At 42.5% G+C, this 288,358-nt stretch overlaps 2 protein-coding genes, 1 long non-coding RNA gene and 1 gene segment (V, D, J or C); 3 read left to right on the top strand and 1 right to left on the bottom strand.

Moving 5' to 3' along the window:
- Positions 1–40,976: 40,976 nt before the first annotated feature.
- Positions 40,977–80,316, top strand: LOC124100415 (zinc finger protein 420-like). 2 transcript variants are annotated; one of them, XR_006854285.2, is made up of 4 exons: positions 40,977–41,100; positions 67,696–67,822; positions 70,376–72,575; positions 79,425–80,316. XR_006854285.2 is itself a non-coding variant. In XM_046455929.2 (3 exons), exons 1-3 carry the CDS (start codon positions 41,098–41,100, stop codon positions 72,484–72,486), a joined length of 2,241 nt encoding a protein of 746 aa, XP_046311885.1. In that variant the 5' UTR covers positions 40,977–41,097; the 3' UTR covers positions 72,487–72,615. The 2 variants fall into 2 exon arrangements, 1 of the variants encoding a protein (XP_046311885.1); XM_046455929.2 differs by lacking the exon at positions 79,425–80,316 and having other exon boundaries at positions 70,376–72,615.
- A 70,477-nt stretch (positions 80,317–150,793) lies between these two features.
- Rpia (ribose 5-phosphate isomerase A) lies at positions 150,794–227,651 on the top strand. Of its 5 annotated transcripts, none has more exons than XR_009227935.1 (12): positions 150,794–151,075; positions 156,137–156,197; positions 157,691–157,746; positions 168,514–168,573; positions 170,721–170,785; positions 171,798–171,866; positions 172,552–172,693; positions 174,371–174,470; positions 177,027–177,236; positions 178,174–178,298; positions 217,245–220,302; positions 221,625–227,651. XR_009227935.1 is itself a non-coding variant. In XM_046455917.1 (9 exons), exons 1-9 carry the CDS (start codon positions 150,809–150,811, stop codon positions 177,122–177,124), a joined length of 918 nt encoding a protein of 305 aa, XP_046311873.1. In that variant the 5' UTR covers positions 150,794–150,808; the 3' UTR covers positions 177,125–177,933. The 5 variants fall into 5 exon arrangements, 1 of the variants encoding a protein (XP_046311873.1); XR_009227937.1 differs by having other exon boundaries at positions 221,226–227,651; XR_009227936.1 differs by having other exon boundaries at positions 217,245–220,317.
- Positions 210,825–281,546, bottom strand: LOC124100406 (immunoglobulin kappa variable 2D-29-like). The segment is given in 4 exon segments: positions 210,825–211,310; positions 214,064–214,101; positions 280,723–281,032; positions 281,423–281,546. Coding segments are annotated over 4 exon segments (720 nt in total).
- LOC124100408 (uncharacterized) lies at positions 277,658–286,348 on the top strand. 2 transcript variants are annotated; one of them, XR_009227938.1, is made up of 4 exons: positions 277,658–279,099; positions 280,066–281,509; positions 281,903–285,075; positions 285,562–286,348. It is a non-coding gene; the product is annotated as an uncharacterized LOC124100408 (long non-coding RNA). The 2 variants fall into 2 exon arrangements; XR_006854282.2 differs by having other exon boundaries at positions 281,903–285,746; positions 285,991–286,348.
- The last annotated feature ends 2,010 nt before the right edge of the window (positions 286,349–288,358 follow it).

Raw genomic sequence — 288,358 nt, 5'->3', positions numbered from 1 at the left:
ATCGTCCAGCTAAAATTTGGGGGCCAACAGAGGTGAGGCAAAGAACCTCACCCCCCCTCCCCGCTGGTACAAAGACCTCTCCACAGGTGTGGCTGTATACTGGACCGGTAGTCAGTGACGGGTAAGATCCAATTGCAATGGTACCAACCTAAGGACTATATGTACTATTGGACAACCTAAGGCAGGCACGGTCCCTAAGCCACATGCTTGTTGTTTAAACAGAGAGGGGGAGATGTTGAGAGCCACAGCCCAAGGGGCCCCAGCAAACTTCCAGCTGCCAGCAAACTTCCAGCTGCCGGCTGATGATTGGCTCACAGCCGCCCCAGCAACATCTAGCTGATTGGCTCCTCTGCGGTGATGCTCATTGGGCTGTTTCCCTGCCCTTTCAGACCACGGAGCTGCTCATTGGGGGACTTTTTTGGCTCCGCCCACTTGACCCAGCCAATCGGCCTCAAGAGCAGGAGGATTGTGGGAGGTGGAGAGAAGCTTGTGTGGGAGAGTCAGGCTTGTGGAAAGCCGGTGGTGGCAGTTGAGGCTCTGAGGGTTTTTCCTGAGAGGCTGTTTTGTTTGGCGTGTGTGGTTCTAAAAATAAAGTTCGTTTCTTTTGACAAGTGGCTCCTGATTGTGCCCAGCCAGACTGCGGCACCACCTCCCACACAGGGCATTTGCAGGATTCCACCTAGGGGGATCCTGAAGAGCAAACCTGTTTCGACTCCGCCCAGCAGGGGGAGCCAACGGTGACGCCCGCGGAGCATGAAGCACAGGCTCGTGGAGCCGTAGCCATGGAGACTCGAGGGCAGAGCGTCCGCAGAGCAGGAGCGTTGACTGGCAGCGGGCGCAGGGCTAGAGGAGGCCACTGGAGGAAGCCAGCGAGTCCGGGTTTGGGAGCTAACGTGCGGTGAGGCGACCGTGCGGGCCGAGCGGGGACGCGGGGACGCGCGGAGGACCGCAGGGAGGACCATAGGGCTCGGAGGCCCAAGGAGCAGCGGGCGCGATTGGCTCCGCCACCGGCTTCCTCCCCTCTGTCCTCCTCCTCCCCTGAGGCTCAGCCTCCAACAGGGTCCTTGCAGTCCACCTGCGGTTAGGAAGAGGGCTTCCGAAGCTGGGTTAGATTGGATTTGTAGGGTCCTGTGCAGGACCGGGTGGCCTCAGCAGCTACTCCCAGGACCGGACATCTAAGGCAGGCGGAGGCCAGAGCAGCCTCCCTGCAGAGTGGCAGGTGGTGGACTGAAGAAACCTGACCCGGGGGAGGGAGCTGCTCCAAATGAAGCCAGATTTAAAGCTAGGTAGTTAGTGTAGTTAGTTAAATTGGGTCTAATATCCAGTAAAATCGAAAAAAGGAAGGCCATGTTGAGAATGGAGCCCGGGAAAGCAGAGCAGCACTTGGGAGATTGAAATGTTAATGTCTCCAAGTCCCTAAACCCATTCTAAAGAAATGTTAATGAAGCAGTTCCCAGCCATCAGGGAGATGCTAATCGGAAGTGGCCCCAGGCCATGCCTGACCAGACTACTCCTCCAGCCCATCTGCCCCTCACCTTTTGGGTCTCCCCACCTTCATTCTATCACTGCAAGATAACAGAACAAAGGACAGGAAGGCTGACAGAAATGCGGGAAAGCTAAAAGAAGACTTTGGCTATAAAAGAGGGAAGACCTCCCCCTTTCCACGGATTCCACCTCTTGGGTCCTTCTTCCTCCAGGAAGAAGTCTTTTCTGCTGTCCTTAATAAAGCTTCTACTTTCCACTCTAAACTTGCCTCAGCTGCTTCTCTAGTGTTATACTTCAGCATTTGGGGAAGCAAGGACTTCTCACCTGTAAATGGCAAAGGGCGGTAACACAAAGACAGGACCTGCGGGGCTTTCCCTTTTAATAGCAGCCACACACCTATTTCATGTTTCTCTCTCTTAAAAATAAAATATCCTGGGGCTGGGATTGTGGCTCAGCGGTAGAGCGCTTGCCTAGCACAGGGGGACCTGGGTTTGGGCGGGACCCTGTTTGATCTCAGCACCACATAAAAAATAAAATAAAGGCATTGTGTTGTGTCCATCTACACCTAAAAAGTAAATATTAAAAAATAAAATAAAATAACCTGATATAGGCGCCCTTTCATGTTTTCTTCCTGCTCCGGGTTAACTCTGCTGAGGGATTCTGCAAATTATCGAGCCTAAGGTAAAGCAGTCTTAACTAATGAAGGTTTCTATAGTGGTGCAGAGGAAAGAACGTGACCTAAGGTGGAAATCAAGGGCTCTCCCACGGACTCCATTCCTACACTGTGAACTGAGGGTTGGACCAGGTCATTGTTGTGACCCAGACAGTGTTTCCTATGCAGGGATTCCAGATGCTGGTGGTGCATTGCTGAGTTGTATTGTTTGTAGCTAAGTTTCAGGCACCTGAGTTTCTTTGTTTCAGCTTCATGGCAACCCTGAGATAGTATAACTGCTCTTCTTGTTTTACAGATAAGAAAACTGAGACCCCGGGAATTAAGTAAGTTTCAAAAGTGGTGAAGTCCAACTTTGCAGTTAAAGCCTAAATGTTTTTTAGATGCATCCTGTTGTTGTAATTATGCTTAAATTTTCATATGACTAGAGGCATTTTTTTTTCAGCTTGGAATAGAGTGAATTTTGAGGCTCTAAGGAATATATATGATACATGGGCACAATATCTTTATTTTGTTTTGTAAGGGTAAAAGAAATTGAAGTTAAAGCATTAAAGTTAAAGGGTAAAAGACCGGGTGTTGTAAAGTTTCTAAGCTGCAAGGTCTGAGTTAAAATGTAAAGGATTAGGTATTGTTAGGTTTCTATGCTACCTGCAAAACCTGAAATTTCTGTAGCTGTTAAGACAATGCTTGGAACTGCCCAGTAAATATTTCCCCTGACTATTTGGTTGTTTAATAAGGGCTCTGTGTGGTCGCACGTAGGCATTGCAGGGCCTGGACCAATCAGTTTAAATGTAACCCCCTCCTTAGGAATGACCTATCACTCCAGCCTGACCTGTTCCCGCCAATGAATGAACTAATCATGTTTAGAAGTTGTTGTTCAATTTTCCCGCGCCTCATGATGATTTGTTCTGATGTATACAAAGCCCTCTGCCCTCCCCAAAAAGTGTACTTAAGCAATGCTCAGCCCCTGCTCGGGGCTCTGGCTGCTTTCCCTTCTTGAGTGGGCATGGAGCCCCAGCATGCTGGTTCAATAAATCCCCTTCTGCCAATTGCATGAGTGGTCACTTGGTGGTCTCTTTCTCCGACGTTTCGCGGGACCCTTACAGTTTATGTGGTGCTGAGGATAGAACTCTCACATGTGGGAGGCAAGCACTCTGCCATTGAGCCCCAACCTCAGCCCAAGGCTCTAAGGAATTTTAAAGATCATTACTTAGACTCTTAATTGTACTGTTAAAGAAATAAAAACCTAGAAAGTCAGTCTGTAACAACAGCACACATAACAGGTTATGTGCTGCCGTTTCACCTAATAACTAAAAATTATTGAGTAGAAGATGCGTTTGCTCATTTGAAAATATGGAGCAAAATTTAGTATTTTGTTGGCTTGAAGATTTGTTCATATAAGTTATTTTTAATTTTGGGGGTAGTGGTGCCTTTTTTTATTAGTGCATTACATTGATACATAATACTGGGGTCCATTTTGACCTAATTATACAGTGTGTTAAGCAATGCAAGCTTGGGATATAATCTGCTCCAATTCAGTCCCAAAACTAATGCTTTTCCTTCTGTCCACTTTCTACCCCCTTTCCCTTTCCTCTATTGTACTTCATTTATTTCTGTTTACTTATAGTTGTTCATATTAGTGCTGCATAGGTAGCACTAATTTAAAGGTGAACTTAACTGTGTTATTTTCACATATATACACAGGGTAGCTTGGTCATTTTCAGTCCACCATTCTTCCCATTTCTCATCCCATTTCCCTTGCCCTGAGTCCTCTCCCTCTACTCACCTGATTTCTCCTCTATTCTCAGAGGATCCTCCTCACTTTCCCCTCTTATTTTGGTCTAGTGACCACATATTAGAGAAAACATTGAACTCTTGACTTTCAGAGTCTGGCTTATATCACTTAGCATGATGTTCTCCAGTTTTTTCCCTTTGTCTGCAAATGCCATGATTTCATTCTTCTTTAAAAAATATTTTTTTTAGTTGTTGATGGACTTTTACTTCATTTATTTATATGTGGTGTTGAGAATCAAACCCAGGGCCTCACACTTGCTAGCAAGACAAATGCTCTACACTGAGCTACAGCACCAGCCCCCAAATTTTGTTCCTTTTTTAAAAATTAGCTTTTGTTAATGTATTTATTTTAAAATTTTTTTTATAGATCTTTATTTCTCTACTCTTTGATAAGCAATGTACAGTATTTTAGCATTATTCTTTCAGTGGACATTCTTATTTTATAATACCTTGGTCCTTAGGTATAAATTAGTCTTTTTTAAAAATTGATTTTATTTTTTTAAATACACGACAGCGGAACACATTACAATTCTTTTTATACAAATAGAGCACAATTGTTCATATCTTTGTATACAGAGTATGTTCACACCAATTCATATCTTTACACATGTACTTTGGTTTTTTTTTTGCATTACAATTCTTATTACACATATATACCACATTTTCTCATATCTCTGTTTGTATATAAAGTATGTTGACACCAATTCGTGTCTTCCTACATTTACTTTGGATAATGATGTCTGTCACATTCTACTACCCTTGCTAATCCCCTGTCCCCTTCTTTTCCCTCCCACCCCTCTGCCCTATCTAGAATTCATCTATTTCTCCCATGCCGCCCCTCCCTACCCCACTATGAGTCAGCCTCCTTATATCAGAGAAAACATTCGGCATTTGTTTTTTTGGGATTGGCTAACTGCACTTAGCATTATCTTCTCCAGTGCCATCCATTTACCTGCAAATGCCATGATTTTATTCTCTTTTATTGCTGAGCAAAATTCCATTATGTATATATATCACATTGTTTTTAATCCACTCATCTACTGAAGGGCATTTAAGTTGGTTCCACAGTTTAGCTATTGTGAATTGTGCTGCTATAAACACTGATGTGGCTGTATCCCTGTAGCATGCTGTTTTTAAGTCCTTTGGGTACAGACCCAGAAGAGGGATAGCTGTGTCAAATGGTAGTTTCATTCCAAGTTTTCCAAGGAATCTTCATACTGCTTTCCATATTGGCTGCACCAATTTGCAGTCCCACCAGCAGTGTATGAGTGTGCCTTTTTCCCCACATCCTTACCAACACTTATTGTTGTTTGTCTTCATAATAGCTGGAGTGAGATGGTATCTTAGAATAGGTTTGATTTGCATTTCTCTAATTGCTAGAGATTATGAACATTTTTTCATATATTTGTTGATTGATTGAATATCCTTTTCTGGGAAGTGTCTGTTCAGGTCCTTAGCCCATTTATTGATTGGGTTATTTGTTTTTGGTGTTTATCTTTTTGAGATCTTTATATACCCTGGAGACTAGTGCTCTATGTGATGTGTAAGGGGTAAAGATTTGCTCCCAAAATGTAGGCTCTCTATTCACCTCACAGATTGTTTCTTTTGCTGAGAAGAAACTTTTTAGTTTGATTCCATCCCATTTATTGATTCTGGTTTTAATTCTTGCACCACAGGAGTCTTATTAAGGAAGTTGGCCTAATCCCACATGATAGAGATTAGGGCCTACTTTTTCTTCTATTAGTCATAGAGTCTCTGGTTGTATTCCTAAGTCCTTGATCCATTTTGAGTTGAGTTTTGTGCATGGTGAGAGAGAGGAGTTTGGTTTTATTTAGTTGCATATGGCCATCATTTCCATTCCTAATGGGAAAACTCCATTGTGTTTATATACCACATTTTCTGTATTCATTCATCTCTTCCCAGATTCTGGACTGATCCCATAACTTGGCTGTGTGAACTGCTCTGCTCTAACAACATTGCTGTATCCGTACAGTATGCTTATTTCAGTTCTTTTGGGCAAATACTAAGGAGTGGGGCAGCTGGGGCACATGGTGGCTCCATTCCTAGGCTTTTGAGGAGACTTCATGGTGCTTTCCAGAGTGGTTGTACTTAATTAATTCATTAATATTAATACACTAATACCTTTAAGATGTTATAGTTTATTGAAGTATAAATAAACCAGAAGTCTAAATAACTAGCCCTTCAATGGCTGTACCTTTTTTTCTCATCCACATATAGACAACTCTTGCAAATCAGGCGGACCTAGGGCAGGGCTGTCATGAGACTGTGTTTTCACCTCTCAGGCAGCTCAGCTTTCTGGTGTAGAAGTCAACTATTTGATTTATAATCCTTTTGGGCTTCATAGAGACACTTGCTATTAGTCTAATATTAGGGACCCATACATGGCAAAACCATGACATTGCCAGTAGCACATCTAACTGTGTTTGGTCCCTGAATTCTTAATATAGCCTGCCTTTAATCTAACATCCAAAATGAGGTTCATGAATAAATGGAATTCCAGATAGGTGACTTTTTTTTTTTTTTTAAACAAAACAGAGTCTTTTTAGTGGATGCCTCATATCCATATGATGTGGGGTGCTTTAGTATAGCAGTAGTATTCTAAAGGCACAGTTTTTTTGTTGGGTTTGGCTATAAGCAGGTCATCCACATATTGTAAAAGGATTTCTTTATTCAGCTGAACCCACACAGCTAACACTTTTGTTAGACACTTATTCAACAAAATAGAAGAGATATTAAATCCCTAAGATAAAACAGTCTGGCAATACTAGATGGTTTACATTTGTATTGAAGTCTTGTCACTCAAAAGCAAACCATAATTAGGAATTCCTTTTCAGTGGGATGCAAAAGAATTCATCTTTTAATTGTATCACTTTAACCAACCATAGTTACCTGACATTTTAATTAGCAGGATATACAAATTATGTCCTGTGTCTGAATATCCTAAACAATGTTAGTTATGGCTCTTAGGCTCATAGCTATTGTTATACAAATTAGTATGAACCTGTGGGAGTTTTGTTTTGTTTTGTTTTTTAACAAACAGGGTTGGAGTATTGCAGGGTATTTTTTGCAAAGCAAATTCATCCACGTTTTAAGAACTTGTCCACAAGGGGCTGGATTGCTACCAATACTTCTCTTAAGGGAGTACTGTTTTTTTCCTGGGCAGGCGACCTCCTCCTTAAACAACATCGTGTTGTGATGACATTGATAGTCCTCCTCATTGTCCCTTTGATCCATACAGCCTTATTCACTTTTTAGTTGACCTCCAGCAGAGCAAGCTGTTTTTCCCCCTGTATGGCCAGTGGAGACTAGATCAGGACATGTTCTGGTGGCATTTGCAAGTGGAGTCATGGCTTTTGAGTGAGAAGGTCATCTGAGTACTTAATTCACACAGAAGATCAATCTCATCCAGGAGCAGCATTGGACAACCTGACATGTACAAATCTCTGCCTTAGTCTTCATTTCCCTGGTTGCATTCTAGGGGTTGGAGCACAGGATGTGGATGAGCCTGACTAGTCACTGTTTTGATTATCACAATGTTGTCAACTTCAGGTCACTCCCACTGTCAGTTGTACCCAGAGACTCCTGCTGGGCCTCTTCTCACTCTAGGCATATGTTTAATGGAGGGACGCCCTTCCATGCTTTTCTTTATGCTTCCTGGGTGACCTGTTTGTGGCAGCTACCAACACAACTTGAACTGGCTTTAGTTTCTGTTCTTCACAGTCATTACCTTCAAGACAACATCAACTAGTGGTGAAGGGTTAATGAAAGTTTGCCCCCACTGACCATTGAAGATTTCCCTCCATGGCCAGGGTATTCTCTCCAATGAAGATCACAAGGACCAGATAGATTTTTTTTTTTTTTTGTACCAGGGATTGAACCCATGTTCCCTTAATGACCGAGCCACATTCCCAGTCCATTTAATGTTTTATTTTGACACAGGGTTTCCATAAATTGTTTAGAGCCATGTTAAGTTACTCACAGCCTTGCTAAGTTTCTGAGGCTGACCTCAAACATGCAATCTTCTTTCCTTAGCCTCCCATGTTTCTCTCATTACAAGTGTTCACAACCACACCTAGTCATACAGAGGTTTTTAGTGGCCTCCTTCTGCAGAACCCAGCATGGCCATGAAAGAGGTGCCTGCATACATGAGGACTCTAGGAGGCCATTGTACCTGCTGAGCTCTGTGGGCATAAGGCAGGACTCCGTTCAGAACCATGTGTTTTTAGGCAAAATGTCAGATATTCAGGGCAAACAAGCTAGGGGGGCTTGTACTGTAGGCCCTTCCTCTCCTCAGCTACCATTGCCTGGATGACAGGACCTGGGAGGTTGGACCTAGCTCTGAGGCCAGACATGTGGCTCCTATTTATCTCCACATGGGCATGAGCCCTGCTGCGGGTGGTGCAGCTGCAGTGCAGCCTGGGGAGCCCAGGGCCTTTGGCCTTTTTAGTTAGAAGTTAGCTGTTGCTTTTGTCTGGAGCTTGTGAGGTTGCAGTTTTCTTTCTACTCTGGACATTTGCTTTTATCCACAGCTGTTTTTCCTTTCTGCAGTTGTTTATCCTTACTCTTTTTGACAAGTGTACATGAGAAAGTTGGTATAACTTTTTTTAAAAAAGTATTTTTATTAGTTATAGGTGGAAACAATACCTTTATTTATTTATTAATGTGTTGCTGAGAATTGAACCCAGTACCTCACACTTGCTAGGCAAGCGCTCTACTACTGAGCCAGAACCCGAGCCCAGTATAAAATCCTGAACCATCTCTCACTCAGTATCCCTGGCTTCCTGAACAGAAGTGGGACTTCTGATTCCCTGTGTTTCTTTCTGTGACCATCCACCATAGAACTGGAAGCAGCTAAGAGAGCCCTGAGCAGAGTTGAGGTGGTCTAGCTGCCATGCTGTAGAATCTTCAAAACTGTTAGCAAAATAAACCACTTCTCATATAAAGTTGGCTTGTCTTAAGTATTTTATAGAAATGAAAATTATTCTACCAGAGTAACTATGCTATTGTGAACAAAAGTAGGAATATTTAACTTGTTTCCCTCCTTAATCCATCTAAGATTTGAAAAATATAAGTGTTACTTCAGGGATATGCATTTATTCACATAAATCCAAAAGAATGTGTTTGTTCTCAAAGCAGGATACAATTTTGAAATCTTAGTTGTGTTACCAAGGTGTTCAATGATATGTAATATTTAAATTGTTTCTAGGCTCTTTAAAGAAAATTAAACTGGTGCCTGTATGACTATCTAGCCAGAAGAGGCCTTTAAAAAACAATATGAGATTATTATGTGATCAATCACTATTCTTCCAGAAAATTACACAAGTAATAAAATTTTATAAAAGCTAAATGGGGACAACATAGAATAAGAATCCTATGCATACACTCTATGGAGGTGACTGGCTAATCTTGGATGTAGGATATCCAGACCCCAATCTTGAAACATGTGGTTCAGAGAAGTCAACAATGACAATCACAAGTTATCTACATTCTGTGAATGTGGTGGTATTTTATTTTCAATTCTGTGCAGACTCCCTCTTAAAAATATTGAGTTCATTTTATTTATTCTTTCATTACTGATACATATTTGCATTGCTTCTGGTTTGCACATAATGTTGCTGTAAACAAAATTTCACCTGGTGAACACAGGTAGGCATTTCCATTTGGTATATTCCTAAGAGTTGAATCATTGAGCAACAACCACATTCTATTTCCATCTCTAAGATATGCCATCAAAGATTTTTTGAAAGGGGTTGTGACCATTCATGTGCATATCAGAGTGTAAGATTCCCCTTGCTTGACATCATTACAACTCTCATCAGTGGTTTTAAGCCATTGCATATTTGTATCATGTTGGAGTCTTTTTGTTAAATGTCAAAAAAAATTCATAGTTTGGAGTTAAGTCAGCCATGGGGCAGTGATATGATGTATGTGTTTCATATGCCCAGGGACAAGCAAATGTACAGGAATATCTGAAAAGTTTCCAGAATTCTAGGGAAGGTGGTAGGATTTGATATTCTACTCAAATAAAACTAAGATGAGTCCATTTACCCTTGTGCAAAAAGGCCAAGAGCAGATAGAACATAAGTTTCTTCCCATATAAATTGGGGTGCTTTAACTGGATGACTTCATGCTCAGAAATTGCTGAGAGCCATTGCCAAGTAGGAATGACGCATGGCAATTTCTTTGTCAGCCTACTCCATGTTGCTTAGAGGAAGGACTCTCCATTGTGGAAATGGGCTTGCCTTGGACCCAGGTCATTTGCAGTGACATTGCATGAATGTTTGAGTAAGGTGACCCTGCTCAAGGACCAGGGTGGATCCGGGTTTAGGGCGAATCAGGGTTTAGGGCGGATCAGGGTTTAGGGCAATCCGGGTTTAGGGCAGTTCCAGGTTTAAGGTGATTCCTGCTGGGAATAGGGTGTATCCTGCTGCCTCAGGCGCCCGCCCGCTCCTTGAGTTCCCGTTGAGTTCTTGCGGGATTCAGAGAGTATTTCGGGATGCAGAGCCGAGTGGAGGTAGATTTTCCCAGAACGTGCGTGTAGAGTGCTGGTGGATTTCCCCCAGAACGTGTGTCTAGAGTGCCGGTGAGAGGTCAGGAATAAAGACTTGCTGTTTGAATCTACAAGGCTGTGAGTGGCTTGTGATTTTGTGCCCAGCCAGACTGCGGCGTTTGGTGGTCTGTACGTGGAACGTCTAAAACTTGGAGGTAAGTGAAATTGCTCGCCCCTGAGGGAAGGCGAGAGAATGGGTGACCATTTCAAAAAACAATGTGTTCTTGTTTTGATTTATTTTGTTTTTGTTTCAAGTTGCCTGTCCCTAGAACTTTCTCAGGCAAACTGGGGGAAATGGTTGAATAAATTGTTAGAGGAAGGAGGCACTCCAGTAAGACCAAGAACAATTACGGCATATGTTGATACAATACAAAAATGTAGCCCATGGCTTTTTACAGATGAGTTATTAAGTATATCAATGGGACTATCATGGTATCCTGTAGAAGGATTTTTCTTCAACAAGAAAGAGATGGCTAATTCTGTTTACTACATTTGTCTAAGATCTTGGTTTTTACAGACATCTGATTAATTTACAAAGCTAAAGTGTTAAAATATCAACCACTAAATATAAAATCAAGTACTCTTTACTTATTAAGTTCCATAAGGTAATATATTTAAACATTATGTGTGTTTTCATAAATTGGTAAATGGAAAAAAGGTTTAATATTGCTTTGTGTCTGTGTATTTGCTAAAACAAGGTTACTAAGAGTTAAGATTCTATCAGGTGTAATTTATATACAAAGAGTATAAAAAGTTTCAGTTGGGTTTCAATTATAGTATTATAGTACCATAAAAAAAACATGAAAGTATTTCATCTTATTACAGTGGAGTAATTTGTCTAAATCAGAAATTTTATAAGAGTTGTTTCAGAATGTGAATTTATAAAAAGGGCTAACGGCTACAAAAGAGATATAAAAAGATTCAAGATGTGGAAATATATTTTAATATAAAGGTTAAAAAAGAGAAATGTTTCTAGATGAGATAATCTCTGTGTGGTAAAGTAAAAAGTTGTAAAATGCCATTTAAAAAGATTTTGAGGAAACTAGACTTACTTTAAAAGCTTGAGAAAGGAAGAAAGAAGAAAAAGGTATTTGTACATGGCAGATTGAGACAAAGCTTCTTAATGGAGTAAAAAAAAAATCCTTTGGTTGACCATGTAAACTAACATTAAAGCGATTTAAACAAAATCTAAGCCTCGTTTAAAAGAGTGAAGCTGTAGGTGGTGAAAAAGTACATTTAAAAGTACAGTATAGATGATAATTGGAAATCTTTAAAAGGTTAAATTGAAGGTGGTCAAGATACCTTCATGGCGAAAAAAAAAATTAATGTTTCTAGATGAGATAATCTTTGTATGGTAAAGTAAAAAGTTGTAAAATGTCTAAGTAAGTTGCAAAAGGCTTTAAAAGGTTAAATTGAAGGTGGTTAAGATGCCTTCATGACAGAGAAAAGATTGTGTCATTCAAAGCCTAGTTAATCTTAAAAGCATTACTTAAAAAAAACATGAAAATGGGAAGATAATAGAATAAAAGATATTTAGATAAAGAAGATTAAAAATTTAAAGTGAAAAACTTTAAAGACAGAAGTACAAGAAGGTGAAAAAAAGATAAAAAAGATGTAGAAAGATAGAGAAGATGTAGAAAGACAAAAATTTTAAACCCACAAAATAGAAAATAAAAGAAAACTAGGAAAAAAAAACAACTAAGGGTGAATGTACAAACCTTAAAAACAACAACAACAACAACAAAAACTAAAAGATAAAAATAAGATAGAAAATGGTTAAAAATGTCAAGTGAAGGTATTTCAGATAGAAAATAAAAAAGGCTAAGACAACTATTAGATATAAATATTCAAGATAGAAAAAGGTAGAAGAGAGAAGTTTAAAGTCAAATATTGGATAAAATAGAAGAACAAGGTGATTATTAGTAATTTTTTCAAAAAGCCCATCAACTTTAATTTCTGGTGGAGCAGATATTAGAAGTCTCAGATGAAGGTGTTAAAATTTACATACAAGAGCCAATTTAGAAAATGTTAAACTAGAAGGAAATTGGTTTAAAACCACATCAAAAAATTAAAAGGACTAAAGTACTTCTAAAAACTAAGGCAAAATGCTTTTGGAAGACTTGAATTTAAGAGGATCTTTAAATTTCCAAAGGATACATATAGGATATTTTGGAACATCATCCCTGAAGAAAAATCAGTTAATGTTTTACTTAACAGGAATCCCATACAATCCACAGGGACAAAGCATAGTTAAAAGAGCTCATCAAAATATTAAAACATACTTATTAAAGCAAAAAGAGGGAATTGGAAAGGGGTATATATCCCCCAAAGATAAACTTAAAATAACCCTTTTTACTCTAAACTTTTAAAATTTGGATTCATCAGGACTTAGTGCTGCGGAAAGGCATATGTATCCAAAAAATGTACATAAGCCTAAGGTACTTTGGAAGGATATTCTAACAGGACAATGGAAAGGTCCTGACCCAGTGATTGTCTGGAGTTGGGGTTCTGTTTGTGTGTTTCCACAGGGAGAACAGCAGCCGATTTGGATTCCAGAGAGACTAACCAAAGCAATTTCTACAGCCAGACTGCGGCAAGAAATGTTGGCCTTATTTCTCCATTGAGAACACACTGCCCTCTGATTTTATGGAAAAAACAAAAATTGAGTTCCCTAGAAGTCCTTCAGAATAATGTGAGTCTCTAGAAAGAGAGCTATTGCTGGACTCCTTTCATGCTTCAGGAATGTTAAAAATAAATTGATGCTATCTTAAGCTACCTAGCCTGCAGTCTCCCTTCAATTTGATTGCACACTATTGTTAAGAATTGAGTCAGTAACTGCCTAGTGTTGTTATCCATTGTGTCATCTATGCCACACACCAATCTAATTCTAAATATTATGGGATAATACTGCAAGGTTCATTGTTCAAGGCTGATCTTATATTGGATTTCAACAAGCATCTTGCTGACGTTGAATGCAAAGTTATTCCCAGAGGAGAAGTGGCGTCCCCAAAATCACAGCTGGAGCTGAGGCCTGCTAGGTTATTCCTTGGTTAATCACCCATTGCTATTCTTACCTCTCCAACTTTTGGAATTTTCTGTTTGACACCAAAATGTGAAATGCATGGGTTCTATCTCACACTTTATAATCTCCCCAGGAAGTAGGTGCCAATGTGATCCCTATTGTGTGAGTTGGGAAAGGCTGAAAAGCATAATGACTTCTCTAGGGTGACATAATGGTAAGAAAATAGAAATTCTGAAGCCAAATGTGTCTCCCTAAATCAATGTTCTTGGCTGCATTGTTGACTGATGACTTCCAAAGGGGTTGAAAGGCCCTCTGTGTTTGCATACTTTTCTATAGATAAGGAGATAAAAAGTCAGTACCCCAAAGGGCACTGGGCAGAGGTCTAACTATACTAAGAGGCCCAATTAATTAAACTTTGAAGAAGAGGCCTCATTTTTTTTTGCACTAGAACTCAACAGAACTTAGAAATATGGTAAACAACAACACATTCTAGAGACAGTCCCTTATTCAAATCACCTAAAGAGAGATGCTCAAGAGACCAAAAGATATTTTCTTTTTTAAAAATTTTTAATTGCTGTTGGACATAATACTTCTTTTTTGTTTTATTTTATTTTTCTGTGGTGCTGAGGATCAAACCCAGTGCTTCACACATGCCAGGCAAGTACCATGCCACTGAACTGCAGTCCCAGTCCCCAAGATGTTTTCTTGATGTGTCCAAAACTTCCAAGGGTGTAGCCACAAAAATGACCAGAGTGGGAATATTTTTTGGTATTGATGCAGCCCAACAGCAGACCCTGTGGCCGTTGATCAGGAGGCACCCACTTGGAAGAGGAGGTGGCCCAGAGAAGACCAATCCAGATCAGCCCTCATCTGTGACCACATTGGAGAAGTCCTTTACCCTCCCCTTTCCGTGTGTGTGTGTGTGTGTGTGTGTGTGTGTGTGTGTAGAGTAGAACAGCAGAGGAGCTGAAATAGCAGAGGATGTTACCAATGTTGGAACTCTGTGGTCTCTCATATTAATACCACTGATCGTTGTGGGCCAGCATGAATATTTAAACATTGGATAGTAATATTTATCCGGGGATCTTATTCTGTAATCTGGTGTCACTCCTGGATGGGGCATCTATGGGGCCAGTCAAGGTGGTCAGGTTTATATGTTGTACTGAATGTCAGCCAATCTCTTTATAGAGTTCCATGCAGATCATTGAGGAGGTATTTGGTAACTCTGTCTCCATGTTACCATTCAACCAACAATAATACATCTGGTCTGAGGTTAGATGGCCCTTGTGGTAATGGGTGTGTTTTTTACTGTTGCTAGTTTTTTTGTGTTAGCTTCTGGTTCCAGGAATCCGACATAGCAATCAATTCTACTTAACTTCATAATATTGCAGTAAGAAATACCACTTCTTGTAGCAGTTCAGCCTTTCAAAGCTGGTGGAATGTGATGTAATTCAATTGCACCCTGATTCGGCCATGCTGTGGGGACAGTGTGTGTGTGTCCTAGTGGGCTGTGTCCTTTTCACAGTGCTGTCATAAGACAATGGCATCAATGGTGATAACAAAAAACTAGTTTCCTGCTGAAGAGTGACCCTCAGTAAAGGCAATACTGAGTGAAAGAATAGGCACCTGTAACATTGTAATAGCTACAGGTAGGTGATGGTCACATTGGAGTTGCAGAAGTGACTTGCCACCAGAAATCTGATTGTTACTGCTTCTCTGAAGCCAGGATTTCCTGAATGTCATCTCTTTTGTCTGTCAATATGTGTTTGTAGCATTTTTACTTTGTGCTGATCTCATGCCCATGTGGCAAATAAAATCACACAGTTTCATTCATTTCCAATTTCCCAGATGATCAGCTTGAATCATCTTTGAGTTGATTCTCAGCCATTTAGTTTTGTTCTTCCCTGAGTCAGTTTCTTATAAAGTGTATTGCATTCTTCACTTTCATATTACTACGGGTTGGCCCAGGATGAGGTCTGGACTTGCAAATGTGTATTACTGTCTCCATTTTATGGGTAAGAAATGTCAGTGTCAGTGGTAATTTGAGGAGCACCATGAGTAGAACTCCTTGCCTAGCTTGTGGCAGAAACCAGCAAAGACATGTTAAGGTTCAGGACCACTTCTGTCACTGTCTCTCTGAAACAGACATACAACTAAAGATTTCATTGGTGGATGAAGAGAAGTTGAGGGTTTGGGGCCACATATTAGGAACACTGAAAGTATAAGTTTTCAGAAAGATTATGAATCACACATCTACTATCACCTTACTGTTTTATTTCTTTGTAGAAGACCAGTATTTCTGTGTAACATAATCTACTAAATATTGTTTAGTGAGAGGTAAAAAGAGAATTAGCATATTATTGTTTTATTTATCATCAATTTTAAAGTAAAATAGGTACATGATTTTTCATGCTTTAGATTACTTTTCAGTTGGATAAAATCAGAACAAGGAGCATAGTTTTCTAATTCACTTTATTCTTTGTTTCTTTCTTTTGTTGTATAAATTTAGGTTGTGTAACAGTATATTTAGTAATACATGCAAAGAAAAATTACTTCCATAGGTAAGCAATTTAAAATATGATCAAAAAGTATGTTAGATACTCACAATGGTGTATTATTTTTCAGCCATATACAAAAATGAGATCTTGTAGTTTTTGTCAAAATAGATGGAACTGGAGGATGTGATACTAAGTGACAAAAGACAGTACAGAAAGAAAAGTATGTGTTTGTAGCATTTTTACTTTGGGCTGATCTCATGCCCATGTGGCAAATAAAATCACACAGTTTCATTCATTTCCAGTTTCTATTACATATGGCTGTCTATTACATACGGCAGCTAAAATAAAATTAATGTGAAAGTAGAGAAATGACTGGGTGGGACAGGGTTCTGGGGTATCAAGAGTGGAAGAAGGAGCTGGGTGTGGTGGTGCATATCTGTAATCCCAGCAGCTTGGGAAGCTTAGGCAGGAAGATCTTGAGCTCAAAGCCAGCCTCAGCAATAGTGAGGCACTAAGCAATTCAGTGAGACCCTGTCTCTAAATAAAATACAAAAAAAAAAAAAAAAAAAAGGCTGGGAATGTGGCTCAGTGGTTGAGTGTTCCTGAGTAGCCCCCCTCCAAAACAACAACAACAAGAAGAAAAACGTGGAAGAAGGGTGGTGGGACATTATCAGCACATGTCATGTGCATGTATTATGAAAATATCACAGTGAGGGTTGGGGCTGTAGTTCAGGGGTAGAACAGTTGCCTAGCATGTGTAAGGCACTGGGTTTGATCCTTAACACCAGATGAAAATAAACAAACAAAAACCATTCCGTCCATCTACATGAAAATAAACAAAAACCATTCTGTCCATCTACAATTATGAAAAATAAATAAATAAAACCACACCAAATCTCAATAATATGTACAGTGGATATATGTTAATAAAATCTATCATTTCACATAACGACTTCATTCTGCAGTAAGAATATCTAAAATTCTACTTTTTTTTAGAATTTATACTATTCAAAGCATTATTATTAACAATGGTCTTCTGGTATCCACAGTTCTCTATGGATTTAACATTTTTCTTCCAGATTCCACACATAGAGTATGCAATATATTTCATGTCTGGATCATATCACTTACCATGAGGTCCTCCAGCATCATTCATGTTATTTTATTTATTTATTTTTATTGGTTGTTCGAAACATTACAAAGCTCATGTATATCATCTTTCATACATTTGACTTAATTGGGTTATGAACTCCCATTTTTACCCCAAATATAAATTGCAGAATCACATTGGTTACACACTCACGTTTTTATATAATGGCATATTAGTGACTGTTGTATTCTGCTACCTTTCCTATCGCCTACTATCCCCCCACCCCTCCCCTCCCATCTTCCCTCTCTACCTCATCTGCTATTGTTCAATTCTCTCCCTTGTTTCCCCCCCCCCTTTCCCCTCACAACCTCTTATATGTAATTTTGTGTAACATTGAGGGTCTCCTACCATTTCCATATGCTTTCCCTTCTCTCTCTCTTTCTCTCCCCCCACTCGTCTTTGTTTAATGTTAATCTTTTCCTCATGCTCATCCTCCCTGTTCTGTTCTTAGTTGCTCTCTTTATATCAAAGAAGACATTTGGCATTTGTTTTTTAAGGATTGGCTAGCTTCGCTTAGCATAATCTGTTCTAATGCCATCCATTTCCCTGCAAATTCTATGATTTTGTCATTTTTTATTGCTGCGTAATACTCCATTGTGTATAGATGCCACATTTTTTTTTATTCATTCATCTATTGAAGGGCATCTAGGTTGGTTCCACAGTCTAGCTATTGTGAATTGTGCCGCTATGATCATTGATGTGGCAGTATCCCTGTAGTACACTCTTTTAAGATCCTCAGGGAATAGTCCGAGAAGGGCGATAGCTGGGACAAATGGTGGATCCATTCCCAGCTTTCCCAGGAATCTCCATACTGCTTTCCAAATTGGCCTCACCAATTTGCAGTCCCACCAGCAGTGTACAAGTGTACCCTTTTCCCCACATCCTCGCCAGCACTTGTTGTTGTTTGACTTCATAATGGCTGCCAATCTTACTGGAGTGAGATGGTATCTTAGGGTGGTTTTGATTTGCATTTCTCTGACTGCTAGAGATGGTGAGCATTTTTTCATGTACTTATTGATTGATTGTATGTCCTCCTCTGTGAAGTGTCTGTTCAGGTCCTTGGCCCATTTGTTGATTGGGTTATTTGTTATCTTATTGTTTAATTTTTTGAGTTCTTTGTATATTCTGGATATTAGAGCTCTATCTGAAGTGTGAGGGGTAAAAATTTGTTCCCAGGATGTAGGCTCTCTATTTACCTCTCTTATTGTTTCTCTTGCTGAGAAAAAACTTTTTAGTTTAAGTAAGTCCCATTTGTTTATTCTTGTTATTAACTCTTGGGCTATGGGCGTCCTATGAAGGAATTTGGAGCCCGACCCCACAGTATGTAGATCGTAGCCAACTTTTTCTTCTATCAGACGCAGTGTCTCTGATTTGATATCTAGCTCCTTGATCCATTTTGAGTTAACTTTTGTGCATGGCGAGAGAAAGGGATTCAGTTTCATTTTGTTGCAAATGGATTTCCAATTTTCCCAGCACCATTTGTTGAAGATGCTATCCTTCCTCCATTGCATGCTTTTAGTCCCTTTATCAAATATAAGGTAGTTGTAGTTTTGTGGATTGGTTTCTGTGTCCTCTATTCTGTACCATTGGTCCACCCGCCTGTTTTGGTACCAGTACCACGCTGTTTTTGTTACTATTGCTTTGTAGTACAGTTTGAACTCTGGTATCGCTATACCTCCAGATTCACACTTCCTGCTTAGAATTGCTTTTGCTATTCTGGGTCTTTTGTTTTTCCATATAAATTTCGTGATTGCTTTATCTATTTCTACAAGAAATGCCGTTGGAATTTTGATTGGCATCGCTTTAAACCTGTAGAGAACTCTGGGTAATATTGCCATTTTGATGATGTTAGTTCTGCCTATCCATGAACAGGGTACATTTTTCCATCTTCTAAGATCTTCTTCTATCTCTCTCTTTAGGGTTCTGTAGTTTTCATTGTATAAATCTTTCACCTCTTTTGTTAGGTTGATTCCCAAGTATCTTATTTTCTTTGAGGATATTGTGAATGGAGTGGTTTTCCTCGTTTCCATTTCAGAAGTTTTGTTGCTGATATACAGGAATGCCTTTGATTTATGCGTGTTGATTTTATATCCTGCCACTTTGCTGAATTCATTTATTAACTCTAGCAGTTTCTTTGTAGACCCTTTTGGGTCTGTTAAATATATTATCATGTCATCCGCAAATAGCGATAATTAAAGTTCTTCTTTTCCTATTTTTATGCCTTTAATTTCTTTTGTCTGTCTAATTGCTCTGGCTAGTATTTCAAGAACTAAATTGAATAGAAGTGGTGATAGAGGGCATCCCTGTCTTGTTCCAGATTTTAGAGGGAATGCCTTCAGTTTTTCTCCATTTAGGATGATGCTAGCCTGAGGTTTAGCATATATAGCTTTTACCATGTTGAGGTAAGTTCCTGTTATCCCTAGTTTTTCTAGTGTTTTGAACATAAAGGGATGCTGTACTTTGTCAAATGCTTTTTCTGCATCTATCGAGATGATCATATGTTTCTTGTCTTTAAGTCTATTGATGTGGTGGATTACATTTATTGATTTCCATATATTGAACCAGCCTTGCATCCCAGGGATGAATCCTACTTGATCATGATGCACAATTTTTTGGATATGCTTTTGTATTCGATTTGCCAGGATTTTATTGAAAATTTTTGCATCCAAGTTCATTAGAGATATTGGTCTGTAGTTTTCTTTCTTTGAAGTGTCTTTGTCTGGTTTGGGGATCAGGGTGATGTTGGCCTCATAGAATGAATTTGGAAGAACTCCTTCTTTTTCTATTTCTTGAAATAGCTTGAAAAGTATTGGTATTAATTCTTCTTTGAAGGTTTTGTAGAACTCTGCTGTATACCCATCCGGTCCAGGGCTTTTTTTGGTTGGTAGTTTTTTGATGGCTTCTTCTATTTCTTCCTTTGTTATTGGTCTGTTTAAATTGTGTGTGTCTTCCTGACTCAATCTGGGCAGATTGTAGAACTTAAGAAATTTATCGATATCTTCACTATCTTCTATTTTATTGGAATATAGGGTTTCAAAATACTGTCTAATTATCTTCTGTATTTCTGTAGTGTCTGTTGTGATATTGCGTTTTTCATCCCGTATGTTAGTAATTTGAGTTCTCTCTCTTCTTCTCTTTTTTAGCATGGCTAAGGGCCTGTCGATCTTATTTATTTTTTCAAAGAACTAACTTTTAGTTTTTTCAATGTTTTTTTTTGGTTTCAATTTCATTGATTTCTGCTCTATTTTTAATTATTTCTTGTCTTCTACTACATTTGCTGTTGTTTTGCTCTTCCTTTTCTAGGGTTTTGAGGTGTAGTGTGAGTTCATTTATTTGTTGGTTTTTCCTTGTTTTGAGGAAAGAACTCCAAGAAATGAATTTCCCTCTTAAAACTGCTTTCATTGTGTCCCATAGATTCCGGAATGTTGTGTCTGTATTGTCATTTGTCTCTAAGAATGTTTTTTATCTCCTCCTTTATGTCTTCTGTAACCCATTGATCATTCAGTAACATATTGTTCATTTTCCATGTGATGTAGGATTTTTCCTTCCTTCTTTTATCATTGATTTCCAGTTTCATTCCATTATGATCAGATATGGTGCATGGTATTATCTCCATGCCTTTATATTTACTAAGAGTTGCCCTATGGCATAATATATGGTCTATCTTTGAGTAGGATCCATGTGCTGCTGAGAAGAACGTGTATCCACTTGATGATGGTTGACATATTCTATATATGTTGGTTAAGTCTAGGTTATTGATTGTGCTATTGAGTTCTATAGTTTCTTTATTCAGCTTTTGTCTAGAGGATCTGTCTAATGGCGAGAGCGGTGTGTTGAAGTCACCCATAATTATTGTGTTGTAGTCTATTTGACTCTTGAACTTGAGGAGAGTTTGTTTTACGAACATTGCAGCACCATTGTTTGGTGCATACAAATTGATAATTGTTATGTCTTGTTGGTGGATGGTTCCTTTTAACAGTATATAGTGTCCTTCTTTATCCCTTTTGATTAACTTAGGTTTGAAGTTGATTTTATTCGATATGAGTATGGCCACTCCTGCTTGCTTCCGAGGGCCATGTGAGTGGTATGATTTTTCCCAACCTTTTACCTTCAGCCTGTGTATGTCTTTTCCTATCATATGAGTCTCCTGAAGGCAGCATATTGTTGGATTTGTTTTTTTGATCCAGGTTACTAGCCTATGTCTCTTGATTGGTGAGTTTAGGCCATTAACATTTAAGGTTACAGTTGAAATATGATTTGTACTTCCAGTCATGTTTATTTATTTATTTAAGTTTGGCTAGTTTTTACTTTGTGGTTATTTTCCTCCCCCTTTACTGACATACCTCTTGCTGTTGGTTTTGGGTACTATTTTTCAATTCCTCTTCTTATAGTATTTTGCTCAAAATGCTTTGCAGTGCTGGTTTTCTGGCTGCGAATTCTTTTAGCTTTTGTTTATCATGGAAGATTTTAATTTCATTGTCAAATCTGAAGCTTAATTTTGCTGGATATAGTATTCTTGGTTGGAATCCATTATTTTTCAGCATTTGAAATACATTGTTCCAGGATCTTCTCTCTTTCAATGTCTGTGATGAAAAATCAGTCATTAACCTAATTGGTTTACCCCTGAATGTAATCTGCCTCCTTTCTCTCGTAGCTTTTAATATTCTCTCCTTGTTCTGTATGTTGGCTATTTTCATAATTATATGTCTTGGAGTTGGTCTATTATGGTTTTGAATGTTTGGGGTCCTGTAGGCTTCCAGGATTTGGCAATCCATTCCATCTTTCATCTCTGGGAAGTTTTCTAGAATTATTTCATTTAATAGGTTGTCCATTCCTTTGGTTTGATTCTCTATGCCTTCTTCTATCCCGATGACTCTCAAATTTGGTTTTTTTTATGACATCCCATATCTCTTGAATAGATTGCTCGTGGGATTTAAGCATCTTTTCTGTGTTGATTATATTCTTTTCAAGTTGATAAACTTTGTCTTCATTATCTGATGTTCTGACTTCTACTTGATCTAGTCTATTTGTAATATTCTCGTTTGAGTTTTTAATTTGGTTTATAGTTTCCTGCATTTCTAGGATTACTGTTTGATTTTTTTTAAAGATCTCTATCTTCTGGTAAAGCGCATTCTTTGCCATTTGAATTTGTTTGTTTAATTCATTTTCAAAATATACTTTTATTGCTTGGACTTGCTGTCTCATGTCTTCTCTAATATTCCTTTCCATCTGAGTTAGGTATGCCTTGAGTTTTTTCCCTATCCATGTTTCTGATGCTTCTAGGTCCTCCTGTAGATTTAAGTTGTCCTGCATTGTTTGTACTCCTTTTTTCCCTTGTTTTTTCATGATGTTCACGTTACTTTCCAGCTCTATTTGATTGCTGTGTTTCTGCTCTCTTCTATAGATTTGTTTTGGTTTTGTATATCTCTGTTATCTCTCCTTTGTGTTGGTAGACTATGCCTGCTAAAGTGGATTCTGCTGGGAAGGAATTCCGAAGGCCGATCTCCAGTGACGTCACCTCTCTGCTATGGCTGGCCCCAGGCTCCTTGCCGGGGTGTCTGAATGGGGGGGTGGGACTGGACTGTCTCTGGTTGGTTTCAGCTCCCGGTCGCTGGCGGGCGGGTGGTCTCCAGCCGCCCAGTTGTAATGGGCAGCGGGCCGGCGGTCGCGGGCAATTTCTAGCCGCCCAGTCACGTGGTCAGCGGGCTGGCTGTCGCCGGCGGGCAGGCGATCTCTAGCCGCCCGGTCATGCGGGCAGCCGGTGGGCTGTCGTCGGCGGGCGTGCAGTCTCCAGCCGCCTGGTCGTGAGGGCCTGGCCTCTAGTCCCCTGGTTTCTCCTGTTAGTCCTGGTTTCTCCTGCTAGACCAGATTTCCCCTGAGTGATGCCTCTCGGCAGTTCAAACTGTACTCTGGGCATGCCGTTTGTTGGGTGTGGAGGGTGGCTATTGGGAACCCCAGCACTCTATTGTTTTGATTTTTTCCGCTTGCCCCTCCCCCAGCACTGGCAAGACAGGTTTCGTTTTCACCGCTGATGGGAGGGGGAGTTGAAGGTCAGGTGTCTCTAGTTTTCCCTGCGTCTTTATGCAGGCTCGCTCTGATAATCCCTCCCCTGGAAAGCCTAGGAGAGATTTTATACGAATTCCCCGCTGTATGGGAGATGAACTGAGTAACATGCACCTGTTTTATTATTGCAATCTGTCGGAGAGTGGCGGTGGTTACTTCAGCTCTCCAAGATGGTGGCCGCTGGTTTCCTTGGTGGAGTTTCCGTTGTGGGGGGTAGAACTGTACCGCTTCCTTCCCCGTCTGAAATCCCGAACTCAGCCCAGGGCTCAGTGCGGGCTCAGCCAGCAGGATTCCACAGAATCTGCAGCAACGTTTCTCTCTGCTTGCTGGCTGCTTCTCGGCGGTGCCCCGCCATCTGTAGCCGCTGGGCAGGCACACACCTGTTTTCTTGTTGCAATCTGTCAGAGAGTCCATTCATGTTATTTTAAATGGCAATATATTCTTTTCTTTTGTTAATGGAATTTGAACCTATGGTTGCTTGACACTGAGATGTATCCCTAGTCAATTTTATTTTTTACTTTTAAGGTAGTATCTTGCTAAATTGCTGAAGCTGACCTTGAACTTTTGCCACCACTTTCCCCTATAACATCCCTTCCTGATGAAAGCTGGGTGATAAGCCAGTTGCGGTGGCACAGGCCTGTTCCCTAAGTACTTAAGAGGCTGAGGCAGGACAATCACAAGTTTGAATGCAGTCTCAGCATAATTGTGAGATCCTCTGCATCTTAAAAAAGACCCTGTCTCAAAATAATCTGAAATAATGAAAAAATTATTTATGTATGCATTCTGTACATTTTACTGGAAAACCAAGAATAATAATTTGACACTCAAATGCTAAACATCTTTGTACCTCTTCTCCACTTATCCTACCTCGGCATAGTTAACATATTAGAATTTGTTTTTGTTATGTCTCCCCTTAGGAAACTTGACAGGGTGATAAGTCCTCAGTAACAGTAATATCTTTCCCTCATCTTGCATTTAAGACCTTCAGTTACCCTCAGGTGCTTTTTCTCTTATGTTAGCCTCTGTGGTCTCCTCTCCTCCTACAGAGCAGCTTGAATTTAGGGGATGGAGGCTCTTGCAGGAGCAGCTGGATATTCTGGAGGATACAGGACTATCTCCACTAAGACCTTGCCTATGTTAAATTTCCTAGTTCTCATCTTTTCCCCTGCACTTCTGGACCCAAACACCTGGCACCAGTCAAGAAGGAAGACACTGGCAATTTTCTTACAACTATTGGGAGGGAGAACTTCATCCCTTACTCAAAGCAAAAAGGCAAGTCTCAAAGATGAAGCATATTCCCAGTCCTAATCACAGCACTGTCCTCCAAGAGTAAGGCAACTTTCTAGTCTCCGAGTTGCCAATTTCCCAACATAGCCATCCAAACTCAGTGGCCAAGCAAAAATGGAAGAGAAAGCCAGAGCATACGTGTCACAGCTGTCACCTGCACCGTACACAACACTGTGGCTAGAAACTCACCTTGAACCTGACTGCAGCTTCTTCAAGGATATTTGGAATGGGCACTCTGGCATTTTCAAAATGGACTTCCCAATTTGAAAGACATGGAATTTATATCCTTATCTCTCAAATCTGCCCCAGACCTAGAGACATTTATTCATTCAATCATCCACTCACCATCTTGCAGGACACTACAGAGAGGAAAATCTTTAGGGAGCTCATACTTTGCACAGTGAGACAAACTATAGACAAGATAATATAATATTGTGGTCAGTGCTTGGATTCAAATACATTTCAGAGTGATAGACATGGAGATTGGAGGGAGTAGCCAACAATATTTTTATTAAAGAATATGTCTAAGTTAACATTTCATAGAAGTTTATAAGAGGAGAACAAATTAAAGAGAGAACAATCAAGCTAGATAGAAAAGCACTTCCTCAGGGCAGATGGCGTTAATGGTCCCAGTTCTTAACTACAACACAGCCACTCCAGTGCATGGGAATGGCAGCACCACCACCCCTCACCTTGGGCAGGGCAAGCTCCCGTTCTCTGCTTCTAAAGGTGGGTTTGGCCAATGGAATATAGCCAACAGAAATTAGTTAAAAACATTTTCTGTACAAAAAATTAAATATGAATGTTTAAGGTCAGTGAGAACCCAGGACTTTCTTGTGCTTATATGGTCTGTCCTGCCCTGTTAGATGCCTGTATGTGCAATAAGAATGTGCCCCCAGGTTGGGAAGGAAGACTCTTAAGTTAACCTGAGGCTGAGGTTGGAATCCTAACAACACTGCTGTGAGTGGTGTTCCCAGGTGTCTGTCAGGCAGGGGTGCTGTGTCAAGAGATGACAAGCTGTCTTGCCTCAAAACACACCTGGTGTGCTCAGGAACAAAGGTAAGGTCAGTGTGAGTGAGATGTCACCAGAGAGGACAGGCATAGTGGGTGCAGCTGGAAGTTGGTGAGGGACAGTGGCTTTGGAACCATATTTTGTGTAGCAGTGTGGTTTTGGTGCATTTTTTCATAAATATGGAAAATCCTGGCAATTTACACTGAAGAAAGAGGCTTGGCACAGAGATCGTCATGGTTCAAGGGTATCCAAGCCAGGTAAAGGCAAGCTGGCTCTGCAGATTGTTCCTTCTACTACTGCAGCTGCACCCAGAGAGCCCAGTGGGGAAATACATTAAAATCACCATTTCTCTGGCCCTTGGGCTGGATTTAAAGCTCATAGTTCATAAAGGGTAGGACCAGGCCCTTCTGGCAGAGGGTAGTGGGTATGGGTAAGACTGCCTTCCTCTCTGCTGTTCACCTTGGCCCTTGAACCTCTCACGTGGTCCCTGTAAATACCAGTGGATGCTACCCACCCAGACTTCAGTGCAGAACAAGCCCTTGCAGAGGTGGTCACTGGCCACCATTCTCTTGCTCAAATGCCACACTTTATTTTTTTTTTTTGTGTACCAGAGATTGAACCTAGGGGTGCTTTACCACCCACCCCCCACCTTTTTTTAATTTTAAAGACAGGGTCTCACTGCATTCATTAAGGCCTGGCTAGGTTGAAGATGCTGGCTTTGAACACGCAATTCTCCTGCTTCCAGAGTCACTGGGACTACACCTGTGCACCACCACACCCAGCTCATGCTGCACTATTCATTAGCCCAGGGCCTCTGGTTTTTCTCCCATTAATGGTGGCATTCTGGAATAAGCAGTAGTGGTTCTGGCTACCACACTTCCACCTATCCTGAGCATCACCACACTGTGTGCTGACACAAGGAAGATACATGCACAGATAGCAGGGATACGCTCTCAAGTAGGGCCCATTTCCAGGGCTCACTTCTAGCTCAGGGAAAAAGTGGCAACACATATGGGTTTTAAAGGATGTGTTAAAGGAACAGGCAGGAGGAGACTTAAGAGACGTCTCCCCTGCTAGTGAGGGCCAAGTAGACTGTGCCTGCAATGTGGCTGTGGAGGGAACTGCAAGATAGGCCAGGAAGAGCACTGGGTGGCTCTCCACCACACCCTGAAACATTGGGTTCAAATTATTCTCATAAAGAGGCCTCTGTCTTCCTCCAGAAGTTCCATATGGAACGACCATATGGAATCCACAGTCAATTGACCTTGAGACCGATAGCCCAGCATGCTGCCAGGGTCAAGGTGTTAGACCCATCCAAGCTGATGCTCTGCTACAGTGACTTGTACTTGGTGTTGGAAAGGACCAGGCAACCTAGGAGAGGCAGATCACGATTGGTTCCAATCCAACCCAACTCCTCACATCAAGGTAAATGGTTTGACCATTTGCTTTTGTTTCTCTAATTGTAAAATAAAGTTGGATCACCATTTAAAAGACACAAAAGGCAGAAAGTTACAAAGAAAACAAAAATTGTCTTTTATCAAAGTATTTCTCTGTACATTCTTTCACTTTTTCTAGACATACAAACTCATAAAGATATGTCTTTAATACTAAAAACATATTCACACTAAGTGATTTAATGTAAATACACCATACCAGATGTAGATCTTTGTAGGGTCCAGTGTGCACTGTCTTGTGGACTCCAGAACAAGACTTCTCCACCTCAGCACTGTGAAACTTGGGATAGGCCATTCCTGCCATGGGGGGTGTACTGTACACTGCAAGATGGTTAGCAGCTCTGAGGCCTCTATCCACTTAAGGCTGAGAGCAAATTTCCCCCAGCTGTTTTGACACCCCAAAATTTCTCCAGATATTCTGAAATGTTTCCACAAGGGGCAAAATCACCCCTATTGGAAATTACAGCTCTAGAGGTAAAAGGGGAAAAAAAAGTCCACTGATCTTAGGTGTCTTGCATCTAACATCAGCTTCCAGAGGTGGCTGGAGGGACTTACGTCCATTTTATAGATGATAAATTGAGGCTAAGGTCATGATGCCAATAAATGGAGCAGGTCCTGAATTCAGCCTCCCTGCAGGGACACAATTCACAAGCACACCAAGGGAAGGGGTCCCTGTAGGTGTGCAGTCCCCTGGGCTCCACATTCAGCACCTGTCTCACTCTTCTCTACAATCTAATCACTCTTGCTTTTACTCCTTTCATACGCTGAGGGAGCCAGTTTATTGCAAAAACAAAACAAAACAAAACAAAAAACGAAAAACAAAACCAAAAAACAAAACAAAACAAAACAAAAAACCACACACACACACACACAACCCAAAATAAAATGCTTCCCTCTCCCAGAAAGTCTTGCTGAAGTCACGGGAGACAACAATCACATGGGGACATAAGATAAGCATTGGGGGTCCATTGGTATTTGGGGACTGAGAAGGCAGGAGAAGCCATGTGTGGCAGGCTGTGGCAAGCAGGCAAGGAATGGAGGGAGGAAGTCCAGGCTCTGTCAGCAGAAAGACTTCTACTGTTCAGCAGAGTGGTTTCCAATCATGCTTTAGAATCCTCCCAGATTATAACAAAACATCTTGGGAATGAACATAACATTGCTATTGCCTTCATTTCCAAAGAAAGCAGTCTTTTTTAATACTCTGTACATAACCAATATCATCTCATGGAAGAGCCTTTTCAAATTGGAGTAGTGATAGACCCAGCCTGATTCACTCTTTAAATTGGGAGCCATCTCACCACAAAGATATAAAAGCTAATTTCGGCTTTACTGTAAATTACTGCAAATTCTGAACTAGCTTGGAATGCCTGCCCATACCTTGAACTCACCCATGCCTGGCTGTCCCTGACCAGATAGCAGCCCTCTCTGAAACTTTGGTGATGCCTCATAAATCTTGGCTTTCCCTGGCCAGATAACAACCCTCTCTGAGGCCCTAATGACCTTCATAAATTCTGATGTTGGGGCCAGCAAAAATGTAAACTAGCATTAGTGTTATGCTCGTCAGAGTTTTGTTATCTGTATCACCCTTTGTGTAACTTTCTGGGCTGTAAAGCTGGGCTGCAGGAAAGCTGCTGCTGCTGTCTTGTTCCCGAGGTTTTGGGTGGGAGAAGCAACCTGGCTGGTCGAAATAATAAGCTTGCTTTAATTTGATTTTAATTGGAGTCAGTGGTCTTTTCTTTGCGTCTTGGTCTAACAGTAGAACTCCAGTTTTTCAAAATGCGGTAGGGAATGGACAGATGTGCAATGACATACCAACACACCCAACCACACAGGAGGCATATAAGGAACACAACTGCAAAAACATCACAAGTTCACAGACTGTGCTGGGAAAACTGCATCGGGGCCTGGAGTCACCTAGTCGTCAGAAGCTGTGCTGCTTTCCACAGTCCACAGAGCCTGGGGAATACCTTAGCTGTTCCACCCCATTCTTTCATTCATTCCACACTCACAATCACTATGGCATGAGTGAATAATCACTTGTCTTAGGTTTGTAATTGTACTCTTATATACACAAATGTAAGTAAGTACAATTTTGAATGGGTAAAAAGTCACACTTCATAAACTGTTAATTGTGGTGAGCCGCTTCTGCCGTTTCTGCAGATTATGGTCGCCATTACAAGATGGCGCTGGCTCCGCTGTGGTCTGTGACAAACAATTTCTTATCTGGGAAAGTTGGCACATGATTTTTCATCACCCTGTGAGAAAGCTCCACGTGGCAGCTTTGCATTGGGGCTTGGGATGCTTTATTAAGGCTGGGCGGGGCATCAGAGAGAGAGAAGAAGAAATATCAAGGGCCTGAATAAACTGCTGAAAGAAGATTCCTGAGTTGCGTCTTCCTTGCGGGCAAGGGGTCGCGACAAGTGGTGCCGAGACCCGGGAACCAGAACTTTCAGCAGTCAGGGGTGGTGCACCGGTTAGTCCCAGGTAAGTGGGATCCGCGATCAAAGCGGGGTTAGTCCCTAGTAAGTGGGATCCGCGACCAAAGCGGGACAGCTCCTCTGTAATGAAAGAGAGAGCCTTACATTTTATTGCAGCTGCACTGTGTACTTTCGTTTCTACTTTCGCTTTCTTTTTTTTGTGCTTCCTTTGTTGTTGTGTCATGGGTGCCGCATCTTCAAGTCCGCTTCTCCTGGCCCTAGATGGCCTGTTACGTTCCAAGGGACTGGAAGTGAAACATAGTACTTTACAGAGATTTTTACAGAAGATAGATATCGCTGCACCGTGGTTTGCATTTTCGGGCAGCCTTACTGTGCCTAGTTGGGATAAATTAGGCAAAGATCTTGACTTTGCTTCTGAGCAGGGCATATTAGAGGGTGGGGTGATACCCCTTTGGAAAATGGTCCGTGGTTGCCTTACAGATGGTAAATGCCAGGAAGCCGTGAGAGAGGGTCAAGCTATTCTTGAGCAGCTGCATGAGGAAAAATCTGAAGGATCATGTAGTGAAGTGGCAGAGAGTATTAAAAGTAACAGTAGTGAGAAGGCAAAAGAGCCTGAAGATAAAAATAGGAGAAGGCTCTACCCAGACTTGACCGAATTAAAAACGCCTGAGAACACAAGCGACTCAGAGAGTTCTGAGGACCTTGATATATTGTTACAACAACTACATAAGATAAAAATGAAAAGAAGAAAAAGGAGACACAGGGCACGCAGGCCTACTGTAAGAAGGGGAAGGGAGTTAACATCGGTCAACAAAACTCTGAGGAGGAGGAGGTAGAATATCTAGAAGAAGATATGGTGCCGATTGCCCCACCTCCGTATGTGGGGGGGAGCCAAGGTTCCGGGAGATCTTTTCATGCACAAGTTTGGAGGACAGTTAATACAGATATGGGAATTGCATACCCTGTATTTCAGGACAATAACAGGGGAAGCTATCATGAGCCTTTAGACTTTAAGATAATTAAAACCTTGGCAGAATCTGTCCGCACTTATGGCATAGATGCCGCTTTCACTCTCACTCAGGTGGAGGGACTTACTAGATTTTGCATGACTCCCTCAGATTGGGCTAGTCTAGTCCGCGCTTGTGTTTCCCCAGGGAAATATTAGGAGTCCAAAGTTGGCTGTTTAATGTTTCTGGCAGTACCCAAGACTCGGAGCGAGGTAGGAGGCTTAAAATTTCTGCAAACAATTCACAATTGTTTAATGCTACATTACCCTCCGCAGCAGTCTGTCTCCAATCTCCGTTCCTGTTTCTTTTGGCTAATGTTACATTACAGGGGATGCTTAATTGTTCTAATATTACCTGTTACTTGTCTGAGTGTTGGAATGGCTCCTGGACTACGGCAATGGTTATGAAAATTCCAACTTTTGTCCCGATCCCGGTTACTGCAGATCCAGAGTCATTTCCTATTGTTGAACTGATTAGAGCCCGTAGAGATTTTGGAATTACGGCAGCCATAGTGACAGCTGTGGTGGTATCTGCTGCTGCAGCAGTTATAGCTGGAGTAGCCATAGCCAGCCAAATTCAAACTGCTGCCACTATTAATCAGGTTATTCAACAAACATCCACCATACTTGAGTCTCAAAGTAAAATTAATCAACACATTTTATCTGGGATTCTGGCTGCTAATCAAAGGATAGATCTGCTTCAAGCTCAAGTTGAGGAATTGTCTGACCTAGTACATTTGTTTTTGTTGTATTGATCAACGTGCACATTTACGTATAACCTCTGTCAGATTTTATGATTCCAGAAATGCCTCCCACATCATCGGGGAGTATCCATCCGGAACCTGGTCCATGGAAGCAGAAAACTTGATCCAGTCTCAACTAACTCAGATTGCTGTTCTGAATAGCACCCGTGTCGAACCAGTGACTTTGGGTCAATTCACCAGTTGGCTATCCTCTGCCTTTTCCTTTTTTAAGGAATGGGTGGGAGTAGGCATTTTTGGTGCAATGTGTTGCTTCGGTGTTGTACTTTGTTTGTGGCTTCTCTGTCGCCTTAAAACTCGCCATGCACAAGAAAAGGCTATGATCATACAAGCTCTTGCAGCTTTAGAAAATGGCAACTCGCCTCAAGTCTGGCTTGCGCATCTTAAGCAGTAAACCTTTGTCATGGTCGTTACACCCCAAGTTATTATAACATTGCACTGGGATCGACATGACTTTCCTTGTTATTCTCTTAGTGTTGGAAAGCCCTTGCACTCTGCTGGTCTTACTGCCATTGCACGCAGATGGGTTTCCACACTAGTACTTTTCTATCGCCTTGAAGTCCGTGCCTTTCTTTCAGGGTGCTGTCAACTTGTTTGTCATTATAAACAGCCACAGTTCAGCCTCAGCTATCCCCCTTCGTCCACCATCGTCACGATACAGGATGCGAGGCAAGGCACTGCACTTGAGTGATCCTTGAAGAGGACCTCAAGGAGAGCATGTCCTATTGCATGCGGGTTAGACGCGTTCACGCCCCGCCCCACGAAAAAAGGCGTCGGCTGATATGGCCTCAGATCTGGGGAAGGGCCCTCCTTGGGACTGAGCCATACTATGCAGCCACTTCTGCACAGTGGGATAGGACCTCTACTCTCGCCTGTATTGTTTTAATAAAACAGAAAAGGGGGAACTGTGGTGAGCCGCTTCTGCCGTTTCTGCAGATTATGGTCGCCATTACAAGATGGCGCTGGCTCCGCTGTGGTCTGTGACAAACAATTTCTTATCTGGGAAAGTTGGCACATGATTTTTCATCACCCTGTGAGAAAGCTCCACGTGGCAGCTTTGCATTGGGGCTTGGGATGCTTTATTAAGGCTGGGAGGGGCATCAGAGAGAGAGAGAAGAAGAAATATCAAGGGCCTGAATAAACTGCTGAAAGAAGATTCCTGAGTTGCGTCTTCCTTGCGGGCAAGGGGTCGCGACAGTTAATATTATAATTGACACCTATGAGTTTTTGGTATGCATTTATACTAAACAGAATTCTGGATTGTAAGAGGCCTACTCCATGCTGTGAACACAACCTCTCTGCTCTGTCCTTGTGACTCATCATAAATCTGACATGATTTGTTTCCCTTTATTTTCTCTTCTGTAACCTTGGGGAAAGCAAGGTCAGCCTTCTTCCCATCCTAGGCAGTTATCTGTCCTTGAGCTCACACACACCACAGGAATCAGGAAAGTCAGACTTCAGGAGCAGCCCAAAAAGGCCTAGGAAATGGCCAGCTCCCAGATCTATGAGTGAATTTTGACCCCTGATAATGCACACCTGCAATATAGCTTTTGAATCACCTCTTTAAAAGTCCTGTTTCCTCCAGTGAACAGAATCAGAGTCTCTGGGACAGGATTCCTGTGTTTCTCCTTTGCCTGCAGGGTAATAAAACTTTTCCTTTCTTTCAAAATCATGTCCTGATTATTGGATTGGCATTGTGGTCAAGGACTGACCGTCTGCAGGGCTGCACTGTGTGCAATGACTGTCTTGCTGTGTCAAGAGGAAACTGGTTCTATATGAGACAATGAAGACCACTGGAAAGAGCCACCACAGGGTAATCATAAAATTATTGTTTCTTATTTTTAAAACAATTCTAACAATAGTACAACAATAGTGTAAATATGGGCATGATTAGGAAGTTCTGGAAATGAGAGGTAGAAGTGGCTGCACAGGACTGGGGTGTGGCTCAGTAGCAGAGTGCTTGCCTAGAATGTGTGAGGCATTGGTTTCAATTCTCAGCACCACATATCAATAAAGAAAATAAAGGTACATTGACAACTGAAAAAAAAAAAAGAAATGGCTGCCCAACATTGTAAGTGTACCTAATGTCATAGAATTATGCACTTGAGAGTTATAATGGCAAATTTTATGTTATATTGTGTGATACTAGAAATACACAGTACTGGAGCAAATGTGGAGCAGCAGGAACTGTCTACACTTGGGCAGGAATGTAAAGGGGTTCCACTTTGGCAAACAGCTTGGCAGGTTCTTTAAGTGCACCCCCACATCATGGTCCACACATTCCATTCCTGGGCAACAGGAAGAGAAATGCAAGTACAGTTCTACACAAAGATCATGGGAGAATGTTGGCAGCTACTGTGCTGATGAGAGCTGAATTCTGCATGTACATCCAATAGGACCAAGTGAATGGGTAGACAACTTTAATAAATGCAAAGAAATACTCAGCACTAAAAAGAAAAGAACTGAGACACACAAAATATACAATTCCAAAAATTCTAGAAGATGGACAAGAACATATAGAATGGTTATGTAATGTATTCAAACTTTATTTACAGGGAGAAAAGCAGCAGTTTCTTGCAAACAAGAAGGTACTAAAGGGGTAGAAGAAAACTACTGTTGGGAATGGATACATTTATTATCCTGGTTGCACTGAAGGTGCCCTTAGGGCACAACAGAAAGGTGTGAAATTTATTATTTATCAATTATGCCTCAATAAACTATGTGGGAAAAACTGTGACAAATTATATCATACAAGATTTTTAGGCATTAGCACCTCTGGTGTGCTGCAAGTTAAAGAAACCTGTTTTCTAAAAATTCCTTGGGCGTCTGGTATCTTCTGTCCTATTAAAGCACTCCAGCACCTCTGGGACACTAGAAGGCAATTCTACAATGGAAGTTTATAGCTTTGAAAATCAAAAAGATCCCAAATAAACTATGGAACAATATATCTCAAGGTCTTTGTAAAAGAAGAACAAACCAATTCCAAAACCAGTAGAAGGAAATAATTAAAATCAAGACCAAAGTCTATAAAATAGATAATAAAACAATACAAAGCATCAATGGAATTAAGAGTCGGTTCTTCTCAGGAGGGTGAGCAGGAGGATCACAAGTTCAAAGCCAACCTCAGCAACTTAGAGAGGCCATAACCAACTTAGTAAGATCCTGTCTCAAAATAAAACATAAAATATGCTGGGGACGTGGCTCAGCAGTGTAGTGCACCTTGGCTCAATTCCTGGTACCAACACTATACACACACACACACACACACACACACCCCACATATGTACACACACACACACACACACACACACACACACATATATATATATATATATATATACACACACACACATATATATTTATTTATTTATCCTTTCAAGGAATTATGTATATGGTTATGTTACCACCCCCCCCCATTTAACCACCCACTGAGTATAAATCTCAAATACTCTTCAGACCTGGCATTCAGAGATGTTAGGTAGTAGCCCCTCTTCTCTGCTGCAGGTCAAAAAACCCTGCTTCCTAGAAACCCCTTGGGTGTGTGGTATCTTCTGTGCTTCATCATTAAAGCATTCCAGCACCTCTGGGACAGTAGAAGGTAGATATATGGTTCTTTGAAAAGATAAAAAAAATAGGTAAATTCTCTGCCAAACAAATCAAAACAAAGAAAGAAAAAAATAATAAAATTAGAGATGAAAAATAAAAAGCTACCACAGACATGATAAAAATCCAGAGGATCATTAGGGACTATTTTGGAAACATAGTCTAATAAATTGGAACACTTAGTAGAAATGGATATATTCTAGCTAATATAACCTGCTGAAATTGAATCAAGGGTTTATAGGAAATCTTAACAAAATAATAAGGAGCAATGGGTAGAAAGCAGTGATAAAAAGTGTTCCAACAAGAAAAGCCAAGGACCAGAGAGCTTGTTAACTGAATTCCAGCAAACCTTCAAAGAAGAAATCATGCCAACACTCCTCAAATTATTCCAGTATTTTAGTCAGCTTGTTTGCTGTGAATAAAAGACCTGATCAGCATAAATGTAGAGGAGGAAAGGTTTCCTCAGGAGCTCACAGTTTTAGAGGTCTAAGCCTATGGACAGCTGACTCCATTCCTTGGGGCTCAAGGTGAAGCAGGACATCATGGCAGAGGAATGTGGCAGAGGGAAGCAGCTTACATGGTGGTCAGAAAGGAGAGAGAGAGAGACAGAGAGAGAGAGAGATGTCTCCACTTGCAAGATGCAAATATATAAGCCAAAGGCACGCCCCAATTCCCACCTCCTCCAGCCACACCCTTCCACTTTAGTTGCCACTCAGTTAATATCTATCAAGGTATCAATTCGCTGATTGGTTTAAGGCTCTCATAACCCAAAAATTTCTTCTCTGAGCCATCTTGCTTTATATCACACATGAACTTTTGGGGGACACCACACCTTAATCATAACACCCAGGAAATAGAAAGGGGTGGAATACATCAAATTAATTCAGGAAACTGGTATCATCCTGGTTCTAAAACCAGATAAGGACACATCAAGGAAAGAAAAGGACAGACCAACATACATAATGAAATTAGATGAAAAATTATTAATAAAATATTGAAAAGTCAGATTCAACTGGATTTGGAGCTGGTTTGTTTTTGTTTCATAAGGGCCATGACATGCATCATTAGGTTCTTTATGTGGGATGTAGGTACTCAACACTATAAACTTTCCTCTTAGAAAAGCCTTCATATTGTCCTGTAGGCTCTGGTTTGTTTTATCACGACTTTTGTTTGATTCTTAAAAAATTTTTAAATTTCTTCCCTATTTTCTTCTATCATCTACTTATCATCAGAAATGTTTTGCTCAATCCTATTCAATATTAAGAAGATTGTACCTCATGACCAAAATGGAAGCAATCCAGGAATGCAAAGATGGTTTAGCACATGCAAGTCAATGAATGTAATTCATCACATAAAAAGAAATAAGGACAAAGGGCCCACAGTCATCTCAATAGATGCAGAAAAAGCATTTGACCAAGTCCAGCATTCACTCATGTTTAAAAAACTAGAGAAAATAGGAGTAGAGGATCTTACCTCAATATCATGAAGGCTATAGATGAAAAACCCAAGGCTGTCAATATGCTGAACAGAAAAAACAGGAAGCATTTTTAAAAAAATCTTGAACAAGTCAAAGACATCCATTCTCACTATTCCTATTTAATATAGCATTAGAAATTCTAGCCAGAGCAGTTAGACAAGAGGAGGAAATAGAGGGGATAAAATAAAAATGGAAGAAGTCAAATTATCACTGTTCATGATATGATTGCATACTTAGAAGGTTCAAAAGGCTCCAGCATGGGCTGGGGATATAGCTTAGTTGGTTAGAATGCTTGCCTCCCACGTAGAAGGCCCTGGGTTCAATCCCTAGCACCACTACCAAAAAAAAAAAAGGCTCCAGCAGAACACTGCTGAGCTAACAAGTTCAGCAATGTTTCAGGTTATGAAATAAATATAAAAAATCATTGGCTTTCCAGAAGGGGCACAGAGTCTCAAGGATCCATTCTTTGGGGATACCTGTGGACTCTCTCATGTTACTTAATGCCTCATGGTTATGGATTTATTTTTTCTGTTAAAATATCCTTGTCTTTTTAAAAAATCTTTCTTTATCTGTAATCCCTACATACTTCCAGATTCTGTCAGTATTTATTTTATTCAAATTTGTATATCTATATGTGTGTGTTATCCATTGTTTTTATTCTTTTATATTTCCACCATAGCTCATATTTGAGATAATTCCCTACAAATGAATTTAGATTGATTCCTTTCTCTTAAGTCTGAGAGTGTGTTCCATCCATGCATAGGGGCCTCCTTCCTGCATTTCCCTCCTGGTTGGAGACTAGTTCAAATTCTCTGAGCTGAAGCAAGCTGCATTGGCCTTCATGCTCCTTTGTAGATATGTTTGCAAGTGATATTTTTACATGGGACATGTAATGAATCTTTGATCTATGGCTTAAAAACACTGTCTTACTCTACGACATCTTATACTTTCTTATTTGGTGATTCAAGTTGTCCATTTTTAGCATTGCAGTGATACAAATGAACCTTATTTTTCTGTTACCATATCATGCTTTCTATCACCATGCCTGTAGGTACATTGTACCTGTTTTCAAATTTCTCTTGCCCTGAGAAAATAAAATATATTGTTGTTTTTTCCCAGTGCAGAGTCATATGCCTGTAATCCCAGTGGCTCAGGATGTTGAGACAGGAGGATCTCAAGTTCAAAGTCATCCCAGCAAAAATTGAAGCACTAAACAACTCAGTGAGACCCTGTCTCTAAATAAAATACAAAAAAAAATAGGAATGGGGATGTGGCTTAGGGTTCGAGTGCCCCTGAGTTTAATCCCTGGTACCCACCCCCCCCAAATTTTATATATATATATATATATATATATATATATATATATATATATATATAATCTTGTTTTAGTTTTTTAAATTCACCTCTTACTCATTTCTTAAAAATTTTCTGTTACTTCCCAGAAGCTCCAGAGGCATTAACTTGAGGTTATTAGTCCCACTGGAGAAGAGCACTAGGTGTTGATCTAGTGCTGAGGTTCTGAGTAAGTGTCACAATCCAACACTTAAGATACTAAGAAAAGGATGAGTGATATGGTTTAGTGGAGGCATTTTGACTTTGGAAACAGGCAAGGTGGATTCTAAATCCCAGCCCAATTGTTTAATGGTTATAAGGCAGTTTTATGAACATCATTTAAAAGAAAATGTAGAATGACATTGAGGGTCAAAATATAGGCAATTCTTCAGCCTTAATGTTTCCACAACCTTGAAGATTTTTTTAAAACTCATTCTCCTGTGAAAACACAGACTCTCTTTCCCAACCCTTGAATCTGGGCTTTCCTTATTATTATTATGGTCCATATAAAGATGTGATCATCAAAATCATGTATTACTTGGATATCTAGAATCAAAATTCCTTGAATGCTTTTGCTTTTGGTTTCATAACCCTGTCATGTCTATGAGAAGAATCCAACATTGGTGTTCTGGAGGATGAGATATCTTGAGGAGGATGATCAAGATGCTCCAGTTGACAGCCAGCACATCTTCTGAAGTTCAGCAAACTTATCAACAATCAGCTAACCATATGCAGCATTCAGACCCCAGCTGAGTCCATCCTAAATGGATGAACAGCCCAATGGAGGATTATCATGAGGTAATACATTTTAGAGTATTTTTATCCAGTGATCAATAACTAATACATTCACAATAGACAGGCTGCCAAGATTCAATCGCATGTGGCTTAGCAGTTATGTAGCAGACAAGAGGTGCCCTTTGTTGATTTTCTTCTTTCCTAATTTAAAAGTTGGATTTCTTGATAGATAGTATTGAAGTTTACAGAAATATAGCAGATATATATGCATGTGATTGGTGCTAAAACTCTCACGGTTCCCGTACCACAGGAGGAAACAGCCTGGCCATTAGGTCCAATTTGCAAAATAAGATTTCCTTTAATCTTCTTGAAATAAAGCCTAACTGTTGAGAAAGATATCCATTTTCCTTTGTTTGCTGTGTGATATCTGAAAGGGAAATGGCTTTGTGCCCAGCATCATGTGAGAAATAGTGGGAGAAAGGGTGGTTTACTTTGGACACTGACCACTAACTCCTAGTCAGAGCTTCTTGCTCTTTCGGAAGGTAGTGTCTTGCCTGGGATTTGGCCTCAAGCAGGAATATTGGTAAAAAAGTGTATTCTTTTCCTTCAGCATGAAAAGGAGGATGTCAGCGCCTTCTTCTCCCTGAAGTCAAGGGAACTATAAATCTGCAAGCTGGAGTGTGTCTGCTGTGAGTTGAGATGTGTTTGGGACTTAAAATACAGTGAATTTTGAAGATATACCTACAAATATGTATACGCTTCATTAATAATTTTATATTGGTCACATATTAGGACCAATAAGATGATATTCTGCATATGTTGCTTAGGCCCTCACTTGGTTGCTGAGGCTGGCTTTGAACCTGTAATACTCCTGCCTGAGCCTCCCAAGACACTGGGATTACAGGCATGAACCACCACAAACATGTCTTTTCAATTTTTAATTTGAATGTAAGAAAATCTTCAAAAACACTGAATCACAATCTGTTTGTGTTGGACATTGCTGCCTTAGGGTATTGTTTCCCAGTTCATGTTATAGTTAAAGCTTCGTCCCGGGGTTTCATAAACTGACTTCCAGACCACTCAAGTATAATCGAATCAAGACTTTATTGAAGCACACTAGTGGCGACTGATCAGAACATAAAGATGTTCCCCTGATCAGCCCCGAACAATTGCAAGGGTGCCCCTTATAAGCCTGAAAACCGCAAAAGGGGTGTACGGGGGGTCTAGCCAATGCAAGCAAGCCGGTTACAGAAGTGAGACAGTGCAGTCAAGCGGAGGGAAGCCTAACCAATCACAGTTAGCCCAGTCACCCCAGTTACAGAAACAGAGCCCCGTTACCCTAGTTACAGAAACAATACCCCATTAGGTAGTTCCGTGTTCTCACAGATTTCTATAGTAAGAGGAAAAGAACATTTTGCCCTAGTCATGAACTTTCTACTTGGCATGATTATTTTACAGGATGAAGTCATAAAACAAAATGGAGTCACACTTGCTCCTACTATCACATTCAAAGCTCAAGCTACCTCCTGATAAGACTAGAAAGCAGTTGATATAATGTTATTTACATTCATAAATAATACATATATGTAAATAATACATTGATAGTGTTCCCACTGTTGACCGGTGACGAGTCCTTGCTTCCCCAGTGTTGAAGAATAACACCAGAGAAGAACGCTGAGGCAAGGTCAGAGTAGAAATTAGAAGTTTATTAAAGGACAGCATTAAAGAAGGGGACCCAAGAGGTGGAATCCGTGGAAGTGCGGTTGTCTCTCCACTTTATAGTATTCAGTGATGGAATGGCGGTGGGAAGGCCTGAAGGGTTGGGACACAGGTGGGCCAAAGCAGTAATCCTGGCACTTCCCAGTCAGCGTCTTTAAGTTTGCTGTTCATTAACATTTCTTTGGGATGGGCTATCTTCAAATCTGTTGGAGGCTATTTCCTCGCTTCATTAACATTCTGAGAGTTGCTCAACTTTTCCTGGAATTCATTCTCAACATGGCCTCCATTTTAGATTTCACTCGATATTAGACCCGAGTTACCTAAACTACACTGACTACCTAATTTTAAATCTGGCTTCAATAGGATCAAGGTTGATATCATAAAAGGTTAAATGCAAATTCTTCCTGAATAGTTCCAAATCCTGCTATTCAACAGAAGCCATGCCTTAGAATAGCTGCAGGTTGAAAGTCTGGGTTCAATGTCCATAACCCCAAAAGAAAAAGAAAATAGGCATGTGGGGCATGACTGAAATTCCCATGATTCCAAGTTAGGGGCCACCCTGGAAACTTAGAAAGTCCTTGTCTCAAAATTTAAAAAAAGGAAAAAAAAAAAAAGATAAAAGAATTGGGGACGTTACCCAGTGACAGACTGTCCTTGGGATAAACCCTGTACTGGAGTGAAAAGACAAAATAAAATCAAAAGTCGCCAAGGACTTGCCATTCTGTTCTCATTCATCCTTGGTTGGATGCAATCTACAGTCAGAGAGTTGGCTCAAAGCTCCGTTCCAGGGGGCGGGCCCTGAAGTCCTGTCCATTCAGAGGCATGATCATGAGATCTGTCCAATCCAGCCCAGAGCCCGTGAGGAGGGGGCTGGCTTCTGCCGTCTGGGACCTCTGGTTTCCGGAGCCCACTGCTATCCCGACAGGTCTTTACGCACGATCCACGTCCTTCTGTCCGCGTGGCTTTACCAGGAAGCGCAGGGGACCCACCAGAGAGCGCTGCGCTCCCGACCGCCAGGAAATGGTGAGTGAGCGGGCGCGTCTGGAGCCCGGGCCAATGCGTGGGACTGGCGCGGCGCGAACCTGAAACGGTGGGTGGGACACCCTGTCCTCTCCAGTCTGCAGCCCCTAGTCCTCCTCGGGGCAGCGCCGCTCTCAGCCGCCCTGGCCGTCCTAGCCGAGCAAATGTCCGCCGCGGCGGGAACCCAGCCCCCTCTCGGGTCACTGCATGGTCGCCTCGGCCCTGACTGAAGCCCTGTCTGGGCACCAGCCAGCCAGCAGCCCGGCCTCGCCCCAGCTGTGCAGTGAGACCAGGGACCATCCTCAGGAAGGGTCCACGTCTGTGCGTGGTGTTCCTGCGTGAGGATGGCTGGGATCTGCGGGGACCCCAGCTCCCCCTCCTCCTGGACCTCCCGAATGTGCGTGCGGGAAGCAGCACGTCCAACCCAGAGGAGCCTGTCCTTCAGCCTGGCTGTTCATAAATGCCTAAGTTATAGATAAATTCCTAGGTTTCCAGCTCCCTGTCCTTATTGCAATGACGAATTCTCCTCTCCAGGCTGTGAACTATTTGTCTCCCATGCTACATTTCAAATGGACACATCATTTTTTCCCCCCTAATTTTATCCTCCAAGTGCTGAATGACACTTTTTAAAAATTTTGTTTTCTGTTTTGAGCATTTTTCATGAGAGGAAAGCAGAGAATTGCTTGACCATTTGGGGAAAGAAATGTGTGTGCTTTACGCTTTGTGTTTCCTCTGTACAAAAACTTACCACAATTTTTTGAGTTGAGATTCCTCTCTGCAGAGGTCAGTGTGTGATATGTCCTCACCCCACTCTCCCATCTTTTCCTGGCCTTGGGTTTCAGAACTGCCTGACACAAGGTGTCAGAACTCCATGTCTAAATCCTCTTGGAGTGTCTAGTGTACACCATTCCCTGGGTCTTGTGCTCCCAGAGAGGAGTTGGAGGTGCGAGGGTGGAGCCTCTCAGGGGAGTAGCTGAATGTTCTGTTTCCCATTTTTTTTTTCTTTTTAAATCTAAAAGCATTTCAGTGTTTCTTTTATTAGTTATTGTGAATGTTGTAGGGACAGAGGAGGCAAGGCACCGAAGATAGCCAGAAACACTTTTGTTTGGTTGCAGCCAGGTTCAGAGGGCACAGCGTTTGATATAACAATGAGTCCCCTGAACCCTGGGTTCAGGTAGAATTTTATACCCATCATGTAAGTGGAGGGGCTCAGAAGTTCACAGTCTGCAGAAGTTCACATAAAAGCAGCTTTCTCTTTCACTGTTCTGGGCAAGTTAACCCTTCAAGGACAACACCTGAGAAGGGGAGAGCTTCTTCTCTTTCTTTTCTCTCCCTGCCAGCTGTTACATGGAGCCCAATTGGTAACTTCTCTTATCTTAGAAATGTAGATATATCTGTGAAGCCCCAGCTCAGGCCAGAGGCCTTGTTTACACATTTATACAAACTACTATACTGGATACATGTTTTAAAAAAACTAATAAGGGGTGTCTAGCACCTGGAGTGCTGATTTCTTCCCAGTCAGTGGCCGAGTAAGACTGGGCAATAGGAGAATAGGAAGTTTATCTACATTGAACTCTTTTGTAGAGACTCTTTTGCTGACAGTCCTAAAATTAGCCATGGTGAAGATTTCTAGAGAAGCCCAGTTAAGAATTTTCTGTGGAGAAAGGGGTTCCACTACAATTCCCCCCTTTAATGATGCTCCCCATAATTTAATCCTTTAAATTTAAGAGCATCATTACCATTATCTTGGCTTAAAGCCTTATATAATGCCAAAACCTTAGTTGTTGTCATCCTTTCAACAGCAACTTCTGCAGTGGACCCAATAGTTTTAATGCACAGTGGAGCCAAACGTGGGAGCAATAAACAGGTTAATAGCTGAATACCCACTATACCAGTTAAGGCTTTAAATCTACCAAGAGTTGAAAACCATCTCCCAAAAGCATGTTTGGGACCCAAACTTTAATACCCTTATAGGTATGAACTTGCATGTGTTCTAGTTTTCTTGTATTGTTGCCTTTATCCTTAATTGCTTATCTGTTGTCATCCACATGGATGCGACAATCTGAGCTGTTGAACTCTCCACATATTTCTCTTTCCTCAGCCAGTAGGTAATCTAATGCCAAGTGGTTTTGATAGTTTGCTACTCGCATCTGGGTCTGTTGTGTGGCTAGGAGGTCAAAGGCTGTGGCAGTCTGATTAATAATGACTTCTAGCACAGCTTGTAAGTGAATAATTCTGTTTAGCATGTAAATAAGAGTTCTATTGCCTCAACTGCCATTTTGTGCCCAGGTAGGGGGATGAGAAGTGGCAGTAGTGCTCTGGGGTGGCCAGTTACCTTCATCCCAAGATTGGTGACCTCCTAAATCAAGTTCCTTCCCAGTGAACCTCTTTTTTCTTTCCAGTTATTCATCTATAGCATTTCTCTGGTAAGACAGGTCCTAAATATATGTTTTACCACCTCTTGGTTATAGTAGATTGGCTTGACACATGGTTTACATGATTTCCACTGTTAGAATAGGAGTAGGGCAGAATCCCTTAAGGTTATCAAAGAAAACCAAGCTAAATGATAGAGTAACATTTTGGATAGCATAGGTTAGACAGTATAAATTAACAAAGCCAAACTAATAACACCAGACAAACCGTAGAAAACTTATATAAGCAAGATAAAAAAGTATAAGTGAAATTTTGTTACCCAGAGTCCAGTCAGTAGGAGTTACTGTTATCAAACCAGTAGCAAAAACCAAACAGAGAACTATGTATATGTCTAGAAGCAAGGAGTGGCAATGCATTACAGTATAAGAACTATCTTAGAGGTTGAAAGAGTTCATTAGTCCTGGTGGGAAGTTTATCTTTCACCATGCATTCATCAGCCAGTCCCTCCTGTGTGGCTGAAACAGGGCTGTAATCTCCTCAAGCGTCAGCCATGCATAGACCAGTCAGCTTCCAGAGTGACTGGAGCAGGGCTGTTGTCCTTCTGATCCTCAAGCTTCTCCAATCTTACTAGCAGTCTTTCTCTAACACATTGGTTGAGAACCTGTAAAGTTTTCACTAAGGCCTGAAGCTGTAGTCTCACGGTTAATTCTCCTATCTTTCTTAAGTCTCCCAATAGTCCCCTAATAAGAGGTGGGCCTCATGTTCATTATCTTATAAGGAGAGAATCCAGTCCTCTTAGTGGGAGTGGATCTAATCCTCAACAGTGTAATAGGGAGAAGTTCATCACAATGTAAGTGAGTCTCCTGACACAGCTTACCCAATTGAGCCTTAAAGTCCTGTTCATCCTTTGAACTTTACCAGAAGTCTGTGGCGTACAGGCAGTATGTAACTTCCATCTGATGTTTAAACTTTTGGTCAGTAATTGTATCACTTCTGCCCAAAAGCTGTCCCATTGTCTGAGCCAATAGTTATTGGGACACCAAATCTGGGAATAATTTCCCAGAGAAGCATCCTAGTATCTCCCTAGCCTTTTCAGTGCTGGTGGGAAAGGCTTCCACCTAGTCAGAGTAGTCACACACAAAACCCAAAAGTTATTTATAGCCCCGTGAGTGTGATAGTTCAGTGAAGTCTACTTCTAAGTCTTCAAAAGGTGCTCCTCCTATAGTTTGGATTCCTGGTGGGAGCTTGCCCCCTGACATGGATTGTTGTAAGCACATTATTTACAGATCATCTGGGGTGATGTTTGTGAGCCAGGGGACATAGAAATGTTGACTCAGAACTGTCTCAAATGCTGTATGTCCAACGGGTTCTCCTGTGGAACTGTCTGATAAAGGCTGGGGCTAGAATCTCTGGGATGGCTATGCTGGCCATCAGAAAATCTCCACCATCCACCTGGGAGAAAATTTTCTTTTTCAGCCTTAAACCACTTACTTTCATGCTGGGAATATGTTGGCTCCCATTCTGTTAGATGATCAGTCAGGCAGAGTGGAGCATTTAAACCTGGGACTGGATTTTCTTCTTGTTTCTTGCAGACAGCTAACCTGGCTTCTCTGTCAGCCCTCTGGTTGCCCTGAGCAACCACAGTGTTTCCCTTTTGATGACCTTGGCAATATATAATCATAACCTTCTTGAGAGCCCACAGTGCATCCAAAAGTTGAAGAATTTCTTGCCCATATATTATACTTTTTAAAAAATCCCTGAGTTCATTAGCCCCTTTTCCTTACATAAGTCCCTATGAACATGAAGGGCAGCAAATGCATATTTTGAATCTATGTATCTATCCACACAGACTCCTGCTGTCAACTGAGGTGCTTGAGTTAAAGCAATAAGTTTTGCTTTTTGTGCTGAAGTTCCCTGAGGCAGAGGTTATGCCTCAACAGTGGAGTCCAGAGTGACCATTGCATATCAAGCAAAATATACCTCATCTTTTATAAAACTGCTTCCATCTGTGAAGTACTCCACATCAGGGTTCCTGAGGGCTGGTCTGCCAGGTCTGGTTTATTGGAAAACATTATTCCATGACTTTAATATAATTGTGATCAGGTTGTCCAGGTTTGAGGGGCAGCAAAGTTGCTGGGTTTAGAGTCTGGATGACTTTAACATGGACACATGGGTTTTTACATAACATATCCTGGTATTGACCGTTCTCTCATTAGTAAATCAGTATTGTCCTTTGTACTCTAACAATGTCAAAAGTAAATGAGGAACCCTGAAATCCAAATTTTGTCCCATATTCAGTTTATCAGCTTCCAACACCAGAAGATCTGTGGCTGCAAGGGCCCATAAACAAGGTGGCCAGCCTTGGGCTACAGAGTCCAGCTGTTTGGATAGATGTCCATGTCCCCAGCACCTGAGTCAAGACTCCCATAGCCACTCCAGACTGTTCATGGACGTAAAGAAAGTAAAGCTTTGTGAGGTCAGGGAGCCCTTGTCCAGATGCACTGGGAGTGCTTGTTTAATGTTCTCAAAGGCCTTTTGCATAGTTGTCCCCCATATTAGAGGATCCTATTCTACCCCCTTTGTGGCTTTGTAGAGGGGTTTTGCAATAATTAAAAGTTGGGGATCCATATATGGCTGAATGCAGCAGCCCCAAGAATTCTCTGGTCTAATGGCAGGTTGAAGGGACTGAAATTGAGCAGATTTCCTGTTTCTTTAGGGGCCCAGTTGTTTTTGTCTGTTCTGTTGCTCAGTCAGATGGTAACCAAGGTATTTGACTTTTTCTTGATAGATGTGAGCTTTTAAGTCAGAGTTCAGTGCTGTCCCAAAGATGGTGTACTCAAACCCCTGAGAGGAACTGTCATTTAGGGAAGGGAGGTGTACACAGAGCCTCTGGTGCTTTAAGATGCAGGATTTTTTTGTTATCTCCCTGTGCAGGATGTTGGCTGCTGGGATTCTCCCACTCTTAAATCTAATGCAAATCGTAGCAGAGATTGATGACCTGGGATATCATTTGTATAAAAGGCACCAATGTAAATATATCCATGGGTCGTTTGCCGAGGTTAGAGGGCAGGTTCCGTGCAGGTCCTGGTGTGGCAGCCACATGGTGCCAACCTAGGTGTTGCTCTTTGACTGCGGGGCTTTCTCCTCCTGCCAAGTCCATCAAGGTAGGGACCCAGCCCCCTGTCGGGTCACTGCGTGGTCGCCTTGGCCCTGTCTGTCCAGTAGCCTGCCAGCAGCCCAGCCTCACCCCAGCTGTGCGGTGAGACTAGGGACCATCCTCAGGAAGGGTCCACCTCTGTGCGTGGTGTTCCTGCGGGAGGATGGCTGGTGTCTCCTCTTGGGCCTCCCGAATGTGTGGGAAGCAGTACATCCACCCCAGAGGAGCCTGTCCTGCAGCCTGGCTCTTTATAAATGCCTACGTTTATAGATTTATCCAGGTTGTGAACTATTTGTTTCTCATACTTCATAGACAGAGTATTTTTCTAATATTTTTTTCCAAGTACTGAATGGTACTTTTTAAAGATCTGGTTTTTCGTTTGAGCATTTTTCATGAGAGGAAAGCAGAGAATTTTTTGACCATTGGGGGGAAAAATTGTGTGTGCCTTTCCCTTTGTATTTCCTTGGCACAAAAACTTATCATGATTTTTGAGTTGTGATTCCCCTCTGTAGACATCAGTGTTTGAGATGTACTCACCCGACCCTCCCATCTTTTCCTGGCCCTCGGTTTCAGAACTGCCTGACACAGGTTGTCACAACTCCATGTCTAAATCCTCTTGGAGTGTCTAGTGAACGCCATTCCCTGGGTCTTGTGCTCCCAGAGAGTAGTTGGAGGTGCGAGGGTGAAGCCTCTCAGGGGAGTAGCTGAATGTTCTGCCAGATCCCCGCCCTCCACCTAAAAGGCATTTCAGTTGTTTCTTTTATTAGGTACTGTGAATAGCACTATAGTGAAAATGAGAGCACAGTCATTTCTTTGACATACTGATTCCAATCCCTTTAGATATGTACCTAGAATTATTTGGTAAGTTTTGACAGTGGCCACTTTAATTGCACTGTTCAGGCTGCGGGAAGTCTACTATTTGTGCAATAAGTCCCTGATGAAAGTTAGAACCCAGCCTGTCAAGTTGCCACTGGAAGAGTGTGCTGTGACTTTGTGTGTATATGTGTGCTTTTTATCTTCTTTTCTTCACTCCTGGTAGGGATTGTGCCCAAGGGAGTACTTGCCCACCAGTGTAAAACCACTTGTTTGTGATCTGTGGAGATTTGCACATGCTCAGTTACATTTGTAGAACTCAGGTGGTTGGGATGGAGACCCAGGAAGAAAAGGTGTTGAAGTTGATTCTGGCTAGATAGGAGCTCATTCATCTGCAGCAGCAGTTGGCAGAGTGAACTGGCAGACCCAGAGCCCTTCTATGGATAAACTGACACCTTTGAGATTTAACCCATTGTATTCCCTGGTCCCAGGTGATGAAGCCCATGGAAGTACTTGCATGTCCATAAAAAATCACTTTTTCCTGTGGTCTTGATACTTGTGAGTTTGTAGTCCCCTCCTCTCTCAGCCCTAGACAAATTAGGATGCAAACCACAGAAAACTTTAGAGGTAGGATATGTAGAGTCCCAATCTTCCTCTCCTAGGTCTCTCAATTTACTTATGACATGACTTTGTCTAAGGACTTGAAACATGAGTAGATATTTATTCAGTGTATCCATAGATGGAGGGAGGGAGAGTCAGGAGCCTCCTATTCTGCTGAATTTCCAACATTATCCTCCAGTAATACCTGCCTTTTATTGTGGTGCTGGAGTTTGAACCCAGACCTTGCACATTCTGCATGCACACTCTACCAGTGAACTATGCTGCCAGTTCCTGCACCTACCTTTAGATTGGGCTGACCATGCATTGAAATCTAATGTAATTCTTCATGTTTGGATTCATATTGCCTTTCTGTTGCTCTTGGCAATAGAAAATTTACATACACATGAATTTAGCTATGTATTTTGTTTGTGTTATGAATTCTTATTAATGCAATATTAGTTTTATACATTAGTGTCAGGTAATGATAGCTACTTCTCTTTTTTTCTAATTTAGGAGGAGTTTTTTATTCTAATTATTTACATGACAGCAGAATGCATTTCAACTCATTGTACACAAATGGGTACAACGTCTCATTTCTCTGGTTGTACATAATGCACAGATACACCATTCCTGCATCATGGGTAATAATGTACATAGGGTAATAACCTCACTCTAATTCTACAATCCTTCCCACTCCACCTCCATCCCCTCCTCTCACTCCCCTCTGCCCACTCCCAAGTTCTTCTGTCTTTCCATAGTACGCCACCCCCATTATGGATCAGCATCTGCATATCAGAGAAAACATTTGGCCTTTGGTTTTTTAGGTTTGGCTTATTTCACTTAGCATGATATTCTCTAGCTCCATCCATTTACCTGCAAATGCCATAATTTTGTTCTTCTTTAAGACTGAGTAATATACCATTGTGTATGTATATAGCACAGTTTCTTTATCCATTCATCTATTGAGGGGCATCTAGATTGGTTCTGTAGTTTAGCTATTGTGATTTGAGCTGCTATAAACATTAACATGATCATGTCACTCTGGTATCCTCATTTTAAGTCCTTTTGTTATAAACCAAGGGTAGGATAGCTGGATCAAGGAGTGGTTCCATTCCAACTTTTCTAAGGAATCTCCATACTGCTTTCCATAGTGTTGCACTAATTTGCATTCCCACCAGCAATGTAGGAGTGTACCTTTCCCCCCACATCCCCACCAACACTTACTGTTGCTTGTATTCTTGATGATTGCCATTCTGACTAGAGTTAGGTGATATCATAGAGCAGTTTTGATTTGCATTTCTCTAATTTCTAGAGATGTTGAACATTTTTCCATATAATTGTTGATTGGTTGTATTTCTTCTGGAAACTGTCTATTCAGTTCCTTAGCCCATTTACTGATTGGGTTATTTGGCTTTCTGGTGTTAAGTTTTTTTGAGTACCTACATTCTGGAGATTAATGCTCTGTCTGAAGTTCATGTGGTAAAGATTTTCTCCAATGTGTAGGCTCTCTCTTTGTGTTATTGATTGTTTCCTTTGCTGAGAAGAAGCTTTTTAGTTTGAATCCATCCCATTTATTGATTCTTCTTGTGTGTGTGTGGTGCTGCGGATTGAATCTTGTGCGTGGGAGGCAAGCACTCTGCCAACTGAGCTATATCCTCAGCCCTCATTTATTGATTCTTGATTTTATGCCTTGCACTTTAGGAGCCTTGTTAATGAAGTCAGGTCCTAAGCCAGCATGATGAAGATTTGGACCTACTTTTTATTCTCTTATATCAAGCATCTCTGGTCTAATTCCTAGGTCCTTGATCTACTTTGAGTTGAGTTTTACACAGATTGAGAGATAAGGGTTTAATTTCATTTTGCTATATATGGATTTCCAGTTTCCCCAGCACCATTTATTGGAGAGGCTATCTTTTCTAAAGGAATGCTTTTGGCACCTTTGTCTAGTATGAGATAACTGTATTTGTGTGGGTTTGTCTCTGCATCATCTATTCTGTACTGTTGGTACATGTTTATTTTGGTACCAGTACTATGACATTTTTGTTACTATAGCTCTGAAGTATAGTTTAAGGTCTGGTATTGTGATGCTTCCTGCTTCACTCTTCTTGCTAAGGATTGCTTTGGCTATTCTGGGTCTCTTTATTTCTCCAAATGTATTTATTTTATTTTATATTTTTAATTCTAGATAAACAATATCTTTATTTCATTTATTTATTTGATGTTGAAGTTCAAACCCAGTACCTTACATGTGCTAGGCAAGAGCTCTACCACTGAGCTACAAACTCCAGCCCTCCAAATGAATTTCATTACTTTTTCTAGTTCTATAAAGAATGTCCTTGGGATTTTAATAGAAATTGCATTAGATCTGTTTAACATTTTATGGTCATTTTTTAAAATATTATTTTAGATGTTAATGGACCTTTATTTTATTCATTTATTTATATGTGGTGCTGAGAATTAAACCCAGTGCCTCACACAGGCTAGGCAAGCACTCAACCATTGAGCCACAACCCCAGCCCAACTTTATGGTCATAGTGACAACATTAATTCTGCCTATCCAGGAACATGGAAGATCTTTCCATCTTCTAAGATCTTCTTCAGTTTCTTTCTTCAGGGTTCTGTAGCTTTTATGGTAGAGGTCTTTCACCTCTTTTGTTAGATTGATTCCCAAGTATTTTATCTTTTTTGAGGTTATGTGAATGGGATAGTTGTCCTAATTTCTCCTTCAGTCTACTTTGCTGAATTCATTTCTGAGTTCTAGAAGTTTTCTGGAGTGTTTTGGGGCTTCTAAATATAGAATTATGTCTTTGGCCAATAGGGATAGTTTGAGCTCTTCTTTTCATAGTCATAACTTTTTACTTTCTTTCTTTTGTCTAATTGCTTCTGGCTAGGATTTCAAGAATTATGTTCAATGGAAGTGGTAAAAGAAGGCATCCCTGTCTTGTTCCAGTTTTTAGAGATAATCCTTTCTCTCTCTCTCTCTCTCTCTCTCTCTCTCTCTCTCTCTCTCACACACACACACACACACACACACACAGAACTAGAACATGAAGATTATAAAATGTGAAAAATAAAATTAGTTCTCACTGCATTCTTTACATTTGTGAATATATATTATTATCGATATTATTATTGTATTGGTAAGTGGATGTCACCTTACATTCCAGGTGAACTTCAATGTCCCTTTTACAAGGTCAGCTATTCTTCAAGGTAAGAAGCTGTGTTTAAAAAGGGTTGTAGCCAGGAATCTGTCAGTCTTGTGTTCTGCAGCCACTGTTCTTCACCTGCCACTCAGGGCTAGAGGACCCCAAGTCTGAAGCTTTGACCACTCAGGGTGGATGGGATGACAGTTACCAATCAGAGGCACAGACAGGTAACAGGAGGTGGACTTCACATGTGGAAGGTTTTGTCTCTGGCTCCAGCCAAGCTCTGAGTCCATCTTCATGTTCTCTAATATGTGGTGGCTTTGTCACTCTGACCTTCAGGTGCTGGAGGATTTGTAGAGAGATTGCCAGAAATACCAGAAGCCAGGAAATGGTTAAGTCTATAGGGGATTAGGGTTGGTTGGAAGCAGCCACTCCTGGCTCTGGGGACCTGGGCTTTTCTGAGGTCAAGGATTAAATCTGAATTCCATTTCAGTGCTAGGACAGCTTAGTATTTTGTCCTTTGACTCCTCATGGTGAGGCTGGACTGGCAGCCAGGGCTCTGGTGGTTTTGTCCTGTGCCCTATTGGTTACCATTGAGTAATCTGAGTCCTCTCAGTGCAGCTCCTTCCCCTTACCTCACACTGACCCAGAGTGGGTGACGAAGGCAGGCAGGGTCATCGGGGGAATCCTGACCCATGTAAGGGGTTTATCTTTGTAGTAGCTGTGGTCTGTAGCATTCCTTGTCGCTCTTTCCTGCCCCGAGGCCACCCATTCTGTACCAGGCTTTCCAAGTCTATGGCGAGCATGTTCTTTTCAAATACTGCATTCCTCCATCCTATTCACTACTCACTATATGTTCATCCATCCACACTGCAAATAACAAAGTATTGAAATTCATCTTCTCACCCAGTTTTGTAAAATGTCATTGCAATTTACAAATGAACATCCATATGACAGGAAGTAGAGAATAATCACCGAACTCTCAGATGTTAAACATCTTTGTACCTCTTTTCCATATAGCCACCCTAGGCATACTTAACCATATTTGAATGTGTTTTTGTTGTGTCTTGCATCAGTAAAATTGACAGGTGATAGGTGCATAGTCACTGCAATATCTTTTCCTATCCTGCATTTAAGCACTGCATGTGGCTGACACAGCTACCCATAGGTGCTTTGTCTCTTAGAATTCCTACAGATTACCAGCCTCTCTGTTCTCTTGTGCTACAGAAAAGCTTGAGTTTGGGAGATGGAGGCTTTTGTGGGAGCAGCTGGATACCCTGGAAATTCAGGAATATTCTGGCATAGGTTTTGTCTATGAAAATCATGGATTTAGTCATTGGGACCGTCTTCCCCCAACTCTAGGTTCAATTCTTTGCAGACACATTTTTGTTCAGCCATTTAGCTCCTGGTAGTGAAAGGAAAGGCAAAGACAATTCTTGTTCTTTGAATCCTCAGAGTTGTAAAAGGAGATTAAAATATTTAAAAGAATTAGGAAGATTATCTCAGTAAATTTTTACTGGTGTTTTCTGGGCAGAACTCAACTTTAATGCAGATATGAGGGTACAAAACAGTGCCTCATGGTGAGGATGATTATTGAGTCCTTAAAGGAGGAAGATTTTGTAGAATATTGTTTCACTTTTGTGTGTGTGTGTGTGTGTGTGTGTAGTGCTGGGGACTGAACCCAGGGCCTTGTGCATGCAAGGCAAGCACGCAACCAACTGAGCCATAACCCCAGCCAATATCCTGTCTTGACCTTAGCGTCAGACATATTTGTGTTCAACTCAGCAGTATGATCAACCTGATTTTTTTAGTTTGTAAAATCATATTCACTAATTTTAAGCTTGTTTTTTTCATAGGAAAAAAATGATATGAAAAAAACAAGTCTAAAATTAGTGAATATGCTTTTGAAACACAGAAAAATATTTCCTAAGAGGCAAGACAGGTGGATTTCAGCCCCAAACATACAAAAAGTTGTAAACTAAGGCAAACTTTTGAACCTGTAAATGATGTTTTTGAGGTTCCTGTTATTTCTAAGGCACCTCTGCTGCTGTTGTCACATTTTGTTTCCATCAAGCATGGAAAGAGTATTTTCACCTGAGAGAGCTACAGAGCACTGGGAAACTGGGGATCCAAAGGTAGATGTGTTTCTAAGAGAATTTAATGACCTTTCTGAGGGTATAATTTTTAGTGAGGCTGTTTGTATATGATCATATGTACAAAATTTAGATTTGGGTAACAAGTAAGTTTATTATATTTTTAAATATATTTTTAAAGTTGTAGTTGGACACAATACATTTATTTTTATTTGTTTACTTTTATGTGCTGCTGAGGATTGAACCCAGTGCCTTGCACATGCCAGATGAGTGCTCTACCACTGAGCCACACCCCTAGCCCCACAGATAAGTGTATTTTAAAGATGCATTGATAAACTAGGAAAGGAAGCATCCCTAAGTTAAGAGAAGCACTTGCTTTCTGTCCTTGTTTTTATTGCCAATCCATCATGAGGACAAGGATTTGAGAAAAGGAAAAATAAGTTTCTTGCTGTGTTAGTGAAAGAGAAAGAGGACTCCTGACCCAGAGGCTGGAATTCTAACTGCCGTGGGGAATAATGGGTCCTTAGTGATAAGGCTACCCTCTAGCTGTGCCCTATCAGGAGTTATAATTTACTTGTTATCCTTGAAAGATGGCCATTTCTTAAATTTTCTGTTGCCAGCCTTGAAGTCTTGATTTTTTTTTTTTAATTCCCGTGGTGCAAGAGGTAAAGGAGAGATAATTGGCCAAGGACAGGAAGAAGGTTACTCTTGCTCCTCCTATGGTTAGGAATGGAGAGAGGGAGAAAAGGAAGGAAGAAAACAGTAATTTAAAGAATAAGTCACAGTGGCAGAGCAGCAAGGGTTACGTTCATTTTCCCCACAGTCACTTTTTATGGAAAATTAGGTGTCTACATCTCTAAGGTTCTTCCTGTGCAGACAGAGGGGTGAGGAGGGGTTTCTAGAATTAAAAATTATTGCCTTATGTAAATTATCTTTTGAATTTTTACTAGAAGGGAAGGAGAGGCAATTTTCGCCTTGGTGGTGACCTGGAAGAAGCACTCTGGTACAGCAGTTTTTTTGACTGATTGTTGTACATACTATTTTAACTTGGTTTCTGTTGTGGGTGGGGTTACTATTTCCATATTTTCTGTCTTCTCACCATGATACAAAAAGGGTTCTCTAATGCACATTTCCTTGGTATTGGCACCAAAATAGACTTGTAGACCAGTGGTACAGACCAGAGGACATATAAACAAACCCATATAACTACAGTTATTTTATATTAGACAAAGGCGCCAAAAACATACATTGGAGAAAAGATAGCCTTTCAACAAATGATGCTGGGAAAACTGGAAATCCAAATGCAACAAAATGAAATTAAGCCCCTATCTCTCATCATGCACAAAACTCAAAGTGCATCAAGGACCTATGAATTAAACCAGAGACACATGCCTAATAGAAGAAAAAGAGGGCCAAATCTCCATCATGTTGGATTTGGCCCTAACTTTCTTATTAAGACTCTGGAGCATAAGAATTAAAATCAAGAATCAATAAATTGGGTGGATTCAAACTAAAAAGCTGCTTCTCAGGAAAAATAAACAATCAGTGAGGTGATAGAGAGCCTAGAGAATGGGAGAAAATTTTTACCACAGGTACATCAGATAGAGCACTAATCTCTAGGATATATAAAGAACTCAAAAATCTTAACACACACCACACACAACAAAAACAAACAAGACAAAACAAAATAAAAAAAAAACAAATAACTCAATCAATAAATGGGCTGAGGAACTGAATAGATACTTCTCAGAAGATGATATACAATAATAAATAAATATATGAAAAAATATTCATCATCTCTAGCAGTTAGAGAAATGCAAATCAAAAGTCCTCTAAAATTTTATCTCCAGTCAGAATGGCAGCTTTTATGAAGACAAACAACAATAAGTGTTGGTGAGGATGTGGGGGAAAAGGCACACTAATACATTGCTGGTGGGACTGCAAATTGTTGCAACTAATCTGGAAAGCAGTATGGAGATTCTTTGGAAAACTAGGAATGGAACCACCATTTGACCCAGCTATCCCTCTCCTCGGTCTATACCCAAAGGGTTTAAAAACAACATACTACAGGGACCCAGCCACATCAATGTTTATAGTAGTAGCACAATTCACAATAGCTAAACTGTGGAAGCAAGCAAGATGCCCTTCAGTAGATGAATGAATAAAGAAAATGTGATATATATATATATATATATATATATATACACACACACACACATACACACACATACACACACATATACACACACATATGTACATACACACAATGGAATATTAGTCAGCATTAAAAGAGAATAAAATCATGGCATTTGCAGGTAAGTGGATGTAGATGGAGAATATAATGCTAAGTACAGTTAGTCAATCCCTAAAAAACAAATGTCAAGTATTTCTCACAATGGGGTTTAGGGGGTGGCGAGCATTGGAGGATTAGACGAACACTAGATAGAGCAAATAGGTGGGAGGGGCAATGGGGATAGGAAAGATGGTGGAATGAGATGGACATCATTACCCTAAGTACATGTATGAAGACACGAATGGTGTAACTCTACTTTATGTATGACCAGAAATATGAAAAATTGTTCTCTATATGTCAATTGTAATGCATTCTGTAGTCATATATAACAATTTAATCCTGCTAATATCAGTATCCTTTGGAGGAGAGCATTTTGACAGATACCTATTCCCACTGCAGGTGGGTCTCATCATAATTTAGATTCCATCTTTTTTTTTTAATTATTTGTTCTAATTGTTTATTCATGACAGTATGATGCACTTTGACGCATACAAAAATGAAGTATAACCTCTCATTCTTCTGATTGTAAATATGTAGAGTCACACCAGTCATGTGATCATATAGGCACCTAGGGTAATAATGTCTAATTAATTCTACTTACTTCCTACTCCGTAGACACCTATTCCCACTGCAGGCTGGCTTCTTGGCCTGTCCTTTTTAAGATGTGATTTCTGTTTTCCCTGTACATTGGGGTCTCCAGAAAGCATGTAACTTCCATTGAATATGCAATGTTTTGCTCACTTGTTGGGCCACTTCTGCAGTGAAAGATAGTTATTGTCACTTTGCATTGAGGAGGGAAGCCCATGTCTTAGGATGAGCTCCTTCCAGAGGATTTGTGTTTTTCTGGAGTCTTTTCTGTTCTGGTAGAATAAGTGTGACTCACACAGAGATGATGTCTACCAATGCTAGCAAATATCTGCAGGTTCCTTTGACGCAGGACGTTGGGTAAACTCTACTTGTCAATCATAGTAATATATTTTTACATATTGAGACATTATGGTCAAATACCTCAGTCTTTGGATTGTTTGAGTACAAAAGACACTGTTCTATTTTTCTTGCTGAATAGTCCAATGGAGGCATGACCCTCACCACTGGGGCTTGGAGAAATTTGCCAAGGCACCCTTCCCACAGTGAACACTCTCATGGAAGTGTTTTATCAAGAGCAGGCCAATGCTTCAGGCAGAAGGATGAGCCCAAGGAGTCTCACTACACTTGGCAGTGTTATCCCCAAAGTCAAAACTTTCTTTGCCCCTATTCTTCTGCTCATCTATGAAAAGGTTTGCATTGGTCTGATTGAAGCTGAGTTTCAGGGCCCTGATAAAGAGCCTGTTCTTTCTTGCCCTTTTAGTTGCTCTATCAGCAGCCTGATTTCTCCTGGCCACCTAGATGTCAATATTCTGGTGACCATTATAGTGCATGATTGCCACCTGCTTTTGTGTGGCCACAGCCTATATCAATGCCAGTCATTTCAAGGCCTTTATAAATGTCATTCTTAGCAGCAAGCACTCCTCTTTCTTTCCAGATAGCTCCAGGTGCCTACACTCTCAGGAGAGCATATTTTGAGTCAGCGTAAATGCTTACTTTCTTACCTTTGGTTGTTGAGAGCTCTTTTCAGAGAAATTTGTTTTGCATTCCGGGCTGATGTTTTAGCAGCAAAGCCTCAACTTTAAATATGTATTGTTCCTTGATGACAGAGTGTCCAGCTATCCACTGACCATTGTCCATGAACTTGCTTCTATCCTTGAAGATGCCCTATCTAGTTCAATCATAGGCTACTGAAGCAAATGCCACTTGCTGAAGAGTCTTCTTAGCTCTCTGAGCAGTCATGCTGTATTGGCCCATTACTATCTTCTGCTAACATGGTTGCTTGATTTAAGGTGGCATGGTTTCTCTTGAGGTTGACATTTCTAATACTAATAGGATGACCTGCAATCTCCCTATCCTCTCAGCAGTCAGCTTAAACCCATCATTATATTTCAGCAGTACCAGGACTCCATGAGGAAGTCACAGAATAAGGGTTGACGTGGAGTGAGTTTCTCAACCTCATTTAGTAAATCATAAGTGGTATTCACACCTGAAGGCAGGAGGACCCTTCTTTTTTTGTGTGGTCAAAATGTTGTGACAAATAAGCTTCTAGCCACAATTTATGTCCAGTAACTGTATGAGAATTCCCAGTGCTGTGCCTTGTTTCTCAATCATATATAGTCTTAATGTCTTTGTGAGTCAGGCAGGCTTGGGTAGGGGCTGTCATGATGCTCTATTTTCACCTCTCAAAGGCAGCTTGGCTTTCTGGTGTACAAGTTATATTTTTGGCTTCTGTTCTTTTTAGAGTTTCATAAAGACATTTAGTTATTAGTCTAAAAATAGGGGCCCAACTATAGCAGAACCATAACATTTTCAGGAAAACACATAACTGTCTCTGGTCTGTGACACCTGAATAAAGCCTGTTCTCAATATGGCATGGAAATTCAGGTTATTGGCTAATGTGGAATTCCAGATAAGGACTTTTTCTCATGTCCTCTTGTGTCTCTTCATCCAGCTTGTGTAATGGAGATGTAAGGCAAGACAGAGGTCAAGTCCTCTTCTTTTACTTCTCTGAACCTCAGAGTTTTCTGTTTTTTTTTTTTTTTTTTTCCCAACATAGACCTGGTTGCTTTGACCCACAGTGGGATGATTTCCAGCTCTCTGGGACTGGGCTGAGAAACAGTGCTGGGCAAACTTTTGTTTTCTGATGTCTTCGTATCCTTGCACACTAAAGACAGTGTATTTTTTACACCATTAACGTAGTTTCAGGGCCAGTCAGACTCCTCATGCAACTTCATGATTACCTGCACATGGAGAATTTCTTCCATTTACCTACCTCTGAGAGATTAATCCCAGTAGCAAGATTATATAATAATTCAGAAAGTCAATAAGTGACTTTTTTTTTTTACAGTAAAACATCAGTTTTTTTCCTAGGCAGATTATAACAATTTGTGGCACTCTCAGCCAGAATTATTCCCAAGAATCTACAAGTGAGATCAATGTAGCCTTGCCCATGTCTTAAAGGGTCAGCAGCATTCAATCAAAAACACAGAGACAACCAGAGGGGATTCCCCCAAACCTTGGCCAACAGAAGGGAGCCTTTAAAACAGACCAGATGGGGAAATATATCCTATGTTCCCTACTGCCATATAGCCACAACTCTGACAACAATGGTGCCATACATGTCCTCAGAAAGAGGGACCAGACGTTCCCCTGTAGAGGGCCAGATGTGTGGAATCAAAAATTTTGGTGTGCATACTGTAGGAGGTTACCAGATGTTCACATTGTCACGTCACTGTATTCAATTTCCTTTTCCCAGAGTAGACTCATGATGGAGAAACCTACACCATTTAGTGAGAGAAGGCAGGAGGTCCCAGAAGCCAAGGAGCCTTGGCAGCCACTAGGAAGGTCCCTCAACCCCTCCCTTTACTTACAAGTAGAGCTCCTCCAGAACAACCTGAGGCAACTCACCTGTCTCCTAATTCTCCAGGCTCAGCTGTCAGTGAGCTCATCAGTGTGGAAGTGGGGTTGCTCAGAGTGCAAGAACTGCCAAGAGGGCTGGAGCAGGGCACTCTCGGTTTTCTTCATCATACCAAATTTGATACTGAAAGCATGGTGTTTGTTCTCAATCCCGATTCAATAATGAGAACAAGGTTTTGATATAGGAAAAGGAAATTTTATTGCTTTGCTAGCAAAAGAGAAACGCAGGACTCCTGTCTAGAAACTGTGATTCTAATTGCCAGGTGTACAGAGGTCCTTTAAAATGGTGAATTTATGAAGGTCATTGGAGCCTCAGACTACCCTCCAGCTGTGCCCTGTCAGGATTCATAATTCATTTGTAGCCTTGAGAGAGTTATTTCTTAGTAATTCTTGTGCTACCTGTAAACTCTGGATTTCGTGGTTCCTATGGTGGTTCTGCTGAAGGAAGATTATATATAACATGGCTTAAGCCCTGACTAAAGACAGGAAGAAGGTTAATCTAATATTTTTCATGATAGTGAAGGATAGAGGGAAAAGAGACAGGAAAAATAAAGACAAGTCAGCTTTAAGATAAGCCACAGTGATAGAGCAGGAAGTGTTATGTTCAAAGCATGGAATGGATGCTGTTACATTCATAGGGAGAAGCCAATAAAACACCTGGCAGGTGGGAGTGTGTGGCATTGATGAAGAATATAAAATTCAGATCCAGCTGGGCATTCTGCTGGATGACAAAAATCCCAGGTACTCAGACATGAAGGCAAGACTGTTACAAGTTCAAGGTCGGTCTGGAGAACTTATACTATGAAAGTTCAAAACAATAGAATGGGTTGGGGATGTAGCTCAGTTGTGGAGTGCCCCTTGGTTCAATCCCTGATACTATGAAATTTAAAAAGAAAAAAAAAAAAACGTAAGATCAAAGAATCCTTTACCATAAAGCCAGCATGTATTTAGGAGGAAACATGAAAAGAGTGTGTGTCAGACTCCATCTGGTCCCTCTTTCTATGGACATCTATGGCACCATTGTTGTGGGTCAGACTCCATGGGGCTATAGGCAGGAGGGAAATTTAAGCCAATATTAATTATCAAATATTTCTGGCCACTAAAAACATACTGTTCAGTTAATTGTTTGATAATGCTTGGATTGTTTTAGTTAAAATAAGAAGGACCACCTAGGTCACAATGGGTAGGGTAACTTTTTTTTTTTTTTGTGGGGAGTGTACCAGGAATTTAACCCAGGGGTGCTTAACCACTGAGCCACATCCCCAGTCCTTTTTTATATTTTATCTAGAGACAGGAGCTCACTGAGCTGCTTAGGGCCTCAGTAAATTGCTGAACCTGGATATAAATTCATGATCCTCCTGCCTTAGCTTCGGAAGCTGATGGGATTACAGTTGTGCACTACCATGGCTCTGGCAGAGTGACGCTCTCCTAAGCTGATGTAGAAGAACACAAAGGATGGGGAAATATTTTCAATCAGCTACATCTTCTGCCACTTTCCATGTTCTGTGCTTCTTTTCTATGTATTAACTTCCTTAGTTATGAGAAGCTGGTGTTAGACCAGGATGCAAAGAAAAGATCACCAATTAAAAGATGTAGACTGACAGTTTGGATTAAAACAAAAGATCCAGCTTCCTGCAAGAAACGAATCTCCTAGGAAAAGATATGCACAGACTGGAAGTGAAAGGATGAGAAAAAAATCACTCACATGGACCAAGTAAACAAGCAAGGGTTTCTATTCTCGTATCAGATAAAATGGACTTTAAACCAGAATTAATCAGAAGGGATAAGGAGTATCATTCCATTCTGGTTAAGGGAACCATACATCAACAAGACCTAACAATTTAAAATATTTATGCCCCAAACAATAGAGCATGTACATATATCAAACAAACCCTTCTCAATTTCTTTAGAAGCAAATAGACCACAACACAATAATACTGAGTGACTTTCATACACATCTCTCACCATTGGTTAGGTCTTCCAAATAAAAACTATACGAAGAAACTATAGAACTTAATAATACAATCTATCATTTAGACTTAATATACATATATACATATATACTTCATCCATCATCAAGTGAATACACCTTCTCAGCAGCACATGTATTCTTCTCTAAAATAGACCCTATATTATGCCTCAAAGCAATATGCAGCAAATATTAAAAAATAGAGTTACTACTCTATATTCTAATAGATTATAATGGAATGAAATTAGAAATCAATGATAAAATAAAATAATAAAATCTAGTCTAACACTGAAAGACTAAGTAATATGCTGTTGGATAATGCATGGACAACAGAAGACATCAGGGAGGAGAAAGATTCATAGAGGTAAATGAGTACTCAGATACCACATATCAAAATATGTGGGACAATATGAAGGCAGTGCTAAGAAGAAACTTCATTGCATTGAGCTTATTTATTAAAAGAATAAAAAGTCAACAAATAAATGACCTAATATTACATCTCATAAGAGAGAGAGAGAGAGAGAGAGAGAGAACAAATCAATACCAAAACTAGTAGAGAACAGGAAACAATTAAAATCAGAGCTGGAATAAATGAACTTGGAACAAAAGAAACAAATAGTTGACAAAACAAAAAGTTGTTTGTTGGAGAAACTAAAATTGATAAAACCTTAGCTATGCCAACACATAGAGGAGAAAAAACTTGAATTACTAAAATTTGTGATGAAAAAGGAAATATCATGACCGACACTATTGAAATACAGAAGATAATTTAGAAACTATTTTGAACATTTATACTCCAATAAAATAGAAAATCTCAATGACACTGGCAAATTTCTAGAAACATATGATCTACTCAAACTGAATCAGGAACAGATTAATTTCAAGCAAGGAAATAGAGTTACCATCAAAAGCCTACCAACCAAGAAAAGCCCAGCACCCAACAGATTCTCAGTTGAGTTTTACAAGACCTTCCAAGAGGAACTAATACCAATACTCCTCAAAGTGTTCCATGAAATAAAAAAGGAGCAAACCTTTCCAAATTCGTTCTGTGAAGCTAGTGTCATCCTGATACCAAAACCAGACAAAGACACATCAAGGAAGGAAAACTTTAGACCAATATCCCTGAGAATATAAACAAACATTCTGGCAAATTGCATACAAAAACATATTTAAAAATAGTGTACCATGATCAAGTGGGTCTCATCCCAAGGATGCAAGGTTGTGTTCAACATATGGAAATTATGAGATGTAATAATACATCACATCAATAGAACTAAAAACAAGAATCATGATTATCTCAATATATGCTGAAAAACCATTTAATAAAATACAGCACCTCTTTATGTTCAAAACACTAGAATAACTAGGAATAGTAGGATTATATCTCAAAACTGTAAAAACTATCTATGCTAAGCCCAAGGCCACCATCATTCTAAATGGAGAAAATAGGATAAAATGAATTTAAACCTCTAAATCTGGAACAAGACAGTTATGCCCTCTTTCACCACTTTTACTCAACATAGTTCTTAAAACTCTTGCCAGAGCAATCAGACAGATGAAAAAAATTAAAGGGATATGCATAGGAGAAGAAGAAGTCAAATATCACTATTTGCTGAGGACATGATTCTAGATTTAGAATATCCAAAAAATTCCACCAGAAAACTTGTACAACTAATAAATGAATTAAGCAAAGTAGCAAGGATATAAAATCAATACCCACAATACAAATGCATTTCTATAGAAAACAATGAATTTATTGACAGAGAAATTAGGAATACTACCCATTCAAAATAGCCTCTAAGAAGATAAAATACTTGGGAATCAATCTAACAAAAAGAGGTGAAAGGCCTGTACAATGAAACTACAGGATGCTAAAGAAGGAAATTGAAAAAGACTTTAGAAGGTGGAAAGATCTCCCATGCTCTTGGATAGGAAGAATTACTATTGTCAAAATGGCCACACTACCAAAACTGTTATACAGGTTTAATGCAATTCCTATTAAAATCCCAATGACATAGAGCTGAAAAAGCAATCATAAAATTTATTTGGAAAAATAGGAGACCCAGAGTAGCCAAAGCAATCTTTAGCAAGAAAAGTGACACAGACCTTATACTATGCTACAGAGCCACAGTAACAAAAACAGCATAGTACTAGTACCAAAATAGACATGTAGACCAATGGTACAGAATAGAAGACACAGAGATAAACCCATATAAATGCAGTTATCTCATACTAGTCAAAAGCACAAAAACATTCATTGGAGAAAAGATAGTGTCTTCAACAAATGATGCTTTGAAAACTGGAAATCCATATGTAGCAAAATGAATTTAAACCTCTATATCTCGCCATGTACAAAAACCAACTCAAAATGGATCAGTGACAAGGAATTAGACCAGAGACCCACACCTAATAGAAGAAAAAGTAGGCCCAAATATTCATTATATTGGATTAGGCCCAAGACTCCTAAAACACAAGAAATAAAATTAAGAATAAATGGGATAGATTCAAACTAAAAAAAAAAGATATGAAGACAGAGCCTACAGAGTGGGAGAATATGTTTATCAGATGCACATCAGATAGAACACTAATCTCCAGGATATAATAAAAATAAAAAAACTCAAAAAAATTTAATGCCAAAATAAAATACCAAAAAAACACAAATAGCCCAGTCAATAAATGGGCTAAGGAACTGAACAGACATTTCTCAGAAGAAATTACCCAAATGATCATCGTATATATGAAAAAAATTTTCAAATCTTTAGTAATTAGAAAAATGCAAATTAGAACTACTCTAAGATTTCATCTAACTCCAGTCAGAATGGCAGTTATCAAGAATACAAGCAATATTAAGTTTTGGCGAGAATGAGGGGAAAAGGGTGCACTCAGACACTGCAAATTGGTGCAACTTTGGAAAGTACTGTGGAGATTTCTCAGAAATTTTGGAATGGAACAACCATTTGACCCAGTTTTTCCACTCATCGGTCTATACCAAAGGACAAGTCAGCATACTATAGTGACACAGCCACACCAATGTTTATAGCACCTGAATTCACAATAGCTTAACTGTGGAACCAACATAGATGCCCATCAATACATGAATGGGTGAAGAAACTGAGTGTGTGTGTGTGTGTGTGTGTATATACACACACACATACATACATACATACACATACACACAATGAAATGTTACTCAGCATTAAGAGAGAATAAAATTATGGCATTTGCAAGTAAATGGATGGAGTTGGAGAATATCTTGATAAGTGTAGTAAGCCAATCCCCCCAAAATTAAAGGCTGAATGTTTTCTGATTAGTGGATGCTTATCCATAATGGACGTGGGGAGTATGGAAAGAATGGAGGATTTTTGGATCGAGCAAAGGGGATGGTGGGGAGGAGGGAGTCACGATGTAGAAAAGATGAGAATGAGACAGTCATCATTACCCCAGTTACATGTATGGTTGTACAAATGTTGCAACTTTGCATTGTGTACAACCAGAGAATTGAAATGTTGTGCTTCAGTTGAATTGAAATGCATTCTACTGTCATTTACAACTAAGTAGAACAAATAAAACATTAAAAATAACAATAAAAAAGGCTAAGGATGTTGCTAGTGGTAAATCTGTAAATAGTCCCTGGATTCAGTCTCTAATTCAAGATGAAATTTCACTGAATGTGAATACTTTTACTCATTAAGTAGTGGTTCCTTTCTCTTTTAAAACTGAATGAATAAAATTGGGAAGCAGGAAAGTCACAGCTTAGTGATTTCTAGTTAAATTTATCTTGAGCCTATAAAAGAAGTTCCTTGGGAGCCTTGTGTTTTGTTTTCTGAGGCACGTATTTTCCATATAAGGCATTGAATTGTAGCAGTCGGTCATGAGAAGGAAGCCTAGAGAAAGAGGAGAAAGATGTTGTTTTCCAGGTGTGTGGCTCAAGCCAGGGGCAGCATTGTATTTTTCCCCAAAGTACCTCATATTTGGAATGTGCACACCTTTACTTCTATACCGTTCAGGTTTGTGCTTAACTTGTTTTAGCTATTTTGTTTCCTTTTCTTCTTACAATACCAACACTAACTCTTTAAAACATATATGCCCATATATACTCCCTATATTGGGAACCTTTTTCTTACTCTTTCATCCAAGCCATGCCATGCTTACATGACATGCAGGATTGAACAATTAAAAAAACCCTTTTTGATAAATGAACATCAGAAAATCTTGCTATTCTAGATTTCCATTGGGGATGTTTTTGTGTCTTTAGATGTTGCCAAAGAAGTGAACTGTGCTTTGTTTTCTTTCCGTCTGGATGCTCTGTCATGTATAAATACAAAAGAGTCAATTAAATGCACATTGGTTGCATCTAGAAACTTACTAAGTTCTAAAAGTATAGAATGATTTGAAGAGACCCAAACTCTAGAATGCCAAGGAAAGTCTAATAAAGTTCCATATTATACCATTTTGCTTTGATTTGTCCACTGATATCACAGCAATGATGATGTGTTCTTTTATGTTGACTTACACTTTGTACCATTTGTTATATTACAGCTGTTTTAACCTTATTTGCTTGGTGTAAATGCTGTTTGCAGGATTTTCCCTATAAAGTTAAATTTTTTTTTTCATTATTTTAAGGAATCTTGATAGGATTTTTCTAAACAGTCTACATAAACTTTTATCTTTGATACAGAACCAGTTTTTTTCTTAGTACTTTTCATTTGTGTCTTGCTTTGGTGAACGTAGCCTCTGGCTTTTGATTACCAGGGTTACTGGCTTTGTTACTGAAAGTTCTGAAGCAGACCACAGTCCTATAGGCTTTCATTTTATTCTGCCTTCAGCTTACAGACATACCTCCTTGCATTTTCAATGAAGAAACAAGTGCCTGAAAATTATAAAGTGTACCTCAAGATGAATTTGAATAACAGGGAGAAAATAAGGAGTATAAAAGACCCAGTAACTGTGGCTCTTATTTTATTCTCTATTGTTAAAAGTGTGTATCTCAATAGTGTCTTTTAAAAGAGCATCCTCTCAAATTGATTTGTTTTACCAAATGGAAGATATGACTTATTCTTATTTGCATGAAAAATTGTCTGTTGTTTCCATGTATAAAGTTAACATTTTTATGTGTGCATATATAGTCTGCTCCTATGTGTGCTATGTGGCGTATATAGTCTGCTGCAACCAGCACTGCAGATGGATGGGTAACCAACACAGGTGGTGAGCCAGACTGGAAAATTAATTAGAAAATACAGAAATGAGAAAAAATTTATTTACTAAAAGCAGGGGCATGGCAAAATGATTCAGCTGTGATGGAGATTTGATCTAACAAAAGATGGAGTCCAAGCAGTAGTTTATATGGATAGGTGCACCAAAGGAATTCAGTGAGATGAACTTCTTCAGGAACATGGGATGAAGATTGCAAAAACAAATTTTTTGGGGCTTAGCAGATTACGCCCACCTCCTCTCTACCTTTGGGTGGCTGTGTTTAAATCTAGGGCTGTCCAAGCCAAGGCAGGGTGTGCATAGGTGGAATTTCACCTCCTGATTTCCAAAAAGCAAACTCCTTGCCTTGTGATGGCTCAAACAAACCCATAATTTATACATGTCTTCCAACATGTATAAGTTAAATATCATTTCATCAATCTGCTTTTGTTTCTTCTTAACATGTTTCCATTAGTCTTCTCATTTATAATCACTACCCTGCTCTGAAATTTTTCTAAAAATTCACACTTTAAATTGACTTTTTAATGAATTTGTTTTAGTTGTTAATGGATCTGTATTTTATTTATTTATATGTGTTGCTGAGAATCAAACCCAGTGCCTCACACATGCTAGGCAAGCGCACTACACTGAGCCACAATTCCAGACCTTAAATTGACTTTAATGCTCTCCTTTTTTTCTGAATTACAGGTCAAATAAACTTGGGTAAAAATTAGGTCTTTCACTGGGTGTTTGACAAAATGTCATAAAAATGAATATCATTACTGCTATCACATTCTTTTGGGTTTCTGAAAAAAGACATGAAAAGTACATAAATCCTTTGAAATATTTGAACTCCAGTTCATCAAGGTTTTTTTTTTTTTTCCCTACACTGGTTTACTTCATTGTTATGCAGGAGTTTTTCTTGGCCCACTGGCACTAGGATCACCAGGTTGGAATTACTGCTACATATTCAGAAAACCAGGTCTCATCCCAGAATTACTGGACAAGAGTCTGCATTTTAATAAATCTCTGATTCATGGTTTTGATTTAAAATTTGAGAATCATCTTTTTTACTCACTATAACTTTTTTGTCTTAGAAATAGAAAAATTGTTTTATGATATTAGAGTCGCAATTAAAGTATATATTTCTGTATTGATGCCTTAATTTTACATTCTACTTCATAAAGGTGACATATAAATATATATGTGTGTGTGTATGTGTGTGTACACATATATATGTGTGTGTGTGTGTGTGTGTGTGTATGACTCAACACTCTTTCTTCAGAATTATAGAGTAGAGAATATCACTGTTACAAAGTATTTTCTTGAATAATTAAAATTTACTCACCTACTTGAAAGCCACTTCTACTAACTCTGATTTTTATCTTCTTTCAACTTAAAAGCTCCCTGTTAATAATATTTTGGTCAATGTTCTATCAATTTACCTATTTTTATTTCAGGAATCATTGGCATTCAGGGACGTGGCCATTGATTTCTCTGAAGAGGAATGGAAATGCCTGGAGCCTGCTCAGCAGAATTTATACAGAGATGTAATGTTAGAGACCTACAGAAACCTGATCTTCCTGGGTGAGCAGCGCTTCCCTTCAGAATTCATCATTAATCAGAATTTTTAATTCCTTCCCATGCAGAATATCTTTGGGGAGCTTCTGCTCTTCTTGAATGAGTTTCAGATTTTTGCTTTCAAGTAAAAGGATTGGGCAGGGTTTTTTTCCAGAGAAGAAAATATTACTTTCATTACTTTTAGTCCTTAATGTCTCCCTTTCTTCAGGTGTTATATACCCTTTTCTTTAGATTGGTAGTACTCACAGTAATTTTGTGATACCAAATGATGTGACCTACACATTAAAGTCCAATTTCTTTTCTTTAGAGTACAAGAATGGAGGCATCAGTAGTCACAGGAAGAATCCCAAAAATAGTCATTTTATTTTTCAATAAACACATCTTATTGTCTCTAAACCATATTTGCACACCTTGCTCTGGAGCAAAGGAGAGAGCCCTGAGCCATGTTCCCAGGTAGATAGAAATTCATGAATCAGAGGACACAGTTGAGAGTTCCAGAAAGTTCAAGGAGGAAGCCAAACTTCCAAATGTTGGTGGAGAAGTTATCATTTTCAATTGCTAGTGTTTTGTTTTGTTTCTTTGGTTAAGCCAAGTATCTCTTTTGTACTATAGTATTTTTTTTTTTTTTTTTTTTTTTTTTTTTTTTTTTTTAAAGAGAGAGGAGAGAGAGAGAATTTTTTTTTAATGTTTATTTTTTAGTTATTGGCGGACATAACATCTTTGTATGTGGTGCTGAGGATCGAACCCGGGCCGCACGCATGCCAGGCGAGCGCGCTACCGCTTGAGCCACATCCCCAGCCCTGTACTATAGTATTTTTGATTTGTCCATATAAAAAACAGCCAATGGTAGACTATTAATCATTTTGGAAAAAAACATGGAAGTTATTAATGAATTCAAAAAGAGGTAAGCACACTGATACATGCTTGTAATCTTAGATAATGGAGAGGATTTGCAAGTGGATTTTGTTTAATGCCTGTTATGGCAAATTTTTAACACTATGTCTCAAACAATTTTAAAAGGGCTTGTGTTGTAGCTCAGTGGTACAGTACCCTTGGGATTAATCCTAAGCACCACACATAAAAAAATTAAAAGTAGAATAACCCCAAGATCTGGAAATGCAAACTATAAATAGGTATCCAGAGGGGATTAAATCAGCATGTTGAAGACATATCTCAAGTACCATGCTCAGTGCAATATGTGTCCATCTTTTGTTTAATAAATAAAAAATGTTTTTAATACACCATTAATTAACAGTAAAAAGGAGATATTTTGTCACTAAAAGTAACATGGGATGATATGCAGTACTTTGCATTATGTGAAATAAGGCAGACACAAAACATAATTTTGTGTCTGTAATTTGATTCACATGTAGAAATCAGAACTGCAGAGAGTAAAATGGCTACTAGGTACTGTGTTTTGTGAAGTGTTGGTCAATGTCTGCAAAGTATTATTGTAAGGGATATAAAAAGGTCAAGAGTTCTATTATACCCATGGTGAGTATAATGTACTATATTGTTTTCTGTGGAAGGAGCAAACCAAAGATTGAAAACAGAAGTACGTAACAACTGAGCAATATGCCCAACCCTTTTTTAAATTTTTTAAATTTTGATACAGGATCTCAGTAAGTCACTTATGGCATTGCTAAGTTGCTGAATGTGGCTTTGAACTTGAGATCCTCTTTCCTCTGCCTCCCAAGTATTGGGGATTACAGGCCTGTACCACCACATCAGCTAATATACTCTATTCTTGATGAATGCTAATAGAATGAATACAATTTTTTTAAGCACTAAAATGATAATTACATTAAAACAGTGTACTTGTTAATTAGGTATATTTAGTCATTTCATCATTTATTTATATTTTACATTTTATTTATATTTTAAAATATACTTAGCAAATGAAATTTAATTTGTCAATGAAACAAATCAGTAAATAATTCAAAATTATAAAAATTTAAAACCAAGTTATTTGTCTTGATTGTTATTTAGTGATTTTATTCATGTAATATTGATATTAGCTGTGTGTGTGTGTGTTTATTTTTCTCATTAAAAAGATTTATCCCTATTTCTCATTAGAGACCATAAGCCCTTAAACCCTGTTGAATATCTGTATTATTGTCATCCGAAATCTATCTATTATACTCAAGTCTGTTTCCTGATAGACAGGAAGTAATTTTCAGACAGTTCTCCTCAAAGCCGGAAATGTTCCCATTATACATTTTCTATTAGGTAGAATTGAGGTTGATTTGTGCACAGTGCTATATTGTGGAGGAGGAAGGCCTGGTGGATAAAAGTAACACACTTTCCTTTCCTCTGCTCTACTGCCTCGTTAATAATATATTCATTATAGATATTGTGAATACTTTGTTTGGGTAATTCTCAGAAAGAAAATTTGTCTGTCTATTGTTATTTAGTTTATATATTTATGGAGGCTAGTTGGCCTATGATATACTGTTCTGCTACCCTGCTGGTGTCCTGACTACCTATAATTTCATGTTGTATTTGTTAAGTATATTCCCAGTCTAATATGTAAAATAATTCCTATTTTTATTCTTTCAGCCATGAACTCTCATTATACCCAGAAAATTTCACCTGAGTCTTGCATAAAACTTTTTTTAAAAAAAGTGATAAAGAGAAGATATAGAAATTGTGACCTTGACTATTTACAACAAAAGAAAGTACAGGACAGTGTAGGTGAGAATGAAGATTGGAAATCCTATTATAAAGGACAAGACAAATCAGTAGTGCATGTCCATAATGAAAATTTTACTGTCAGCAGACCTGAAGAGCATTTAATACCTCAGAAAAGTATTCCATATATAACTGAAGGACAAATTTCTAAAAATGATCATTTAGAAAGTTTCTTTAAAAACTGTCCATTGTTCAGCAATGAACAAAAAATTCCTTCTTGTGCCCATACACACACTTTTAATTGTTGTGGGAAGGCCCCTGTGTACTCATTACTACTTAATCAAAATTCAGATACAGAGTTCTGGAAAGTATGGAACACACATAATGAAACAAGCAACACCTCTAACCAGGTTTCTACTCTTACCAAACACCAGAGAATTCATACCAGAAAGCATCCCTACAAATGTGAAGAATGTGGCAAAGGTTTTAATAAAAGTTCACAGCTTAATCAACACCATACAATTCATACTGGAGAGGAGCTCTACAAATGTAAAGAATGTGGCAAAGGTTTTACTCAGAAAGGAAGTCTTACTCAACACCAGCGAGTTCATACAGGAGAGAAGCCCTACAAATGTGAAGAATGTGGGAAAGCTTTTACTCAGAGAGGAAGCCTTACTCAACACCAGAGGATTCATACTGGAGAGAAGCCCTACAAATGTGATGTATGTGGCAAATGTTTTACTAAAAGAAGTTATCTTACTCATCACCACAGGATTCATACTGGAGAGAAGCCCTACAAATGTAATGAGTGTGGCAAAGCTTTTAATAAAAGAGATCAACTTACAATGCACCATAGAATTCATAGTGGAGAGAGACCCTACAGTTGTGAAACATGTGGCAAAGGTTTTACTCAAAGATCATGCCTTAATCAACACCAGAGAATTCATAGGAGAGAGAAGCCCTACAATTGTGAAACATGTGGAAAAGGTTTTGCTCAAAGATGTTACCTTGCTCAACACCAGAAAATTCACAGTATAGAGAAGCTCTACAAATGTAATGAATGTGGGAAAGGCTTTACTCATAAAGGAAGCTTTACTGAACACCAGCGAATTCATACAGGAGAGAAGCCCTTCAAATGTGAAGAATGTGGGAAAGGTTTTACTCATAGAGGAAGCCTTCCTCAACACCAGAGAATTCATACTGGAATAAAGCCCTACAAATGTGATGTATGTGGCAAATGTTTTACTAAAAGAAATTACCTTCCTCAACACCAGAGGATTCATACTGGAGAGAAGTCCTACCAATGTAATGAGTGTGGCAAAGCTTTTAATAAAAGAGATCAACTTACAGTACACCATAGAATTCATAGTGGAGAGAAGCCCTACAGTTGTGAAACATGTGGCAAAGGTTTTATTCAAAGAGCAAAGCTTATTCTACACCAGAGAGTTCACAGTAGAGAGGAGCTCTACAAATGTAATGAATGTGGGAAAGGCTTTAATCTAAGAGCATGGCTTACTCAACACCAGAAAATTCATACTGAGCCCTACAAATGTGATGTATGTGGCAAATGCTTTACTCATAGATATTATCTTGCTCAACACCAGAGGATGCATACTGGAGAGAAGCCCTACAAATGTGAAGAATGTGGGAAATGTTTTATTATGAGAGCACACCTTACTCAACACCAGATAATTCATAGTGGAGAGAAGCCCTACAAATGTGAAGAATGTGGGAAATGTTTTACTATGAGAGCACACCTTACTCAACACCAGATAATTCATAGTGGAGAGAAACCCTACAAATGTGAAGAATGTGGCAAAGGTTACTCTCACAGACAGTACATTATTCGACACCAGAAAATTCATAGTGGAGAGAAGCCCTATGAATGTGAAGAATGTGGGAAATGTTTTACTATGAGAGCACACCTTACTCAACACCAGATAATTCATACTGGAAAGAAGCCCTACAATTGTGAAGCAAGTGGCAAAGGTTTTACTCAAAGAGCATGCCTTCTTCAACACCAGGGAATTCATACTTGAAAGTATTGCTACAAATGTGAAGAATGTGGCAAAGCTTTTAATCAAAAACCACACTGTACTCAATACCAGAGAATTCATAACTGGGAGAGGTAATACAAATGTACATTCTGTTGCAGACCTTTTAGCAATTGATCAAACATTACTAATCACTGGAGAATTCATAGTGCATAAAACCCCTAAACAATGTGAATACTGTGCCCAAGTCTTTACTCAAATTTCAAATTTAACATTAGAAACCAGATACCTATAGGGAAGGTAGAAAGACATCTCCCTGAAATACATGCCTTAAATAATAGCAAAATATCTATAAGGAAGAAATCATGCTAGAAATATAAAAAACATAGGAAAGCCCTCTTCTGTATTCCATTTTATTAAGTATGTAAGAAATGAGGAATTGCCTTTAACTTTTGCTTAAAGTTTATTAAAATCCTTAGCTGATGTGGCCAACAAAGAAATTCTCATAAATATCATAGAATTGTGTAGAAAACTTGTCTCTGGACAGATAGGAATTTATTAAAAATCAAAGAATACTCAGTACCTCACTTTTGAAAACTGGAGAAAAAAATAGTTCTAACATAGATCATTTCATGAGAAGAAAACCTGTTCCTGAGAGTTGTTAATCTATATTTTTGAGAGTTTGTGGTGTATTTGAAATACCTGATTAATATTTTATATACAATATGTTAATGTGTTAACAGTGTTATGTGTTGAATCATGATACTATCTCACTGGTATCACAGTGTCTCTTTACTAAGGGTTCTACATAGCAGATAGTAAAAACATAGTAAAATACCACCATTAACTTTTTAGAAACATCAACTCACTTAGAAAATAGTGTTCCCATAAATCAGACCTTTATCCACCTCTTTATCATTAAGGAGACATTAAAACAATTATAGATAACATATAAGTACATGAAAATAAACACCAGATTTTACTATATTGAATTAGTACTTTAAAATTTTACTGTGTAAGTTCTGGACATGGTGGTACATTACTTTAATTCTAACAACTTAAGAGGCAGAGGCAGGAGGATCCCAAGTTCAAAGTCAGCCTCCACAAATTAATGAGGCCCCACACAATTTAGACCCTGTCTCAAGATAAAAAGCACTGGGGATGTGGTCCAGTGTTTAAGCACTCCTGAATTCAATCCCTTGTACTCCCCCGTCCATTTTTTTTCCCCTATAGAATGACTTTACTCCTAAGGGCCTTGCAATTTGAGAGAGCAACACAACTTCTCAATTTCTCAACACAGGGATTTTGACTACCTTCGAAACCAAGAGCCACCAGTGCATATTTTGTGAAAAGGAGGGTCATTGCAGAGAGATTCCCAATAGTTACCCAGGAAGCAACATGTTCAGCTGAACACTGACCCATTCTGGCTCCTGGCATGTCTGATAGAAAACAACAAAAAACTGAAGAATCCAAGCATTTCCTTATGAAGCCCCTAGATAATTACCCACTGAGGAGACTTGAGTCATGTCAAAAAATTTTAAAAAATATTTTTGCCCAATATCAAATGCCTATTTGGTTTTGGACAACCAGTAGAAAATTTAACCAGAAACAAGTGTTCAATTATGAGGATAAAAAAAGAGCTATACTCATGGAGCATTTAAACCTTCAAAATAATTTATGATATATCTTTTGACTTTAGCTATCTTTTATTCTACTCTATAATTTACAATGGTTATTATACTTTTGGGATCAGAGGAATTATAGTAAATGGCACAGGCTCCCCAAACTTATTTAGCACATAGTCTTTCTGAGATATTCCAAATCATATCTGTCATAAATTTTCCCTGTTTAACAGGACCGGAGCACATGCCACCACATATAGAAAGACAAAGTCCCTATTCAGATGAGCCACTGCAGGTTCTATACAAGTCCCGATTAAAAGCTAAACACAAAAATGGGGAAAAAAATTGTTGTATTACTCTTTGGGTCAGTGGAACACCCACAAAAATTTGTCTTATTTAAATTAATTGGGATTATAAGTACTTCAAGGGAATGATAAATTTTATGCATAAGGAACAGAAGCAGTATGTGTGAGAGAGATCTTGGTTTTCATATTCTGCCACAAGTCACCACCCATTCTTCATACCAGGTTTATGGCTGTATCTTTTCTGCTTGTCTACACCCTATTTCATCTCACATAAAAGACTGCTTTGGTTCTGACAAGTCATTTAAAGGGTTCCTAAGGCAAGTTAAACTGAAATTGGGAGTGACTTGGGAGATACTGAATTTTTAAAAAAGTATTTATAGATGTAGTTGGACACAACGCCTTTGTTTTATTTATTTATTGTTATGTGGTGGTAAGGTTTGAACCCAGTGCCTCACTGGGCAAGCACTCTACCACTGATCTACAAACTCAGCCCATTTTACTGCATTTTAAAATAATTTTCAATTTACAGGTAAGAAATGTAACAGGTTCAAGGGAAGTTTCAATACATGTATTATTATATAATACAATTAGTAATTCACAAAACTTTTCCCTCAAATATTTTGCATCATTATGGGGAAAACATTGAGTATTTCTTCTCATCTTTGAATGCACTACACATTAATATAGTCACCCAACTGTGCAATTGGACCATACAAACCCAGAACTTATTTTTTCTGTGAAATTGTTTATGAACCCATCTTTTGTTTTCAACCCATAACCAGAGTGGGACCCATGAATCAAGTTCATACATTTTATACAAAAGATCAGTCACTGCAGATGGCTTCCTCTTTCTTCCATTGGCATGTGTTCCTCTCCTAGGCACCATGGCATAAGTGCCCATTCATCAGCAAGTCACCACAGTACGGTTGACATGGGAAGTTCACATTCCTTTTTAAAAATTGAGATGCATGTGGTGTGTTTCATTTACTTGCCCCACTATAATTGTGTAGTATAACATGAGCCACTAACTTCCTAAAACACACACACTCACTAGCACATTATATTTACATCTCCCCTTAATTTTCCTTGTTTTCATGAAGGAGATTCAGTTTCCCAAATGAACCAGAAAATAACTGTTTCAATATGGTAAGTTTTGAGCCCAGTTATCTGTGAGAATCTTATAATCATTCACCTTGAATAGAAAAGGGAGACTGCTAAACAGGTGGGACAGGAGGTCAAGTGCAATAAGTGTGATTAACCTATCTCTATTTTACCTAGGGTGACAGAATATTAGTGGTAATTTTTAAGACCTATGTGTGAAACAGTATTACAATAAAAAGCACTTTATTTTTTACTATTGGGAATTGGATCCAGTGCTATTATACCACTGAGCAATATATTTACTCTTCAGGTTTTTTTTTCTTTTTCTTTCTTTTTTTTTTTTTTTTGAGAAAGAGTCTTGCTAAGTTGCTGAGGCTGGCCTCAGAATTGCACTTCTTCTGTCTCAGCCTCCTGAGTCACTGGATGTGTCACTGTGCCTTAAAAAACAAACAAACAAAAAAACTACCCACACAGACCTTAAATCTTCAGGAAAAGTTTTTTTTTTTTTTTTTAAGTACACCTGAATGACCACAAACCCAATGAATTTTAGAATATATCTAATACCCTTAACAACTACCTCATGTTTGCCTGTTGTCAAAATGAAATGGATTATAGTCAAAGTAAAACCATCAACTAAATATTTAAATGTTTCTTTGGGGGGGATTGAGTATTAAACCAAGATGTGCTTAACCGCAGAGCTGCATCTCCAGCTCATTCTTATGTTTTATTTTATTTAGACACAGTTTTGTTGAGTTGCTCAGGGACCTGGTAAGTTGCTGAGGCTTGTTTTGAATTCAGGATCCTTCTGCCTCAGCCTCCAGAGCCACTGGGACTGCAGGTGTGTGCCATTGTGCCCAGCTTAAATGATTTTAAGGGAGTTTTACATTAGCCTTACATAGCTCAGTAGGGAGAGCAGAGGACTTTAGGTGTTTGTGGAAATCTGCAGGTTGCTATCCCAAATGTCACTCCAATGTGAATGGTTCTATTCTCTAAGTGTGAAGTGTGAGCACTCTTATTTGAGCATATGCATGACTTGTACAGCATCCTGAGGCTGGATAAATGAATATGGATAGTGGTTTTCTCAGAGCCAATAAAAATACATGAAGCTGGACGTGGTGGTGCACGCCTGTAATCCCAGTGGGATGGGAGGCTGACAGGAGGATCACAAGTTCAAAGCCAGCCTCAGCAATGGCACAGCACTAAGCAACTCAGTGAGACCCTGTCTCTAAATAAAATACAGTTAACTGCAAGATAATCTCAGGGAATTTTGGAAGGAAAGTGGGAGCCAAGGAGTTACTGGCCTGTGCAGGCTTGTGGTCTACCTCCCTCATACCCTGACTCTGCACATGTTCCTTCCCCACAGGAAGAGAGCAGCTCCAATACCCCTGACCCCAGGGAGCACAGCCCACACATCTACAACTTCATGCTTGCATCAGCCACCCAGTTCCTGCTTCTTCTATTCTGCCATTTGCAGAAGTCTCTCCAGTTCCTGAAACCTTCCCAACCTACCTGATCCTGGGGCCCAGCTGGAATGAGAGTGTTTCTGCTGGAGTCTTCCCTGCAGACACTTATTTTCACCCCTCTGAACTCAGCTGTGCCATCACTGTGCAGTTTGTTAAACAGCTTGGGTGTTCTGGGCCCAACGAGTCTACTTTGAGACTCAGTATAATTTCTTTAAGATAATTTCAGCACTTCTCCAACAAGAGTATTACACTTCTGGGCTGGGGATGTGGCTCAAGCGGTAGCGCGCTCGCCTGGCATGTGTGCGGCTGGGGTTTGATCCTCACCACCACATACAAACAAAGATGTTGTGTCCGCTGAAAACTAAAAAAAAAAAAAATTAAAAAATTCTCTCTCTCTCTCTCAAAAGTATTACATTTCTAAGCTCACTGAAGAGGTCCTCATTGTATCATGCAGATGTGGTGATACAGTCAAGTGTTCTCAGATTTCGATTCTCCAGAAACCATGTTAGTGTTGGCTTCTGAAATAATAGTTTTGGCATGTAGCCTGGGGTTTTGCATTTCTAAAATATACACAGGTGAGATGTTTGTACCACTGATAACAAAGTCATTGTGTGAACCCCTCGTCTCAGGCTTTAGCACAAGCAGGCTTCATTAAGAAACACTGAGTGGGACCCTAATCCTTGTTTCTGAGTCTGGAATTCAGTTTTCCAGGAGACATGATGCTGATCCATTGGATTTCCGGCCACTTCTAAAATCTTGTGAGTACTCAGCAAAATAAATAAGTAATAAATATATATCTAATAATTAGAATTTTCTTAAGACTTCCACCTTGAAGCCACTCTGATGTTTGTTTTACTAATAAAATGATGATCTGATTGATACTCTAGCAACACTTGGTGGCCATAAGGAAGTGAGGACTATGTCTGGATAAGATAGTAATCTGGGATAAAAAGAAGTTCTACTGAGTCTCAAAGTAGAAGGCTCATTAACCACTAGAATTCAGGAAATGCCCATGGCCATTATTTGACATTAAAAACAAGCAATTCCTAAGCAATCCAGGATTCCTCCTATTCCACCATTCTTGCTCACAAAATACTAACATGACACCCAGACAATGAGCAACCTGAAATGTATGGTGTGAAATCACACAACTCTGCTCTGATTCCAGCTCTACATCATTCCTAACCTAGTGTGCATCTATAAATAACATCCCAGATGAATGGTTTTTTGTATCTCCCTTAGAGATGTCCCACATTTGTCCTTGAATATGGACCTGCTTTCCTAAATAAATCTTTCCATGTCTCTGATTGACAAGTGCTGAAATTCTGTTCTGCCATGCACACCATTGTCCCCACTTTTTCTAAGTTGATGTCTCTCTTTTCCTTTCTTCCTCCCTCCCTCCCTCCCTCTCCCTCTCAGGAATCTTCTCCCATTCCATTATATCATATAGTAAGATTCATATGTCAGCACTGGAATTTGGGACATTTTTATAGTTTGGGGGAGATAAGAAGCAACCGTGAAAATAATTTTTTTTTAAATAGGCAAGGGACCAGGTTTGGTGGTACATGCCTGTAAACTCAAGTATTTGGAGGCTGACTAAGAAGAATCTCAAGTTCAAGGCCAGACTCAACATTCTGCCTCAAAATTTAAAAATAAATAAATAAATAAAATAAACAGGATTGGTATTGTTGCTGGTTGGTCCAGGAATCTGGTGTTGTGTGTTGTAGCTCTTGAAGTCTTGAAGGAGAGTATTTCAAATGAGCCATAAAATGTAGTTGAAGTATAGCAAAGTTTATTAGGAAACAAACTTGTATCAAGAGGGAGCCGAGGGAAATGAGACATCTCTCTCACTTTCCCTTTGCCCCCAAGATTCCTGGGGCATTATGGGGATTTTCATATTCCTGCCTAACTTTTAACTGACAATAGGATTACATCAGAGTTTTAAATCCTTACTGCACATGGTTTTGCCCAAGCAAAATCCATTTGGGGAGGGAGATTTAACTATAATAAAAACTTGTATTATTAAAAGATTAAAATAATCTGCTAAAGATCTAAATGCAATGATTTGTCATCTTGGCCTGCACTGATGAGTTCTACTTGGAATTTTTTTTTTTTTTTTTTTTTTTTTACAGATTTTATGCTCAGTAGCCTTAGCTTTAAGTATCCCATTAACCTAAATCTTGAACTCTTTGGTCATTATGAAGGTCACAATGTCCTCTTTCAGGGTAAGATGTTCTTATTGATTGAGAGCAGTCTGTGGACATGCATTCCTTGGCTCTGAGAGACCAACTAGAAGACAACAGGTGCACCATGTAGAAATGTAGCATCATATTCTTTTAAGCCAGAGCAGGCCCAGAATACCTTAGGTGAATTGTATCTTTTTAAAAAAGCATGTCGTGGGGGTGCAGCATCTCATTCCACCATCTTTTCTGACCTCATTGTAGGTCCAGCCTATAGATTTTTCTTCTCAAATTCCCCTTTCTCTCACTCAGGTAAAAGAGTCCCACCAAGCTTTTCCTCTTGACTTCTGACTGACATCAGGATTGCATCAGACTTTCAAGTCCCCATGGAAAGGAGATTTTATTACTGTTGAACTAAACATCCAAGGTGATCCCAGGTCATTTTGACCCACATGGATTGGTTCTAGTTGGAACTTGTTACACATTTTGTTTTAGGGAGAATTACTCTATCTCCCTGAGTTCTGGAATCTGGTCTGTGAAAGTGTCACACTCCACCCCAGGTCACTTGTATTCGTACTGGCAGGGAGGAGCCTTGTGAGGCTGTGTTTCTTCCACAGATAACATGTTGTTTGCTGAGGAATGTAATATGTTTTATTTACTTAAGCTGGGCAGGGCTGTAGGTAATTACTCTTTTAAATTTTATTTATTTTTATTTGTTTGAATTAATTATACATGATAGAAGAATGCATTTCAATTTATTTATGCAAATGGAACACAGATTTTTATTACCCTGTTGTACATTATACAGAGTTGGGCCACATGTGCAGTCATACATGTACCTAGGGTAATGATTTGCATCTCATTCCACCATCTTTCCTGACCTCATGCTCCCTCCACTCCCCTCCTTCCCTTTGCCCAATCAAAGATCCTCCATTTACCCCAAGCCCCCCAATTATGGATCAGTATCCACTTATCAGAAAAAACCATCACAAAGAAATAAGTATCTGAAGTGTTGGATGTATCAATTACCCTAATCTGATCATTAAACATTGTATACAAGTATTGAAATGTCATATTCTACCCCAGAAATATATATAATTACCATGTATGAATTTTAAATAAATATTTTAAAAGTATAAATATTTAAGATGGTAGATATATCAGTTACCCAGATATGATCATTATGTATTATATGCATGTATGAAAATATCACTCTATACTCTTCAATTATGTATTATTATGTGCTGATTAAAAATATTTTTACGAAAAAAAAAACAAAACATTTAGCATTTGTTTTTTTGCGGGGGGGTTGGTTTACTTCACTTAGCATGATATTCTCCAACTCCATTTACCTGCAAATGCCACAATTTTATTCTCATTTAATGCTGAATGATATTCCATTGTGTATATATACCAATTTTTTTTTATCTCTTCATCTGTTGAGGGATATCTAGGTTGGTTCCATAGCTTTAGCTATTGTGAATTGAGCTACTATAAATATTGATGTGGCTGTGTCACTATAGTATGCTGATTTTAAGTCCTTTTGTATATAAGGAGTGGGATAGCTGGATCAAATGGTGGTTCCATTCTCAGTTTTCTGAGGAATCTGCATACTGCTTTCCTGAATGGTTGCACCATTTTACAGTCCACCTGTAATGTATGAATATACCTTTTTCTCCACATCCTTGCCAACATGTATTATTGTTTATATTTTTGATAATTGCCATTCTGACTGGAGTGAGATGAAATCTCAGAGTAATTTTGATTTGCATTTCTCTAATTACTAGAGAAGTTGAATATTTTTTTCATATATTTGTTGATCAATTGTATATCTTCTGAGAAGTCTCTATTAAGTTCCTTGACCCATTGATTGTTGGGGTTATATAGTTAGAGGGGGTAAATTTTTTAAGTTGTTCTCCCACTCTGTGGGCACTCTCTTTACATTATTTTTTCCTTTGCTAAGAAGAAGTTTTTAGTTTGAATTCATTGCATTTATTAATTCTTAATTTTTTTAATTTCTTGTGCTTTAAGAGTCTGGTTAAGGGGCTGGGGATGTGGCTCAAGCGGTAGCACGCTTGCCTGGCATGCGTGCGGCCTGGGTTCGATCCTCAGCACCACATACAAAGATGTTGTGTCCGCCGAAAACTAAAAAATAAATATTAAAAAAAAAAGAGTCTGGTTAAGGAAATCAGGACCTAATGTGACATGATGAACATTTGGGCCTATCTCACCCATATCCTGTTCAGGTGGTGGAATTGAGGTTCCTCTCTGTGGCGTAGGCTGGCTACAGAATAAAAGCTAAGAAAAAGAAGGTTAAAAAAATCACCCAGCACATGAGAAGTAATTGTAGAAAGTGGGGGTAGGACAGATTTCTGATCTTAAGAATCAAGCTTGTACACTTGAAAGAGAGAGAGAGATAGAGTCTGCATTTGCTTTATTTTTATGGGGGAAACATTAAAGATTTTCCATGGACTGTCCTTTGCCAAATAAGGTAGGGGGTGAGCTGTCCAGTTCCCAATAGGTTATGCCCAACTCTGGAGCTATGAGAGCTGTCCCGTTAGTAGAGTGGGAGTAGAGATATCTTGCTTTGGGCAGTCTGGTACACACAGGAATGCTGGGATTGTTCACACAGAGAGACCTAAGTCTCCCTTGGATCAGTGCTGAGTAAAAGACCTCTCAAGGGGTTGGGGATGTGGCTCAAGCAGTAGCGCGCTTGCCTGGCATGCGTGTGGCCCGGGTTCGATCCTCAACACCACATACAAACAAAGATGTTGTGTCTGCCGAAAACTAATATAAATAAATAAATATTTTTTTTTTTAAAAAAGACCACTCAAGTAGCTTCATGTGTGGCATCCCACAGGCCTAGTTTTTCATCTGTGAGGTGCAGGGCCTCTGGTCTAATTTATAGGTTCTTGATTCACTTTGAATTGAGTTTTTCACATGGTGAGAGATAATGTTTTAATTTCATTTTGCTGCATGTGGATTTCCAGTTTTCCTAGCACCAATTTTTGAAGAGGCTACCTTTTCACCAATGTATGTTTTTAAAACCTTTGCCTAGCATAAGATAACTGTATTTATATGGGTTTGTCTCTGTGTCTTCTATTCTGTACCATTGGTCTACATGTCTATCTTGGTGCCATTACCATGCCATTTTTGTTACCATAGTTCTGTAGTATAGTTTAAGGTTAGTATAGTAAAGATGTTCTATCTAGGAATTGCTTTGGCTATTCTGGGTCTTGTATTTCTCCAAATGAATTTCATGATTGCCTTTTCTATTTCTATGAGGAATGTTGTTGGGATTTTAATTGAAATTGGATTAAATCTGTATAATGCTTTTGGTAGTATGGATATTTTGACAATATTAATTCTTTCTGTCCAAGAACATGGGAGATCTTTCCATCTCTTAAGGTCTTATTCAATCTCTTTCTTTTTTAAAAAAAATATTTATTTTTTAGTTGTAGTTGGACACAATAACTTTATTTTATTTATTTATATGTTGTACTGAGGATCCAACCCAGGGCCTCACACATACTAGGAAAATGTTCTACCACTGAGCCACAACCCCATCCTTTTCAGTGTCTTTCTTTAGTGTTCATTAGTTTTTGTTGTTCATTAGTTTTTGTTGATTCCCAGGTATTTTATTTACTTATTTTTTGAGGCTATTTTGAATGAGGTAGTTTTCCTAATTTATCTTTCTGAGAGTTCATCATTGATGTTATAGAAATACATTTGATTTATGGGTGTTGATTTTATATCCTGCTACTTTGCTGAATTAATTTATTAGTTCTAGATGTTTTCTGGTGGAGCTTTTTGATCTTCTTAGTATAGAATCAGGTCATCTGCAAATAGTGATATTTTGAGTTCTTCTTTTTCTTTCATCTGTCTAATTACTCTGGGCAGAGTTTCAAGGACTATGTTGAATAGGAGTGGTGAAAGTGCATCTCTGACTTATTCCAGTTCATAGAGGGAATGCCTCCAGCTTTTTTTCTCCATCTAGAATAATATTGGTCTTGGGCTTAGCATGAATAGCTTTTACAATGTTGAGGTATGCTCCTACTATCCCTAATTTTTCTAATGTTCTGGGCATGAAAGGGTATTGTGTTTTATCAAATGCTTTTTCTGAATCTATTGAGTTGATCATATGATTTTTAAGTCTATTATTGTGATGAATTATGCTTATTGATTTCCATATGTTGAATCAACCTTGCATCCCTGGTATGAACCCCACATGATCATGGTGCACTATGTTTTAAATATGTTTTTGTATGTGATTTTCCAGAATTTTACTGAGAATTTTTGTGTCTATGTTCATCAGGGATATTGGAATGAAGTTTTCTTTCTTTGATGTGTCTTTGTCTAGTTTAGGTATCAGGGTGACACTAAGCCTCATAGAATGAGTTTGGAAGAGTTCCCTCCTTTTCTATTTCATGGAATAATCTGAGAAGTATTGGTATAAAATCTTCTTTGTAGGTCTTATAGAATTCGGCTGAGAATCCATTGGGTTCTGGGCTTTTCTTGGTTGGTAGGCAATTGATGGCTTTTTCTATTTATTGCTTGAAATATATCTGTTTAAATTGTGTATGTCTCCTGATTTAGTTTGGGCAGCTAGTAGTTCTCTAGAAATTTGTTAGTGTCTTTAATATTTTCTATTTTATTGAAGTATACATTTTCAAAATAGTTTTTATTTATCTTCTGTATTTCAGTAGTATCTCTCAAAGTATTTTATTTTTCATCACAGGTTTTAGTAATTCAAGTATTCTCTCTCCTTTTCATTAGAGTGGCTAAGGGTTTATTAATTTTATTTATTTTTTTTCAAAAATCCAGCTTTTTGTTTTGTCAATTTTTTTGAATTTGTTTTTTTGTTTCAAGTTCATTGATTTCTGGCCTGATTTTAATAATTTCCTGTCTTCTTCTACTTTTGGTGTTGATTTTTCTTTTTTTTCCTAGGGTTTTGAGATGTATTGTCAGGTCATTTATTTGTTGACATCTTATTCTTTTAAGGAATGAGCTCAATGCAATTAACTTTCCTCAGTACTGCCTTCATAATGTCCCAGAGATTTTGGTATTTTGTATTGGAATTCTTATTTACCTCTAAGAAATTTTTTTATCTTCTCCCTGATATCTTCTGCTGCCCAAGAATCATTCAGTAGCATATTATTTAGTCTTCATATGTTGGGATGTCTTCATATGTTGGAATATCTTCTATTCTTTATTTTATCATTGATTTCTAATTTCATTTTATTATGATCTGATAGAATGAAGGGTAGTATTTTTATTTTTGGTATTTTCTTAGAGTTTCTTTGTGACATAACTTATGGTCTCTTTTAGAGAAAAATCTATATGCTGCTGAGAAAAAAAGTACATTTGCTTGTTGATGCATGAAATATTCTATATATGTCTGTTAAGTCTAAATTATTGAGTGTTTTATTGAGTTCTATAGTTTATTTGTTTAGTTTTTGTTTGTAATATCTATCTGGTGGTGAAAGAGGTACATTAAAGTCACCCAGTATTATTGTGTAATGGTCTATTTGATTCTTGACATTGAGAAGGATTTCTTTGATGTATGTAGATGTTCCATTGTTTGGGGCATAAATATTTATGATTGCTATGTCTTCTTGATGTATGATTCCTTTAAGTAGTCTGAAATGTTCTTCTTTATCCCTTCTGACTAACTTTGGTTAAAGTCCACTTTATCTGATATGTGAATAGAAATTTCTGCTTGTATATACAGTCCAAGTGAGTGGTATGTTTTTCCCCATCATTTTACCTCCAGTCTGTTGATGTCTTTTCCAATGGGTCTCTTGAAGGCAGCATATTGTTGTTGTTGTTGTTGTTTTTTAAATCCAATCTTCCAGTCTATGACCTTTAATTGATGAGTTTAGGCCATTGATTTTTCAGAGTTATTATTGAAATATGGATTGTATTCTCAGTGGTTTTGGTTTTTTACTTGATTTGTTTCTCCTTTGATTGGGTTTTTCTTTAGTGTATTTCCTCCCTTTGCTGATTTTCATTATTTTTTTTTCATTTCCTCCTCAAGGAATATTTTGCCAAGAATTTTCTGTAGTACAGGCTTTCTCACTGTAAATTCTTTTAACTTTTGTTTAACATGGAAAGTTTTTATTTCATCATCAAATCTGAAGCTTAATTTTGGTGTATATTAGATTCTTTGTTGGCATCTGTCTTCTTTCAGAGCTTGGTATATGTTGTTCCAAGGTCTCCTAGATTTGAGGGTCTGAGTTGAGAAATCTGCTGAGATTTGAGTTGCTTTCCCACTATGTGTAATATGAAATTTTTCTCTTGCAGCTTTTAAAATTCTATCCTTATTTTGTATGATAGGCATTTTCATTGTAATGTGCCTTGGTGTAGATCTGTTGTAACTTTGCAAATTTGGTATCTGTAAGACTCTTGTATTTGATTGTCCAAGTCATTCTTTATGTTTGGAAATTTACCTTATATTATTTCATTTAAGAGATGGTGCATTTCTTTGGTTTGTATTTATGTGCCTTCCTCTATCCTAATAAATCTTAGATTTGGTCTTTTGATGTTATCCTATAATTCTTGGAGGTTTTGTTTATGGTTTCCATCTTCTCTGTGTGCTCAACTTTATTTTTAAGGATGTATATTTTGTCTCCATTGTCTGAGGTTCTGTCTTCCAAGTGATCTAGTCTGTTGGTGATGCTTTCTATTGAGTTTTTTATTTGGTTTATTGTTTTCTTCATTTCAAGGATTTCTGTTTTTTTTTTTTTTCAGAGTCTCTCTTTCTTGAAGTAATCTTTTGCTACCTGTATTTGCTCTCTTATCTGTTTGTTGGAGTGATCAATTGTTGTTTGTATTTTCTGTCATACGTCATTGTTTGATTTGCATATAATTTTGATTATGTACATTCTGAAGTCCTTCTCTGACATTTCATATACTGTGCTGTCAATGGATTCTACAATTGTATTATATTGGTTCATGTGGGGCACTTTCTTTGCTTATCTTTTCATGCTTTCCATGTGTCTTTCTTTCTAGCACTACGGAGCCAATGTATTATAGTTTCTACCCTAAAATCTTATAGTGTCCCTGCAGGTTACCTAGGTCTCACCTCTGATGTACTGAAGCCTGCAGGAACCTTGGTGATGGTCTTCTGGATCCTGGCTGTTGTCTTTAGGTGGAAGTGACCACTGTAGTTGGTGGCAGGGTACCATCAAACTTGAAATTGTGTTGGAGGTTTCCCAAGATGACATTGACCACTTTTAGAGACATTTACCATTTTGGGGGGCTGTATGGGCAAGCTGAATTATTTGGAGATTCAGCGCTATGGTGTGTGGGCATGGTCCTCAGCATGGTGAGCAGTCCTGTGCCTGGGCCTGGACTCCTCACAGATAGGTGGAGTAGTCCTGGGCATGGGCTTTGGCTCTTCACTGGTCAGCAGGGCTTTCCTGGGCCCACCTGGTTTCTGTGGGGTAGACAAGACTGTCCTGGGCTTCCTTGGTCTCTGCACAGATTGGCAGGGTTGTCCTGTGCCTGCCTGGTCTCCATGGGTGTCAGTAAGACTGTCCTGGGCCTGCATGGTCTCTGTAGGGATACTTAAGAGGATTTTTTATTTGTTCTTTTCAGTTATACACGACAGTAGAATGTATTTTGACATACATACATGGAGTATAACTTCCCTTTCTTGTGGTTGTACATGATGTGGAATTACACTGGTCATATATTCATATAAGGTCATAGAAAAATTATGTCCAATTCATTCTTCTGTCATTCTTATACCTTCCCCCTTTCCCCCCCATTCACCCCTTTCCAATCTGGTGAATCTTGACTCCCTTCTGCCCCAGTTTATTGTGAATCATCCCCATATCAGAGGGAACATTTGGCTTTTGGTTTGGGGAGAATAGATTGTCTCATTAAGCATGATAATCTCCAGTTCTATCCATTTACCTGCAAGTGCCATAATTTAATTCTTCTTTATGGCTGGGTAATATTCTATTGTGTATATATACCACATTTTCTTTTTCTATTTATCTTGAAGTTCATCAAATTTGGTTCCATAGCTTAGCTATTATGAATTGAGCTGCTATAAACTTTGATGTGGCCATGTCATTGTAGTATGCTTATTTTTTAAGTCCTTTGGGTGTATATCAAAGAGTGGCATAACTAGGTCAAATAGTGGTTCCATTCCATGTTTTCTGAGGAATCTCCATACTGCTTTGCATAGTGGCTGCACCAATTTGCAGTCCCACCAGCAGTGTAAGAGTCTACCTTTCTCCCCACATCTTCACCAACATTTATTGTTGCTTGTATTCTTCATAATTGCCATTCTGAATGAAGTGACATGAAATCTCAGTGTAAATTACTTTTTAAAAATAGCATATGGGGGCTGGGGTTGGGGCTCAGTGATAGCGTGCTAGCCTAGCATACATGAGGCACTGGGTTCAATCCTTAGCATCACATAAAAACAAAGACAATAAAGTCTATCAACAACTAAAAAAAATATATTCTAAAGAATAGCATATGGCTGATCATGGTGGTGCATGGCTGTAATCCCAGTGGTTCAGGATGCTAAGGTAGGAGAATTGTGACTTCAATGCCAGCCTCAGCAACTTAGTGTAGCCATAAACAATTTAACCCTCTCTCCATGAAGAGGGCTGTCACATGACACTGTCATCTGTGTTCCCTCTGTGAGAGGCCTGTGTGGCTGGCAGGACTCCCCAGTTAACTAGTGAGCACAGCATGGGACAAGGAAGGTGATTAGATATTATCTCTTCTGTGCCAATCAGAAAACTATATCCCAGATGCATGGGGTGACTCAAAGTCTAACAGAAGCTGACCATCCCCAACTTAATTCCTGGGAAACCCAGAGTCAGGCCTTCTTCCCCTGAAGCCCTCAGTGGGAGTGGGCTCACAGAAGCTGGAAGAAGTCTTCTTGGCCTGCTTACCGGCTCATGTGAGGCTTAGGTGCTCCTTGAGGTGTACAATGAATGCTAAGTATTGAGTATCAATCAAGTGGCTCACTGTGGTGATCTAAGGCCACATAGTGGCAGTATATGTTACTTTAAACTTCATTTTAATCATGAGGGAGGATTGCTAAAGACAAGGTGGCCAAGCAGGAGAAATCTTCAGGGAAGCAGTAATTCATATTATCAGAGAGTTAAGATGCTATATTTTTTGGCTAGAGTAGGGTGGTATTTAATAGCAAAAAGAGAGACAATATTAAAAATGGGGGCAATGGAGATCACTGGCCAAATTCTGAGTGAGGACACCACCCACACACTGGAAACTTGAATATTTGTGGGGGTGCTTGGTATACTTACAGGGTGAGAACTGAGCAGAACAGTGGGTTCAAGAGGGCTTAACCCAAGGCCGAGGTGAGAGGTGCTGGGTCCCAGGCCAGCCCTGTAACCCAGCCAGGTGCTGTCTCTGTGTAAAACAAATAGGGCTGGAGAGCAGGTCAGACTTGGAGTACCCTGCATCAACCCCAGCTGGAGGGGGCAGCAGGAAGAATGCCAAAATCCTTTCCTGGCATCATGGGATGTCAGTAAATAATGAATGAATAACAATAAGAGCAGCTGATGAGAGAGGTCAAAATGTGAACATTTTAAATACGGAAATACATGGTGATTTAAAAAAATGAAATATACTCTTGTGACTTCCTCTGGGGAATCAAGGAGAGGAGAAAATAGGAAGGAAAAGAAGCAGATTAATGACTTTATTATACACTTTTAACCACAAAGATAGTCTATTCTAAAGATAGTCTTCAGAAATTATATGCATCTATTACTTTTATTAAGAACAACACATGAACTCTAGTAGTGGACAGTACAGCACAGGAAACAGAGAGTAGATGGCCTACCACATGCAGTGATAGCACGGGTACTCCTTGGCAATGGAGCTGCACCCCAAAAACTCACTAAAGCTGAATAGGTCATAAGTCCAACATGCATAGAATACCCTAACCTACCAGGCATCATTGCTGAGGATAGCCTGCCTGAAACATGTTCAGATCACTTCTGCAGATAAGCAAAGTCACCTAGCATGAGGCATGGTAATCTTCTGTGATATGTGAACACCGTTTCCAAAACCACTGGTTATGCCATGCCACAGTCTGGCTGGGGAAAAAATCAGGAGCCACTCAAGCAGGAACAAACTTTATTTCCAAAACTCCCATGAATGCCACATACACGGCCTTCTCCCGGGACACACTACACAAACAGGAAATCCCTCCTCTGGAATTCCCTCCTACTGCAATTCCCCAACCAATGGGAATGCTCCGGGGGTCCTGCAAGAGCTCCAAAGTAGCAGGCCGAGGTGGACAGCAGGGGTCTAATCTCCAATTGAATGCACATCTTAACATGATCATTATCATCTCAATGGCTTGCTGGCATCACCTTTCAACCAAAAATGCCATGCGTCATTCCTACTTGGCTATGGCTCTCAGCATCTCCCCCCTTCTGTTTAATTAAACAACAAGCAATGTGGCTTAGGGACCGTGCCTGTTAGGTTGTCCAATACAACATATGGTCCTTACCTGTCATTGGATGAGCTGACCTCTAGGCGTCAGCCTCCTGTCTTAGGTTGGTACCACTGCAATTGGATCATACCCGTCACTGACTACTGGTCCAGCATACAGCCATACTTGTGGTTAGGCCTTTGCACCAGTGTGTGTGGGGGAGTGAGGTTCTTTGCCTCACCTCTGTTGGCCCCCAAATTTGGCCTTGGTGCCAGTGTGGGGGGGTGAGGTTCTTTGCCTCACCTCTGTTGCCCCCAAATTCTAGATCATCACTAGCAGAAGGGAGGAGGATACAGAAATGCCATGACACTAAGCCAATTGATGGCTCCTTTGAAAAATTGTACCACCGATGACACCATCAGCAAAGATACTCCAGCATTACCACAATTCGCTGTACCAACAGATAGTTCACAATGTATACAAGTGATACATAGTCCAGGCAAGTTCTGCAAACAGTTCAAACCAGAGGAATCTATCAATATGTCCATTTCCTCCCAAAGTAAATCAACTCCTTGATTGAGCATTACTTGTTGAGATATTATTCATTGATGCATCAGTTTATACAGTTTACTGTGATAGCTATCGAAGAAGCTGTAGTTTGATTTTATCTTTGTCTTCACCGGCACTGGGATGAAGATAGGAATTCTGGCAATGATGGCTAAAAAAAATATGTAACATTCCAACAGGTACTAAGAAAACAATTTTCTGAACAATTTACATTATCCTGAACAGAATTATTAAATATAATGAAAAGGAAAGGTGAAAGTAAACAAACAGATCTGTTAACTTCCTTATTTGTACACATATTAAAACAATCCTCAACAGCTGTTTACCCAATTTAAATTAAACCATTAAAATCACATGAATAAAAAAAATTCGGATCCATTTTTCATGAGTGCTCCTCATATATGATATGCGCACACACAGACATACAACACAAAACACAAGTGTGCACAGAACTTACAACACATAAGACAATAGTAAAGGCCTTATAGCTTTACACAGGTTAAATCTCCATTGCAATGTTTAAAAACTCCACAGTCAAAAAATAAAACTGATCAGAAAAACATTAACCTAGGTCTGTATGAGCTCAAAAAATAAAATAGAACTTTATGATGTGGAAAAATGCAATAATAAAATAGATATTGAAAAAAGCATCCTGGTTCATCACTGTCACAGATGTAAGAATAGCCAAGCTGGAGCTCTGGATATCAGCTGTTATGGATTTGAGTCAAATCATCTTCTTTTTGGTCTGTAGAAATCGCTTTGGTTAGTCTTTCTCTGGAATCCAAATTGGCTGCTGTTCTCCCTGTGGAAACACACAAACAGAACCCTGACTCCAGACAATCACTGGGTCAGGACCTTAGTTAATCTCTCTGGAATCCAAATTGGCTGCTGTTCTCCCTGTGGAAACACACAAACAGACCCCCAACTCCAGACAATCACTGGGTCAGGACCTTTCCATTGTCCTGTTAGAATATCCTTCCAAAGTACCTTAGGCTTATGTACATTTTTTGGATACATATGCCTTTCTGCAGCACTAAGTCCTGATGAATCCAAATTTAAAAAGTTTAGAGTAAAAAGAGTTATTTTAAGTTTATCTTTGGGGGATATATACCCCTTTCCAATTCCCTCTTTTTGCTTTAATAAGTACATTTTAATAGTTTGATGAGCTCTTTCAACTAGGCCTTGTCCCTGTGGATTGTATGGGATTCCTGTTATATGAGTAATGCCAAATGATGAGCAAAATTGTTTAAAAGAGGTAGAAGTATAACCAGGACCATTATCTGTTTTTAACTGTTTTGGAACGCCCACAGTGGCAAAATTTTGTAAGCAATGAGCTATAACATCTTTAGTTTTTTCTCCGGCATGAAGGGAGCCCATCAAAAATCTGGAAGAAGTATCAACTGTAACATGCAAATATTTTAATTTTCCAAATTCTGGCAAGTGTGTGACATCCATCTGCCAAATATGGTTAGGTATCAGTCTTCTAGGATTGACTCCAAGATTAACTTGTGGTAAAAAGGTCACACAATTTTGACATTGTTTTATTATATGTCTGGCTTGTTCCTTAGTTATTTTAAAATGCTTTTGTAAAGTATTAGCATTGACATGGAACCTTTTATGAAAATTTGTAGCTTCTTCTAGTGTAGAGAAAATATGTATGTCATGTGTATTTTTATCTGCTAAATCATTGCCCAAACTAAGGGCTCCAGGCAATCCTGTATGTGCCCTGATATGTCCTATAAAGAATGGATCTTTTCTGTCCCAGATTAGACTTTGTATAGTGGAAAACAAAGAAAAAACAGTAGAGGAAGGAGAAATCCTACCAGCATCTTCAAGGGATACTATAGCATTAACTATATACTGACTATCAGAAAATAAATTAAATACAGAATCTTTAAACATCACAAAAGCTTGTAAAACTGCATTAAGCTCTACCTTTTGAGCTGATTGTTTGGGTACTAAAAATGTAAAAGTTTGATCAGGGGTAACTACTGCTGCTGTACCATTATTTGACCCATCAGTGAATATATTTGGAGCATTCATGATAGGTGTTTTTTTTGTCATTTTTGGAAAAACTACAGGATGCGAGGACCAAAAAGACAATAAAGGATTAGATGGTAAGTGATTATCAAATGAAACATTAGATTTACACATGATTATTGCCCAAGTATTTAACTCATTAGCTAACTCATCAATTTGATCCATAGTATATGGAGTAATAATTTTATTGGGAGAAATTCCAAACACTCCCTTTGCTGCTTTTATTCCTTTGAGTATTAATTGTCCTACAGCCTCAGGATACCTAGTAAGAATAGTGTTAGGATAAGATAAATGTATCCACAATAATGGACCTTCTTGCCAAAATACTCCTGTAGGAATATTTTTTGTTGGTATTACAATAAATAATAAAGGCAAACTTATATCAATTCTATCCAAATGCATATTTTCCATATATGTTTCAATAATTTTTAATGCCTTTCTTGCTTCAGGCGTTAACATGCGGGGTGAATTTGGATCTGATGGACCTTTTAGGATATCAAATAAAGGTCCCAACTCTCCTGTTGGTATGCCTAGATAAGGCCTTATCCAATTTATGTCTCCCAATAACTTTTGAAAGTCATTAAGTGATTTGAGTTGATCTACTTGTATTTGAATTTTTGGTGGATGGACCATGGTTGAGGATAATAGAACTCCTAAATAATTAATTGGAAAATTTAATTGTACTTTATCTATTGCTATCTCTAGATTATAATTTTTTAATAAATTTGTAAGTGTGGCATAACATTCTAGCAATGTGTTTTTATCTTTATGTGCTAATAATACGTCATCCATATAGTGAAATATTTGTAGTTCAGGATTTTGATGTCTAAGTGGCTGGATTGCTTTGTTAACATAAATTTGACACATAGTTGGGCTGTTAGCCATCCCTTGAGGGAGTACTTTCCATTCATATCTCTGATCAGGACCTTCATGATTCAGAGCAGGGATAGTAAATGCAAAACGTGGACTATCCTCAGGAAGAATTGGAATTTTTTTTTAAAAAAAACAATCTTTAGTATCTATAGCTAAAACATACTTGGTTTTTGGCAAAGCAGACAATTGAGGAATCCCTGATTGAGCAGGTCCCATAATAACCATCTCATTATTAATGGCTCTTAAATCTTGCAATAATCTCCATTTACCAGATTTCTTTATGATGACAAAAATGGGAGTATTATGGGGAGATACAGAAGGTTGTATATGTCCCTCTGCTAACTGTTGTTTGACCAGGTCATGGGCTACTTGTATCTTTTCTTTAGTCAGGGGCCACTGAGGAACCCATACTGGTCTTTCTGATTTCCAAGAAATTTTTATTGTCTCAGTGGCCCCTTCTGAAAACTCAATCCATGTCTATTTATTCCTTGATCTATTTGAATTGGTGCTGCTATACCTTGTTCTTGTTCTCCTAATCTTTTTTCTTTCCTAAAACCTTGTCTAACCCTATTAGTGGGCGCATTAGGATTGATGTTATTTGTTAATGTCAAACCTAATTGATCTAAGACATATCATCCCCATAAATTTATAGGAAGATGATCCAATATATATGGCTGTATAGTTCCTTCACATCCTTCAGGATCCTTCCAATCTAATACCATTGCACTTCTATGGGGATTAGTCAACACTCCTAGGCCTCGAAGCGTTTGAGTGGCTTGTTTTAATGGCCAATGTTTTGGCCATTCTTGACGAGATATGATGCTAAGGTCAACACCTGTATCAAGTAGCCCATTAAATTCATGTCCTTGAATATTTAGTTTTAGCATTGGGTGAGAATCTAAATTTAAAGACAGCATAGCCCAATCTACACCTGTGGAGCCTAATCCCCTGGAACCTCTTTCTACAGTACGACTGGAAAATTTATCATGCAGGCTGGGTATTATTAGTAACTGTGCTATTCTAACTCCTGGTGAAATTACTGATATACCTCTTGGAGAACTACCTATAATTTTTATTTCACCTACATAATCGGGATCAATTACCCCAGGACTTATCATAAGTCCTTTTAGTGTCAAAGAACTGCATCCCAATAATAAGCCTACCGTTCCTTGGGGAAGAGGTCCTTTTACTCCTGTGGGAATGATTTGAACTCCCATCTCTGGAGTTAGTACTGCTCTGGTGGAGGCACAGATGTCCAACCCTGTGCTCCCTCTGGTTTGTCTTATGAGGGATTTAATGGATAATGTGTCCTGGGCACTACCCTGATGGTATTGCTGGGTTCCTCCATTGCCCCGTATATTTGTGCTTGTGGGCCCTGGAGCATTGGGCCCCCCAGTCTGTTTTTTGGCAATGGAGCCTGATGCTTTCTCCATGATATCATGGGTAAACACCTGGTCCTTGTCCATTTTTTGATAATGGAGTACCCTCTATGGTGGTTTGAGAACGGCATTCATTAGCCCAATGTCTCCCTTTATGGCATCGTGGGCAAATACCTGGTATTCTATTCCTTTGATACCTAGTTTTGTTAAACCCTTCTCCTATGGGGCAATTCCTTTTAAAATGTCCTGTTTGTTCACAATTGTAGCATGTTTTTGGCCTGGCATCTAAAGCCTGTTGTACTGCAGCTGCCAAGACTTGCCCTTGTTTATTAATGTCTCTACATAATTTAATATATGTGTTTAAATCTTCATGTTTCCATGGTCTAATGACCTCTCTGCAGCAACGATTTGCTTGCTCATAAGCCAGTTGTTTTATTAATGGCATTGCTTGTTCTGTATCCCCAAAAACTCTGGCAGCTATTTGAATAAACCTATCTACAAATTTAGCGTAAGGTTCATTAGCTCCCTGTATTAACTTAGATAATTGACCTTGTAAATCTCCATGTCCTTGTAAAGTCTTCCATGCCCTAACTGTGTCTGCAGCAATTTGTGCATATATAGCAGGATCATATTCAATTTGTTGCCATTGACCCTCATAAGGTCCTTTTCCTAACAACATATCTAGATTTCTTTGAGGGCAACTGGCTGCTGCATTTCGCCTAGCTGTCTCCGTGCAAAATTCCTCATTGGCAACCTTCCATAACAAATATTGTCCTCCATTTAGCACAGATTTACACATGCTAGCCCAATCTGCTGGCGTCATGTCCAAGTTGGTAATGGATTTGACCATGCTTACAGTGAAGGGTGCTTGGGGACCATAGGTTGTTACAGCCTCCTTTAACTGCTTCACTATTTTCAAATATAAAGCATGATGAATTCGCTGCCCTCCTGCCTGCTCAAGTACAGGGCATGGTAATCTTTGAGGTCCTGTCTCAGGATCCCATCTATCAACTATGGGGGATGAGGGCCACTCAGCTGTCTCTATAGGTGGAACTGTTGGTTGAATTACGCCCTCTGGTGATAGAATGGTGTTAGTAGCAGCCTCCTGTTGTAGCTTTTTCCCTAATTGCCCCTTTTCCTTTAAATTTTCTTCCTCTGTCTGACTAGCTCAAGAGATCTTCTCTTTTGCTTGATCTAAAATGTCTTTCTTGGAGATCCAACATGGCGGTGGGTGCGGAGAGATCAAGTCTCTGACCTCTTCAGCTGTGCGGGCATAGGGAGTTGTAAACTTTCTAAATGCTGTTTGCCTAGCATCACTAGGCAATGCCGAGCTGATGTGGATCTGGGGCGAACAGTCTGGGCCTTTCAGAACACACACTGAGCCCAGATCAGCTGAATTCAAGCTCCCATTCACCTGCTTCTCGCAGCCAAACTGCTGTGACTCAGCACTAACGATCCCGCTGAAACAACTGGTCGGCTCTTCTGAACCTATGGAGGTAAATGCCAACCGATCCTTCATAGGCAGTGGCCACAAGATTGAAACGGGGCTTGGGAGAGACAGTCAGGTCCCACCCGTTGCATTGGTCACCCGACAAAGGGAAGGAACTGTCACCATTTGCATGGGATACCACCATGCCAGAGAACTGACGTCACCAGAACGCGGTGGAGGAGATAACTTCATTGAAACCAGCGGCAACAGGTGTGTAATCCCCTAGCCTTCCCTCTCCACACAGCGGGGAAACCTTAAGGGCCCATCACAGCTCTCCGGTAAGGGCCCCTCCAGCTCTCCAGTGAGCGTGATAGCCAGACCTAGGGAATCAGGAGTGGCGTGGGACTCGTGGCATGGAACTCCTGGCTACCGCTCCCACCAGTGCTGACAACTGAGGTCTCTTGCACCAGCTACCGGGGGCGTGGCTACTGGAGGACAAGCAAATTCGCTGAGGGTTCTCAGTCCCAAGCTCTACAAACTTAGGGTCTGAGGGAATGGCAAACAGGGAGTGTGTGCCCAGGTGTTCATGAAAACAGGGCTCCCAGGAGCAGCAGACCTGGCGTGTAGCCAGTATTGTGGTGAGCGTCACCGGTGAGTGGGGCCTGGCTTGAGGAAAAGTGGGGAAGTGACTATACACAAGAGAAGGCCCTAGGCACGCAGGATTGGAGACCCGCCCAGTCTGGGAGGAAGAGTTGCTGCACAGTGACTGGTTCCCGAGTATTGAGAGGAGAATCTTGGCCCAGTGGGCCCAACTCCACCTACTGGAAGAGAAGTTAATCAAACTCTAAGACTGCACTTATTAATTTTTTTTTTAATTTGGGTTTTTTTTTTCATTTTCATTTTTTTGTTGTTGTTTTTAAAATTTTTTTTAAATTTTAATTTTCATTTTTTATTATTCTTACTATTTTTAAGTTTTTTTCTTTTTTTCTTTTCTATTTTTTTCTTTTGTCTTTTCATTTCTTTTAAATTTTCTCATCCCCCTTCCTTGAATTCTACCTGCTTACTCTCATTCTCTTTAGTGACTTCTTCCCTTCCCTTGTAATACCTTTCCTCCCAAGCATCAAATAAATTTATAGGAGTAAACAGTAACTCAGCGGTCAAACAGAACAAGAAGTAACATGAGCAGCATGAAAAAGCAAGGAAGAAAAGGAGTACAAACAATGCAGGACAGCCTAAATATTCAGGAGGACCTAGAGTCATCAGAAAAATCGTCATATAAAGAACTCAAGGAATACCTTAGACAGATGGAATGGAACCTTAAAGAGGATATGAGACAGCAAATTCAAACAGTGAAAGAACACATTGAAAAAAATTACATAAACAGATAAAAGAAGAAGTTAAGCATCTTTATCAGGAGATAGAGATTATAAAAAAAATCAAACAATAATTCTAGAAATGAAGGAAACCATAAACCAAATTAAAAACTCAAATGAGAGTATCACTAACAGAGTGGAGCAAGTAGAAGCCAGAACGTCAGATAATGAAGACAAAATATATCATCTTGAAAAGAGTCTAGCCAACTCAGAAAGGCTGGTAAAAAATCATGAGAAAAACATCCAAGAGATATGGGATAACATAAAAAAACCAAACTTAAGAGTCATCGGGATAGAGGAAGGTATAGAGATTCAAACCAAGGGAATGAGTAACCTGCTGAATGAAATAATTACAGAAAACTTTCCAGAAATAAAAAAGGAAATGGATATACCAATTGTAGATGCATACAGGACACCGAGCATACAAAATCACAGTAGACCAACACCAAGACACATTGTTATGAAGATATCCAATATACAGAACAAAAAGAAAATATTAAAAGCTACAAGAGAAAGGAGGCAGATTACATTCAGGGGTAAACCAATAAGGTTAACAATGGATTTTTCATCACAGACGCTGAAAGCGAGAAGATCCTGGAACAATGTATTTGAAACACTGAAAGACAACGGATGCCGACCAAGAATTCTGTATCCAGCAAAATTAAGCTTCAGATACCACAACGAAATAAAAATCTTTCATGATAAACAAAAGCTAAAAGAATTTGCAGCCAGAAAACCAGCATTGCAAAGCATCTTGAGCAAAACACTACATGAGGAAGAAATGAAAAACAATAACCAAAACCATCAGTGGGAAGTGCCTCGGTAAAGACAGAGGGCAGGGGGAAAGCTAATCATGGAGAAACAAATTAAATTTTTAAAAAAAAAGATAAATAATCAAACCTGACTGGAAGTACACACCATATATCAATAGTAACTCTAAATGTTAATGGCTTAAATTCTCCAATAAAGTGACATAGGCTGGTAATATGGATTAAAAAAACAAATCCAACAATATGCTGCCTCCAGGAGACACATCTGATTGGAAAAGACATACACAGGCTGAAGGGGAAAGGTTGGGAAAAAATATACCACGCACACGGTCCTCGTAAGCAAGCAGGGGTGGCTATCCTCATATCAAATAAAATCGACTTCAAGACTAAGTTAATCAAAAGGGATAAGGAAGGACATTATATACTGTTAAAAGAAACCATTCACCAACAAGACATAACAATTATCAATATTTATGCACCAAATAATGGTGCTGCGACGTTCATAAAACAAATTCTCCTCAAGTTCAAGAATCAAATAGACCACAACACAATAATTATGGGTGACTTCAACACACCTCTCTCACCATTGGACAGATCCTCCAAACAAAAGTTGAATAAAGAAACTATAGAACTCAATATCATAATCAATAACCTAGACTTAACTGACATATATAGAATATATCAACCATCATCAAGTGGATATACTTTTTTCTCAGCAGCACATGGATCCTTCTCAAAAATAGACCATATATTATGCCATAGGGCAACTCTCAGTAAATATAAAGGGGTGGAGATAATCCCATGCATTTTATCTGATCATAATGGAATGAAACTGGAAATCAATGATAAAAGAAGGAAGGAAAAATCCTACATCACATGGAAAATGAACAATATGTTACTGAATGATCAATGGGTTACAGAAGACATAAAGGAGGAAATAAAAAAATTCTTAGAGATAAATGAAAATACAGACACAACATATCAGAATCTATGGGACACAATGAAAGCAGTTTTAAGAGGGAAATTCATTTCCTGGAGTTCATTCCTCAAAAAAAGAAAAAACCAACAAATAAATGAGCTCACACTTCATCTCAAAGCCCTAGAAAAGGAAGAGCAAAACAACAGCAAATGTAGCAGAAGGCAAGAAATAATTAAATTCAGAGCGGAAATTAATGAGATTGAAACAAAAGAAACAATTGAAAAAATTGACAAAACTAAAAGTTGGTTCTTCGAAAAAATAAATAAGATTGACAGACCCTTAGCCATGCTAACGAAGAGAAGAAGAGAGAGAACTCAAATTACTAACATACGGGATGAAAAAGGCAATATCACAACAGATGCTACAGAAATACAGAAGACAATTAGAAATTATTTTGAAAACCTATATTCCAATAAAATAGAAGATAGTGAAGACATCAATAAATTTCTTAAGTCATATGATTTGCCCAGACTGAGTCAGGAGGATACACACAATTTGAACAGACCAATATCAATGGATGAAATAGAAGAAGCCATCAAAAGACTACCAACCAAGAAAAGCCCAGGACCGGATGGGTATACAGCAGAGTTTTACAAAACCTTTAAAGAAGAATTAATACCAATACTTTTCAAGTTATTTCAGGAAATAGAAAAAGAGGGAGCTCTTCCAAATTCATTCTATGAGGCCAACATCACCCTGATTTCGAAACCAGACAAAGACACCTCAAAGAAAGAAAACTACAGACCAATATCTCTAATGAACCTAGATGCAAAAATCCTCAATAAAATTCTGGCGAATCGGATACAAAAACACATCAAAAAAATTGTGCACCATGATCAAGTAGGATTCATCCCTGGGATGCAAGGATGGTTCAATATATGGAAATCAATAAATGTTATTCACCACATCAATAGACTTAAAGATAAGAACCATATGATCATCTTGATAGATGCAGAAAAAGCATTCAACAAAGTACAGCATCCCTTTATGTTCAAAATATTAGAAAAACTAGGGATAACAGGAACTTACCTCGACATTGTAAAAGCTATCTATGCTAAGCCTCAGGCTAGCATCATTCTGAATGGAGAAAAATTGAAGGCATTCCCTCCAAAATCTGGAACAAGACAGGGATGCCCTCTATCACCACTTCTATTCAATATAGTTCTTGAAACACTGGCCAGAGCAATTAGACAGACGAAAGAAATTAGAGGCATAAAAATAGGAAAAGAAGAACTTAAATTATCACTATATTCGGATGACATGATTCTATACCTAGAAGACCCAAAAGGGTCTACAAAAAAACTACTAGAACTAATAAATGAATTCAGCAAAGTGGCAGGATATAAAATCAACATGCATAAATCAAAGGCATTTCTGTATATCAGCAACAAAACTTCTGAAATGGAAATGAGGAAAAACAGTCCATTCACAATATCCTCAAAAAAAAAATAAAATACTTGGGAATCAACCTAACAAAAGAGGTGAAAGTTTTATACAATGAAAACTACAGAACCCTAAAGAGAGAAGTAGAAGAAGATCTTAGAAGATGGAAAAATATACCCTGTTCATGGATAGGCAGAACTGACATCATCAAAATGGCGATATTACCAAAAGTTCTCTATAGGTTTAATGGTATGCCAATCAAAATTCCAATGGCATTTCTTGTAGAAGTAGATAAAGCAATCATGAAATTCATATGGAAAAATAAAAGACCCAGAATAGAAAAAGCAATTCTAAGCAGGAAGTGTGAATCAGGCGGTATAGCAATACCACATTTCAAACTATATTACAGAGCAATAGTAACAAAAACAGCATGGTACTGGTACCAAAACAGGCGGGTGGACCAATGGTACAGAATAGAGGACACAGAGACTAATCCACAAAGTTACAACTATCTTATATTTGATAAAGGGGCTAAAAGCATGCAATGGAGGAAGGATAGCATCTTCAACAAATGGTGTTGGGAAAACTGGAAATCCATATGCAACAAAATGAAACTGAATCCCTTTCTCTCGCCATGCACAAAAGTTAACTCAAAATGGATCAAGGAGCTTGATATCAAATCAGAGACTCTGTGTCTGATAGAAGAAAAAGTTGGCTCCGATCTACGTATTGTGGGGTCGGGCTCCAAATTCCTTAATAGGACACCCATAGCCCAAGAGTTAATAACAAGAATCAACAAATGGGACTTACTTAAACTAAAAAGTTTTTTCTCAGCAAGAGAAACAATAAGAGAAGTAAATAGGGAGCCTACATCATGGGAACAAATTTTTACTCCTCACACTTCAGATAGAGCCCTAATATCCAGAGTATACAAAGAACTCAAAAAAATTAAACAATAAGATAACAAATAACCCAATCAACAAATGGGCCAAGGACCTGAACAGACATTTCTCAGAGGAGGACATACAATCAATCAACAAATACATGAAAAAATGCTAACCATCTCTAGCAGTCAGAGAAATGCAAATCAAAACCACCCTAAGATACCATCTCACTCCAGTAAGATTGGCAGCCATTCTGAAGTCAAACAACAAGTGCTGGCGAGGATATGGGGAAAAGGGTACTCTTGTACATTGCTGGTGGGACTGCAAATTGGTGTGGCCAATTTGGAAAGCAGTATGGAGATTCCTGGGAAAGCTGGGAATGGAACCACCATTTGACCCAGCTATTGCCCTTCTCGGACTATTCCCTGAAGACCTTAAAAGAGCGTACTACAGGGATACTTCCACATCGATGTTCATAGCAGCACAATTCACAATAGCTAGACTGTGGAACCAACCCAGATGCCCTTCAATAGATGAATGGATAAAAAAAAATGTGGCATTTATACACCATGGAGTATTATGCAGCACTAAAAAATGACAAAATCATGGAATTTGCAGAGAAATGGATGGCACTAGAGCAGATTATGCTAAGTGAAGCTAGCCAATCCCTAAAAAGGAAATGCCAAATGTCTTCTTTGATATAATGAGAGCAACTAAGAACAGAGCAGGGAGGAAGAGCAGGAGGAAAAGATTAACATTAAACAGAGACATAAGGTGGGAGGGAAAGGGAGAGAAAAGGGAAATTGCATGGAAATGGAGGGAGACCCTCATTGTTATACAAAATTACATATAAGAGGTTGTGAAGGGAATGGGAAAATAAACAAGGAGAGAAATGAATTACAGTAGATGGGGTAGAGAGAGAAGATGGGAGGGGAGGGGAGGGGGCATAGTAGAGGATAGGAAAGGTAGCAGAATACAACAGTTACTAATATGGCATTATGTAAAAATGTGGATGTGTAACCGATGTGATTCTGCAATCTGTATTTGGGGTAAAAATGGGAGTTCATAGCCCACTTGAATCTAATGTATGAAATGTGATATGTCAAGAGCTTTGTAATATTTTGAACAACCAATAAAAAAATAAAGTAATCAGATCACACACACAAAAAAATGTCTTTCTCCATGGTCTGAACCTCTAACAATTTACTTAACACTCTTTCAGTTTGTTTTTTACTAATTTCTAATCTACTATAAAGATAACGCAACCCAATAAGATAACACAAAACAAAACCAAAGTAGAATGAAACAAAAATGGAACAAAAAATCGTTGTATCAATTTTCTCTTCCTCAGGGCCGAACAACTTCAAACCGTAGCCAACCATTTTTCCCAGTTTGCCTGAGAAAGTTCTAGGGATAGGAAGCTTGAAACAAAAACAAGATAAATCAAAACAAGAACACATTGTTTTTTGAAATGGTCACCCATTCTCTCGCCTTCCCTCAGGGGCGAGAAATTTCACTTACCTCTGAGCTTCAGGTGTTCCCTGCACGGGCTGACAAATGCCGCAGTCTGACTGGGCACAAAATCAGGAGCCACTCAAGCAGGAACAAACTTTATTTCCAAAACTCCTGCGAATGCCACGCACACGGCCTTCTCCCGGGACACACTACACCATCAGGAAATCCCTCCTCCAGAATTCCCTCCTACTGCCCTTCCCCAACCAATGGGAACTCTCTGGAGTCCTGAGAGAGCTCCAAAGTAGCAAGCTGAGGTTGACAGCAGGGGTCTAATCTGCAATTGAATGCACATCTTAACATGATCATTATCATCTCAATGGCTTGCTGGAGTCACCTTTCAACCAAAAATGCCATGTGTCATTCCTACTTGGCTATGGCTCTCAGCAATGCCATACTCCCTGTGCTCATGTGGGATTTGATGCTTGTGTCTCTACCCAGCCAAGACCCCATTGCTGCCTCTCCTGACCTGTCTAGCTTCCATCACATCCTGACAGGTTTATCTTGGGATTTCTACCTCAATAAGTCACAGACATAACAAGGTCATGGGCTGTTTTGCGGGATTCTGACCCAAAACAGCATTCTTCTGCATAGGTCTATTATATATGGGTATCCTCATTTTGTGTATCTGAAACTTTCAACTTCCTCCTCATCCTAGAAAGGTATTTCTGCAGGTCATGCAATTTTAGACTGATATATATTAGGCTTTTTAAAAAGAAATTATTCTCATAAGTTCTATATGACAGCAAAATGCACTTTGACACATTGTACATAAATGGAGTGTAACTGCTCATTCTTCTGCTGGTTTTCTAGGCTCAGAGAAGGACACACACAGTGTTACTGGTACAGAGTGATAAAAACATCTTGAAACAAATGATGGTGCAGCACTGTGAGTGCTCCAAACATCACAGAATTTTTCACTAAAAAATGGGTAAGTTTACATTGAAGGATTTTTTTTAAAACCAAGGATTAAACCCAGGAACTCTCAACTACTGAGCCACATCCCCAGCCCTTTTTATTTATTTATTTATTTTATTTTGAGAGAGGACTCATCAAGTTTCTTAGGGCCTCCCTTGCTCAGTTTCTGGGGCTGGCTGTGAACTCATGATCCTTCTGTCTCAGCCTCCTGAGCCATTGAGATTATAGGTGTGTCCACTGCATCCAGCTGTTGAGTAAATTTAAATGAAATAAAAATACAGTTGCATAGTTCTGAGTGATATAATAGAATTTAGGGGTAAAACAAATTTGATTATAATTATAAACGAATAAAGTCAAACTAGTAAATGTTTAGAAGAAAACATGTTTAGGAGAAAATCTTTTCATGGCCTGGGATTAAGCAAGACTTCTTAGATGGGATACCAAAAGAATGATCTGAAAAATGAACTTCTGCAATATTAAAAACTTCTTTTCTGTGAAAGACACAATTTAGAAAATGAAGAGACAAATCACAGATGATGACAAATATCTTGGGCATCATTTGTGATAAGAACTCATATACAGAATATGTAAAAAATTCAAGCCATGTGCAGTGGGCTTGCCTGTATTTTCAGAGACTCAGGTGGTCGAGGCAAGGAGGATCACAAGTTTAAAGTCAGACTGTGTAACTTAATGAGACCCTGTCCCAAAATAAAGAATAAAAAGGACTGGGGATGTTGGTCAGTGGTAGAGCATTCCTAGTTCAATGTGGTAGTTCAATCCCTAGTACAAAAAAAATCAACTCATTCATAAAACAAGAATCAAAGGTATAAATGCTGCTTTGGGGCTGGTTGGAAGCTGGTGGAAGCTGGTGAAAAGATGGTGTAATAGAGGAGGTTTCTTTCCTGCTGTTTTATGGAGTGAAGCCAAGAATTTAGAAAAGTAGCTTCTTTGGATGGTGGGTGAACAACAACAACAACAAAAAATGGGGAGGGGAGTTTATTGGAATTTTAAACTGTACATTAAAATCAGACTGAGGAAACAGGGGTTGGATATAATAAGGAAAAATAAGGAAAAAATTCCCAGCTGCACAGCCTTTGCAGTGGCCAGGCCAGAATCACCAACCAGAGCTGTCGCTCTGTGAGCATAGTGAAAAGGTGAGGGAATTAAAGGAACCCAGTGTGTCTGGGTATAGAGCATTTAGAGATCAAGGACATTGCCCAACAAACTGAAATAGGAGCTGCATAATATCATGTGAGGAAAGAAGCCACTACCTCTCCAGGCAACGTGCAGATGACAAAAGAAGGAATGATTTTACAACCATGGCACTGGGACTAGCCACTGATTCTGGACAAACTCAAGCATGTCTCCAAATACAGGCCCAGTGAACACAGAGTTTATGACATAGAGTGTGCTTAAGTGACCATGGGACAATCAAACATGGAGAGAGATTTACACAGGAGACAACTGGTCATGGAAACCCACCCAGCTCTATCCCTCCTCCCCAACTTGGCAGCTTGCAGGACCAGCTGGGGGAGGTGTAGCTGACTGGAAATGTGGAAGGGCAGGAGTGGGAGAGATTGTTTAGTGACTCAACCCAAGACCAGGAAATGTGGGGTGTGCAGGTAAGGTAGAGGACTCAGAATTTTTTCCTCCACCACATGAATGGAATCTAGAGGAAATCCCTGGGTCCTGTCTTCCAGCATGGATCAGCAAATACTGGGCACTGGAGGTGCACTGATTTGAAATCTCCAGACCAATTAGCATTCAGAGATGAATTTGAAGCCCACCTAAGTCTAACCCTGCCTCCAGGAATTCCACCCATGTGATTACCTCTCTCCCTCCAGAAATATGTAGGGTGGAACATCATGTTCCTGATGACCCCACATAAAAGAGCTGAGAAGAGAAACTGAAAATCTTTTGAATTCCAATGGAAAGAAGTAAATTTTCATCAGATTTTTTTTCTTTTCCTTTTCTTAAAATTCTTTTATGTTTGTTTGTTTAATTGTGACCTTAATGGTACATTTATTCATTTTAATATTTATTTTTTAAATTATTTCTAGCATTTTTGACCACATTTATTTTTCATGGATTAGTATATCTTAGATTTGTTCTGCATTCTTTTATTTTTACCTTTATTTTTTTAAAGAAAATTACTATATATATAGTAATTTATATATATATATATATATATATATATATATATATAAAATATATATATAAATAAATTTTTTACTGTTTTTCTCGATTGTCTCTTTTCTCACACTAATAGTCAATCTCTATTGTTCTTTCTTTCACCATTCCTTTAATTTTTTACTTCTGTCTTCTCTCCTTCTCCCTCATAATCATCAATTCAATATAATTTCTGTTCTCTCCTTGTGCAACATTTGAATTTGTAAGCCCTTTTGCAACTTGCTGTCTTTATTGTAGGCAATAAATGATTATATAATTTCTGTTTATTGTTATAATGAACATTGAAGACATTATAGCAGGAATAATTTGGTTTAATACTGTATACATTTTGCACTGTTTTTTTGTTATTATTTTTCTCCCCCTAAACAGTGAGTATTGGAAACCTTTAGGGATACTATAAATCCACAGAGTAGAAAATCTACAGCCTCATATCCATTCTCTTAGATGGGAGACACAAAACAACATGAAAATCAAGGGAACAAAATTACTCCAAACAAATCAAGGTACTCCAATAACAGAATCCATTGACACTACAGTGGAAGAAATGTAAGAGAAGAAATTTAGAATGTACATAGTTAAACTGATCTGTGAAGTAAAGGGCAGTGTAAGAAATAAAAGCAAAAAGGAAATACAGGAAGTAAAATGTCACTTCAATAAAGAGGGAGATTCTGAAAACAACCAGGCAGAAATCCTTGAAGTAAAAAATAAATAAATAAATAAATAAACAAACAAAGTTAAAGTTTAATAGAAAGTAACACCAACAGACTCAACAACTTGGAAGACAGAACCTCAGGCAACAAAGACAAAATATATAATATTGAGAATAGAGTTGATCATGGATAGAAGATGTTATGAAACCATGAATAGGACTTCCAAGAACTATGGGATAACATGAAAAAAAAACAAATTTAAGATTTATCAGGATAGATAAGGTTGTGGAGACACAAACCTAAGGGATGCACAATCTTTTCAATGAAAATTATCATAAAAACTCCCAAACTTAAAACAAAGAAATGAAAAATCAAATACCAGAGGCTTACAGAACCCCAAATATAAAAAATTACAACAGACCCACATTGAGGCACATTATGATAAAAATCCTTGGCACAGAATAAGGATAGAATTTTCAAGGTCAAAAGATAAAACTATCAGATTATACGGGGAAACCAATTCAAATCTCAGCTAATTTCTCAACCCAGACCCTCAAAGCTAGGAGATCCTGGAACAACATATATCAAGCTCTGAAAGAAAATGGATGCCAACCAAGAATCTTATATTGAGCAAAATCAAGCTTCAGATTTGATGATTAAATAAAAACCTTCCTTGATAAAAATCAAAAGAACTTGCAAATAGAAAGCCTGCACTACAAAATATTCTCAACAACATATTCCATGAAGATGAAATATAAAAAAGAGAAAACCAGCAAAGGGAGAAATTACACTAAAGGAATAGTCAATCAAAAGAGAAACTCATTCAAATTAAAAAAGTAGACATAAACCAAAATGACCAAGAATACAAATCATATCTCAATTATAACCTTAAATGTTAAAGGCCTAAACTCATTAATCAAAAAATATAGACTGGCAGATTGAATTTAAAAGAAAAGACCTGACAATATGCTGTCTCCAAGAGAATCATCTCATAGGCAAATACATCCACAGTATGAAGGTGAAAGGATGGGGGCGGGGAACATATCAGTCACATGGATCTCATAAACAGAGTTTTCTATTCTCATGCCAGATAAAGTGGACTTCAAGCCAAAGTTAATTGCATGGAACAAAGAAGGACATTTTAAACTGCTTAAGGGAATTATACTTAAAAAGACTTAACAATCATAAGTATTTATGCCCTAAACAATGGATAATCTACATATATCAAACAAACCCTACTCAATTTTAAGAATCCAACATATCATAGCACAATAATACTGGGTGACTTTAACAAATCTCTCTCAATACTGGATAGATATGCAAAGCAAAAACTAAACCAAGCAAGGCTCTGAGTTGAGCTGTGCCAACCTCAGGCAGAGGACTGGGCCTGCTCTGGGATGTGTTCCCAGATCTGATGCTTCCCAGGCTTGGTCCTCTAGAGATGAAACCAGTGGAGATAAAACTTCTAGAGATGACATCTTCCTGTTAGCATGAATATAAAAATGTACATGTACATGAATAGGAATATGAATCTAAAGGGAACATAAACATGAGTAAGGGCTTGAATATGTACAGGGATATGAATATGAATACAGGCACATGTATAAATGAATATGTATGTTAACATGAAAGTTTATTAGTAACAATATGAATACAATATACAGGTACATAAATGTGACTATGAATATGTACAGGTATACAAATATGATATGTACATGAACATGAATGAGAATGTACATATAAATTAATATAAATATAAATATGTGTATAAATATTAATACATACAAGTACAAATACAAATATAGAAATGTTAATGTGTGCATGAATATAAATATGTACATGTACATAAATATGTATATGTACACATGCATGAATAAGAACATGCATATGAATATGTAAATATGGATATGTGTATGATACAAACATGTATATGTCCATGGATAAGAAAGTGTACATAAATATGAATTGCATATGAACATGTAAATTCCACAAATATGAATATGAAAGTGTACATGTACATGAAAATCAACAATTATATTATATGTGTGTGAATATGCATATGTGCATGAATATGTACATGGACATAAGTGTGTATGTGTACATTTGCAAGAAATTGAATATGTGTATGCATATGCATATGTACATGTACCTTAAAAAGGACACAAATAGTCTATTCTCTTGCTACTAACCCTCTTCATTAGATTTATCTTTCACACTTCCTAAGATATATTAACTCTATATCTGCACATCCTACCTCCTCAGCATATCATCCTATGCCTCACCCCCAGTTCATTGTCACTGTCAGAAACTGTAAACCTTTTTACAAAACTACTAATTATATTATAGATATTAATTGAACCCAATATTTCTGTACATTGTGGCCAAACTGTAAACATCTTAATAGCAACAAATTGTTCACAGGTGGTATATTGTTGATATTGGGATCTCTTAACACTGCCCTTCCTCATAAAGAGAGGTTTTGAAACCCACAGGAGCACTACAAACCTATAAAATAAAAACAATAACACAGCAGATCCACAGAGCTAGAAAGGAAGACACATGAGCAACATAAAAGACAAGGGAAGAAAGTGCCCCAAATAAATCAAGATACCATATTATTAGAATCCATGGCCAGAACAGCAGAAGAAATTACAGAGAAGGAGTTCAGAATGTACATGGTTAAAATATTCTGTGAACTGAAGGAAGATATAAGAGGGCAAATACAGGCAACAAGAGATCATTTTGAAAAGGAGCTACTTAAACAAACAAACAACAACAAAACAGAAATCATTGAAATGAAAGAAACAATAAACAAAATTAAAAGTTCAATTGAAAGCATCACCAACAGAGTAGACCACTTAGAAGATAAGACATCAGACAATGAAGACAAAATATACGATCTTGTGTGACTGTAGATCACACAGTGATAATGGCAAGAAATAATGAGCAGAACATTCAAGAAATATGGAATAGCATAAAAAGACCAAATTTAAGAGTTATTGGAATAGAGAAAGGCATAGAGTTCCAAATCAAAGGAATGAACAATCTATTCAATGAAATAATATCAGAAAACTTTCCAAACATGAAGAATGAATTGGAAAATCAAATTCAAGAAGCCTACAGGACACCAAATCAAGTCACATTATAATGAAAATGCCCAGCATAGAGAATAAGAAGGAAATTTTAATAGCCATGAGAAAAAGTAATCAGATTACATATAGGGGGAAACTAATTAGGACAACAGCAGATTTTTCAACACAAACCCTGAAAGCTAGAAGATCCTGAAACAACATATATCAAGCTCTGAAAGAAAATGATTGCAAAACCAAGAATCTTGTATCCAGAAAAATTAAGCTTTAGATTTGATGATAAAATAAAAAATTTCATGATAAACAAAAGTTAAAAAAATTACAGCTAGAAAACCAGCACTACAAAACATCCTTGGAAAAATATTCCATAAAGAGGAAAATTAATAGAGGGAAGTAGTACCCAAAAGGAAAAACTAATTAAAGAATAAACTCAAATCGAGTTAAATAACAAAAATAAACAAATATGGCTGGGAATACAAATCATATCCCAATAATAACCCTGAATGTTAATGTCTTAAACTCACCAATCCAAAGACATAGGCTAGCAGATTGGAATTTAAAAAAGACCCAACAATAGGCTGCCTCCAGAAGACTCATTTGATAGGAAAAGACATGCACAGACTGAAGGTGAAATGTTGGGAAAAATTATACTACTTACATGGACTGTGGAAGCAAGCAGGGTTTCCATCCTCATATCAAATAAAGTAGACTTCAAGCCAAAGTTAATCAAAAGGGATAAAGAAGGACATTACATATTGCTCAAGGGAATCATACACCAACAAGACATAACAATTATAAATATATATATGCCCCAAACACTGGAGCAGCTATGTTCATCAAACAAATTCTTCTCAAGTTCAAGAGTCAAATTGACCAAAACACAATAATCTTGGGTGACTTTAACACACCTCTCTCACCACTGGATAGATTTTCCAAACAAAAGTTGAATAAAGAAACTATAGATCTTTTTTTGAGTTCTTTATATACCCTAGAGTGCTCTATCTGATGTGTAATGAGTAAAAATTTGCTCCCAGAATATAGGCTCTCTGTTCACCTCACAGATGTTTTTTTTCTGAGAAGAAACTTTTTAGTTTGAATTCATCCAATTTATTGATTCTTGGTTTTAATTCTTGTGCTATAGGAGTCTTATTAAAGAAGTTGGGGCCTAATCCAACATGATGAAGATTAGGGCCTATTTTTTTCTTCTATTAGACACAGAGTCTCTATGTCTTTAATTCCTAGGTCCTTGATCCACTTTGAGTTGAGTTTTGTGCATGGTGAGAGATAGGGGTTTAATTTCTTTTTGTTGAATATGGATTTCCAGTTTTCCCAGCAACATTTGTTGAAGAGTCTATCTTTTCTCCAATGCATGTTTTTGGCACCACTGTCATATAAGATAATTGTAATTTTGGGGGTTAGTCTCTGTGTCCTCTATTCTTAACCATTGGCCTATCAGTCTGTTTTGGTGCCAATACCATGCTGTTTTGTTACTATTGGTCTGTAGTATAGTTTAAGGTCTAAGCACACACACACACACAAAAAAAATCAAGAAAAAAACAATCAACAAATGGGGCAAGGTCCTGAACAGACACTTCTCAGAAGAGGATATACAATCAATCAACAAATATATAAAAAAAAGTTCATCATCTCTAGCAATTAGAGAAATGCAAATCAAAACTCCTCTAAGATATCATCTCACTCCTGTCAGAATGGCAGGTATTATGAAGACAAAAAACAATTAGTGTTGGTGAGGATGTGGGGGAAAAGGTACACTCATACATTGCTGGTGGGACTACAAATTGGTGCAGTCAATATGGAAAGCAGTATAGAGATTCTTGGGAAACTGGGAATGGAACCACCATTTGACCCAGCTATTCCGCTTCTCAGTTATATCCAAAGAAATTAAAAACAGCATACTACAGGGACACAGCCACATCAGTGTTTATAGAAGTACAAGTCACAATAGCTAAACTGTGGAGTCAACCTAGATGCTCTTCAGTGGATGAATGGATAAAAAAAGTGGCATTATATACACAATGGAATTTTACTCAGCAGTAAAAGAGAATACAATCATGGCATTTGCATGTAAGTGGATGTTGGAGAAAATAATGCTAAGTGAAGTTAGCCAATCCCCCCCAAAAAAATGCTGAATATTTTCTCTGATATAAGGACGTTGATTCATAATAGGGTAGGGAGGGGAAATATGGGAGGAATTGATTCATAATAGGGTAGGGAGGGAGAATATGGTAGGAATAGATAAGGAAGAGGGGGTGGGAGGGAAGGGGCGGGGGTTAGCAAGAATGGTGGAATGTGACAGACATCATTATCCAATGTACATGTATGAAGACATGAATTGGTGTCAACATACTTTATATACAACCAGAGATATAAAAAAAGTGCCGTTTATGTGTAAAAGGAATTGTAATGCATTCCACTGTCAGTTTTTAATCAATAAAAAACTATAGATCTCAATAATACAATCAATAACTTAGACTTAACTGACATATATAGAATATTTCATCCTTCATCAGGCAAATTCACTTTTTTTCTCAGCAGCACATGGATCCTTCTCTAAAATAGATCATAAAATATGCCACAAAGCAACTCTTAGCAAATACAAAAAAGTAGAGACACTACTCTGCATTTTATTAGATCTTATGGAATGAAATTAGAAATCAGTGACAAAATAAAAAATTACTTCAATACCTGGAGACTAAAAAAATATGCTACTGAATAAACAATGGGTTGCCAAAGACATCAAAGAGGAGGTTAAAAAATTCTTAGAAGTAAATGAGAACATAGACACAATGTCAAAATCTTTGGAACACTATGAAAGCAATACTAAGAGGAAAGTTCATTGTACGAAGTTTATTCCTTTAAAGAAGAAAAAATCAACAAATAAATGACCTAACATTACCTCTCAAAGCCCTAGAAAAAGAAGAAAAAATAAACCCCCAAAGCAGTAGAAAGCAGTAAATAATTAAAATTAATTCTGAAATAAATAAATTGAAACAAAAGAAACAATTGAAAATCTTGACAAAACAAAAAGTTGGTTCTTTAAAAAAATAAATAAAATTGACAGACCCTTAGCTATGCTAATGAAGAGAAGAGAGAAAACTCAAATTACTAACATATGTGATGAAAAAGGTAATATCACAACAGACACTATAGAAATACAGAGGATAATTAGAAATTATTTTGAAAACTTCTACTCCAATAAAATAGAAGATATTGAAGGCATTGACAAATTTCTTAAGTCATATGATTTATCCAAATTGAATCAGAATGATATACAATATTTAAACAGATCAATATCAAGTGATGAAATAAAAGACACTGTCAGAAACCTATCAACAAAGAAAAGCCCATGACCGGATGGATACACAGCTGAGTTTTACAAAACCTTTAAAGAAAAACTAATACCAATACTTCTCAATTTATTTCAGGAAATAGAAAAAGAGGGAGTACTTTTGAACTCATTCTATGAGGCTAGTGCCACCCTGATTCCAAAATCAGGCAAAGACACATCAAAGAAAGAAAACTTCAGACCAATATCTTTAATGAACATATACGCAAAAATTCTCAATAAAATTCCAGCAAATTGAATACAAAAACATATCAAAAAGATAGTGCATTATGATCAAGTGGGATTTATCCCAGGGATGCAAGGTTGGCTTAACATATGGAAATCAATAAATGTAATTCACCACAGCAATAGATTCAAAGATAAGAATCATATGATCATCTCAACAGATGCAGAAAAAGCATTCAACAAAATACAGCACCCATATATATTCAGAACACTAGAAAAATTAGGGATAACAAGAACATATCCCAACATCACAAAGGCTCTCTACACTAAGCCCCAGGCCAAAATTATTCTAATTGGTGAAAAATTGAAATAATTTCCTCTAAAACCTGAAACAAGACAGGGATACTCTCTTTCACCACTTCCATTTAACATAATTTTTGAAACACTGGCCAGAGAAATTAGACAGATGAAAAAAATTAAAGGGATATGGATAGGAAAAGAGAAACTCAAATTAACACTGTTTGCTGATGATATGATTCTACACGTAGAAGACCCAAAAAATTCCACCAGAAAACTTCTAGAAGTAGTTAATGAATTCAGCAAAATAGCAGGATATAAAATCAACATCCATAAATCAAAAGCATTTCTATATATCAGTGAAATCATCTGAAAGGGAAATGAGGAAAACTACCCCATTTATAATAGTCTGAAAAAAATTAAATACTTCAAAATCAACTTAATAAAAGAGATGAAAGATCTAAACAATAAAAACTGAAGAACCCTAAAGAAAGAAATCAAAGAAAACCTTAGAAGATGGAAAGATCTACCTTCCTTTAGGACCTGCCTCCTCCCCTGTTGCCAGCCCTATGTGAGCAGCAAGTAGCCATAAGAGGAGACTTCCATCCATAAGCCACCCTAAATTGCAATATATATATTTATATATATATATATATATATATATATATATATATATATATATATGGAGGATGCTTTGCATGATTGTAGCCATCTTCCTTTTCTCTATGCCCACTTTATAATACTGTTTTTATTCCCCCCAAATAGAAACTAGCCTGAGATAGAACCTAAGATCTGGAGACCTGCGAGTCTCTTCCTGTTCTCTCATTGATAGATAGGAGACAACTTACCAGCCCCTGAGATGGGATGTATAGGTTTCCTTGTTCTCTCCTTGGGAAGATAAAGGGACACGCCAGTTTCCCTGTTCCCCCTTCTGAGAGATAGGAAAACAGCCTGGTTTTTTAATTTGTTTTAATTAGTTACAAATAACAGTACAATGATCTTGACATATCATACATTTGAATCAGATGGGATATAATTTCTCATTTTTCTGTGTGCAGGTCACAGAATTACATTGGTCATGCAGTCACATATATACCCACAGCAATAATAATGTCTGTTTTATTCTAAAAAAGCCTGTTTTTGTTCCCAAGAAACAAATTTGCCTTCCACAAGAACAGGGGGTGCTCACTGTGTCAGTCAAGACTAACCCTGCCCCTACCTTGCTCTTAGATAGGCAGAATTAATATTATCAAAATGACCATACTACCAAAAGTATACATATTTAATGCAATTCCAATCAAAATACCAATGGCATTCCACTAGAAATGGAAAAGAAGTCATGCAATTTACCTGGAAAATTAAGAGACCCAGAATAGCTAAAGCAATCCTTAGTAGGAAGAGTGAAGCAGGTGGCATCACCATACCAGATCTTAAAACTATACTATAGAGCAATAGTAACAAAAACAGCATGGTATTTGCACCAAAATAGACTTGTAGACCGATGGTACAGAATAGAGGACACAGAGACCAATCCCCAAAATTACAATTATCTTATATTAGACAAAAGCGCCAAAAACCTACATACAAGAAAAGATAGACTCTTCAACAAATGGTGCTGGGAAAACTGGAAATCCATATGCAACAAAAATAAATTAAACCCCTATCCTTCACCATGCACAAAACTCAACTCTAGGTGATCAAGGACCTAGTAATTAAACCAGAGACCCTGCATCTAACAGAAGAAAAAGTAGGCCCTAATCTCCATCATGTTGGATTAGGCCCCAACTTTCTTAATAAGACTCTTAGAGCACAAGAATTAAAATCAAGGATCAATAAATGGGATGTATTTAAACTAAAAAGTTTCTTCTCAGCAAAAGAAACAATCTGTGAGGTGAATAGAGAGCCTATATCTTGGGAGCAATTTTTTACTCCTCACACATCAGATCCAGCACTAATCTCTAGAATATATAAAGAACTCACTCCAGTCAAAATGGCAGCTATTATGAATGCAAACAACAATAAATGTTAATGAGGAAGTGGAGAGAAGATACGCTCATACATTGCTGTTGGGACTGCAACCAATCTGGAAAGCAGTATGGAGATTACTTGGAAAACTGGGAATGGAACCACCTTTAACCCAGCTATATCTCTCCTTGGTCTATACCCAGAGGACTTAAAAATAGCATACTACAAGGACACAGCCACATCAATGTTTATAGCAGCACAATTTACAATAGCTCAACTGTGGAGCCAACCTAGATGCCTTTCAGTGGATGAATGGATAAAAAAAAATGTGGCATATATACACAATGGACTATTACTCAGCAATAAAAGAGAATAAAATCATGGCATTTGCACATAAGTGGATGTTGGAGAAGATAATGCTAAGTGAAGTTAGCCAATCCCCTCCAAAACAAATGGTGATGTTTTCTCTGATAAAAGGAGGTTGATTCATAGTGGGGTAGGAAGGGAGAGCATGGGAGGAATAAATAAACTCTATATAGGGCAGAAGCATGGGAGGGAAAGGAAGGGGCAGGAGGTTAGCAATGATGGTGGAATGTGAAGGACATAATTATCCAAAATACATGTATAAAGACACAAATTAGTGTGAATATACTTTATATACAACTAGAGATATAAAAAATTGTGCTTTACATATGTAATATAAATTGCAATGCATTCCACTGTCATTTATTAAAAAATCAATAAAAAATTGAAAAAGAAGGTGTACATAAATATGAGTATGCATATGAACAGGTACATGTCCACAAATATGAATATGAAAATGTACATGTACAGGAAAACCAGCATGTCTGTGTACATGTTTGTGAATATGCATATGTGCATGAATATGTACATGTACATCTGCAAGAAATTGAATATGTGTATAAATACGCATATGTACATGTACATTAAAAAGGACACAAATAGGGATATGAATATCCACACATACATGTGCAGTGTATAAATATGCATATGTACATGTACATTAAAAAGGACACAAATAGGGATATGAATATCCACACATACATGTTCATGAGCATGCTAGGAATATGTATTCTGCTACGTATTCTGTATATGTTATGTTCTATATGTATATTTATGTATGTGTGCACTGTATTCATATTTATATTCATAAACATTGTTATTAATATATATTTTAATATATACACATGCATATATATTCATGTTTATATTTATACTCCTCTACATATTCACGAACTTATTCATGTTCATCTTTAGATTCACATTCCTATTTATGTACATTTAATTATTCATACTAATAGGAACATTTCATATCCTCTAGAGATTTCTTCTTTAGAGATCTCATCTCTAGAGGATTTGTCCGAATTTCATCATTCTTGGGTTTGAACTGCAACATGTTGGATTGGCATCTCATCAGATGGAGGGTATATGTATGTATATTGATATTTATGTACATATTCACTTACACAATCATGCTATGACTATGTGCATGTACAGGTATATTAATATAATTGTGTATATATACATGAATGAGTATGTACATGGACATTAACAGGAATATGAATATGAATATTTGTATAAATAAAAATGTGTGTATGTACATTAAATGTACACATACACATACAGAAAGATGAATGTATGCATATGTACATGTACCTTAAAAAAATCACATGAACAGGAACTAGGATTGTGGCTCAGTAGTAGAGGGCTTATCTTACATGTGTGGGACACTGGGTTCAACCCTCAACACCATAAAAGTAAATAAAATAAAGGTATTGGGTCTATCTACGACTATTTTTTTAATTACATGAATAGGAATATGAATTTCCACATATATATATGCATGACTATGATTGTGAACATGTGCAAGGATATTTTATTTTATTTTATTTTAGTTGCTAGGATTATAAGAGCCCTATACACCATGCAGTTTCAATTTTAACCCTTTCCAATTTAATAGCCACAGAAGGAATAGCACATCCCTGGAGCAGAAGTGAGGAACTACTGGTTCCACAGTGCAGGGCTTACTTATGCCTGGAACAGGCTTTTGATATGTGTCTCTTTCATTGGCTGGAACCAACCTCTAATCAGTAGGCTATGGGTAATTCTCTGTCTGACGCTCAACAGTGCCATCAGGCTGAGCTTTCTCTCCTAGTTAGCAAGGCTGCACATATTGTGATAGTGATCTTACTGCCTTGATTTTGTTGTCCTTTTTATCCAGAAAGTGGGACACTAAATTTGAAAGACTGGGAAAAAATAGGTGAATCACTACATGAGAAGCCACAAACTTCTATTCCTGTGCTTCAAACTTGGTTTCTTTGTAGAGATGCAGTTGATAAAACTTCTATTTAACAAGCTGCCTGCTCTTTTCTTTCTGTGCCTAGCTATGTGGTCCCTTTACATCCCCTGCCTCTACCCCACAAGGCAGTGGCACAGCCCTGACAACAACACTGAGCCTGGAGTTGTCCGAGAGCCTCCCAAGCATATGACTTTTCTAACTAATTCACTGTCATTGCCTCCTTGGCTGACAGGCAGCTGCCCCTCCCCCAGCTAGATCCCAGTTAATTGTTTTGGAAAAGCTGTGGAGGAGGGGGAGTCTCATAACTTACCTGTCCTATTAAGATAAATTCCGCTAACCAACCAAAATATGAACAGTTACCTTTGGTACATTTAAAGAGTTACAACCTTTAAATAAAAGGGGACATACAAGGTTTGACTCTACTGTCATTAAAACATGTTTATCATTTACTGTAAGTAGACCTAAATTAACTCTTTGTTTAAAAGAACAGTCAATTACAGGGTTATTGGACACAAATACTAATGTCATGGTGATAAGTACTTTTATGGTATGGCTTTAAGCATGTCCACCCAAACAGCCATTGCCAAGAATTTACGTAGTATATAGGTTTCCACCAGATCCAGGATGACAAGACACTATACCTCTGATCACATGGGGAGAAGGATAGAGTGCATGCTTTACACCAACAGGTCCAGTTTAGAGTCCAGCTTGGTGTGTGAGACCTTTCAATTACAAACAGAAACCAGGGACTTCACCACCTGATCCCCAAGTTGCAATTGATTGTGGATGAGGAGAATCCCACCAGACAAAAGGACAATGATCACTCTCCTTGAAAGAGAAGATACACTAAAAGAGGATCCCAAGATACTAGACTTCCAGGGACTTGGGGGGGAGGGTATAAAATCATTAACAACATCAGCTCAACATCTGTTGTCTCAAATGGGGTTAAAATGTACTCCAGAAAACTTAGTTACTGCTTTGAGTGCTAAACACACACAAAACTCTGTAAATGCTTTGGTTTTCACAATAATGTTGTTCTGTTGATGTACCCCAGCTGTGGAAATTCAGTACAGTCAGACTCCTTGACTTCTAAAACCCATTATAATATCTGGGTTTGCTTGGCTGAAATTGTTATATACCTGCAAAAATGTCTCATGGTACCCGTTGTTGTCTTAGCAGACTAACTGTGTTCTTTCCATCCCCACAGGATTTAATAGGCCACCATCCTGCACAATGTATCCATAAAGGTCTATTCCCCTTGATGAAAACTAATGATTCAGTAAACCTTCTAAGACAAAATTTAATACTTTGACATCTTCCTTAGTGGAAATCCCTAGACTGGCTGTCGGGACTTACAAGACCACTATGAAACAGGCCTGTGCTATGGTAAAAAATATTAATCATACCTTTATGGCAATTAATATGCTTATTGTGGAACAAAAACAACATCATCAAGCTATTCTTGACAATCAGGCCACAATTGATTATTTGTTATTATTACATCATAAAGGATGTCAGGAGCTTAATAATATGTGTTGCTTCAATTTAAGTGATAATAGTAATTCTATCTCAAAGGAGTTAGACTACTTTAAAGATATCATTAAAAAGGTCCAATAAGATGCTGGAGGTTTAGACTTATTGGATTGGCTAACTTCTTCTTTACCCAACTTTACTTGGGTCAAACATTTCTTCATAAGTACATGTTTATTAATACCAAGATTGTTATGTTGTGCTTGCTGTTGGCAATACCTACCCTATTTTTTTGCCTCCACCGGCATTAAAAAGTAAACAAATATTATTTATCTGAAAGGCCTTTAAAAAAAAAAAGAAGGGAGCTGTAGAAGTTCTGTGCTTGAGATTGGAGTACCTGATGACTTCAGGGTTGTGGCATGCTTGGTGCCTGGGAAAGTTTCTGTGCAAAGGTACAGGATGCCTGGTTGCTATGACAATGCCCTCCATGCTAGAGTCTTATCAGCTTTGACCTTAATATTAGGTACATAATTCCTTGGAATAGAGGAACTTGCTTGCTTGATAACTTTGTTTCCCCAAGCTCTTGTTGCTCCTGGATCTGCCTGCCTAACAGTAACTTCAAACAGTGGACTTTATTGAAAGCCAAACAGAGCTCCTAACATTACATATTGTAACTGTAAAATGTAACTGCAGAATAAGCAACCTTTCTGACACTCTAAATAATAATGCGGTTATGGTACCAATGACCTAATGTAACCTATTGGTATAAATAAATGTGGCTTGGGGATGCGGATGTGGCTCAAATGGTCACGTGCTTGCCTGGCATGCATGTGGCCCGGGTTTGATCCTCAGCACCACATTGTTGAGAGCCACAGCCGAAGGGGCCCCAGCAAACTTCCAGCTGCCAGCTGATGATTGGCTCACAGCGGCCCCAGCAACATCTAGCTGATTGGCTCCTCTGCGGTGATGCTCATTGGGCTGTTTCCCTGCCCTTTCAGACCACGGAGCTGCTCATTGGGGGACTTTTTTGGCTCCGCCCATGTGACCCAGCCAATCGGCCTCAAGAGTAGGAGGATTGTGGGAGGTGGGGAGAAGCTTGTGTGGGAGAGAGAGGCTTGTGGAGGGGAGAGAGAGGCTTGTGGAAAGCCGGTGGTGGCAGTTGAGGCTCTGAGGGTTTTTCCTGAGAGGCTGTTTTGTTTGGCGTGTGTGGTTCTAAAAATAAAGTTAGTTTCTTTTGACAAGTGGCTCCTGATTGTGCCCAGCCAGACTGCGGCATTTGGTGGCCCGTACAGGGATATTATTTAGTTATACATATTAAAGATTGTTTTTTTTTTCAATTCCAATTCATCCTGAGGATAGTCCACGTTTTGCATTTACTATCCCTGCACTGAATCATGAAGGTCCTGATCAGAGATATGAATGGAAAGTACTCCCTCAAGGGATGGCTAACAGCCCAACTATGTGTCAAATTTATGTTAACAAAGTAATCCAGCCACTTAGAAATCAAAATCCTGAACTACAAATATTTCACTATATGGATGATGTATTATTAGCACACAAAGATAAAAACACATTGCTAGAATGTTATGCCACACTTACAAACTTATTAAAAAATTATAATCTAGAGATAGCAATAGATAAAGTACAATTAAATTTGCCAATTAATTATTTAGGAGTTCTATTATCCTCAACCATGGTCCGTCCACCAAAAATTCAAATACGAGTAGATCAACTCAAATCACTTAATGACTTTCAAAAGTTATTAGGAGACATAAATTGGATAAGGCCTTATTTAGGTATACCAACAGGAGAGTTGGGACCTTTATTTGATATCCTAAAAGGTCCATCAGATCCAAATTCACTCCACACGTTAACGCCTGAAGCAAAAAAGGCATTAAAAATCATTGAAACATATATGGAAAATATGCATTTGGATAGAATTGATATAAGTTTGCCTTTATTATTTATTGTACTACCAACAAAAAATATTCCTACAGGAGTATTTTGGCAAGAAGGTCCATTATTATGGATACATTTATCTTATTCTCCTAACACTATTCTTACTAGGTATCCTGAGGCTGTAGGACAATTAATACTCAAAGGAATAAAGGCAGCAAAGGGAGTGTTTGGAATTTCTCCCAATAAAATTATTACTCCATATACTATGAATCAAATTGATGAGTTAGCTAATGAGTTAAATACTTGGGCAATAATCATGTGCAAATCTAATGTTTCATTTGATAACCACTTACCATCTAATCCTTTATTGTCTTTTTGGTCATTGCATCCTGTAATTTTTCCAAAAATGACAAAAAAAAACACCTATCATGAATGCTCCAAATATATTCACTGATGGGTCAAATAATGGTACAGCAGCAGTAGTTACCCCTGATCAAACTTTTACATTTTTAGTACCCAAACAATCAGCTCAAAAGGTAGAGCTTAATGCAGTTTTACAAGCTTTTGTGATGTTTAAAGATTCTGTATTTAATTTATTTTCTGATAGTCAGTATGTAGTTAATGCTATAGTATCTCTTGAAGATGCTGGTAGGATTTCACCTTCTTCTACTGTTTTCTCTTTGCTTTCCACTATACAAAGTCTAATCTGGGACAGAAAAGATCCATTCTTTATAGGGCATATCAGGGCACATACAGGATTGCCTGGAGCCCTTAGTTTGGGCAATGATTTAGCAGATAAAACTACACATGACATACATATTTTCTCTACACTAGAGGAAGCTATAAATTTTCATAAAAAGTTCCATGTCAATGCTAATACTTTACAAAAGCATTTTAAAATAACTAAGGAACAAGCTAGACAAATAATAAAACAATGTCAAAATTGTGTGACCTTTTTACCACAAGTTAATCTTGGAGTCAATCCTAGAGGATTGATATCTAACCATATTTGGCAGATGGAAGTCACACACTTGCCAGAATTTGGAAAATTAAAATATTTGCATGTTACAGTTGATACTTCTTCTGGATTTTTGATGGGCTCCCTTCATGCCGGAGAAAAAACTAAAGATGTTATAGCTCATTGCTTACAAAATTTTGCCACTGTGGGTGTTCCAAAACAGTTAAAAACAGATAATGCCCCTGGTTATACTTCTACCTCTTTTAAACAATTTTGCTCAACATTTGGCATTACTCATATAACAGGAATCCCATACAATCCACAGGGACAAGGCATAGTTGAAAGAGCTCATCAAACTATTAAAATGTACTTATTAAAGCAAAAAGAAGGAATTGGGAAGGGGTATGTATTCCCCAAAGATAAACTTAAAATAACCCTTTTTACTTTAAACTTTTTAAATTTGGATTCATCAGGACTTAGTGCTGCGGAAAGGCATATGTGTCCAAAAAATGTGCATAAGCCCAAGGTACTTTGGAAGGATATTCTAACAGGACAATGGAAAGGTCCTGACCCAGTGATTGTCTGGAGTCGAGGGTCTGTTTGTGTGTTTCCACAGGGAGAACAGCAGCCGATTTGGATTCCAGAGAGATTAACCAAGGTCCTGACCCAGTGATTGTCTGGAGTCAGGGTTCTGTTTGTGTGTTTCCACAGGGAGAACAGCAGCCGATTTGGATTCCAGAAAGATTAACTAAAGCGATTTCTACAGACCAAAAAGAAGATGATTTGGCTCAAATCCGTAACAACTGATATCCCAAACTCCAGTTTGGCTATTCTTACATCTGCAACAGAACCAGGATGCTTTTTTCAATATCTATTTTATTATTGCCCTTTGCCATATCATGAAGTTCTATTTTGTTTTTTGAGCTCATACAGACCTAGGTTAATGTTTTGTTGATCAGTTCTATTTTTTTTTTTTTGACTATAGAGTTTTTAAACATTGCAATGGAGACTTCACCTGTAAAAAGTTATAAGGCCTTTACTATAATGTTATGTGTTGTATGTATTATATTATGTGTGCACACTTGTGTTTTGTGTTATATGTTTGAATGTATGTATGTCCATATATCATATATGATGAGCGCTCATGATAAAATGGATCCAAATATTTTTTTTCACGTGATTTATATGGTTTAATTTAAATTGGGTAAACAACTGTTGAGGATTGTTTTAATATGTAAACAAAAAAGAAGGTTAACAGATCTGTTTGTTTACTTTCACCTTTCCTTTTCATTATATTTAATAATTCTCTTAAAGACAATGTAAATTGTTAAGAAAATTGTTTTCTTTTAGTGCCTTCTGTAATGTTATATAATTTTTTCTTTAGCCATTATTGCCAGAATTCCTATCTTCATCCCAGTGCCGGTGAAGACAATGTAAATTGTTAAGAAAATTGTTTTCTTTTAGTGCCTTCTGTAATGTTACATAATTTTTTCTTTAGCCATTATTGCCAGAATTCCTATCTTCATCCCAGTGCTGGTGAAGTCAAAGATAAAACCAATCTACAGCTTCTACAATAGCCATCACTGAACTGCTTGCAGAACTTGCCTGGACACATTGTGAGCTCACCTGTATGCATTGTGAACTATCTGTTGGTGCAGAGACTTGTGGTAGTGTTGGGGTATTTTTGCTGATGATGTCATCGGTGGTACAATTTTTCCAAAAGGAGCCATCAATTGGCTTGGTGTATCTTCCTCCCTTCTGCTTGTCATGGTCGTTCAGCTAAAATTTGGGGGCCAACAGAGGTGAGGCAAAGAACCTCACCCCCCCCCCCCTGGTACAAAGACCTCTCCACAGGTGTGGCTGTATACTGGACCGGTAGTCAGTGACGGGTAAGATCCAATTGCAATGGTACCAACCTAAGGACCATATGTACTATTGGACAACCTAAGGCAGGCACGGTCCCTAAGCCACATGCTTGTTGTTTAAACAGAGAGGGGGAGATGTTGAGAGCCACAGCCCAAGGGGCCCCAGCAAACTTCCAGCTGCCGGCTGATGATTGGCTCACAGCGGCCCCAGCAACATCTAGCTGATTGGCTCCTCTGCGGTGATGCTCATTGGGCTGTTTCCCTGCCCTTTCAGACCACGGAGCTGCTCATTGGGGGACTTTTTTGGCTCCGCCCACGTGACCCAGCCAATCGGCCTCAAGAGCAGGAGGATTGTGGGAGGTGGAGAGAAGCTTGTGTGGGAGAGAGAGGCTTGTGGAGGGGAGAGAGAGGCTTGTGGAAAGCCGGTGGTGGCAGTTGAGGCTCTGAGGGTTTTTCCTGAGAGGCTGTTTTGTTTGGCGTGTGTGGTTCTAAAAATAAAGTTAGTTTCTTTTGACAAGTGGCTCCTGATTGTGCCCAGCCAGACTGCGGCACCACATACAAAGAAAGATATTGTGTCTGCCGAAAACTAAAAAAATAAATATTAAAAAAAATTCTCTCTCTCTCAAGAAAATAAAATTAAATAAATAAATAAATAAATAAATAAATAAATAAATAAACGTGGCCGCTTGGACAAAGGGCCACTCTGCCACCTTCCCTGCCTCTGCACCTTTTCTCTCCATCTCCTCTTTATTATTATTCTTTACATTTAGTTTTAATGTTGGGGAAGCTTTGGGAGAAGAAGTAGGTCATGAATAGTTTTGGGCATTAGGTGACTCAGGACCTAAACTGGTATGTTGAAGTAAGGCCTGAGTCAGGTGATTTAGAAAGGAAGAGTGGTTTTTATTTTTATCCTGAATGACTTTTGGAGTTTGTAATAATTGATGGCTTTATAAGCTGCCCTTTTTAAACCTCCCAATAGGCACGTAATGAAATGGTCCCTTCTTATCTGACCCTCCAGTGGAATTATAATCCCAATTGGGGTCTCTATCAGGAACTGACTCTGTGCCAATAGAATGAGTGTGGGTAGTTTGGTAGTTGTGGGCTTGTTCCCAGACTCATCTGCACTCCTCTGGGAGGAGGGTGTTGGATAAGATCATGTGCATGTCATGAAAGGTGTGGTTGTAGGCCTGTGTTATGTATTGTAACTCCTTGGTATATGTGGCATGGTTGGAGGTAAAGGACTCTACATGTTTCTCAACTTGGACTCTGATTAACCCCCTCAGACCTGGTGACTTGATGGTGAGGGAGTAAAGGGGCAGGCTCTCGAGTGACTGTGCGAGACCAGGTAATGGGAGGGCTGAAAGACAAGAACATTTAGAATAGAAAAATTTGTACATACAAAATTTCTTTCTTAGCTTGGATAGTGAAGGCTTTAGGGCAGTTGGAGGAGTGGAGGTCACCGAAGCTGGCTCAGAAGCTTCTTCCCCTCACTGCTGGCACAATTCCTGTACTCAGGAGTGCAGGAGTATTGACCTTGAGGGACCTAAAACCTGGGTTAGAACTTTTAATTATCTTGCTTTTAGTGGAGACAAGAAATAAGGCAATCTTAAGCTTTCCATTGAGCAACAATTTATAAAAATCACATTCATAATGTTTATCACATTTATGTTAAATCTGATTTACCCATTTTTAATTTAGGTTACCCATGAAAAGCAAGTTTAGTTAACATTTTAAGTTATTTTTTCTGTTGAAGAAAAATCCTAGAAGTGATGGACATTAGAAGCAATGGACAGTATGTTTAAAACATTTAATTGAAACTGATATTTCCCATTGTCTAGTCATCTGGAAAGAAAGTGTGAGTTAGTTGATAAACCCAGCCTAATTCCCTCTTAAGATCAGGAGCCATTTTGTCACAAGTTACAAAGGATTTATTTCTGTTTTCTGTAAAGTATTAGAATTTCTATTTAGCCTGGCCCTATTTTGATGTTTTAAGCTTTCTCAGAATACCTGCCTGTGCCTTGAACTCACCCATGCCTGGCTTTCCCTGACCAGATAGCAACCTGTCTGAAACTTTAGTGACCCCTCATAAATTCTGGCTTTCCCCGGCCAGATAACAACCCTCTCTGAAGCTCTAATGATGCCTCATAAATTCTGATGTTGGGATCTAAATTTACTCCCTAAGTGCTGGACCATTTAGACCATTAGCCAGCCTTTGTGTTATACTTGTCAAATTCTGTTATCTGTAAGTTCTCAAGACACCTCTCCTTTTGTAACTTTCTGTACTATAAAGCTGCGCTCCTAGAGAGCTTCGGGCTGTCTTCTATTCCCACAGATTTCAGGAGAGACAGCCCCAGCTGGTCGGAATTACAATCTTGCTTTAATTTGATTTAAATTGGAGTAAGTAGTCTTTTATTTGCATGGTTTAACATTAGTGATTTTGAAGACATCGTTACCTTTGTTTGTTTACCTGATTTAAATTGAACTTTATGTGAATTAAAGGCATTTGGATTCATTTTTGAATTTTAGTTCATGAGTGCTCTGTATGTTGGTTCTTATAGACACATATATGTAGTCAAGACAATACACAGAACAAATGAGTAAAGGCTTTATAACTTTTAAAACTTATTAGATTAAGAGCCAACTTTTGTAAATTGGCATGATTGGTTGATAATTAAGCTTAGAGGACTAGAAGATACTTGAAATGTTTTATTATGGTGGGCATGTGGGTGAAGTCAGTTTGCCAATTAGTGGTGGGTAAATGTCCTCTTTCCTGGTGAGTTTGAAAGGAGGAAGGATTAATGTTAGAGGAAGAATTTGTTTTTTGACATATCTCACAGGAAGAAGAGAGGTCTTGGAGGAATTCGATATAATCTGGGGTGAGCTTATTTGAGAAAGTCCCTTAGACAGATTAGGGTGAAATAAGTGGTGTAGATAGGTGAGGATGTAAGAGGTATCTCTGGTAGTGTCAGAGGGTGTAGATGTGTTTGGGGCAGTGTCTGGGAGTGTAGAAAGAAGAATGGAGTTGGATTTTTGGTTGGGGAGGGAAGAGAGAGCTGCCTGCCAGGCTGTTGCTATCTGTAATAATGGAATTATCTAATAGGATTTACAATGTACTCTGCCATTAGAAGAAGTAGGGTCTCTGAAGGAATCCAGAGTTTCAGTGGCAAGTAGAAGCTGGGCAGGGCAGCAAGAGGAGCAAAGGGAAGGCTTAGAGTGGAGAAAGGAGAAAGCCTGCACATAAAGAATTTCCCTCCATTTACCCAAACTCTGGCAAAAATTGTAAAGATGGCATAAAATATGGGGACCAAAGATGTCATAAGATGGCCATTTATATCTTTTTTTCTAAATCATAGAAGGGCCATGACTGAGTGGAAATTCGAATTAGTCAATGGGCCTTTAGATCTGGAACCAAATGGAGGGGGACTAAGTGGGTGAGAAGGTGACCAAGTGGTGAGTCAGATGGGAATTTGGGACTCAGACTGGGAGTTCGCCATGAGAAGTTGGAGTGCTGGAGTGGCTAGAGGCAGGCCTCCTTGATCTAGGCCAAACCAGAGTAGGAGATAGAACAGTGAAGGGGGGTTGTCACCGCACGATCACTGGCTCGGAGCTAACACCTTTCTGGGATTGAGAGAAGGCTGTCATCACCCACTACTTCCCTAGACCTAGGCTTTGCCAATTGAGAGTCTTGGTGCCTGGCCAGGGCCTTCATGAGCTCTGCTGAGGAGCTGAGAACCAAGACCTGAAAAGTGAACTCGCCAAGGGGAAAAGATGGGAAGTTCACGAGTCTTGGTGCTGGGCCAAGATCTAAGTCTCTAGAGAGGAGACTTGTCACTGGAGAGGAGACTTGTGAGGAGGAGGGTAGGGGAAGGGCAAAATCACTTACCTCAAATGAGGCTGGTGTGGAGATGCAGAAAAAGAGTGCTTGGTGAATGGAAGAAAGTGTGTGGTAACTGCTCTGGGCCCTCAGGCCAGGATCCCAAAGCAGCCCAAATCCCCAGAGAGGAGAGTGAGGCTGACATAAGAACCAATGGAAGAAGAGTGGCTTAGGACTGATCACAAACACACCTGGGATAAGAAGCAGGTTTATTGTCAGGAGCCTGATGAGGCTGCGCTGCACAGAGAGAGGGACAGCAGCAGCACAACTCCCCCTGGAACGTTACCTTTTATGGGTAGAATCCTGGCCACATGTTAGGGACAGAGTTAGTCTTGACTGACATAGTGAGCACCCCCTGATCTTGTGGAAGGCAAGTTTGTTTCTTGGGAACAAAAACAGGCTGTTTTCCTATCTCTCAGAAGGGGGAACAGGGAAACTGGCATGTCCCTTTATCTTCCCAAGGAGAGAACAAGGAAACCTGTACATCCCATCTCAGGGGCTGGTAAGTTGTCTCCTATCTGTCAATGAGAGAACAGGGAGAGACTCACAGGTCTCCAGACCTTAGGTTCTATCTCAGGCTAGTTTCTATTTCTTTGGAATAAGAACAATATGCTAAAGTGGGGGTGGGGGGAAGGAAGATGGCTGCAACCATGCCAACACTGCGGAGGTGCTCTGGAGGCCCAAGTGGACTGTGCCTCCTCCTGCATGGAGGGTGCGTGTGAGCAGTGCAGGAGGAGATCTGTGTTCTTGGAGGTACTGCTGGCTGGAGCAGCTCAGCTCAGCTAGAAAAGCGCAGGGCTTCTGACTGGCTGAGAAAATGTTTCTCAGAGACTCTGTAGATGGAAAGGAATGACATACAAATTTAATTTAAAAATATTAAAAGAAAGGTTTTTTTTTAAGGAAGATGAGGTGAGAAAGCAGCACTGTCCTGTAGTGGGTTGTCCCAGGAAGGACAGCTATTAAGCATTCAGGTGATACCCAGCAGCAGTGCAGGAGCTTCCCACTTATCACATCCTTTCTCCATCTCCACCTGCTCTACAAGCACAGCAGGACCACTGGTCACCCAACTCTTGATGCCCTGGAGTAGCCCCAGGAGGTCTTCTGGCCCTGGCTCAGTCAGCCCCTCTGCAGGGAAGACTCCAATCCACTGCTGTCTTTGATGATTAGGCCCCATCAGACTGGCTCTGGAATGCCTTACTGTGTATGTGACTCATACTCCTCTTTCTTCCCCTCTAAGCCTCCCAGGGTCAGCAAAGCTCTCCCATCCACCCCCCAAAATAAACAAAAACAAAAACAAACAAACAAACAAAACCCCAGAAACAAAACCCCATGTGTGATACAGAATCTTCATCTATGTTCCAGGAACCACTTCTTTGTGATCATCATCCCTGGGTCCCTTTAGGGGAAAGCTGTCTGTCGGGAAGTTATTTCTTGCAACCTGAGGTCAATATTCAAACTGTGTCCCTCCCAGTCTGGTCTTGACCTGCAGACTTTATCCTGGGTATTTTTGTCTGGATTATGTAAGCAATAAAAGGTGGCAGAGGAAATAAAAAAAAAAACAGGGGTAGCCAGAGGGTTAAAAAGAGAGACAGCTGGATGTGGCAGTGCTGTTGTTATCTCAGCACTTGGGAGGCTGACATGGGAGGAAGGCGGGACCCCAGGAGCTCAGGCCAGCCTAGGTAATACCAGGAGAACCCATCTCAAAAACAGAAAAAGAAAAACAAATTTTCCCTAAAGAAAGACTCCATCTGCCACAAAACTCCTTCCAGTTGAAAGCAAGGCACAAGTGTTGTGGTGGGTCCCTATGCACCACTTTCTAAAGTGAAAAGCCACCCTCTGGATTCAGTGTTGCTGAGTCCAACCTGCTGCTAACTGATGAGGACAGCTCTGGCGAGAGGACAAGGTGCGTTTCATCCAGAGTGGTCTAAGGCGGCAATGGGAACGTGCTGGCAAGGGAGCTGGGAGCAGAGAAAAGCACAAGAACAGGAGGGGCTGAGGCCGAGGGGACAGTAAGGAGCCATGAAGAGAAGAGGAAGAAGATTCCTGGCCAAAAGGCCAAGCAGCATCGAGGAGCACAGAAAGGACCACTTGCTAGGATTTATGTACAAGAAGCAGCAGCAGCTGGGCAGCAAGCTGTGCACCCACCGGTTCCCGAGGGAACGACGTAAGTTTCTGAGGATTTGGAACCATGATGTGTGCATGCAGGCAGGCAAGAAGATCTGCTAAAGAAGCAGGGCAGGATCCACTGGGACTAATTTACTTTATGCCCAGCACCTAACCCAGTGCCTGGGACACAGCTATTAAGTATATTTATTTGACTTGAGCAGTTACTGTTCCCTAAATGCAGTCATTCATTACAACCAATAAGCAACTTCTTTAGGTTAGCTGTGGGAGAAGGTACTGCCCATCTTCCTTTCTCTGAATCTTTAAATCAGTAGAACCTGGGGGTACAGCTAGACTGCAGGCCACCAGTGACTGTGGACTGCTGGAAGAGACCCCAAGGATGCAGAAGAAAGGGTGCAGGTCAGAGGGCCCAGGGACCAACCTGGTCCCTGTGTGCTCTGCAGCCGCACTTCCATGGTGACTATGGCCCCCAGGCCTGGAAATCCCCTCTCCTGGTCGCCACCCACACAAACTTTGAAACTGGTTGAGCTTCCCAGGGAGGCTTGTGGGGGAGGGTCTGAGGAGAAGGCACCCCAGGTCCTCACGTGCGGCCCCCCTTGATTCACCCATGGCCCGCACCCACTCATACCCGCCTATACTTACATAGCCTCACAACTCGTTCTCAGGCTGCAATTTCCTCAGCCAGCCATAGTGGAGCACCTGCCCCCCCCCCCCATACTGCCAGCCTCATGCTAGGCACAGCGGGTTGGGTAAGGGAGGAAGAAGAGACACCGCACCCCTGTGTGCGCATGCACTCCCGCAACATGCAGACACGACCCCACGGGTGACCCCAGGCCAGCGCTCCCACGCACACAGCAGAAGACTTCCGGGCCCCTTCAGAGATGCCCCGTGACTCCGAGATGGAGCTGGCCTGGTAGAGTGTAGGGAAGGGGCTGCTCCCCCAAATGGCAGAGGGAGTTTTAATAGAGGGTGGGCAAGGAGGGAACCCAAGGGCTGCTTGGCTTCTTGACCAGTCAGAGAATTTTGAGTTCCAGTGGAAAGCATCTCACTCCAGGCACAAGACGTTCACCCGCTCCATTCTGTTTGTAAAACCGAGTCCCTTTTCTGGGCCTGGCCCTCCCAGGGCAGGTTCCAGGTCTGCTCCCTTAACTGACTCCTCAATATCCAGCGTGTGGCTGGAGGCAACACCACCAGAGCTGTGCGGGTGTTGGCCCAGAGATCACCTAACCTTTTGCACAAGGCTGTCAACACCAGAAATCTGGCTTTCAATTTTTGGCTTGGATGGATTCCAGGACCCCTATAGACATCAAAACCCAGGATTGGGCTGGAGATGTAGCTCAGTGGTCGAGGGCTTGTCTAGCATGGGTGGGCACTGGATTTGATTCTCAGCACTGCAAATTAATTGATTAATTAATTAAAGGTCCATTGACAACTAAGTTTTTTTAAAAAAGTATGCTTAAGTCCTTTATAGGAAATGGTATTTGCAAATAACCTATACACACCCTTTGAAGCAGGCCAGAGGTCCCCACCTAGAAGACCCTTACCATAATTAAGCAGAAACCCCTACCATATATGTGGCATGTAAGTTCCTCTTTTTATTGCAGAGCTTTTTGCATAGGACATCAGCTATCAGCAAAAATCTGCAGAAGGCATTGTGGTTTGTGGCTTCCTCCTTTTTAAAAGAAATGCCAGGTTTGCAGAAAAACCTTGTGAAACTCCTGTGTGTCTAGAGGATGGAATGAAAATCACTTGTCATGTGAGCCTCCAAGCCCTCCCTCACTCCATGGGTATAAAGTTCAAAGAATTCTATATCATTGTCCATGGAAGAATTTTTAGGTGAGAGCCCCTCTGGACACTGCAGTCAAAAAACCTGCTTCCTGAAAATTCCTAAGGTGTTCAGCCTCTTCTGTCCTACTTCACTTGGCAATGGACAAGTGGGACAATGGAAGTGAAGATGGCTTTTCCACCTCTTTTGTCTCTAGGTATGGCTTCCCCGGGACATCAGAGGACAACACTTCTTGATACACCACAGGCTACTCTTTGCCTAGGCAAGGTAACTCCATTAGCACCCTGAAGCTGCTATCCCAGAGCACAACAGAACCCATGAGGAACAGGAACCAGAGGATTTGGAGCACTGCCCAACTGTACGGGTAGGACCCAGTCCATTAGTGGTAGGACACTTGACTTCCCCATAGAGGCCTAAGCAGGTGGAAGAGAGGCTTAATTAACCTCTGAGGTCCTGAGTAACCTCCAAAAGGAGTTAGAGACAAAAAAGGACCCAGGGAGTAGACCAATTAGTCTCTATTTGGGGTCAGTGAGCAGAGGGAAAACTGTGACTCCCATTCTTGGTAGTGGAATTGTGGAATTTTGGGGATTTGGGTGGTATAGAAATTTTGTTCTGAACATGTCTGTGTAAAAGTGTATGAAATTGTGTGAATGAGATGGAAAAGGGAAGAGTTCCGACCCAGCCCAAGGGCCTAAGTAAGTGCGGAGTTCTTGTAGTTCATGTAGTGCATGATACAGTCTGTGGAAGATTTCTACCAACACCCATGTGGAAGCTCCAGGTCGGGGTTTGACTGACTTGCAAGACTAAGAGGACCCTAAGTCCCTGGGAGGAGAATGGCAGGACATGGACAAAGCAAGTCTTGTCCTAAGTGTGTGACACTGATATAGGTTGGAACATCAGAGACACACAAAGGAAACTGAGTTTTTTGAAATGTATGTTAGAAATCTTTAAGAAAGATTTTATTGGTAACTACAGGGTGAAATTCACTCCACAAAGGTTAAGGAAGGTTTTAATGGTAACTATGGGGTGAAACTCACTCCACAAGGTTATATACTTTGTGAATCAGAATAGCCAGCCTTTGTGGTGTGGTGGCTACCAGAAGAATCTTTAGATAAATGTGCCATTGGTGAGGTTCTTTTAATAGTTGTCAGAACATCTGGAAACCCAGACCAATTTTCTTATATCAGTTGCTGGCAACAGGTAGTGCAGAAACAGTTACCTTGGGTGAAGGCTTGTCTGGAAGGACATTCCAAGCAGATATTTGCTCAGATTATGATGGCCTCTAAGACCCAACTAAAGGGAACTATGCAGAAGAAAACCTGACAAAGAAAAGACAGAAATAAAACCATTTTCCCCCCCTATGAGCCAGAATACAGTCTTCTCCAGAGCTAAAGAATCCTCCACCCCCTGGACCCCAAGGCAGGAAACTTACTCCAAGACCCGAGCCACAACCCAGATGAGAGCTCTCCAAGAGATGAGAGGACCTTCCTATGTTGACCAGGAGGGAAACATCTGAAGGGAAAAATGCAGTTTTGCATGCCAGCCTTTCACCACCATTGATTTCTTGAACTGGAAAAGTCATACTCCCTCCTAAACAGAGAAGCTCTGGGCCATGATTGGTATGCAGTCCATTATCCAGACCCACCAGCCCACCTGGGTAATTGGAAGGGTGCAGAGGGGTGACCTGAGCAGTTTTAAAGTGGCTAGAGGAACATGCTCTGGACACACAAGGCAACATCCAAGCCTATGCCCAGGCCCAGGGCCCCAACACAGACGCGAGTGGAAACCCAACAAAAAGGAAGATGTCCTAAAGATAAATATAATATAATAAGCCCTCAGAGGTGGCTTAAAGGAAGGGGAAAGAAAGCTCTAAACATGAAACAAGATATCAGAAGTACTCCAAAAGCCTGATGAAAGCCCCAGCCAGCTCTATGAATGACTGTGCAGGACCTTTCTACTCTTCACTCCCTTTGATCCTGGGACACCAGACAACCAGAGGGATGAAACAGCCCAGAGAGACATTCACTGAAAACTCCAAAAACTTTGCTAGACTTTTCAGGAAAAAAAAAATGCCAGGGTGCTGATAAAAGTGGCCACCACAGTTTTCATCAACCAAGACCAAGAGGATCAACAAGAGGCAGAACAGAAGACGAAAGAGAGGATGGGTCTCCTTGTAGCTGCCCTCACTGAAAACCCAGAGGTCACCCAAAGCGGGGTTCCCAGCAGGACAAAAGAAAAACAAATGTCAAAATTGGGCCAAATGCAGGACAGAAGGAAGATCTGGATGGAGGGGACCACTTCACTGGGGACTAAGCTGAGACAGCCGATGTGCCTACTGCCATCTAGTGGCACATTGGAAGAAGGAATGCACCCCACGGAAGGCCAGTTGACCTGAACCAGGCTGCCACAGGGCTTCAAAAACTCACCAATCATCTTTAGGATGCTGCTGGCTCCTGCTATGAAAGCCTTTCCTGCAAAATGAATGGATACTGGCCTCTAATGTAGATGCACATTGTTCCAATATGTAGATGATCTATTGCTGGCTGGAGGAACTCAGAAAATACTGCGTGAAGGGGACATAACTGCTTCTTGCTCGTGTATGTAAAACTGCCCACAAAATCTAAAAAAAAAAAAAAGAAAGAAAGAAAGAAAGAAAAGAAAAGCCCAAATCTATCAAGAAAAAAGTCAAGTACCTCAGTTTCTATCTTACTCAGGGACAAAAGCAACTGGGCCCTGGGAAGAAACAGGTGATCTGTTCAATTCTGGACCCTTATACCCAACACCAAATCAGAGAGTTCTTGGGTGCTGTTGAATTCTGCTAAATATGGACCCCAACTTTTCAGTTATGGCAAAACCCCTCTATGAAACAACAAAGGGGGGGAGAACAGGATCCTCTAATGTGGGGGGCAGTGCAACAAAGAGCCTTTGAGGACAGAAAAAAAATCACTCACCAGTGCACATAGCCTAGTACTCCCTGACCTCACAAAGCCTTCTTTTCTGCATGTCCATGCATGATCTGAAATAGCTATAGGAGTTCTAGCTCAAATGCTGGGGACATGGCACCATCCAGTGGCCTATCTGTCTAAATAGCTGGACTCTATAACCCAAGGCTGCTTACCTTATTTACTGGCTTTTGCAGCCATTGCCCTTCTGGTGTTAGAGGCTGGCAATCTGATTATGGGACAGGAACTGACACTTTGTACTGGTGCTGTTAAAGACAATATTGGATGACTAATGTGAGGATAGTCAAATACCAGCACATGTTTTGTGAAAAAGCCACATGTCCACATGGAAGTCATGGAAGTCAACTGAACTCTAAACCCAGCAACTCTGCTGCCCATTGGGACTGGGTATCCTGATAACAACTGCATTGAGGTTATAGGGTGTTCTCCCATAAACCAGACCTGACAGACCAGCCTCTGGAGGACCCTGATGCAGAGTACTTCACAGATGGAAGCTGTTTCATAAAGGATGGGGTACATCTTGCTGTATATGCAGTGGTCACTCTGGACTCCACCACTGAATATTAATATAAATGGGGATATAACTTGCCCATGGAATTTCCCCCCTACCAGTGGAATTTAGTATTGCTGGCCACTAGACCTCAGCTTCTGACATGGGAAAAGTTTATAAAAGTTTATAAAAAGTGATAAGACCTACTCATGATGCTAAACTATATGAGGGGTTAGGCCCAAATCTCAACCTTCCTTCTTTGGGAAAAAAATCTCTTTCTGGATCTAGCAGAAAGAATAGCTAAAAACCTTGGGGTTAAAAACTGTGGAGGGTCCCTCATGAGTGAAGAATGGCCCTGGACCAGAATAAATGTAGACGCTTATTCCTTACTGCTGTGGAATAAGATCCAGGTGGAACTAAAAATTGAAAGCCCCTTGGGGCTGGGTCCTCAGTTCAGAAGTATTTGGTAAAGAATGTGTTGGTGGATTTGGACTCCACCATACCCAAAGGGTCAGTGAAATCCCATGCAATAGGATTTTGTTTTGGAACGCCACCTGGTGGCCAAAGAAACATACCTGGTTTTGGACAGATAATCCAGGCTGGCTGGGGATGAATGGTCTACTATGCAAAAAGTCCCATAAGAAAGGAGTTCTTTTTAACTGTATCAGCCCAAACACTAACCAAATCAGTTCTCTTGGGGGCATCCCTGAGGTCTGTAAATTCTGGAGAAATCCAGGCCTTTCTAACTGGAAAGCACCTGATGGACTATTTTGGATTTGTGGAAAAAAGGCTTATACTCACCTCCCAACAAATTGGAGGGGAACCTGAACTATTGGTACTATTAAACCTGGATTTTTCTTACTGCCCAACATGACTGGAAAAGACCTAGGAATCCCCTTGTATGAGGATCTAGGGCCAAGGGAAAAGAGGTCCATTGGGAAAGAACTTGATCTAGGAGGTCAGCAATCTTGAGGTGAAGATGACTGGCTCCAACACTGATAAGGGGCTTCATACACTAGCTCATAGGGAGAGAATCTTGTCCTCTTACTGACCCTCTTAATGACACTTATGGTCCTGCTTCCTGGGTACAAGATGGCAGTTGGGGCTATAGAACTCATATTTACATACTAAACAGGATTATTCACTTACAAGCTATACTAGAAATTATCACTAATCAAACTGTCATAGCTTTTGACCTAGCCACACAACGGACCCAGGTGAGAGCAGCTATCTATTAAAGCATGGAATCCAATCTTACTATTTGGAGGATGGTTTTGAACTGGGTCAAAGAGTAAAGCATGTGCCCACAGGCCAGAGCTGAGACCACCAAGAGCTCCAACACCTTTTCTTCCAGAGCACCAGTCAGATTACTGCAGATCTGGATGGCCCACTGCAGCTGACTTTAGAGCTGTTCTTGGTGTAAAGGCTGTGAACAGCAAATGAGAATGAACAGCAGAGTCAGAAACAAAATTGGCCAGCAAGCCATGTGGTCTCAACAACCTGGTAGAGGCCAGAGACCTCTGTTATTATATAAAGCTGTAAGCCAAGAAGAAGTTGATGATATTTGATTTAAATAATTAAATAATGACCATCAAAATGGGGAATGAAGCAGGCCAGAGATCCCCACCCAGAAGACTCTTACCATAATTAAGCAGAAATCTCCACTATATTTGTGGCATGTAAGTTCCTCTTCTTATCAGAGAGCTTTCTGCACAGGACATCAGCTGTCAGCAAAAATCTGCAGAAGTTAGAGTGGTTTGCAGTTTCTTCCTTGTTTATAAATGCCAGGTTTGCAGAAAACACTTGTGAAAACCCTGCCTGATGTAGAGCACTTGTCCTGTGAACCTGCAAGCCACCCACGCCCATCCCACTAGGCATAAAGTTCAAAAAATTTCTACATTTATGGACCAGGGGAGAATTTTTAAGCAAGATCCCCTCTGAACCCTGAAATCAATAAACCTGCTTCCTGAAAATTCTCAGGTATCAAGCCTCTTCTATCCCACTTCCCCTTCTGTGGGCTTTAAACCACCTGTAGATTGCATATAATGCCCATTACAACATAAATGCTATGTAACAGGTTAGGCAGTCAGGACAAGGGAAAATATACATGTTTATTTAGTACAGAAGAATTTTTTTCTGAATATTTGGCATCTAAGGCTGGTTGAATGTGAGGATGATGAACTGCACATATGGAGGGTCAGCTGTACCCTAAAACCCCTGATGCACATAAATGTCTAAACATTTGAACTCAGCCAAATCAGGAGTGGCAACCCAGTCTAAGGAAAGTGGTGCTGACTCCCTTTGCATCCCTTGATGCTGCCTAATCCTGTGGTGGCCAGATCTGAGAAATCTGCACAGTTTGGCCACAGAAGAGGTGTGTGATGAATTCAGGTGCACATAGCTGCTCTTTCCCTAGAGAGGTGAACTTTTGCATACCTGTGGACATTTATGCAACTGGACAAGACTGGCAGTTACTTGGGGTTAGGTCCCATTCTGTCAGAAGCTCTGTAGGGTCTTACCCCCTTCAGCAAAAGATTGGTTGTTGTTTATAATTCCATGTGAAAACAGATGATCTTGAATCGTTAGTGTGGCTCCATGTCTTCTGTGGACATGTCTCCCTACTTTGGCTTTACTACCCCCAGTGCTACTGTGAAATTAACCTCCCGCTGTAATGTATTTTAGTATTTGGAGGACTGAAAACCTACCTACCTAATAAGAGCCCTAGCCGGTCATAGCAATAAGGTCTGAACTGATCAAATGAGACAAACATCGTTTGCAACCTGCAAAGCTGACTTTGTAACCCATTGAGCTGTTTGTTTACCTCACATCTGTTTTGTCTGTAAGTACTGCCTGATCCTGTGCCCCGACTCTGGTGCTCCCTGGGAAGCATCTTTTAAAACGTGTTCACATAAGCTGCTTCATTTAATTTGTGTATGTGTTCTTCTTTTTAACAGTTACTTTGGGATTGAAGGTAAAAGTTTATTAGTTTTAACATTATTATGGATCAGTGATATGTCTTTGATGTTTATCACCTATTTATGTGCTCAAGAAATCTAATAACATTTAAAATAAGACTATTGCTTACTGGAGTGTTTGTGAAGCATATTATGGTTTTTAAGATTTTTTTCTTTAGAAAAATAAGCAATAATTACTTTAAATGAAGAAGAATCTAAAAATCTAACCTCACCCAAATCTTACGAAAATCAAAATCAAAATCTTATGAAGGTAAAAATCTCACCATTAATTTTTAAAAATTCAGAAGGAAAAAATAACCTTGAACTAGTTAACTACAGAAAATAATGTTGATGCTAGTCTCTAGCTTTCAAGCCCCTTTTATTGACTTTGGCAAGTTTTATGCCAAAGGCCACACTAGTAGAATTCACAGTGCAGATTTATCATTTTCCATGTTTTTGTGTTGGGGGTTAGCCCTAGGGCTGCCTGCATGCTAGGTAAACACTCTACCACTGATCTACACCCCAGCTCCTAATTTTAACTTTTTAAAAAGATTCTGTGCATTTCAGCTAATATTTTTGTATATACCATTGGTAGTTTCCAGTTTGGTGTGTTTTAAGACTTAAAATTACTGCAGTTCAAAAAATGTTCTTTTATTAAGCACATGCACCAACAGTGCAATTAAAACAACTTATAAGATCATGAGCCAAAATGGGAAGAAAAGGAGATTACAAAGGCAACTTTGAAACAGAATTCATTCTTATATCAGCTTTAGTATTAATCACATATAATAAGATCATCTGCTTAATGCTCTAATTTTAAAATGTTGGGCCAGGCTATATGGGTAATGACCAAACAGACTCCATTCTACTCTGAGACTCCATATAATGTAAGAAATGCTTCTCCTGGGGGAAAGCCCTGCCTCTGTGTTATTAATAGTTACCTAGCATAACAAACTTGGCAACACAAAATAGTAATTCTTATACAATATAAAATTGTTCTCTTTGCTTTCCATTTTTCTTGGGCAAAGTACCTTGTCAGAAATTGATTGTCTAGACATTAGTAACAATTATCTACTCAACTAGGGTCATTTTGACCCACTTCCCTTCTGCTTGCTTGCTGCTATGCCGACCTAGAAAGTCCTGGGGGAAATACCAATGTACCCATTACCTTGTCTCGTTAACAGCCCAATTCAGCTTCTGTACTTGATTGCTTACATTTGCTAAACCCCGAACTCCCCTTTTGTGGTTTTTTGGCTTAAATATGAGGCCAGCTGAAGGTGGGTGCTCCACTCTATCTCGTTCTTTGGAGAGCAGAATGTCCTCTGCTGGCCAGCAATAAAGGCATAATTGGAATGGCAATGTGTGGTCTGAGAGTTATTTGAGGGTCTTGGTATCAGTATAACAAGAGTAGTTTGTGCAAAATCTAGATGAAAATTTTACTCAAAAGGATCTTTGCTTTTTTCCATTTCTGGAACTTCTCCTTTCATTTTGGTTTTATTTGAAAACACTTTCCAATTAACTTCTCTCTGCTCAAATTGTATTTGCTATACTTTCTGTTTCCCTAGGTTGGCTTTTCACAGCTCCAAAGAAATTACAGACAGTTTTTAAGTTGTGTTACATTAAGGAATGGTGATTTTGCTAGTTATGTAATTTCATTTAAAGTATTACAACTAATACATTATGTAAAGCTATTTTCAACATTCTAGCTAATTACAAATTGACTGACCAATTTAAAAATATTTTTCATTGAGTAAAGTCAGAAGACTTTAAATCTTGTTTAAAATATGAATAATTGGCAAAAAACTTTTTGCAAATATCATGCTAATATAAAAATCAAGGGCTGGGGATGTGGCTCAAGTGGTAGCGTGCTTGCTGGCATGCTTGCAGCTCGGGTTCGATCTTCAGCACCACATACAAACAAAGATGTTGTGTCCGCTGAAAACTAAAAAATAAATATTAAAAATTCTCTCTCTCTCTCTAAAAAAAAATCAAGAAAAATATGCTTCTGGGCAAAGTAAGAGAAAGATACTTCAGAAATCTCCTAAGATTAAAAAAAAAGTGGTTAAGAAATAATAGATGGGAAGACATTTCATACCCACAGGACCAAATCCATGAAAAACAAACCTCTACCAAAAACAGTAGACTATATTTCCAGGTGGGGCTCCAATCCCCACAATGCTAAGATGTCTGTGAGGCCAAGGTTTCTGCAGAACACAGCAACAAATCAGGTCTGAGTGGTAGCACTTGGTGGGCTCATGTGGGTACCCTCCCCACAGGACATGAGAACCCCTTCCTTGGACTGCTGCTGTGGGCCCCCATGATCCCACACATTAGGAGCATGTCAAAATGGGAAGTAGCACTTTCTGATTCCATGTCTCCAAGCAGCCTGCAGAGGACCTGCTTACTTCTGTGCAGTTTCCTCCCCTACCATTCATTCAGGTTCAGGACCACTGAATCTTGGTGACAGATCAGAAATGTTCTGTTACACATTTCATTCTTATTGATGTAGGACAGATGAGTCTGGACACCTGAGGAATTTTAAGAAAGCAGTTTTATTTAAGCTGTAGCAGTCCAGAAGGGCCAGTGCCTAAAATCTCTGGGCCCTGGGTCTGGAAATTCTTGTAGATGTATACTCGGTGGTCAGTTACATGACAGTGGGTGGGTACATGACTATTACTCTTTGTCCCATATTCTTAGGCTAGACAGAGGCTTGACAAGTTTTTACTGAGACAAACAGAGGTAGTAACTTTTTGCACAGTAACAAGCTTCAAACAGAGCCTATCACAACTTTTGTATGCAAACTTGGCATTTAAAAGAAAGAGGAAGCTTCAAACCACATTGAGCTCTCTACAGAACTCCTGTGAGATCCTGTTGACACTCTAAAATCTTACTGACAATAAGCCTAATTATAGTGGGGGAAGTCCCTGGAGAAGCTTATATATTGCAACTATGGTGTGTGGGGGCACTGGGTCTGCATCAGCAATAACCCCACTCCTAAGGTTCTCATATAGGAGAATTTTTCATTGGCCCCTGTCTCTGCAGACACTGTTGGGGTTCAGGACTGAGGTCAGCCTGAAGCAAAGGCAAGGAAGAAAGAGGAGAAAGATCTGTGAACTGTGGACTCAGAAGGAAGCTGGCCATTTCCTTGACTGTCTCAGGAAATGTTTTCACAGGGATTGTAACTGAAGTTCTGCCACTCATTACCACAGCATGCTGAAGCACTTTTTTTGTGAATTTAGGAGAAATTCTGAGACACACCCCTAGGATAGGAGGGTGATGCAGGGAAGGCTCTGGGGTCCCAGATTCTGAGGCTACAAAGGGCTAATGCTACCTCATAAATTGGTTTTATTGGCTCAATTTTTTAGTGTTAAAGTACTTGAACAGTATTGAGTACTTGATGTAGCAAGACTCAAATATGTCTCAGGTATAAATACGGCATTTCTGTCTGATAAAAGAGGAAACGCAGGTGGGTACAGCTCAGTGGTAGAGTGGTGTGTAGCATGTGGGGTCCTGGGTTTGATTCCAGGCACAGCAAGAAGAAACAACCAAAAAATAAATAAAACAAAAACAGACTGGGAAATTTCACAGTTGAAGCCTGACTTGAAATGATTGGAGAAGTCTGCAAGTTGATTAGATATTTGATATTAAGGAATTATCCTTGCCTATTTTCAGTTTGATAACAACATTGTGACTGTATTTGAGTTCTTTCCACTATGTGACTAAAATTTTTTCTAAGGAAGAGACCAGCTGCTTCTGGGGCTTGCTTGTGAGACTTCACACAGTGTGGTGGGCTATCTATTTTGTTTCTTCTTGCACATCCCAGGGGCCACTGTAGTGATGGATGCATGGGCAGTTGACAGAATCCTCAGTGTGGAGAGCCACTCTGAATGACCCAAGCCTTCCATCCTGAAGCAAGAGGCCCTGATGATCAATACATTTTGTGGTGACTTGGGCATTGTCCCAGCCCAGGAACTAGAAGGTGTGTTGAGGACCAGTTGAGGAGAAAGTTGTATGGACAAGTTGAGGCTCTCACCAGGGTCCAGATGAGGTGGTAGAGTTTGAGAGTAGTGAGGATTATGCAGAGGATTAGGAAAATGGTGACAAGTGATGGGATGTCATTCTAGGTCCTCATCCAGCTTGAGTGCATTCTTGTTCTGGCTGGCTGAATCCCTGTTCACTTGCTCTATTATTTATACTAAATTATGGGGCTTTTGATCTCCCTTTCAATTCTTATCAACTACCACTGGATTTATCCATGACATCATTTACCCTGGGGTCAGAAACATCTGGTCTGTTGGTCTCCACCCTGATCTTCTAGTGTTTTCCTCTTATCAGGTGAGGACAGCCTTCCAGGGGCTTCACTCTATTTATCAGGGTAAGGGGAAGGACACTTGGTAAGGATAGTAAGGCAAACGATTCAGGGCAGACTGTGGCCACCACAGGGTCTTGCAGTAGATGGGGGTGGAAGATTGGGCTTGATAATGACTCAGCATGGACAAGTAGGAATTGATAACCAAGGGCCAGGGCCAGAGGTAATGAATGGAGAAGTACCAAGAGGACTCATCAAGGATAAGGGGTTTGGGCTAAACTGACTTGATAGGATAGGCAAAGAAAGCCTGTTTATCAGGGTGAGGGGAAGTGACTTTTCTGAGGCCATATGGAGGGATCTGTTGGATGTGCCTGGTGAGAATGGAGTTTCAACTAGAGTTTTTAAAATGGAGTTGCTTAGGCTCAGGCCTAAGGCCATTTTCACTGTCCACCCCCTTGATTAACAGTGTCCATGCTGGTGGGGTGGGGGAGAAAGGATGGGGGGAGGTATACCCATATAAACCACCACCCATTTGGGATGATTTCAAAAGTCAAATAACCCATCTATTCATTTCTATGATTCCCACTTTAATATAGAATCTTGTCAGAATATAAGAAATATAGATAATATAGTGCTATTAGAACATAATAGGTTTGCCACTGCTGACATTGCTCCCCAAAAGTTTAAGGTTGAGCCATATTTCTTTTATAATCTTACCCACAATTTAGCTGTCCTGTGTCTCCCTGACCCAACTAATAACATAGACTCATCCCTTCTCATTAGATACAAGATTCCAAATTGCAACTCTTCCAGATATGTACATTTTATGAATAAAGCATATTATTCAGAAGAAATACTACAGGGCATAATACCTAAACAGGCTGCAATACTGATTTCAGTAGCAGGACCAAAGCCCATATCACCATACCCAAGTCAATTTCCACATCTTACAGACAAGTTTAAAAAGGACATAATATTGGAACAAACCAGGAAAAATAAAGTTAGAATACAATCCTTTAAGGATTCTTTCTCTTACTCCACAATATATGCATGTGCAAACCTATAGCAATACATTGACCCAGATCTCAGGGAGCTCCATAAGAATTTTGATCTAAAGAAATGGGTAGAACCAGGGTAGATTCAGGAAATGCTAGGCTCTGTTTTCCAAGACGGAAGTTTGTATTATTATGAATACAGAGAGATGGAAGTTGGGATTGCAATGCTTATGTATGTACAACCAGAGGAACCATCCTCATTATTTTATTTTAGTTAATATTTAGAATCAGTATGTCTCAGAGCATTTGACAACCTTGTAGTGACTATTAGGATCAACTGGGATAATGTAACAGAATTAGTCCATTGGGACTTACATGCAAGACAAACTTATAAATGTCTCAATCATATCATACCACCTGAATTTTATTATATTATAATTACAATCCCTTGGTACATTGCCACCACTTGGGTCTCAACCAGATGTAATTGGACTATGGTCACTATTGGTGGTTATGGAACAATACAACAAACCACAATGAGAAGTGACATTTGGACATATATGGAGTCTGGCCTTTGGCCACCGGAATGGGTGATGCCTCTGTATTGATTTGCGGCACCCAGCTTGGGCACCCTGGAGCATGGACATTGTGAATTAAGGGGGTGGACAGTGAAAATGGCCTTAGGCCTAAGCCTAAGTAACTCCATTTTAAAAACTCCAGTTTGAAACTCCAGTCTCACCAGGCACACCCCTCACCCTGATAAACAGGCTGTCCTTGCCTGTCCTGTCAAGTCAGTTTAGCCCAAACCCCTTATCCTTGATGAGTCCTCTTGGTACTTCTCCATTCATTACCTCTGGCCCTGGCCCTTGGTTATCAATTCCTACTTGTCCATGCTGAGTCATAATCAAGCCCAGTCTTTCCCCCGACTGCAAGACCCTGTGGTGGTTGCCACACTCAGCCCTGAATAGTTTGCCTTACTATCCTTAACAAGTGTCATGAAGCTTTCTTAACAGCATTAAACCTCACAGGCTTTTCTCTCACAAAGTTGTTGATCATTCTGTCATTGAAAGTCTGCAAAGCAACGGTGGGGGTGGATATCTAAACTGGCCTGTGAGGGCCTGCATTTCCTAAACAGCTTAAGAGCATCATCCTGAAAAGCCAACAACTTGTTTTGCTTTTATCCTCCCTGCAATAATAAAAACAATATTCATTTCCCGAAGCATCCTTTTCATTAACAGTGCTTTATGTCAGGCCCTACCTAAGTGGTATGCTTTCCAGGTGGAGAAAACAAAGGTGGCTGATCTCAGATCTGTTCCTCTCCTGCTTGAACTGCACCCATGAGTGACCCTGTGGCCTCTACCTGGGTCCCTCCCCTCCCAGGTCTGGCAGCATCTGCTGTCAGGGAGACCAGAAAGGCAATAGCTCCTGTAAGACACAGACCACTGTACAGAGTCTATGGCACTATGTGCTTCCTACACAGCGAACCCCTCCAGAGTTGCAAGAGAAACATGTGGAATGGAGTGGCCTTGATTCACGTTTTTTTTTTTTTAAATCAAGTTTCTCGGTAAAATTATTAAATGCTTTAAACTGTATGTGAGGTAATAAAAAAAAGGTACTGATACTTCATACCTTGACCAAGGTAGAGTAAGGGAGATGTGGGAGGCAGAGGATGAGAGAAAGGAGGAGCTGAGGGCTGGTGCCCTGTATTATTCATTCTGCAATCAGGGATCCAGAAATGACCAAGAATGCCAAGTTGACTTTAGAGGGGAAAGTACAGGCCATAAAGAAAAAGATGACAGCACAATGGAGGGTCTAATAGAAGTGAGAGGGGAGATTGGAGCACAAGGATTGGGGAAGTCAGGGGCACTTTATTAATAAATCAGGAATGACCTTGTAAGGGTCCGGCGAACGTCAGAGGAAGAGACCACCAAGGGACCGCGACTCATGCAACAGCAAAAGGGGTTTATTGAGATTCCAGCATGCTGGGGCTCCATGCCCACTCAAGAAGGGAGAGCAGCCCAGAGCCCCGAGCAGGGGCTGTGCAATGTTTAAATACACTTTTTTGGGGGAGGGCGGGGACTTTACATACATCACAGTCTCCTTTAACAAATCATCATACACCGCGGGAAAGTCAAACAACAATTCTTAGACTTGATTAGTACATACATTGGCGGGAACAGGTCGGGCGGGGGTGATAGGTCAGTTCTAAAGCGGGGTACACATTCAAACTGATTGGTTCAGGCCCTGCGATGCCTACGTGCAAGATCGCACAGGGCCCTTAAGTTATTAAACAACCAGGCAATCAGGGGGAATATCTACTGGGCAGTTCGAGTATTGTCTTAACAGCTACAGGAATTTCAGGTTTTGCATGTAGCATAGGAACTTAACAATACCTAGTCCTTCACTTTTTAACTCAGGCCTTGCAGTTTAGGAACTTTACAATGCCCTGTCTTTTACATTTTAACTCAGGCTTTGCAGTTTAGAAGCAGCTTAGAAACTTTACCCTTTCAACCTCTGAGGGGAAGAGACCAGAATGGGGCATGAAGTCAGCCTTGGGAAGGTCCATGGTTAAAATGTGTGATCCAGTCTTAGAAAATGCCTTTTGATTTCTCTGGGAAATTCATTTACATAAATGGCAGAACTGCTTATTTACTTCCTCTCAATCCCTTCTTGAAATGGGACATTAATCCATTCCTTTTTTAGGATTTGGTACCTGGGAACTTATGCTGATGCTGCTCAGAGCTGAACAGACAAGCTCTTTGGGTAACAGTGCAGGTGTTGTGGCCAGAGCTGATCCCTCTGATAATGTGGAAGGAATTGACCTTCCCCCACCCCTACCAGATTGAGAAGGTTTAACTTCCCTTCTCCTCTATGTACATGGATTGGAAGCCTTTTCCAAGTCCATCCAGAAGGGGAAAATATCAATGAAACTAGATGACAACCCTGATAAAGATACGAGCTACTGTGGGTGTAGCAGGCAACAAGGAAAAGCTAATGCAGGTGGTGGTTTTGGGAGGTGGGGAGCTCCTTGGCAGGAGCACAGGTTTGGAGAAGGCTGGTCAGGAAGGTTTGGGTGTGGATGAACCAGGAGAAACAAGATGCCTGGGGTAGAAGAACCATCCAGGAGTCCTCACCTGAGGATTCTTTAAGGCAAAGTTTCTCATTCTCAGCACTATTGATACATGGGGTGGTAAATTCTGTGTATACAACTGTCTGTGCTCTGTAGGATGTTTAGTGGCTTCCCTGGCCTCTGCCTACTGGATGCCAGCCGCATTCCCCTTTGTGAAAAGGCTGAAGTTGAAGCTCTGAAAACCATTCTAAGGGTGTGAGAGTGGAAGAGGCATACGAGGTTGAGTAGCTGTTTCTAAACAGTGGTAGAATAAAATGAATGATCCAAACCCTAGCCCTAGGTGTATCCGAGCCAGCATCACTCCTATCTCCAGCAGGATCCTCAAATCCACTGCAGGATCTGGTCTGTAGCTCTGCACTCTTTCCTGGGAATTACCTTCAAACTGATCACACTTTGGAGAAAACAAGACAGAGAAGAAAGAAATCACAAATGTGGGAAAGTGGGGCGAGTTTTTCCTGCTTTACAAAAGCTAAGGGACACATATGGTGGCTGTATATTTCTTTACGGCGCCTGCATCCCGGCTTTAAGGGAAGTGCCAGGCACCCCCTTGCCTTTGTTTCTTCTCCCATTGGCCCACAGTGGAGCTATCAGGGCCAGATGTTAAAAGCCCTTGCAGGTCCAAGACCCCTTCACCAGTACTCACAGTGCAGGATGGTGGGCCTGGTTACTAGGACCCTGCATTCTGATCCGTAAGACTTTTTCATTAGGAAGAATGGGCCCTGTATGGTTCTTCCTCAAGTCAGTGGGAAGGGGGTCCTTTTAGTTGATATTAAGATTATAAAATAGGTTTGATCTCACCCTTGAGAGACCTTGAAAGTGGTCCAGAGTCCAAACCTGTGCACTTCCTCCTTTATAGTTTTTTCTTTCCCTGAACTATGTTGTCTTCAAATTCATTGCTGTTACTTGTGACAAAGAGAAAAGGTCAGGGCTATACTTGGGTGGGGTTGAATAGTAAATACCCATTGAGTGATTCTATTCATCAAGGTTTGGTTCTGGAGTATCTGAAGGTTCACATTCTAGCAGTGTCCACTTTATGCTTTGAATGTAGCCCTTGCTGCTCTGCCCCTGCAACTTATTGTTTTTTTTTTTTTTTTTTTGGGGGGGGGTGCTGGGGATTGAATCCAGGGCATTGTGCATGTGAGGCAAGCACTCTGCCAACTGAGTTAAATCCCAGTCTTGCAAATTATTTTTAAAAAGCATGTTTCTTTCTCTTCCTCTCCCCCTCCCTAATCACAGGGGGAACAAGATTACCTTTCTTCCCCATCCCTGGCAGAGTTATCTATCCCCGAGTCCACACCCACCATAGAAACCAAGTAATCCAGATGTTGTGAGGGGCAAAATTGTGAAGTATGCAGTCGAAGGGAGAAATAAAGAATGTCCATGAACTTCCGCCTCTTTCAATGCTTTATTCACTCAAATTGCTCAATACAATTTCATTCTATAGGTTCTTAATCAAGAAAATGACAATCCTTAATGTTAGGCACTGCAATAGATATAATCAATTCACAGCAAACAATTCTAGATTAATTCTAAGCACTGAAAAACACACTTAATCATGACAGGCTAATGACAGACATTTCCTCTGCATGCTAAGTTCAAAAGTCTTAAGCCTTAGGCTTTATGTCCAGCAGATGCACACTCACTTCAGACCTCGGTAATCAGGTCCAGAACCAAGGCAGCCTTTTCCTGGCGTGGAGTGGACAACCAGCTGAGGAGAGGGTCATAGGGAGAAGTTATGGCTCTCACCAAGGTCCAATCGAGGCGGTAGAGTTTGAGAGTGGTAGAGGGAGGATCACGCAGAGCTCAGGAAATGATGACAAGTGATGGGATGTCAGGTCCTCATCAGGCTCTCCAGCTCTTGTTCCAACTGGCTGAATTCCTGTTAATTTGCTCTACTATTTATACAAAATTTGGGTTTTTTTTTTGACCCCCCTTTCAATCCTTATCAGCTACAACTGGATTTCTCCATGACATCATTTACCATGGGGTCAGAAACATCTGGTCTGGTGGTCTCCCCTGATCTTCTCACCTTTCCTTTTCTTTGGGCAAGGACAGCCTGCCAGGGGCTTCACTCTGTTTATCAGGAAGTCACTTGTTTTGAGGCCACACTGGAGGGCTCTGTGGGTGTGCCTGGTGAGACTGCAGGTTTCATAGTGGAGTTTTTAAAATGGAGTTGCTTAGGCTCAGGCCTAAGGGCATCCTCACACCAGACTTTGGGGATGGTACCAGAAGATCTCAGAAATGACTATTTTCCAAATTAATGAGTGAATTACAACTCCAACAGAGAACACTTGGAATGCAGCCTTTCAATCACCTCCTTAAAAGCCTGGGGTTGCCTACCATGTGTGAGGCACTAGGTTCTATTCTCAGCACTGCAGATAAATAAATGAATAAAATAAAGGCCCATCAACATCTTAAAAAACAAAACAAAATTCCCTGTTCCTGCTGATAGGCACAATCACGGACTTTGGGACAGGAGTTCCTTGTTTCTCCTTTGCTAGCAATGCAATAAACCTGATTTTTCCTTTCTCTCAAAATCATGTCCTTGTTATTGGATTGACATCCTGGACAAAGACTGGGCTTTCAGCAAGAGGCAAGAACAGGAACATGATTTGCAAACTATTCCAAGGATTAGCAGTCTTCAGCCTCAAAACCCACCTGTGGTATTTCAGAAGGCAGGGTAATCACTGGGCATCACTGGCAGTCTTAACACAAAGAATTAAACATGGGGCAGGATTAGAGAAATGAACACAAGATGGAAACAAAGAGGTGCAGAGGGGTGGTACTTCATAGAATACCTTTCACTCCCAAGCACCACGCCCAGGTGATTTGCATTTTAAAATACTCTCTGCCAGGAAGGGGTTTTTAATCTTTTGGGTGTGGACTAGGACACAGAGGTACAGGTGATTGGGAGCATAGAGGAGCAGCCAACCAATCAGGAGTGGGGCTCAGGATTGCAAAGCAACAAGAACATTTGAAGAGTTACAAGGACACCATGTATGCAAAATCACAGAGCTAAGAGTGTCTGTGATGGGGCTAAAATTCGGTACAGCTGAAGGTGGAATGTGGGGTTGAGGCATGCGATGTATTTGTTACTCGGTAATGTTTTATTAGAGACCATCTATGTCAGGTGCTGTTTTAAGAATGATGGATTCTGTAGGAAAAAAACCCAAAAGTCCTCAGAAATATTTCCAACAGAGAATACACCATAATCAAAAAACTAAGTAAACAAGTGACTAAAGAAAGATCTGTGATGAAACAAACCATGAAGTGATAAAGGATGGGTGGGATAACAGTTTAGATAGGATGGTCAGAGTTCTCTGGATTCAGATAAGATGCAGCTGGCAGAGCAGCTATGGGGTTCAAAGATCCTCAGGTGTGCTCCGGCTTGCATGGGTGTGTGTAAAGCCCATTAGCCAACACTTGCTCCGTGTGTGAAGCAGAGATTAGCCAACACTTGCTCCATGACCTTCTTTTAGTGGATGCTAAGAAGCCTGAATAAGGAGAGACTGCCTAAGGAGATACAGAAAAGGTCACAGATTTACTCAGGGTGGTCTTCAACTTTGTAGACCAATATGTACCAGAGTCCGGGTTGTCTGTCCTGCATCTTAGCCAGAACTTTGCACATATTTCTCAATTTGATCTAAAACAAGGATTCAAATATGACCTCAAACGTCTCCTTCTACAAGCTGAGAGGAGCTAGGGGGCAGTCGCGGGGGCGGGGGGGGCAGCAATTAGACAAACGGAAACCACTTCGGTGATGCAGGGTGGTAACAGCGGCCCTCAGTGGAGTTTGCTTGCAGAAGACAAAGGCCGGGGCGAGTCTAAGGGGGTGACAGCAAACGGGGGGACGAGCCACGGGCCGAACACAGACCACCTCCACGGGGGACTTGCGCGGCGGGGGCGGAAAAGCTGGGCTCGAGGCGCCGCTGCACATGGCAGAGACGGACGGCCGGGAAGAAACGAGAAGGTGGCGGAGGCCACGGGTGTCCGCAGGCGCTGCAGTGCGCGCCCCACTCGGGTCCCGGAGAGCCGCGGGGACTCCTCCGCCGGTGGCCGGCGAACACCGCCCCCGGGCAGGGGGGCACCGCCGGGTAGTCCGCGGACTCCACCCCACCGGAAGTCGTCGCGGGGTATTGTGGGCCGCGGTTCCGGCGCCGCGCCAACCCGGCCGCCGATGCCGCCGAGCCACAGTTCCCAGCAAGCCCCGCGCTGCACCGCGCGGGCTTTGCGCTCCGGCGACCGGACTTCCGGGGGAGCGGGGGCGGGCCCGCGGCAGAGGCTGCAGCGCAGCGTCGGGATGCAGCGCCCCGGGCCCTTCAGCACCCTCTACGGGCGGGTCCTGGCCCCGCTGCCCGGGCGGGCCGGGGGCGCGGCCTCCGGCGGGGGCGGGAGCAGCTGGGCCCTCCCGGGCTCGCACGTGCAGCCGCCGGGGCGCGCGCTGCCCGGAGCCCGAGGCGCCAACGGCCGGGACTCGGACGGCGTCTGCCCCGCCGCCTCCACCATGTCCAAGACTGAGGAGGCCAAGAGGCTGGCGGGCCGCGCGGCGGTGGAGGACCACGTGAGGGTGAGCGGCGCGGAGGGGCGCCTCCGCGGCGGGGCTGGTGGCGCGAGTGAGTGCGGACTCCTCCCGGCGACGGGGCCCGGCGACGCGCGCTGGCGAGTGCCTGATCGGCCCGCTTTCCGCGGAGCCCCGTGCACGGTGGTGCCTTGTGGTGTCAGATATCGAGGTGGAGGTTGCAGACACCTGCTTATCAACAGCTGGGGCGAAGGGAGGGCTACCCTTTCACCGTCTCGGGAGGCCGGTGGGCAGCTGGTGTGCAAATCCTCGCTTGGTGCGCGCTCGCCCGCCCCGCCTGCGCTCGCGGGAGGAAGAAGAGGCCGGGCCGAGCTAGCCGGGCCCTGGCTTCCTCCCTTCCGCTGGCCAGGGGACGCTCGGGTCTGGGGGTGCTGCTGTTTAAGGCGGGGCTGCGGGATGTTGAGCAGTTAGTCACTCAGCGAGGTCGTGGCCCCTGTTGTTCGGTGGCAGGTGTGCTGCTGTCAGTGCAGTCTTTCAATTCAAGTAGGTTTGCTGTCATCAGTGAGCAAATTATACCTAAATTATAGCACTTTCCTGGCCTTGTTAGCTTTTTGTCTCTTTCCCACCCTTCGGTATCAGAGTCCCTTTCTCCTCAGATGGGAGTTCTTTATACTTATGAATTCTTTTCTATAAAGAGGACCAAGTCCTTTGAGCTTCACTACAGCTTGGTTAAATGGGAGAGGCATTATGGCAACTTGTGGCTTGGCCTGTTCTGTGCAAGAAATGGCTAAACCACGCCACTCCTGTCAGCTGGTTCCAAGCTGCCCTGTCTTGATGTAACTTATTGCCAAGTCTGGTTAGGAATAGCATTTCTATAGGAAATGAGAGAACGTAAAATATGTAATTTGGTCCAACCTTTACAGCCAGAGAGGTCACAGTGCCACAGCTGTAAAATTGGGACAGTAAGCTGAAATTTCAAAATACCCACATAAAGTGAATTGTTGATGGGGAAATGAAATCCACGCAGCTAGACAATCCTATTATCTGTTAATGTATTTACATTAATATTTGGTTACAGGTTTCTCCCTGACCTTTGTTTTATGGTTACATTATTTGGCTAATAAAAATCTGCAAGCCCTCATTATCAGATTAGAGCCTCAAAACCATGGATTCCAACCACATCATTTAATGAAGTTACTAGGCAGTCCTGGGAAGCTCTCCCTGGGTGTTTTGGAAGCACCTGTTAAAATTATGTTGTAGACTTCAGTTAGTTCAAAGGCCATTTCTTATTTCAGTTTTTTTTTTTTTTCCTTAGCTTCCTAAGGAGAGGAAGCATTCTCTGCTGTGCACTTTTTAATCTCATAGGTGCTTTAAGTTGGTGGTGGTTTAACTACTAGTCTTCTCTGTGATTGTCCCTCCCAATCCCCTAAAAGGGAAGCTCCTGGAGAAGAGTTAGCTTATCTGTATTCAGCGTTGGCCACCATGAGGCCTGCTAGTAAATGTTAGTTGAATTGGGTTGAATGAGCACACAGATATGGAGGTTGTGGGGTTATTGGTGGTCTTTAGTTTCCTTATTTCGTTAGCATTCCATTGTGGTAATCGTTTTCACTTCTGGGTTTTTAGATAATTAATTCTTAGTTGAAGCCTGATCCTGGGTGGAGTAACCCAGGACAGGACTGTACTCTCCTGAAGGTCTATAGTATCATCCCCTTGATCTCTGCAGCCTGAGCTTTGCTTTTTGATTAGGCTAGCTTGAAGAAGCTAAAGGGCAGTGGTTTCCATTGGTCAGCAAAAGCAGCATTTATGGGCTCACCCTGTTGGATGAGGTGCATGGAGTTCTGATGTTGTTCATGTGACTTGTGGTGTAGTGTTTACCTTTAGAAGGACCTTCTCCTGTTGGGCTGCGTCTGGTTGGCCTTGGCATTGGTTCTCGGGCCAGTCATTTGAGTCCAAGATAGTAGGAACACATGGTTTAAGAACTTTTGAGTTTGGCAACCCCCTGCAATTCCTGTCCTCTTCCTGATGCCTTGTACATAGCTTTCTGATAGACCCAGGTTTCTCCTTGTGCCATCTAGAGTTCTTGCCTACAGGTTAAGCATGAAGTTCAGATTAGGCCTGTCAAATGCTGGGAAGTGAAGACATTTTTTTCGTTACTTGAGGATTTCTACATGTTGGTATTTAGCCATTTTGAATGTTTCTGTGTTGTGACATCTTGTAGCGATGCTGTGATATTCATTTACTCGTCTTGAGTCCTTGCTTTTGGGTTTTGCCCAAGCACTGAATGGTTTATTGGCTGCTGAATTGGTTTATTGTTTTTTGGGGTACTTGGGATTGAACTCAGGGACACTTGACCACTGAGCCATGTCCCCAGCCCTATTTTGTACTTTATTTAGAGACAGGGTCTCACAGAGTTGCTTAGTGCCTTGCTTTTGCTGAGGCTGATTTTGAACTCACAGTCCCCTGCCTCAGCCTCCCGAGCCTCTGGGATTACAGGCGTGCGCCACTGTGCCCAGCAGCTGCGTTGTCTTCTTGAGGTACCATCACAGGTGGGCTCCGCAAGGTGATTCTGATGACCCAAGCCCCTTAGTGCATTTGGTGATGTAAAGGTAACTTCTACCACAACCCACAAGTTGTGGGATGAATTCTGCTCTGGGTAGGACAGGACCAGCTAGAAGCATTTTTAGTGTACAAGTGTGTGGTTGTCATAATATTTGATTTGTGAGGGTTATCTACCCCCCCCCCCCATTCTCTTTACCTGTTGGTCATTCTTTGTAATCTTTTTTAGTTTTCAGATGTGGTCTTATTTTGAGAAGGACCAACCATATCAAGTGTGGGGCCCAGGGACTTAGTCTTGGATATTCCTGTGGCTTTTGTCTTGTTGGGAGTGAGAGGTTCTAGCTGTGGCCCTCAGTTTGTCTTGAGAGGCTTCTAGGATTTTTCTTCTTCCTGCAAAGGTTTCACAATCGGCTTTCCCTTGCCCAATGTGTTGTTAGTCATTTGTTGGAACTCAAAGAAATTTGAAATGCAATATTGTTTTGGCACATTGAACTTCCTGAAGTTGCTTATTTAAAGTGAGGGTGTGTGTGTGTGGGGGGTGTTGATACTATTAAAAGATGATTTTTTAAGATTATCATACAAATGAATGTGTGTTAAGATTTTGTTTAAATTATTAAATTGATGAGGGAACTGGAAGAGGTGTTAGAACCTGTTTGCCTGTGTGTTAGTCCATTTTGCTGCAATAACAATACCTGAGAGTGGGTTAGTTGTAATAAACAGAATTATTAAGTCGTAGTTTTGGAGACTGGAAAATTCAGCATCCAGGTGCTGACATGTGGCAGGAGAGAGAGGGAAAGGTCTGGGGTGTTAGTGGGCACCAGTCCCACTGTGAGAGTGGAGCCCTTGTGGCCTAACTCTCAAAAGTCCCACCTCTTACTGCAGGCAGTCCCTGACTTGCAGTGGTTTGACACAGGATTTTTTGATGGTGCAAAAGGGATATGCATTCAGTAGAAGGCATTTTTTGAATTTTGAATTTTGATGTTTTCCCTGGCTAGTGAGTGATGTATAGCATGGTACTCATCTAAGATGATCGGCAGCGGCAGTGAGCATTGGTTTCCAATCAGGCCTGTGATCATGAGGGGAAACAGCCAGCACTCCACACTGTGCTGTGTTGCTAGGCTGGCATGTTTGGTAGGTTAGGAGTGGTAAATCTGACTTAGGATATTTTCAACTTATGTTTAGTTTATTGGGACATAACCCCATCATAAAATAAGGAGCATCTGCACTGTTAAAATGGCACTTGAATTTCAACAAGAATTTTAGAGGGTATGATCATTCATACCATAGCAACAGGAGAAATCCCAGAACCTTAAATTCATATGCAGTCAAGAAATGTTAACATGAGTTTATAAGAATTGATTGAATTATAGCTATAGGATGATAATAGGTTGCATCTCACAGAACACATTTAATTTGCATTTCTAAGGGTAAGGATTGTTTGCGTTCCTTAACAGGTTTGTCTGTACAAAGCTGTCACATGGTACACACCTAGTCAGGTTCCAGCATTCCATTGAAAGGCTATTTAGTTAACTGTTGCTCACTTCAGAGTCTTAATTTTTTTCCTTACAGTGTTGAATTAATCTCTGAAGTGGGATGAGAGGTCTCTGGGTTATTGGGATGGCTGAGATTTGAACCTTTGTTAACATTTATGTCTTGGTAGGTACCTCCTAAGTGGTTTTGGTTGTTTTGCTGTAGCCTGGCAGGAGGTTGATCCCAGGAAGTTGCTTAAGAACTGACCTGTATTGAGTTCGTGGCTGCTCCTAGTCCCTGGCCTTGTCTTGTTCTTTGTGGTCTGACTGGTCTGCTGATAGGCACCTTTGCCCTTTCTGAAGGTGGAGACTCAGTATCATGAGGCCTGTTTCCTGTTGTTTGTGCTCTTTGTCTGTTACACATACTTCCTGTTGCGGCTGGAGACAGTTTCTCATGTTCTTTCTGAGCTTTCACTCTTCCCATTTTTTCTGAGGCAGACTCATGCAAAACGGGGGCCCCTTAATTTACTGTCCTGCTGACTTTGTGAGAATGCTGGATGGCGGGCCTGATGTGTCTTTGCGGTTTCCTGCTGCCAACTTGAAAATGCCTGTGGTCAGTCCCGTGCCTTCCAGATGTGAAGCTTGTGGGAAGAGCCACAAAATCTTGCTCTCTAAGACCCTCTCTCCCTACCCAACCCCCAGACCTTTTCTTTCTGATTAGCTCCCTGAGGTTGGCCAAGAATCTTGCTGTGTTTATCTGTAGGTCATTTCTGTGAGGCCAATTTCAGTTGCTCTAAAGTTGCTTGTGGTGTAAGTGATGAGCCATTTGTTTTGTCTAGAAAAATGCAGGGAAGGCGTATTGATGTGGCTGGGGTCAGCAATGAAAGGAGGCTTCTGCTGATAGTTATCCCTGGGTGCTAGGCTAAAGTACAGCTTTGTGTTGCAGTGGTCCGTGTCTGTAGAAGAGGCGTGGCACCTGCCTTGCATCTGTGTTGATAATGATTTTGTACCTTTAGAAAGTGGGTTGAAGAAGGAGTAAAGTACACTATTAATGTATTTTGTTTTCTCTCCCTGTTCTTGGCAGAATAATCAAGTGCTGGGAATTGGAAGTGGCTCTACAATTGTCCATGCTGTGCAGCGAATAGGTATGTTCTCAGACTGCCTGCTGATGCCTTGTGTGTGGTGATGGGAGAGAGGGAGGTGGAGGAGGGAAGGGAGCTGAGCAGGTTAGACAGGTTGGGCTCTTGCCCATCTTGGCTCCAGCAGTGCAGATCTGGGGAGAGGGCACTGCTTGCCTGAGGTCAGCTGAGTGTTTCTGTCCCACTCTGGAGAGAGGGATTGTTGGACCTCGTTAGGCAGCTCTGGGGTCCCTTTGCCTTGCAGAGCTCAGCTGGAGGGGAGGAGTTGACTAGGTGAGGCCCCCAGCAGGTTCATCACTTGATGATGCATGCCTGTCAGCCCATCAGGGTCCTTTGTGTGTTGTCAGGCCTCCTCTGAAGCCTGTGAGTTCCTCAGGCAAACGTGTGGTGGTCATGCTTTTGGTCAATACCTTTGCCCTGTCCATGACCCAGGAGTGAACATGAGGCTCCTATAGATGGTGGCGAATTGCTGTAAGTGCTGACTTCACTCTGATTGGGTTATGTCCTTACTTAGGAGAGCCTCAGGAATGATAAGCCTCTGTGACTGCTCAACAGGTTCTTCAGCCCTGCTCTCTGTTTTAGAACAAAGTCCGGGAGGTACCTGAATGCTGATCTCCTCGGTGCCAAGGGGCAGGGCCAAGAAAGCAAAATCTAGTTCATTTTGTCAGTAAGAAGTGGCTGTAAGGGGGTTGGGGTTGGGGCTGGGGCTCAGTGGAGGAGTGCTTGCCTAGCATGTGTGAGGCACTGGGTTTGATTCTCAGAACCACATGTAAATAAAGGTCCATCAACAACTAAAAATATTAAAAAAGGGGGGGGGTGTTGTAATATTGATGTGATGTCTTCGTAGGGCCTTCTTACTGGTCAAGCAGGATGTGTAGTGCTGTGTGCCTTTCTATCTTAGCCAAACCTGTGAGAATTTTAGGGCACAGAAAATATGGACTTGATTAAAAATACTTGAAATTTTAAGAAGACTTTTTTTCCTTAAGACTTTTATTAAAAAAAAAAAAAAAAACTCCCCTGAAAAATTAAAATGAATAAAATAAATGGGGCCTGCAGATGATTGGATTTTTTATTAAATGCAAAGGGAAGTTCTGACTTTTTCCTGATGAGTGGTGAACTATCAAGTTACTTTGCCTCAGCATGCCTCATTTTCCTCATCTGTAAAGTAGTGGTAACAACCATAACGTACCTTCTGGGCTCTAGGGATCATAGAGCTTGTTCTGCAAAGTCCCTAGTGCATTGCTAGGCTCATAAGAACAGCAGGTGTCTGTCACTCCCTCTGTGCTAGCACTCACCTCCCCGGCCCTGGGGTCCCTGTCTGTTGATGCATGAAGCGAGGTCCACCAGCATTCTAACCAAGGACAGGGTCACAGAATAGAAGGCAGTTCTCGGTGGCAGACAGGTCTTTCCTTTTCTGTGGGATTTGAGCAAATGCACATGTAACCAGAAAAATAAAGTGAGGAGAGTGGGAAACCCCAATATGGCTTTTGTCTCCACAGCTGAGCGAGTGAAGCAGGAGAGTCTGAGCCTCATCTGTATTCCTACTTCATTCCAGGTATGTCCTGCTTTCCACTCGCATCTGGGCAGCCGCTGCTCAGTCTTTGACTCCCTAAGACGTGGACCTGTGGCTCTGTCACCCGTCAGGCTGGTTCTGCTTCAGGAGAGGAGTTGATTGACCCAGGGTTGCTCTTTGCCCTGTGGTTTTAGATGATTCATTTGCCCCAACGGTATTTCAGGTGGCTTGAGTCAGGTGCCATGAGGTATGCGGAGATGAACGTGTGGTCTCTGTTTTCAGGGAATCTTATGCCCATTTGTAGATGAGGAAAACCAAGTCCTAAAGGAATTAAGCATTAATAATGCAAGTACAGTATTTTGGTTTCATGTCTAAGGTGCTTTCATCACGAAATAGAGGGAGCTGGAGGAGGAAGCAGAGCAGCAGGTTAAAGACAGGGAAAGATGAGAGGGAGCAGACTTAGGACAGTGGGTGGGGGACAGGGCCTCTCACAGCTGCTTGCTCAGTTCCACCGAGAGGTCTGTGGTAAGTGATTCCGTAGGAATTTTGAAGCATTTCTTTTAGTTTTTAATTTGATACTGAGAAGCTCCCTACCATTCGGATGCCTGAGCCTTCATTTGAAATGTATTTGTAGTTCCCTCAGAACCGTGTGCCTTCTGTGGATCTTGTCCTTCCCCTAGAGCTCTGAGCCATGATGTGCCTGCTGTGGGCCTCGTCCTGCCGGGCACTTGCTGAAGCACTTGGTTCCGCAGACTCACACTTCAAGTGCTGGAGACTGTTCCTGTTCTTAGATTTGCCTTTCCTGTTGTTCTGGCCTTTCTGCCTGGGACCCTTCCTGGGGCTTGGTGATTGTGGACTGGCTTATATTGTCCTACTGAGCTCGACTTTTAGACTTGTCTTTCCCAAACTCTCTTACGAGTCTTTCAAGAAGTTCTCAAGTTTAATTTCTGAGGACTCTTGTTTTCTTCAAGTTGTCTTTTTTCCCCCAGTTTCTCTGAAGATGTTAATTATATATATATATCTTAAAATAATTCTTCTTATAAGGAGTATTTTCCTTAGTTATTTTCCCCAGTTTGTGGGAGGTAAAAGTTACGTACAGTAAAATTCGCCCTTTATATTATATAGTTGAATTTGACAAACACATAATCTTTTTTAAAATTTTTAAAATTTGTTTTAATTATACATGACAGTAGAATGCATTTATGCACTTTGATATATCATACATAGATGGGATATAATTCCTCATTTTTCTGAGTGTACATGTTGCAGAATCACATTGGTCACATGTATACATACAGTAATAATGTCTGTTTCCTTCTTCTCTCTTTTCTATCCCCATATACCCTCCCTTCCCCTTCCCTCCCATCACTTCCCTCTACCTAATCTAAGGTACGCTATTCTTCTCTAGTGCCCTTGCCTTATTGTGAATTAGCATCCACATATTAGAGAAAACATTTGGTCTTTGGTTTGTGGGATTGGCTTATTTTGCTTAGCATGATATTCTCCAACTCCAACCATTTACTGGCAAATGTCATAATTCCACTCTTCTTTAAAGCTGAGTAATATTCCACATTTTCTTTATTCATTTATTGAAGGACACTTAGTTTGGTTCTATAGTTTAATTATTGTGAATTGAGCTGCTATAAACATTGATGTGGCTACGTTACTGTAGTATGCTTATTTTTAATCCTTTGTGTATAAACCAAGGAGTGGGATAGCTGGGTCAAATGGTGGTTCCATTCCCAATTTTCTGAGGAATCTCTATACCACTTTCCATAGTGGTTGCACCAGATTTCAGTCCCTCCAGCAATGTATGAATGTACCTTTCCCCCCACATCCTCGCCAACATTTATTGTTGATTGTATTCTTGATAATTGCCATTCTGACAGGAGTGCGGTGAAATCTTAGAGTAGTTTTGACTTGCATTTCTCTAATTGCTAGAGATGTTGAACACTTTTTTGTATATTTGTTGATTAGTTGTATTTCTTCTATGAAGTGATGGTTCAGTTCCTTAGCCCATATATTGATTGGGTTATTATTTTTTTTTTTTGCTGTTAAGTTTTTGAGTTCTTTATATATCCTAGAGATTAATGCTTTAAATATTATGTGCCTGAAACATAATCTTTTAATAATGAACACAATCAAAATATTATTATTATTTTGGTCTTTTAAAATTATGTTGGTGTTTCTTAGTTTTCTGCTCATCTTAAAGACAGATGGGCTTGGAAGCTGATTAGGCAGCATGGGATGAGGGTGGCTTTCTTCTTGTCCATCTTTCCTCTTGCTGGTTGATTTCCTTGTGAAGGCAGCTCAGTGCCATTTGGGGAGGGACAGGGTTGTCTTGCTGTGTCCTGGCAGCCAGGTAGGCAGGGTGGACTAGTAGACACCTGGCAAGATTCTGGATGTGACCATGTTTTTGATTTTCTGGTTTTTGGTATGGTACCTGTGATAGATGGGAGAAAGTGTAACATTGTGCAGTATCTACTTGAACCTGGTGTGATCATGTGGCTTGTTTGCTAATGGGACGTGGTTCATGAGAGGCAGCAAGGATCTGAAAGTCTTTTGCACTGGGGCTTGGCCCCTCTTGCTGTTGGAACCATTGTGCTACCATGTGAAGTAGCCAAGCCTAGATTCCTGGGGGATGAGAGGTCCTATGTGACCAGTGGATGGGGCTGGCTCACATGAGCCAGCCCAGTCAGTCCACAGAATCATGATAAACTGGGTTTGGGGGCAGCTGCTCTGCAGTAGGCTCGCTGATGAAGTGCTCCTGTCCGGGTTGTGCCTGGTCCTAAGACCAGCTGTTTTCCTTCTTTGGCACGCTGCTTTGGGAGTGGGAAAAGAGGTTATAGAGGTACAGGCCCTTAAATAGCTTTTTAGATGACCTTCCCTTTTCACCCAACCATTGAATCCACTTTCTTGTTCCTGGTGACTCTGCTTCTGAGTCTGTGGAAATCCTCCTCTAGTGTTGAGTTTCTTGCCTTAGAGCTGTCTCCAGTACTGACCTAGTATTTTTTCTGATGTCTAACATTGGCCGTTGTCTGTCAGTGGCTGCGTTACGGTCCCTGAGGAGCAGGACTGTAGACAGTGTACAATTACAAGAGAGATTTGTTAGATGGTTTGCACAGGTGTAGGCAGTACTTTAACCACGGCCGTCTGCAGGCTGGAGAACCAGGGAGTGCAGTGGCTGGTCAGTCTAGTCAGTTGGAACCTCAGAGCAAGTGAAGCCACGGTGCAGGCTAGTCCTAGGACGAGGGCCCGAGGTCTCTTGGGGAGCCATGGGTGCAAGTCCACATTCCCAGAGTCTGTCTTCAGGTGACAATAGTGGCCTGAAAACACATGTCAAGAGGGTAGATAGTGTGTGTGTACCGAGCTTCCCCTCCACCACTTCTGGCCCCCAGCTGCAGGATGGCTCCAGGCAGCTCTTCCCCACTCAGTTTTCAGACCTAAACGCCAACCATCTCTGCAAACACCCTCACAGACACACCCCATGTGTGTTTTATCAGTTTTCTTGTCCTCAAAGAAGTCAGGTTGACAGTCAGAATTAACCATCATAGTGACCCAACTTTTGAAAGGTGTTTTTTTTCTCTCTTCTGTGAGATTTATTCCTTAAAGAAAAAATTCTTTATTATAGTTATAAAGAAATTATGGAAAGATGTTGGCAGGGTTTCCTTCTGAGGCCGTGAAGGTTGAGGGTTCTGTGCCTTCTCTCAGCTTTTTGGGAGGTTGTTGGCTGCCTTTTGTATTCCTTGGCTTGTGGGTCTCTCACCGTGATCCCTGCCTTCATGCTCCTGGGCTGTTCTCCCTGCATGTCGGTTTCTGTCAGAATCTCTCCTTTCTCCAAGGACGAGGGCTCACTCTCCTAACCTTGTTTTAATTTGATAACCTCTGTAAAGACCCTTCCCTGCAAAATGTCACATTCTGAGGTCCTGGGGTTGGGACCCAACCATGTGTGTTGGAGGAAACAGTTCAGCTGTTAACATTCAGGAAGGGTGAGGCTTGTGCCATGTATTGTCACGGCAACTCGCTCATGTGGGGAATCAGGTCAAAGGTGGGGAGAAGGGAGTTGGGGGACCTGCCAATGGGAGAGGACTGAAGTGTCCTGGCTCTGTGAGATCTTGAAGTCCGTGTACAAGGGCCAGGTTTCAGTTGTTATATAAAAATTATGGGAGGCCCTGGTGAACTCTTCACAGTGCCCCAGTAGATCAGGCTGAGAATCAGAATGAAGTTTCTAACGCTAATATTCCATATCACCAAACTGAAACGGAGTTAGCCGAGCTTCTCTCAAAAAGTTGGGAGAACAGTAACAGCCAGGTCTACAGCAGATGTGGTGATAAGGCGTGCTGATGAAGTTTGTTCTGTTTTAGACAAGCCAGTATCTTGAAGCCCAGCAGCTGCTCCTCTGCTGCTGTTTTCTTTTGTGCTAACTCACAAGGAAAGGAACCTTGAAATGACCAATTTAATCTGCCTGAGTTCTTTGTTTCTGCTTTCTTTAGTCTTGATTCATCAACAAAAACCAACCTCCTCACTCAGCTCATTGAAACACTCATTTTATTTGGTGGAATGAAGTGTTGCCTGATTTCTAGAATTACAAATGAAGCTAATTAAGACTTTTAAATTTGTTGCTTTTTTTTCTTACTGTTCCAGTTTTTATGATTGGCACATGGTATTTGTGTATATACTTTGGTACAATATGATGTATGTGTTAATGATCCGGTTTAAGATACAAGATATGTGAGACACGAGAGTGAGTGTGTGTGTGTGTGAGTGGGGGGTGCCACCCCCATTGCTACTCTGCCTGGCTGTGTTGTTCATAATACTAATCTCAGAAGCATCACCCCATTTGCCCTTGCTCACATAGACCCTGTGGGACAGGAGAGGAGACTGACCGAAGGCTCTAATACTAGGTTGTGAACTGGCATTGGGATGGCTCCTGCACTGCTTTGGGACACCTGGAGAAACTGAGAGACAATCCAGTAGTAACCGTCATTTTTGTCATTTTCCCCTGTAATTATATATTTAACAAAACAAAAGACTGGTTTTATAGCCATCATTTCATTTTATCTTTTTATTTTGGAAAATTTCAGACTTGAAAAAAGATGAAGAACAATAAGTGAACTCCAGCATTTCACCTGTACCCTGTTCTTCTTTAACTGGTTCTTTTGAAATAAACTTCAGATATAATTTCATTGTTTATTCTTTATTATGTATCTCTAAAAAGGAGTCTTTTAAACATTACAACACTAATAAGAACATTAAGAGTACTCTTTAATACCATCAAATAAAATCTAGGATTCAGATCTCCCCTGTTGTCTTTCTTTAAAATATTTTTTATAGTTTGTTTAGCTCCAAATGAGGACCATTTCTGGTAAATCTGGGGTCTTGGTATTTTATTCTTAGTTTTGGGAGTTTGTTTTAGAATTTTGGGACATTTTTTTCTAGTTCTGTGAAGATTGTCATGGGTATTTTGATGGGGATTGCTTTGAATCTGCCTATCCCCCAGGACATGGGAGGTCTTTCTATCTTCTAAGGTCCCTTTAATATTTTTCTTCACTATTCTGTAGTTTTCATTGTATAAATCTTTCACCTCCTTGGTTAGACTGTTCACAAGTATTTTATTTTTTGAGGTTATTGTGAATGGGATGGTTTTCCTGATTTCTTCCTCAGTGGCATCACTGTTGGAGTATAGGAAAGCTATGGATTTATTGGTGTTGATATTATACCCTACTACTTTGCTGAATTTTTAGCTCACCAAAATCAACAAAGGCAAAATAATAAGTGAGTGAAGAGGAGAGCAATTAATATGAAAAAAAAAAACTCTGTGTGTTTATGTGTGTGTGTGTGTATATGTGTGTACACGCATGCATGTATATATAGTCTAACCTATCCACACAGTGAGAGCGCCCCCATGCACAGACTTGTGGGCACACACATACAATTGTACAGAATGGAAAAAAAAAAAAAACCCAAACAAACAAAAATTTAAAAAAAGAACAGAAAATTTAAAAATATAATAAAAAAAGAAAAGAAAAGAGAATTGGGAAAGAGTCCTCAATGAGAAACACAGGGCTTGTTTCCATGGAGGTGATCAGAACTGTTGGCGAGGGTGGAGTTTCATTCTCTGTATTGAGTTTGGGGCCCTGTAACCCTTGGTCAAGGACTGGGGTTGCCAAGTCCAGCATCTTTGGTGCCAGGTCCCCGTTGTGGCCAGGAGCCAGTGCTGGTGGTAGTAGCTCCCAGCTTCCCATCTCCAGGGCAGGATATGGAGGCTGGCGGCTGGGTGCCGTGGCACACACCTGCTGGGTGGTGCCTGATCTGGTGGGTGCTCCCTGGGGGGCTGGTGCAGAAGTCTACTGAAGTTCCAGTGCTGGGGTTTGACTTGGCTAATGCTGGACTGTTTGGTGGGTGAGATTTGACCCACACTTTCTGTTGCTGGAGAGGGCCAATCTGTGCTGGAAGGTCAGGTGTCAGGGGACTCCTGCAGCTGGCACTACCAGCCAAATGATTTTCATTACCTTTCAGGCAACAGCTTCCACCGCCACTTCTGGGTCCCTCTCTGTTACACAGGTTCCTCTAAGCCAGGCTTTATTATTTATTTATTGTAGCAGGGATGGAACCCAGGGGCCCTCAACCACTGAGCCACATCCCCAGGTTCTCTCTAAGTTGCTTAGGGCCTCGATAAGTTGCTGAGGTTGGCCTTGAACATGTGATCCTCCTGCCTCAGCATCCCGAGCCTCTGGGATTACAGGTGTGTGCCATCACACCTGACTCCAAGCGAGTTTTATTCACCTGCTTTCCCCTCTCTCTGCCTGTACTCCCCTCCCCTCAGCAGTGGGCTGGTGGCACTGATGCCATTATTTCTAATATTATGATCAGAGTTTCTGACTTTGTGTCTCCATGATTATTTTGCTGCCCAGTGTTGACTCCAGTGATTTCTCATAGTTACCACCTTGCCTAGGAGCAGTTTGCCGGCTTTTTAAGTCATGAGTTGAGGAACTGGTGCAGAGTGCACCCGTCCTCAAACCTGCCATCTGCTCAACCTGCGTTTCTCCTTTGCTAGCAAATTATTAAGACCTCTTGCTTCTTCTCCAAACCTGTCCTAGCTATGGGAGTAGCATTAGGCACAAGGCCAAGCTTTGGGGATCACAGCAATGCTTGCAGCAGAATATTTAATTATTAAGAAGTTGATGCTGGGACTGGGGTTGTGGCTTGGTGGTAGAGCACACACCTAGCACGTGCAAGGCCCTGGGTTCAATCCTCAGCATCATATATACATAAATAAATAAAGGTTAAAAAAAATAAAAATGATGCTTCATGGAGAAATAGCAGCTTTGGGTCACCCAATGCCACCTGTTGCTCCCCAGGAGGATCCTGTCCACCAGGTGGCCCAGGCAGAGCTGCTGTTTCTAGACTCCGCCCCCTAGTGGCCAGGGGCTGGGTTCCTGGGAAGGGAGTTCTGCTTTCTAGAGGCACAAAATGGTTGCTTAATACATATAAGACACTGTTAGCTTTTGCTGTGATTAGAGAGAAATACCAGCTTGTGAAAACCCCTGACTACTTTGATGACCTCACTGGTTAACCTCACTTAAAAGTGTGACCTTCCCCCTAAAGGCCAGGCTAGTTCCTGGTCTTCAGTAGCTGCCCACTCCTCCCAGAGTGAACATTATGCAGAAAGAAAGAGGCTCCGAGAAGTGGGGATACAGGGAACCACGCAGGGGTGAAGGTTTCTTTTTACTCTGTGTATCCCAGACTTGATGCTGGAGAAGCTGGTGTCCCAGAAACACCTCGGGCACAGGCAAAAAGCCCAATGCTGGTGGCTCGCTCTGCCCAGAGGACACAGACAGGCAGCCTGGGAAGCTGGAAAACTTTTAGATGGGGACTGTGTCAGTCAAACCCCATGGATGCCCATGCTGGGGAGCCCAGGATGTGATCAAGAGCTGATCCCTCTGTGGGCTGGCAGAGGGGTGATGAGTGGTAGCCAGGGCTTTGTCCTTCCTGGGCTGTAAGGAGGCCTCTGTCCTGTCCCTTTGCCCTGCAGACTCGGGGACCATGTCAGTGGCCTGGATCTCCACAACCTGACACAGGGTGCCCCTCTCTGCAGGGCTGATGACACAGGAGGCCTGGAGGGAGGTTCAGGGCCCTGTCCACTGGCCAGGGGGCTATTTTACCTTGGAAGCCCCATAGGAAGTAGCAATGCACTCCTGCCTTTTCCATGAGGAGGCCAGTAGAGGTCTCGTAGAAACCTGATGGCCACCTCTGCCCCACCCTAACGAGGAGCCTCCCATCTCCAGGAGGCGTGCTGTGCACCTGGTCTCCTGTCCCTACCTGGTGGTGACTGGATGGTACCCTGACTTCTTCCAGAGCCTAGTAAGAGGAAGCACACTGACATAGGTTTAAATAAGCCCAGAGTCTCAAGAGACTCCAAGTGTCCAGATTTCAATTGAGAATCATCACACCAAGAACTAGGAAAACGTCAACTTTAATGAGGCAGTTAACAAACGGGGTACTGATGTGACAGATTTCAGAATTCCCTGTTGAGGCTCTACAAGTCATGTTGGAAGAACACGTAGAATTCACCAACAGCCACTAAGACCAAGAATTTTAAGTTTCTCCCCCTTTCCTCTGAGGTTGGCTTTGAGTCTTTCATATCTAGCCTCTATGCTGTTTAAATAGGTTCTGTTTATCCCTAGTTTCCTCAGTGGTTTTTATTTATTATTTTTTTCTCATGAGTGGGTAGTGTATTTTGTCAGAGGTCTTCTCTGCATGTATTAAGATGATCCAAGTGGTTTTTGTCCTTAATTCTGTTTATGTGATTAATTATATTTATTGTTTTTCATGTTAAACCATCCTTGCATCTCTGGAATAAAACCAGCTTGGTTGTTGTGTAGTAATATTAATATGTTGTTGAATGCAATTTGCTAATATTAGGTGTTTTTGCATCTAAGTTCATCAGGATATTCGTCTATCATTTCCTTGATGTATTTTATCTGTTTTGGTGTGAGTGTGATGTGATTTGTTTTATAAAACAAATTCAGAAGTGTTCCATCCCTTTCTATTTCATGGAATAATTTGAGAAGTATTGGCATTAGTTCTTTAAAGGTTTAGCTGAGATTCAGCCGAGAATCCATCTGAAACCAGCTGTTTTAGCTTCACATGTGTGAGAACTTGTGACGTTTGTCCTGAAATTGCCTGGCTATTTCACTTAACATCTTGTGCTGCAGTTCCATCTATGTTGCCATAATAGACAGAATTTCCTTCCCTTTTTTTTGGCCAAATGATATTCCTAACCACATTCTCTTCACGGCTTTGTCTGTTGTCAGACTCACAGGTGATTCTGTGTCATGTGAGCATGGGAATGTGGGGGTGTCTTGTGTGACTCCACTGGTGGGGACAGACCTGGATGGGGATCGCTGGTCATGTAGTCGTTCTGTGTTAAGTGTCAGGAGCTGCCAGGTAGGAGCTGAGCGCCCTGTAGCTTTGAACAATGGGAATGTGAAGATGTGGCGAGCCAGCCGTGGGCTGAGTGTGTGAGCTGTGAGTAATTTGAGCGCACAGAGTGGACTGGCCTGAGGATGCAGCTCTGTCTGGGCTGTGCACGTAGGTATCCCTTTTGCTGGCTTTGCCTTTGATCATCACACAGCACATGAGATATGCGTGGCCTTCCTAGATGTCAGTCAACCTGCTGACCTGTGAGACATCAGGAAGCTAAACAACCCCGCGAAACTTGACCCCTTGCCTCATTTGAATGGCCTCCCCATTAAACCCGGGTTTGAGGCATGCTCTTCCTCTTACTTGCCTGCCTTACCTGCTTTGTGGGAGCTGGGTCAGAGGTACCATCACAGAACCCAAAGGAAAAGGTATTTCTCTGTCTCTGTGGGATTATTTCGTGCAGCCCAGTTCACCTGGAGTGACCCTGACTGGGTTCGTAGCAACAGTTTTGTCTGGAGGAACCTGCATGTGGTGTTCACAGCTGCTGTACTAACTGACGTTCCTCCCAAGGCTTAGAAGACCCCTTCTCTGCAGCTGAACGCTAGGTGCTTTCCACTTTAAGTAGAGAATATTTTAAAGGGACACCTTTGGGGAAGTTTCTGTCCTTGGTTTCTCTGTTTTGTAAGCAGTTAGGTGAACAAAACCTCATCCTGGTCCTGGGTGGCTGATTGGGAAGCTTCATAACACCGTTATTTTAGCTAGGCATCCTGCTCAGCTCAGTGACCACTGCTCTCCTCTTGTGCTGGCCTTTTAAAAGGTTACCTGTGAGGGAAGCCTTTAAAGCAGGTGGTACTTTTTCACAGACATCTCAAATCTCTCCTCTGGTGCTCTGTTGCCAAGCCCCTCCCTTGGCCATTCGTGAAGCCTCACCTCTGCGAGCTCTTCTGAGTGGGTGCATTTTGCCTGGTTTTACTTGACACTTTGGCCTGGCGGTCACTCTTGTCAAGTCATGGTAATCTTAATTTTTCATACATTGGATTGTTCTAAAACCTTTTTTAGTATTTTGTGGATTTGGATCCTATCATCGGGATTTGTTTATGAGCTGCCCTGCCAGAAGTTTTAGGAGGCTGTGGTCTCATTTCATGGAGCCAGTTGGTGAGGAGGAGCCTCTAGCTCTGCTGGAGCCACGCCTTCCCCGTCGCCATTTTCCAGCTCCCAGGATGCATCGGCACTTGCCTTGCCATTTGTGGGCTGCTCTCCTGCCTCTTGGTGGGAGGTCGGGATTTGAGAGGGATACTGGGTCAGGCCTCACTCTTTAACACTATATCCAAGTGTCCTGAGACTCTAAGAAAATGATTAGGGTGCTATCTTCTATCTTCCCAGGCCCGGCAGCTCATCTTGCAGTATGGCCTAACCCTCAGTGATCTGGACCGGCACCCAGAGGTAAGAGAGTGGGTCTCCTTTGTGGCTGCTTATTCATGGGCTCCAGGTGACTTAGGTTAGTTAGTCATGCTGACTTTTCTCCTGGGATTTGAATGTTAATCCTGGGTGGGGTCATAAGTGGAGAGGTGGTTAGTGTCCAGTACTGGTATAGTGCAGGCTAGTTACCCTGAGGGCTCCCCATGAGTGCAGTGGAGGGGAGTGGGACGAGCCCAGGGCTGCATCTGGGCTTTCTGAGAATCCTTTCTCGTACAGAGGCTCTTCCAAGAGTGCACCTTACCCCTTAAGTGAGGGATGTCCTATCTGTGACAGCCACAGACATTTGAAAACTCACCAAGTGAAGTGTTGTGGTGAAGACTGACCAACACAGCAGCAGAAAGGAGACTGAAGTTGGGAGTAGGCAGCTCAGGTGTCTTCCTGGCTGGCACTGTCTGAACATGTACCAGCTGTGTGCCAGGTGCTGTTTCTGTGTTAGAACTCTAGAGTACACTTTATGGATGTGAAAAAGTAGAGAGGAAAGCTCAAGTATGCTTAAGGTATACAGAAGGTGGCATAGCCAGAGCTCAGGCACATTAGGCTCTAAAACTGTTAGAAGAGGTTCTTTCGGGGTGGGGGAGGAGTGTGGGTGGTTGGTACCAGGGATCGAACTCAGGGGTGCTTAATGACTGAGCCACATCCCCAGCCCTTTTTATTTATTATTTTGAGACTGGGTCTAAGTTTCTTAGGGCCTCACTAAGTTGCTGAGGCTGACTTTGAACTTGACAGTCCTCCTACCTCAACCTCCCAAGTCGCTGGGATTACAGGTGTTTGCCACTGGGTCAACAGTGTTAGAAGAGTTCTGGGCTGGGGAGAGTTTGAGCTGAGCTGGAAAGATTCTGTGGCAGGGACAGAGTAGGCCCTCCCTGAAGGGTAGGCAGGAACCACGGACATGTAGGCACAGGTGGACAAAGCCCAGACTTTCTGGGGTGGTTTGGACAGAAAAAATGAAACACATGGGTACATCGCAGGGCAAGTGGATGGGGACTTAATGTGGTCTCGGGTTACTAATAATGTGGGAATGGCTCGTTGGGAGTTTCTGCAGCAGAGTGGGGCCCAGGCAGAGCCAGCTGTTGAGCAGCTGTGAGGGGAAGGCTTTGGGCCAAAGGTGGGTCCAAGTCCAGGCAGAGAAGAGTTGCCACCGCGCAGCCTCAGCACTGGTGCATGGTGGGGGAGCAGCATAAGTTGCAGCTGCAGACAGGTGTGGAAGGATGGGAACATGATGCCCTGCAGGACACTTGGTGTGTTAAGCCTGGCCTCACAAACCACAGCAAGCAACTGCAGCACAAATAAAATGTGTCCTTGTGTGCTGCTGTGTGGTTTTGGTGTTTGGTGTTTGAGTGAATCTGTTTGGCTCAGACAGCCTGGGTTGGTGGGGGTTGGCTTGGCCTTGGCTTGGGGCCTAGCGGGAATGCCTCAGGTCATTTCTGGAGCATGGTGAATTTTGGCGACTTCCACAGCTCCCTTCATTTCATCTTGTCCGCTGGACTTTTTTTTAATATTTATTTTTCAGTTTTCGGTGGACACAACATATTTTTTTTTATTCTTATGTGGTGCTGAGGATCGAACCCAGCGCCCCGTGCATGCCAGAAGAGCACGTTACCGCTTGAGCCACATCCCCAGACTTGGTACCAACTTCTGACCCAGCTTTTCTCAGCTCTATTTTTCATAATTGACTCCCCCCATGGAATGTAGTACTACAGATATGCTGTGTATCTGTTTATGTGCTTGTGGGCTTTGGAAGGCCCAAAATTTTAATATCAGATTTCTTTGCCTGTGCCCCCTTGCCCCAGCCATCTTTCCTTTGGTGGGAGTGACATTACCTTCACCAGAGTGCACACTATGCATAATTCCATGTTGTCCACAGAGGCCCGTCCACCAGAAAAGCAAGTGTAATGTCATGGGTGAGAGATGATGGACCATGGTTTGTGTCCCAGGCTTGTGACCCAAGTGAAGTGGCTCATTGACCTTGGAGCCTCAGTTTCTTGGTAGACTACTTGGGAAGGCTGGGCCTGGCTACTGGGCTGCTGTTACAGGGTCAGCCTTGGCATAGCACCTCTGTGCCAGCCCCTGGGGCTCTTAGTGGTTGTTGTGTCTCCCTCTGCCCACCACAGATTGACCTTGCCATTGATGGAGCTGATGAAGTGGATGCTGATCTCAACCTCATCAAGGGTGGTGGGTGAGTGTCATGGGGACTTCCTTGCTAAAGACTACTTGCCAGTTGGTCCTCAGCAAAGCCAGATGGAGTACAGGGATCAGTTGTTACTGTGATGTGTGCGAGCCTGTCTCTCTACCAAGACCTGGCCTGGATGTCATAGGACCTTCAAGCCAGCCTGGCGTTTCTGGTCATTAGTGTCCTCTTGGTGACTGGAACCTGAGCCTCTTCAGTGAGATGACCCCATCATCGTGGGTTCTCTGTGTATCTGTGTTCTCTGATTCAGACTTTAATAACTGTCAGGCTAAACTAGCATATTATTGATTTATACTATTAGGTCTGCAGACATCAGTGTGTGGACTTTGCTTTAAAGCTGCCCTTACATGTATGAGAGCAGCTAGGAATGCTGTTCCTTTATTTGGAAAACATTTGTAGGGTTTTTCTGAAGTGCTGGTTTGAGGAGTGGGAATGTGAGTGGCACAGGTGATGTCTGTTCTGCTTGTTCTTACTTAATAGTTACTTAAGCGATTGCAGGACTAGGCGTTTGTTCAGAATCATGCTTTAATAGTCTCAGCTCTCCAGGTGTTGTGTCCTCCTCCTACTTGCCAGTGTGAGGTGATTCAGCTGGTGAGCTGTAGAGATGGGCTGGGCCCAGATCTTCAGAGTCCGTCTCCCTAATTGTCAGGTGGTCCACAGGGCAGGTTGCTCAGAGCTCACTTTTCTTAGGCAAGGTGCAGACAACAACTCCCTAAAAGCAGTGCTTCCTCTCAGGTGCCTCTTTGTGGAATTCTGCCTGGCCCGAACCTGGAAGGGTATCCACTCTGGGTTTCTCCCAGACACAGGCTAACATTTTTGTGATCCCGTTGCTAGCAGCAGCCTGATGGGGTTGAGGACAGCTCTTTAAAGGTTAAAAGTGGGATTTCTTTTGATGTGCCAGGACTGGGGGATCCGGGGTTCCTGTGCCTGACCTTAGTTCCCCAGGTTGAGCGCTGCCTTGCCCCGCTCACTTGCTCCCCTCCTCCCTTCCCACCTGCAGGGGCTGCCTGACGCAGGAGAAGATTGTGGCTGGCTATGCCAGTCGCTTCATCGTGGTCGCCGACTTCAGGTACAGCATGCAGAGTTCTGAGCTGCGCCAGGACTTGAGGCACCATCCCAGAGGGCGTGTGTCCTGCCTGTGTGCAGAGGTGGATGCAGCTGACCTGCCACATGTTCTTAACTGAGCTAGGATCTCCAGTGCCATTTCCAGTGCTTGGGTGGGCAAAGGGACCATGTGTCCCCAGTTGCTGGCGGAGCTCGTCCTCACAGGGAGCTTCAGGGACAGGGCGAGCCCTGCCCATTGCTGTGAGTCAGCATTCCCTCTGGGGTCAGGGCTGACATATGTGACTCATGCTGTGCCTTCTTTGGCCAGGCTCTCAGACGCTCCATCTGGGAGTCTGGGAGGAGACACTTGTGTAGCATGTTAATAAAAACAAGAACTATGCTTTTACTTATGAGGTACTGTAGAGGTACTGTAGTCGTAGGAGGACGTCAGTGATGGACACCGTGCTCTTGTAATGAACACCTAAGAGTAGATACTTGTAGTCAACAAGCCAGTTATATCGAATTAACCTTCCTTCTGTCACACTGAATTCAGACATCTCTTAAACAGTAGGACTGCTAGTGCCTTTGAAGCCTTGTGTGTACTGTCCCTGGTTACTCTTTTGTCCTTCCATCACGGATTCCTGAATTTTGGGTTTGTACTGTTGAGCTTATTTATTTTTATTGTGCTTTTTTTGGCTCTTCCTTCCCAGGAAAGATTCAAAGAACCTTGGGGAACAGTGGCACAAGGGAATTCCTATTGAAGTCATCCCCATGGCCTATGTCCCTGTCAGCCGAGCTGTGACCCGGAAGTTTGGTGGTGCCGTTGAACTTCGGATGGCTGTCAACAAGGCGGTAGGTGACCAGGGAGGCTCCTGGAGGTCTCCAGTCTCTGGGCACTATTCTTTTCCCTCCACTTGGGCCTGGAGCTTCATTTTTTATTTTTTTGTACCGGGATTGAACTCAGGGGCATTCTACCACTGAGCCACATTCCAGCCCTATTTTGTATTTCATTTAGAGACGGGCTCACTGAGTTGCTTACACCTTGCTTTTGGTGAGGCTGGATTTGAACTTGCAATCTTCCTGTCTCAGCCTCCCGAGCCACTGGGATGATAGGCATGCAACACTGTGCCTGGCTTCGTGCTTTATTTATTTATCTATTTAAAAACCTTTGTTTATTTCTATGTTGGTGCTGAGAGTTGAACCCAGTGCCTCATACATGCTGGGCAGGTGCTCTGCCCCTGAGCCCCAGCCCAGCCCCTTGGAGCTTTATCTTTAATCAGCTGGTTTTCAGGATTTGGCCTTGTTAGTTTCTACGTAGTCTCATGTAGGTGAACACGGAACTTACTGCTGTGTATGTCCCTGTACAGAGGGCAGTGGTTCTCTCTGTGCCCCTGGATCTGACATCCCTCAGTGCTCTGATCTGGATACCTGAGGCCTGGACCACCCTGGTGAACAGATGCCACACATGGCCTTCGGGAAGCCCTCCTCCTCAGGGCGCAGCCTGTTTTCCAGGCTCCATGGTGTACATTTCCTCTCTTCTCTTGTCTGCATTACAAGTGGGACAAGAGGTGGACTTTCTTGGGGGACGGCAACACCCCACCCCTCAGGAGTGCACTCTAGGCACTTCAGTCCAGAGGTTTTTCTCCATCTTCTGAAATAGATTGCCAAGAACTTTTTTTTTTTTTTTTAAGAATTAGCGATAGGTGTGTGTATAACCATGTAGGAAGTCTGGAAGGTAGAGAAACGATCTGCAGCCCTACCCTGATGCATTTTTATTTTGATATTTTTGGCTTTGTAAAAACCACTCTCATCACCATGGTTGTCCAGGCTCTTTGGCCACGGGCACTCAGAAGCTGAGACGCTGGGAAGAGCGCATAGGTGCTCTCGAAGCCCAGCCTCCTTCGTTGCTCCCAGCTGAGCTCCAGCCCTCCTACAGTCTAGGGAGTCAATCCTGGACTCCTTCCTATGACCTGCTGTCAACATCTGTGTCCTAGACATATTCTTGCTGTCCTAGTGTTGAGGCTATGAAGGAATTCTGGGCTAATTAACTAAAAGTACTCCCTGCTATCTGACCTCCGACCTTGTCTCTGCTCCTGGTCTTTCCCTGGGGCTTCTTGATGGGGTGGGGTCGGGTCGTGAGGCTGAAGTAGCGTCTTATTTCATTACTGTTGGTACTTAGGGCGCAGCTGGCCCTGCTCTCTGGGTTTTCACTGTCTGTCCGGGGAGCTGGGGCTTGCTGAGCTGGTGCGTGGTAGGTGCCCATGCATTGCAAGCACACAGAAGCTGCCTTCTGCACACTCCAGACACTCGAGTCTTGGCTGCTCCCTGGGTTCTGCGCCCTCCTGGCATTGCGACAGCCGGGTGTTACCTGCAGAGCTCCTGCTCACTACTGTACCTCAGCACTGCCTCTGAGGGCACCGAGCGGGCGATGGCACCCCCTGGCAGACGTCTGTGGCCATCACCTTTACTTGCTCTCCTTCTTTCCTACTTGTGTCCTCATTCTTGGTCTGTGTGGCACTTATCTTTTAGGGTCCTGTGGTGACGGATAATGGTAATTTTATCCTGGACTGGAAGTTTGACCAGGTGCACAAATGGAGTGAAGTGAACACAGCTATCAAAATGATCCCAGGTACCCTGCGTGGCATTCACTGAATATAAGCCCTCTGTCCTACCTCCACCCTCCGGTCTCTTGTGCCCTCCCTACCTGTCCTTCCATGGCCACCTGTATCCTCCCTGTCTCCTCCATGCCTCCTGTGCCCTTCCCACCTGTCCCCACCCTAGCCACCTGTGCCCTTCCTCCCTCTCCCCTTCCTACCTGTCCCCTCCCTGGCCACGTGCCCTTCCAACCTGTCTCCTCTGTGGTTACCTATGCTCTTCCAACCCATTCCCATCATATAATCTGTGCCTTTCCTGCCTGCCCCCTCCATGGTCACCTTAGCCCTTCCTACCTGCCCTCTTCATGGCCACCTATCCCCTTCTGACCTGTCCCCTCCATGGCCTCCTGTGCCCCCTTACCTGTCCTTTACTCCTGGCCACCCGAGGCATGCTGGTATGAGCTTTGTGAGACATGTAGGGAGGAAAACCTTAGGGTACGCCCTGTGGGGATTTTAGTGTGAGCTTCTCTGCCTCCCGCAGGAGTAGTGGTTGCTTACCCAGCAGCTCCTGTGTGCATTCCACTGTCTGCTGGAGCTGGGGGAGGCTTGCAGCTGATGAGTTCGGGGCTGCTTGGAAACAAGACCTCATCTCTGGAGCCGCTCCCTCCAGGATCATGCCTGCAGCCTCCTTAGCTTTTGTGGTCTCTAAACATTTGGGGTAATGACTCAGTTTACCCATATTCATCTGCCTCATCCCACAGGCAGCATGCTGTGGGACGTGGAGTCCTCCAGGGGAGCTGTGGTAAACCTGGCAGAGCTGTGTGGAAGCATGCTGGGATGGCATGTCCTGGTTCAGCTAGAGGAAGAGCAGGTCCAGTGGGCACAAAGGGTGATGCTTCTTCTAGCTGTGCCTGAGCCTTATCATCCAGGTGTAATCTAAATACTGTGCCAAGTGTTGGAAAGTCTCATCAGTCCCCATTGGATGAGGTAGTTACAGAGAGGATGTGGGACAGAAGAGTTAAGCAGTTCACCAGAAGCTACAGCACCAAGCTAGGAACCCTGGGTCATCTGCTCTAGACCTGAACTTTGATCCTCACTTACTTAGGGCCAGGCTGAGAGGCTATGTGACAGGAACATGTAGCTTGTGCCAGGAATTGATGGTGTAGGAGTCAAGTGGGGCCCTAGGTGAAGGCCAGTGAGCCATGTAGAGATGAGTTATCAGACCAGAGTTCTCGTCCAGGCTTGGTGAAGTACTAAGGTTGTGTGAGAGATTAAGAGGAGGCAGATTGGAGAAAAGGCAGTGTCTTATGATGTTAAGAGACCAAGAGTAACTGGGATATGCCATGTGGTGGCATTCAAGGCAGGAAGGGTCAGTTTAGCAGAGTGGGTTCTAGAGCAGAGTGTCTGGGCGAGGGTCTGCACCAGCCGTACTCCAGCAGTGTGAACCTGGCACTGCTTACTACACCTGTGCCTCAGTTCCTTCCTCTGGTACCTAGCTTGTGGGGTTGTCAGGAGGGATTGGAAGAGCACCCAAGGAAGTATTTGTTGGGAGAACAAGTCCCTAGGGAGAAAGTGTGCTAGCTTCACCATTAGTAATGCACTAGACCTGCCCCTTGGAAGCAGAAGTGGTGTGAACGTCCGCTGTGTAATGAAGAAGCTGATTCTTCCAATTACACGTGGTCGGTCAGCATCTTCTGTTGGCTGGGTTTTTTAAGTCAGAAAGTTGAGTTGAATTATACTCATCCTCCTGCTTCGTGTTCTCTCTTTAGCGGAAGAACTTAAGAGCCAAGAAGGCAGGAGGAAAGAATGATGTTAGGCCACTGGTGGTAACCAGGAGAACTCCTCCCTAAGGATGCAGAACACCAAGGGACACAGCAGGAAAGAGCTCCTAGCTCCTGCTGTTCCTCTGCAGGTGGACTTCTTGCTGTGCCCACTAGGGTGCGCTCTTGTTCTGCTCCGGCCTTTACTTGGCTTAGTGAGTCTTGCAGGTGTCTGTTGCGGGGACATTTTCTCCGTCTTTGCTCTCCTAAATATGTAGAAGCTGCTTCCTGGAGAAGGTCAGAGCTTTGTTTTAACTTAGGAGGTGGCATAAAGAGACTAGCCGTTGGGACAGTGTGTGTCCCTAGACCATCAGCACTTGGTTGCCTTTTTTCCTTTTCTTCCAGCTTAACTTGACATGGTTCTTTTGTCAGGCAGCTGTCACCTCCCACTCTGAGGAGATCTTACGGTGCTGGTAGTCAGTGTGGCTGCTTAGGTGGTCTGGAGGGTTTCTCTAGAGGAGGACCTGCATCTGCTGTATCTGAAGAACACAGAGCAGCAGCCCCTGGAAGCACCAGGAATGACCAGCCAGGCAGAGGAGCAGCATGAGCAAAGGCCCAGGGCACATTTGAGCACAGAAAGAAGCCACAGTGGAGGGGAGAAGGGTCAGAGTGTTCTCACTGTCTCCCTAGAGAGTAGGGCAGTCTAATATCCTTGTCCACTCTGCTTGTGGTGTTTGCTTTCTGTGCCCTTCTGTCCCCAGGGCTGTTCTTGCCTGGGATATTGTGAGCACACACAGTCCTTAGTGTTTCTTTCTGTCCATTGTCCTGCAGGCGTGGTGGACACAGGGCTGTTCATCAACATGGCTGAGAGAGTCTACTTCGGGATGCAGGACGGCTCAGTGAGCGTGAGGGAGAAGCCTTTCTGCTGACACTGCAGGAGCAGTGTGCTCACCCGTGTCCAGCCCACGCCAGGGTGGACATGCCTCTCCTGGAGCCTTTGCCTTAACGTACCTGCCAGGGTGGATGGCTGGCCGTGCGGAGGTGGGGGCAGTTAAATCCAGTCTTCTTAAGTATTGTTATATATATCTTTTTAAAAAGAGAAATTTAAACATATATATTTTTACTATTAAAAATGTTCATTTTTTAAAATAAAGTAGAACTTAATTTCATGTTTTATATCAAATATTTACCAAAAAAGAAAAAAGAAAAAAAAGAGAGAGACATGTGGGGCTGTCTTTGAAACCTTTGACTTGAGCCTGCTGGTTAAGCTTCTGAGTATTGGGTTTGCTGAGCAATAAAATCCGAACTTTCCTTTCCGCTGTGAGATGAAGGGCCAGCCAGCAGCGACCTGATGCCTTATGGGAAACTCTGTTTACTCCCTGCTACTGTCTGGTTTGTAGGTAGTTTTCATGGTGATCACGCACAATACCCAGTGACATTGTAATCAGGGCTACCGCAGTGTGTTAGTGGAGCAGTGTGACGTGTGGCCACCAGGAGTGAGAGCTGTGAAAGGAGGCTTGCCCGAGCCCCTGCTGTTGAAGCACTGGGCCAGAAACACGTGCCAGTGTTGCCCATGCACTGCTGTGAAATGTGAAGCACTTGTTTTTTTTTTTTTTTTTTTAATTTTCTTTTTGTTGATATTTTTAATGTCTCTTGTTACTTGCATGGTTTTGTGTCAGAAGTTGTCAACTCTTCTGTTATTTGAAGGTTGAAATAAACCAGTGTGGTGCCATTTTGACTCTTGGTCTTGACTATTAAATTTGTAACAAATGGGAATTTTCTCACTCAGTTTGTATCAGATAAGGGGTGGGATTCACTCAAGAAATCTTGAGCCAAAGACTTGGTAAATGCTTCCTCTTAATTCTGATAGAGCTTGACAACCAAGGAAATGTTTATCCCACAGTCCTTATCCACTTAAAGCCCTTCTGTGTCATGCCAGGACGGCCACACAGCTGAGCAGAGTTGTGCTTGTTCCCAGGTGTTCTGCTGGTGAAACCTTCCTCAGTCCCAGAGGCAAGAAGCATCAGGACGGGGAGCCTGGATTTTCCCTTTATCGCCCCTGCTGCCTAATCAGCAGTGAACTGGTCACAGTCCAACTCACAGGTGGGAAAAGGCTGCAGCCAGTTTGGTGACGATTCTCCATGGGCCTGGAGGGTATCTGTCCTGCTGTCTTCCTGCCCAGCGGCCTGCTTTCCCTGGTGCCGACTCTTCGTACAGTGCTTGAGCAGCCTGCTTCTCAGCTTACCTTCTGTTTTGAGGCTTGAGCTCTGTAACTGTCATTTTTGTGTGCATCTAGATTCCTGCGAAGTCAGGCTGAAGAATAAATGAGGGCCAGGACTGACCACGGCTTCTTCACTCTGAGAGTTTTTGAAACAGCTGTCCCACCCATTGTTAGAAGTTGGGTGGGAGCACATTATTCCTCATTAAGACTATTTTGGATTGGTGACACTTTTTGCACAAAATGAGCTCTAGATCTTAGCTGAGAAAACTTGATAGAGCAATGTTTCCAAGTAATCCAAAGGTTTCATGGCATGGATTTAATTTGGGAATAAAAATAAATGGAGCTAAACTGGGTTTCCAAACCACCTGCACCCTCCACCCCACATGTGAACTTCCTGTGGGCTTCTCGTGCTCAATACCTGTGGCCACACTGCAGGTCTCAATGTTCATGAGATATTTCTTTTGAAAACAAATCACCCACCACACCTTAGGCACATGCACAGCGGTCGGCTCTGGAGGTAAATTTTGATTGAAGTTTCTGCCATGAAATAATTCACTGTAACTGTACTCAAAGTAAATTGGGTGAAAGGAACCATTTATCAGAACCTGCCTTTAATGTGAGGGCCCAGAGGACTAGTGGCAAGTCTGGAATTTCGGGAAGGTTTGTAACCCAAGAATCTGCCCAGCTTCTGGGAGATATGAAAGGAAGAAAATCACTCGGGTCTGAATTAAGTCTCTTTAATCTTGGTTTCCACTAGAGCCTTTTTTTTTTTCCTTTTCTCTAGGAAGGCCAGTGGGCCTTTTCTCCCTGCTGCCTAACTGGCAGTGATTCCCAGGAGCAGTTGTCTGTCCTTTTGGTGGCCTCAAAGGTGTTCCTGTTTGTCTGACATGATTATGGGAGTATCTTGGCTGGTTTCACCATATCCCACAGTGGCCTTGTCTGTGTTCTGTGGCATTGCTTAGGTCCAGCAGGAGAACGCCATGGTTGGCTGTGGGTGCCAGACCAAGTTCTGACTGGGGCCACACCAGTTCCCAGCTATTGGGGCTCTTGTCTTCCCAGGATCCAGAGGGAAGATCCTGAGCATTGTATAAGCATGACCTGCACCCCTTTTGATTAACGTGTGCACTTGGGTTGGGTGAGTTGGGTCCCTGGTCCCAGTCCTCCAGTGTGGCTCTTGCCCTCAGATTGCATTGGTACGGGCACACTTCCTTGCAACCTTAAATGCCTGAATGGTCGCTGCCTCTCGTTCCTCACAACTGATGTAGGGTTGAGTTGTGTCAGCCTTCGCTCCGTGCTCAGCTGTGATCAGATGGTGTTTGACAGGGTCCAGTCCTGTGCTGTTTTAGTAGCTGGATTGCACTGCAGAACACTTCCTCTAGCCCAGCACCCAGGTGTGTCCCAGGGCCTCTGCAGGTAAATACCCAGTGGTGCTGTGGTGCATCGAGAGGGAGTGGGGCATGATGGTTAATGTGCACCATAGGTGGAAGCATAAAGTGGAGTCAGAAGCCAGAGGCACTTCAGGGTTCAGTGGCCTTGTTAAGCAGGCCGATGAATGAAGTCAGTTCAGTGTTGAGCCCCCAGCTATGGGGGAGGCAGCCACTGTCTCTGGACTGCGTGGTGGCATCTCTTGCCAGGTTCAACACAGGGCAATAAGATCTGTGCGTGTCCCCTGATGACAGAAGGAGCTACGTCTCCTGTTTTCTTTCTACCCCTCCTCTACCCTTCCCACTTTTCTTCCGTGGAGCTGGGGATCGGAGCCAGGGACACTTTATCACTGAGGTGCATCCCCAGCTTTTTTTTTTTTTTTTTATAGAGGGTCTTGCTATGTTGCAAGATCCTGAACTTGTGATCCTCCCGCCTGAGTCGCCTCCTGAGTCACTGGGATTATAGGTGTGCACCACTATATCTGGTTCAGAGAGGTCTACATCTTAAACGGATGTCCACATTCAAGGAACCCACACTAGAGTTCACATAGGACAGGAAATCCATTTACATTTTACTTTAGAAGCTGGTCTTACTGGAGGGTGAGACAGTCCTTGGTCACTGATGAGTCCTGAAGGTCCTGGAGCACTGACCCCTGAGCTTAGCTGGTGTGGCCCCTGTCCCGTTGTGCCGCAGACTGCCTCCTGTTCTCTGTGAGTCCTTGAGGAACACTCATGTAGCACTGTTCAATAGGAATGTGATTTTAAATTTTCTAGTCACCACACTGAAAAGAAACTGGTGAAATTAACCTCTGAAAGTTTTATTTAATCCAAAATATCTAAAATATGACTATTTTAACAGTCAGTGTTTTATATTTTTTTGTATCAAGTGTAAGGCAGGTTAGATCAGGGCCCTTGCTCTGACTCTCACCCCATTTCCTTGTGCATCTTACACAATGCTTGCTGGCATTTAAAACATGGGCCAGTTTCCTTAAATCACAAGATCCTGTTTCCTAAGAAGATTGCCTGACCATCCTGAGGAGCATGTGCAGAGGCTCCCAAGTTTTCCCTGTAGGTACCACTAAGGGAAAACCCCCTACGTAAGACCTCATAGTATTGCCTGCATCTCATGCATCTGATGAAAACCTGGGAATGAACATTCGGTGCATGCGCCCTGGTCATCACGAGCAAGACGCAGGAACCTGTCGATCATCTCTCACTCAGCAAAAGCCATTCCTAACAGAAAGCCTCCAAAGGTGAATAGTGAACTTGGAAGCAAATGTCAGCCCAGGTCCCAAGTCCATGGCAGACATCTTTGTCCCACTGCACCTTCATGGCATATCTTCCTCCAATTCTCTTTCTTCGCTGCTTCTCTGTCTTGGTGAATTTTCACTAGGTGAGAATTCTCACTAGGTCTCACAACAGTCTATTTCACGTCACATCTCATTTTGGATCAGCCACATCCCAAGTGCTCAGTGTCCTCACGTGAGTGGCCATAGTGCTGGAGAACACAAGTGTCAAATGTAGGGGATGCTGGCATCGCCTGGCTAGCTCTTCTAAAGCTCCTCTGGTCTTCCATTTCTGAGCACCAGAGCTGATCACATGGAGAGCTGCCTGGTTAGGACTGAGATTGAGCCTGAAGTAGATGATCTTGACCTTATCAGCAACCCAGCTGCAGAAGGAGGATGCCATTGCTTTAGCTTCTGTTAGGTTATTTTTAGGTAGGTGTGAGATACTGTTTTCCTAAGGTGGGTAGTGAGTATGACGGAGATTGCAACCTGAGATGGAAATCCTATCTTATACTTCCTAGCTTTTGTACCAATTATATTTACCTTGAAATCTTGGTTTTTCTCACTGTAAAAATGGGCATGATTTTAGGGTGGTTTGGCAGATTAAATGAGCTATATTGTGCCAAGAGCTTAGAATGTTACTGCTTGTAAAGCCTTTCATGAATGTTAAATATCACCTTAGACTGCCCATCCTGAACTCTGTGGACCTTGGATGACGGGCATGGGGATGTACAGAGTGACTGACTGATGAATGTCCTGGGGGTGGGCCTGGCAGGTGCACCATGCGCTGAGCCACAGGCTGTGGAGTCCACTGCTGTCTGCTTTGGTATATGCAGAACAGTTGATTAAAATGTCTTGCCAACTTTGTTCTTGGAGCTGCTGAGAGAGAAATTGTTAGTCATTTTACACAACCCTGTGAAGTGTCATCCGGAGTTATGCGGGGCTGTGTGTGTGCACGTGTGCGTGCAGTGCCCAGAGATGTCAGAGAAAGCCTCTTAGAGTTTAGCTGAATCTCTAAAAATTTTTAGTTAAAATGTTTACAGCTTTGTTGAGATAGAGTCCGCATGCTATACCTTTCACCTATTTGGAGTATAATTCCGTGGTTTCAGTCTATTCACAGCATCACCACAGTTGATTCTAGAACCTTCGTCACTCTAGAGTCCCTGGGCCATCATCAGTCAGTGTCCCCAGCCCCAGCCAGAAGCAACCATGAGTTTCCATCCTCTGTCTAGATGGCCCCTTCTGCCTCTTTCCTGAGGCTCTTAGGAGCTGTGCTGCTGTGGACATCCGCTACAAGTCTTGGCCTGACCACATTTTCATTGTTTTGTCTTGTTATTCCTGTGTTCCTCCTTTGCTTTCTTTTGGTTTAAATAGTACATTGTTTTTCTATACCACTGAAATGTATTTTCTTCCCTGTAGGCACACAAGGCACGAAGGCAGTGGTGGAGTGGGAAGGGGAATAGCAGAGTGACAGGTTAGTGAGGACGTGGAGGGTGCAGGTAGCCCCGAGGAGCGTGGTGGCTGACGGGGCCTGGGAGAAGTTGAGAGAATAGGACTGTTTCCATCAAAGTGAGCGCTTTGTAGGAAGTCCCCCAGACACAGGCAAGGAGTGGAAGTCAGAGTGTAATCCTTGGGCAGGAGACACATTGCCAATATTTGCGGAGAACTATCTATATATAAAAGGCATGTAATTTAATACAGACAAGACAAGGACTGGTTCTGAGTTCAATGGGGTTTTTTTTTTTTTTTTTTCTTCTTCTGGTCTCCCCTGCGTCCTATCCCCTTACTTCCATCCAGGGGATTCCCTGCTGTGGGAACTTCCTGTGAGCCATCGCTGCCTCTCTGTTGAAGGTGACCTGTCTGTCCTCACTCCTTGCTGGCAGTCAGGGCACAGACCTAGCCTGTTCAGTTGGCTGTTGCTGCCCAGGGCATCACCTGGTGGATAACAAGCCACCTCAAAACTCTGGCTTTGAACACCAGCTCCTTTCATTTGCTCCTAATCCTGCAGGTTGAACAGGGATTGGGCATGGCTCATCTTCCTTGGTGTGACCGAGGCTGCAATGTCTGGGGCTTTCTGGGCCTCCCATGTTCCATGGGTCATCCAAGAGAGTCACAAAGATGACTCAGTAGCCCTGATACTTACCCAGTGCTAGCAGTGGGAGTGGAACTGCTGAGGACCTGAAGGTCAATAATGTAGCCTTTTGGGACTCTGAGGAACTGTGCTGGTCAGCTTTCCCTCACAGTGACAACATACCCGAGATCATCAACAGGGAGGAAGGAGAGGTTTATCTGGGCTCAAGGCTTCAGAGGTTTTAGTCCATGGTTACCTTTGGGCCTGTGGCAGGGCAGGACATCTTGGCAGAAGCACCTGCTGGGGAAGCAGCTCACCTCACAGGGAGGGGCAGGGCCAATCTCCCCATCCAGGGCTGGCCCTGGTTACCTGGCTTCCTCCCTCAGGCCCACCTCCTAAAGGCTCCCCCAGTTCCAGAGAGGCTCCAGGCTGGACAGAGCCTTCAGCATGGGCCTTTCGGGGGACACGCCTCCAGGCCACGGTGGGAGTGTCCTGCAGAAGCAGCAAGCTCCTCAAGGCTGCAGTGCCTCTCCCACGCTGGCCCCGGGGGGGGGGGGGGGGGGGGGCGGGGAGACTCCACTTCCCAGCGAGGGAAGGAATTACTGCAGCCTGTAGGTTGTCACAGGGAGTAGGAGGCAGGGGTCTCTTCTTGCTCATTTGCTGGTGGCATCCAGAATGCAGCAGCAGGTGTAGCGATGCCAGGACAGCATCAGGCTAGCAATGGCAGTGGTGGCATCTGGCTCAGACTGTGGGATCTGGGATGTGGGCTGCATTTCCAGCTTGCCGGTTCTGTGACTCTGCCTATTTCCTGAACCCAGTTTTCCAGCCTTCTCACTTACTTTGGAGGTGCGCGATATCCTTTCAATAAACCCTTCTGCTTGACTTCATGAGCACTAGCTTCTGAAGTTTGTCTCTCAGGACCCTTCCTGACACCCCAGCCAGTAAGAGAATCACTAAGGACTGTACTGCATAGTTTGCCAAAGAGGAGGTGCATGTGGATAATGAACACCTGAGAAATATTCCACCCACCAACAATAAAAGCAAAACACCCCTACGTTGAACAGCAACAACTGGGACCCCCACCCACATACACTTCTTTTTTTAACTATTACATAAACAGACTAATCAGAGCTGCAGAGACAAGCTGTCTGAGACTGCTGGTGGGATCATAAACAGGTCTGGCCTGCCTTCTGGAGATTTTTTGGCAGTATGTACCAAGAATCTTAAAGTGGGTCATTCCTTTACTGCCACTTCTGGGATGCCAGCTGGTGCGTATACTTAGAAGTGTGGATAGAAATATTTGCACAAAGGCATTCATGCCACAGTTACAGTTCAGCAACAACTGGAAACTGGAATGGTATGAGTCAATCAAGGTGTGATTTATGCAGCCACTAATAAAGGTTTGTAAAGAACTAAGGAGACAGGACAACCTGTCTAGACTAAATGATAGATTATTAGTTATAATAATGATAGATTATTATAAGTTAATTATAAATTAGTTATAAATTATTAGATTAAAATGATAGATTATTAGTTCTAAATTAACCAAAAACTATATACATGGCAGGGATCAGTCATGACCCCATCAGAAAAATGAACCACTCTAGGCATTTCTACAAGGCAATTTACCTTGAGAACCTCTTCACAGGTGATGACAGCAGAGAACACTTGTTAGTTTGAGTGGCCACGGGAGGCCCTGGCCCTCCCCGAGGGCTGGAGAAACTGGGTGCCCAGTGGCTGCATTGGGGAATTCCTTCCCAAGGCAGAGGGGGTTTAATATCCCAGCTCCTGCCTTCATTCCACTCTCCAGTCTTGCCAGTGCCTCCACTTGGCCACATCTAGGTGCAAGCCAGTGGATCCTGGGACAGGAAATGAAACAAAGTGGGTGGACGGTGACTGCTGCACAGCGGGACCTGGATATGTGAAACAATGCATGTTAAGTGCTGTGAAAGTTGTCCTCTTGATACCCCGTTACTGACGAGTCCTGCTTCCTCACATGGTCAAGGGTGACACAGAGAAGCGCGCCCAGGCAAGCATAGAAAGAGGGGTTTATTTAAAAAGGGGTCATAGTCTTCTCCCGGGAGAGAGGAGGGGCCACAGATGGATCCTGGTATCCCCAGAAGCGAGGTGTTCTGCCGTTTTTATATGTCTTAGGCTTCCTTTGTTCTCCTGCCCTCTTCCCTTACCTCTCTCCCTCCTGCTAGGTGATTAGGCCCAGGAGATGCTCAGGAGGGGTGGCCAGATGGTGAGAAGAAGGAGGGCCAAATGGAGCTGCCCCAACACTTCAATTAGCAACTTTATAACTCCCTTTAGGGAGGGACCATTGCTGGGACAGGTTACCTTAGCAACAGGTTGGAGCAGGGGCAGTTCATCTGTTAAGGGTGGAGGAAGGGCTTTGAAGGCAGTAGCATTTCAGTCCCTCAGGGAATTGGCCTCCTGGATCCCACCTGACCTGTTTACTGGTCTATGTTGACTGCGTGTCTGATTCTGCCTTCACCGCCTCTGTCTTCTTGGTTTTATTTTGAGGAGGCTCTTATTTTCCTATAATCCCTAAGATTCAATAATATTATTAAAATGGAAAATGGCATGTGCCTGTGGTGGAGACAACAGATAGCATTTTAAAGGTGACATATTTTAAAAGTGATGGATGGGAGTCTGGCCTCTCCTCCAGCCTGCCGGGGGCAGGGTCCCCCGTCAGGCGGCCTATACACCAGTTGTGAGGTGCTCTTCTGGGAAAGGAAAACCTCAGTGCTGGGGTGTCCTCCCTCATGCTCAGCAGGGGGCGCTCCAGCCCCACACAGTCAGGCCTCTCCCATGGGTTGCAGGAGGCTGTGGCCAAGGCAGAACAGGAGCTTCAGGGAGATGTCACCCTGCTGGCCAGCCCCTCCCCCAAGAGATCTGTCCATCTCCATCTCAGCTGATGCTTCGTTCCATTTTTGGAAGCTATTGCCATGGTCCATGAGAAAGCCAGTCTTGACACTAGAACTCCAGGGGCCGTCGATGCCCCTTTGGGGTGTGTGGCACACATGTGTTCACGTGTCCATTGTCCCTGAATCTCACTGAGCTGATTGTACACGGCCTCAAGGAACTTGCATGGAGTTGCCAGTGGCACTGCTTGGGGCCCTCAGCCATAGGTGACATAGGGCAGCAAATGCACCCACTATGGCTTTCCCCAGAAGAGCCTCAGATTGCTGTGTGCCAGGCTATGTGGTTTTAAGTGTCTGCTGTTTCACCCAAGTGACTGCCTTGAGGCCAGACTGGGGGCTTGCTGAGCTCCAGGCTTGGTGAGAGCTGTGTTTGTGAAGCAGCCAGAGGACATTTCTGTGCTGTGAAGATGTGTTGTCTTGAGAGCTTGGCATCTCGGCGGGCTGCCTGGCCCTTATCTTTGCTCTCTGGTGCACAGGCACCTGTGACGGAGTGTTCTGGGCTGCAGTTCACCTGTCTGAAGCTCCTCTGTGGCCTTCTCAGGCAGGTGGTTTTACATACCTGTCCTCAGAGGTCAGAGGAAGTTATTCTAGGGAGCAAGGGAACTTTCCTGGGGGAGAATGGGTCGAACTACAAATAGTGGACATGGAAGAATGCACCAAGCTCAGATCTTGAAGGCAGCTGCTGTCCCATGGGGAGCTGCCCTGGGCTGCCACTCACCCACAGTGAGCACCACCAATATGCCACCCGTGCAGAAACCGGGGAGGACCTGTGTCCTGCGGTTCCACCCAAGCTGTGTGCCTCTTGTGTGTTCTGTGTGCATGTGGTGGCGAATTGCTGAAGACCCTTAAGAGGTCCAGGACATGAAGAACCATTTCATGTGATTCTTTATGCTTGGCACTCTTCCTTCCCCTCACTCCCCAACTTAGACACTCCTTTTATTCATGTGACTCCCCCTTCGTAAGCATAGAATGCTATACTACTTTATGCTTTTCTGTTTTGCAAGATGAATGAAAACTACCTAAAGAAAAAGCTTGCATTGGTGAAATGTAAATGGATTGTGAAAGCAGAAATATAATTTTTACAACTCAGTTGGTATCTAAAAATATAATTTTGAAGGGTAACAAGGGCCATGAATGCAATTTTGATTGTGAAAAACCAGCATGGTCTCATCAAAGTCAAGTATTTTAGGTGGTTGGTTTTAAATAAGTGTTATCCCAGACTGAAGAGGCTTAATGATGATCTTGGAAATGCTTAAGGTACCTGGCAGAGCTGAGAGTTGTGTTCTCCAGGCTGATACCAAAGTTCAGCTCCTTTTTTCTCAACAACAATTTTCTTGGGTTTCCATTAATTCAGTCTTATATTTATTGAGATATGATTTAGTATACAATAAAATTCATCATACTGCATTCTTATTCCTAAAATAGAATGCTGTATTATTTATGTGAATTTCAAGTTTAAATTAATGTTTAAAACGTTTGTTTTGTTTTTTGGTACTGGGGATTGAACCCAGGGGCACTAAACCACTAAGCCACTAAGCCCTTCTTATATTTCATTGAGAGACAGAGTCTCTCTAAGTTGCTTAAGGCCTCACTAAGTTGCTAAGGCTGGCTTTGAACTCGCAATCTTCCTGTCTCAGCCTCCTGAGCCTCTGGTGTTTAAAAGTTTTGAAAAGAAAAGAGAAACCCTTCTTTTCCTAAGTAATCTTGTAGATTGTTTTTAATTGCATGTATGAAACATTCCATTCATGGGCAAAATATTTTCTGTCCCCTTTTTCATAGGAGCCCCACTGATCATTTCTAACCTTGACTTAATATCCAAATATGAATAGTGGCAGGTAGTAATAATCCAGACAAGATTATGTTCCTAGACATATTTTTCTGAATAATTTTCTGTAATTCAAATAGTCATCACATTTATAATATAATCTCATAAGTAAGAATAATTTTAGAACCTAATTCTAAATTCTAAAAGTCTTGGTTTTACAAGTAGTTCAAGACGGGCTAGGGTTGTGGCTCAGTGGTAAAGTGCTGCCTTGCATGCGTGAGGCACTGGGTTCGATGCTCAGCACCACATATAAATAAATAATAAAGCTATTAAACAAGCAAAAAAGTAGTTCAAGAATTATTTTGATCTGCAGGGAGAACTAAACAACTTCTACCCCTAAGATTCAATTTTGGTTATGTCTTTCTAGCATGTCAAGTTTTTGGTTTGTACTTTAAAACCCCTGTCCTACTTCAGAGCTAAAATACTGTATTAAAAAGTTTTGAGCCTGAGGGATATGGAATGGAAGAGAGAATTCCGTATTGTAACTGCTCTTCTGTACTTTTGGAATGCAAGTATTTATTTCCTTCCCAAAATTGAAATGGAGAAATTTTCATAAGCAAGTCAGTAAAATATTTGATTCTAATGTTTTTCTTTAACACATTTTGCCTTTCTGAATACTTTTGCGCATGGAGCTAGACAGATGTGAGGAATTACAAGTGACTTAGTTAACCAAACATGCACCAGTCCCCTGATGGACCCTTGTAATTTATTTTAGACAGTTGTCTAAATGTAGCACATTTTCTGCTCTCAATCCAGAATGGCTAAATTTATGGTCTACTCTCACTTGACAATTGTGATTCTGATATGTCCTTTCTGTTGAGTAGTGAATTTTACCTTTTGGATCATCCAACAGAAGTGGTGGGTGCCATTTGTTCATTTGGTCTGGCTGAGTACCGTGCTCTGCTTTGGGCACCGGAGCAGGGTCTCCAGGCTGTGGGAGACCCATCCAGGGCCTGGCACGGGAGGGACTGGCCTGTATTTCAATCTGAAAATGAGACAGAAGTTGATGTTTTGGTGCTGCTGTGAATGTTGTCGAGTTGTTCCAACTCCTTACTGGTTCCTGGATATGACATTTCTGTAACAATGATCTTTCAAAAATGCACCACTTGAATACAGCAGTATTCTTCACATTTTTGTCTTTGTTCTCTTTACAATCTTTACTCTCAGCATGCTTTGATCGTATAGCATAGGGCGCCATGCTTGACAAATGCCTCATGAATTTATAGCTTTCCATGTTGCAAAGACTCTGGAAGTTTCTTCTCACATGGCTGCAAGTTTGTCCTTGGAGTTGACATTCCGGTATTTCCTCCACCATTTCTCCTCTTATTGGTTACTTAGGATTTTTCCCCCAGTGCTGATAATTGAGCCCAGGGCCTGGAACAGGCTAGGCAAGGGCTTTACCACTGAGCCACCCCTTCAGCCCTCTAATGCTTGAGTTTTAGATTTCTTGAAATTCTTGAGTTAAAGGGAATAAAATTTTAGTAGCTCTTGATATGTGTTACCAAATTCCTTTTCAAAAAGATTATACCGATTTACAATACCAGTTCAATGTCTCGCAAGAGTTGTTTTACGACCATGTGAGGATTATTTTGCGGTTTATTTTCACATATCTGTACCTTTCCTCTCCAGGCAAAAACAACACCACCTGAGGGTAAAGGAGGAGTAAACACACATGCACCTGTGTTTGTGTTTACTGTGAACGCCTGAGCCTCAGGTACTGAATTCTATAGATAACCTCTCACTGAGAAACACGAAAATAACCAGTTCAGGTCCAGGCCTCAAGCGTGGAGTGAGTTCCTATTTGAAAGCCCAGTTCTGTAGATTTTTTGTCACAAACAATCTTGAATAGTAAAGTGGGAACTATGACTCTCTGTTTCTGTGACTGCAGGTGTCTATCCAGATATGGGAAGCTTCAGGGAAGGGTTCCTGTTCCTCTGATGACATGCAACCAGCGAGGGGCTGGTACAGGGAGCAGACGTGGGACCCACACACACATGGAGGAAATGGTTTCCTTCCACCCTGCTGTCAGCCCCCTTTATGAAGGAATTCTACCATCCCTGGGAGCCTCTGATTAGAAGGCCACACACATTTAGATTTTAGAGAGTTTTCCTGAGAACCACCTGGGGGGCTGCTGCTCAGTGTGTCAGAATTGGGCAGAGGTTTTCACCCCAGGCTTAGGCCAAGACACATTACAGACTGGGTAAGTGACTCGGTCAGTGTTCACACAGGGACAGGACCAGACCTGGGCCCACATCTGTTTTCACTCCAGGGTAGTTCTTTCAAGTTTGATTTCCATTTTAGGCTCTTGATTATTTTAAAATATCTATCTAAGGTCACAAAGAAGGCAAAACTGGAACAGTTGCTTTGACAATTTCTGGCAGTGTCGACACTCAAGCCAGGACACTTAGAGATCTCTACATTTATTGTGTTTTCTTCCAATTGATCATTGTTATTATTTTTTAGATAATAATGTTTATTTTTTGTTCTTTTTAGATGTACATAATAGTAGGGTATTTTGACATATCACACATACATGGAGTAGAAAGCCTCATTCTTGTGGTTGTACATGACGTGGTGTTACACTGCTCATGTGTTCGTATACAAACAGAGGAAAGTGGTGTTCCACTCATTCTACTGTTGTTCCTGTTCACACCCACCCTCTTCCCTTCATTCCCTTCTGTCTTATCCACTGAACTTTTGTTCTTCCCCCACCCCTTATTGTGTGTTAGCATCCCCATATCAGAGAGAACATTCAGCCTTTGGTTTTTAGGGACTGGCTTATTTCACTTAACATGATGCTCTCCATTTCATCCATTTACTGGCAAATGCCACGACTCTATTCTCTTTATGGCTGAGTGATATTCCATTGTGCATATATACCACATTTAAAAAAAAATCCATTCATCTGTTTTAAAGGGCACCTAGATTGGTTCTATAGTTTAGCTACTGTTAATTGAGCTGTTATAAATATTGATATGGCATGTGGCTGCATCACTGTGGTATGCTGATTTAAAATCCTTTGGGTATAGACAAGGAATTGTATAACTGGGTGGTTCCGATTCAGGTTTCCTGAGGAATCTCCATACTGCTTTCCAGGGTGGTTGCAATAATTTGCAGTCCCACCAGCAATATATGAGTGTGCCTTTTCCCCTACATCCTTGCCAACATTTATTGTTACTTGCATTCTTTGATAATTGCCATTCTGACTGCAATGAGATGAAATCTCAGTTTAGTTTTAATATGCATTTCTCTAATTGCTAGAGCCAACCAATTATTAAACAACCCTGCTCTCTTTCCTCGACTGACTATGTTCAGAACTGGCATCATTTAGGTGAGCATATGCTTCAGGCAGCAAGTTCCCGCAGGTGCCTGGAGGCGGCCAGGCACAGGGAGGGCTCATAGATCAAGCATTGTGATGGCCCTTGCCTGACTCTCTTAGTTTAGTTTTCTTTGGCCAGTTATCTTCCTTAGGGAAGTGCTGCTTTTACTGATTTTTTTTTTTCAATCTGGTGAGACTTTAGAAATCTGCTATAAAGGAATACTGCAAATCCTCTTTTTATGTGAAGGTGATTATTTCCACATTATGGAAAGCATATTATGCTCAAAGAAAAAACTTTTAAAAATCTTCAGGAGCCACATAGAGGTCATAGCATTTTAGATGTGGAGGGAGCATCCCAATCACCCAGTTCAGTGCCTCATGATGCAGACAGGGACGCTGAGGTCCAGTAAATCCCAAGAGTGTGAGCAAGTGGTAGCCGAGGAGGGACCCAGTGTCCTCTTTATGACTGCACTGTGGGCATCTGATGTCTGCTCTTATTCTAAAAATGGGCAGAGCAACTAAAAAATACATCCTCGTTCAGAGACAGGCAAGTAATAATCATGATCGCAGGACCTGTCAGTGGAGCCCTTAATGGTTTATAAAATCTTAAACACACAGAAGTCTGGATATGTAAAATGAGGTTTTTTAGGCATCTTGTGAAATAGTATTAATTCATCAACTTTTTACCCCTATGGGATTTTGTTGTCAGATTCTGAAGCAATTTCTTTTTTAAAATTTGTTTTAATTAATTACACATGACAGTACAATGATCTTGACATATCATACATTTGAATCAGATGGGATATAATTTCTCATTTTTCTGAGTGTACTGGTTGCAGAATCACATTGGTCATGCAGTCACATATATACCCACAGCAATAATAATGTCTGTTTTATTCTGCTGTCATTCTATTCCCCCCTTCCCCACCCTCCCTTCCCATCTCTTCTCTCTACCCAATCTAATGTGATACACTTCTTCTTTTTTTCCCCTCACATCTTTATACCTGAATTCTGTATAACGAAGAGGGTCTCCTTCCCTCTTCCATGCAATTCTCATTCTCCCTCCCTTTCCCTCCCACCTCTCTTCCCTATCTAGAGGTAATTTTCTTCTCATGCTCTTCCTTCCTACCCCATTTTGAGTCACCTCCCTTACATCAGAGAAGACATTTGGCATTTGTTTTTTTGGGATTGGCTAACTTCTGAAGCAATTTCTGAATTCTCAAAGAAGAAAACCATTTAAGAAAGGAAGCCAGATTACTGGATTATTTCACTTTGGTTATGATCTCTATTTAATTTCTTTTAACTATAATAACATTCCTTAGGTAAAGAAGCTAACATGGAATTTTCTGAGGTTAGTTACCAAAATTTGGCAATTTAAGTGAGTTTTTAAATTTCATCTGCTGAAGATGTAGTAGTAATGTTTGTATTTTTTTTTTTTTTGAACCAGGAATTGAACCCGGGGTACTTAACCACTGAACCACACCCCCAGTCCCTTTTTATATTTTACTTAAGAGATAGGGTCTCAGGGAGTAGCTTAGGGCCTTGCTAAGTTGGTGAGGTTGATCTTGAACTCACAATCTTTCTGCCTCATCCTCCCAAGTCACTGGGATTATTATAGGTGTGTGCCACTGTGCCTGGCAAGGGTTTGTGGGTTTTGATAATTGCACAAGAGATTTTAAGGTTTGGATAGAGCAAGGAAATCTGGCGTCATGATTTAGACTCAAGTTTCCCAAATCCTTCAGATTTGAGTGGCAGGTTCTTGGAAGGAGCAGGGAGCTACAGAATGGCCTTGGTGGCAGCAGTGCAGCCTGATGACAGGACTTACTGCCCACATGCCAGTGTGAAGAAGGGTGGGGAGGCATCTAGTCAGCTTTGGAAATTGTACAGCAGCATTCACGTGGGGGTTGATTAACAAGAACAGCTGCCTTGCCCTAAGGCTGCCCTCACTGCAGTCCTATGTCACTGTCCCCAGGCTCCCCTTCAAGGGTGTGCTCTGTCCTCATCTTAGAAATCACAATGGAGAACCTGAGGTGAAGCTGGTGTCTGCTGCTTGCCCCAGGCTGGTCAGCCCAGTTGTGGCCATGCTGGGTGTAAGACAGGGCAGCTGGCCCCAAAGCCCTCGAACTCCCATTGAACGCTTGTTATTACCCGAAAGAAACTTTGGTGAAACGACTTTCTGCTTTCCTTCAGAATGTGCTCCAAGAGATCAGCATTTCCTGTCTCTGGACAAGCTGAGCTGGTAGCCCAGACTTTTAATTCCCCTGCCTGTGCCCTGGGGCTAGCTGCTCCTTCTCTGGCCTCCTGCTCCTCCTGCTTGGTCAGCACACAGCAGGATTGCAGATGAGCCTGGGCACGGCAGCCCTTGGTGTGCGAGACGAGTTCTGGGGTACCTGGATCTGGAATCCTAGGCAGAAAGGCCGGACACCTGGGGCTACTGCCACGTAAGCAACCTGCAACCTGGACCCTCTCGCTGTCTCAGTAGTGAGAAAAGCCTGTTTTCGTTTCTTCTTTTGCCAAGCCCATCTGGACAGAACAGGTGCAGGGCTGGGGCCTCAAAATAGCAGCCTTTTTCCGAGTGATGTGGCACTGTGGAAACCCCCTTGCCCCTCCACCTTGCATTCAGATTGGAGAGATGATGAAAATCTGCCACCTCAGGGCATTTTCTGACTTCTCCAGGACATTTCATTTTTCAGTTGACCCCTCTAGTTTCCCCATTTGTAAGCTACAGAGCATGTCCTTGGTGATTTGAAGGTCACTTCTGGCTTTGAGATCCATTTCTATGTTTCCAATTAGAGCTCAGGTTGTGGAATCCACCCAGCAATGTGAATCCCAGTAATGTGAATCCCAGCAATGTGATCCCAGCAGGATCAGGGAGAAATCGTTATTCCTGACGGCTGGAGCCCACCACCCTGACACCCCAGGTGCTCTGCACCAGCAACCCTCCCCAAGCTGGTCGACACTCTCCACATCTTCAGCAAGACCTGATGTGTGTGCTAAGGATCATGGAAAATGGCAGATGGCTGTATTAAACTCTGGGAGGGTTGTTTCCATGATAACTGCACTTCCTTTATGCTTAAGAATGAAAGATTTCTCTCAAAAGTTGTAAATCCTTAGTGATTGGACTTTACAGGATTGTTATTTATTAAAATGTAGTAATTCTAGAAACCCATGGAGAAGGTGTTATCATTCCTACTTTATGAGGAGGGAGAGCGAGTCTCAAGATGCAGCCCTTGTTCCTTCTCTGTGGGTTCTTGGGGAATTAAATGAGAGAAAAGATGTGGTGCTGTTCTGAAAACAAAGCCTCCATCTTCCAAAGTACAATGTAAACCCTCCTCATGGGCTGGGGCTGAACTCAGTGGTAGAGCACTTGCCTAGCATGTGAGGCACTGGGTTTAATCCTCAGCACTACATAAAAAAATAATTAATTAAATAATGATTAAAAATTAAACTTAACATTAAAAAATAAAAAGCCCTCCTCAGTCCCCCACTGGCTAGGTGGAGATTGTGAGGGGGGCTCTTCTTTTTGGAGCTGTACTAGGCACTGAGGACACTTAGGGTCCAACCATGAGTTCCTCTCTATTTACACACATGAGTTAGTGATTGGCCTCAAAGCTGGAAAATAAGTTTGTGATGGGCCTCTGATCTCAAATAAACTAGCAATTTTTTAGATGAAGCAAAATGAATACCAATTGCTCAATTAGAGATCAAGGTAACTCAGGAAATGACCAACTGATATATTGGGCACGAGGTGCCCAAGCAGAGCAGGTAACGTCTCCCAGGGTTGGACTCTGGTCCTGTTTTTAGGGGTAGTGGAGGGCCAGTATGGCTGCTCATCTGAAGAAGTCAAGACCACAGGCTGTGGCTTTCAGCACTAGGGGAAAAGGCAAGGAAGTTGTGTACTGCTGGTAAGACACTGACGTGGGTTATTCAAAATGATCAATGTGATCGCCAAGTAGGAAGAAGGTGTGCCGTGAAATACCTGTAAGTGACAGAAATTGACCACAGGACGTAGCAATGGTGCCACTGACCCAGTGGCCATGTATAAAGACACACAGATAAATGTTAGAAAAGAATGGGTGAGGGCTGGGATATAGCCTAGAGGTGGAGTGTGCCAAGCATGCACTGGGCCCAGAGCTCTGTTCTCTCTCTCTCTCTCTCTCTCTCTCACACACACACACACACACACACAATGTGAGAAAACAACCGATGTGTTAGGGTTGTGGATTTATGGATGAATTCCAAAAACATCCCTTTTTATTATCCCTTTGCCTTTAATAGCTGACATAGGCCGGACATTTTGAATAACTTCACACTGAATCATGACTCAGATTGAACACTGTCCCTGCCCTGGGCAAGGGCCCCATCCTTCTTTGGTGCAGGGCTTCCTCTCTGGCATTCATGGTGATCTCTATCTTAAATTGTTGGATTTTTTTTGTTTGTTTGTTTTTAAAAAAATATAACAGATCCATTGCACAGGATGAAATCTTGTCTCCTTCAAGTGAATTTCTGGGGATTTTCCTTCTCAAATTCCCCACAACTAATATTGAATCCAAAGGAAGGGAGAAGCCTTGGTATTAGGGACTGGCCTGCTACTTCTTTAGAAAACACCCCATTCCCCTAACACCCAGGCAGCTCCCTTCACGAACAGCAGGATACAACTGCCAGCTTAGCAAATGGATAATTCAGGAAGGATTTATCTTTTCCTTTGGAAGGTGGAGCCTTCAATTTCAAAACAACTCCTTATGAACTTTTTTTTTGGCTTTGGGGAACACATTGATTTCATGGGGTGACTGCCCTGGAGGTATAATGAAAACCCAGGGCTGGGCCCCCACAGCTTGCATAGCTGCGTTCCTGCGAAGGGGAAGAGTGTGAAGACCAGCAAGTGTGGCCCTTGGTGTGTCCCAGTGTCAGTTCAATCAAGTCACGTTGCCTTGGCCCACACAGGCTTGTCCTGTGAAGACAGCTGAAAAAAATATCTGGGTGTCTGTGCCTGTCTAATGATCAGATCACTTCCCCTGAATCAGAAATTAATAAGACAGGAAGACTCTGGTCCTTCCTGCCACCACAGGGGAGTCTGGGCCCTGAGCTGACTTCTCAAGGTGTGAGAATGGAAAAGAGAGAGGACAGGCAGAGCCCTAAGGCCTGGCCTCCAGTCTTGTGTCCACCTCAGCTGTGGACTGTGTTAAGTCTGTCAGCTGCTCGAAGGCCCATCTCTCTGTTTATTAGAGGGGGTTGTCTTGTCCTTCTGACCATTGTCCTCCTAGTTTATAAATTGACCTTATCCATTTTTTTTTATCAATTCTAATCTAATCCCCATTCCTCTGTTACTTTTAGTTGGCTCCCCGAGGGGCATTGGTGCCCAGTTCATTCTGTAATAATTTTTGCTTGTTGGTACCCCCAAGAAAGCTTTTCTTTTTGGCAAGGATGTTTCTTTCTCAGGAACTCGGAGAGCAGGTGTTGTGACGGCCAGGTGCTGTGTTCCCTCACTGTGCCCTGCTCTCTTGGGGCTCTTGTCCAAACTACCACCCTTCCCAGTGATTCTGTCTTTAGAGTCTTTCTCGTGTACAAAAATAGTCATAACCCAAGAGTAAAAACTTACCAACTTTTTACATAAATCCTGGAATGTTTATAGATCTAGTATTTTTTCTTATCATAAATGAAGGCAATAAATTCACAAAAGCAGTTTTTTTTCTTGTAACTAAATGAGGTTGTTTGAGAAATTTGGACACACACACACACACACACACACACACACAGTCTTTTCCAGTTGTGAAATAATTCAGAATTGCTCAGGGAAGGATGCAGTTCTTTCCTGGCCAGCTCAAAGACCTCTCACCTCTGTTCAACCTGTGGACAGGCCCTGCCGACCACTGTAAGTGCCCATTGTGTATACAGAGAGCATAGCTACAACCCTGGGTACAGGTTGTTCATGCAGTTAATCTAGATCATCTGGGGTCATCAGAAGTGAGAACATTTCTAGCTGAGAAGGAACACAAGAAATTCTTGTTCTACAAGGGCAGCAGTCCCTGGAGGCTCAGGTGAAGAGTGGGTGACAGGAGGGACTCTTCCTGGAGGCCTGGGCCATCAGGTCCCCTGGCCTTGTTCTAGGAGGGTGACTGCAGAAGAGAGAGCTTTGAACTCAGAGGGCAGGTATCTGAGAGGTGACTTCTCCACTTGGGTAAGCCTCCATCTCCCTGGTCCTGCTTCTTCATGTAAACTGAGGAAGTAGTGTCACACTCTGTGAGTCATTGTACCCAAAAAACAAACAAACATAACCACACTTGGAGAAAAACAGCTCATGTAACTTCTACAAACACATCAGCCATCAGCAATTCCTTTATACATGCACTCATTGATTTATCCAGCAAATGCTCATATGACTACGGCACTGTGCTCTGTGCTAAGTTCTGTCGAATCTGTAAAATTATATAAATCAAAGTGCAAAAATTCTAGTTCAGGTCTCAGTGCTAGGAGAATCATAAAAGGAAGTGTGGAAATAGGGAGAGACTTCCTGTAGGTCTCAAGCTGCTGCCCTGACCCTCGGTGCTGTCGTGGCCTGCAGCTCCCAAGGGCAGCCCTGCCAGTCTCTATGTGATGGACAATTTTAGGAGCTTATATTTTGATAGGAAATAAGCACAGAGATACTCTGATCTTACATAAACCAAAATACACATGTGGGGGGTAACGTGCCTCGAATACTTGACTAGAGTGATGTGAGGAGTCAGGGGGCCACCTCTGGGCGTAGTCAGAGGGGTTTTTACTATGCACCTACAATCTCTTTGGGGAGAGGGAATGTTTTTTTAAGTCAGGTGGAAATAGACCAAGTTTGTTGTTCAGACACACCCGCAGATGAGTTGCTCATGAATTAAGAGGTTGGTGGCCTTGCTGGCACCACAGTTAAGCCATTTGCACGTCATTATTTCAGAGGGTGCCAAGAATCCTGCCACATGGTGACAGTGTTGTGTGCAACTATCCTATCAAACAGACTTATTGGAAACACATTTTAGAAACTTGTTGATGGCACTGATCAGTTCTTACTGCTTATTAGATCTTCCTTAGGAAGGGCACTCACTGTTCTTTCTTGCATAATAATTAGGGGTTATTGTATTTCTGGGCAATTCATTTTTGAAAACCAAGCTCAGGGTGAGGGTAGATAGAGCTGATTGCGGGGAAGAGAGACGGCCTCTGTGTGAGGGGTAGGGAGATGGGGGTGGATTATGTCATTTCTCACACACTCCTGTCTCACCTCTCCTGTTTCAAGGACTTTGATTTCTTTTTTATTTTATTATCAGTACAGGAGATTCTGTCTGCTTCTGTAAGCCTTTACAGCCTTCCAAGGATGGCGGAGGTGGGGGAGGGCAGCATAGACAAGCTAATCTGAGGGCACAGGAAGCCTTCTGGCCCTTTGGCTGGAGTGGCTCTTGTCACTGATGTTGCAGTCCCAGGAAATCTTCCCCTCTCCAGGTGGGCTGCTCTGGTAGTAGTCAGTGGAGGCTCCAAATCTCCACTGCCCTCTCTAATAATGGAACCCTGGCACCGGGAGGGGTAGGCAGCTGATTGGCTCAATGCACAGAAACTCCCAGAAACCCACACTGGACAGGGCCCTGTGGTTGGAAATGTCTTCAGAGCTTACTGTCTCCGTTTCTCTGCTTTTCCTCCTGCTTCCCCAGTGTTTCCATCTCTGTTTTCTTCTTTCTCTCATCATGTCTGTCTGTCTGTCTGTCTGTCTCTCTCTCCTCCGCCCCCTTGGTTGTGGTGCTGGGGATTCACCCAGGGCTACTCTGCTACTGAGCTACATACCCAGCCATTTTTATTTAGAAACAGAATCTTGCTAAGTGACCCTGCCTGGTCTTGGACTTTAATCCTCCTGCCTCAGCCTCTTGGAGAGTTGGCCTTACAGGTGTGCACCACACACCCGGTTTCCTTGCTCTATTCATTATCATTCCCCTGTAATCATTTCAAATATTTAATTGTACACATTATGGAATTAAAAGATGAACAACTTGCTACATAAAAGGCTGTATAATATATATGCCCACACCCACAGAATATTTTCTATTTTTTTTAAAAAAAGAATTAAAAAACCCTGACTCAAAATGATAATAAGAAGGGCTAGGGACTGGTAATGTTGCTCAGTGGTAAAGTACCCCTGGGTTCAATCCACAGTTCAAAAAAAAAAAAAAAATTAGAATATCTAGAAGAATGTAAATGGGGGTTGACTATGTGTTTGGATGGGTGATCCTGAATCCAGGATTTTCTTATGTCTGGATTATTGTCTTTGGTGGGTAACAGAGAGTCTCTCCCGGGAACTCATGTGGACCCTGAGTCTGTGGAGCACAGGGAAGCCGAGAGGCATTAGGTGGGCATCCTTCCCACTTTACTCAGGTCGTAGGAGCAGGTCTAAGCTTTTGTTAGGTGACTTAGGCTCTGGAAGTCGCAAGTGAGCATTTGAGTGTCCTGCTGCAGTTCCATGAGGCCGGGGATTTTCGTGTCCTCCCGATCCATGTGTACCCTTCCCACCCGCCTCCCTGTCTCTGGCTCACAGGCCATATGCTCATAAATATCCATAGGGTGAAAGAACTCAGGTATTTATGTGGCCTTAGAAGCTGTTGGAGACTGGGTTGAATATGTTCTGATTCCCCAAGGTGTTTTTTTATTTTCTCATGATGTTAGTTTTTTTCCCTTGTTATTTGTCTTTGCAGAGTGAAGGGCAAAGAAAAAAAAATTGCAGCCATCACAGAACTTCGGTAAAATACCCCCACTTACCTGCCTACGAACCAGGTGGGCAGAGGGCAGGTCTAAGTGGCATGTGGCCCAGAGAGAGTCTAAGATGTCTTGAGTCCAGAGCCCCCTTCTCTGCAGGCCCTTTGCTCCCTGACCAGCTAGGTTGTTGGACCACTTGAGATTACGTGCTGGCGACTGAAGAATGTGTGTGTGTGTGTGTGTTTGTATAAAATATTGTTTTTTTTTTTGGAAAATACATCTTTTATACTAATCCTGCAACAGTTTATAAGATCCATCATGGCCTCAGCTAGGGTGGGTGGGAGGAAATGCCCCAGATTGAACTGTTCCTTAGGCCTGGGGGGAGGTACAGAATCAGCAAATAGTGCCTCCACCTGGTGCCTCAGTTTCTTCATCTTTACAAGATATTTTTTTCTCACTTTTGCATGTTAGATAGTTGGGGATGAACAGAAAGAATGCAAGGTATTATTGGATAGTGGGAGAAACAAATGTTTTGGGATGAGCTTAGGAAGGACCCACATGGAATTAGTGCAGGGGGGAACATCCACGGGGCTCAGCCATGGGCCTGGAGAACCTGTCAGCAATCGAGAACATGAAAAGATCACTGACCAAGTTTGCACCATGGCCTATACTGAGTGGATTTTGCACAATGTTTCAATTACGGGTCAGGATGATGCTGAGGTAGAGGTTTCATTGCTCTTGTCTTATAGTAGACAGAGAGCTAAAGATGAAGAGGAGGTAAATAAATTTACAATGATGGATTCCCACGTGAGAGTTCAGTATTCCATCTTCTTAATCAGAGGGCTGGAGTGCTGTGATTACCTATGAGGTCACCCAGGGTGTCGAGGATTCCCCAGGCTGGCCATTCACACTGGTGGATGATGGGATGCACCTTCTCTGACTTCTAGTATGTGTGTTAGGTGCCCTTCCTGTGCTGAGCCATCTAGACCTCCTCTCCCCCCACCAGAATGCTCCATGTTGCAATTTCTGGCTCCTTGTTTCCACGCTAGGCCAGGAGCATTGTGAGTCTGAGAGTCTTGTCTTGTCCACTGGGGTATCTTCAGAGCATCTCCCCACACATAGGAGATGCTCATAGATGTCCATGGAAAGAATGAAGGTGGGCGTCCACACATACAAGCACACAGACAAGCTTTTCCTATAGTTGTAGGGTTGTCTGGTGTAGAAAGGTAGACAAATGGCCCTGTAGCTTGTGTAAGGACTGACAGATGGGTGCCAGGACATGTGGGTGGATATATGCATAGATGCGAAGGGACATGGTAGAAGAGGGAACTTCTGTCATGCCCTCTAGAAGTTCACTGAAATCTATTCTGAAATGTTGATGGAGTTCATCCCTGTCCTTCCCTGTCTCTCATCCCTGAAATGGAGAAACTATTTAGCAAACTATTCCTTGCTATTCGGGTACCTCCAGGACCTCTGTGGCCCCAGAAAGCATCTCTTCACACGTCAGCCTCTGGGTCTAGTTCCCAGGTCGGACCTCTCCAAGAACACTGACTGTTCTGGGCTGGTCCAGCAGGAAAGCCCTGGCCCTGGAGGTGAGGTGGTGGGTGTGGGTGGAGTGGTGTCAAACAAGGTTGGCTTGGTGTTTTTTCCATTCTGGGGCTGGACATGGCTGTGGCCAGGTGCAGGGGCCCCAGGTGCACAGGGCCTCAGGAGCTTCTGAAAGGGTGTGGGGTGCACTGCCCAGCATGCTGGGGAGGATGGGAGCGAGCGAAAGCAACAGATGTGCTCTGGGTTCTGTTTTCAGTTCCCCAAAGGGTCCTCTCCTTGACTGAATCAGTGTGACTGTTGCCATGACAATTGCTATCTTGGTCCTGGGACTCTCCTCAACAAGGTAGCATTACTTTTTTTGGTGTTCTCAGGCCAGTCACCATGAAACTCAGTAATAACCAACCTGGGCTGGGGTGCAGGGTGGGGCATGGTTAGAGCCTGGGCACTGTGAGGAGATGTGGAAGAAGAACTTTTGGCCAACACTCTTCCTGGTTGTCTGGGGCATGGCCGACTCTCCATTTCTGCAAGGTTTATGGGTTGCTCCACCAGCTGTCTCCATTAGCTTCTATTGCAACTGGTAAAACAGGACAGGTAGAAAGTGCCCTGGCCTCGAGTCTCCAGTCTGCCGGGAGGTGGAGTGACCAGGCCATGCCAAGAGTCCCTGCTCTTGAGTGTCCTCATTGGTCACAGGAGATCCTGATTTCTAAGCTTTCCTTACCTGACCTTTACTGCTGCTTTGCCCTGGGATTTGGCAACTCTGAATAGGCCACCTGTCAGGTCCTGGTTTTAAGGCATACTGATTGTGTGGACCTTGGACATGGCATGTTTCTAAGTCTTAGCTTCCTTATCTGTAAAGAGAGGGTGATACAAACTTCCCCAGGGACTGTTGGAAGACTTGGAGACAGGATGCCATCAGTGTGGAGACTCCCTAGTCGTCACTGTTATCCTAGAGCAAATCCCACCACACATTGACACGTGCTGGGCCACCAGCACCCCACAGGTCTTCTCGGTGCAATATTTATTTTTCTTTGATCGTCAATATTTTATTACTGTGTCACAGGGGGTCTTTCTTATTTGCCCGGGAGCCATTGTGAAATAAAAGCTTGTACATTTTCTTTCAATGAACTCAGAGAACAAAGGCCCTTGCTCAGGTCATGGCCTGGTCTTCCTCTAGTTTTAAAGGTCTGTCTGCTGCCTGTTCCTATAACAAACCAATATCATTGAGACCTGCCCAGAGCCCACCAAGTGGAACACCTGTGGAGAGGCATGGTCGTCTGGGCTTGATGACCTGGTGGAAGTCACCATTACATCTCTCACTGGCTCTGTGCCCTCAGCACATTATAAAACCTGTCTTGGCCCCAGTTTCTTCGTTTATGAATCAGACCTAGTGAGAAACACTTTGGTGTGGGGTATGAGAATCACAGGGGGCCATAAGGGGCCACACTAGTGAAGGTCAGGCCCCTCCTCATCCCCCTGCCCCCTGCTCTCTGCCCTTTTCCTTTTCCACTCTGTGCAGACACTTGTAGCTTCAGGAACACACAAAACCGGCCATAGTCGGAGATGTAGCTGAGCACCTGGTAGGGGTGTCAAGGTTGGTTCAATCCCAGGAAGGGTGGGTAGGTAGATGGAGGGGTAGGAGGGATGAGAGGAGTAGGGAGGAGGGGAGGCCACAGAGAGAAATTCCCATACCTGCAGCTGGGAATGGAGCAGGAGGCGTGGGAAGGACAGGGAGGGTGTGGGTGGGAAAGGTCAGAGGAATAGGTCTCTGAAGGGCAAGAGCTGCCTTCTGGGGTGCCTGGGGGATCTGTTCAGGGAGGGCATCTGCATGGAAGGCCATGGGGAAAGCACTGGCAGGTGGTCAGGGGGCTCCCTGGTGAGCTCTCTGTCTCTCCTCTTCATCCTGCCTGGAACCTTGACTTGCTTATGTCAGTCTATAAGTCCTGAACTTCTCAACCTGAAGGATCTCAGCATCCCCACTTGTTAGAAAAGTCACCAACAAGTCCCAGCACATTCCCTGCCAAGTGCTGTGCACTTGTGCCCTGGACTCTCCCTTCTGTCCCTCCGCTGGCTTCCCCACCCCTCCTCTCCAGCGGAGTGCTCCTCTCCCTCCTCAGCTCCACATTGGCCATCTCTGCTGGTTCTGCTCCTCCTCAGCTTTCAACAACCCTTCATCTCTCTCCTTTCAAACGTGCCCTCTGCAGACCTCACTTCCCTTCCCACTCTCCTCTCAGTTACTGCCTCAGCTCTCTCCTTCCCTCGCCATCTCCACTTTCTTTCCTCCCATTCTCTTTTGAACCCCTCTGACCAGACTTTTGCTCCTGCTTTTGTACGGAAACTGCTCTCAGCTGGTTCACCCACAGTCCTCACGTGGCTGACCCCAGGGCCCAGTTCCATCTTTAACCGTAGCTGGCCTGTCTGCAGCCGGCACCCCCCTGTACATTTCTTCTGCTCCTCTGATCGTCCTCCCCTTCCCCTGCCAGTCCTTCCCACTCTTCTTTTCTGGTTCCTGTGCATCTTGCCAGCCTGCTGTGTGGGAGTGCCTCCCGGTCCAGTCTCCATCTGCCATCCCTGGCAAGGCCTCCTCTCCCAGTCTGTGGCTTTTCACACCATCTGGGTGACTCTGGAGAACCTTTGTCCCCAGTACCGACTCTGAGTTCCTGACTCTATAGCCAGCCACCCCCCTGGCTGTCTAAGCAGCATCTCAGATCCAGTGTGCCCAAGACAGAGTCCCAAAGCCTCATGGATCCAGGTGGCGTCTGCTGGCTGAGGATGGTGAAGTAGGTCCGCAGAGTGAAATAGAGGCCTTAGACCTAGACTATGTGGCCGTGGATTTTCAGCAGAGGTGCCACAGCAATCTCACAGGGAAGTGAGAAGCTGAGTGTCCATGTGGAGGAGAAGGAACCTTGACCCTCACCTCATTCTATGCACAAAAATCAATTCCAGGTGGATTCTGCTCTTTTCTCCCAAACCTGTGCCTCCTGTAGGCTTCCTCACTTCAACTAAGGCAACTCAATCCTTCCAGTCCCTCAGCTGGAAACCTTGAGGTCTCTCCCCATAATCATCTAGTGGGGCACATCAGACCAGCCTGCAGTGTATTGCCACCTGTTGCTTGGACCCTTGTACCTGTTCACCTCGAGGTTCATTCTCATCAGAACACCCAGGGAAATCTTGCTTATTTATAAGTCAGATGAAATTATTCTATTCAAAACCACCAACCCTCGTCTCACTTGGAGTACAAGCAATTCTTCTTGTGACCCACAGGACTCCCATAACCCTGGGCTATGAGCACCTTGGGCTCACACTACTCCTCACACCTGTGAAAGTATCTGAGACACCCTGACATATTTTAGCCATTCAATAAACACTAAGTGAAAGAATAAGTTGGAATTCCAGTCCCCAGACCACTGGTTTCCCATTTCCCAAAACCAGTGTTTGGGGGCTGGCTCAATTTCCTTGTATATTGCTTGGCTATTTGATTAGATTTAAGAGCATTGTGGCAGGAAGTGTGGGCCTTACCTCACACTGCTTTATGTTCTCCAGTGTTGCTAACGTGGTGAGGGGTTGGTGGTGGTGGCTTGCTTAACTCTTGTTCACATGAGACCTCATGCCATATCATATAAATAGGTGCACCTGTGTTAATGAACTATGAGGACTACCTCCTTCTAATTCTCTACAAACTATGTCATACCTTATAAATGTTTGAGTTCTGCTGTGCTTGTGTTTCGGGACAGTCGTGTAGTATGGCTTCTGTTGTCATAAGGGCTGTGTCCACACTTGTAAGCCAGTGTTGAGGCACTCGCTGAGGAGTAGCTGACTGGGAGGAGACAGAGTGGCATCAAACTGGGGAGATGCACAAGTTCTGCCCAGGAGCTGCTCAGTCCCTGTGGAGGTGCTGGGCGAGGCCTGGGGATATATGTCTCTAAGGGCCAGCTTCAGGTCAAGTCCCAAAACCCTTCTGAGTGAAGGTGGATCTGCTTCCCAGGACACACTCAGCAGTTTAGCATAATCTAGGTTGTCTGGTCGGACAGGTATATGATGTGAACCATGTATAAGCATTAAAATTTTCTAGTACCCCCCCAATTTTTTTCTAGTACCACATTATAAAAACATGATTAAACCTGTGAAATTAATCTTGATAATATATTTGACTTAATCCAATATAGCCCAAGTATTACTATCTCCACATGGAATCCAAGGATACAATGTGTCAGATTTGTCAATGGGATGTTTTGTGTCCATTTGTCATACTGAATCTTCAAAGCCTGATACACTGCTCCCCATAGAGCACATCTGGGTGAGGACTAGCCTCATGTCCAGAGCTTGATGGCCCCAGGGCTAGGAAACGGAGGAAGCAGAGGCCCAGGGTAAAGCAGCTTGCTAAGTGAGCTGTGGATACTTTCCAGGACGCCCTGTATGGGGACAGCCTGCTCGCTAATCCTCTCCTGTCGTGCAGGCTCTGGCTGACTCCACCACTGGTGTGGCTCCCCTTGATCAAACCCGGGGGAGAGGGCTGCAGAGCCCCTGGATGTGGCACCAGCCATGGAGGTAAACAGACCCACACTCATGGGCTCCCGGGTCCCGCTGTAAGAAAGAGCAAAGAGGGCTGTCACGTTGACCAGGACGAAGAGCTATGCCTTGGGGCCCCAGGGCCTGGACCCACGCTGCGTACAAAGGCAAAGAAGCATCATCTGTGTGGCTTCCTCTTTCCCCTTCCTGTTCCTCCCCTGTACGCCTCCGTTGGCCTTTGCTTCTTCTTTCTCCTCTTCCACATCCCCCCCCCCCTTCTCCCATCTTCCACCATTCTCTCATCTCCCTTTTCCTCTTCTCCAAAATAACACATGCAACTTGCTGACTTGCTCAGGGGTCTGTTGGAGCAAAGGCATTAGCACCAACTTTATGAAACCTCATTCTGAAGGCTCTTCCTTATATAGAAAAAAGCTTAAAATGGAGACCACAGCCCCTTGAAGCCACAGAAGATCCCACTTCAGGGCTGTGATGTCTGCAGACATTTGAGCTGGAAAGGGCTTCCCAGTCTCCTGTGCAGCACTTTGTCCCACTGACGGGGGCTTGGGTGCAGATGGGGGCTGGGTGTGTGGGTGGCTGATAGGAGTGGCGGGTGAGATGCAGGGTTGGCGGTGGCTCTGCCCTAATCTTTGATAAACACAGTTGTCAGGCTGACCCACTGCCCACTCTTGGGAGTGTCAGTCTTCCCTCCTGTGCTGTGTCTTGACTGACAAACAGCCCATCGTCTGCCATTAAGGCATCTTCACCATACAGTGGTTGGTGTCCAGCTCGGGGCCATGGCTGGGCCTGCCTCTTCTCCCCTGGAATGCCTGCTGCTTCACACCGGCTAGCTCACGTGTGCTGAGAGCCTGTCCCACTGCAGAGAGGGGCTCCCCCTGATGTCGGTGGGGCTGTCATGGTGCAGTCCCCCTGTTTTCTGGGCAGACTCCTTCCCATTATTTTTTTTCTGCCCTTCTTTCTTTTGTTTTTCTTTCTCTGTTCTCTCTCTTTCCTCCATTTTTCCTTAAACCTACCATGGGACCCATGGGGCTTGAAGCCCAAGAGCCCACCCTGCAGATCCAGGAGGGCACAGCGTGCTCCTCCAACAGCCAGCGCCCATGAGCTTTGGGGAGGAGCTGGTCGGTGTGCCGAGCCCCTGACATTGGCACTGAGTCTTGGCAGTTGTTGACCTACTAGGTGGTACCATCACTCCTGCATCCTACAGGTGAGACGTGAGGGCCACACAGGTGAAGAACCTTGCTGAGGCTCACACAGCACCGTGAGGGCTTTCTAACTCCAGAGCTTAAGCTTAGAGCCCCAAGCAGGCCACCTCCCACGAGAAGGCTCAGTCTCTTGTCGGTTTGGCCTTTCACTCACATCGACCTGAACTTTCTGGACCTGAGGACCTCTCAGGCCCTAGGAGTGCTGTGTGTGTGTGTGCATGGCCTTGGCCAGCCGTCCCTGGGGAGGTCACACCTACGGGACACCTTGGCAGTGCAGGAGGATGTTCCTGGGGACTTGACCTGTCTCTCTGCAGCCACACTATGTCAGTTTTCTGGGACTGTCCTCACTAAGTCCACACACCGGGGATTTAAACAAGTCATTTATTGTCTCACAATTGTGGAGTTAAGGAGTTGGCAAGGTTGGCTTCTTCTGGAGGGCCTGAGGGACAGACCTCCCCACAGCTCTCCTAGCTCCTGGTGGCTCCCGGCAGCGCTCAGTGCTTCATGGCTACCTCCTCAGCGCCTGCCTCCCTGGCCATAGGGTACTCTCCCTGTGTGTCTCTGCTTCTCCAAACACACCTCAGCCATTGGCTCAAGGCTGTCCCTCATCCAGTATGACTTCATCTTCTTTTTAAAAAACTTTTTATCTTAAAATACTGTAATGATATTCTGCAGGATGTTGCAGAGACAGAACATAGGAGAGAGGTCTGGATGACCCCCACAGTTTGCCCTGACTGTTACTTCTTGCAGAGCACAACTCGAAACCAAGAGTTGCACACTGACGCAGGGTGTGTAGGTCTTCGTGGTTTTGTCATGTGTCACTATCACTGCAGTTGGGATGCAGAATCACCCCTGACCACAGAGACTTCCCTTGTGATGTCCCCTGTATGGTCACATTGCTCTCCTGTCCCCATCACCCAAATTCCCCCATGACCAGCAATCTGCCCTCCCTGTCCATATCTGTCATTTCAAGACTATTACATGAAAGGAATGTTATGGTCTGTGACCCTTTGAGACTAGACTTCTTCACTCTGTGTGATCCCCTTCAGAATCACCAGTGAGGTTGTGTCCTCTGAATCCCGTTCCTCATAGGATTCCAAGGCATGACCTGTCAATTACCTGCTGAGGGACATGTTAGTCCTGTTTGACCAGTCACTTATTGAGGGACACCTATTGAGGACATGTAGGTTATTTCAAATTTGAGGCTATTCATAAATAAAACTGCTATGAACAATTATGTACAGGTTTTTGTGTGGACTTAAGTTTTCATTTCTTGGGGATAAATGCCCAATGTGATTGCTGGGTCATGTGGTGCATGTATTTTATTTAGTTTTTCAAGAAATGGACATTCTTGAGTAGCTATATCAATTTTCATTCCCACAAGCAGTGAATAAAAAATCCAGTTTCACCTCATCTTCATCAACATCTTCATATGATCCCACTTTGATTTGATGACGTCTGCAAGACCCACCTTCTAAGTCGGGTCACATCCATGGGTTCCAAGAACTGGGAGCTGAGAGTGTTCTTCTGAGGGACACAATTTGAAACTCCAGGACATCTTCCTGCTTGAGTTGGGGTGGGGCTGGCTTCAGAGCTTTGCCTTCTTAGAAGAGCTTGCTTTGGAGTTGTAGCCAGATTAGAAGTCCCTTGGTTATTCAGTTTGGTCCCCAGAGATGGGTGAACAAGTTTGTGTCATCTGAAGGGAATTTGTTGAGTCTTTCCGAACTAAACTCAGATCTCCAAAGTTTCAAAGATGTGATAATTATGAATACTGTCCAGAGACAGAAAGGCAAGGTATGTCCCTATCAAGGGTGAGTGTGTGTGTGCGCGCACGCACGTGTACGAGTTTACGGCTCCAGTTCTAAGAAGGGAAAGGAAAGCATTATGGAAGCTGGGTTATGTGTTAATAGAGTGGGCAGAGTCTGAGCTGCTCTGCACTCCTGCAGCTGGTAGAGGTGCTTCAGGTCTGTGTCGTGCGGGGGCGTGATTGGCAATGGTAGCCCAAGGCCACACTGAGGAGGGTGGGGAGAGGACATTGATGTTCTTCATGTCCCTCCCCACTGCCCAAGCAGGCCTTTCCTAAGTGGCTCCCTACATCTGGATAAGTAACTTCCATCCTTTATGCCCTTGCTGAAGTCCAGTTCCATTCATTTTTTTCTTGTCTGTGCTCCTGGTCCCGTGGGTGTAGAAGACCCCAGTGAGATGGCATGTTGTCTGACCCCCGTCTGCACAGCACCATGAACTCTGACAGGCAGAGCAATACAGGGCTTGAGAGAGCAGAGTTGTGGCTTAGAGATTTGACCCCCAGGACCTGCTCACAGCTGAGCGGCCCTCCCCTCCCCTCCCCTCTCCCAGCCTCATCTGTGTAGACTGGGAGTGACTGATTTTGAAGCCAAGACATACAGAAAGTGCATGGTTCCTAATCCTACAGCTCAGGACCTTCTCATAAACTCATAAAGGGGCACACGCCACAGGGGGGAATGGAACCTACCAACCCCCCAGAGTCCCCACCAGGCACCACATCTGCCTCACCCCAGCCAAGAGTACCCCAGTCCGACTTCTAGTTTTATCTTACCTGGTCTTGAACTTTATTTGGATGGAGCACAGACTGCCTCCCTGGGGTTTGGGTTCTTGGGCTTATCCTCGTGTTTCAGCCCTCGGTTATGGCCATTCTCCTCACCCAGCAGCTCAGTGGTCAACGTACCACGATTTCATGACCCATTTTACTGCTGGTGGACGTTTGTGTTATTTCCAGTTCTGGGCTTTTATGAATGAAGCTGCTGTAAGCATTTTTGCACAGATTTTTTTTTTTTTTTTGTGGATAGGGACGTGGTCCTTTAAAGAGTGGGATTGCTGAGTTACAGAAAACTCCACTTTCCAGAACCTGCCCATCATTCCCACAAACCCAGCGTGCACTCTCCAGTGTCGTGAGGGTTCAAGTCAGTTGTGGAAAGTGCTCTAGACTGTTCTTAACAGTCAGAAGTTGTCCCTAAAACACATCTACAAATGTAAAAAAGGCACAATCTTTGGTTAAACCCAGGTGCGGGTATCCCAGTGTGTAATGGACTTGACATTACCCTATTGATTGTTCATTCAGGCTGGTCATGTGGCTTTATTACTCCATATCATCTTGCAATGATTGACCTTCCTTAGGGCTGTATTCTTTTTTTCCAGTGGTGGGGATGGAACACAGGACGCTGCGTGTGCTCACCACTGAGCCCACCCTCAGCCTATACTGCTTTCGTCTTTTGAAACATTTGCTCTGCTAAGTTTTCAGGGAAGCTTGAATTGGATCAAGGGATGTGGACTGCAGGAACCATCGTCCTTAGGGAAACTTGCTGAGGAGGGGAGACCAAGGGGGAGGCTCTCGAGCCATGGCCCAGGGGAAGGGGCATGAGCAGGTGGTGTGTGGGTCTCAGAGAGCAGGGTCTTGTGCAGGGCAGACGGATAGGGTGAAATGGAGGATGGTTTTTATACATGGTGGTGCGTGTTAGGGCAACTAGACATTTAGTCCCTTAAAGGGGAAACTGGGTAATTGAAGGATAATGCCTAAAACATTAAATGAGGAAGGAGAGAGCCTCAGGTGCAAAGATTGATTTTATTTGTTGTTCCCCCATTACCAGCTGATTCAAGCCAAGGAGGAGGAGGGGTGAGGTGGGGAGGGGCAGGAGGACTGCAACTGGGGTGGGTCCCTCGTGGGGAGAGGGCCCAGGCCTGCGGCGGGAGGGCGCGGCCTCTGACTCTAGCACTCGTTCCTTTTGACCGTCTTGGTGATGGGCGAGGACAGGCTGCTGTGGCTGACCTCGCAGGTATAGCTCTTGTGATTGTTGTACTCTGAGCTGGTCAGCGACAGGGTGCTGCTGAGGCTGTACGTGCTGTCCTTGGAGTTCTGCTCCGTGAAGCTGTTCTGGATATTGCTGTTGTAATAGGCGTTGTCCACCTTCCACTTCACGTTGATGTCTCTGGGGTAGAAGTCATTCACAAAGCACACGACCGTGGCCCCTCCGGACTGCAACTGCTCCGAAGACGGTGGGAAGATGGAGACACTTGGTCTAGCCACGTCCCCTGGGGAAGGAAGCACAGAGCTGGCTAAGTCCCAGGAAGGTCTCGGCTTGGGTGTGTGTTGGTGGGTGGCTGCAGAGAGGCAGCAGAGCCAGGAAGCACCGTAAGGTGTCCAGGGTTTGGTGTTACTCCCTTGCTCCCCGCTGCCCCTTTAAAAAGTGCTAAATTGAGTTTGAACTCTTTGAAGCCATTCTGAGGCCTTTCAACTGTGTCCCCTGCCACCTCCAAAAGCTCAGGGCTTTGGGCCAAGAAAACAGGGCACCTCATCTGACCCTGAGGATCCTCAGGGCAAGACTCCACCCCTCCATGTAGAGGAAGGCCCTGTGCAGCCCCAGCTGCGTCTGGGTCTGGTGGGCCTCAGCTGGGTGGCATGTCCCTCTGGAGACCTGCAGGCAGCTCTCCTGTCCCTCATGAAGCCCTGAAAGTGAGACTGGGCCCTGCCTGATGGTCTGCAACCACATGAAGCAATTCTTAGCCAGACCTGGAGGTGTCAACAGTCACCCGGGCCACCTGTCTGGGGGACCTGACCAGCTTCAGTTTTGACCTCCAGCAGCTGCCAGGTGTCCTCCTGGAAATCCCCTCAGCGGGGATGCAAGCCCAGCAAAATAGTAAAAACGAAAAATGAAAATCAAGAGTTCTTGGCTGGGAGAAGTCAACAGATATGTGAGCAGCTTTAATTTTTTTTTTAATAAAGCTAACCCCAATGTTAACCAAGCACTTCAACATAAGATAAATGAACTGTTATTATTTTTTTTCCTTTTTAAACCTTCATTACTATTTTCTCACAAAATGATTGTATTAAAATAGTCTCAGTGTCAAAATAATGTGATCTCTGAAAAATAAGCAGAGTAATACATTCTGTGGAGATCCTCCTGGGCCAATTCAAATTTTCCATCTAGCTTTAAAATATTTAGTAATTACTGTATTTGATGTGGAAATTATTTCAAGATTTTGCATTAGCCTTTAATAGAGTTTTTTTAAAGGCTCCCAAATAGTTTCAAAGTAACTTAAAATAGTTAAATAAATAGTTCTAAAATGCATTAAAAGGTTTCAAAGGAGCCCTAAAATAGTCCTGTCCTGCATAGAACAAAGTAATCCTTCTTAAGCACAGATTTGAAAGCAGTGGGGCTACACAAAAACAAGTCATTATGATGTTAAGCCAGATTAATTTTTTCATCACAATATTTACAGTATTGAAAAATGTCTGTTAACTTTTTATCAATCACATTTATATAAAATTAGCTACAAGTCAAACATAATTCTACCCAAGCAGTTAAGTTTATGAAAGTTAAAAACATGTCCCAGACTTTTTTTTCTACCAGTTAATACAGTGCAATTGTATTCATGTGAACTCAGAGTGAATTTACCAAGTCCTGAGGGGTCAGATTGCTGGCATCAAACTTGGTTTTCACTCCTGTGGATTTTACCCTGAAAGAGTTATGTAGACTCTATTTCTTTCTTTTGGGTTGAGCTTTTGTAAATAGATTAGATAAAATAATGATATATGACTAAAAAAATCTTTTTTTACAGCCTCATTGAGAGGACATAATAATGGATTTTAATATAATTTTATTCCTGAAAACTTTAATAAATCAGTTTTCTCTGTACTGGTGTTCTGCCCACCCTGTTTCTGCCCTCTCTATGTTAGTGGCATCATCTGCATCATTGTGTACCAGGAAAAGTGGTCACAGCAGAGGTCACCCAGCAAACACGGGTTTCCGTGGCCTTTAGCGGCCAGGAGAACTGCCACGTGAGTGGCCACGGGAGTACTCAGTACCAGAAAGGGCGCCACGGGACCTACAGACCACGCCAGCAAAGCCACGTGGCGTGAGAATATGGACCCGTGATAACTAAGGTAGTAAAACAACATGTTCTTTAAAATATTTCCTATAAACCATGGACATTTAAAAAACATAATTATTAATTTCCTTTATTTAAACACATTTTTAAAAAACAGTTTTAGGGGTCAATTGTCTTCTCACCAGTATGATAACAGATCACCTCAAATTTACTCTAGTATAGAAATTAAATTTTGACAAAGGAGCTATCAATGAGATCTGTTGAGATCTGAATCCTGCAGAATCTCTTGGTTTGGCATTTAGCACTCATTACATTCTACAAGTGACAATGCTGATGATTCTCTTCAACATGATAAACAGGCTTAATTTTCTAACTTAAGTGATTTTTTGGGGCCTGCTATTCATTTCATAGTTGCCTTATAAAACAATTTATCAGGCAAAAAAGAAAACAGACTAGGAAGTCCATTTCCCAACTTTTCCATATCACAATGCGCAATGACCGAAACCCACACAACATCTGACAAAAGTTAATAAAAATCAGAAATTGACTTTTCTGTCTACCCTGTTTTACCCCCACTTTGAGTCACTCGTTTTAGCCCTTTTAAGTATTTCTGTTTCCAAATCTACTTTTGGAGGTTGCAACTGATGACAACCTCCTACTTCAGCTTCTACAAGTCAGGGCTAAGGGGAATTGCACCCAAGTTCCAGAAGGCAACAGAGAAATCACTTACTTTTTATCTCCAATCGTGTCCCCCGGCCGAAGGTGATCCACCACATTAACTAGATCACATTCCCCTCAGCAAAAACCCCTCCTCTTTGAGGTGAACAGACTTTCAGCCCCCAACTCAATTGGAAGAAACCTGTTTTGTTCAGAACTGACCTCCACTTACACTCCAAACATGAAAACCCCCCCGATTTTACAATTCCATGAGAAAAAACAGTGGAAAAGGCACTTACGTTTCATCTCCAACTTGGTCCCGCCACCGAACGTGAGCCACAGTGCCAGCTCCAGCTTGCCCCCCTCTACAAAAACCCGCCCTGGCTGCCAGTCTCACCAGATAGGCTGGTTCCCAGAAAGACCCAGCCATTTCTCTCTTCTCCCAACTGAACCCCTCATCTATTTGCTTTTAAATTGGCTATTTTCTGGTTTTCTTCGATTGACTTCTCTGTCACCAGGAATGGTTCACCAAAATATCACAAAATCACACAAATGTTACAACACGGCCCAAACGTCATGAATAGTGAGCAAAATGGTACTCACGTTTGATTTCCAGTTTGGTCCCTTCGCCGAACGTGAATCACAATGACTCGCTTTGCCTTGTTCCCCTACGAAAACCCCTCTAGAGGGGCAGCCACCCTTCTTCCCCATTTTTATTTTGACTTAGAAATCCTATAAATTAGGACTAGCCACCTCCTCTGAACCTAATCTGGGGATGAAATCTCTCACATCCCCAACAACTAACTAACAAAACCATACAAAAAGGAACAAAGCAAGGCAATTAGACAGAAGAGAAGAATCGGTTGAAAAAGATACTCACGTTTGATCTCCAGCTTGGTGCCTGCGCCGAACGTGTACCACAGTGACTGCTCTGAACTTCCCTCCTGTACAAAAACTGAGTCTCCCTCCCTGACAACTGAGTGAGGCTCTGGAACCTTCTAGCATGCCCCCCATGAGTGTCTAAGGCTGTTACCTAGTTTTTCTCACTCAATGACTTAATCTTGCTCTTCACACAAAAATGTGCCTTTGATTCTTAAGTTTGCTTAGAGATCCCAGAGTCACCTTTCCCTGGAGGGTGCCAGAGCCAGGTTGCAGAGGCTCAGTTCACACACACAGAGACCACGAGACATGGACAACAGAAGGAAACCAGCGATCTACTCACGTTTTATTTCCAACTTGGTCCCGGAGCCGAACGTCCACCACAGTGATAGCTCTCCACTGCCTCGGCGTACAAAAACCCTCCTCACCCAGGAGGAACTGAGCCAGCTGCTGAGGCCTGACCCTGTTTCAGCAGGTGTGGAAGCCCTGGACTCCTCTGATAGAAGCTTGCTTTCTTATGTGAGATCTAAAATCCTAGAAGTCAATGCATTTTATTCTAAGGATGAATGATTCCCTTCTTTAGCAGCCAACTACATCTGGACTGCTTATTAAATTTATGCATTTAAAAAATAAATTGAAAGTAAGCTGCAAAGAAAAACAAACAAATTTTAAAAAGTAGCTATTTCTTTATATTTTCTCCTGGGCTTGGGAATGATAAACTTCATTGTGTTGTAATTATGGAACTCATTATCTTGACTTGGTTAATGATAATTAAAGAATGCATTCTTATTTGAATTTTGTCTTGCTATGATGTTGTTTCAAAACAGGTAGATTAAATACCTCAAATCAAGGCCCATATCTTGACATGTGTTTTGGAAATGAGCTGAACTGAGGCACGACTGATGAGCAGAGTAGAGCCATGGACCTTACTTGATGGAGTGGTCTGCTGTCACAGGACAGGCAGAGCTCAAGTGTCACTGAGCTAACCAGGTGTTGGACCTAGTAGGGCTGCCCAGGGTCTTGGTGTCCCATCATGTCCCCATCATCTCTCCTTGAAGGACACTGAAGACTTTTTTATTTTTAGTTGTAGATGTACACAATATCATTATTTTATTTATTTATTCTTATGTGGAGCTGAGAATAGAACCCAATGCCTCACACATGCTAGGCAAATGCTACCAATGAGCCACAACTCCACTGAAGACTTTTGACGGCCTTGCTTCCCTCTCAACTTGTGTTCCCTACTTCCACACTTGGCTCCCACCACCCTTAACTGCTTACAGTTCTCCAATTTTTATAAAACATTCCCTCTGCTTGGAAACGCCTTTGCCCACCTGGTCAGCTTATAGACAGCTAGTTTTCTTTGATTCAGCTCAAGAGAGACCTTCTTCAGACTATTCCCAAGTGGGTGATCTGAAGTGGCAGAGACAGGTCACGAGGCCTAGAATGCCTATCTGCTCTACCTGCTGTCAGATTCGCTTTTCCCTACAAGATTGTAAGCTGTTGGCTATTTTATTTGCCTTGTATTTGGGAGATCTGGTCCAGTATCTGTGCTTGGCAAATGCTCAACAAACATTTGCAGAATAAATGAAAAAAAATTGAAATTCAGTTATAGATCAGAGATGATCAATTACAATAGACAAGGATTAATACCGACCACTACAGTAGTTAAGTTTTATAGGAGAAATTGTAAGTGCAATTTGGAGATTAGAGGTAGGTCTATTTGATTCTGTTACTGAGACATTTGCTAGTTGCTTTGAATAGCAGAATCAGTAATGGATCTCACCAGAAGATGAGGAAAGAGAAGAATCAAGTTGGAGGTAGAGAGAAGAGAAACTGGCAAGTGGAAATTAAGTGTGCAAAATTGTCAATGGGGACATAGCCAACATAAGTCCTAAAGAGGCTAGAAAGTGATCTTCTCTGCAGAGCTACAAGCCCTATCAATCATAAAGGTTGATGTTTATTGAGAATCTGCAAAGTACCAGGACATTGGACATGGATCACCAAATTTAATTATCCCCAAGACTCCATGAGCTACAAATCAATATCCCTTCTTATTTTGATGGTGGGAAAACTTGAGTGCAGGGAGGTCAACTGGCCTGAGGCAGAGCTGGGATCTGGACTGGCAGCTCGGTCACTTCACTGCACATCCTGCACATTAGACCGTGGGAGTGAAGTCACTCCACGCAGGACAGAGAATCCCGAGGTTGCAGGAGGAAAACTTAGACTATCCTAGGGTTGGAAATGAGTGGGTAAGTGTGCCCATCAGGAATACAAGATTCTGCATCAAAATACTGTCTAAAAGGCAAAATGAATGAATGAATAAATAAATAAAAAGTGGAATGTAACTGAAATCTCCATCACCAATTTTGGTGGAGCTTTACAATGGAGAACAGGGGAGCCAGTGGGAGGGGAAGTGAGTTTCCACCCAGTTGCAGGGAGAGTCTGTGAAGATGCAGGCCACTGAGGAGTCCCCGTGGTGTGGTATCGTGGTCCCACTCACAGGAAGTATGTATGTCAATTCTTACAGACCACACTCAGTGTTCCCTGAGGCTAAGGAGAAGTAATGATGCTCTCTTTCTCCTCTTCTGTGTGTCACAGGTGATCTGCTTTTAGAAATCACGTGGAGGCATTCATTCCTTCATCTTAGGGTCTTTGGAAACAGAGAAACTGCACTCTGAAAAGAAGGTGAACTCTGGCCACACCTGCCATCCCAGCAGCTCAGGAGGCTGAGGCAGGAGGGCTGCAAGTTCAAGGCCAGCCACAGCAATTTAGGCCCTAAGCAATTCAGCAAGACCCTTTCCTTAATAAAAATATAAAAAAGGGCTGGGAATGTTGCTCAGTGGTTAAGCATCCCTGGGTTCAATTCCTGATACAAAAAAAAAAAAATTAAAAAAGTGAACTCCGAGGCTGCAAGAGAGCGTTCTCAATACTAATGCAATGCACAGACAGAATGTCAAAAACGATGAGCACATGTACATGAACTTTTGTTTTTTTGTCAATTAAATCTTTTCCTTTAATTTTTTAGACTGAGAGTGAAGAAAAGGTGGGAGCGTCCCTGATTCTATACAGAGGGTGACCTTTTACAAGTGTCGAGGGTGAAGCTGGAGCATGGGAGTGGAAAAGATGGCCCACTGTCCAACGGGCACATCTTGCAGACCTCATGTGAACAAGGCCACCCTGGAGCATATACCTCTTGTGTGTATATACACACACAGATACATAATGGATCACCGAGAAGTGGTTAAAATATGTGTGTAGGGTTCATTGAGACAAAGGATGTCTCAGAAGTGCACGTGAGCCTCTGCCAGGATCTATGATTCTGCAAGGTGCCTGTGATGATCATTGATAAGATCAGTTGAGTGAGGACAGGCGGAGTGTCCATAAGAGGGCCTGGGAAACTCTTGGACATAAAGCAGGAGTGATGGGGTCAAACCTCTTGGGAAACAATCCCAGAAAACTCATGAAGCTGCTTCCATCTGACCCCAGCAAGGTCAGATTCTCAGAGTAAATTCTAAGCTGCTGGGAGCTGGGGGCTGGGGGTGGGGGTAAGGGAGAGACACAGGCAGGTACTAAATGCGTATCTGTCAATCTCCCTGGACACTCCTGGTGAGTTACCTTCCAAAGCTGCTCAGGTCTCATCTTGGTTTTTATTTGCCATAAATAACCAGCCTATTTGGGGGTGTTTCCCCACACATGGGTCATGCTCAGGGAGTCACCAGCATGTCAGAAACACCAGGGTACAGTCCTGTTCTCTACCAGGTTGGGGACGGCGTCTTCCCTACCTGGATCTGGAGTATTCCTGTCTGATGTCCACCTTGACGTCTGGTTTAGTAGGCAGTTTCCTTCCCTTCAGCTTGGCTCCACCTGGATTATAAGTCTCATTTTTGTTGGGCCTCAACTGTCCACCAGGAAAGGAGGGGTCACATACAGTACTGCTTAGAGCTGGATTGATGGTCCTTCTTCCAACTAGAGTGGCATGAGTAGACATGGGTCCTGGATCCCCAAGATGCAAGGCTGGCCCCGTTGGCTGGAAGGAGGGAGACAGGCTGCTGAAGACAAGTGTTTATCTGCTTCTCCATGTCTGTCCCCACTCGTGCCTGAAGAAGGGCATGCTGGCAGAAGCACAGTCCTTTCCTAGCCATGTGCAAACGTGTGTGTCAAGAAGCCGATCCCACCTTGGGACCTGAAGCGCTCCTCTTGCTTTCAGGAGGACATCAGAGCTGCAGGCAGTTCTTGACTTTCCTGAGTGAAAATGAAAGCACCACAGGGTCAGACTCTACTGCCCTTCCAGGGGGAGATTTACATATTTTTTTGCTGTGGTTTCTGGCTCCTTCTACATGAGTGACCGTGGTATCCTTCAGTCTGTGCCCTGGAGCTTCCTGTCCTGTCCTGCCTGCTGGTGGTATATTGTGTATGGTTGCTTTTGTCATCCTGGTTTTGGCCCAGGTCAATGTGACCTGGAACCCCCATCTCACATCTGGACTGACTCTCCTGAATAGACCATCGGAGGGGAGGGCAGAGTGCTGGCCATTCAGTTTGGAGGTGCTGGGCCTGAGCCAGCCACCCTGCACAAGCAGAGGCTGGTCTCCAGCCACAGGCACTGGAGAGCCTAGAATGAGAACCCCAGGGTAGGTGTACGTAGGGTCTGTCACCCGTGGAATGAGGGGTGTTTACAGCTCTCCATTTTTCACCAGGTCAAGCTCAGCCTGAAACTTGGGGAATTCAGGGTACAGGCTGCTCTGTTATTTTAAGTGTAATGGGGTCCGCTTCATGTTCTGGGTGCAAACCTTGCTGCTTTTTGGCAGGTGGCTTATTTTAAAATGGACCCCCCACCCCACCTTCTTCTCCTTCTCCATCTCCCTGGCATTTGGGGAAACAAGACCAACACATTTTCCTGCCCAGGCTAGTCAGTCATGTCCCTCACTGCCCACTCTCCAGACCTGGGGACTGGAGCAAGAGCTCTCTAAGGCACCTGATGGACACTAATTACCTATCTACTGATAGGATTTGAAAGCCAGCCCTGGGCTCCCCTCTGAAAAGCCCTGTGTTGTCCCCTCTGGGACAGCCTCTGAGACAGGCATCCCTGTGTTTCTCTTTTGCTAGCAAATCAACAAGACTTTCCCCTTCTGTTCTCATTATGGGATGGCTGAACGAGTAGCCATTTGTTAAAGTGACTTGACCACAGCACAAAAGCAGAGCCCTCCTTCCTGTGGGGTGACAGCTGCCACCTGTGATTTACCACAGAGGCTGAGAAGTTTCCTCTAGAACAACCCCTTGCTGTGGTTCCCCCACCAGACCTTGGGGCCATTGAACAGAGGGTGGTACTGAGTGCTGGGCAGATAGGAGGCTGGGTCTCAGACAGCCCCAATGTCAGCCTTAAACTCTGTCCACTCTAAGCCCAGCAAGCCTGCTGCCAGCTGATAAGGGGCCGATACAACATGACCCTCTGGAGGTCTTAGAGACTGTTTACACCAGTGGGTTGGACTTGTCTGATGGGCCAATTGCAGAGGCCAGTGGGGACCTCTTCAGTGATGGGAGAGACTTCATGGACAACAGCAGCAGCTACTCTGTGGAAATGGAAGAACAGCCTACCCCAGCTGAGAAAGCCAAGCTAATCACTTAGACAAGAGGTCTCAGAGTGTCCGAAGGAAAGAAGGTAAACATGCTGAAGGTAAAATATGCTTTCATGATAGTGCACACCCATGGAGATACCTGGGGAAAAATGATGTCTCCTCACCACTGAAAACAAGGTCATTAAACATGCCCTAGCGATATGGACATAGACACCGTGGGAAACTGGCGCAGGGGCTAATCATACTATCTCAGCCATCGGAAGACTGATACTAACGTGGCCAAGGGAAATCAGGCCACCGATAGGTGGTACCCTGATACCTCAGCTTAGGGTAGACCAATACAAACCTGTCTATACTGAGGAGGATGAAAAATGGCCTGGTAATGGGGTAGCAGCGCCACCAGGTGGAGACAGAGTTCTCATGGCTCATCCTGCCGCCCGCAGCCCAGGTCTGATCCTTGATAAAACACACATGTGAACACTTTATTACGGGCATTGGAGATGCCCCGTGAAGTTCTTCAAGCCCCACTCACAAGGGCCATGCCCCCAGCGGACTATTCAGGGGGTGCTCAGGTCTGTGTCTTATGTACCCAAAACAATCTGAGGACTGAAAGGAGCCCATGGGACCCAAAATGTAGGAATTATAGCCTTTTCACAATTGGCAAAGGATTTTTACTGAATGCCCTCCTCCCCTCCCCCCCCAAAATCCCTTAGATATTTGCTTTACTAATAACACCTTTTTAGGATAAATTGAGAGCAATAAGCTTCAGCAATAACCAAAGCCCTATTAAGGGAGCAATTCCAAGATGATGCAGAGTGAGGACCAACCATCTTTATGGCAAAAGGGGCCCCAGAAGTGAGCAAAGCACTGGATGTCAGTGGGAGCTACACACACCCGAGACCCTAATCTATAGGGGAAATGAAGAGATGAATCAGACGTTCAAGGAAAGGGTGGCTAAGTGGTGCCTAGGGAGAGGGCATTGCCAACTGCTGTCTCCTGCACATAGGTGGCCGTCAGAAGCAGGCCTCCGTTGAGCTCCGAGAAAGCAGCACATGGGAATCCCTTCCTGAGACGTGAGGGGCGAGCAGAAGACCCTGGTTTAAACTGGTCAGATCTTAACTCTGTCCCCCAGTGTGCTTCTCCAGTTCCCACCCAAGCTCGAGTCACCTGCCATTCCTTCTGGTAAAATCCAAGGAAAACAGGGAAAACCTTCCACTCCAGCTCCTTCATTGCCCAATTTCAGTAGGAAGCAGTTGGGAGACGGTACCACCCATTTTCCTGTAGAAACAGTACAAATGGCCAGTAAGGGAATGCTGTGAGCACACACCTAGCTGCTGGACCACAGTGCCTTATAAAACTGACACTGTTTCTTTTTCTTCTTCTCCCTTGTTTCCCTCCCTAACAGCCAGGAATGAGAATAAAATTGTTCCTGTCCCAGGCTAAGCTGTCCTGTTCTTCTCTGCCTGGAAGTGTCACTGCCCCTGAGAATAAGAAAACTCCAGACCTGGGAACTTGAGCATCACTTGTTCTCTAAAGGACACCTGAGGGACACTAATTGTTTCTATCTCCTGATACGATCTGGACCCCAATCCTGGCTTTCCTCTTTTAAAAGCCCTGTGTTCCCCATGGCAGAATCACAGTCACCTGTGCCCCCCCCCCCGCTTATTTTACTTTTATTAGTGCATTATAATTGTTCATAATAGTTGGGCTCATTTTGACAAAATAATACATGCATGGAATTTAACTTACTTCATTTCAGTCCCTGTTTTCCCCTTTTCCTTCCTTTCCCTCCTTATTTCCCTTCCTCTGCTCCACCGATCTTCCTTTCACTCATTTATTTACTTATTTTTGACTGGTGCTTTTCCACATAAACATACAGGTGGGATTCACTGTGGCACATTTATATGTGCACATACTGTGATTTTGTTACATTGACTCTGCTTTTCCTCCCCTCCCCTGTCCCTCCTCCCTCCCTCTTGATGTCCTTTTTCTATTTCACTGGTATTCCTTATATATATATATTTGTCAAATCAACCCAAACATGTCTTATTCTACCCACCACATATGCAATTATATTTTTATTTGATTATATAGTGCTGTTTGTCTCAAAGGTGGAGTGATTTTTCCCTATGTCTTTATGATATCTGATTCCCCTTATTTTGCTGTGACTTCTACATATGAGAGAAAACATGTGACCCTTGACTCTTTGAGTCTGGCTCATTTCAATTGGCATGATCTTCTCCCCTTCCATCCAGTTACCAGCAAATGGCATAATTTCGTTCTTCTTTATGGTTGAGTAAAACTCCATTGTGTATGTACACCACATTTGCTTAATCCATTCATCTATTGAAGAGCACCTAGCTTGGTTCCATAACTTGACTCTTGTGAATTGCACTGCTCTATACATAGAATTGCCTCCATCACCATAATCTGCTGAATTTAATTCTTTTGGATAAATATCAAGGAGCAGGAGAGCTGTATTATATGGTGGATCCATCCCTAGATTTTTTGAGAAATTTTCATGCTGTTTTCCAGAGTGGTTGCACTAATTTACAGTCCCTCCAACAATGCTCGAGTGTACCGTTCCCCACTCATCCTTGTCAGCATTTATTAATTCATTATTATTTGCATTCTTGATAACTGTCATTCTAATAGGAGTGAGATACAACCTTAGCCTAGTTTTGATTTTATTTCCCTGATTGCTACGAATGTTGAACATTTTCATATATTTGTTGATCATTTGTGTTTCTTCTTTTGAGAAAAGGCTGTTCAGTTCTTTTGCTCATTTATTGATTAGTTTTTTTTTTTAATTTTTAAGTTTTTGTGTGTGTCTCAAGCTTTTTGAGTGCTTTACGTATTCTACACGTTGATCCCTTGTCAGAGCAGCAGCTGGCAGGATTTTCTCCCATTCTGTCGGCTCTCTCTCCATGCTCTTAATCACAGCCTTTGCTGTACAGGAGCTTTTCAATTTGATGGTATCCCATTTATTGATTCTTGATTTTATTTCTTGAACTTTAGGGATCTGGTTGAGGAAGTTGGTGCCTGCGCCAATACTATGGAGTGATGACTCTGTTTTCTTCTCCATCTTGCGGGTTTATGGCCTCATTTCTAGGTCTTTGGTCCATTTCGATTTTACCTTATGCAGAGTGAGAGACATATAGATATCCAGTATTTCTGGCATCCAGTATTTCCTCCCATGTATTTTTGGCTCTTTGTCAGTTATCAGATAGCTGTAAGTATGTGGGTTTGTCTCTGGTCTTTGACATGAGGTATTGTGGTGCCTCCCAAGTTTCTCTTCTTGCTCAGTATTGCTTTGGCTATTCTAGGTTTCTTATTCTTCCAAATGAATGTTAAGTTCTGTGAAGAATGTCATGGGCATTTTTATGGGGATTGCATTGAATCTGTATATTGCTTTTGGTAGTGTGGCCGTTTTTACAATGTTAATTATGACTATCCCAGAACATGGGAGGTCTTTCCATCTTCTAAGGCTCTCTTCAATTTTTTTTTCATTCTGTGTTCTATAGTTTTCATTGTATAGATCTTTCACCTCCTTGGTTAGACTGTTCACAAGTATTTATTTTTTCAAGTTTTTGTGAATGGGATGGTTTTCCTGATTTCTTCCTCAGTGGCATCAGAGTTGGAGTATAGGAAAGCTATGGTTTTATTGGTGTTGATCTTGTACCCTACTACTTTGCTGAATTTTCACCCCATCAAAGTCAAACTAAGTCTGAATAATAAATGAGTGAAGAAGAGAAAAATTAAAATGAAAGAAAAGTTATATATATATATATATGTGTGTGTGTGTGTGTATATATACACACACACACACACATATTCTAACCTATCCACACAGTGAGAGCGCGTGCATGCGCGCGCGCACACACACACACACACATCTGTGTGCACAATTATACGATATATACAATCATGAGGAATGGAAAACTGTAAAAAAATATAATTAAAAAACATAAGAAATAAAAAAAATAAAAAGTCATAATAAGAAAGAAATGCAAAAGGAGAATTGGGAAAGTCCTCAATGAGGAACACAGGGCTTATTTCCATGGAGGTGATCAGAACTGTTGGCGAGGGTGGAGTTTCATTCTCTATATTGAGTTTGGGGCCCTGTAACCCTTGGTCGAGGGCTGGGGTTGCCAAGTCCAGCACCTTTGGTGCCTCACTGTTGTGGCCAGGAGCCAGTGCTGGTGGTAGTAGCTTTCCATCTCCCAAGTCAGGATAGGGAGGCTGGCGGCTGGGTGCCATGGCACACACCTGCTGGGCGGTGCCTGATTTGGTGGGTGCTCTCTGGGGGGCTAGTGCAGAAGCCTACTGAAGTTCCAATGCTGAGGTTGATTTGGCTGATGCTGGGACGGTTTGGTGGGTGAGATTTGACCCACACCCTCTGTTGCTAGGGAGGGGGCCAATCTGTGCTGGAAGATTAGGTGTCAGGGGCCTCCTACAGCTGGCACTTCTAGGGTGAGGAGTCTAGACCTCAACAGGCTTCACATGGTCCTCTCCATCCTGTTCCCCAGGGCCAGACCTGGAGTGCAGACACAGTTGGTTGTCTGACTGGTCACTCTTGCCTTCCAAGATGCTCAAGTGGGACACCAGCACCAAAAGGCACTCTGTCCTCATGTCCCCAGCCTGTATCACCTAGGTGCCCTCCACCTGCTCTTTTTTCAGGCACACTGGTCCTGGCACACTCTGGGCCCCACAACAGGTGACTGCTGCTGATCAGGCTGGCTACTTCCTGCATGAGTTCCCAGCCTCCAACCTCTGCTTGCTCTGTTGTCCAGCCCCTCAAAAGTGGTTCCCACCACCAGGGCTCTGAATCCAGCCAAGCTCTCTGTCCCTCGGCCAGACGGTATTCATTGCTTTTCACGCAACAGCTTCCACCACCATCTCTGGGTCCCTCTCTGTTCCACAGTTTCCTCCAAGCCAGGCTTTATTATTTATTTATTTTGTAGCAGGGATTGAACCAGGGGCCCTCAACCACTGAATGATATCCCCAGCCCTTTTTTAATATTTTTGAGACAAGTTCTCTCTAAGTTGCTTAGGGCCTCGATAAGTTGCTGAGGTTGGCCTTGAACTTGTGAGCCTCGTGCCTCAGCATCCCGAGCCTCTGGGATTACAGGTGTGTGCCACCACACCTGGCTCCAAGTGAGTTTTATTCACCTGCTTCCCCCTCTCTCTGCCTGTCTCCTCTCCCCTCAGCAGTGGGCTGGTGGCACTGATGCCATTATTTCTAATATTATGATCAGAGTTTCAGACTTTGTGTCTCCATGATTATTTTGCTTTCCAGTTGACTCCAATGATTTCTCATAGTTACCACCTTGCCTAGGAGCAGTTTGCCGGCTTTTTAAATCATGAGCCGAGGAACTGGTGCAGAGTATGCCTGTCCTCAAACCTGCCATCTGCCCAACCTGCGTTTCTCCTTTGCTAGCAAATTATTAAGACCTCTTGCTTCTTCTCCAAACCTGTCCTAGCTATGGGAGTGGCACTGGGCACAAGGCCAAGCTTTGGGGATCACAGCAATGCTTGCAGCAGAATATTTAATTATTAAGAAACTGATGCTGGGACTGGGATTGTGGCTTGGTGGTAGAGCACACACCTAGCACGTGCAAGGCCCTGGGTTCAATCCTCAGCACCATAAATACATAAATAAATAAAGGTTAAAAAAAGAAAAAAAGAAAAATGACGCTGCATGAAGAAATAGCAGCTCGGGGTCACCCAATGCCACCTGTTGCTCCCCAGGAGGATCCTGTCCACCAGGTGGCCCAGGCAGAGCTGCTGTTTCCAGACTCTGCCCTCTAGTGGCCAGGGGCTGGGTTCCTGGGAAGGGAGTTCTGCTTTCTGATCAGGCACAAAATGGGTGCTTAATACATATAAGGTGCTGTCAGCTTTTGCTGTGATTAGAGAGAAATACCAGCTTGTAGAAACCCCTGACTGCTCTGATGACCTCACTGGTTAACCTCACTTAAAAGTGTGCCCATGGGCAGTGACCTTCCCCCTAAAGGCCAGGCTAGTTCCTGGTCTTCTGTAGCTGCCCACTCCTCCCACAGTGAACATTATGCAGAAAGCAAGAGGCTCTGAGAGGTGGGGACACAGGGAACCATGCAGGGGTGAAGGTTTCTTTATGCTCTGTGTATCCCAGACTGGATGCTGGAGGAGCTGGTGTCCCAGAAATACCTTGGGCACAGGCAAAAAGCCCAATGCTGGTGGCTTGCTCTGCCCAGAGGACACAGACAGGCAGCCTGGGAAGCTGGAAAGCTTTTAGATGGGGACTGTGTCAGTCAAACCTCATGGATGCCCATGCTGGGGAGCCCAGGCTGTGATCAAGAGCTGACCCCTCTGTGGGCTGGCAGAGGGGTGATGAGTGGTAGCCAGGGCTTTGTCCTCCCTGGGCTGTAAGGAGGCTTCTGTCCTGTCCCTGTGCCCTGCAGACTCGAGGACAATGTCAGTGGCCTCGACTTTCACCACCTGACACAGGGTGCCCCCTTTTGCAGGGTTGATGATACAGGAGGCCTGGAGGGAGGTTCAGGGCCCTGCTCACTGGCCAGGGGGCCATTCTACCTTGGTGCCAGTGGAAGCCCCACAGGAAGTAGCAATGTACTCCTGACTTTTCCATGAGGAATGGCCAGCAGAGGCCTCATAGGGACCTGATGGTCACCTCTGCCCCACCCCAAAGAGGAGCCTCCCATCTCCAGGAGGCCATGCTCTGCACCTGGACTCCTGTCCCTACCTGGTGGTGACAGGACGGCATCCTGACTTCTTCCAGAGCCTAGTAAGAGGAAGCACACTGACATAGGTTTTAATAAGCCCAGGGTCTCAAGAGACTCCAAGTGTCCAGATTTCAACTGAGAATCTCTCATCACACCAAGAACTAGGAAAACGTCAACTTTAATGAGGCAATTAACAGATGAGGTACTGATGTGACAGATGTCAGAATTCCCTGATGAGGCTCTACAAGTCATGTTGGAAGAACATCTAGAATTCACCAGAACCATCAGCCACTAAGACTGTGAACCAACATTCCTGGAGCATTCCAGCCACCAACAGCAAAATATACCTATGGGACTGTTATGGTTTGGATGTGAGGTGTTCCCAAAAGCTCACGTAGACAACTGAGGAAGGTTCAGAGGAGAAATGATTGGTTGTGAGAGTCTTAACCCTGATAGGGTTAACTGAGTGTCACTGAAGTGGTGGGTGTGGCTGGAGGAGCTGGGAATCAGGGGTGTGGCTGCAGGGTCTGTATTTTATATCTGGAAAGCCAGTCTCTCTCTGCTTTCTGATCACGATGTAAGCTGCTTCCCTCTGCCACACTCTCCTGCTGTGATGTTGAGCCTCACCTCAAGCCCCAAGGAATGGAACTGGCCTTCTATGGACTAAGATGTCTGAAACCGTGAGCCCTCAAATAAACTTTTCTTCCCTACGATTGCTCTGGTCCAATCTTTTTATCACAGCAGCAAGAAAGCTGACTAAACGGGGACATACTCCAAGTTATGTTCAATGGATCCAGATCACACAGAATGTGTTCTGTGACCTCCTGGAGTCAAACTAGAAGTCAAACACAGTGGGAGCCACTGTGAGTGACCGAACACCTCACAGTCCTGAAGCAGGAGATTCTGACCAATCTCTACATTTTGTGGTGACTTGGGCGTTGTCCCAGCTCATATAGAGAGGCAGGTCTTCAGGTGTAGGTATTACCCATGAGAGTCAGTTATAGTCACGTGTCCCTTATAACCCTGCCCCTTCTGGCCTTTTTTGGATAGAACGTTCTAAGAACAAGAGTCCCCCCAATAAAAGCCCACTTCCAAATGCACTTGCACTCTCTCCCCAGCCTCTCATGACTTTCTCTTGCTCTCCCTTGTGGGGAGCCTGAGGCCGAGAGCAGAGAAGCCCTCCTGAAGTTTGTGTAAAGGCAAATTGTGTCTGTGTTTTATTTGGTGTCCCTGCACATTCACACAAGTTATTTTAAGTTCAGCTGCCTGTGCAGGTGCCTCCCTGCAGAAGGAGGCACCATGTGTCAGGTGGTGGAGGTCCAGGCCACTGACACAGTCCCCAGGCCTGCAGGGCACAGGGACAGGACAGAGGCATCCTTAGAGGTGGCACCCGGAATCAGGGACCGCTCAGGGTGAATTTCCAGGTAGACTGAGTGAGCGCACTTTAGAAATTTTGTGAGCCATGTCTTTTTGGGTTACACAGGAAGTAGGCAGTTTGAGAGCCAGGGATGTTAAAGAACTATCATGGGCAGTTCCATGTCTTCAGATAAAGAAATGTACTTAATAATCCGGGAGACTCTATTCAACCAGAGAGGAAAACAAGTCAGGAGGCCCCAGCTGGCTCAATTCATGAAAACAGTTAATGACATGCTGGTGGTTTTGTGAGGAACAGTCACCAGATTTGCGTACTTGGGAGAGGCTAGATAGAAAATTGTATAAAAGCTGCCTCTCTTCCAAGCTGTCGAAGAGTACAATAGAGAGTGTTCAGAAGCTCTGGACTGCTTTAGAAATGTGTCTTTTTGAAGATCGAGAGGAGGACCAGTGGTCTCCAGAAGACCTGTTAAAGGGGCAGCGTCAGAGAGCCATTAGGAGTTTGGAGCAGGACAAGCAGCCTGAGGCTGCTCCCAGGTGGTTTTCTCCATCTGTAGTGGGATGGAGGCAGAGTCGATTTTAGCTCAGTCTGAAGCTCACAAACCGCAGACAGACAGCCTCAGGGCAAGACCTAAGACCACAAGTTCAGTCACAGCTGAACCAGACAGAACCAGTGATTTAGGGGAGCACCAAGTTCCAGAGAGGAAACCAGCCCTGATCAGGTTTCTTGGAGGCAGATTCAGGATGGAGGGGAAGAAAATGGACAGGAAGATACTGATGAAGCTGGGCTTCAGTGTGAGGAGACTTGTTATGCCAGAGTCGTGGGACCCCAGTAGACCTCCAGGAGCCAAATCCGATGCAATCACACAAGAATCTTTATTGCAAGCTCTAACCAGGACTCACAACCATTCCTGATGCAGCGGTCCCAGGGAGTGAGTCCCAGTCCTTTGTTCAGTGAGATTTTATAGGTTTTGGGGAGATACTCTGTGCGTTACAACATCACACAGCAAATCATTCCATACCGCAGGAAAATCAAACAACAACTCTTAACATTGATTAGCACATTCAATTGCGGGAACAAGTTGGGTAGGGGTGATTGGTTAGTACAACAGGGGGATTCATTTGAACTGATTGGTTTAGGCCACGAGGGGTGTATGTGCTAAACTACATAGTTTCTGAAAGAAAAGTGACCACAACACTCGGAGCAACCAAAAGATCTTTATTGCAGCAATGCAACAAAGAGAAAGGAAAGAAGGAGAGAGAGAGAGAGGAGAGGGGGGGAGAGAGAGAGAGAGAGAGAGAGAGAGAGAGAAAGGGAAGAGGAGAGATGAAGAGGGAGAGAGCAAGAGCAAGAGAGAGACAGAGAGCGCACGCAAGAAAGACAAAGAGAGCAAGAGAGAGAGAGAGGGGGGGGGGACTGGCAGGAGGGAGTTTTTATAGCCCAAATCTAATGGGGCCTCTGGGTCTGCAAGCTGCCTTGTTGGCCCAAGGCGGGGGTTAAGTGTTCAGCCTTGAGCAGGGTTGAATGTTCAGACTTGAGGCAAACAGGTGATAAAGGACCAGTTAGAGGGGGGTTTGAGTGTGTGGGCTATCTTGTAGCCAACATCTGTTCAGCCTGCCCTACAGACAACACAGTTCATCCTGCTCTGCACCCAACAGTTTCCTAACATGTTATCAACCACTATAAACTACTTGGGGGTCATCTGGCATCCCAGGTATTTTCCCTGTCTCATGCTGATTGGAGTTTGCTAGGGGGATTGTATGGATCCTCACCTAGCCTGTCTGAGTCAGGGAGACCTGGCACCACAGACCTCTCCTGTTATTTACAGACAAACAACTCAGCAGGGTGGGTATGTGCTTAGGAGTGCTCTGTGAGTTTTTCCAAGGACAAGGGTCACGCCCCCTTTCTTGGACAGGCTTTGCTCTGAGGTAGAGGCTGGTTTCTCAAAAATGGAGTCACATTAGTTTCTCAGACTCAGTCAGAGGGTAAGGAAGACCTGGAGGAGGGATTTGGTAGGTTACATCTGGCTGGCCTGTGCCCACCATTCAGATCCAGCCCCTCTCCTCCAGGAGAACGAGGTTCAGTGACTACTCTGAGCTGGTGGTAGCCATGAGTATACCTTCCAGTGTGGCCTTAGGATAATGCAGGAAGCAGGGGAGGGGGAGAACATTACAGGCTTTCAGCCTTTTCCAGTCTTTGAGCAGATTAACAAGCAAAATCAGCATGTCTGTGTACATGCTGTAGTTCCTTTTAAGACTCTAAAGGAACTCAAAAGTGCTTGCTGTACTTACAGTCCAAATTCAGCCTTTGTTTAAAGCTTGATTCGTTATGCAAGGAGCCTTTACCACCCTGTGACTGGATCTCTATAGCCAAGGCTTGTCTATCAGGGGGTGATTATCTCCTTTGACGATTTCACTGGACTGATTATTGCACCCAACAGGCTGAGAGAAACCGGAGGCAAGGCTTTGAGGCCCCTTTGGAGATGTTAACGGGAACTGGGGATTTTAGGGACCTGGAGAGACAATTGAATCACAATCTGGCGATATATGATCAAATAACTGCAGGTGCCAAAATGGCACCTGGGTCCATCAACTTTAGATTTTAGTCAGGTTAAACAGGAATCAGAGGGGTCATTTTCTGATTATGTGGCACATCTATATCAGGGAGCAAACAGATCAATCAGAGACTCGAATGCCTCTGAATTCCTAGTCAAGCAGTTAGCATTTGAGAACAATAATAAAATTTGTCAGGAAATCCTCTGACCCCATTGGAAGAAGGGGACGATCTCTGAGTTCATCTGTCTTTGTGCAGGTGTTGGTCCTACACAATTACAGAGTTTTACACTGGCTGTGGTTCTAAAACAGGTACTTCAGCCTCAGTCTTGGAGATGCCATTCTCATGGGTGATGTTTCAACTGTGGTGGAACTGGACACATGGCTTGGGACAGCGGGTCATCACGCAATAAGGCAGAGGCCTCTCCCGGTTCATGTAGATGAGCTACTGGAGAGATGACTGCAGGCATGGGAAGATTTGGACAGATATGGCGGTGGCAGCAATGGCCGGATGCCAATTCTGACCTCACTTCTGTCTTATTTGGGGTCGGGAAACCAGAGGCAAGGGCCTGGTCTAGGGCCCCAAACAATAGGGGCTCTGTAGTATGTGCCGGGGAAGAGGAGTCACATACTCTGATGTCATCAGGGCCGGCCATGTCAGCTATTACCACTATACCAGCTAGCTCTACAGAGTCCGTGCTCTTACAATCAGCCCTGGCAGTAACTTTAGTGCCTGAAGTGGGGCCGCAATGAGTTCCTACCCCAAATACCATAGGTCTAATTTGGAGATGAAACAATTTTTAAAAGGGAATTCAGGTACTGCCAGGAGTGATTGATTCAAATTTTAGAGATGAGACTGAGATCACTGTGCAATCAGGCCATGGCACTTAGCTCTCCACAAGAGATGTGCCAGAGCAGCTAATACTCCTGCCTTGCAGCTCTGTTGAGAGCACAGATAAGACCTCAACTTCCGGGTTCTCAGACTGAGTGCACCGGGCTCAATTCAATTAGTTCAGCAGGAGCGCCCTCTACTGGATCTTAAAATCAATCACAAAAAATTGGGGGGTATCGTAGATACTGGAGCTGATGTCTGTTCCATCAGGTAGATTTTGGTTCAAAAGCTGGCTTTTACATATTGTGCCTGCCAACTTGGAAGGCATAGGTCAGATCCCTCAACCTGCACAAAGGGCTCAGTATCTTCACTGGGAAGATAAAGATGGTAATTCTGGAATTTTCAAGCCTTATGTTTTAGACACTTTACCAGTAAATTTGTGGGGCCATGATATTCTGAGCAACTTAGGTTTATTATTAGTAACTCCAAATTCTATCATGTCATTTGAGGGAGATCAAAAATTTATTCCTAGAGAAATTGAGAAAAAATTTACAAGAAGATACCTACCTATAACCCAACCTCCCCAACAGAGATTAATTAATGCACCCAGCAGAAATTTTTGGTAGGGGGCCCTGACCTTATCCCCGACCCAGAGAACAGCAGAAAAAATTAATTGGCTCACTGAAGAGCCAATCTGGGTTAGTCAATGGCCCCTAACAGGGGAAAAACTTAAAATAGCTCACATGTTAGCTGAGGAACAACTTCAGGCTGGCCACTTAGAACCTTGGAACATGTGGAACACACCCATCTTTGTAATTAAGAAAAATCTGGCAACTGGAGATTATTACAAGATATTTGGGCTATTAATTGTGTTATAGAGCCCATGGAAGCCTGACAATCAATACTGACTTCTTCTACAACTATTCCTTTAGATTATCATTTGATAGTAGGAGATTTAAAAGATTCTTTCTTTTCTATACCTTTGCACCGAGATGACTATAAAAGGTTTACCTTTAGTGTCCTAGCAATAAATTTTAAAGAACCAGTTAAATGATATTTCTGGAAAGTGTTGCCTCAGGGAATGCGTAACAGTCCTACCCTTTGTCAAAATTTTGTGACACAGGCCATCATGCCTGTGAGGGGGAAATTCCCTGATGCATATATTATTCATTTTGTGGATGACATACTTTTAGCTCATGCTAACCCATATGTACTTTAAAAACTTTTTGCCCAATTAGAGACTTCACTCACAACAATGAGTTTGTACATTGCATCTCAAAAGGTGCAAAAGACATCTCCTTTTCAATATCTAGGTCACGTAATTGAAGGACATATAATCTGTCCTCAAAACTTACAAATAAAAGTCAAGGAGCTGCACATCCTTAATGATTTTCAAAAACTATTAGGAGATATTAAATGGCTGAGGCCATCTTTAAAGCTAGCTACTTCAGATTTAAGTCCTTTATTCCAGATATTACAGGGAGATCCCTCTCCAACTTCTTCTTGTCAGCTCACAGCAGAAGCAAGAACCGCTTTGAGGAAAGTTGAAATTGCTATTAAAAATGCTCGACTTACTAGAATCAATCAACAAGAGCCTATATATTTACCGATATTTCCAACAGCTTAAACTCCTACAGGGGCGATATGGCAAGCATTGGGAGTTACAGAGTGAATTTATTTAGCCCACTCTCCTCAAAAGTCATTAACTCCTTTTCATAATTTTGTTGCTCAATTAGTTTTCAAAGGCAGAACAAGAGTTGGATCAGAACCTAATATTATGATTGTTCCATTTTCTGCTCAACAGAATGATTGGCTTTTTCAAACTTTTGATACTTGGCAAATAGCTTTTGCTAATTTTTCTGGTCAGATAGAAAGTCATTATCCTGGGGCTGGAGATATGGCTCAGGTGGTAGCACACTTGCCTGGCATGCGTGCGGCCCGGGTTCAATCCTCAGCACCACATACAAACAAAGATGTTGTGTCCCCACTGAAAACTAAAAGATAAATATTAAAAAAATTCTCTCTCTCTCTCTTAAAAAAAAAAAGAAAGTCATTATCCTCATGATAAAATTATTCAGTTTGCATTAGTAACTCCATTAATTTTTCCAAGGACTGTATGCGCACAACCAATAGATGGCACACTAATGGTACTCACTGTTGGCTCAAGCTCAGGTAAAGCAGGTTTTTATAGTCATGCTCATACAGAGGTGATACAAACCTCATATGCTTCTGCCTAACAAGCAGAACTACAAGCTCTCATTTGTGCTTTAAGTCGTTTTGCAAATGAGTCCATCAATATTTATTCTGATAGCTTATATGCAGTTGGAGTTACAAAAGAATATTGAAACTTTAATTATTGGGTATACATTATCACAAGAGTTGTTCATTTGTTTCATACCCTACAAAGGACTGTGCAAATGCAAAAGCACCCATGTTTTATAGGCCACATATGGGCCCACACTAATCTTCCAGGGCCTTTAACATCAGGTAATGATAAGGTTGATATATTGGTTATTGTTTGTCAGCAAATGTCTTTGTATGACTGTGCACAAGCTTCACATTCTTTGCATCATCAAAATGCTTCTAGCTAAACATAAAAAATTTAATATTACCATATAACAAGCTCATCAAATTATATGTCACTGGCCCCAGTGTTATACACACTCCATCTTTACCATCTGGGGTAAATCCCCATGGATTAAAACCAAATCAATTATGGCAAATGGATGTAACTCACTTTCCTCAATTTGGTAGACAATGTTATATACATGTAATTGTAGAAATATATTCTAGATTTATCTTTGCCATAGCCCATGCAAAAGAAAATACTCAACATGTTATTTCTCATCATTTAGTTGCTTTTGCAGTATTAGGATGTCCTTTACGATTAAAATTGATAATGCGCTGGCTTATGTTATCTCTTCTTTTCAACAATTTTGCCAAGAGTTTCATATTGACCATGAAACAGGTATTCCTTACAACCCTCAAGGTCAACCTATTGCAGAACAAGCTCATTTATCTATTAAGCTACAATTACAAAAACTGAAAGGGGGAGATAGGACTAGGGTCCCCCAAAATAACCTTAGTCATGCTCTGTTTGTTTTAAATTTTCTAAATTGTGACTCAGAAGGTTGCACTGCAGCTGAGCGACACATGTCTTCCACAGCAACAGGCCCTTTAGGCCAAGTTTGGTAGAAAGATCTGGAGACTGGCCAATGGAAATGACCAGATCCAGTGATTATGTGGGGTAGAGGTCATGCTTGTATTTTCTCAGAAGGTGCTTTCCGTTCTATTTGGATACTGGAAGGCACCATAAGGCATGGAGGACTTAGAACCAAGATTCAAAAAACTGAGGATTGACCCAGAGATACCAGATCTGGCTGCCTCCAACAGGAGGAACTCTCTAAGGAGGATAGGAAGGAAGAAGGCCCAGAGAGACGCAATGATGAAGCTACCCTCATGGGAGGAGCTGAAGAATCTGATGATGCAGGCTGAACAAATGATTCAACAACAAGGAAAAGTTAAATCTCTAAGGATGATGCTTGCTGCAAAATTTACTCTATTGAGCTGTAAGGTAAATGGGAATCAGGGAGAAACCTATTGGACATATTTCCCAGATCCCCCTCTAGTACACCCAGCAGTGTGGACTGGAGAATCCATCTCAGTATTTATTAATGACTATGTATTTACTAATCCCAGTATTTACTAATGACTCACTTATGTACGGGAGGATTTACAGACACCTCTATTACTCCCATCCGTGTGACTGATTTAATTATTCTGGCTATAGTGCCCAACCATGTTTGTGTTGGTCCCATGATAAACATGCTGGCTGTCTAAAAATGTCCTTTGGGGAAAAGGCAGCAGTTGGGGGACCAACTAATCATACTGTTCTTGGAGACTCAAAGCCTTATATCAGATCAGTTATTAAGACAGGACTTTCTCATAACAAATCAGTCATCTCAAATACCTCGTTGTCTTAACCATTCTGTGATAGAAATTTGTACCTTTTCTAAGTAGATGGATTGTATAAATACTTTTCAAGAACAGCATAAGGTATCTAGAAATAGTGGGTACATTTTGGACTGGTCTTCTAACAATTGCTCAAGGGTACTGCCATGACTCCTGGAGGATTTGTTTGTATCATCCTGATCTTCAGTGAAGGTGGCATTCAGAAAAATGTTTGGCACTTAATTGCTGCCTCAGAATTCTTACATTTTACTGACAAACCTTTACCGGACTTTGAAGGCAAAAACTGTAAGGAGGGTTCCTGTTATGGCCTATGGGCCTGTGTTTAATCTCCTGACATTTTAACTACTGGAAATGTGAAAGTTAAAATAAAGGATGATAGATACCTTGTAACATGTAATAAATGTAATTTAACAAACTGTATCACCAGATATAATAGAGGGAAAGGAACACTGACACTCATTAGCCTTTTTTTTTCTTATTGCCAGCAAATATTTTAGAGCTGTGGTTTGCTGATGCTGGTTTTCAAGTCTTATAACAAATACATGCCCAGCTAGTGAGACCTAAATGTGCCCTTGGGCTCTGTAATAGTGGGAGTTGTTGCTTTAGTTTCCTTTATGGCTTCAAGGGTCACAGCTTCAGTGGCCCTATCTCAAAATATTCAACATGCAGATTTTCTTAATAATTTGGCTCAGAAAACTTCCAAGGCTCTTCATAATCAAATAAATACTGATGAAAGGATTGAGGCTAAGCTAAATGCCTCAGAGGCTACTGTCATAAGTATTGGTAATGAACTTTCAGCTTTGAAATTCAAGGAAAGACTTAAATGTCATGCTAGCTATAAGTATGTGTGTGTTACTGCTGCCAAATACAATGCTTCCCAATGGGATTGGGAGGAGGTTAAAAACCATTTGGTGAGTATTTGGCAAAATAATAATAACAGCTTGGATCTTTTGGAACTCCATCATCATATTCAAGATATACAAAAAAGTAAGATTGATTTTTCAGATCCTACTTCTTTAGCTGATTAAATACTTAAATAATTGAATGGCTTTAACCTTGGAAACATTCTTAAACTCTCTGCATGGTATATACTTATATTTTTCTCTTTGCTACTAATTCTCTATTGTATTGTATGTAGGATATCATGTCTTCAGAACAAGAATTTGGGGACTTGAAATAATGACCCATCACCTGCTTTTTCAAAGAAAAATGGGGGAATATGTGGGAAGTTGCTCTGAATGACCACATGCCTCCCAGTCCTGAAGCAGGAGGCTCTGACCAATCATTACATTTCATGGTGACTTGGGTGTTGTCCCAGCTCAGATAGAGAGGCAGGTCTTCAGGTGTAGGTGTTACCCATGAGGGTCAAGTTACACTCACGTGTCCCTGGTAACCCTGCCCCTTCTGGCCTTTTTTGGATAGAACTTTCTAAAACAAGAGTCCCCCCAATAAAAGCTCACTTCTGAACTTGCTCCCTCTCTCTCCCCAGCCTCTCATGACTTTCTCTTGCTCTCTCTCTTGGGGAGCCTGAGGCTGAGAGTGGAGGAGCCATCCTGAAGCTTGTGTAAAGGCAAATTGTGTCTGTGTTTTATTTGGTGCCCCTGCAGATTCACACGATTGATCTTACATTCAGCTGCCCACGGAGGTCGGAGGATGCAGAGAATATTTGGAAAAATCCCAAACCCAGGCAACAGAATTCCTGCTTCCCAGCAGGTAGGGCAACTGGGCTCTTCTGCAGTCCCCTGTGCATTCCTGGAGAAACCCTGCTGTCCTAGAGGGAACTCTGCTCATTTCTCCTTTGTCTTCTTTCCACTTTTCCTGTCTGGAAGCAGGTGGAGGAGGCATCTTATCACAACTGGGATGGGAGTCACAAACAGGGGTGGAAGAGAGGAGGGAGAAGGAGCCAGGTCCAGGGCAGCTGCTCCAGCTCTGGACCACCCACCTTATTCCACGTTATGTGAGAAGAAAGCTCCCCCTTGCCCGATGAAGCTTCGTTCATTAGATCTGAGCTTTATGCAGCTGGATGAATGACTAGAGATACAACGGCCTAACATTTTCGCTCAGAGTTTCATATTGAGGTTTTTAAACAGGGTTGGTTATGACTCCTTTCTCCATTTTTGGTCTTTTTTATTTTACTTTTTAGGTACCAGGAATTGGACCCAGGGGCACTTAACCACTGAGCCATATCCCCAGCCCTTTTAGTATTTTAGAGACAAGGTCTCACAGAGTTGCTTTAGGTCTTCCTAAGTTGCCATTGGCTTTATAGGTGTGCACCACTGTACCTGGCCATTTTTGATGTTTAATTTGGCTTCAGTGATCCTAATCCTATGACATGGTTTGTTTCTGAATAATGGTAGTGTACTCTCTTTCACTATTTCCTGGTAATTTTTTTAAAAAATATATACTTGTTTTGGTAAAACTTAACCATATGTTTATTTGAACCCAGCCCTTGATTTAAGCAAACTTACTATGAAAACATCCTTTGGAGACATCAAGGAAGTTGTAATAAAAAATTGGATTTTATTAGCTATTAGGGGATTACTCTTAAATCTGTTTTGTGTCATAATGGCATGGTGGTTATTTTAAATGGTCCTCTAACTTAGTAATTCATTAATAATTGGCTTAAAATACCTTGTGTGTGTTGCAGGGAGAGGTTTCAGAGGGTAGCAGGAGAGGTAGGTGAAACAAATTGAGAAGTGTTGATTTGTGAAACTTGGATTTAATTTTAATATTTTTGGATGTTTATATGTTGAACATAGTCCTGTAAACACTAATAATTAGAAAAATTAAAAAGAAAGCATCTTAGAGGGAAATGGGGGGACAGGAATGGGAAAGACAGAAGGGTAAATCAGACATCACTTTCTTAAGTTCATATATGAATACACGACCAGTGAAACTCTGGTCAACCACAAGAAGGGGAAGTTATACTCCATGTATGTATGATGGGTAAAAATACGTTCTACTGTCATGTATAACTAAAAAGGGAGGAAAGAAAAAGAAACCATCTTATATTGCTTCCAAATGCCTCATCTACGCTCTGGGAAGACAGGGTGCAGTGACAAACTGTCGGCAGACGGCGGTGTTACACAAGCCACGAGCCTACACAGGCCTACAGGCTAATCTAGGAAGAGCCAAGAAAAGGTCTATGGGCTGAGGGTACTGCTCAGTTGGTAGGGTGCTTTCCTTGCATGCATGAGGCCCTGGGTTCAATCTTTAACACCACAGGGGCAAAAAGGAAGAGGTATGCAGTTATCTTAAAAGTTTAAATTTTTAAGTGATTTTTAAAAAGTCACCTAGAGAATTTAGGCAGAAAAATAAAACAAACACTCCTCAAACCTACAAACTTATTACAACTGTAAAAGCATTTGGTATAATTGCATTTATACTTGTTAATAAAAATATATATACATGTATCTACCTAATTGTATTTTTAACTAATTATTTTTGGGCATGTATATATTTTCTGCAGAATATTATTGATTTATGAATGGAAATGATTTGGGGGTTTGCTTTAAAAGTTGTACCATAGAGCTGAGGATGTGGCTCAAGTGGTAGCACGCTCACTTGGCATGCGTGCGGCCTGGGTTCGATCCTCAGCACCACATACAAACAAAGATGTTGTGTCTGCCGAAAACTAAAAAAATAAATAAATTCTCTCTCTCTCTCTCTCTCAAAAAAAAAAAAAAAGTTTTACCATAAACTTTCCCCTATATTCCTGCAGTTCTCTTCCCCATTTTAATTGGCATGATTCATTCTATAGAAGGAAGTGATTTTCTTCTATATAAGAGATTTTCTGACAATAAAAATAGGCAACAATTCATAGATGACAAAATATTTCACCTAATAATAATGTCATGTTTTAACTTATGTTGTCTAAAATAGCTTTATGGTGTGGCTCTGGGATTTGACATACGGACAATGGGACAGACTTTGCTACTGGGCCTGCCGCCATAGAATTCTTTCTTGAGTGATAGTGGACAAAACGCTTATTCTTTGTGATTCCCAGTTTGGGTATTCTTTGGAAAACCTGTAATATGAGTAAACTAATGAAGTCTAAAGTTAGGCAATCAGTGTACAGAGACTTTCTCAGCAGATGACTCGGAAATTTTTGCTTATATTACTATTTTCACAGTCTTCACTCAGCCAGGGCTCTGGGGTTCCACACTTCCAGATGCTCATTTCTTATGCAAAATGGTGTGGAATTCACATGAACCCTATGCATGCTCTCCTGTACATCCCAAACCACCTCTCCTCTCCTCATAACACCTCATGGAATGTCAGTGCCTTGTGAGGGGTGAGGCTGGAAGGTCTTGGGAATGGTGACAAGGAAGAATTGTGTTCGTGTTCAGGACAGAGGCAAATGTTTTGACTATTTTTTATCTGAAGATGATTGCATCTGCATATGAGGAACAATCAGAGGCAGAGGGCCCACTGACCTGTTCCTCTTTCCCCTGAAGTATTTGAGTTTAATAAAAAATTTATAATGAAATTGAAAAAATACAAGTGAAAAGAGACAAATTGAGATTAAACAACAATGCTAATCCTAAAGATCCATACAAGAGAGGAATGGTCCAAAAGGAAAAGGAATAAAGACAACTTGGACTCCATCAAACTTCTGCATTTTTGAAAGATAGTTGAAAACATGAAGAGCCATGCCTGTAATCCCAGTAGCTCAGGAGGCTGAGGCAGGAGGATAGCAGTTCAAGGCCAGCTTCAGCAACTAAGCAAGGCACTAATCAAGGCAATGATACCCTGTCTCTAAATAAAAAATAAAAAGGGCTGGGGATGTAGCTCAGTGGGTAAGCACCCTGGGTTCAATCCCTGGTACAGAGAAAAAAAGAAAAAGAAAGAAAGAAAATGAAGAGACAAGTCATAAAAATCAACACATCACACTATGGGAGAAAATACCTATAAAACACAAATACAAGAAAGGAATTGTATACAGATTTCTCACAGTCAATGATAAGCAAAAAAACACCCCAGCACAACCTGGCTGAAAATGTGAATGGAGACTTCGTGGAAGCTACAGAGTGAAGTGACAGCTCTGGGCTTGAACACAGGAACTCCGAGCATCACTGGTGGGAAAACACAAGGGCACATTGCTTTGAATACAGGCAGCAGTTTCTTTGGTCCATTTTTAAGTTGATTTTTGTGCAGGGTGAGAGATAAGCTTCTAGCCTCATTCTGCTACATATAGGTAACTGGTCTTCCAAGCACCGTTTGTGAGAAAGGCTGTCTTTCCTTCAGTGCATGTCTTTGAAAGCTTCGTCAAGGATCTGATGACTTTATCTGTCTCTTCTACTCTGTCTTCTGTGTCTGTGTGTCTTCGGTTCTGTTCCATTGGTCCATGTGTATGTTTTTATGCCTGTACAATTAAAAAGCTTTTGCACATTAAAGAAAACAATTAAGAATTTGAGAGGCAGATGTGTGGTGCATGCCTGTAATCTCTGCGGATCGGCAAGGGATCACCGTTCAAAGCCAGCCTCAGGAATAGTGAGGCACTGAGCAACTCAGTGAGACCCTGTCTTTAAATACAAAATAAGGCTGGGAATGTGGCTCAGTGGTTGAGTGCCCCTGGTTCAACCCCTGGTACCCCCCCATACCCCAAAGAAAAGAATGTGAAGGGAGGGCTAGGGTTGGGGCTCAGTTGCAGAGTGCTTGCCTAGTACACGTAAGGAACTGGGTTTGATTCTCAGCATCACAAAGAAAAATAAAGATATTGTGTCCATCTACAGCTAATGACATTTTTTAAAAAGAATGTGAGGAGAACTTACAGAATAGGAGAAAATCTTTGCTAGCTACTCTCTGACAAAGGATTAATAACCAGAATATATAAAGAAATAAGCTAAATGACAAAAAATAACCCAATTAATAAATGGGCAAATGAATTAAACAGGCACTTCTCAAATGAAGAACTGCAAATAGCCAACACAAATACGTGAAAAAAATGCTGAGAATCATTAACAATTACAGAAATACAAACTAAACTACACTGAGATTTCATCTCACTCCAGTCAGAATAGCCGCCATCAAGAATACAAACAATATAAATGCAGGAGAGGATGTGGGGAAAAAAGGAACACTTTTATGTTTTTTTGTGATTTCTACTAAAGAGATCAGTACGGAGGTTCCTCAAGAGCCTGGGTGTGGAACCACCATATGACCCAGCTGACCATTCTTCAGTATTCATCCTGAAGAAGTAAAGTTCATCATACTATAGTGACACCTCTGTGCCCATGTTTATAGGAGCACAATTCATAGCAACTATGAAATCAGGCAGGTGTCCATCAGTGGTTAAATAGAAAATGAAAGTATGGTATATACACACAATGGAGTTTTATCCAGCCATGAAGAAGAATGAAATTATGTCATCTGCAGAAAATGGTTGGAACTTGAGAACACTATGTTAAGTGAAATAAGCCAAACTCAGAAGGTCAAGGGTTATATTTTTTATTAGAATATTATATTTATACATAGTAATTAGGTTTATTTTGACAAAATCACATAAGGTATGACATTTTATTTCAATCCCTGTTCTCCCTCCTTTCTTTTCCCTCCTCCCTTTCTCTATTTTCCTTCCTCTACTGATTTTCCTTTGGCACACTTATTTAGTTATTTTTGATTGATACTTTCTGCTTATACATAGAGGTGAAATTCCTGGTGTTACATTGATATGTGCAAATAATGTGATTGGTCAAGTTCATTCCTTTTCCTGTCTTCTTCCCTTCCTCTCAGTTTCCTTGTATTCCACTCATCTTCCCTGTAGCTTTAGGATATCTGACCCCCTTTCCCACTGCCTTTTTTCCACTGATTGCTCTGTCATCCACACATAAAAGAAAACACTTATTGATAGAAAAACATGGCGGCGGGCGGGGAGGCAGCGATCCCTTCATCTCCTTAGCCACGCGGACAGAGAGAGACCTCAGAACAATTGGACTCTGCCTGCCGAGAAACTCTCAGCAAAATTCGGCTGAAGTGAGACCTAGGCGGGGAGTTTGGGCTCCCCGGAGGCAGCTGCTTGCTTAGATGCGGGCAAATCTCGGCCACCCGCGACGCCCGGAGGTGCTTGCTGACTGTCTGGCAGCCGGTCGCAGACCGCGGCATTTCAGCAGTGCCGGAGATGGAGACCAGGAAGCAGCGTAAAGACGGATGGAGGCATCTCGGCAGAGAAATGAAGAGTTGGACCCTTAGAAGAGGCTGCGAACTAAGCCTCCAGGAGACAGCGGAGGGAGAACTGAAGCCGAGACAGACCAGAGACAGACCAGACTCACCCCTCCCATCGGACATCCCAGCAAGGAAGTCCACCATTAGAGAGAGCTGATGTCACCAGAGTTCGGCAGTCGGGATCCCTTCCCAGCGAAATCAGCTTCAACAGGTGTGTGACTCCCACCTCACCAGCCCCATACAGCTGGGAAATCTCAATAATCTATCCCCAGATATCCGAGGGTGTGATTGTAGGAGCCCAGGGAAATGGAGGGGACACCTGACCTCCAACTTCCCCTACCACCAGCAGCGACAGCCGAGGCTTTATTCCGCCAGCTCCCTGGGATGTGGCTACTGAAAGGGACCAGGAAAAATAAGCTGACAGCCCCCAGATCACCGGCTTTACAACCTTAGGGTTTGGGTGAATGGCTAACAGAAAGAGTACTTAGTTTTCCCAGGCGGCTGCAAGGGTAACTAGATCTGTGGAGAACCTCACCAGTGAGTGGGGCCTGGCTGGCAGGAGAAGGGGGGAGGGGCTGGAGACCAGAAATGGCCCTGGGCGAGCAGGAATGGAGAGCCGCCCAGTAGGGGAAGAGGAGCCACCACACAGGGATTGTTTACAGCATATGGAGGGCAGAAGCTCAGCTTGGAGGGCACAGCTCCACCTACTGGAAGAGAAGAAAATAGAACTCTAAGACTGCATTTATCTTTTTTTTATTGTCTCTTTTCAATTTTTATTTTTCTTACCATTTTCTTGTATTCTTCCTATTTTGTTCTCCCTCTTTCTCCTTAAGGACTTTTTCCTTCCCCTTCCCCTACCTTTCATCCCAACCATTATGACTTTCATTACGTGTAATTTTCTAAATGCAAATAGGTGAATGTTTCAAGGCTGTACATATGGATCCTAAGTCCCTAGCCACCATCAAATACCCTGGTCCATTCGCCTGTTAATAGCCCCCTTCAGTAGAGCAATCTTCCAAGGTAGCCAAGACATACCAACCTCCATACCATCTCAGCACCCGACCTAGACACAAAGTCTTAAGACCAAACCTCGGATCGCTATATGCCTTCAGAATCCATATGCCTTTTATGAAATGAATGAATTGGCTTTAAATTACAATAAAGTCCAACATCTCTAGACATAATCTCCCATCACAAAAGAGAGATCCTGAAGATATACAAAACCAAAACAAATTTATAGGAGAAAACAGAAACACAGCAGTCAAATAGAATTGGAAAGTAAAGTGAGCACCATGATAAAACAAGGGAGAAAAGGATTGCAAACAATGCAGGATAGCTTAAATTTACAGGAGAACCTAGAGGCATCAGAAAAATGGTCAGATAAAGAACTCAAGGCATACCTGACTCAGTTGGAATGGAATCTTAAAGAAGTCATTAGACAGCAAATCCAAACAATGAAAGAATACTTTGAAAATGAATTACATAAACAGATTCAAGAAGCAAAATATCAACTCTACCAGGAGATAGAGATTAAAAAAAAATCAAACAGTAATCCTAGAAATGCAGGAAACCATAAGCCAAATCAAAAACTCTAATGATATTATTACAAGTAGACTAGATCAAATAGAAGTCAGAACATCAGATAATGAAGACAAAATATATCAATTTGGAAAGAGTCTAGTGAACACAGAAAGGATGGTAAGAAACCACAAGCAAAATATCCAAGAGATATGGGATATCATAAAAAAAAACAAACTTGAGAGTCATTGGGATAGAGGAAGGTATAGAGGTCCAAACAAAAGAAATGAGCAATCTGTTGAATGAAATAATTTTAGAAAACTTTCTGGATATGAAAAATGGAATGGATTGCCAAATCATGGAAGCCTACAGGACCCCAAACATACAAAACCGTAATAGACCAACTCCAAGACACATTATTATGAAGTTATCCAACATACAAAAGAGGAGAGAATATTAAAAGCTACAAGAGAAAGGAGGCAGATTACATTCAGGGGTAAACCAATTACGTTAACATTGATTTTTCATCACAAACACTGAAAGCGAGAAGATCCTGGAACAACATATTTCAAATGCTGAAAAATAATGGTTTCCAACCAAGAATATTGTATCCAGCAAAATTAAGCTTCAGGTTTGACAATGAAATTAAAATCTTTCACGATAAACAAAAGTTAAAAGAATTTGCAGCCAGAAAACCAGCACTGCAAAGCATTTTGGGCAAAACAAATGAAGAGGAACTAATACCAATACTTTTCAAGCTATTTCAGGAAATAGAAAAAGAGGGAGCTCTTCCGAATTCATTCTACAAGGCCAACATTACCTTGATTCCGAAACCAGACAAAGACACTTCAAAGACAGAAAACTATAGACCAATATCTCTAATGAACATAGATGCAGAAATCCTCAATAAATTCTGGCAAATTGGATACAAAAACTTCAAAAAGATCGTGCATCATGATCAAGTAGGATTCATACCTGGGATGCAAGGCTGGTTCAACATACGGAAATCAATAAATGTTATTCACCACATCAATAGACTTAAAGATAAGAACCATATGATCATCTCCATAGATGCGGAGAAGGCATTCGACAAAGTACAGCATCCCTTTATGTTCAAAACACTAGAAAAATTGGGGATAACAGGAACTTACCTCAACATTGTAAAAGCTATCTATGCTAAGCCTCAGGCAAACATCATTCTATTTTTTTCTCTTTTAAAGTTGATTTTTTTCTTTCTTTTTTCTTTTTTTTTATTGGTTGTTCAAAACATTACAAAGCTCATGACATATCATCTCTCATACATTTGATTCAAGTGGGTTATGAACTCCCATTTCTACCCCAAATACAAATTGCAGAATCACATCGGTTACACATCCACATTTTTACATAATGCCATATTAGTGACTGTTGTATTCTGCTACCTTTCCTATCCCCTACTATCCCCCCTCCCCTCCCCTCCCATCTTCCCTCTCTATCCCCTCTGCTGTTGTTCAATTCTCTCCCTTGTTCCCCCCCCCCTTTCCCCTCACAACCTCTTATATGTAATTTTGTGTAACAATGAGGGTCTCCTTCCATTTCCATACAATTTCCCTTCTCTCTCCCTTTCCCTCCTACCACTCGTCTCTGTTTAATGTTAATCTTTTCCTCATGCTCTTCCTCCTTGCTCTGTTCTTAGTTGCTCTCCTTATATCAAAGAAGACATTTGGCATTTGTTTTTTAAGGATTGGCTAGCTTCACTTAGCATAATCTGCTCTAATGCCATCCATTTCCCTGCAAATTCCATGATTTTTTTCATTTTTTAGTGCTGTGTAATACTCCATTGTGTATAAATGCCACATTTTTTTAATCCATTCATCTATTGAAGGGCATCTAGGTTGGTTCCACAGTCTAGCTATTGTGAATTGTGCTGCTATGATCATTGATGTGGCAGTATCCCTATAGTACGCTCTTTTAAGGTCCTCAGGGAATAGTCCGAGAAGGGCGATAGCTGGGTCAAATGGTGGTTCCATTCCCAGCTTTCCCAGGAATCTCCATACTGCTTTCCAAATTGGCCACACTAATTTGCAGTCCCACCAGCAATGTACAAGTGTACCGTTTTCCTCACATCCTTGCCAGCACTTGTTGTTGTTTGACTTCATAATGGCTGCCAATCTTACTGGAGTGAGATGGTATCTTAGGGTGGTTTTGATTTGCATTTCTCTGACTGCTAGAGATGGTGAGCATTTTTTCATGTACTTGTTGATTGATTGTATGTCCTCCTCTGAGAAGTGTCTGTTCAGTTCCTTGGCCCATTTGTTGATTGGGTTATTTGTTTTCTTATTGTTTAATTTTTTGAGTTCTTTGTATATTCTGGATATTAGAGCTGTATCTGAAGTGTGAGGAGTAAAAATTTTTTCCCAGGATGTAGGCTCCTTATTTACCTCTCTTATTGTTTCTCTTGCTGAGAAAATCTTTTTAGTTTAAGTAAGTCCCATTTGTTTATTCTTGTTATTAACTCTTGTGCTATGGGCGTCCTATTAAGGAATTTGGAGCCTGACCCCACAATAGGTAGATTGTAGCCAACATTATCTTCTATCAGATGCAGAGTCTCTGATTTGATATCAAGCTCTTTGATCCATTTTGAATTAACTTTTGTGCATGGCGAGAGAAAGGGGTTCAGCTTCATTTTGTTGCATATGGATTTCCAGTTTTCCCAGCACCATTTGTTGAAGATGCTATCCTTCCTCCATTGCATGCTTTTAGCCCCTTTATCAAATATAAGAAAGTTGTAATTTTGTGGATTGGTCTCTGTGTCCTCTATTCTGTACCATTGGTCCACCCGCCTGTTTTGGTACCAGTACCGTGCTGTTTTTGTTACTACTGCTCTGTAGTACAGTTTGAAATCTGGTATCGCTATACCTCCAGATTCACACTTCCTGCTTAGAATTGCTTTTGCTATTCTGGGTCTTTTGTTTTTCTATCTGAATTTCATGATTGCTTTATCTATTTCTACAAGAGATGCCTTTGGGATTTTGATTGGCATTGCATTAAACCTGTAGAGAACTTTGGGTAATATCGCCATTTTGATGATGTTAGTTCTGCCTATCCATGAACAGGGTATATTTTTCCATCTTCTAAGATCTTCTTTTATTTCTCTCTTTAGGATTCTGTAGTTTTCATTGTATAAATCTTTCACCTCTTTTGTTAGGTTGATTCCCAAGTATTTTATTTTTTTTTTTTGAGGATATTGTGAATGGAGTGGTTTTCCTCATTTCCATTTCAGAAGTTTTGTTGCTGATATACAGGAATGCCTTTGATTTATGCATGTTGATTTTATATCCTGCCACTTTGCTGAATCCATTTATTAGTTCTAGTAGTTTCTTTGTAGAGCCTTTTGGGTCTTCTAGGTATAGAATCATATCATCTGCAAATAGTGATAATTTAAGTTCTTCTTTTCCTATTTTTATGCCTTTAATTTCTTTTGTCTGTCTAATTGCTCTGGCTAGTATTTCAAGAACTAAATTGAATAGAAGTGGTGAGAGAGGGCATCCCTGTCTTGTTCCAGATTTTAGAGGGAATGCCTTCAGTTTTTCTCCATTTAGAATGATGCTAGCCTGAGGCTTAGCATATATAGCTTTTACAATGTTGAGGTAAGTTCCTGTTATCCCTAGTTTTTCTAGTGTTTTGAACATAAAGGGATGCTGTACTTTGTCAAATGCTTTTTCCGCATCTATCGAGATGATCATATGGTTCTTATCTTTAAGTCTATTGATGTGGTGAATAACATTTATTGATTTCTGTATATTGAACCAGCCTTGCATCCCAGTGATGAATCCTACTTGATCATGGTGCACACTTTTTTTGATATGCTTTTGTATTCGATTTGCCAGGATTTTATTGAGGATTTTTGCATCTAAGTTCATTAGAGATATTGGTCTGTAGTTTTCTTTCTTTGAAGTGTCTTTGTCTGGTTTCGGGATCAGGGTGATGTTGGCCTCATAGAATGAATTTGGAAGAGCTCCTTCTTTTTCTATTTCTTGAAATAGCTTGAAAAGTATTGGTATTAATTCTTCTTTGAAGGTTTTGTAAAACTCCGCTGTATACCCATCCGGTCCAGGGCTTTTCTTGGTTGGTAGTCTTTTGATGGCTTCTTCTATTTCTTCCTTTGTTATTGGTCTGTTTAAATTGTGTGTGTCTTCCTGACTCAATCTGGGCAGACCATATGACTTAAGAAATTTATCGATATCTTCACTATCTTCTATTTTATTGGAATATAGGGTTTCAAAATACTTTCTAATTATCTTCTGTATTTCTGTAGTGTCCATTGTGATATTGCCTTTTTCATCCTGTATGTTAGTAATTTGAGTTCTCTCTCTTCTTCTCTTTGTTAGCATGGCTAAGGGTCTGTCAATCTTATTTATTTTTTTGAAGAACCAACTTTTAGTTTTATCAATTTTTCAATGGTTTTTTTTGTTTCAATTTCATTGATTTCAGCTCTGATTTTAATTATTTCTTGTCTTCTACTACATTTGCTGTTGTTTTGCTCTTCCTTTTCTAGGGTTTTGAGATGAAGTGTGAGTTCATTTATTTGTTGGTTTTTTCTTTTTCTGAGGAATGAACTCCAGGAAATGAATTTCCCTCTTAAAACTGCTTTCATTGTGTCCCATAGATTCCGGTATGTTGTGTCTGTATTGTCGTTTATCTCTAAGAATTTTTTGATTTCCTCCTTTATGTCTTCTGTAACCCATTGATCATTCAGTAACATATTGTTCATTTTCCAGGTGATGCAGGATTTTTCCTTTCTTCTTTTATCATTGGTTTCCAGTTTCATTCCATTATGATCAGATAAGGTGCATGGTATTATCTCCACAACTTTATATTTACTAGGAGTTGCACTATGACATAATATATGGTCTATCTTTGAGTAAGATCCATGTGCTGCTGAGAAGAATGTGTATCCACTTGATGATGGTTGATATATTCTATATATGTCAGTTAAGTCTAGGTTATTGATTGTGTTATTGAGTTCTATAGTTTTTTTATTCAGGTTTTGTCTGGAGGATCTGTCTAATGGAGAGAGTGGTGTGTTGAAGTCACCCATAATTATTCTGTTGTGGTCTATTTGACTCTTGAACTTGAGGAGAGTTTGTTTTATGAACATTGCAGCACCATTGTTTGGTGCATACATATTGATAATTGTTATGTCTTGTTGGTGGATGGTTCCTTTTAACAGTATATAGTGTCCTTCTTTATCCCTTTTGATTAACTTAGGTTTGAAGTTGATTTTATTCGATATGAGTATGGCTACTCCTGCTTGCTTCCGAGGGCCATGTGAGTGGTATGATTTTTCCCAACCTTTCACCTTCAGCCTGTGTATGTCTTTTCCTATCATATGAGTCTCCTGAAGGCAGCATATTGTTGGATCTGTTTTTTTTAATCCAGGCTAGTAGCCCATGTCTCTTGATTGGTGGATTTAAGCCATTAACATTTAAGGTTACTATTGAAATATGGTTTGTACTTTCAGTCATGTTTATTTATTTATTTATTTTAGTTTGGCTAGTTTTTCCTCTTTGGTTATTTTTCTCCCTCTTTATGGAGATACCTCCCACTGTTAGTTTTGGGTGCTATTTTTCAATTCCTCTTCTTGTAGTATTTTGCTCAAAATGTTTTGCAGTGCTGGTTTTCTGGCTGTGAATTCTCTTAACTTTTGTTTATCGTGAAATATTTTAATTTCATTGTCAAATCTGAAGCTTAATTTTGCTGGTCACAGTATTCTTGGTTGGAATCCATTATTTTTCAGCGTTTGAAATACGTTGTTCCAGGATCTTCTTGCTTTCAAAGTCTGTGATGAAAAATCAGCTGTTAACCTAATTGGTTTACCCTTGAATGTAATCTGCCTCCTTTCTCTCATAGCTTTTAATATTCTCTCCTTGTTCTGTATGTTGGATATCTTCATAATTATGTGTCTTGGAGTTGGTCTATTATGGTTTTGTATGTTTGGGGTCCTGTAGGCTTCCAGGATTTGGCAATCCATTCCATCTTTCATATCTGGGAAGTTTTCTAAGATTATTTCATTCAACAGATTGTTCATTCCTTTGGTTTGAACCTCTATACCTTCTTCTATCCCAATGACTCTCAAGTTTGGTTTTTTTATGACATCTCATATCTCTTGCATGGATTGCTTGTGATTTTTTAACATCTTTTCTTTGTTGACTATATTCTTTTCGAGTTGATAAACTTTGTCTTCATTATCTGATGTTCTGACTTCTATTTGATCTAGTCTATTTGTAATATTCTCATTTGAGTTTTTGATTTGGTTTATGGTTTCCTGCATTTCTTGGATTACTGTTTGATTTTTTTAGGATCTCTATCTCCTGGTAGAGTTCCTTCTTTGCAATTTGAATTTGCTTATTCAATTCATTTTCAAAGTATTCTTTCATTGTTTCGACTTGCTGTCTCATGACTTCTCTAAGATTCCATTCCATCTGAGTCAGGTATGCCTTGAGTTTTTTCTCTGTACATTTTTCTGATGCCTGTAGGTTCTCCTGTAGATTTAAGTTGTCCTGCATTGTTTGTAATCCTTTTTTTCCCTTGTTTTTTCATCTTGTTCACGTTACTTTCCAACTCTGTTTAACTGCTGTGTTTCTGGTTTCTCCTATAAAATTTGTTTTGGTTTTGTATATCTCTGTGGTCTCTCCTTTATGGTGGGAGACTATGCCTAGAAATGTTGGGATTTATTGTACTTTAAAGCTGATTCATTCAATTTGTAAAATGCTTCTGGATTCTGTATGCATATAGTGATTTGTTGTTTGTTCTTAGGACTTTATGTTTAGGTTAGGTGCTATGATGGTATGAGGGTTAGTATGTCTTGGCTACTTTGGAAGATTGCTCTACTGAAGGGGGATATTAACAGGCGATTGGATCAGGGTGTTTGGTAGTAGCTAGGTATTTAGGAGCCCTATAGACAGCCTCGAAACATTCACCTATTTGCATTTAGACAATTACATGTAATGGAAGACACATTGCTTGGGATGAAAGTTGGGGGGTAGGGGAAGGACGGTGCTCTTAAAAAGAAAGAAGGAGAGAGAGATAGATAGATTAGAGGAGAATGGAAAGAACAATAAAACTTGAAATGGGAAAGAAAGAAAGAAGGAAAAGGGGAGAAAAGAAAAAAGAGAGAAAAAAAATTGAAGTCTTAGAGATCCATTTTCTTCTCTTCCAGTAGGCGGAACTGTGCCCTCTGAGCCGAGCTTCTGCCCTCTATGTGCCGACAGCAATCCCTGTAAGGCCACTCCTGGGAGTCTCTCAATCCTGTTAGTCCAGTGCCGTTTCACTTCTCTGGCCCCTCCCCCCTTCCTCCTGCCAGCCAGCCAGGTCCTGCTCACCAGAGGTGGTTCCCCAAGGATCTGGTAACACTTGCAGCCCCACCGCGTGCCCTATTTCCTGAACGACTGAGCACTCTCTCTGTCATTCATCTAAGCCCCAGTGCTGTGGAGCGGTGATCTGGGAACCAACAGTTTAATTTTTCCGGACCACTTTGGTGGGCTCACCCCTGGAAACTGGCGGCTAAGACCTTGGGTGTCGCCGCTGGTGGTAAGGGAAGTTGGGGATCGGGAATCCCCTCTGCTTCCCTTGGCCCCTACCTTCATGTCCACTCCGCTGGTGGTAGGAGGAGTTGCGGGTCAGGAGTGCCCTCTGCTTCCCTCCGCCCCTACAGTCAAGCCCACTCCGTTGGCCGTCGGGGGAGTTGGGGGTGGGGAGTCTTCTCTGCTTCCCTCCTCCCCTACAGTCACACCCACGTCACTGGCGGTAGGGGGATTTGGGGGTCCCGAGTCCCTCGGCCCCTACAGTCACGCCCCCGGAGAGATTCCCGAGGTTTTCTGGCTGCTTGTATCTGGTGAGGGTGGGAGTCACACACCTGCTAAAGTGGATTCCGCTGGGAAGGAATTCCGTTGGCTGAACTCCGGTGACGTCACCTCTCTGCTATGGTGGGCCCCAGGCTCCTTGCCGGAGTGTCCGAAGGGAGGGGTGGGACTGTTCTGTCTCTGGTCTGACCCAATCTTGGTTGGTTTCAGTTCCCAGTTTGCTATTTCATGAAGGCTTGGCTAGAGACCGCTTCCTAGAGTCCCTGCACCGCTCCTGCTGAGCTGCGCCTTGGAGGCTGGTTGCTGAGCCACGCGGGCGGGCGGCCGCTGGTCTCCGAGTCGCGCTGGTGGCGGCTGGCGGGTCTGGACCTCCGCACCGCGTGGCGGAGATTCACTCATCTGGGGCAAACTGTCACCTCCAATAATCCTACTAATTCCCAGCCGGTCTATCTTCAGTGGAATTTTGCTAGAAGTTTCTCAGCAGGTAGAATCTAAGCGTATCAATGCGTCTCTCTGACCCGGTTATTGAGGAGGTACTGAAAGCACTGCCTCCCCGCCCTCTCCCATGTTGGATCCAAACATCATTCTAAATGGAGAAAAGTTGAAGGCATTCCTTCTAAAATCTGGAACAAGACAGGGATGCCTTCTCTCACCACTTCTATTCAACATAGTTCTCGAAACACTGGCCAGAGCAATTAGACAGATGAAAGAAATTAAAGGCATAAAGATAGGAAAAGAGGAACTTAAATTAGCACTGTTTGCAGATGACATGATCCTATACCTTGCAGACCCAAAAGGTTCTACCCAGAAACTTCTAGAGCTAGTAAATTAATTCAGCAAAGTGGCAGGATATAAAAGCAACATGCATAAATCAAAGGCATTCCTGTATATCAGTGACATATCCACTGAAATGGAAATGAGGACAACCACCCCATTCACAATATCCTCAAAAAAAATGAAATACTTGGGAATCAACCTAACAAAAGAGGTGAAGGACCTATACAATGAAAACTACAGAACCCTAAAGAGAGAAATAGAAAAAGACCTTAGAAGATGGAAAGATATACCTTGTTCATTGATAGGCAGAACCAACATCATTAAAATGGCGATATTACCAAAAGTGCTCTAGAGGTTTAATGCAATGCCAATCAAAATCCCAACAGTATTTCTTGCAGAAATAGATAAAGCAATCATGAAATTCATCTGCAAAAATAGGAGACCCAGAACAGCAAAAGCAATCCTAAGCAGGAAGAGTGAATCAGGCGGTATAGTGATACCAGATTTTAAACTATACTACAGAGCAATAGTAACAAAAACAGCATGGTACTGGTACCAAAATAGGCGGGTAGACCAACGGTACAGAATAGAGGACACAGAAACCAATCCACAAAATTACAACTATCTTATATTAGACAAAGGTGATAAAAGCATGCAATGGAGAAAGGATAGCATCTTCAACAAATGGTGCTGGGAGAACTGGAAAGCCATATGCAACAAAATGAAATTGAATCCCTGTCTCTCACCATGCACAAAGTTAACTCAAAATGGATTAGGGAGCTAGGAATCAAACCAGAAACTCTGCGTCTAATAGAATAGAAAGTTGGCTCTAATCTCCACCTTGTGGGGGCGGGCTCCAAATTCCTCAATAGGACACCTGTAGCTCAAGAATTAAAATCAAGAATCAACAAATGGGACTTACTCAAACTAAAGAGTTTTTTTCTCAGCAAGAGAAACAATAAGAGAGATAAATAGGGAGCCTACATCCTGGGAAAAAATTTTTACCCCTCACACCTCAGATAGAGCCCTAATCTCCAGAGTATACAAAGAACTCAAAAAATTGAACAACAAGAAAACAAACAACCCAATCAACAAATGGGCCAAGAATTTGAACAGACACTTCTCAGAGGAGGATATACAATCAATCAGCAAATACATGAAAAAATGCTCACCATCGCTAGCAATCAGAGAAATGCAAATTAAAACCACCCTAAGGTACCATCTCACCCCAGTAAGAAAGGCAGCAATTATGAAGTCAAACAACAACAAATGCTGGCGAGGATGTGGGGAAAAGGGTACACTGGTGCATTGCTGGTGGGACTGCAAACTGGTGAGGCCAATTTGGAAAGCAGTATGGAGATTCCTTGGAAATTTGGGAATGGAACCACCATTCGACCCAGCCATTCCCCTTCTCGGACTATTCCCAAAATTCCTAAAAAGAGCATACTACAGGGACACAGCGTCATCAATGTTCATAGCAGCACAATTCACAATAGCTAGACTATGGGACCAACCTATATGCCCTTCAACAGATGAATGGATTAAAAAATGTGGCATATATACACAATGGAATATTACTCAGCAATAAAAAGCAACAAAATCATGGCATTTGCAGGGAAATGGATGGCATTAGAGCAGATTATGCTAAGTGAAGTCAGCCAATCCCTTAAAAACAAATGCTGAATGTCTTCTTTGATATAAGGGAGGCGACTCAAAACAGAGCAGGGAGGAAGAGCATGAGAAGAAGATTACCATCAATAGGGACGAGAGGTGGGAGGGAATGGGAGAGAGAGGGGGAATTGCACGGAAGAGGGAAGGAGACTCGCAATTATAAAAAAATACATATAAGAGGATGTGAGACGAAGGGGAGGAAAAAAAATAAATTAAAAAATAAGAGAGAGTGAGAGAAATGAGTTATGGTAGTTGGGGTAGAAGGAGGGGAGAGGAGGGGAGGGGAGGGGAAGGTAGATAGGAAGGGGATAGGAAGGGCAGCAGAATACAACAGACACTTGTTTGGCAGTATGTATAAATGTGGCTGTATAATCAACATGATTCTGCAATCTGTACACAGGGGAATAATAAGAATTCATACCCCATAAAAAACAAAACACTTATTATCATGTTCTCTAATTTAATCCATTTACTAGAAAATGCCCTAATTTCATTCTTATTTATGGCTAGGTAAAATTCTGTGGTGTATATATATATATATATATATATATATATATATATATATATATATATATATTTTCTTTATCCATTTATGTATTGACAGATACCTGGGCTCGTTTCATAACTTGGCTATTGTGAATTGTGCTGCTATGAACATTGATGTGGTACATCACTACCATATGCTGATGTTAGTTCTTTTGGATCAATACCAGCATGTGGGACAGCTGGGTCATATGGTGGTTCCATTCCTAGTTTCTTGAGGAATCTATCCTGCTTTCTAGAGTAGTTGCACCAATTTGCAGTCCCACCAACAATGTGTGAGCGTATCTTTCCCCCCACATCTCACCAGCATTTATTATTATTTATATTCTTGATAATTCCATCCTCTGAAGTGAGATGAAATCTTAGTGTACTTTTGATTTGAATTTCCCTTATTGTTAGGAATGTTGAACATTATTTCATGTGTTCTTTGGCCATTTGTGATGCATGTTTTGAGAAATGTCTGTTTAGTTCTTTTGCCCATTTATTGATTTTTTTTCGATGTCAAAGTTTTTTGAGTTCTTAATATATTCTGGACGTTGATCCCCTGTCAGAGGAGCAGCTGGCAAAGATCTCCTCCCATTCTGTAGGCTCTTTCTTCACAATTGTTTCCTTTGCTGTGCCTTTTAATTTGAGGGCATCCCACTTATTGATTCTTGGTTTTATTGCTTGAGCATCAGGGGTTTTATTTAAAAAGTTGGAGCCAGCACCAATATGATGAAATGCAAGGATCCTATGTTTTCTCTCACATGTGGAAGCTAGAGAGGGAAAAGGAAAAGAAAGGTGGAGGGGGGGGGGTCTCATGAAAATTGAGAGAGAACAGTAGAATAGAGGAAAGGGCCTGGGGGAAGGAGGAGGAGAGAGAAAGGGGAAATACTGAGGAGGAATAATGTTGGCTAAATTATATTGTCATACTGTGTGCATGGACAAATATTTAACAACATATTCCAGCATTGTGTGCAAATATAATGCACCATGAAAGAAATATAGAAAAAATGGGGGAAAAAGAAATATAAAATCCTAATTGGAGACAGTGAAAGACTAGGCACTGGTAACCCACAGGGGTCTGCTTCATGCTTTGAACATGGCACTTGCTGCTCTGCTACTGAGGTTTATTTTGAAGCTGTCATGGCCTATTTTTCCCTCTCCTCCTTACTAATCCTAGGGTAGCATGATGGCCTCCTTCCCATTCCAGGCTGGATTATCTGACCTTGGGCACACACACCAGAGCCGTGAAGTAACTTGGACTTTGGCATGTGCCGGAGACTTAACATATGGGTATTTATCAAGGCTACAAGTGAACTTTAACCCCTGACAGGTCACAGCTTGAGTGTGGCCTTTGAAGGCCCTCTTTAAAAGCTCTCTGTTCCCCTGAGGGTGAGAATCCAGCCTCTGGGACAGGAGTCCCTGTGTTTCTCTTTTGCTAGCAAAGCAATAAAACTTCTCTTTTCTTTCTCTTAAAACTTTGTTCTCATTATTGGACTTCAGGAACAAGGATGAAAATTTTGGTGCCCGTAACTAGCAAAGAAAACTGATCTAAGCATGAAGCCTAATCAGCAATAGAAAGTGAACTCCTGATACAACAACACAGAGGGCTCTCAGTGCATCCAGCTAAGGGAACAGAGGTTCTCAAAGCCACACGCGGATGCCCTCCATTGTAGGGCATCCTGGAGGGGAAAGCTACAGGGTCAGGAAACAAAGGAGTGGTTGCCAGTGGTCAGAGTGGAGGCACTGTTGACTTCAAAGGGCCCCAAGAAGCTTCCTAGGGAGCTGGTTGTCTCCTGTATCTGGACTCTGGCTGTGGATACTTATTTGGCAAAACTCATAGAAATATTTACTAAAAATCATGATCCTTTCAGAATATAACTTGTACTTCAGTAAACCTTATTTAAATTTTTAAAAAGCTTTGGAATGCAATATAGAATCTTCATCTGAGCTTCTTAGAAGTAAAATAATAACAACAACAACAACAAAATATTGTGTTAGTTACATACCTATCCCTAGGGGGAAAATTCCAGTTCCCCAGTGAAGGTGTTTCAGGATACAAAAGTTGAATAACCTCTCTCCTGGGCATTGTAGAGCAGCTGGTAGGTGTGAGTTGGGTAACATTATAAATGGCAACTTCAGAGCAGATATAAGAACACAGTTTATGTGACCCTTCCGGGACAAATGCAGAGTGTGCCCAGAGAGCATCAGGTACAGAGGCAGGTGTGCAGCCTGGGAATGTGATGGACAAGCTGTACCATGGCCTCTCAGGCTGGCCTCCCAGGCATCAGCCTTGGAAATTCGCCTATGGATTTCCACCTGAGACCTGCAGGCTCATAGCTCCTTGGTGCTATTTCAGATCCCAGTGGTTTCATCCTGACACCACATGCTGATGTCTTTGTGGACACCGTCACCTAGTCTTCCTTGAGGCAGGCTTGTGACCTCCTCTAGCCCCCAGGTTTCTTCCCAGCTGGAGGAGGTATCCCGTGGTCGATGGTCTAATCCTCCCAGAGAGAAATCGAATCTTGACTGTGCATCTTAAGAACTGTGAGTGACCACTCCCCCCTAAAAAAATATTTTTTTTAAAAAAAAAAACAAAAAAATAATTGTTGTGACATTAGGTAACTTTCCCTATGCCTCAGTTTCTCATCTGAATTATGAGATGCCTGAGGAATAACTAAAGTGGCATATGTGAATTATGTAGCAGGGCATGTAACATGTTCTTAGCAAGCACTAATTTTTGTTGGTTATATCCAGTTTCATGGGAAGCAAACTGACAGTGGTTGATGAGCAATGGGTTTTCCCATGTTATTGTTCACAGAGTAACCTGAGTCATCTTAAAAAACACAGAAAAAACAACAAAATTATCCAGGCTTGGTTGTGCATGCCTATAATCCCAGCTGCTCAGGAGGCTGAGATGGAAGGATCACAGGTTCAAGACCAGCCAGGTAACCAAGTGAGATCTTGTCTCAAAATATCAATCAATCAATAAGTTAGTAAGAAAGGGCTGGGAATGTAGCTCAGTGGTAGAGTGCCCCAGGGTTCAATCCCCAGTACTACAAGCAACCAACCAACCACACAACAAAACCCCCAAAGCAAATTTTATCATTCCCCTGTGTAAACTCTTTGACAGTTTCCCATTGTCCTGTTCCTAGGTTCACAACTGGAGTTCCCGCCCTTGGCCTCTGGGTTCAGAATCTGGTGGGGAGTTCTGAAAACCCCTGATGCTTGGATTTGTGCCAGCAGGTGAGATAAGACTGCTGGGTGCAGATGGTTGGAGGTTGTTTTCCTTTTCCTTTTTTTGCAGATCTGGGAATAAAACTCAGACTCCCACATGCTAAGCAGGTCTCACCATAACCTCAGCCTAGAATTGGGATGTTGGTGAGCTCTGCAGGTGGCTGCAGTGATCAGCCCTGACCCCTGCTGCTGCCTGGTGGTGTTCCTTAGCAGGCTTCCTGTCCCAGGAGCCTTCTTCCTGCTCCTCCCCTCTGACCTTCTAGTGTGCTGAGTCCTTTCTTCTCTCAAGACCTCAGCCTCCTCCTGCAGAGCCAGGTGCTACTTCTCCTACCCTCTATATTCCTTGTGGCTCTGGCCCAGCTCAGAGCCCTGGAGCTCTTTCCTGAGGAGTCTAGGTTGTGGGGCTTCAACCACTAGAGTCTCTCCCCTGGGGGAGCCAGAAGCCCTGACCCTTCCATGTGGAGGGCGCTGTTCCCAGGCCAGTCTCCCCCTCAGTGGAGACCTGTGCTCCTGGCATCCTGGTACATGCCACAGATAAGGCGGAGGCCAGAGAGGCATTTGCCTTGAGGGCCATGCTTAAGGAGGTCCTTTATGTGGGTATTTCCATGGAGTATATATTAACACAATATTTAAAAAATTAAAATTTATGCAAAGGCATTGCAATGTGAAAAAATTCAAAATTTAAAAAATAGAGGATCTACCTTGTGAATAAAGATATGTCAATAGGGACTAGTTTGTGGTATGCAATCCTGTATTTGAAAGTTCCTTTGGTCTGGGAATTTTCCCGTTTCTGTCACCAGGCAAAGTGCAGGGTCATAGGAAGTCCTCAAAAAGAAGTCAGTTGCTCAGGGACTTTCTGGGCGTGTGCAGTGTGCGAGCCTGACAGGAAGAGGGCAGCAGTGAGCGCTGCTGTTTCAACAGCACCTTCAGATCCAATGGCTGCTCAGGAGGCTCTATGACCCCTGTGAAAAGGTATCTGCCCCATGCCTGGACCATGCTGGTGAGCTGGAGCATGCAGTGGACACTGGGCATAGGTGGACTCGGGGTGCTGCTGTAGATTTTGGTCTTGGTGATGATGCTGCCATTAGGGGGAGATTTCTTTATGGCTCTTCTCATGTTAGGGTGGGCAAAGCTGTAGCTCACTAGGTGGTGTGAGCTGGGCACCGTGAAGCCACCCGACCTCAGGTAGCATCTCTCTGGAGTGACCTCGTACTTGGAAGTGTCAAGGAAGAAGTGTTGTGTTTAAATTCACACACACACACACACACACACACACACAGGGTAACAGGCAGAATATGTTATTTGCTAAGCTTCAGTCTGCACCAATAGCAGTGGGGAGAGGAAAGTATTTATTTATTCACTTCCCAGGGAGTGCAGATGAGGAAAGAAGAAGCCCCAAGTTAAAACATCTAGTGAAATAAATTGAGTATTTATAAGAGTTCATTCATGTTGGAACTCCTTTATCCAGCTGTTTGCTGGACTCTGGACTAGAGCAGGAGGATGGACCCAAGATTAGCCCTTGATTCCTGGTTTTGGCTTCAGCTCTGCCTGAACTCAGTGAGTGGCCTGGGCACACGTTTCTTCTCTGGAGTCTTCCCTTCTTCCCAGGAGTGGCAGCTGGTTTCTGGGCTTCCTTCTGAGTGTGAGTGTCTGTGTCATGAGGTGGACAGGTGGCTGAGCTGTCTTCTTGAAGCTTTAAATCATGAGTGTGGAGAGCAGAGGGCACAGGACCCTGTGGACACAGAGGTGGCTCACCCCCAGGTTCCTCCCACTTAACTCCGTGCTAGGATGTTCCACTGCTTGCCCACAAGAGGGCGACATGAACCTGCAAATAAACTCATTATAGTCTCATCCCAGGAAAGGCTGATCTATTTTACAAGCACAAATTTAATTTTATGTTAACTGGTGAGACAGCAACATTACAGGAAATGAACAAGGCACACATGTCTCTCACTATCACTCAGGCCTTCTTGGTTTTAAAGGTAATGTTCAGAACCCAGTCTAGGTGATTTCTTCACTATTTGCTAATGGCTTTGCCTAGGCCTCTGCAGGCCAACCCAACTGCACACATTTTATAGAGGAGGACTTTGTGATGAGACCTGAGCTTAAAGGCTGGCAGGAGCCATAGGATGGTGTCCCAGACCCTGGTGTACATGTGCCTGTGGCTCTGGGCCTCAGGTGAGGAAATTAAGTGCTGCAATGCCTTCAGAATAACATGTTTGTAGAATTGACAAGCTAATTTTAAGATAGAGTGAGAAATAATGACTATTTCCAATATGGGCCTAGTTATGTGGTGACTCATAACACCCATAGAAAAAGAAATTTAAATGATATTTCAAAGTATATATGATGAAGTGTGAGTGTGTGTGTACATCTCTGTGTGTGTGTTGTGTGTGTACATCTGTGTGGGGGTGAGGGGTGGGGGAGTGGGGTCATGGTCCATTCTTGATTTTCCTAACTGCAGGTGTCTGTGGGGACAAGGTGACGATCCAGTTACCAGGCTCCCTGGCTCAGTCTGCAGGAGACATGGTCACCACCACTGCAAGTGCATCCAGAGTTTCTTATCCAACCAGAGGAAGACTGGGCCTGGCCCCAGCAGAAGCCAGGACAGGCTTCCATTCTGCTCCCCTCCTGGGCATCCACGTGGGCAGCCGGGTCCCATGGAGGTTCAGAAGCAGTGGGTCAGGGGCAGATATCACTGTCATCATGAGCAGGGTCCAGGCTGAGGACACAGCCAGCTCTTACTGTGAGCAGCACTATAGCTTCAGGCTTGAGCACAAACCCCCTGCCCTGGCCAGGGGTCAGGGAGACTTTGCTGCCCCAGCTGCTTTGTGCTCAAGGAGCCCTGAACTTCCCTGCCTCCTTCTGCCTGAGAGGTCACATTTTTTGAAAAGTCTGGATTTAAATGATATTACCTACAAAACCACATACAAAAACTAGTTGTATTTTTTTTTTTTTTTGAGAGAGAGAGAGAGAGAGAGAGAGAGAGAGAGAGAGAATTTTTTAATATTTATTTTTTAGTTTTTGGCAAACACAACATCTTTGTTTGTATGTGGAGCTGAGGATCGAACCCGGGCCGCATGCATGCCAGGCGAGCGCACTACCGCTTGAGCCACATCCCTAGCCCAACTAGTTGTATTTTTGTACATGAATAATACCTATCCAAATATAAGAAATATTTATACTTACAATAGCATTAGAAGGAATGAAATGTTAGGATTCAATTTAACCAATTAGTTGGAAGTCCTGTACAGTGGAAACTATAAAACTCTAATGAAAGAAATTGAAGAAGTCAGAAATAAATAGAAAAACAATGCTTGTTCAGAGATCAGAAGATTTAACATTGCTAAATTTCTATGCTTCCTATCAGAATATACATATTCAATGTAGTGCATATCAAATCACCAGTGGTATTCTTCACAGAAATAGAAAAATACATCTGGAATACATATGGAGCTACAAATGGCTTTAAAAATCCAACAAATAGTGATAAAGAGATGGTTGGATACATCACATTTCTTAATTTTAACTAAATTTGCAAATATTTAGTAATCTAAGAGGATTGGTACTGTCATACAAACAGACACATAGACCAATGGATCAGAGAAGAGTCCAGAAGAAAACACTCACATTTACGGTCAACTAATTTTTGATGAGGGCATGAAGAAGACAGATTGGGGAAAGGTTAGTCTTTTCAATAAATGGGAAAAGTTGGGAAAAGTCAATATTGAGATGTAAAAGAGTGAAATTGAATCCTTATATGCACAAAACAGAAAAAAGACTTAAATGTAAGACCCCCAAATCATAAAATTCTAGAATAAAACACTGGAAAACATCTTCATGACATTGGTTTTTGCAATGGTGTTTTAGATAGTATAGTAAAATCTCACACTGTAAAATCAAATATAAATAAATGTGATTACACCAAAGTAAAAACTTTCTACATAGCAAAGGAAACAACAAGATTGAAAGGTGGCCTACAGATTGGGAGAAGATATTAGAAAAGCACATATCTGATAAGTGGTTAATGTTCAAAATAAGTAAGGAACTCACATAATTCAACAGCACAAAGACAAATATGTGATTAAAAATGCAGAAAGAACCTGGATATTCAATACTCCAAAGAAAGTTTATGAGTGGCCAATGGGTATGTGAAAATGTCTACAATAATTCTAATCATCAAAGAATGTACGTCAAACCCACGGTGAAATCCCAGCTTCCATCTGTTAGGATGGTGACATGAGAAAGACACATGATGACACATGCTGCAGGACCATGGGGGAAGGAGTGTGTGTAGACTTTTGTGGGAATGGAATTGGTGCAGCCACTATGGAAACCAATGTGGAGAACCTTAAGGCAACTAAAAATAGAACTACTTTATGACACAGCAGGCCCTCTGCTGGATCTATGCTCAAAGGTAATGGTGTCACCAACTGAAAAGATAGGTGCACTCCCATGATTCCTGTAAAAGCGTTCACAGTGCGTATGGGGAAACAGCCAAGTCTCCATTAATGGTAACTGGACAAAGGAATAGGCCCTTTCTGCAGGTCAAAGACTGGAGAGGGCATAGTTAGGAGGCCATTGACAGCACCCAGATGGGCCTGGTGGGTTCCTTGGTGCAGGGTGATTAAAGTGTGGGGAGTAGTGAGGGGTGCATTTTGGAGATGCAGGTGAACAACCTGCTGTGGTTAGGTCAAGGGATGTGAGAGAAGGAGTCTCAAGATGACTCTGAGTTCTTGCTTTGAGAAGCCTGAAGGGTGGAGTTGCCATTTGTCCTGAGAGAGAGTGACCTTGGGGAGGAGATGTGGCATGTGGCTCTGGATGTTGGGGCTGGCCATGTGCATTAGACTGGCAGAGTGTTGCCCAGTAGCCCACAGAGTGTTTGAGGCTGGGGTTCAGGGGTGAGGTCTGCCCTGGGGACTGAGCTCTAATGACCAGTGCAGTGAGGGCTGCACAGAGCAGAGGCCCAGGGCCTGAGTTCTGGGACAGGTGGAGAGGGAGGACCAGGAACGTGATTGGGAAGGGGCAGTGGTAGGGGGAGCAGCAGGAGAGAGTGATGTCCTGAGGCTCAGGAAGAAAGTGCCTGGAGGAGGAGGGTGCTCTGAAGTGCTAAGTGACATTGGTGGGTCTAGCAGGATGAGGATTGGTGTGGACACTGGACTGGGCAGTGTGGATGTCTCAGGTGATACTGAGCAGGAGTTTCAGTGGCACCGTGGGGTAGCACCTTGAATGGGGAAGCCTGAAACAGAACTGAGTACAAGTTTTGAGAATGGTGACCAAGGACAGCTTTATGTTGAAGCTCAGAGTTAGGCATGCTGGAGGGCGATGTCAGGAGAAGAGTTTTCCTCACTCATAGAGGCTCTTAGCACAGAGTCTTGACTCCTCTGTGTGAGGGTCCATCATTCCTGCTGGATCTGGTTGTGGTTTTGATGCTGCTCAGTCTCTTCATAGAGCTCCTTGGACTTTCAGGACCTCACACTGTTTTCCTGACAGCAGAACATGACCCACTGGGTCAGAGGGGGCTCCTGGAAACAGCCTCTGATCCTGTGGTGGTAAAGAGAGGAAATGCTCCCTGGTCCCAAGACTTGGTCTCTGTCCTCTTCTGTGTGCTGGGATTGAGCCCAGGGCTCCCACATGCTGGGCAGTGCTGCTCCTCTGAGCTCCACCCCTGGGCTAGTCTTTTCCTGATCCTTTTGAAGAAGAGCAACATGCTCTGGCACATTTCAGAATTGACGCTTTCCCTCTCCCCTGCTGAATCATGGAAATGTTTCTGTGATTTGCTTCTGGGCTCCTTGAGTTATAGCTCACAGGAGTTTGGGGCTGTCCCCTGATGGGGTGACCTGGGGTTTGTAACTCTCCCAGTGTCCAGGTTGAGCCTCCAGCCACTTGTCAATTACAGTTCAGGTTTCCTGCCCCTGTCCCTGTTTCTTAGAGGCTCCTGTCCTATTGAGTGTAATTCTCTGCATCTGTCCTCTTTCTCCCCAGTCTTGGGCAGTTGCTGGCCCTGGGACCTCACTTCTCTGATGGGCTCCAGAGGAGGTGTTGAGTTTTTGTTGGCTCAGGCTTTGCTGGAGGTGGCTCCTACCTGCTGGCTGGAATGCTCTGCTCTATCTGGCCAGCATCGGGGTCCATCTGGGTCCATCTAGGCTCAGCACTGGAAGAGATTCCTGGTGCCCTGACCTTCTGCTGTCACCAGGTGTTCCTGTTGTCTCCTCTTGAGGTCCAAGCCAGTGTCCTTAGCGGGTCTAGGCATGGTGTGAGCTTTGGTCTTTATTGACAGTCACCTCGCACTCTTACCTGAAGTGTATAATGTATATCTACCATGCAGCTTTGATTCCAGTGATGTTCATATTTCCAAAATTATACTTAAAATGTAAGGAAATTCTGGGAAATGCTGGGTCTAAATGTGGCATCTTTTCATTTATTGATTCTATTTGCCCATCTGTCTTATGGTCCATTTCCCTACCTTCTTGATTTTGTTGAATTAATCAGTTTCCTAATTATTGTTTTTCCTCATGATACCTTGTTAATTATACAGGCATTTGTACTCTTGCAGGGACTGTTACCTCACATTTCTTTAAAAAATATGGCTAGTGTGTGTTGCAGAAGTAGACTAATGGTGGAGCATGCGGAAAAGTTTGACCTGGGTAGTAGTGTGGAGCCTGCTTAACAGATGGAACAGGAGCTGTGCCCTCAAAACCAGCCTGGGGTTTTCCCTGGACATGTGCTGTGGTCAGGGAGGATAAAGATGGTAGGTCACAAAGCAGAGGGGACGTCCCTCATTCCCCTGGGACTCTGCCCAAGACGCTACCTGCTTGTGGTTTCTGTGCCCAGTGGTTTGCAAATGGGCTCCCACTGCATCTCCTTCTGACCTTCCCATCCACCTCTGCCTTTAGGTCAATATCATTTTTTCCCTTGACCAAAGGGCTCTTCTGAGTGACCATCTTTGTTACTTCATCCACAGGCATCTGAGGAGAGCAGAACCCGCTTTTGGAAGCTCTTCTGTGTTCTGCTGCTCTGCCTGGGATCATGTGAGATGACCTGAGGAGCATCTAGCCAGGACCTTTAGGAGTCATGGAGGCAGTAGAGACCCAGAATCTGCAGGGCCCAAGGGACAACCTTCCACCCTTTGGGAGACTAATGAGTGACTTTTCCAACTCTGATGCTTCCCAAGATGGACAAAGTCAATCTAGGGGTGACAGGCAGAGTGACTGAGTCTGTATCATCACTGTGTTTTTGCTGGATTCTGGAATAACAAGGGAAAGGCAAGATGGAGTGTCAATTTAATAAGCCATTCCTGTGGTTTTCCTTTTATGAATTATTATAGGCTAAGTCATTTATGGGTTATGTGATTAGGACTGAATCCCAATTTCATAAGGAATAGCTTTTAAAAACACAAAGGACCTTTATCATTTTTTCTCCATGTACCCACTACCTGTGGTCTTACCCAGGGCCCAGGTCCTCCTCCTCCTGCAGTGTCCACACTCATCCTGTCTCCTCATTCCAAAGGGGCCTGGACACCTCTGTGTTGACCTCCACATGCCAGGCCAGGCTGCTTCAGCTGACAGGGCCACTCATGGATGTGGTGTGCTATGACCCAGGCAGTCATGGTCCACAGTCCTCAGCTGCACCTGTTCCCTGAGTTCCCAGCACTTCCTCTCACAGGGCAGAGAATCTGCTGAGCTGCTGCCCAGATCTGTAGCACAGGTGGCAGCTGGGCCACCCAGGCAGGGAGGTTTTTGTTCAGGGCTGCATCACTGTGGGAGGAGCTTGTGTAAGTTGCCAGCAGTAATACACCCCAGCATCCTCAGGTTCTACCCTGCTGATTCTCAGTGTGAAATGTTTCCCTGACCCACTGCCACTGAACCTGTCTGGGACCCCAGTGTCCCTGTTGGAAACCTGATATATTAGGCGCTTTGGAGCCTGGCCTGGCTTGTGCACAAACCAATACAAATATGTCTTTCCATCACTGTGTAGGAGGCTCTGACTGGCCCTGCAGGAGATAGAGGCTGACTGTCCAGGGGTGATGGGCTCAGAGAGAGGAGTCTGCATCAGCACAATATCCCCAGTTGATCCTGAAATAATGACAAAAATGCAGGGTTAAGTCGAAGTAATAAGAGATATATGTATATTTTTCTTTCTTTATTTCAAATAAATTATTTTTAAATTTATTCAACAAAAGTATTCAATTTTTAAAAAGGACACAAAGTTTCTTAGCTACAGCAGCCTCTCTGGAATTCACCCACATCCTCCCCCTGTTTCTATATGGCAATATAACAGGGCCCAATCCTTGCCTATTTTGGGTCTTCTGTGTCCCATTGATCAACCTCACATGTGTCATCCAGGAGGACAGACCTACACATCTTTCATATAGATGTATCATAGGTGGGCAGAATGGGGGCCCAGGGCTGCCCTCTGTCCCCCTTCTCCCTCCTCATCCCCTCTGTCCTCACCAGGGATCCAGAGCAGCAGCAGCCCCAGGAGCTGAGCAGGGAGCCTCATTTTGAGAAGCTGAGCTGAGGAGTCCTGTTAGTGAATGGCATGTTAGAGCTGAGCTTTTATGTCCGCCTTGCAGGAAGGTCCTCCCCAGGGAGCAGCATGCAAATGCTCTGGTGGGTGCTGGGTGGGGAGAGGGAGTGAGGGAGGGGCCTCCTTGGAGCCCAGGGACATTAGATGCTTCTGTATCTGGAGGAAATACAGTAGAGAAATAGCCCTGGGTGCCTGTGGCCTGGGAAGAAGGCCTCATCATGGAAGCCTGGCTCTGTGAGGGGTCATGGTGCCCATGGCCTGCCCTCCTAAGACAGCACAGACCCAAGGACATGGAGGTTATCTGCACCTCAGACTCTGAGAGGGTATGGCTATCCTGCTGGCTCCCTCCCAGCTTAGGAGAAATATTAGAATTGCCATCTCACAAGTATTGAACTTTGAATTTTCTTTCAGTGACAACATGCAGTTGAGATAGTTCAAGATTTTCTAGTGTCTTCTCTTACCTAGAGAAATACAAAAGTGTCAGGGACAGTGTTAGATGTCATCTTTTCCTGGCCTAGTGCATAAGAGCACAGCAGTGAAGAGAAGTTGGTGAGAAAGGAAAATCCTTTTGCAGTGCAGAGCCAATAGTCCTGCTCAAAGCAAGAGGAGAAGAGACATGTCCACCTGAGGCAGTGGGTGTGAAATTCCACAGAGCTAGGTCTGGAAACTGGTGGACATCCTGTCCTAATGATCTCTATGTGCGGGACCCTCAGGGTCATTCATACACTCCCAATGAGAAGAACCCCTTGAGGCCACTGGACAGAGTGGACAAGGAAGAATTCCATGTTTGTTCTTTTTGAATGATAAAGAAATCCTTCTCCATCTGCTCCTCCTTTTCAGGGACCCTGAGCAGCAGCATCCCAGCCTAAACTTCTAAAGGAGATTCTCTATGTTAGAACAGGTCTGAGTCCAGGCTCTCCATGTCCCTCAGGGTCATTCCATGTGTTGGGCCAAAGGTGTCACTTTGAAGGTAGTCTGGGTCCACTGCTAAGGTACATTAGTATCAGACTTCCTCCTCCTTAGCTGGGAGAGAGAAAGCCTGTGTTCTTTTGGACAAGAAGGCTGAGCTGCTTGCAGAGAGCCCAGGTCATCAGACACATCCTCTCCATAGTGCGAAGGCTTGGTGTTGGGCCCCAAGGATCAAAGGACACTGTCATGGCTCCTCTTGGTACCAATAAATCTCTGTGCTGTTCTCCTGTCCTGAATGTGCAGCTTCCCAGTGAACACTGTGGGGACCAGGTGTGATTCCAGGCTGGCATTCCTGGATTCTTGAGACCTGGGTCTCCATGTGCCTTATCTGAATGAGCAGAAGTATGTGAAATGAAGAAAATGAGTTGGAGCTGATTGGAGGGGGAATGAAGCAAATGCTGAGTTTGATAGTGTCCCAGGGCAGGACAACTTGGTAGGAGATGGGTGGGGGAGACTTGCTGATCTTTCACAGTCTTTCCCTGAGGAATTGAGGACCTCCTCAAGCCTGGGTTTTGTGTTCACATGTTTCAGTACCAGCAGCCCCAGGTGAAGTGTGAATCTGATTACAGGAATGTGTATTAATGTTTTATAACTGATGAATTGATGTTGCCATAGTATTTCTATGAGATAAAAAAATGGAAGATCACATTGACTAAGTGAAAACATTAATAATTATTTGGATGTTAATAATCTTTCTGCTCTAATGCTAAAATCTCATGGTAAATTATATAATTTGCTTGAATATGAAATACCCTCAGGTGTCAATAATATTTAGTTTATTCATGTGTTTTAATTTTTTTTAGTACATGTCCTGGCCCATCATGTCATTTTTATGATTTGTTTTTTCAATATGCTTTCTCAGCTCCAAATCTGACATCTGGGCAGAACTCTTTTACTGTATTATTTCTATTATTTTCACTCCTACTCAAGTTGTCCTTCTGATTTTGGAAGCAGAAATCTCTGACTTTGTGGTCTTGGGCCTTACAGGACCATGTGTGAGGATTCAAGAGGACTTGGGGTGGCCATGCCTCCTCAGAGGCTCCATGTGTCCACTCAGCAATGAGGCTGCAACTGAGACTGGCTGGTGGCCCTTCCCCTCTCCAACATGTACCTTGGAACAGCAGCCTTCCCAGGGTGAGGGCAGCCCCACGTCCCAGGGGATCCTGCTTCTCCCTCTCCCTCCCTGGTTACTCAGAGCCTGCTGCAGTCCTGGCAGTCCTGGGAGGATGGTGTCCAGGGTCCTGGTCACACTGACCCTAGCTGAGAGCCTGACCCCTGGCTTGAATGGGGCTCTGCAGGGCTCTCAGGAGTGGGTTCTGTGCTGTCTTCTGGCTGTGGCTGCAGAGCCAGGTCCTGAGCCCTGGTGTGGGCAGTGCTGACAGAGCCTCAGGGCCAAGGGGGCCACAGCTCAGGCCTGTCCTTGTCATGGGGGATAGAAACTGGCACCAAGGTTGTCACTTGTCTTTGTCTCCCTGTCTTTTTTTAACCCATTTCCTCCATATTCTTTCCTCCCTCCTTTCATCTCCTCTTTTTTTGTTTTTGTTTTTTTGTTGTTTTTTAAGAATTTTTAATATTATACAATAAATCTTGATGTTTGATATAACTTCTGCAAAACTAAACTCATTTAAATTCATTTCCTACCATTTCTGAACTCTATCTCCCTACTTATCTACCCATCAGTATTTCAGTCTGTGGACATAGCCTACCATTTCTGTAAAAGTCCATGTATTAAAATATGTTTCCTCTTATTTCTGAAATCAATCTCTCTCTCTTTATCCCTCCCCTTCTCTCTCTCTCTTTCTCTCTATCTCCCTTCTCCCTCTCATTGTTTCCTTTTTATTCCCATAATTTAACAAAATTGTAAAACAACAAAGTCCTGAGCCAAAGCTAAGTGTGCACTGCAGGTCAAGGTGTTTGGCTCCTGGTGAGGATCATTCCATACTCCACATGTTGTCCTGACCTCATCTCTGCTCATTCTCCCACAGGCCATTCTCTAGTTCCTTAGCTCTGCCACTCTAGAAAAAGGTGATGGTACATTCCTGACCTTTCTTCATCCTGTTTCCACTCTCTATTCAGGTCCATTCCTGGCCAGTTGTGTCTGATGTGGTGATGGGAGGAGGTGGTGCTCAAGTCCCCTCCACTTGAGTGTTAAGAAACAATTTGACCCATGTACACCTGCAGGGCACCAGGGCACCACCTTGCAAGCCTAGAGTGACCTCTTCACCTCTGATTGTTCCCAGATGGGGGTGGGCTCTGCAGGGTGAGTGGCAGGGAGAGTGGAGTGTGCACCTCACTGTATCCTGCTGGGTCCTGGAATAATAAGGAAGAAGCATAAGACTGAGGTCAAGCACTAGCACCATTTCTATGATTGTCCTCTATAATGATTGCAGGTTAAGTCATCTCTATCAGTTTGTGGTTAGGTTTGAATCCCAGTTTCACAAAGAGCAGCATTAGCAAGAACAAGGGGGGGGGGCTCTAGAATATTCCTACAACATCGCCCTCCCTGTGCCAGAGTCCTGCCCAGGGCCCAGGTCCTGTTCCTCCTGCAGTGTCCATGATCATCTTGTCTTGTCAGATGGAGCCTAGACACCTCTGTGCTTGTCTTCCACACACCAGGCCAGGCTGCTGCAGCTGACAGGGCCATGCATGTGTTTTCCCTGAGCTGTGGCTGACACAGTTGTGGTCCACAGCCTACAGCTGCACCCATTTCCCTTTTCCTTCCTTCCTTCCTCCCTCCCTCCCTCCATTTCTTCCTTCCTCCCTCCCTCCCTTCCTTCCTTCCTCCCTCCCTTCCTTCCTCCCTCCCTCCCTCTCTCCCTCTCTCCCTTCCTCCCTCCCTCCCTCTATTTCTCCCTCCCTCTCTTGCTTTCTTACCATCTGTACAGTGGATTAAACTCAGAGTTCTTTACCCCCTGAGCTCTGTTGCAGCATTATTTATTTATTTATTTATTTATTTGGAGACATGGTCTCACTCTGTTGCTGAGGGTGGCCTCAATCCTGATCCGCTTCTGCCTCAGTCTCTATTATAACTTGGATTGCACACATGAACCACCACCATGGCTGGCATTGTACTAATTTTCTAATTATTCACAACAAATTAGCACACTCCCTGGTGATCTCACAATTTCTGTGGGAGAGGAGTTGGGCCGACCCAGACTGGGTCCCATCCTCAGCTTCTCATTGGCTGCAATCAAGGTGTTTTCTAAGCTGCATCCTCCTCTGCAAACTTGAAGAATCTGCTTCCAAGGACACCAAGGTTGTTGGCAGAATTAGGTTCTTCGGTCTTGTGTGGTTGAGGATGCTGAGTTATTGGTGGCTGTTGGTCAGAGGCTATTGTAGAACCCTGAAGGACACCAGAAGTTCCTACCATATGGGCAGCTCAGTAATGAGACCAGTATAAAGAATCCTTCCACCAGAGTGAGAGGCTGACTCCCTTTTAAGGGCTCTGATGTGAATCAATCAGGCCAACCAAGAATAATCTCCTTTTGACTGATTTAAAATGAACTGCCTTGGCATGTTAATTATGTCTGCATAAATATCTCTTCACCTTTCCAATATTTCCTGAACAAAAAGCAAACCTCATATTCTGTCCACTGTGCCCATATCTCGGTATTAGTGAGTGTGAACACCAGCTAGTAGGTGTCTTGAGGAGGCAAGATTTCTTATCATTTTGATATTTAAAAAAGTTATTTCTCCAAAATGTTCCCTGTGACAAGGCTATTAAGAATGGAGCTCCTTCTGGTAAAGAGCATCAGAAATGTATCTCCAGGTGATTTCTAACCCAGTTTCCCAGGTCCCTGTGTTTCTCAGATTCTTCTCAAGTGAGAGAAAATTGAGATTTTCTATTGCTTTCTGGGCAATATATAAACACACGAAGGAACAAATAATGTAAACATAGGACTCTCAATGTGTTTAATAGTAAAGAAAGAAGAAAAGTTTAAAATCTGTAGCCCAGTTTCTCTTTTAACAAAGTAATAAAGAAGAGCCGAGCAAACCCAAATCAAGCCAAATCAAGGAAATCAAATTATAAATACCAAATCCTGAAAGAGGTTCTCAAGATGGTTTTGGGTCAGAGGAAGGCAGCACTGTCTACCTGCCCCTCAGCTCAGAACTGTCAATGGGAAGCCATAACTTCCCACGGGGACTCTGCCTCAGAGCTGCTCTGGGAGCCGCACATCCACTGTGAGCACTCTGCAGCCTACAGGACTCTGTCCTGGGAGACAGAGCTGATAGCTGCTGCAACCCGCTTTGGCTGAACTTTTCCTGAACTTCATGATCTCACACTTTTGGAGAGCTCACAAAGCTGTTTTGGAGAATGTCTGTCAATTAGGATGTTTGTCTACTGTCAGAGACCAGCTCCAACAGGGGGTCTCAGGAGACGAAGGGATGGTGAGGAGTTGGCGAAAGAGGGGTGGAGAAACAACACAGACACCAAAGTGAAGGTGTTGATCCCAATCTTTACTTGTGAAGTTGATCATATATACTTTTCATTTTGGCAGGCTCACAGTACTTTGTGGTTACAAAACAGGAATCATTATTCAAAGAAACAAAATATTACGTAGCTACAATTAGAATAGAAGAATGTATCTTGGCTTATGCATAAACAAGCATTTGTACTTTCAGTTCGCATTTTGCTTTGAGCTGTTTCTGCTTAGTTAACTTTTAATAATAGTTAGAAATGTCCCAAACTATTGGCCTATACCTTGACTATTCTTTCTTGACTTACTGACTGGAACTGGTGCCATGGTTATGGCAAGTGGTTGACTTGTTATTAATTTTAATCAAACAAGAGTAAGAGCACAAACCATTGTGCACAGGAACAAGAAGAAGTTGCCCAGTACTAAGCACTAATCTGTCTTCTTAACATTAATTTTTCTTCTCTAGATTTTAATTTAATTTCTCAAAAACTTCCTTGACAGGAATACAGGGAGTTTTTCATTAGACATTAACAATTTACACTCCACAGCTGAATCATTGCATTTAGAGCAAACAGATCTATTCTTTAGAAGTAGTTGCATTAGTTGGGAAAGTCATGTTTTTTCCTTCATACTTAATGGTCATATGAGAAGTTGCAACTATACTTATTAAAGGAATACAGAAACAAATCAGCCCATTCCCAGAAACATACTGCACTCCTCCAGAGGATGGACGCCTTGTGCCATCCACCTCAGTAGGGCCTTTCCATTGCCTGAGTCAGGGGAGGGATGCAGCAGTCTACCACTCATGGTAGAAGTTAGCTGCAGCATCTCTGTCAGGAATATCTAGAAATGATGCTCTTCTGTTAGAGCTCCCTAGTGGGTGGTGCCTGATTTCAATCTGTCTCACTACTGCAGATGTTCACATTGATTCCTGGGTTAAAGAAATGTTCCAGACTTCTTTCCTGTAGTTAATCTTTGGCTGTTTGAAATGAGCATGAGGCTGGGGAGTGACTAAGTGCCAGAGCACTTACCTAGCATGCTCAAGGTCCTCGCTATGATCCATCTCCAATAATAGAGCTCAAAAAGAGTTAACATGAAATTATTGAAAAGTGTATAGATATAGATATCTATAAATCCTTTATAGATATCCTATTCCTCATCAAAGTGCCAGTATCAGACTGAGCTCATGTATCATCTTTTGTTCAATGAGTTAGTTTGTCCTAATTATAAATCTTGATTCTCAAGATTATCCAGGCCTGGGCAGTGAGAGGCTCCTTCCTGGTAGTTTCTCTTTACTTTAGCCATGGTCTCATCATTTTTGGAGGACTTTTTGTGTTCCCAACTCAAGGTGGTACAGGGGTTTCTTATCCTAAGATTCCTTTATTGGCAAATAAATCTGGTCACTATGAGTGCGTGTTAGGAGTATGGGCTATTGTGCCTGGGTATGTGTAGATAAGAATGTGTAGATAAGTCTCTCAATCAACCCATCTGTGGACCTCAATATCTATCATCTCCTTATCTATCTGCATGCACACTCTTGTCTATTCCTACATACAATTCTGAGTTTATTCTGATATTTTTGATTCTAGTCAAAATCGTGTTTGTTCTAGTGATGTCCCTTTTTGTTTGGGATACATTCCACCTACAGTGAGAATCCTGGCTCTGATTGTGTCTGGTGCATTGTTTCCCACCAACATTCCCCTGACTGAAAGCAACCTCTTGACATTGGCCTGCCCTCCATTAGACAGCCTCATGGCCACTCGTGAAAGTACCCTGATCCTGGTCTGATACCCCTTGCTAGGACACAACCCACTTTACACACATATATGGATGCTGTGTCAATTGCCTTTTGTCACTGAGAAAAAAAACTGGGGGTAAAACACTTTAGAGGAGGAAAGAGTTATTCTGGGTCATGGTTTCAGTCCATGGTCAGCTGGCTCCAAGGCAGAAGTATCATGGTGTAAGGGCTGGGTGGAGGAAAGCTGCTCAGCCATGGGTCCAGGAAGGTACAAGGAAGGGCTAGGGGCAAAGAAACACCCTCCAGGGCACAGTCTCAGTGACCTCCTCCTTCTCACTAGGTTCTGCCTCCCAAATTTATTTAAATCATTCATTCATCAAATGGATGAGTACCATAATAAGGTCTTCACCCCATGAGACTTTGGGGGACCCTTCATATGTAAACTGTAACAGAAGCCCTCCTCCCATTGCCTATGTCCCCCACCTGCCCACTGGCGCCACACTACAGTGTGTCTTCCTTACTGTGCTCCACATTTGACCTGCACAGGGGCCTGCACTAATACCATCTGCATGAGAGGACACCCTCCTCCCCTTGCTCGAGTGTCCCCGCCATCACCCAGGTGTCCTCTATTGCTGTAGTAGCGTGGAGTGGAGGGTTTTCCAGCCCAGTCCTCTGACACACCTTTCTCCTCACCAAGCATGTGCCCCCAGCCTTGCACCAGCCTCTGGGGTCAGTGTTCTCTTAGGACCTGGGTGAGATTTGGTGACAGAATAAAGACAGGTTAGGAAACAAGGTAGACTCAGGACAGTGGAGCAGCTGGTCCAGCAGACCTTTAATTTCTGAAGCCAAAGCTCAGGTGGAGCTGGGGGAGGGGCACAAGCAATAATGAGAAGATCTCAGGGACCACGTGGCCTGATGGGTGACACAGCCTGCAGACAGGGAGGGAGCTGAGCTTTCAGGTGTGGAAGGGCCAACTCCTGACCTTCGCAGCAAGTTCAGAGGAAGTGTTGGAGCCTTCAGAGTGGAGCCGGACCAGAGCTCAGCTGGGATGAAGGGACAGCACAGGCACATGGCCAATGACCTTCCCCTCCTTACTAACCATGGTGCCTGCCCCTGATATGTTTGTCCCTTTCTGTTGCTCCCTCTTACCCCATTTTGCATTTCTGGCTAGAAACACTGATGATTTTTCATGCCCAGGTCTTCAAGGAGTCAGGTGTAGAGAAAGCCTCTCTGGAGTAAATATTGTGCTCAGGTATAAAAAGGATGAGGTCAGTCACTCCTCCTGCAGGGTGTGGGGCAATGATAGAGCTCATGAACCTTGTCTTAGTTGGAGAGCGAGCAGGAGAAGTGTGTTCTGAACCTTGATGAGACCAAGAGGAACTTGGAACAGGAAGGAGGGGTGGTTCTCTCCTGTGCCTCTCAGGAAACACATTTTCTCTAGGCAAATCTGTGATGCCCTGGCCGATGCTGAGACACCTGGGGACACTTGGCCAGGCCTGAGAGGAGCCTCCCTGCATCTGTGCCCAACTTGTCCAGCCCTGCTGATTTGCATGTGCCCACAGCACAGGCCACTGCTCTGAGAACTTCTTAAGAGGCTGATCACACCCTGTTCAGGAGTCAGTCCCTGTCAGGACACAGCATGGCCCTGAGGGCTCCTGCTCAGCTTCTGGGGCTCCTGCTGCTCTGCCTCCCAGGTAAGGAGGGACAGCACTGGGGATGTGCTCAGACCTATTTCATTAGTGCTGCCTGGTGTTCAGGGATATCCTCTTATGACATTATTAACTGTGTGCATATTTCTTCTTATGTGTTCAATTGTAGGTGTCAAATGTGATATTATAATGACCCAGTCTCCAACCTCCCTGTCTAAATCTCAAGGAGAAACAGTCACCATCAGGTGCCAGGCCAGTCAGGGTATTGGCAATGAATTAAGCTGGTGCCAGCAGAAACCAGGGCAAGCTCCTAAGCTCCTGATCTATTATACCAACCATTTGCAATCTGGGGTCCCCTCGAGGTTCAGTGGCAGTGGATCTGGGACAGATTATTCTCTCACCATCAGCAGCCTGGAGCCTGAAGATTTTGCCACTTATTTCTGTCAACAAGATTACAGTTCCCCTCCCACAGTGACACAGGCCATGACAAATACCTCCCAGAAAGCAGAAGTGTGAGGCTGGGCTGCCCCAGCTGCTTGTCCTGCTGCCTCCACCTGCTGAGGGCACAGCTCACAGGCAGCCAGACTCTGAGGGCCACAGAGAGGTTTTTCTAGTCCTGGACAAGCTCCTCTGCACCCTGTTTCTTTCTCCTTGTCAACCCCAGCACTCAACCATCAGATCAGGCCCACAAGATTTGGTGTCCCTTAAGGTGTGTGTGCCCTGCTCTGTGCAGCAATGCTCCACCAACCAGTGAGTGACAGGAAGCTAAAAGAAGGCCAATCAGGAGAAGCACCATGATGAGTTCTTACCCTGTGGGTGCAGGACCCTGGTGCTGGGTGGGCTCAGTCAAGCTGCCCAGGGAAACAGAATTGGTGTTCAGAGACTGATAAATGCATAGGTGGTCAGTTTTTATGACAGAGATGTTATTACAAAAACTATGAACAAAACTTCTTCAGAGGAAATGTTCTCTATCAGCCCCATGTGCAAACAGTCCTCTAGTATATACAATGGGCTCAACATCAATAATCATTAGAGAGTGAAAGTTGCAACAAAGCAGCAGAAACCTTCAGAAGAAAGGTCATAAAACTGAACCATGAAAAACATGGAGCTCAGCCTGAGGAATGATCTAGAACAGTGTCATGTGTTTGGAAATGTGAAGTGGTACCTGAGTTTTAGACCTGCCCTGACCATGCACGTACCTGTGATCCAGGCTTTCCACTCAGAGCACATGCAGATGTGCACAGATTCCCATGTGCAGGGACCTCACAGCATTATCTGTGATAACTGCAACCTGAATCATCTAAATGCCAATCAAGGGAAGAATGGATAAATAGAAAAAGGGAAGTGCATGTAATGGAATACTATACACCAGTGAAAATGGCCACTGACTTCCAGAACCCTGCAAGAGTACGAAAGAGCTAGATACACCACAGCTCATTACCCATGATTCTATTTTTATGAGGATCAATAACTGGCAAAATTTGATAATTGCTTAAAGATAGGTTACAAATTGCATGGGTAAAAGGGGGGGTTAATGACTGGTTATTCTTCCTTGAGACTCTTTTTCCTAGTATTTTGCAGACATTATTATCTTTCCTCCTGCCTGCATGTTTCTTCTGAGAATCTCCTGATAGCCATATGGAGGTTCCCTTGGATGTTGTGAGTTCCTTTTCTCTTGTGGCTTTCAAAACTATCTCTGTAAATTTTCATATTTTGTTTATATTATATTTTAGTGTGAACATCTTTAGGTTAGTCCTACTTGAGACCTTCAAGCATAGTTAACCTGAATGTCCATATTCCTCCTATCATCTGGGAAATTTTCAAGAATTATTACTTTTAACAATTACATCCTCATTAAATGTCTCCTATTTTATGGAATATATATATATATATATATATATATATATATATATATGGCATTTGTTGGTTTTTTTGAACCTGTTCAATACATCCAGTACATTTTATCCATGCCATTTGTTTCTTTTTCTTTATTCTTTTATGAGTGGATACTTTCACACACTCTAATTCACAGCTGCTTTCTTCTCCAAGGTGGAGTCTGCTGTTGAGCTCTCTGTAGCATTTTCTATCTCATTCAGTATCTTCTTCAGCTCTAGAATTTCTGTTTGAAGGGAAAATAAATACAGCAATAAAATTTTGTATGTAGCAAGATTGATTTATAGATGTCAGAATAAAAGTGAGTTTCAGCAGCCTGGAATGTTTTGAGGCATGCCAAGGCAGGAGTGTGGATGGTGTGTGTGGTCACTACTTAGACATGTGTCTTTCTTACTTTGCATATTTTTTTTCAGTGTTGGGCATGAAATCCAGGGCCTCATGCATCCCAGGCAACACTCTACCACTGAGCTAAACCCAGATCTTGGCTCATAACTGAAACTCCAGGAATGTGGCTGGACTTAGATTTCATGGATCCGTCCTACCTATATCTTGAGCAATTAGACAAATCAAGAGAGGAGAGACAATCTGGCCATGTCCTGCAAGTATCCTAGAGAAGGACCATGACAGTGGGGTGGGGAGAGGAAGAAGGAAGAGAATCTGACATGTAGGCCTTAACTATGGAGCAACAGAGAGTCAGAGACCTGGGATCCAATGAGAAATCCCCTCAGCACAGCCCTCAGGTTCCCAACAATTAGAGAGGATTTTATTTATTCACATCCCACTGAGCTGAGATAAAGAAACAAGAAGCCCCATCTTAAAGCATCTGAAGAGATATACTCAGAGTATATAAAATACTTCTTTCAAGGCAATAAAGTGCCCCAAACAAAACAAGATGCTCCAAAGACAGAACCCCTGATACCACAGTAGAATCAATGTCCAAGAAGGAGTTCAGATTGCACAGAGGAAATGTGATCTGTGAAGTAAGGGATAGTGTAAGGAGTGAAAACAAAGTAGATATACAGAAAGTGAAAGATCACTTCAGTAAACAGAGATTGTGAGAAAAATACAAGCAGAAATCCTCAAAATGAAGAAAACAATTAACCAAAAGTTAGAATTCAAAAGAAGGCACCACCAACACAGAGACCAGTTGGAAGAATGAGCCTCAGACAATGAAGACAAAATATAATGTCTTGAAAGTAGAGTGGAGAATTTCCCAGATTTTTTATTTTCTTTGCATTAATCATTTCTTTATGATTGTTTTTTACTCATGGTAACTTGTTAATTATACATGAGTTTATAATCTTGCAGGGAATGTTACCCAACATTTCTTTAAGAAAATATTACAAATCTATGTTTCAGGTTGAGTGTGGAGAAGAGAACCCAGCTGACCTGGGCAGTGGCATGGAACCTCCTGGACAGATAGGACAGGAGCTGAGCTTTGGACCCCAGGCTGGGATTCTCCCTGGACGTGTGCTGTGCTCAGGGAGAGGAAAGCGGCTAGGTCAGAAAGCAGAGGACACCTCCCCCATTCCCAGGGGACTCTCCCAGGACCCTGCGTGCTGTGTTTTCTGTGGCCAGTGGAGGGCACTTGGGCTCCACTGCATCTCCTGCTGACCTTCCCAGCCCAGCTCTGCCTTTGGGTCAACATCATATTCACCTTGTCCATAATGGCTCTCCTGAGTGACCATCTCCCTCCAGTCATGCCCAGGCATCTGAGGTGGGCAGATGCCCTCAGGTCCCCACCCTTGGGCAGAATGGGAACCCCAATGTTCACTCTCCTTCATATTCTCCTTCCTCACCACTTCTGTCCTCACCAGGGGTCCAGAGCATCAGCAGCCCTGGTGGACTGACTAGAAAACTGTGAGGTGTCCTGAGGGGCATCTAGCCAGGATCTTTAGGAGTCACTGAGGCAGTAGAGACCCAGAGTCGCAGGTCCCCAGGGACAAACTTCCACCCTCTGGGAGAATAATGAGTGACTTTTCCAACTCTGATCCTTCCCCACATAGACTCAGGCTGTGGAGGGGTTCCAGGCAGTGTGACTAGAGTCTGTGTCATCCCTATACCTCTGCTGAATCCTGTAACTGTGGGGACCACTTTGAGTGACTATGCCTCCCAGTTCTGATGCACCATGGGGACCTGAAAGAGCACTGTGTATGGCAGGGTAGTGCCATGACTCCTGACTTGGTCTTTTTTCTTTGTGGGGCATGCCCCTAGGATTGAGTTACCCTCACCTGTTTCTTTTGTAATCCTGCCCTTTGCTGTTAGGGATAGAAGGTTCCATGGAAACTCCCTTTGGTGTCCCCTTCTCTTGCTTTGCCTTTGGATGTGGACTTCCTAGATGTCAGTCAATCTGCTGACAGCAGACACCACAAAGCTGACTCTACCCCCTGAATCCTGACCCCTTGCCTCATTTGAATGGTTTCTTCCCAAAAAAGCATTCAGCACTTGCTCCTCTCTCTCATTCCAGGGACCCCTAAGGACAGAGGAGCCACCACAGGACCCAAATAAAAGGTATTAGCCTGTCTTTTTGTGGGTATTTTCTGCAGCCCAGTTCATCTGGAGTGACCTTGAGTGTTTAGCTGTGGAATGTGTCATGTAATAATAAGAGAAATGCAAGATCTTATGCAAAATTAATAAGTTAATTTCATGAAGTTCCTCTTATTAGTTATTGCAGGCAAAGTCATTTCTCTGTTTAATTTGTTTGTTTGTTTTATTAGGTTTGTATTTGAATTTCACACAAAACAGCTTTTGGAGGGACCTCTAGCATTTCACTTCATCTCTTCACTAACTTGGCCAAGTCCTGCCCAGGACAGGTCCTGCTCCCTCTGCAGTGCCCATGCTCATCCTGCCTGCTCATTCAGAAGGTCCCTGGACACTTCTGTGCTTATCCTCCACATGCCAGGCCAGGCTGCTGCAGCTGACAGGGCCACTCATGGGTGTGGCCTGAGCTATGACCCAGGCAGTCATGGTCCACAGCCCTCAGCTGCACCTGTTCCCTGAGTTCCCAGCACCTTCCTCTCACAGGGCAGAAAATCTGCTGAGCTGCTGCCCAGAGGAGCAGCTCATATGGCAGCTGTGCCACCCAGGCAGGGAGGTTTTTGTTCAGGGCTGCACCACTGTGAGAGGAGCTTGTATACCTTGCCAGCAGTAATACACCCCAGCATCCTCAGGCTCCACCCTGCTGATTCTCAGTGTGAAATCTGTCCGTGACCCACTGCCACTGAACCTGTCTGGGACCCCAGTGTAGCGGTTGGATACAAGATATATTAGACCCCGTGGAGCCTGGCCTGGCTTGTGCACAACCCAGTGCAAATATGTGTTTCCATTACTGTGTAGGAGGCTCTGACTGGACCTGCAGGAGATGGAGGCTGGCTGTCCAGGGGTGACGGGCTCAGAGAGAGGAGTCTGGGTCATCACAATATCCCCACTGGTTCCTGTAAAAATCACAGAATAATGCAAGATTATATATAAACTTTAAGAAAACATTTTGCACTTTTTCTTTTTGGTATATTTCACAGTAAATTAATTTTTGTTTTTGATTTATACACTAAAACTATTTATATACATAAAGAACTCTGATTGAGTAAGCTCTAAAAGCTTCTCTAGAATTCCCTTTAACATCCCCCTCTTATTATGTGACAACTTTCATTAGAGTCAGTTCCTTGCACCTTCTGGAATACACTCTCACATCAGTTGACCTCAGCTGCCTCATCCTGGAGGATACACCTGCACATCCCTTATGTGGACACAGCACACATGGGAATAATGGGGGTCCCTGGCTCACCTCCCTCCCCCTTCTCCTTCCCCATCCCCTCTGTCCTCACCAGGGATCCAGAGGAATAACAGCCCCAGGAGCTGAGCAGGGAGCCTCATTTTGAGAAGCTGAGTTGAGGAGATCTGATGAGTCAAAGGTAGGTTAGAGCTGAGCTTTTATGTCTGACTTGCAGGAAGGTCCTCCCCAGGGAGCAGCATGCAAATGCCCTGGTGGGTGCTGGGTGGGGAGAGTGAGTGAGGGAGGGGCTTCCTTTTGAGCCCAGGGACATCAGATGTCTTCTATATTTGGAAGAAATAGAGCAGAGGGTGCCTGTGGTGTGGGCAGAAGGCCTCAATATGGGAGCCCCACTCTGTGAGGGGTCATGGTGCCCAAGGCCTGCCCTCCTAAGGCACCACAGAAGCACAGATAGGGAGGGGGCCTGGAGGTGAGCCTCTGTGAGGAAATGACCATCCTGCTGTCTTCCTCTCAGCTGAGAAGAGAAGGTGACAAGTGCCATCTCACAAGTGTTGACGTTCGAAATTTCTTCCAGCCACAGCATGATGTTGAAGAAGTTCAAGAGCTTCTGGTGTCTGATGTTACCTGGAGAAATACAAGTGCATCAGGGAAAGTGTAGATGACACCTTTTCCTAGCCCAGTGAATGAAATAAGAGCAGCAGTGTGACAAGAAGCTGGTGGGAAGAGAATTCATGTTTCAGCTGAAGAACAAGTAGCCCTGCTCAAGGAAGGAGGACAAGGAGCATGTCCCCTGAGGTAGTCAATGTGAAGCTCCTGGGGCAAGGTCTTTAACTGGTGGCCATTCTTTCCTAGTCATCTCCATGCATTTGACACTCAGAGCCAACAAACATTCCCCAGGAGATGGACACCTGAGCCCATGGGATAGTGTGGATAAAGAGGATTCTGCATTAGTTCCTTCTCATAGATGATAGAGACATCCCTCCTCATGTGCTCCTCCTTGTCAGGGACACTAGGGAGCAGATGCCACCACCCTGGGTTTTAAAGTAGATTCCCTAGGTCAGAACTGCACCCAGGCACTCTCCCCATATTCAGGGGTTCCATGTGCACTATTGTTCTCCTGGGACTTGCCCCAAGGTGTCTTGGGGAGAAGGTCCTTTTCCCTGCACAGGGACATTGATTTCAGTCCTCCTCCTCCACAGGTGGGACAGAGGGAGCCTGTATTGTGTTGGCCAACATGGCTGTGATGTTTTCTTCCCATCCCAGGACCTCTGGCACAGCCTTTCCACTGTGTGGAATGTGGGCCACCAGCAGCCAAGGACCCTGCCATGTGTCTCTTAGTTTAACTGAACCTCTGTGGCTGTCCTGCCCTGAGTGGGCAGCATCCTCTGAGCCTGTGAAACATGCCTGTTTGCAGTTTCCCCAGGCTGCGGTCTTCCTGTGCTTTTTCTGAATGAGCAGAAGGAAAGGAAATGAAGGAGAATGGTTTGGAACTCACTGAGTAGGAACAGGAAAAGTGCAGGGTCTCAGAAAGTTCCAGAGCACAGAACCCCTTGTGAGAAAGTGTTGGGCAGATCACGCCTCTGTCTTCTCCTTGCCCTAGGACGTCCTCAGGGTGTTTCCTGGGAGATCTCATGATGGGCCTGAGCCATTTCAGGTGCAGTTTAGATCTGTTTATCTCAACTGATTTCCATAGTTTATACCTGAATTACTTGTAAAGATATTTTCTAGGTAAGTAGATTTCCCTTTTCCATGACTCTACTTCAGTGCCCTGTTTACTATTGTAAATGCTTCTATTGGTGCATTGGAGTTCTGCAAAACAGATGGTTCCCTGGGCACAAACTGCTGTCGTGGGATACACTGTGCTCCATCTTAGACTCTGGTGCCCTCTTTCCCTTTCTTCCATCCCCACTCCCCTCCCTCTTCTCTCCTGTCCTCCTTCTGTTTATTCATCTGCTCCTTTGTCATTGGTGGGCTCTAGAACTCTGTGGAGCTGGGCTCACTGCTGTGCTGTGGTGTCTGTGCCCAAGCACATGGTGTCATGTGGTGCATTCCTTCCACATTTCCTCTCTGTCCCAGTCCCGTGACCCCCATCTCTGTCTCCTTTGCCATTTGTTGTCCTTCTCTCCTTATGATACCTTACCCGCATTTCCTCTTCCTTTGCTCTAGCTTTTGCACAGGAGGGTGACATGGGATCCTCACCTTCCAGAGTCTGGCTCTTTCACTTTTCATGATGTTATCCACTTCCATCCATTTACCAGAAAATGCCACCATTTCCTTCTTCTTTAAGAACTGGAGTTCAGTCTGGATTGTGTGGGTGTGGACAGATCAGGAGGATCTCTGTGGCATAAGAAGGCAGAACCTTACCACATTGCAGAGAGACCAAAGAGCTCTCAGTCATGAGCCATGTGGGACAATTGTTTCTTGTGTTTAGTTTTCTGATCCTTCTAATGAGATATGGCAGTGTGATGTTTCTCCTAGTTTTCTGTGGCTGAGCAACAAATTCCCACCTATTGAGCAGTGTGTTCCTCCACAGGCCTGTCCCTCAGGAGTCCCCGCTGGGTCCTCAGCTCAGCCTGAGAAGACTGAAATTGACCAGCCAATGGGCAGCTCTCCTTGCTGAAGTTCAGGGTCTTCATCCAGGTCCAGTGGCTGAGGCAGAATCATTTTTCTACAGTTGTAGGGTGAGGTCCTAATTTCCCTGTGGCCATCAGCACAAAGTTCCTGGAAGCTGCCCTAATTGTTTGAAGTGTGGCTCCTGCTGCCTCAAAGAGCAGCATTAGAGCATCTCCTCACATCCAGTCTTAATGGCCTGAGATCCTCCTTCTACTGCCTCCATGTGCAGACTGACGGGATTCAATGATGGAGACAGATCTAGTGTGTACTCTCTCCCTCTCTTAAATTCAACTAGTTTGGTTATGTCTTCAAGATCCTTCATAAATTTTTTTTTTTAAATCCTGTTTGAATACTGGGGAGTGGAATGGTACAAGGCTGGGGTTTGGGGTGAATAAGTTAGAATCCTGTCCACATACTACCATTTTTTTTTCACTTACCATAATGACTGGATCCCTGTTGGACATTCAGAAGTGGGTGCAGATTGGAGGAATCAGTTTTAATAAGACCAGGTGATTCCAGGTAAGCAGAGGATAAAGAGGTAAACTGCAGTTGGTACAGGAATGACAATGGCTTCCCCTGTCTTCCTTTGTGTCAGCTTCACCAGGCACTAAGTATTCAGGAACACATGGTCTGCTTCTCCCCTTGACCCACAGGTGCTCACTGCCCTCAACAGAGGCCTCAGGCTCTCTGGCAGAGCTCCATGGCCTCCCAGCCTGGGCCCTGTCTTCCTCCACACACTGACTCTGTGTCTTCCTTCCATAGGACCAGCCCGTCCCTCTCCCAGCCCTGAGCAAGGCTGGTGTGCAGCCTGGGAACATGGGGACAGGATAAGAGTGACCTCCCTGGCTATACTCCCAGGCATCAGTCTTGGTCAATTCACCTATGGATTCCCACCTTAGACCTGCAGACTTGTAGTCCTTTCATGATATTTCAGAGCCTCCTGGATTCCTCCTGGTACCCCATGCTGATATCGTAATGGAAACCAGACACCTGGCCTTCCTGTAGGCAGGCTGGTGGCTTCCTCTGGTCCCCAGGTTTCTTCCCAGCTGGAGGAGGCATGGGGTGTCCCATGCAGCACCCACCCAGAGAGGATTAGAATCTTGGCTCTGTCTTCACGATTGTGTGTGACATCAGGTTAGTTTCTTCACTTTCCCCGCATCTCAGTTTCTCATTAGCAATGTGGGAATAATAACATATATCTTAGAAAGTTGCCTGAGGATTCACTAAAATAGCATATGTGAATATTGTGTACTTTAGTATCTGCGAACATACTACATTCTTAGTTATCACTAATTTTTATTGTTTAGATCAATTTTCCTGGGAAACAAATGTACAGAGGGGTTGATGATCAATGAGTTTCCATATTCTTCTGTTTCACACAGGAACTAGTATCTTCTTAATACAATAAAGCAGCTGAACTTGGGGGTGCATCCTTGGGATCCCAGTGACTTAGAGTGCTGAGGCAGAAGGATTGCAAGTTAAAGGCCAGCCTGGGCCACTTTGCAGGACTTTTATCAAAATAAACATAAATAACCAAACCCAGATACCTGTCACATTCTCCCCTGGATAACTCTTGGGTGGTTTCTCACTAAGCTTAGAATCTTATTTTTCTTGTCCTAGGGAGACACCTGTGGTCCCCACACTTGGTATGTGGGTTTGGAGCCCCACGGGCACTCTGTTACCCTGTTGCATAGATCTCAGCCCATGAAGAGAGCCACTGCCCTGGTGAAGGTGGGCCTGGCATTCCCCCCGCCCCATGCAGTTTTCCCTGCAGTTCTGGAGATCCAACCAGAGTCACCCACATAGTAAGTAGCCCACACCTGCCAACTGCACCTCAGAACTCAGACGTAGGTGAGCTCTCATGGTGGTTTCGGTGACCACCCTGACCCCTGTTGCTGCCTGGTGGTATTTCTTAGCAGGCCCCTCTCCCTGGAGCTCTCTACCTGGGCCCCCTCTCTGACCTGCCCATGTGCTGAGTCCTTCTCTATCAAGAGTTCTGCCTACACTTGCAGAAACTGCTGCTACCTCCCTTCCTCTGGTTTTCTGTAGCTCCGGACCTGCTCAGAGCCCTGAAGCTATCTCCTGAGGAGTCTGGGTGGTGGGCCTTTATCCTCCAGCTTCTCTTCTGCAGGGAGCTGGAAGCCCTGACCCTTCCATATGGAGGGCTCTGTTCCCAGGCCAGTCCCCTCTGCATGAAGACAGGGGTCCCTGGTGTTTAGAAGTCACCTGTGCTCCTGGCCTCCTAGCTGTTGCATGGAGTAGGCCAAAGCTAAGGATGCATTGGCCCTGGAGGGCAAGTTTAACAAGCTCCCCAGTTTTTGGATGTGCATGAATCATATATAAATGCAATAATAAAGAAAACTAAATGAATGTAAATACACTTCAGTATTAAATAAAGTGAGAATTAAAAAAACAAACACATGATCTATCTTGAACATAAAGACACAAATAGGGAAAGGTTTGTGTTGTGGCATTTTTGATTTTTAAGGATACTTCCACGTGTGGATTATCTTTTATTCTATCTATCTATCTATCTATCTATCTATCTATCTATCTATCTATCTATTTAGTTTTGTCACCAGTTGGAGATGCAAGGGGTTGAGAGAGGAGTGGTAAGCTGGTATTTAAGGACCATCTCAGCAGGGGACTGCATAGCTTCTGCAGTGCGTAGAGCCACCTGTGTGTGTTGCTGTCTGCTGTGGGCTGTGAGGAGTGTCTCCCATGTGGGCAGAGCACTAGGGGTCCCTTTGGATGAACCAAGTCCAGGTCCTGAAACACACAGGTTCTGTTCCAGTCTGTTTCTCACATGTAGAATGCAGACAAAGGACAGGCGAGGGGTCTGACTCTTCATATCCTGATATTCTGAGATGCTGAAGCAGCTCTGAGTCATTGGCCCCTCATTACAGGAAGTCCAAACAAGAGGAAGGCAAAGGGCCCTGAAAAAGGAGAGACCTTCAGGGGACAGGGCAAAGTGTGGGCTGGCCAGCAGAGGGCAACAGTGAGCACTCTCCTTTCAAGGTCCCCCTTCAGATCTTGCTGCTGTTCAGGGACCCTGCATAAGAAGGTGTCTGCTCCATTTCTGGAAAATTAGGGAGAGCTGAAGAGTGCAGGGGACACTGGGCATTGCTCCTTGTGGGGTCAGGAGGCTACTGTAGACTCTGGTCTTGCTGCTCATTTGCAGGAGATATTTTTATGGCTCTTCTCATATTAGGGTGGGCAAAGCTGTAGCTCACTAGGTGGTGTGAGCCTGGGCACCGTGAAGCCACCTGACCTCAGGGAGCATCTCTCTGCAGTGACCTCTTACTTGGAAGTGTCAAGAAGAAGAGATAAGTTTAAGTTCACACACAGACAGGATAATAGGTGCAAATTTTGTTACTTGTGATGAGAAAAAGACAAAGTTTACAAGCTGAGGTTCAAACTGTTCCAAGAGACAACAGTGGGGATAGGAAGATATTTGTTCACTTCACAATTATCCTAGATGACAAAAGAAGTCCCATCTTGAAGGAGCTCATGAAATAAGTTCAGAGTATTTGGAAAGGTGTATGTTGGCTATCTTTGATCCTGCTGTTTATTGGATCTGGACTCTGTACTGGAGAAGGAGGATGGGACACCTGGTTTGACTTGACACCTGGTTTTGGCCTTAGCTCGTCCTGAACTCAGTGAATAACCTGGTTAGACACATCTGCTCTGCCCTCTTCCCTTGTCCCCTGGCATAAGAGTTGGGTTCTGAACTTCTCTCTGGGTGTGAGTGTCTGCCCATTTGATGAACAGGTGGGCGATCTGTCTTCCTGGAGCTGCAGAACATCATTGTGGAGAGCAGAGGGCTTAGGACTCTGTGGACACAGAGGTTGCTCACCTTCAGGTAAGTTCCTCTCACTGAATCCAGCGCTAGGATGTTCCACTTCTTGCCCACCAGAGGGCGATATGAACCTGGAAGTATACTCACCATAACCTCAGCCCTGGAGAGGCTGATCTATATTTTAAGCATAAATTTAATTTTACATTTTTATCTGTTAAGACAGAATAATTATAGGAACTGAGTGAGACATCGTGGTCTCTTACTGCTGTCACTCAGGTTGTGTTTTGTGCATTCATAGCACTCAGAATGGAGGTCACCACTATGATTGTCATAGCTGGGACCACAGCATATTGTTAAGGCTTTGTGCTCCTGGGCCAGCCAGGGTTGCTCCACAGAATCATGTGGGGACCCAGGTTAGGGAGACTCCATCCCCATGTGTGCACCATGTGGAGCCCATGGCCTCCTCCCTCTTCTCCTGTGGTAGAGGAGGCCTGGAATGTGATTGACTTATTGAACATTATTATTTTTTTTAATTTCATTTTATTTTTATTTTTTTAAATTAAATTTTCTTTTTTTTCTTTTTAAATTTTTAATTCTTTCTTTCTTTCTTTCTTTCTT

The sequence above is a fragment of the Marmota monax genome, unplaced genomic scaffold, assembly GCF_021218885.2.
Source record: "Marmota monax isolate L192 unplaced genomic scaffold, Marmota_monax_Labrador192_F-V1.1 WCK01_AAM20220418_F8-fsc00238, whole genome shotgun sequence".
NCBI lineage: Eukaryota > Metazoa > Chordata > Mammalia > Rodentia > Sciuridae > Marmota > Marmota monax.
The sequence above is the reverse complement of the archived record's forward strand: the minus strand, read 5'-3'. Positions and strand labels throughout refer to the sequence as shown.

Bases quoted from the DNA above. Each gene is read 5' to 3' on its own strand.
- LOC124100415 (XM_046455929.2), top strand. The intron at 67,823-70,375 runs GTGAGCAGCGCT...TTATTCTTTCAG, and splicing joins CAGAAACCTGATCTTCCTGG to CCATGAACTCTCATTATACC.
- Rpia (XM_046455917.1), top strand. From the start codon at position 150,809: ATGCAGCGCCCCGGGCCCTTCAGCACCCTCTACGGGCGGGTCCTGGCC. The intron at 157,747-168,513 runs GTATGTCCTGCT...CTATCTTCCCAG, and splicing joins GTATTCCTACTTCATTCCAG to GCCCGGCAGCTCATCTTGCA. The intron at 174,471-177,026 runs GTACCCTGCGTG...ATTGTCCTGCAG, and splicing joins AGCTATCAAAATGATCCCAG to GCGTGGTGGACACAGGGCTG.